Raw genomic sequence first — 282,199 nt, 5'->3', positions numbered from 1 at the left:
ACTGTAATTCAAGTAAAAATACCATACATCTCACCATAGAAGGGAAGACTGTGGCCGGGTGACCTGGATGTTGTCTGCTGCTCAGTCTGCCACGGGGGAGCTATCTGTGGATGAACAACTTCTAGGCCCTGTTCTCCCTATGGGTCGTTTCTCTAAAGTGAACTTGGGCAGCCCTTTCAACAGAGGATGGCCTGGACCCCTTAACATAGGAGCCCTGTCCTCTGTACAGCAGGGTACCACAGAAAGTCTAGCACAGTGCTTGTTAACCTTCTTAGGCTCATGGGCACATACAGTATGAGGGGTTTTCTTTCTTCCTTCCCCCCCCCTTCAATTTTATTCTTTCATATACTATGCAAATACAGAATATATAATGTTTAATATTAAAGAGAAAAGAAAAACTGAAAGAAAAAACAATAATAAAAGCACATATATAATTACGACACGTATTTTCCATTCTCATTTTATACTAAATCTCTATGTAATTTGTTCAGAGATTATAAATAGACTATAGCACACCTAATTAATGGATTTACATTTTCCTACACTTTTGCTACACTGTTTTTTTTCTTTTTTCTTTTTGAGTGAGTGCTATGGGAATCATCCCCACTGGTCTCAACTGTCCCCTAATGTAGACAGACAAAAGCATATATACAAACACATTTTGCTTCTCCAAGGGACTTGGATTAAAGTCAGTTCCAGTAGAATTGATCTGAGTCTTGAAAAGCAAATAGAGCTGGTGAAAGAGGAAGTTGGATAGAGTGTCCCTTTTCAAACTTCCTGCTTCATCTCTGTCGACTTTTGAAAGGGCATAAAGGTAGCCACCTTCACCACCTACTGGCCAAGGGGGCAGTCTATGTGGGAGCTCAGAGGTTTCATGGATCATGAGAGGAAAACCTAAAGGTGACCCTAAACTCACAGGTGCTGCACTATGACCCCTGCTCTTGTGTGTGTGTGTGTGTGCGCACACACGCACACACACTTGAAAGTATGTTCGGCAAAATGCACCCTCTGCTGCATGTTGAAATCTCCACTAGATTTCACAGGCCCTGCATAGCTCTACAAGAGATACTCCACACTTGATGATAACCAGAACAGAATGCCTATGAAATTGCGCTTATGACTACAGAGAGATGTATGATAAGATACTCCAGTATGGACAGTCATTAACAGCAGGGCTGGAACCTTTGATGCAGTCTTCTCCAACCCGATGCCCTCCAGATGTTTTGGATTACAACTCCCAACATCTGGAGGGCATCAGGTGGTGGGTGCTTTTAATGTGTTAATTTGTTGGGTTGATCAATTAAAAACCTGTTCTAATTGGCTAAAGAGGCGTCCCAGATTAATCAGGCAAACTTCTTCTTTTTTTAAGGGTCCATTAGTTTGGAGCAAGTAAGCTGAACATAGGTCCCCTTGAAATCAATGGAATAAGTTAGTCATGACTTAAATTAACACCCCTTGATTTCAACTAACATAAGTCTGGATCTAACACAACATTTTTTTATCTGCATTTCATATATTTAAAGCACTCTTGTGCCACTTTGGCTGTCATGGCTTCCTCCAAAGAATCCTTTTGTTTGTTAAGTTTGTTAAGGGTGCTGGGAACTGTAGCAATGTAGGCGTCTGCTAACAGCTCTAAACAGCTAAAGAACAGCAGTTTGTCAGCAAAGCCTGGGTTGCTTCTGAAACTGCTCTTTGCACATGTACTCACTCTTCCCACGGGTGGATCAATCACCTGAAGCTGCCTTATACTGAGCCAGCCCCTGGTTCCACCTAGTTCTGCATTGTCTACAATAGGGGTGGAGAGGCTCAGACCTGGAGGGTCAACACAGTCCCCCAGGCCTCTCTATCTGATCTGTGGTGTTCTCCAGAGGCCATACCTCCTCCTCAGCCAGTCACATCCCCTTCTGACCCTGCTTCACATCCTCTTTGAGTGTTTTTGCCAGGCTGGACTGTGCCCTTGGCCAGACACTTCTCACTTGCCTAGATGGAAGATAGGGAGGCATGAGCTGTGAGTCATGGGGTGAGGAGAGGGAGAGAGAGAGAGGGTGAATTCAACAGCGCTGAGCTTGTTTTGGGTTGTTAATGTTGTTTAGTGCCGTAATGCTTTGCGAGTTTCATAATATGACTTTTCTTGTGGTTGTCTAGCCTATTTTTTTACAATTGTTTTGTAAATAGTGTTTTACAGGAGCTGATGATTTGCAATTGCTTTCCTGGTGATTTGTTAGTTACTTTATATGATTTATGTTGCGGTTGTGATGTCCTATTACATTGCTATTTGTTGTATGGATGCTGCTATGTGGTTCATGAGAGTGAAAAGCTGCACAGAAATATAATAAATGAAACGAATGAGGAATATGTGTGTACAGGAGAGAGAGAAAGAGTGTGTCTGTACCTGTCCAAAAAAAGGCTCCGTGCACCTGGTCAACACTGACTGGCAGTGGCTCTCTGGCATTTCAGAAAGGGGACATGCCCCACCCTACAGAGGCGCCAGCGACCGGCCACGGGGCTTTCTGCATGCAGAGCATCTGCTCTGCCACTGACTGGTGGCCCTTCCCTCGCACCGAGACCAAGTTCCCATTTCTGGAATGGCCTCCGATGGCTCTAGCTGCAGGCCGAGGCCTGGGTGGTGGAGGGCGAGGGGGCTGACCTTGCGGAGGTCATTGCTCTCTCTCTCTCTGCTATTCCCAACTCGCTCGGCCCCGGCAGCCTTGCGAGCGACCTCCCTTTCGACACACACAGACGGAGGCCTCCCACTTCTTCTGTGCAGCTATTCCCTAAAGACAGCTCCTGTCTTCCTGCGCCCACCCCCACCGCCCTCACAGGGCCGTTTTTAATGCTCGAAGGTACAGGATGTTCTGTTCTCTCTCTCTCTCTCTCTCGCTCTCTCTCCCGCAAGCACACACTCAGGCACACTCACTCTGCTCACCCCTCCCTCTTTCTGTTCCTCACTCTCAGGCCTGTGGCCTTCACCTTTTTAACCCCTCCCCTGCCACTTCGGCACAGCTCTGTGCGAAGACAATACCAGAGTGGCTGTTGCTGTTGCTCCACTTCTCCCTTTCCTCGCCACCCCCGCCCCCGCCCCTGCCCCACGACTCCCTCCCAGAGCCTCTGCATTGCTCATCCCAGAAGTGAAAGGCAAACTCCCCGGCCTCTCATCACCATAAACTAGCAGCTCTGCCTACTTTTTATGAGGGGGTTTCCTGAAGACCTGGCCGGCTTGCTGGTTTACTAGGTGGCTTAGAGAGAGACACAGTGTTGCTTTTCTTTTCTCTCTCTCTCTCTCTCTCTCTCCCCTTCCTCCTCCTCCTCCTCCTCCCTCTCCTTTCCTCCCCTGACATTCAGTGGAATGAGACAACCCCTCCCGTCGCCTGGCCCCTGCGGATCGTGTTGTCTCTTTTCCTCTGGCCCCTCCTCCTGACCCTGGTTTTTCTCCACAGGTTGGCTGTTCCTGGGTAACAAGGTTGGGAAGAGGATGACGTGGATTCACCGATAGCACACAGGGATAAGCGGAACCATCTGGCAAGAGCCAGCTTCGCTACAGGGGAAACACGCTGGCATTTTCAGTTACCTGAAAACAGGGATGGGTGAATCTGTGAATTTCATTTCCCCCTCACCTTCACATTTTCCCCAGTCTTAGGTTCAATTCTCCACATTTCCACATCAGTTTGAGCTTGCTGAGGTTTTTTTCTTTATTATTAATCCTTGTGAAAATTCATCAGCGAATCTCTCCTGCTCTACACATTTTTCCTGTGCAATTTTGCCTAATACGCACCGTCTTCCAAATCAATATCCCCTAGGATAAAGCATTTTTTTAAAAAAAAATTTTTTTTACAAGAGATGCATCTTTATGTGCACTTTAGGATATGTGTTTATTTGACTGGAGAATAGCACTGCAAAATTCAGAGAAGGCTGGATGTATTTTGGTTCATATATTGTTTCGGGAAATGTGAAATAGTTAGGTTCAGCCTTAAATGCCAACTGAATTGAATTTCCACCCCCATCCTTACTTGGGAATGGGTCTGTCTGAGCCTCTACCCAGTCATTGCCCCTCATTGCGTGATAGGCTTCAATAATTAAAGAAATTAGACCAGTTACAAAACAGGAGCACACCAAACTAGAAAACAAGGGGTGGGAAAATGTTTGGAAAGAGCATAAAGGGAACAATGTGCTTCTCCCATTCTTAATGCATTGTCTCTTAAGTAAGTCCTATTGATTTTTGATGAAGTTCACATTCAATTTTTACTTACTTACTTACTTACTTGCTTGCTTACTTATTTTTAAGCACATTTAGGCCACATCTCCAGACAAAGTCCTCTCAAGGCAATGTTCAACAATATGAATAACTATAAACAACAACATAAAGCACAAAATGGAAATACTATAACATTTCAAAAATTTGAGAATCCCAAGTCACTTGGAACAGAGAGGCATTTGAATTCTTTTTGAACACTAAGATTGAAATACCAAGACTGAAGAGGCCAACTGCACATCCCCTGATATGGACTTCATAGACAAGGGGTCACTACTGAGAAGGCCCTGTCCCTGGAGCCTTCCTATCTAACTGATCATAAAGGCATGCCAGTGAGCATCGCCTCCAGTGCCAATCTCCAGGCACTGGCAGGCACATCCTCAAACTGTTTAGGCGGCAGCAGACGGTGTGGTAGTTCTGTACCTGACCTCCATCTGGCTGAATCCATATAGCATATTAGGACAGAGAAAGGAGGCACACAACAGCAGCAAAATCAGAACCCTGTTGGGTCGAGCCAAAGGCCCATCTATTATTATTATTATTATTATTATTATTATTATTATTATTATTATTATTATTTGTATACTGCTCTATACTTTGAGGTCTCGGGATGGTTCACATAAAAATATCACAGTATATAAAATAAAAATAAAGGCAATAACCCAATAATACCCCCCCCAAAAAAGAGCCACATTTTATAAGGGTATGTGATGTTGATCAGGTCAACCAAAGGCCTGGTTTAAAAGGAACATTTTTGCCTGGTGCCTAAAGGTGTATAATGCAGGTGCCAGGCGAACTTCCCTAGCATCTAGTCTAGCATCCTGTTCTCACAGTGGCCAACCAGATGCCCATGGGAAGCCCTCAAGTTGAACCTGAGCAGCACAACAATACCTTCCCCCACCTGTGATTTCCAACCACTGGGAGTCTGAGGCATAGGGAGAAATTCAATGTAGCTACCATGGCAATTGTTCTGTCAAAGCAAACGTTTCAGCTCCTCCCCTTGTGCACTGTTCTGGTGATTCTCTCATGCCAACTTGCAGTGGGGAAGTAAGGGAGAGCAAAACCCATTGCACTAGTAGGAGCCCGTGCTCTGGCTTCTGCAAGCAGGACTTGCTAGCTGAATCCCACCCATACTCCCTCCAACAATGTTTATGCTCAGAGTGTGGAAGGGGTCAGCATGGATACTAAGCACCATCTCTTTACAGGGCACCGTTGTTTCCAAAATCCATTCCTTCAAGTAAGGGTAATATAAATAAATAGTGGCATTCAATGTTGCAGTTGTTGTTGTTGTTCAGTCGTTCAGTCGTGTCCGACTCTTCGTGACCCCATGGACCAGAGCACGCCAGGCACGCCTATCTTTCACTGCCTCCCACAGTTTGGCCAACTGTTTATAAATATCCTGGATTGGGAAAGAGCCTAGGCCAAGTAGGCCTGAGGTTTGGTGGACCATTTCATCAGTGGAAATGCTTTGGAAGAAGGCAAGTGGTGCTCAGGCTATTGGTATAGCACCAGCTGCAGAGAGAGGAAGACATGGGAGAGCACTCGTTTATACCTGCTGCATACATTTCTCAACCTTCGCAGCTGCCTAGAAGCTAGCCGTTAGTAGAGCCAATTAGGAATAATTGGAGGGTGTGTAGAACAAGAGGTTAAAGTGACCTAGAATAAGCCAGAAACAAACAAAGGCCAAGCAAGGCATTCCTTGCAGAAGCCTGGTCCTCCTTGACAAAGTAAGTGAGAACTTTGCCATTGACAAAGATAGAAACAAACTTTCTATTCCTCCCAAAGAATGCCATTCCCGATTTGTGCAAGGATCACGGGTCTTGTGTGCCACAGCCTTGGGAAGGGCTGCCAAGCCTGAGCTGCTTATAGGCAACTATTTCCCCCCACCTTGAATTTTTTTACTGAAATGATGAGGCTGCCAGCCATTCCCACAGCTCTGCAGGGGAGGATCATTCCCCATCCCTGGCACATTCCTGTGGACAGAGAGTGCTAGCCGGGGCCATGGGAGAGAACATGAAGCACCACAGCTAGCCTTGGCGGGGAGGAAAGAAAGCATGTCGGGTATGTGTGTGGAATGAATTACCCTGTAAAGTGGGGTCGAGCGGCCTTCAGATGAATCAGCTTTTGCAGAAATCTTTGGTGAGTGTTCCCAGCTCCACACTGCATGAAAGTGAAGCCACATGCCCAATATCCAAACCAGTTAGACTTGTTTTCATGCTTTGGGGGGGGGAGAGATTGTGGTCCTGTGGTGGACATTGTTGTCTAGCAGTGACATGGTGTAATCTGCCTAGTTTCAGCATTTCGGGGGCACTGCGGCTCTGTGGCAGACATGGTCTAGTGATGCCATGGTGCAGACGTTGATTATGCCAGACTCTGGCTGGTTAGAAAGGTAGGACTGCCTTGGCTCCTTTTCTGAGGGTGACTTGTATAAGCCCTCCCCCAATACCACTTCCCTAGCTGTACAATGGGTTTAATTACAGTGCCTTCTCAGCAAAGCACTTTGCTATTTATGGATAACAGGAAAAAGGTATTGCCAGTAGCATTGTTTTTGAGCAAGAAGCAAGAGACGGGGAGCAATCAGTCCAGGACATTCAGCTCCTTGTTCTTCCCCAGACCTCTTGAATGACTCATACTAAGAAAAATAATGGCATGTGGGTATAAGTCTTATAAAGACATCCTCTTGCAGTGCCTACTACTTATCACAAAGACAGTATGTCTGCAGACTGCATGCAACAGTGTGTGTGCTTGTACAGAATCACGATCGTCTATGCAGGGCGCCTCCCGATGACCTGTTTATTGAGCATTCATCCAGATTTACTTGCACAAAGCTTACGGTTAGTCAATTCCAGGTCTTTATTATTCTGATTCATTTGCAGGGAGGTTAGATGACAATCAGCATTCATCCTGATTTCATAGTGATTTACTTGCACAGTGGTTACACAGCTTCCTGTTAATCACTTATTAATCCCACACTTCTTAGAACATTTCCTTGCCACTTTTCTAACTGCAAGAAGTCTTTAAAAAGAAAAGTGGGTTAGCTGGACCAGAGTGCTTTAATCCACTTTTTAAAAAAAATAAAATAAAACTAACAGCTCCTGCAGACTGCCTATTATTGCAACATTCATCCTGATTTGTTGTTACATTCTATCTGGTTTTTATCAAGCATTCTTAATGATTTCCTTATGGGATGTTTATACATCTTTCCAGAAGTGTGCATGCACACGAAAGCTCATACCAAGAACAAACTTAGTTGGTCTCTAAGGTGCTACTGGAAGGATTTTTTTTTTATCTTTCCATTAGTCATTCATGCACCCTATACTTTTCAATGCACGAAAGTCTGATTCTTTAAGTGGATTTGCTACACTAGGGCAACAGAGCTTTATTTGTGCAAACTTAACTTTCCAGTATGTGCTTGAATCCTTCCCACGAAATACCCTCCATATAGTAGGGCCTCTAAATTTCCAATATGCAGCTGAACCCCCCCTCAAAATACTGGCACTCTGGAGGTGACCATAAACTCCTCTGTTGTATTTTCTCTATGTGGTCCAAGATCACTGACATTTTGGGGCCACCATGACCCCACCCCACCCTTAGTAGCAGAATTATTGTCACCACATGACAGGCAAAAATCTAGCTGGCAAAGCATATCTCACCAGTGCATCTCAGTACCAGGAAAAGCTGTGTCCATGTGGCTGCCTCTTGCTTACCTAGATGGAGGATGGAGAGGTGTGGCGTGTGTTTAAAATCCTTTGACTTTTGTGGGGCAGGAATGCAGCCTATAGTATAAAGGCAAAAGCCACATCCATGACTCCACCCACGTCTACCCCTGTCCCCCACCTACCACTGGCAGGTGACCTCTTGAAGGTTACCCCTGAGGGGGGACGGCCCTCAGGCTAAAAAGTATTCCCCACCCCTGATCTGGCCTAATCTTATCTCTTCCCATTTTGCAACGATCATTCCTCTTCCCTCCCTTCCCTCCAAGTCTTTGTAGTTTCTTTATTTAAGCTTGCCTGCTGAGCTGCCTGCCTCTTTCAGAGACCTCTCATCCTCCTGCAACACCTTCCCCTTTGCTGCTTCCCTTTGTGCCTTCAGTTTACCCTTCATCCTCTCCCCTTCTTCCAAACATGTGGTTTGCACTTTCACATGGGGTGTGTGTGTGTGTGTTTGGAACTCCTAACTGGATTACACACTAAACTGCACCAATAAACCTCTCGCCTCTTTCCAGAAGACAGACCAAGCAAGCTGCACATTACGTTATCTATGTGCTATGTACTGTGAACTTATGTGCAAGGTTGCATTTGTTGTTACACAAATCAACAGTCTTGTAGGGAAGTGAAAGACCTGATCCAGATTGGGACCCCAGCATAAGGAGTAACAATATTTTTATTTTATTGTTGTAAACCTCTTTGATATATTTTTATGATACAGCAGTGAGTATATGTTTTTCAAAAAAATAGAAAATAGAAAAACTGCCGTGGTTCTGATCCTTATTGGAAGCCACATCCCTGCAATTTCCACTGGGTGTGAAACTTTGAATTGGACCCAGTAGCTCAATGGCACCCAGTGCAGCACTTTCAGGACCAGCGATGCATGATCTGCCCCATTCACCAACCTAGCAACCACATTCTGCACTAGCTGAAGTTCCTGGGCTGTCTTCAAGGGCAGCCCCACATAGAGTGTATGCAGTAGTCCCAGTGGGAGATCACTGGACTAAACCAGTCCTGGAATGGCCATAGCTGGTGAACCAGCCTAAGCTAGGCAAAAGCACTTCTAGTCACAGAAGCTACTTGGGACTGCAGTGACAGAATGAAATCAAGGAGTACTCTCAGATTACAGATCCATGACCTTTAGGCATGGATTAGGAGGGGGTCCAGATTGGCATCAGAATGGTTATTATAAGAGTTTTCTGTTTGTTTGTTTTGCAGTGGGCATACATTGCATTTGCGTAACTGTTTGTGGGTGAAATTCATGCTATATGTTCCTTAAGAGGCCAACACTTAAGAGTTGCTAATGGATAAAGTTATGCACCAAAGAGAAACCAAGGGCTTTTGTAATAATGTGAACACTTCTGGTAAATGGTTTGATATCATATGGCACGCGTTAAGGGGTTTCTAACCACAAACCAAAGTGAACTTCTTTACAGCACTGTCTCAAAAATGCAGCCTTTCTGCAGGGTTCTGTGTGCTCTGGTGTGTGTGCGCAACCTGTGTTTGTGTGGCGTGCACATGCATATGCCTTTGGTGGGCATTGCCATGCAGACCTTTTGGGCACACCTACTGTTGGCATGCCATTCCTGAAAGGCTGAGATTGAGGCCCTCAGGCTTAAAAGGGTTAACCCCACCCCTGCTGCAAAAGACAGATGATTAAAGGGATAGAGGAGGAAGTCAGAAACAAAAATTGGCCTTTTTTGTGCCAAGCTGTTCTAACTGAATGAAAAGGCACCTTGGCCCCAGATCTGCTCTGTTCTGTTCAACATTTTCACCTTTTCCATTATGTTGCGAAATGGGGATTTCTACGTCACTGAGATTTGGTTGTTTTTTTCCAGCACTCCAAACCTGTAAGACTTCCTCACTACCACCACGACACTCCAATTTTCAATCTAATCTAGCAGCAGGCATGGAAGGATGCCCACTAGGGTGCTGAAGGAAATCCAGAGCACTGTTTGTCAGCATTTCTCACATACAAATTGCCCTTGCATTTGTTTCCATAGTCTGTGAGATGCTGAAGATCCCAGGCTGTGCTGCCCATTTCAGTGCTGTTGTTCCCATGTGCTTAGTTTGTCTTCCAGGAGGTATGCCAAGGACACTGATAAGCTTTGCATGCTGAAGAGCGTCTCCTCCAAGGGCCCTGAAATCCTTAACGTGAGAGAGAGAGAAATGGCTGGGGTTGCTGTGTAGGGCTGGCTGTGTGGGCCACAAATAGTCATGAAGGTGTGCAGGAAAGATTCAGGTGATCGAGCCTCACCAGGACCACAGCTGTGTCATACCCTCCAAGTGTCCCTATTTTCCAGGGGAAGTCCCAGAATTACTAAAGCCACCCCGGCTTCTGATTTGATCCCAGAATGGCCCTATTTTCCCCACCAGTGCTGCCATTGGGAGGAAGATCAGCTGGCGCGTGTCCTTGTGAGAAATGTTTTCATCTGAGGAATGTTGCGAGGCATGCAGTGTGCAGCAGGTGATATTTACCAAGTATATGAACAAGCACCGAAACCCCAGGACTCACCTGACGAGCTGTAATGTAGCAGCCAAGTTGTTTTCCAAGTTGAAAGTAAGCTGTGATGGGTTGAGGGTGGCCAACGCCTTGTTCCAAGGGCTTCAACTAGACTGAAATGTGAGTTCCTTAATAATATGGTCAGATTATTGAAGAAGCTCACAAGGCCTTGTGGCCTGGGGCCTATGATTTTCATAATATGATGCTGTCTACTAACTTATCCTTGAAAAAATACAGCTAAAGGGCCTCTTTTCAGACGCCTGGCCTGGGGCCCATGGTTTTCATAATACAGCAAGGACATGGTGATGATGCCCACAGTGAAAGGGAGGTGGGAAGTGCTCTGATTTGCAGAACAGAATATATTGAATGGCTTCCTAACACACCCATACCCAGAAACGTTAGAGTGGGCCAGTGTGTGTGTGTGTGTGTGTGTGTGTGTGTAACCACTGCCCTAGGGCAACACCACCTTTTAATGTTCTCTGTGTTTATGCCTTGCCAGGCCTTTGCATGTTCTAGAATGCCAAAAGATGTGCTAGACAAGGGAAGAATTTGATCTCAAAAGCCGGGTTAGGAAAGCAAAATTGCCTTCAGGGGTATAGATTGTGAGAATTCAGCCCATCCCTAACTGTAACAGTGAATGATTACTCATCACTACACATCATGAATAGTGAACTTTAATGAACTGTTCTCTGTAATTGCTTGAATGCCCAAGAAGTGGAAACGGGGACATTTGATACTTCTGCTGAGTATTCAGTGTGTAACCTTTGCACCATTCATGATTTTAAATCAACCTTGCCTAAGCAGCCAGTGCTTTTGAACAGGTATGATCCCCATTTTAGAGATGGGTAAACTGAGGAGCTTTGAACCCTCTGTGGTCTCTAGGCGGAAACCAGAGCTGAAGGAATATATAAGGTACAGAACTGCTAGCAGTATGGATGTGTTCTCTTAGGGCTAGACAGCAAAGACGGACAGACAGCTGGACTCATGAATGTCTCTCTTTATGCCTTGCCGTCTCAGAAGCCTGGTGCTGTGTGTCAGGAGGACTGATGCTGCTGACCACAAGCCCGCAGGAGTGGTTTATCTAGCGCGACACAGCACACCCACTTCCCCGGCTGCTGAGTCAGGCTGTTCCCTTTGCTGCCTCGCGCTCTGTACATTGTGTTCCAGCTCTGCCTCGCTGGCACGTAGCCCAGCTCACATCAGCTTCTCACTCTTGTTTGTGTTCTCAGCTTGCACTGAGGGCTGGTTTGCAGCTCGGCAATCCTCCCCTCCCCACCCCCTTCCTCAGCTTTACAGAGAAAGGAGGGACCGTTTGGGGCTTTTATGCCAGAAGGAAGCCCTCACATATGGATGGGGGGGTGGGTAACGGCAGGGATGGCTGAGGGGAACAAACCACCACTTTTGCAAGAGATTAACTCAGGTCATCTCCATGTCTCTATGTTATTTCTGAATGTAAATCATCGCCCTGTGGCTCAAAGGAGGCAAACAAGTTGAACGACATAAGACCCTGCAGCATAGCTGAGATGCATGGCCACAGAATGGTCTCTTGGGACACACTTATGGGGCTACTTGGTACTCTTTGAAGAGCCCTGATTAAAGTTATTTCTCCCTACCATCCCATCTGTCCATCCTAGGCTTGAGCTCTCTCTCTCTCTCTTGCTCTCTCTCTCTCTCTCTCTCTCACACACCTATGTTCCCAGCAAAAAAGCAACCTCGCCCTCTTATACCTTCCATCTCTGACTATTTGCCACATTGTTGCTTCACCACATAGTCTTAAACATGTGAAACTATACCAAAGAAAAGTCTTAGATGCCCTTTGAGCCATAGCTGGTGCGATGAACCAATGCAGACAATATAGGAGGTACATCCACCAAGCACATCGTATGCACAAATGTTTCAGCCCAACAACCTTGTAGAGATTTCCTCAAAAGAAATCTGAGCAGGGTATTCTGAACAGGGTATGTAATGCTTACGAGATACCCTTTGTCTTTTAGAGAGTTCATGTGGACTCAGTGGGGATCAGAAACGCCCAAATCATTTCTGACCAAGCTTCACTTGAGAGTTTCAGGCCTTTTAAAGGACACATATCCCTCACTTTTGTTGGCAACCGAGACCCACCAATGTTTCTTGAAGTGCACTCTGTCAACACAGAGACTCTGTTTTCACCAACTGTCCGTTTCACTCTCAGGGCGGTTTGCGGTTCTACGAGGAGACCAGGAAGTTGCTATGACCTCCAACCTTTCCCAGTCTCCCATGTGCCCACACAAGATCAAACAGTGCACTTTGGGAAATGATTGTTTAAAATGGTGGTCAAAGCACTCATTTAGCCAATGACAGAAATATGTAATCCAAGCACATTTGTATCATTATACAGTGGTACCTCTGTTCTTAACCTGAAACTGTTCTTAACCTGAAGCTAATGGGGCCTCCCGCTGCCACTGCGCCGCCAGAGCACAATTTCTGTTCTTATCCTGAAGCAAAGTTCTTAACCTGAAGTGTTATTTCTGGGTTAGCGGAGTATGTAACCTGAAGCGTATGTAACCCGAGGTACCACTGTACTGATATTCTAACATATAAGCTATTCTGGGAGCCTGATCATACAGTCCTTGAAATGAAAAGCACTTGCATTGCCTGGCCCTATTGGATCACTGTCTGCAGCGAACATTACAGACATATTTAGGTGCTCTTTGGATGTTCTGCCAGCCACATAGGAAACCCCCTATTCATGAATAGCTCCCACATGGCTGCAAGAATGGCAAAATAACTCAACCACATGTGCAGGGGGCAATCATACAGGTATTTCCCACATGTGTTTGTGTCTGACACTTCCATGGAAACCCACTTGTGCAATTGGGTCCTTCACATGGCTGAGTCACTTAAATGTTTTCCTATTTGCGTAGGAGGAATTCATGGATAAGTGAGAGCCTCATGAGCCTCGGAGAATATCTTAAATATGAGTTCTATTGAATTCCTCATATTCATAGGAAGAGAGGCTAACCACAAATCCTGTTGCTGGTGGAAGTAATGGAGGAGTCAACTCTTGTGTTTGTGTGTCCTGTCCCAAGAAAACTGCAGAAGGGTGCATCATGTTACACCAACATGTATGCAAGCAATGGACATTGACACAAGAGGATATATCACAAAGGCAAATCATACGAGGAGCATCTTGCTACTAAAAGCCTCAGGCACATCCAAGTCAAACAGTCCAAATTATACATTTCCAAATTGTGTTTTGGTGTCCCATCATTGAATCTACAACACATATAGGTAGGCTATGCCCACTGGACTATTGGGAGTGTGAGAGTGAGGTTCATAGCAGCAAAATAAGCTAAGGAAGGGAGTAGTTCACTGGGATGCTAAGCATAGGAGTTGTGTGGAGGAAGGGTGCACTTTACTACAGTCTGGAGATCAAGGAGGGCCAGCCCAGGATGCAACCACATTACAATGAAGGAACTGCAGATCATGTTTGAGGGGGATATTGATGGAAATTTATTTCCTTATTTATTTCCCGATTTTTTTGGATTTTTTGGAGCCAATCAGAAGCACACCAAAATAAACAATACTTTGAAGAGTGAAGTGCTGGCTCAGGACCTTCATTAGAACAGAGAGAGTGAGCTTGCAGTTTAACTAGGATTTGGATCTTGAAAGACAGCTGTGTGGTTCTCTACATAATGTGGAGTGCTTTCTCAAGAACTACTTGTCCCAGAATTCCTTGTGCATAGGTAGGAGGGAGAGACAGGTGGTGGGAGGAAGCAAGCATAATAATAATCAGGCACATGGATCCCAGGGACAGCAGGAGCTGGTGCTGTTGTAAGGCTCTACGTGCTCAATATATGTGTGAGTAAATGTCTAGTGCACTCACATGCAGGAGCACACTATCTGCTGCTGCCATGTCTGGCTATGAATACAAATCAGTCAACCAGAAACATAAGGAGGTTAAACAAAGGGAAATGAAAGAAGCAAAAGGACACCATTCAGTCTCACAGACAGGACTTTCCATAGTCCGACAGCAATATAGTAACTAGGACCAACCAAAAGTTACAAAATAGTAAGCTATTACAGTATCTTGGTGGGACTCTCCTTCAGGCTCAATGTAAATAAACAAAAATAGTAAAGCAGAAGAAGGAGAGAGCCTGGACTGGGGCATGGGATAAATGCTCCAGTGTGGGCCATGTTGTAATTCCAGAAATGTACAAAATGTAATTTCAGAATTAAAGCAGAAAGTTTATTCCCTGAGTCATGAGACTGTATGTAGGGGATAGGATTGTGGTATGTCTGTGGGAGGGGACCTATGTTATAAGTTTTTACTGAGCAGGAAAAAAATAAGAAGACTTGGGCCTCGAAGTCAAGAGAAGGAACTCCTAGAGAGGGGGGCAAAGGAAGACAAAGATATTTTTCAAACATTTAGGATTCATTTAAGAAGGCACCTTAAGAAAAAGGATATCACCTGGAGAAAAGGAACCCAGAATTTCCTGTGGGCTTTCAGCAGTAAACCAGATTGCTGTGTTTCATTGCTCCCATTACCACCCTGTACAGTGCCAGGCACTGTCTCCCTCTGCATGCTGTAACCTCATCAGCAGGAAGCCTTTTCCCCCAGATCCCCACTCACAATCCCCAAGTCACAGCCTGGGAGGAGATTGGTACGGTTTGTTACACTCGGGCGGAATGTACTTTGTGTTACATGTGGCTTTGATCCAGGACTCAGAAGCTGGACTTTATTTATACTTCCCTGCTCCAGGCTCAGTTACATCCTGCTGTCAGTTATGTCTGTCTGTCTCCCTGCTTCTATCTCCAAGAGGGATGAAGCTGGTCTTAAAAATCCATTCGGAACATTTAAGGAGCAGAAACCAATTTGTACCTTGCCTGCCTGCGTTTCTCGCCACTGTACAAACCCTCAATTGATTTAGATTCAGTGAGGAGCTATATAACCCAGGAACATTTCCCTTCCATTTGGTGCGAGTGCCTGGGCTGGGGACAGAACTCGTACTGGCTAGAGGGCAGTCCGCATGGGGAAGAGTGGGCCCCAGGCTGTTGCTGGCTCAAAGTGACCTTAGCAAAGCAGAAAGGCTTTGTGCTTCATTTCCTCATTAAGTGCAGCGATACTTACCTCTAACCTCGCAAGCCTTGACAACACCTGGAACTTCTTTGACGGCACTAGAAATGGCAATTTACCTTACAGGATCAACTTCAAGTGGATTTTTATAGGATGACCCTCTTAGACCCTGTTAGATGTAGAGTTCATCCATACATTTAATGTGAATAGTAAGCTTCCTGTACCTCCATTAATTCTCTGTTGTCCATGTGATGTTATCTTCCAAATCGCTGCCTTCCCACACTTTCCCCTCCCTCAGTTTGGATATTCTTATACCCTCACCTTTTCAGAATATCTATGGTATGAGCAGTTTCTGTGACATGCCTCCCCCACCCCAATTAAACCCCATCTCAGCCACGTTTAATTGAGAGGAGTTTGGCAAACTGCTTTGTGAAGTTGCTCTGTGAAGTGCCTCTCCCACCTCCATTAAACAGCTCCCCTGTCCCACCTGCCACTCATGTCACTTGCTTGGTCACCTGCCTGTTTACCATTCAATACACTGGAGTTGACAGCCTATTGGCAGCCAGGTGAACTGCAGAATGATGACTGTCTTACATTGTTATATAAGTAGGAAGATATATATATACTCTCAAGTCAGTGCTTAAGTGTTGGAGCAGGTAAACACATAGCCTCTTGAGAAAAACCAAACTGAAAGTCTCTTGAAACTAACAGAGGATTCAAAATGCCACAGTCAAGCAAACAGTTGTCTTATGGGATGAGTGGCAGTGATGATGAGCTCCATTCAAAGGGGCCTCACTATTGCAAGGACAATATCCAGAGAAAAACACCCACAACAATTACACTTGCTGGAGCGAACATCCTAGTTTACTAGTAACTTGGACAGTGGTTCATGTTCTGGTAAATAGTTATTTGCCCACAAGAAAAGCATAATTAGGGTGATGTTATTTGTTTGAATCACAATGTGTGATGGTTTCACAGTGATGGCTAGATAAAACAAAGAGCCTGGATGAGGTGAAAACCCAAAAGATGTCAGTGTCACTGGTGTATATAATTAATTCTGAATGCAAAATCTGGATTTCCTTTGTTTTTGTGTGCGTGCGTGAATGTGTGTGGGAGGAGTGGCTGGGAATTGGAACACAGCATGTACAGTTCTGAACAAAGGCTGCGGAATTTATCGGGAGACATTCAAGGCTGTGATAAGGAGTCCCTGCAACATTTGGATAACAGAGTTTAATTGCATTTTTCCAACGTATGTCCTTTATTTGTTATCCTTTTAATATCTTGAATGTTACCATTTAGGAATAAGCAGATCAGCCATACAAAAACAAGGACACGTTATCAACTGTGGTTTTGTAACAACTGCTGCTTCTCTTTCAATCCAAGTGATGCTGAGAGCTAAGTCAATTTACAGGAGCACAAGATGAGAATTGTTCATAGGAAGCACCGGGCCTACGATGACACAGATTACCCATACTGATTCACTTCAGGCAACGGCACATAAAGTACTCTTTACATTGTCACCAGTAAATATTTGGGATGGGGAAGCAGGAACAAACTCGTCACTCAAGTTTCTTCCTGAGAGCTTATGCCACACAGCTAAAAACATCTCTCACTATAAATGCATCCCACTCATCTGAGAAATGCAATACCGCGAGCCTTCCTTGCTTCTCCAAAACAGTCTTAATGGGAGAAAGAATGCAAGCTTAGGCGGCTGCAAGTCATTTTAGCCCATTCCGTTAATCCCCCTCTGCATTAGTACATCCTGTCCCTGTTTTACTGACAATGGTGTAAATAAGGGTTAGAGAGAGATGGGGCTCCTGCACCGTTATTAAGGCTGCGAAGATCCTGCAAGAATGGTAATTGGAAATTGTTTAGACCTATCTATTGTAGCACTTAAATTGTCATCTGGAGCAGCTGCACCCAACGCTTTCAACAACTGGTACAGAATGTGCTAAGAGTAGGCAGGCTATTGTGTAATTCGGAGGCCCCAGCTAGCTGTAAACACTGCCTATACCCACTGACGTGTTTAGGCCTAGGTTCCATTTAGCAGTGGAGGGCAGTACTGTTGCACAGTTCAGAGTACGTAGCCACTCCCCATTGTAAACTTCCAAAACATAAAGGATTTCTTGCGCAAACAAGAACATACTTTCCCTCCCCCTCCCCCCATTTTGGGTTAAAACTTGGCACACTCAGATACCAGCCTCAGAACAAATATTTTTAGAAAAATGTACAAGGAGAGAAAAAAACAACATTGGTGTGCCTGAATGAGGCAATAGTTTATCCAGACTATGCAAGAGACATCTACACTGCCTGTTGTAAAGCAGAACCTTTTTTATCATTTGAAGTTCGGGGGGGGGGGGAGATAAACATTCCCTAGACATTCTTCTGTGGGAGAAACATATGCCACCCCATCTGCAATGCAGTCCCTCAGATATATAGATCCATTTGTGACATGCAATGTTTTAAATGTCAATGCGCAGATAGATAGAGATGAACTACTTGCCAATTCCCCAGTCGTTGAAACAGTTGATGTTTCGGTTGAGAATTTAATAGGTTCCCTTTCGTTCTGTCTTTCTGCTGTTGGCAGCACAGGTATGTGCCAACAAAATGGACCGGCTACTGAAGGGTAAAACAGTGCTCTGCTTCTAAGATGCAAAGGACCAAGGCTTATGCGCAGTGGTGTCACCAGGGAAGGGCTTTGAGGCAGGTGTCCATGGCTCCCTTTCAGCAGTGTGAGCAGGAAGGCACCCCAAACAAAGCATGGATGGCTTACCATATTTTGAATAAGTGAAGTAATACACATTACCATCTAAAAAGGGGGTCCTCTGCAGCACCATGGAAGTCTGGAATCAAAAAATTACATAACTGCACTACTATACATGCCTATGTGAAAGCCAAGCCATTTGTCCTAGTGGCTCTTAGGGCTTATCCACACTTAAATTTTGCCCCACACTTTCCAGGCACAGGTTCATGTTTTAAAGCTCCGTGTCCATCACTCTTCCCACCCCCCTTGGAACTTTTCCTGCAAAAATCTGTTCTTGAAAGCTGAAGCACAACAAACAGCAATTTGGATTTTCCATGGGATTGGGACAACAAAATTAGTCAGGATAAAAAGCTGGTGGATTAGAGTTTATGTAGCTCAACAAAAGACATGCAATGTGAGGACAATGTAAAAAAAAAAGAGCACATATCATGCAAAAAAGGACAAAAGAATGCAACTATTTGCATAAAATTTGACTATGCTAACACACACACACATGAAAGAGGAGAGTGCAAAATATGGTCTGAAGCTCAACATCAAAAAAACTAAGATCATGGCCACTGGTCCCATCACCTCCTGGCAAAAAGAAGGGGAAGAAATGGAGGCAGTGAGAGATTTTACTTTCTTGGGCTCCATGATCACTGCAGATGGTGACAGCAGTCACGAAATTAAAAGACGCCTGCTTCTTGGGAGGAAAGCAATGACAAACCTAGACAGCATCTTAAAAAGCAGAGACATCACCTTGCCGACAAAGGTCCGTATAGTTAAAGCTATGGTTTTCCCAGTAGTAATGTATGGAAGTGAGAGCTGGACCATAAAGAAGACTGATTGCCGAAGAATTGATGCTTTTGAATTATGGAGCTGGAGGAGACTCTTGAGAGTCCCATAGACTGCAAAAAGATCAAACTTATCAGTCCTTAAAGAAATCAGCCCTGAGTGCTCACTGGAAGGGCAGATCCTGAAGTTGAGGCTCCAGTACTTTGGCCACCTCATGAGAAGAGAAGACTCCCTGGAAAAGACCCTGATGTTGGGAAAGATGGAGGGCACAAGGAGAAGGGGACGACAGAGGATGAGATGGTTGGACAGTGTTCTCGAAGTGACTAGCATGAGTTTGGCCAAACTGCGGGAGGCAGTGGAGGATAGGGGTGCCTGGCGTGCTCTGGTCCATGGGGTCACGAAGAGTCAAACATGACTGAACGACTGAACAACAACAACAACAACACATACAAATGCAGAAATAATTGCTGTCATTTAAATAAAGACACACGCAGGGGCGTAGCAAGGTAAATTGGTACCCAGGGGCAAAAAAATTTTTTGTCACCCCCCCCCCCACAGAGGTGTAGGAAAGTCAGGTGGTACCCTGTGCAGAAAATTTCTTGTCACTCCCCCATTGATCCCCCCCTGCAAAAATGGTTTTACGTTATTTCATATTTTCTTACAAAGGAATAATAACAAATAATAATAATAAAACTTTTATTTATATCCTGCCCTCCCCGGCCGAAGTCGGGCTCAGGGTGGCTAACATCAGATACATAACATTGGTATAAAATCAAACAATACTTAAATTACCTCCTAAAAACATCTGAAATCAAATTAAAGTCTAATTAGATGGCTTTCCACAGGGTTAGCATTGGGAACAGTAAGTGCTCCACTGAACTGAAATTTCAGCCTTCACAACATAGGAAAACAGCCAAGTAAACAGCTATTTTGTTGGAGGAGGGTCAAGATATTAACCGATATGCATGAAATTTCATATATAGCAATATAAACCCTAGTATAGTAAGATATGACCTTTGGAGCAGGCATTTTTTTTTAAAAAAGGGTATGTATGAATGCACATCCAGTTTACAATTGGATGCCTGATCCAGCAAATGATACATGCTCAGAAGCCTGTTCACATATACAGTGGTACCTCGGGTTAAGAACTTAATTCATTCCGGAGGTCCGTTCTTAACCTGAAACGGTTCTTAACCTGAGGTACCACTTTAGCTAATGGGGCCTCCCACTGCTGCCATGCCGCCACCGCACAATTTCTGTTCTCATCCTGAAGCAAAGTTCTTAACCTGAGGTACTATTTCTGGTTTAGCGGAGTCTGTAACCTGAAGCATCTGTAACCTGAAGCATTTATAACCCGAGGTACCACTGTACTGGTATCTACAATTGGATTGCAGTATCAATGGGTGGGCACTTGTTCAATAGCATGTTCTTCTTTAATGTTACAGTGGTACCTCCGGTTACGAACTTAATTTGTTTCGGAGGTCTGTTCTTAAGCAGAAACCATTCTTAAAATGAGGTGCGCTTTCGCTAATGGGGCCTCCCACTGCTGCCACAACACTGGCGTGCAACTTCTGTTCGTATCCCCGGGCAAAGTTTGCAACTAGGGGCATCTACTTCTGGGTTAGCAGAGCTCGTTACCCAAAGCATTCGTTAGGAGGACGGTACGTAACCTGAGGTTCCACTGTACTGAGGATATCCATGGGATGAGTCATTATATTGGAAACAGGTCCTGAGGCTAAGTTAAACTATTTGATAGGTACCAACCCAGCTTGTGGGAAATCAGGTTTCTGGCTTTGTAATAAGATCTAATAGCTTTCTTTATATAGAGAGCTTTGAAATTTGTCATGCAAGTGTACATTTCTGGTGGTAAAGGTAGACATCAATGGACCATTAGGGTGAATGGGGCAGTGCCCCCCTCAACTTCAGTCTGGTCCCCAGCCAGTCCGTACCCGCCTGCTTTCTAACTTACAACCAGTCCAGGGGGCGGCACTGACTGGCAGCTCCCCCCCCCTTCCTCCTCCTCCTTAGTCTCCATGTTGTCCTTGCGGAACTCAGAAAGCACAAGGATGGAAGCCCAAGCAGGGTTGGCTCTGCCTGTCATTGAGTCTGACTCCACGTCCTGTTGGTCTGCTTGCCTTCCGCCCTGCCAGTCCCAATGGCCACCAGCCTCCACTGGCAGACACAATATAAAAATAGAACTCACATCCTGCCCCATCACATCCAGTAATGGGGTGAGCCCAGCTTCCTCCTGCCTTCACAACTTGAATGGACAGAATACCAGACAATCAGCTGCTGATTCATCTGTGAGTCTTGCTGAACTGCTGTCTTAAGGGCAAAACAAAAATAATGAAAACAGTAAAATAAAATAATTAAATCTTTAAAAATAGTGAAAATAATAATGAATAAAATGGTGCCAGTATCAGTCATGGTGAACCCTCAGGGACCCCAGCACTTGGCCGGTCATTCTGGGTGCTGATGTTCTTTGTCTCTATCATCTTCTATATAGTCTCTTGGGTATGGAGCATCTGCTTAGTGATTACAGGTAAGAGCTGTTGATAGACCTACTCTCCATGAATGTGCTAATCCGAGAGAGAGAGAGAGAGAGAGAGAGAGAGAGAGCATCTAAGCAGAGAAAGCCATCACCTCACCTTCTGGCAGTGATTCCGTAAGTTAATTATTGCATTGTGTGAAGAAGTCATGTGAGCAACATTCTTTCATGAGGCACCTTGAATTTGTTTCCCCCTGTCTTTGCAAACAAGGCTAGGTGTGGAGAGGGTAGGGAGAGAAGCAATTCAGAGCATGGCATACCATGGCATTGCTGCAAATGTGGTTGGTTTTGGATAGGAAAAGAACTGCGGGGAGGAGGGAGTTAATGTTTGGGGTCTCTGGCCCCAGCTTCAATTTGGAGTCCATTTCTGGTCTTGGGAGGGTCCCTCTAGCACTAAGTTCCAACAGTGGTCAGGGAAAGTCCTCTCTGAGAAGCTTATCTGCAGGGCATGAAGTAGGGTGGTTAGGTGTCCTGCTTTACAGACTGAAGTCTTCTAGTTGAAGGGCTGCCCTGGCCTGGTCTAATGTAAGATAAAGGAGAGAAAGAGTGGAGGCTTTGAAGTTGCTCTTCAGCAGGTAGCACACAGGTTCATATGTGGTCACAATCTCTGTTCCCCACTACAGTGAGATGGATTCCATTTCTATTAAAATGATATAAACTTCGAAAGAACTGCTATCTATATATTAGCATATGCAAATTTAATGCAGATCCATGTCCTGTTATGTTTGCTGGTGCATTAATGGCTATGCTAGCATGGCAGGCAACAGGGTTGGCCTGCAACAATTTGTTGAGAAATGTCTCCAAACATAGACATTTCATTTAGCTATCCCACCTGACATGAGGATCCTTTGTGGGCAAAGCTGGAGTGAAACAGTTTGGGTTGAGTGGAGGCAAGGTGGATGGGACTTGAAGTCCCCCCACCTTTTTATATATGATGAAAATGATGTACAGATGGTATTTAACCCCAGTTAAACTTACTAAAATGTATCATACATCAGATAATAAGTGTTGGAGATGTAAAGAGAATGAAGGAACCTTTTTCCATATGTGGTGGAAATGCCCCAAAATAAAGGACTTCTGGGAAAGGATTTATAATGAAATGAAAAAGGTGTTAAAAGGCACCTTCTTAAAGAAACCAGAAGCCTTCCTTTTGGGAATTATAGGGGATGAAATCCCCCAAAAGGACAGTATTTTCTTTTTGTATGCCACGATAGCAGCTAGACTACTAATCACAAAGAACTGGAAGCACCAGGAAGTACCAACGGTGGAAGACTGGCAATTGAAAATGATAGACTTTATGGAACTTGCTGAGATGACAGCAAGACTGCGTGATCAGAGGGAGGAAACGGTGCAGGAAGATTGGAACAAATCTAAAGTTTATCTGAAGTAATATTGTAATATTTGATTTTGCTGAAATTCTAGAGAAGTATTTAGAGGTTCCTAGCAGAATATAGAGCAAAAATGATATTAATTAGTATATAAAGGAAAATATGTGATAAATTAATGGATGTGGAAACTGCTTAAGGAGGATTGACAATGAAAACCAGAAAGGGGAGATTGGGGGAAGCCCACCCAATGATGTTTACAGAAAAAGTGAAAGTGAAGTAAGAATCGTGTGTATTTTGTTTGTCTTTTTTGTTTGTGTTTTATGTGTATATTTGGAAAAACGAATAAAAACATTTATTTAAAAAAATGAAGTGTCCCCACCTTTTCGAAGGGCCAGATGCATGCTGCCAACTGTGCAAGTCAAACTTAATTTTGGGATACGTGGAATCGCTACTGTGAAAGAAACATTTCTTTTACCACTACTGCATCCAGCGCCGCATTTACTGGTAGGTTTGATGAGGCCCTAAGCTACTGAAGGTAATGGGGCCCTTTATATGTCCAGCTGTCCTTTGTCAACAACAAATTGTCGCTGTTTTTGTGTTGAATATATGCTATATGGTAATTTATGGACCTAATAGGTATCTAAAGCCATTTGCACATAACAAAATATGTATTTTATCAAAGTAATTCTTGAACTGAAATACAATTAAGAAAAAGTATATTAACAGTGAAATACAATTAAAAAATGAGCAAACCAGTGATATTTTAGGGAGCAGGCGGCGGCCATTACTTACATCACTGTTGCTGTATGTAGGTCTTGAAAGACCTACATTGGCTCCCAGTACATTTCCGAGCACAATTCAAAGTGTTGGTGTTGACCTTTAAATCCCTAAACAGCCTCGGTCCAGTATACCTGAAGGAGCGTCTCCACCCCCATCATTCTCCCATCAGATGTCAAAGAGAAAAACAACTACCAGACTTTTAGAAGGTATCTGAAGGCAGCCCTGTTTAGGGAAGCTTTTAATGTTTGACAGACTACTGTATTTAATATTTTGTTGGAAGCCGACCATAGTGGCTGGGGAAACCCAGTCAGATGGGCAGGGTATAAATTTGTTGTTGTTGTTGTTGTTGTTGTTGTTGTTGTTGTTGTTTGTTTTTTATCTTATATTTTGGAAATGTACATCCAGGGTTTTTTTTCTTTAATTTTTTTGGGGGGCCCCAAGAGAGTGGGGCCCTAAGCTATAGTTTGTTTAGCTTATACGTAAATCCGGCACTGACTGCGTCAACAAGCATGGGGGAGGCTGCGACAGCCACATTAAAAGGTACACAGGTGTGTTGCAACAACTGCAGTCATATTGCTGGAAGCTACTTTTTGTTCTTCCTGGGTAACGTTTGAAGTGCAGGTCTGAAGAAACCTGCAAAACCAGCTTGTTGAGAGACCACTGCAGGACAGGACAGGGGGTGGCAGTGGTGGAAAATAGAATGTGCATCTCTGGCTACAACCATTCTTCAATGCCCTCTCAAACTCTCAATCTATACTCTCTGGAAAGGCTTACACAATTTAAACCAGTTTGAAATTGACTTAACTGTCAGGACTTTCCCAAAGAGAACCATGGGAACTGTAGGTTTTCGTTTTTGGACGGATTAAGTTCCTAGTAAGGATCATCAGTAATGAAACAGGTTTCCTGTTATTCATTTTTTAAATGGAGAAATAATAATAATAATAATATTTATACCCCGCCCATCTTGCTGGGTTTCCCCAGCCGCTCTGGGCAGCTTCCAACCGAATATTAAAAACAATACAGCATCAAACATTAAAATCTTCCCTAAACAGGGCCACCTTCAGTTGTCTTTTAAAAGTAAAATAGTTGCTTATTGCCTTGACATCTGCTGGGAGGGCGTTCCACAGGGCAGGTGCCACTACTGAGAAGGGCTTCTGCCTGGTTCCCTGTAACCTCACTTCTCGCAGCAAGGGAACTGGCAGAAGGCCTTCAGCGCTGGACCTCAGTGTCCAGGCTGAACGATGGGGGTGGAAACACTCCTTCAGGTATACAGGACCAAGGCCGTTTAGGGCTTTAAAGGTCAGCACCAACACTTTGAATTGTGCTCAGAAACGTATTGGGAGCCAATGAAGATCTTTCAGGACTGGTGTTATATGGTCCCGGCGACCACTCCCAATCACCAGTCTAGCTGCTGCATTCTGGATTAATAGCAGTTTCCAAGTCACCTTCAAAGGTAGCCCCACGTAGAGCACATTGCAGTAGTCCAAGCAGGAGATAACTAGAGCATGCACCACTCTGGCAAGACAGTCTGCGGGCAGGTAGGGTCTCAGCCTGCGTACCAGATGAATCTGGTAGACAGCTGCCCTGGACATAGAATTAACCTGCGCCTCCATGGACAGCTGTGAGTAAAAAATGACTCCTAGGCTGCACACCTGGTCCTTCAGGGACACATTCAGGACCAGGGAGTCCTCCACACCCGCCTGCCCCTTATCCCCCAAGAAGAGTACTTCTGTCTTGTCAGGATTCAGCCTCAATCCGTTAGCCGCCATCCATCCTCCAACCGCCTCCAGACACTCACACAGGACCTTCACTGCCTTAACTGGTTCTGATTTAAACGAGAGGTAGAGCTGGGTATCATCCGCATATTGATGAACACCCAACCCAAACTGCCAGGTGATCTCTCCCAGCGGCTTCATGTAGATGTTAAAAAACATGGGGGAGAGGACAGAACCCTGAGGCACCCCACAAGTCAGAGCCCAGGGGTCTGAACACTCACCCCCCACAACCCACAACCACTTTCTGGACACGGCCCAGGAGAAAGGAGCGGAACCACTGTATAACAGTGGCCCCAGCTCCCAGCCCCTCTAGACAGTCCAGAAGGATGTTATGGTCAATGGTATCAAAAGCCACTGAGAGATTCAGCAGAACTAGGAGACAGCTCTCACCTTTGTCCCTAGCCCGCCAGAGGTCATCGAGCAGCTTGGCCAAGGAAGTTTCAGTCCCGTGGTGAGGCCTGAATCCCGATTGGAAGGGATGCAAATGGACCGCATCCTCCAGGCATGCTTGGAGTTGTTCAGCAGCCACCCGCTCAATCACCTTGGCCAAGAATGGAAGATTTGAGACCAGACGATAGTTGGCAATATTGGCCGGGTCTTAAGATGTTTTTTTAAGAAGCAGTTTAATGACCGCCTCTTTCAGTGGGCCTGGGAAGGCTCTCTCACAGAGGGAAGCATTCACCACCCCACAGAGCCCATCGCCTGGCCCTTCCCGGCTTGCTTTTATCAGCCAGGATGGACAACGATCAAGAAGACAGGTGGTTGGTTTCACTCGTCCAAGCAGCCTGTCCACATCCTCAGAGGAAACAGATTGAAATTGATCCCATATAACATGACTAGACAGGACTCCAACACTCTCCCGCCCCAGCCCTGCTCCCACAGTGGAGTCTACCTCCTTCCGAATCTGAGCGACTTTATCTGCAAAAAAAACTTTGCAAAAGCATTGCAGGAGCATTGTTATGTGGATGGAGGGAGGAATGCATTTGACTAGGGGTTGGCAACCTAAGGCCCATGGGGGTCGTTTAACTGGCCTTGGACCCCCACCGCCCACTCAGTCAGCTCCCATGAGCCATGCTAAACCGGCGCGGAGCAAAGTGGGGACCGCCTTCTGTGACACTGGCCAGCTGGCTTCCCATTGGCTGCAGGAAGCTCCTGTAGCCAATGGGAAGCTGTGTACACCTCCTCCGTGCCGGAAGGAGCACCAGAAATTGTGTCTGCACGTGCGTGCGGGCGTGCGTGCGTGCATGCGTGCACACAAACACACACTCCGGCCCACTGTGGCATCTGTGGGACCGTGAACTGACCCAAGCCACAAAAACTTTGTCAACCCCCACATTTGACTTTGGCTTCTTGACCCTCTTTCTTCAGAGCTGTGTGCAAGCGATAGGCCTCATTCAATCCCATTCCTCCTCCTGGGTTTTCCTATACTGGGCAGAGGTCTCAAGCCTGAGAATGAGCCCTAAGCACACAACATCCAGTGGTCTTCCCAGCTACAGCTGATAAGAGGAAAACAATATAACTTTTTGTCGTCGTCCCCTGGAAATGCACATCCAAACCCAGAGTTCTAGAAACAGGAGAAGAAGCACTCCATCCACTCTAATTCTTCCCCAACTATTATGCCTCCTATCATGCTTTTGGCAAGAGTTCAAGTGGAAAGGAGGAGGAACTGACTAATGCTAATCTTCTGCATCAGCGGCTTGTACCACAGAAAACCTGGTGTGTGTCCCCCACCCCCCACCCTCTTGTGGGAATTTGCATTTGTATGCATAATTTCCACAGGAGGGGGAAATAGAATGTTTGTACATATAAAGAGCTTCCATTCTATGCCCCCAAGGCAATAAAGCATTATGAACTTCAGCTAACCTGGAGAACGTCTAAGGAAGCTCATTGGCTCTTTTCCTTTTAAATACCCAAGACAGGGATTCATTATGTGGTTTTTAGAATTTGTGTAAAATATCTGCAAGCAGCCATGCCAGAAGAAGGACTGCATTGGGTTGAAGTCACATGGTGACCCACTGACTACCAACAGAGATTAGGAGCCATTAGGCCTCTGTATATTGTTGGACTCCAACTCACATCTACCCCAGCCAGCATGACCAATTGTTGGGGATTGTGGGAGTGGTAGTCCAGCATCACCTAAAGGGTCCAAGGATCCCCACCCCTGCATTGCAAGAATACTATGCACAATTGGGCTGTGAACACATTAGTAACTTAAAATGCAACAAGGTCGGTTTCCCCTGCTTCATTTCAAGTCACATTTGTACATTGCTGTACACACCAGAGAGTGAACAGGGTGGTGCGTATTGCCAGTTTGGTTTCCCCACAACTGCAGCCCCCGCCCCCCAGCTCCTGTTCATGAAGTTCTCATCTGCACATGTGCAAAGTCTATATCAAAGTTAAACACCTCATCTTAACTGGAAAGCGAACATGGCTTATGTTTTCAAATTGGATGGAAGCTGGTTTGAGGGGAAGCATATCAAAAAGCAGTATTTCTGAAGAAACTACAGGATAGATATGGATTGTGGCTAATGTCATGCACACATGGCTTCAACACACCACCAGTGGGAGTGCAGTGGAGCCATAGTAAACAGCAATGTGTCGATGGCCTGAAAGCTCATCTGACCCCTTTCAAAACTGCAATGCATATGTGCTCTAAGACTGAATTCAAGCATCTTAACACAGCCCTGATGCCAAGTCTCTTTGTTTACAGACAAAACTGGTACAATTGCTTTACATTTGTAGGGAGATTGTTAATGTGAGGGCACGTTGATTGCAAACATGTGGTCTCCATGTGCATTCCGAGATGGTACTGTCCCATGAGAACAGCATTACGTGCCTTTCCTCAGCATTTGAATCAGCTCTAAGTGTTCTGGAGCAACACAGTCATGAAATAACCATGGTAACACAACCGCTCAATTCAGCCTTGGTACCTGACTACTGAAAGGTAGATAATATAACACCAGCTTTTAACAAAGATCTTCACTGGCAATTCTGAAAAAGCTTCAGTGACTAAAATAGCCTGATGCCTATGTGCTTATCAATATGCATTGGTCTCAAAGAAATGTATAGCTATTTAAACATTTAATATCTGACTTAGGATAAAATTGCTGGCCAAGGGCAAATTGATGACCCCAATTACTTTGCTCCTTATTGTGCCTAACTCTGTTGCGCTTCCTTCCTGAGTCAGGATTACCCAGTGACTGTTAAGCACCACCCACTCATTTGCTGACCTCTGGCAGACAAAACCTCTGGCTCTTTTGATCTACAGATGCCCCCATATCTTTTCCTGATGCAGCCAATGTTTGCCTTGTACTTGTGAGTCAACCATGGGATGCCACAGTTGGCTTCCTAGGTTTAGAACCTGTCTGGCTATGTGCCATGCTACGTTCTGGCCTCTTGGAGAAAAGGACACAATCTTTTCCTATCGTTTTCACAGGTTCCACCAATAAAATAGGCTCTGCAGATGGATGTCAATTCAGATAGAAGGGTCAAATGGCTTCATAATGCCCTGTGGAGATAGTCTCTTGCAACGGTGTGGGTGGGGATGGCTCACTCCCTCAGACTAGAGATGCAGAGAGCGAAACTGGAATATGGAAAGTGACCATTTCCCCTAAAGCAATGCACCACAATTTTGCTAACTCAAAATGTAGTGGCTTATTGTATTTAGCTGCCTGAAAGTTGCATTCAGGAGTACAATTCTGCTTCTGGTTGCCGCCTCCTCTTTTATTTTATTTTATTTTATTTTATTTGGACAAATGACTCCTCCTCCTTCTCTAGGCTAATCTACCCCCCCCCCCCAGCCAATTTATTCTTCTTCCCTCATGTTGAGTGGGATTTCATACTGCTAGCATCAGCTTAGCAGTGGGGTGATGATGTCAGCACTGGTAGCTTCAATATCTGTAAGGGTTCTAAGATGCACTGAGTGGGATCGTGACTCATAGAAGATACAACTGCTCTGCTTGGAATACACGAGGGTTGCTGTTGGTGGCTGCCCAGAGTGCCAAGTGCTGAAAGATAGTGCCCTGTGGGCTGAAGCACACCTAAAAACCATAACTAGGAGGATGGAGGAGGAACTATAGGTGGTGGATCGACTGTGCTGGCACCTAGTTAGAGTCTGAGCAGTGGGTTGCTCTGCTTTTGCACCTGCTCCCTGCTCAGCTGGAGGTGGGGGAAGAAAACAATTCCGAGGCATGGGTTATATCCAGCACTCAACTGCTTTAGCATAAGTATTGCCCAGATCTCGGAATGGTGCAACCTTACATAACATACGGGCTGCTGCAATACACAGGCACAATAGGGTGAGTCGAGGACAGAGTGGCTGCCTTAACAGAGAATTTCCTGGCTTTTGTCCGTTTACGTCAATCTCACTGTTATTTTAATGTGGGTTTTGCCATTTTTACAGTATTTCCCTTTAAATCGGCACCATTAAGTAGGGGCTTGGAACTAGGTAAGAATGAAATGTGTGTCCAGTTGTCTTTCAGATAGTTAGGCTGAGCTGTCTGAATTGCAAAGGCCAGCTCAAGACAAAATTCCATGACACATGGAGAACTTTTAAAGAGCAAACCAATCATCATTTTTGTGGGCTCCTTTCATACTAGTGTGGGAGCTCCGCCTGCTGACTCTTTGCCTGGATAATGAAAGTGCCCGGCATTAAACACACACACACAAACATAAACAGGTTAAATGAATACCAAAGCCCCATTTCCACCCCCTGCCTCAAATCATTTTTTAATAATAAATACTTAGACACCTGCATTTGTCCCAATGCAGTCCTTAACATTTTGTTTCTCGGTGCAGTGTTCTTTCTTGTTTCTTTGTGAGCTCTGCACACTGTATCCTGTTTACAGTACATCCTCCTTCTAAGAAACATTTATTTAGTGCCAATGGTTGGTTAGGCACTGTACAGCAAAGAGAAATAAAACGATTCCTGCCCAGATAATGTATAATCTGCACTAGATATGACTGGCATGGAAGGAGGAAGATTGCCACTGGCAATGGGGGGGGGGGGTTAGAAAAGGTCTTTGTGGTGATACTAGCACAGCCAGTATTAGATTGCAGAACCACAGAATTGCATAGTTGGAAGGGACCCTGAGGGTACTCTAATCCAACCCCCTGCAATGCAGGAATCTCAACTAAAGCATCCATGACAGATAGCCATCCAACCGCTGCTTAAAAACCGCCAATGAAGGAGAGTCCACAACCTCCTTGAACAGCTCTTACTGTCAGAAAGTTCTTCCTGATGTTTAGTTGTAATCTCCTTTCTTGTAACTTGAATCCACTGGTTTGGGTTCCACCCCCCCCCCCCCGAGCAGCAGAAAACAGCCTTGCTTCATCTTCCATGTGACAGCGCTTGAGATATTTGAAGATAGCTATCATATCTCATCTCAGCCTCCTCTTTTCAAGGCTAAACATACCCAGCTCCCTCAACCGTTCCTGTTGTGCACTTCTTATTCATATGGGGTTGTATCCAAAGTAGAGCTGAGCAGGGTGTCTCATGTGTGCAAGGACTTCTTCCTGTAAAATAATAGGACTCTCCCCCCCCTTACCTCCCCAAATCTGTTCTGGGCAGGTGGGGAAGAGGAGGAAGAGTCCTGTTGCATAAGCAGAAAAGTTTGCACTGAAAGGAGGCACATTAGCTGAATATTGTCCATGCTTATGTTATAATTTAGTTATATACCACTTTTTGGTCCAAAGGACCCAAAAGCAGCCAGCAGTCTGTTAAGGGGGGGGGACCACACCAAACCACAGAGCAGGCTGCAATAAATGCAGTGAGCCTGCAATTCAACCCTGCTTGGTAGGCTAGGCAGAGGCAGGGGGAAGTTTTGGGCTGGGCAGAGGTGTCACTTTTGCCCAGCTCTAATGTCCTCTGCTAGCATGGAGCTCCCCATTCTGCACGCCAAATGGGCAAAAGCTCTGTGGGTGGAATCCCCACCAGTGGCACTCCATGGATGTACATTTCAGGGGGGAAGTCTACATTAAAAAAAAATTGCCAAAGGAATAAAGGTAAAGGGACCCCTGACCATTAGGTCCAGTCGTGTCCGACTCTGGTGTTGCAGCGCTCATCTTGCTTTATTGGCCGAGGAAGCGTACAGCTTCCGGGTCATGTGGCCAGCATGACAAAGCCGCTTCTGGCAAACCAGAGTAACGCACGGAAACGCTATTTACCTTCCCGCCGGAGCAGTACCTATTTATCTACTTGCAATTTGACGTGCTTTCGAACTGCTAGGTGGGCAGGAGCTGGGACCGAGCAACGGGAGCTCACCGGAAATACACCCATCTTGGATATTACTACCAAAAGTTTTGGTAGCGTTGATGGAAACATACTGTATATGAGGACGGCAATTTTGCAAACTATATATGGGATGTGCCAAGTTAAAAATAAAAACTATTGTTATGAACATTGGTGAATAAGTGGAAGTACATGGGAAACATTTCATTTTATTTTTTAAGCTGTAATCTTAAACCATGGGGGTAAATCCCATTGCATGCATTTCCAAGTTAAACAGGCATAGGACTTGCACTGTCCAAGATCAAAGTAGAGCTGCTCCAATGGCCAAGATGAAACGCTTTGGGAAATGTTTGTCCTAAAACCTTTTATTAGCATTAAGACACACCATGGGAAGATTAGTGTCTTTGTGAGGTACTAATTTTGCAATGCAAATTGATACAGGGTGTGGTATTGTGTGGGATGGCATGAGCTACTAGTACAGTTTCTATCAGGGCAAATCATGAGAAAAATCGGAGACTGGCAAATACTTTACACAGACTACAAATCACGAGATACTTGGGATGAAATGTTTCAAATCACTATGAATCTCCCTACAAAGTCTCCAGTCCCCACACAAATAATGAGCTTTAAAATTACAGAGTCTCACTCTCTCAATGTTGTTGTACACCACCCTGGTGTATAAATGTTTTTATAAATAAGCAAAGGGTTGTGTTTGGTTTTTTTTTTTTTTTTTTTAAAAGACATTTTGCATTTACATTGTGGAAGCTGAGGGAAAGGTAGAAGTAGAGCAGAGAGCTTAAAATGTATGTAGCTGCAATGAACTCAAATGGCACAACCTGCACTTACTCATCATTTCAATACTGTTAAATGAAACATATTAAAAGACATACTAATTTCAAATAACAGTGGAAGTTCAAAGAAAGCATAGATATAATTATGGGAATATCTACTACATGACGGGTGCCATGAAACTGCTGGCATGCTATAAACCAAAAGCTGCATCCCTGCAATGATTACTCACTAGGGAAGAGAGTTAGAAAGTTCTGTACATTTACATTTGAAAGAAGACAGGGAAAGGAGGCCCGAGCCAGGGGCATTCTTGCTGTACCGGATGCACGACCTATGGTCTCCCTACACTAACTGGCTGGTCCTTTCTATGTTTCCTGTAACTGTTTCCTGTTTCTATAGATTGCCATAGGAACTGGGATGCTCCTCTTGAATATATGTATGGACAAATAGAGAGCAAGAGAGAGCACACTCTAGGTTGGGCGGAGGGTAGGATATTTCTGTAGTTACAGGAAATGCCTTATTCATCTCTTTTAAAAGCTGATGTTCCTTTGGAAGGAGGCAAAATTCCTCATTGCCACCTACTAAAACATCCACAGTGGTACGCTGCCTCAGGAGAGGGGTTGGACCAGCTAAATTATACTTAACCTTTCTGTTTCTGCAGTCCAAAGCATTGTTCTAGTTTGCTTGTTCTTTGTGGACCACCGCATTTTCTTACGCTGTGGTTGCTTCCTTGAAAACCTGAATGAAATTCAATTCCTCCTTCTATATCCCTGTTCACTGGTGATTTGTTTATTTGTACAAAGCCAAAGCATCTATCTGTACATGCAGAGATCCCTTCCTATGTCTTATTGCCAAAACTGGGGGCAAGGGCCGCAATCTCCTTCCTCCTTCCACTTGATCAGTGAAGATGAGATTGGGGCTTACATCTAATTTTGGTTTAGAGGATGGGCTATCTGGGGAGGGTGGGTACTTTTTGTTCTATATGAATAAATGAACAGCAATATTAGAAATATGAACCTGCCTTGGGACTGCATAGTGAATGGCAGAAAATGAATTGAAATTCTTAACAGTAATATCTCAAACTTTCAATAATTAAAAAAATACTATCCCTCAAGGTTGTTGTGAGAATAAAATGGTGTAGGGTAGAACTATGTATATGTATACCATCACAATATGCTTGAAGGATGGAAAATATAAAAATGCCATATTATACATCACTGAATTTTATTGAAGTTGTTATTTTATTAACTATTATTATTATTATGAATGATGATGTGTCACCTAAAGGTGGGTGTGGCAGTGGGGACACATGTTGTGCTGAGCTTCCCTGCAGGCACTTACATTTGTTACAGCTGACAATGCGACTGGTTGCTTATAAGAAGAGTAAGTCTTTCCCCCCCACAAAAACGCAATGCATTTCTTTCTTCCTCTTTTCCAAATCATTCGCTCCCCATTCCATCAGTCTAAATGCACTCACTGTAACAATGTGCTGCTTGGCTAGCAAACCAAATTTTAACCATCAAACAAACATTTAAAAAACAAAATAAACAAAAAAACAACCCAGTAGGAATATATATATAAACAGGTTAAGGGCTGGGGAGGGGAAAGCAAAAGGAACAAAATGAGCTGCTTGTTTCCTCAAAACTAACTTTCCTAATCAACGGTTCCCAGGACAGCTCCCCAGACTCAAAAATCCAAAAGCACAAAGCTTGGATGTAAGTTGTTGTCAACATATTGCCATCTTAGAACACAATGAAAGCTTTTCCCCACCCCCACTGGCTGTTCACCTTGGCATGGCTTTGTTAGTGTCAGAATTGTTTCTATTTTTGCACACACCAGGTAGCGTTGACAGGGCAAGGATGCCTTTGCCCTCTGCAAAGGTGTTCACACCTTGGCTGGAGATGAAGTAAGGATGGTTTAAGGGTTCCAACCAGTGTGAAGCTGGTTTGAGAAACAATACATCAAACAGTAGTACTTCATAAGAAACTGCATTTTGAGCAACGTTGTGTGTGCATGGATTAAAAACCCAGCACTGGAAATGCAGCGGGTGCACAGCCAACAGGAGTGTGAACAAAGCCTTATGCCAACAAAGTAGTTATCCAATTTGTCAGAGCTCCCAGCCAACTTCATTAGTGCAAACTAATCAGGGCTTTCTTCCCTGCCCCTCCTGAGCTCCTTACTCAGCACCATGCACCATGCACACGAAGACCAGCAAGTTTCCTGAGATGAGATGGATTCACAATCAAATATACATCTGAGAGCCACAGGGTTCCTGGAATAGGGACAGTGTAAGCCAAGACTGGCTCTACAAACAGAATGAGATGACTGCTTCAGGCAGAGGATGCTGGGGGTGGGCCAGTGATGGAAGAACCTCATGCCCCATAGCTGTTCCTCCCTGTTGGTGGATACATAGAAAGCTGCTCACACTGACTGGCAGAAGCTCTCCAGGGTTTTAGGCAGGGGTGTCTCCTGTCTGGAGAAAATGGGGATTGAAACTTGGACTTTCTGCATGCAAGGTAGATGTTCTGCCACTGCAGTATGGCACTTCCTCATAGGCAAGATAGAGATACATGGGTCATGTGGCCTGGCCTGTGTGATAAAGGTAAGCTTCAAGTGCCAGTTCAAGAGGAAGAACCATGAAAGAGAATCTGGGGCTTTGGGGAGGGGAAGAGGAAGAGGAAGAGGAAGAGGAAGAGGAAGAGGGGGGTTGGATGTGTCAGTGGGCAGAAGCAGAGATAGAGAGCTGCTGCGCAGAGATAAAGATGGTAGGGTGTTTTTACGGAAGGGGGTAGGAGAGTTGGAGCAGAAGACAGGGATGGTGGGGTTTTCATTCTCCGGTCCAATAAATGCCATGTCCCTTTCACTGCTGCATCTGAAACTGAAATGGATGTAGTTCTCTTCAGGAGGCCATTCAACACTCTACCCCAGGCATGTCCAAAGTCCGGCCTGGGGGCCACTTGCAGCCCCCAGGCTGGTTTCAAATGGCCCCCAGGCAATTTTGAAACAGCAATCTTTTGCGTCCCCCAAGCACCTGCCCACCAAAGCCATTTTTTATTTGCTGGCTCGTCACGAGCTCTCCCCTCTGCGTTAGGTGTGTGGCTAGCTCCCCGCACCATTAGGGAGTCCCCGGCTGCGTCACTCCTTAGGTCGACCAATCTGGTCAGCTGGGGGGGGGCTGGCTAAATAAATAAATAACTACAGTACACGTCCAGGGCATTGATGCTGCAACGATGGTGGTGGCAGAGGGGTGGCCGCCCCCTTCGGATATGTAGCAATGGTGATTTATTTTACTGCTTTATGAATGAACACTGTGTTTTATGAATGGACTCTGTATTTTGTGAATTGCCTAAGAGCTATCAATAGGGAGCTCTAGAATCTGACAGCTAACCAATTGGGTACTACCAAACAGCAACCCCTATTGCTGAAAGCAGGTAACCAGCAGGGAATGCTTCAGCTCAGCCTTTGCACTGTTGACTGAACACCCCCTGCTGTGCAGATAATGGATAAAACTCGTAAATTGTATCCCTTCTGGCATCCTGGCCAACTCTATTACGCTGGTGTAAACCCTGGTGCACCAGCAGCCCATAATGGCAGCAAATAAAATCTGTTCATACGTCAGCAACTGATAAGACTTGTCAACCAGTTCTTCCAAAGTCTTCCTAAATTATAAAGCTCCAAAATACAGGGTAAAGAGAGAGCAGGTCTGGAAGAGTGAGGCATACAATGGGCACCACCAGTGAAAAGGCCCTGCTCCGTGTAGCTCCTACCCTGTCATTTGATAGGGTGCCACCTGCCCTCCTTCTTGACATGGAATGCTCTCTATTGGAGGGCCGAGAGTGGTGGCGGTGGCGAGGCTCGGGCAGCACAGTGCCTCCCTTCCCATCGGAGCAGCCCTAACCCCATTCCTACTTGCGTGCAAGCAGGAGGGGGCGGGGATCCCTCAGCTGGGAAGGGAGGCTTCTAAGAATGTCAGGCAAAATGGTCAGGCCTCGCGCATGTTCACTTCATCAAATCATGCCTCAGCTCTCATGCTATCTGCTGCTGCTGCTGCATGTTATAGTCTCCATCATCTGGGGCAACAGGTTAACAAAATGTGCTGTAGAGTCTCAGGAGTTGAAGCAGCCCAGGAAAGGAGATGCCAATAATAATGGAGAGCTTGTTTCTTTGAAGTTTGACCACAGTCACTGTTCTCCTCTATCTCTTCAATACCTAAGTGTAAATGTAAGTTAAACCCAACAATTTCTGTGGGGCAAAATCCTAAAAAAAAAAAAAAGTTCAACAACTTTGACCGGCCCTCACGCATGTTCACTTCATCAAATCTGGCCCTGTTTGAAAAAAGCTTGGACACCACTGCTCTACCACAATTTCCCCATCTTAGGGCCATGACAGCTTCTCCTGTTCTTATCAGAATTCACAGCTATTGCTTCAAAGTGAGAAAATTGCTTTTTGAAAGCTGAGATTCTTGGCATGCTAGGTGATGTGTCTTGTACCAGATTCTGAATTTGTGTGCTGCAATCACGGACTCACATAGCATATACATACACAGTCCTGGGCATAGTTTGATTATTTCCCCCCTTGGTAGGGAGAGACAACTTTTTGCATGAATCCAGTGATACTGAAGAACAGTGAGAGGCACACCATGGGCATAGCCAGGATTTTTGTTAAGGGGGGGCAGAACCAGTGTGATTGGTCAGTTAAGTATTTTTCTATTGCTTTACCCTGGGTGGGGCAGTTGCCCCTCCCTGCCCCCCCTTTGCTAGGCCCACGGCACACACACATCCAGACTGGTGTGCCAGGAATGTGGTTTGAGCAGATCCATGCGGAGTTCAGCATGTATACCTAATGTGCAAGTTGATTTTCAGCTGTGTTGTAATGATGCAAACATGTGGATTAAGTTGGAAGTTGGGTGACAGCAAAGCAATCTCACAACCATTCCACCACATCCCATACTCAGGCTTTGCACACTCATGCCTTATGAACATTTCTTGTACTGCTGCTGCACATGTCTAAATGTTTACCTGGTACCGAATACAGCTATTTTTAAATGAAATTGATCTAGGTTTTACATCTATATTATAGATGCAGGAATAACCAGTTTAAGCCTCCACACACGTTTTGAACTCTAATTGGTTATGTAAATTAGAAAGACTAGTTTCATTGTCCGTGCTGGCAATTTTGTTTGAGAAGTTAAAATTTAACAGTCAATAGAGCGTGCAAGTGGATCCTGCAACAAAATGTTGCAGTGTGGAGTAGTGCTGTTTAGGATTCCAGGCATTTCATGCCATTCCCCTTCCTGTCTAGCTTTTCTGCTCCCCTCATGGGTCTGGGAGTACATAGAGAATACTCAGTCCTCACTGGTCTGTTGTGATTGTTGTACTTCCCCCAAGCCTGCTGATACATTCCTCCTTTATGGGAATGGTACTGTTTGGCTGCATAAGGACACTCAAAGCAGTTTAAAGTGTTCCTGCATAGGATGCCAGGCCACACCATTCAATTCTCCATCCCATACCATCCCTTACTCACAGTTTTTCTCTTCACCCAAAAAAGTCGGTCAGCATTCTACAGTCAACAGAGCATTGCTCACTGCTCAGTCATCATTAGGCTGTTGGAGAGAGCATTTCTGATCATTTGTACTTCTCAAATCTTGAGATTCCCCCACATCTGCTGATACCTCTCAGGTGCATGTTGGTGGTGCCATTTTGGCTACACAAACAGCAGCACTTTCACCTTGAAGATTAAAATGATCATATCAGGGGAATGATTACTGGAAAGAAGACTGCAATGTTTAGCTGCCTAAGCAGTTAGATTCATCAACTGCTTTTGATCAATAAAAAAGGTAATTCGGTACAGTGTGTGTGTGTGTGTGTGTGTGTTCATTATTGGGAATGCCACCTGCTTTTTTACAAGTCCTATTTTAAAAATCTTACAAAACTGCAGGTGGCAGGTGCCATCTTCTCTTTTGAAGCTACTCCTTCCCACTTTTTCCTCGTCAACTTAGAAGAGGTATCCCAATATGGTGCCTGTTGCAACCTAGGCATACACCACTGGGAAGTTTTCCTTTGGAAGGATTCCTTTATTCTTAAGAAAATGAATGCAGATTTAATCAGTTAACTGTCCCAAACTCAAAGAATTAATCCTGCAAGATTATTTAATTGAGCCTTCAGAGAAAAATATATAGGGATCACTATCACCACAAGAATACAGCAATTGCATTTCTGCTTTATCCACCATCTGACTTCTGAGAGGTTATTTTTCTAGTCGTATTATGTATCATCTGAACACATAATTCTTTCCTAGCATGTTTCCTTAGGGCCCATATTTATATATTACATACACATACACATACACAAAAGGAGGCAAACTAGGAAAGAATTATGCGTTGGAATAATGCTGCCAGTCTAATATTAAGCCCACATAACCAAGGAAATGCAGCCTTCAGTGAGCATTTAACTCCATACTCGCTCCTTGTTGTTTTCTGCTAAGTGACACAGCAGATGTGCAAACGCAATTAACCACACTCGCATCTACACGGGTGAGCTAAGGACAGCAGTTCGTGTTTTTGCTGGTTTTGGGTGACAACGGGAACCCACAGACTTACCACCTTCCTTGGGGAGGTGGGGCGAGTTTTCATCTGAACCCCCCCCAAATGTAGATGCACATGTGGGGGGGGGGGTGCGAGGAGAGAGAGAGAGAGGCGAGGTCGTTACGTCAACAGCCAGCTTTCCCTTGATGGCCCTCAGGATCCCGCGATAGTCCTCCTCAGGATCGATCTTACGCTAATCCAGTCCACGGCCGGCTTGCTCGCGATCTCCCAACCCCGTTTTCAGGAGAAACAAGCCGCTAGGTGACCTCTCGTGTTGGAGAAGCTGGTCGTAAACATTCATAGAAAAGGCGGTGTGTGTGTGTGTTTAGGCTGAGCGATAGAAGTGGTCTCCACGCTAAAGAATTTGGCCAGGAGAGACGGATCGAGGTTTCGTAACATTGTGGAAGTTCCCGGAAAAACAAAAAAAAGTGCACATGCTCCGCGATCCGCTGCCCTCCTCTCTCTCCCTTCAGAAGAGCGCGCATCTTGGCGAGAGTGGTCCGGCGACGCAACTACCTGAGCCGGAGGGAGAAGGAAAGTTGCCGGTGGCTCATGGCTGGCACCTGGGCAGGAGAATCGAAGAGATGCAATCCTGCCCGCCTGCGTTAATTAGATAGTCAAATTAGCCGGATCGAGCCCGGGTGCCATTTATTCGTGGCTGAAGTTGGGCACGTGCTGCGTTTGCCCTGCATGGGTTCCTTTCAAAAGCAACAGAAACGATCTTCCGGCAAGGAGACTCTTTCAATGTTAGGTAAGGGGGGCAGCTTATAAAACTGGAACGCGTCCAGTGCCGGATTTACGTATAATCTAAACAAACTATAGCTTTGGGCCCCACCAAAAAATATTAAAGGGGGGAAAAACTGGGTGTACATTTCCAAAATATAAGATAAAAAATAAAATAAAACTTACATATTTTGTTATGTGCAAATGGCTTTAGATACCTATTAGGTCCATAAATTACCATATAGCATATATTCAACACAAAAAACAGCGACAATTTGTTGTTGACAAAGGACAGCTGGACATATAAAGGGCCAGTAGCTTAGGACCTCATCAAACCTAAATCCGGCCCTGAACGCATCGTATCAATACAGTCAGTCTCTCGAGATGATATGTGAAACGCCGCACCGCTCAGGTCCGCCCTCCCCCCTTTTTTGCGGCATAATTTTGTCCGCTTCTCTCCAGCTCCCTACGGGAAAAGCCGAAAGCGAGATCTCTCCTCTTCTTATTTTGGAAGGCGTTGGCAAAAAGTTGTGTTCGAGCCGTTCCGTCGGAAGGGTTCTCTCTCTCTACTCAGATCAAATTACACAGTTCAAAGCAGTCAGCAATGATCTTCGCGAGAGTTACCGAAGTCTGCTGTGTTTCCTGCCCTCCACCTGCCTCCTCAAGTGCCTCAAAAGTTTGCTTCGGTGGGGTTGATTGAGGTTAAGTTGCTCAATCAGCCTACATTTTTTTTATCCCTTGTTAAGCTTTCAGAGAGGAGCGGGAAAAGTACACAGGGGGTTGTGTGTGTGTGAGAGAGTGAAATGCGGTAGTAGTTGCTCTACATAGGGAGAACCGGGTTGCCTGAGGCAAGAGAGCGCCTTCTGCGATATATGGGATTTCGCAGAACTGCTTGCCCGGGACATCCTTGGGACTTGCTGTGAGTTTCGGGGGCGAGGCGGCTTCGGCGGCCCGCTGCCTGAGAAGACCCGGGGATGTAGCGCCGGGCGGGAAGTGGGTGCGTGGTGGGACTATGGCTTCCCCTCCCTCGATCTATCGGCCTCTTCTTTATTTTCCCGGAGGGAGGACGGGAACTCGAGACTTCGGACTCCCCTCAGGCAGTTTGATTGTGGATGAGCGGGAGGCGCTATTTACATACGCGCGGGGAGAAGCGGCCCAATGAGAAAGCGCCATGGGGACCGCTCTCCCAGACGGGCAAGCGCCAGGGCCAGTAGGCAGCAGGAGGAGGGGCTTCGCGGAGGGGACTCGCGGCCAACGCCGGTAGCTCATGTCATTCCTGGTCGGATAACGCGGCGGCAGCGGTAGAAGCAGCGGCAGAAGCTGGCGGCAGCGGCGGCGGCGGTGGCGAGGGCAGGTACCCGGCGTTGGCTCGCGGGCCCGGCGGCTTCGCGGCAGGAAAGAGGCGCGCTTTCCTCGCTACCTCGGAGGGAAGGAAGGGGCGCTGCTCTTGGGTTGGCGGGACCTCCAGCCCGGTCTCCCTCCGCTCAAGGGGGCGCCTCAACCTCTCTCCCGACCCCCGGTCCCTTCGGAGGGGCCCCTTTCGCCCTCCTTCCTGAGGGGAAATCTTCTGGGCAGCCCAAGCGCTGGTTGCCACCATGGCGCGCCTCGCACACCCTCCCCCCCCCCAACCCCATAACAACAGGCGCCGGCCGCTCACTTCCCCGTAGGATCCAAGCCCTGTTTATTCTTCTCCCCGCCACGACTTCCCGAGCCAGGCGTTGCCTTGAGAGACTTGGAAATCGAATTTCTCTCACTTGCCGTCGTTCTATCTGACTTATTCTTCGGAAGAACCCCCCCCCCCCAAACAGCCCCATTATTAAAAGGGGGGAAAGGAGGGGAGGAACAATGGCAGATGCTTTGTGTGTATAAAATATTGGGGTCGGGGGGTGGAGGGGGCGATGAAAATAATGAAAGAACTGGGAGCAGGGCGAGGGTGAAGACGCTTCTCGCCACCACCACCGAGCAATCACTTTTTTGGATGCTGATGACAAGACACCTGGCATTTCCAACCTGGGTTTAGAGGGTGTTTATATACACAAACGCTGCTGCCTCAGTCATTGCAGTGGAGCAGAACTGCGGAGAGAAAGTAGTGATGTTGTTATTAGCTCCCCCCCCCATTAGTGTCTCCTCTTCATTATGTAAGGAGGAGGTGGAGATGGAGTTGGGGGGAAGGAATTTAAGCTCTCATGTTACTTCCCTTTTTTCATACTATCTGAGACTTGGGTGATGGCTGATTTGGAGCTAGGCAATTGGACCTACTTAAATAAAGATTTGAGAAAAGACCTTTGGGGGGGGAAAGCACCCTTTTGCTAAAGTGGTATGTTAGAAGTTTTGAGACAGAACTGATGTCTCGGTGTATTTTGTTGTTTCATGGGCTCCTGACTTCTTTGTTTTGAAGCTATAAGTGTAACTCAGAATAAATGAGCAGGGTTCTGTCTTTGTTTGGGAAATCGAGAATGAAAAGTTGACAAAGTTTATTTATTCCAAACAGCAGTATCTGTCCAAAGCTGTAATATATCATTTATAAGAGGGGCATTTCCCACTTGTATTTACAAATGTTTATTTTAAAAACTTTTTGTCTAATCTTGCCTTTCGAAGCTTCATGTAGATTCATCTCCAAAATGGTACAAAAGCCCCTTGTATTGTGGAGGTAGAAACACCATCATATTCCCAACATTATATACTTTACCAAAATAGTATTTGGAGTCTCCATAGAAATTCCCTAATGCATAAAAAGAGGAAACTGGAAAGTTTTAATGTGAAAATCCCATTGAAATTTCTAGCAAGAGGAAAACATTGTAGTATATGAGAGAGAGTACATTAGTCCTATTAAGGAGTGCAAGAGAACCACCCCAAAAATTGTTTCTGAAAAGGAAGAACAAATCTGTGGATTATTATTATTACAGTCAATATGTGTGTGTTGTGTGTGTGTGTGTGTGTGTGTGTGTGTATGTATGTGTATATGTATAATTTACTTTTCTGCCCCAAAGCCCTCAAAGTGGTAAACAACATGTTAAAACAAAATGTTTAATAAAAGTACAATAAAATGAAATAATAAAGTCAACAAACAAAGCAATATACAAGTGCAAAATCTTGACATAGGAGGGCCAAAAAGCATTTGCAAGCCAGAGGATTAAAGGATGCTCTTTCCAAACCTATAACACACACTTAGAGGGATAAAAGCCTGTACAAATTATGAGAAATACTAAAATAAGTTTACCCCTACTAGAAGAAGGGTGCTCTCAACATGATTGTAATCCAAGCTGGATTACCGGTATATTGGTCACAAATGGCAAAATGCTAAAAGTAAACTTCAATAGCTAGTTTATTGCATTTATTTTTTATTTGATGTATGTACTACTAATAAATAGGCACATGTATTGATAACAAGGGATTGTAAAAACTATGAATCCTTAGAAACATGGGTTCATAGTGCCTTTCAAAGAGCAACATAAATTATTTTCAATAAAAACTATTCTAACGTAATGGATCCTTAGCATGCTAATTGATTGAGTTATTTTTGTATGACCCGTCATTTTACACTTTCACTGTATTCATACTCCTTTTAGGAAGATGGAATTTAATGTAAAGTTTAACAGACATTTTGAGTTTAAAAATTCATTATATAACCTCTTTTTGAGAAAAAGTAAAGGTTGCCATGAGCCATGTCTCATAGGAAAATTCCAAAATCTGTATTAGGGCAATGCCTTTTTTAGGCCAAGGAAATTTCACAAAATAATGTGCAAGGTTTTCATCAGACTAGATGGTAAACAAGGCAATCTGTTGGAGAAATCTGTTTTTGACTGATGGTACACCCCTGGAATCTGTATATGGTCATGGTGTTAAGATGAAATTGCAGAGGAGGTAGCAGACATTCAAATGAGAGTATTTAGGTGCTATGCTGGCATCAGGTTGTACCATGGCCTTCCAGGAACAAGAATAATAAAAATGGCTGATTCCCAACCTCTGAAAATAAAGAACTATTATTACCCAGGTCTCCCCATCCTTAGGTTAAACATATTGGTAGGTAGAAAACAACTACCTGTTGACAGTGGTCACATGTGTATCCTTCAGGAACCAATAACTAAGTGAAGGATAAAAGGATGCATTTCAGTGTTTAAATTACCAGGATTTTTTCTGTAGAATACAAAAGTATACTAGTTGCATTTTATGAAGAGTACTCGTTTCTATGCTAATTGTTGTCAGTAACCTCTAAGTCAAAATATACTTGTGTCTAGAACTGGGGGGATGGGGGTGGGGGAGGAGATAAAGGCAGATTGGTGGCCAGGAGTTGTGGATGAAAATCAATTCATCGTGGAATGATTAAGCACCTTTTCCCTTCACAGCTTCTGTGCTCTCAAGAGTGCCTTACGAAGTATAAGGGGACTTGAAAGAACTAAAGTTATTGTAAACTTGTTTTGTGGAAACTTCACTGGGTGCTTTTTCGTTCTAGCATAAGTGAGATGGAACAACTAATTCGTTCATCTGTTTTGTTTAGCAACCCAGTTGTGATTTTATTTGTTCCAGTCATATACCCTTTAATGGCTGAACTCTTTGAGTCACTATGGAGACAAAGTTTATAGGATTGATTATGATTAAGAAATATGTAAGATGTATACAAGGCTGCAACAACTGGTTTTATGTGAAGGCCTGGGATTTGCCTTACGAGTACATGTTCTTATGCATGGGGAGGCAAACTAAGGCCCGGGGGCCAGATCCGGCCCAATTGCCTTCTAAATCTGGCCCGTGGACGGTCTGGGAATCAGCGTGTTTTTACATGAGTAGAATGTGTGCTTTTATTTCAAATGTATCTCTGGGTTATTTGTGGGGCATAGGAATTTGTTCATTAAAAAAAAAATAGTCCGGCCCCCCACAAGATCTGAGGAACAGTGGACTGGCCCCCTGCTGAAAAGGTTTGCTGACCCCTGCTCTTATACTACCGTTGATGCATTGTGGTACTTCTAGGGAGAACCCCAGTAGGTCATCTTAGCTGGAATGAAAGAGAAACCAATGGAGCTGAGTGCTGCACTTTTGAAGTAGTGAAAACTCAGAGCTGTTTACCAGATTATTGTTTGTGGTGTAGATAAAGGAGGCCCATTGGGTTAGGCAGACTGACAGCAATCTTGTGCATTTAACTGAAATTGGGAATATTGCCTCACTCTTGGTCCCCTACACAACCATCTGATGCCTGTTTTTGATGGTGGGACTTAGCTCCCTGTTTGCCTAGGAGCAACTGCTACTACCTTGATAAGTGCTCCTGTGGCCATCCGGTTCAGCCTAGGATTATTCACAGCATTCCTCCGATATCAACCCTCTTTGCTTCTCTCCTACTCTTGTGCATTGAGTTTTCCTCTCCTCTGGGAAAGTTTTGACCCTTGCAATCCAGTTCTGCACAAATATATTTTAACTGAAATAATTTAGATTTATTTTCATATAAATCTGTTTAGAAACTAGGCATAAGTAATCAATATTTTAAGTGTTGGCCAAGGAACAATACATTAAAAAAATAGAGCATCCTGTGGCACTGGAAGGCTAACAATTATATTACGGTATAAGGTTTTGTGCAGCTGAACAACTTCATCAAACGCATGAAGTATAATCCTTCCTTGTTTGTCTGGCCCATAAAAGCTTATACCATCCATACTACATTTGTTAGTGGTCAGGGTGCCATAAGACTCGGTGTCTTGCAGTAAAAACAGACATGGCCATTAGGTAATTATATCTTTAACAAAAAAAAAGAGCTGTATTTGAAACATGACTTTCCTCTGGCCTTTTTGCTTTGAATGTATTCTGAGGGCAACTCTGAAAATTTCTATTCACCCCCATTCCTAAATATTTTGTGCTGGTGGCTTAGAATTAAAGTATTTCATATTGGTACAGAGCTGGTGCTTTAAAATGTTATTCTGTTTCCTTAAACGTTATGAATGCATCCAATAATTTTGCAGAGCAATCCTATACAGTACTCATTGTATGTTAGAAGTGGAGATACACCACTGCTATGCTAGCAGAATAGCCACCATATGCAAGGTACGCTTAGCTGAGGAGGGGAAAACACACAAGGATGCCATTAAAATGTTGGACATGCCAGTAGTGTGGCCTTTATGTTCTTTGCAATCAGCATTTTGAAACACAGCACCAAAGGGGAGGAAGGAGAGCCCACACAACACAGTACCCACATAGCTTTGGCAGGGGACCTGCAGAGAGCACACATAGCTCTTGCTCAAGATCCACCCAGGGAGGGAAATATATTTTTTACAAACAGCCAAAGGGAGGAGTTGATGTAAAGTTGCATTGTTGAAGGGGCTATAGTTTTGGAGTGAATGGTTGCATCCATACCATACATTTAAGGCACATGCTCCCCCCCAAAAAAAAAATTCCTGGGAACTGTAGTTTAACTCTCACAGAGCTACAGTTCCCAGCATCCTTAACAAACTACTGTTCCAAGGATACTTTGGGGGAAAGCCTTGTGCTATAAATGTATGGTGTGGACATGACCAAGGAATATAGGGTACAGCATAATTGTGCTTCTTCCCTGTGCCGTTCCTTGCCCCACCCATAAGTCCATCCTATTCACATGTTCTGTCATCATATCTGTCGTGGATGCTATAGTTGACACCAGTCCTGTAGATATAACTGGCCCCTGCTTGTCCTGTGTTAAAGAATACCTTGCAATTTGTGCAGCCTGAGGATACAGACAGGCTCCTTGGAGAGGTGAGAGCCACTACTTGTGTACGGAATCCTTGCCCTCCATTCCACCTAAATCTTAGGAACACTGTGTCTGGTGTTAGTGATGGACTGGATGAGGGTGAACAAATTGAAATTTAATCTAGACAAGACAGAACTTGTTCCTGGTTAGTTAAAAGGCTGGATAGGGTTTCATCCCTCCTGCCCCCCACCTGAAAACTTAGATTTGCAGTTTGAGTATACTGCTGGATTCATCCCCGAACCTGGAACACCCAGGTTTGGGCAGTAGCCAGAAGTGCACAGTTAAATTATTATTTTTATCTGTCATTGTGGAAACATATATAGTGTTCGGCAAACATAGTGGGGATGCTGCCAGATTCTTTTGCACCTCAGCTGGTAAATCTTGAGCATGACTATGTCCTGAAATGTTTTTCCAGACCCAACTGAAAGGATGTTTATATTGAATCAGAATTGAAACACTGTAATACAATTAGAATGCATGAGAATTACTCTATTGAGATTGGGAATGGTGAAATTGCAAGGATTCTACCATTTCTTATTTTCAGAAGGAAGTTTCATTTTGCTCTATTGAAAACTAATAAAATATTTTTTTGGGGGAAGTAAGTTTCTACCTCATTACAGTTGAGAAAGTAATGGAAACATGGGTGAGCATATACTTCAGTAGAAACCTGACATGATTAAATAGATTTTTAAAAAACCTTTTAAAAGCCAATAATACTGTAGCTTTAGGTGCTTTAGATGCTTAACTAATGGCAGCATCCAAGTTCCGGTTTTCTGTTCACTCCATCTGGTTAGAGTGGAACAGCTGGGGTCCACTGTTTTTGGCAGCAGGTCTGCTCTTTTTGATCATGTCTTCCTGTCTCACACTGTTGGGTGTGAATGGTTAGTTTTCACTGCAAAAATTACATCTTAAAAAACCCACAGTATACACTCACACCTTTATGGGTGTATGTGCACATAAGTTGCAAAGGGGCCTGATGGGAAAGATTTGAAAGCTGTATATAATCAAAATGAGAGGGGAAAGTCTTAAAGGAGAAGGCAGTCTAATGTTGTTAAGCTTCACACATATATAGTTAAAAGGTACCAAAATAAGATTTAAAATGGCTAGATAAAGAGACAAAGGACTGGCCTCAGTCTCAAAAAATTTAGTGTAATTCCATGAGTTGTGGGAACTTCCTTGTTTTGTGGATAAATTAGTGAGAACAACAAATTTGTAAAAGGAAGATACAGATTATAACCATAGCGTTCAGGCAGGCATTTACTGTGATGTTAAAGGGCTTACTATTTTTTTTTCCAACCAGTCAATATGTAATAAATTTATCTTATTTCAAGGTGGCATATTTTCAAATCTTGAAAGCACAGTATCTTGTATAGTGGAGAATATGGTACTGTTGTTTTTCTATCCAACGCAGCTATTGCAGTGAATCATAGTATCATACAATTGTAGAGTTGAAATGGACCCTGGGGGGTCATCTAGTCCAACCCTCTGCTATGCAAGTATTGCAGCTAGATCGTGTGGCCACTTGGATATCATGGACATCTATTGGATATGCTCTCCCATCAGATGTCAAGGAAATAAACAACTACCTGACAGGCAGCCCTGTTTAGGGAAGTTTTTAATGTTTGATGTATTTATCATGATTTTAATATTCTATTGGGAGCTGCCCAGAGTAGCTGGGGAAACCCAGCCATATGGGCGGGGTATTATTATTATTATTTACTGGTACATGGAAACAGATTCTGTTATCAGATTCCAGAGCAGAATTCTACATGGAATAGAATTCAGTTGCAACTTCAGATGCTTCCTGTGACATGAATGCTGCTGAAAAGTAGTCTATTCAAGCTTCCTAAAATGTAATAATGGATTTGCTTGTGGTGTTATAGAATTAAAAGTAAAAAGGTAAAGGTACCCCTGACCATTAGGTCCAGTCGCGGACGACTCTGGGGTTGCGGGGCGCATCTCGCTCTATAGGCCAAGGTAGCCAGCGTTTGTCTGCAGACAGCTTCCGGGTCATGTGGCCAGCATGACTAAGCCGCTTCTGGCGAACCAGAGCAGTGCACGGAAATGCCGTTTACCTTCCTGCCAGAGCAGTACCTATTTATCTACTTGCACTTTGACGTGCTTTTGAACTGCTAGGTTGGCAGGAGCTGGGACTGAACAACGGGAGCTCACCCCGTTGCGGGGATTCGAACCCCCGACCTTCTATAAAATGCCTATGTGCCAATTGTGCATTGTGATAATATGTATTTTTTAAAAAGATATGCCAGCATACCTAGGGGCTCCTTCAGACTAGTGGTCTTCTGTAGGTGTATTCTGCAACATGCCAGTGATGCAATAATAATGCATTAGTGTTGGGTTGTTGTTTTTTACTAGACCTTCCACATCCTGGTCCTAAGATCCATATGGTACTGTGTTGTTACCACCTGGAGGGGCACTATTGTGCTATAGTGCAATCAAAACAGGACCCAAAAAAACGCCCACACAGGATATTTGTGGTATAAAAAGTTACGGAAATTCATCAGAAAGCTACAGGACATGCACTGACTGGAAGCAAAGTGGTATGTCCACCCAAAAACTTCTGTAGGCATAAATGGTATTAAAAATGAGATAATTGCCTTGATATGAACACAAATCATCATGGATGCAGAATAAAATGATTTGAAAATGAAAATGAAAGGCTACATAGAGGGCCCACAGGCTACAAATGTAAGGTCTAAGTCTAAGACCTACAGTACTGAACACAGAAAGCCTTACTGTGAACTCTCTTCTCTTAGCACCCTCAGAGACTGACTAGGACTGCATTTTAATGGTACTGTTTGTGTGCTGTGCAGCTGTGTTGAAAGATATTCCAGAAAGCAATACTGTACTAGTCGCTGCTTCATACTTCTGCAGTTATTTTCTTCAGAAGTTCCTTGTTTGGTGTAGTATCATCTTTTTGTTCTAACTAACTTTTCTTGGTATGGGTTAAATTGGTAGATGGCTTGAGGTGTAGTACTATTTTAATGGGATGTCTATGTTTGTGTTTAATATACTATTATGTGTCTTAAGCTTTTAGGATACAACAACATATACATTTGAATCAATAAAAATATAAAGCACAACTGGGAGAAATAATATTGGTGAAAGTCCAATGTATACTAGCCCTTTGCCGTTGATGCACAGGAGAACTTTGGAAGTGACTAGTTGTCTTAGATTTCCCCCCAGAAAAATAAAGAAAATCTGGTTTCTAGCTATCATTTGGATTTCATCAACAGTAGGCAAACTGTTTTTATAAATGGCATAAAAAACCCATATGGTTGAGTTTCTAAGCAACAGTTCTTCAAGGCTTCAACTCTGACAGTTGTTATAAATCCCTGAAGACATGGTTAACAGAACAGCCAGAAATCAAATGGTATTGCTGATGATAAAAATGATATGTAAAAAAAAGTGACATTTAATGACCGTCTTAGGTGAGCTATTAAGGGGAAGGGTGAGACTGTTGCATTTACAGTTAGTATTGATATAGGTCCTACTGGTCTACTTTGTTCCTTTGATTAGAAGTGATTGGTTATTCGTAATATCACACAGCTCAGTATGCATTTAGAGCTGGATCAATATCTTTCAATAGACTATTGTTTAATCTATGCTTTAGTTTTCTAAGAGAGTTTATTTGAATCCATTAGCAGATCATGGAATGCTTGTGAGTGGGTTACTAGGTTGCCAGTGTTGGGAACAATGCAGTATAGAAGGAATCAGATGAGTTTCTTATTGGGAATTGTTTTAAATACTAGAGGCCTGTAGCACAAGATTTGTCTAAGAAGTTACAGCCAACACGTGTAATCTGCAATTTTTTGTTGTCCCCCAGCTCATAGTCCCCCACGTTCTACCATTTCATATGCATATTGAAGCCTCCACTGCTAAACTAAAAGAACTCCTTTTCAGTGAGAGATTTGTGAGTAGACAAAGAATGCTCTGAGCAACAAGGGTCGGAATTGTGATTTCCTTTTCCACAGCAACTAAGCCTATACATATATTTACTTAAAAGTAGGTATCATTGACTTAAATGAGATTTAGTAAGACTAGGCTTCTTTGAAATCAGTGATAATTGTTTCCTAGTAAAAATGTAGACCATCAAGAAGGCTGATCGCCGAAGAATTGATGCTTTTGAATTATGGTGCTGGAGGAGACTCTTGAGAGTCCCATGGACTGCAAGAAGATCAAACCTATCCATTCTCAAAGAAATCAGCCCTGAGTGCTCACTAGAAGGACAGATCCTGAAGTTGAGGCTCCAGTACTTTGGCCACCTCATGAGAAGAGAAGAATCCCTAGAAAAGACCCTGATGCTGGGAAAGATGGAGGGCACAAGGAGAAGGGGACGACAGAGGATGAGATGGTTGGACAGTGTTCTCGAAGCGACTGGCATGAGTTTGGCCAAACTGCGGGAGGCAGTGGAGGATAGGCGTGCCTGGCGTGCTCTGGTCCATGGGGTCACGAAGAGTCGGACACGACTGAACGACTGAACAACAACAAAAATGTATAAACCTGAGCTATAAGTAGGTAGGGTGTGTGTGTGTGACATCTGGTGGCTACCCTAGGTACAAGGAAAAGCAGTGGTTCCTTTGCTCTGGAGAGGGGGAGTTAGGATACCTCCCTAAATAAATAACACTTTACTCATAATTTATGCATCTGCATTAGAATGGTAGCTATACTCACACCATATAGGCAGGGGTTCAGAGACCTTTGAATACCTACACAGTGCTTTTGCATATGTGACACTTTTGTGCATTTGTTTAGGGTGGTTCTCCTATTGTGCTGCTCTGAAGGATCTCACAGTATTTCAGGGTAGCATCTTTAGAGAAATGTGGAAAAGTCCCTCTGTGTGTACTGCATAGTGTATGTGGCATTTTGTATTTTTATTTGCATTGTTCTCGGTGAGACTTGCTTCTGCATAAACAAACACACACTGTTGGCCCTCCTGGGTGAACTAGTGTTCCTATTTCACGCCCTCAATCTAAACTCGGCTCTGCAATTTGTTTAGTTATCAAATTGTGAATATTTACAACTTTGCATGTTAACCAATTAGAATCATTTGTTTGCCATCTTATGAGAATACAGTGCTGAATCACAACTAGTTTCGGAGATTCATTCAACAAATAAATGATTTTACCTGGTACCCTTGCAAGCACGCATACAAACAAATCCATGTTTTTCTCCAATCCTTTGATACATTGTTGGTCCTAGGAATGAGAGGAACAGTTCAGCAGTACACTGTACTGTAATTATATTAATTGGCCCAGTCAATAAATGAATATATTCAACTGTTTCAGTTTCCCAAGACTGAATGAAAAACAGAAATACTGGATTTTGAGAAGTTGTTTCTTGATTCCACCCATTCTCTTTTGTTTGGCAACATGGAGCTTGTGGTTGCAATCCTGTGTATATTTATCTCAAACTAAGCACCACTGAACACAGCAGAACTTGCTGCAGAGCATAGGATTCTGCTGTAATGAATGCAATTACAATAGAAGATAATAATGCTAATGACTGTGGAGATGAGAGGGAAGATAATGATCTGGTTTCAACTTGAATGAGATCAATCTGATGTTGGTTTAAAAGTGGGGTTTCAGTACAAACTGGAGAGGAAATATTATTATATGGCTTGATTCTATGAGTATTTTCTTGGAGGTAATTATTACAGAACAAAAGCTGACTCGCTTCCACAAAAATATACATAAGATTGTAGGCATAGAATCCTAATTAATGCAGAAACTTATACTTCTAGATAATAATAATAATTATAATAATAATTTATTATTTGTACCCCGCCCATCTGGCTGGGTCTCCCCAGCCACTCTGGGCAGCTTCCAACAAATATTAAAATACATTAAAATATCACAGATGAAAAACTTCCCTAAACAGGGCTGCCTTCAGGTATTTTCTAAATGTCAGGTAGTTGTTTATTTCTTTGACCTCTGATGGGAGGGCGTTCCACAGGGCAGGCACCACTACCAAGAAGGCCCTCTGCCTGGTTCCCTGTAGCTTTACTTCTCGCAGTGAGGGATCCGCCAGAAGGCCCTTGGCGCTGGATCTCAGTGTCCAGGCTGAACGATGGGGGTGGAGATGCTCCTTCAGGTATACAGGACCGAAGCCGTTTAGGGCTTTAAAGGTCAGCACCAACACTTTGAATTGTGCTCGGAAACGTACTGGGAGCCAATGCAGATCTCTCAGGACCAATGTTTTGTGGTCTCGGCGGCCACTCCCAGTCACCAGTCTAGCTGCCACATTCTGGATTAATTGCAGTTTCTGGGTCACCTTCAAAGGTAGCCCCACATAGAGCGCATTGCAGTAGTCCAAGCGGGAGATAACCAAAGCATGCACCACTCTGACAAGACAGTCTGCGGGCAGGTAGGGTTTCAGCCTGCATACCAGATGGAGCTTATAGACAGCTGCCCTGGACATAGAATTAACCTGCGCCTCCATGGACAGCTGTGAGTCCAAAATGACTCCCAGGCTGTGCACCTGGTCTTTCAGGGGCACAGTTACCCCATTCAGGACCAGGGAGTCCCCCACACCTGCCCGGCCCCTTTCCCCCCAAAACAATACTTCTGTCTTGTCAGGATTCAACCTCAATCTGTTAGCCGCCATCCATCCTCCAACCACCTCCAGGCACTCACACAGGACCTTCACCGCCTTCACTGATTCTGATTTGAAAGAGAGCTAGAGCTGGTTATCATCCGCATACTGATTAACACCCTGCCCAAACCCCCTGATGATCTCTCCCAGCGGCTTCATATAGACATTAAAAAGCATGGGGGAGAGGACGGAACCCTGAGGCACCCCACAAGTGAGAGCCCAGGGGTCTGAACACTCATCCCCCCCCACCACTTTCTGAACATGGCCCATGAGGAAGGAGCGGAACCACTGTATAACAGTGCCCCCAGCTCCCAACCCCTCTAGACAGTCCAGAAGGATGTTATGGTCAATGGTGTCAAAGGCCGCTGAGAGATCCAGCAGAACTAGGAAACAGCTCTCACCTTTGTTCCTAGCCTGCCGGAGATCATCGGCCACCCTGACCAAGGCAGTTTCAGTCCCATGATGAGGCCTGAATCCCGATTGGAACGGATCCAAATGGTCCGCATCCTCCAGGCATGCTTGGAGTTGTTCAGCAACCACCCGCTTAATCACCTTGCCCAAGAATGGTAGATTTGAGACTGGGCGATAGTTGGCCATATTGGCTGGGTCTAAAGATTTTTTTTTAAGAAGCGGTTTAATGACCGCCTCTTTCAGTGGATATGGGAAGACTCCCTCGCAGAGGGAAGCATTCACCACCCCGGAAATCCCATCACCCAGCCCTTCCCGGCTCGTTTTTATTAGCCAGGATGGGCAAGGATCAAGGAGATAGGTGGTCGGTTTCACTCGTCCAAGCAGCCTGTCCACATCCTCAGAGGTAACAGATTGGAATTGATCCCATGAAACATGACTAGACAGAGCTCTAGCACTCTCCCGCCCCGGCCCTGCTCCCACGGTCGATCAAATCAGTCTTTTGGTGTGTAATAAAGAATGCTATCAGTATGATTAATTGTTTTCATATGAAACAATCTCCCTCCTTGCCTGCCACATTACATAAATGAATAATTGATACACAATCTCATTGTTGCATTCATGTTGAGAAATGTTGATTAAAACATAACTGGATTGGTCCATGCAAGCAATCTGATAGTGTTTTTTTGTATTCCAGAGGTTTTTGAACAATTGATACTGCCACTTGGGGGAGCTAGGACAGTTTAAGTTCCAAATTGTTTCTGAATCCCATTAAGCTTGATGAGAAAACAAGGGAAACTTAGAAAAAAGCCAGGTATTACTAATCCTTTGTAGCAGTTTACAGTACCAAATATAATGTTCAAATCTGTAAAAATCTGGAAGTACAGATTGCTGTTGGCTAATTTTATTTTATAAAGGGGAAGCCCAGTTTCTGAAAAAATCTTGTTCAGAGAAGAGAGCAAGCAGCAAAAAGATAAACTCAGCAATATTATTACAAGAAAAGTGTAGACCATTGTTAGGTAATGTTCCAAGAATAGGGCGGGTAAAGCCTTTCTTCTCCACCTAAATTTCCATATCATAAATTAAAGTGTTTGCAATATACAGTGGAACCTTGGTTTTCGAACATAATCTATTCCGGAAGTCCGTTTGACTTCTGAAACATTAGAAAACCAAAAATCAAAGGGTATTCACTTCTGTGTTTTTGGCATTCGGCTTACAAAACATTTGGTAGCTGAGACATTCAAAAACCAAGGTTGCACTGTAGTTAATATTATTTAATATACACAAAAGAATTGACCAGAAAGATCTGAAAACAAGGAGGCTACTGGGCAGGAAAGAGAAGGGAGAGGGAGAAAGCAAGGGAGTTCTTATTGTTATTTTACCTTTTGCACTCATAAGCATGAAATGCACATCCTAACCTGCAGTTGTTGGAGTGGATATGGAATTATGGAAAACTCAGATTGCTAAAGTGCAAATAAAATGGCATCATCTAATAGGGTATCCTTAGGTGTTCATTCATATATCACATTTCTATGAATTAATCCAGATGCTGGGCCACATCCCCAAATCCTCCATTCTTTGCAGGTCAACTTTGATAGGCCATAATGACATCAGGTGATTGAATTTTTACAGATGGCAAAGGGGATTGCTGTAACTGCCCATCAACTGATGGGCTGCTATAATAACCACCTCTGAAGGGACGTTCCCATCCCCAGGACTGGTTTGGGGAGTTCATCTTCAAAGGGGCTTGTACATTAGCACAAAACAGTTTGCATTAAAACTGCTTGCTAAAATGGGGAGGGGAGCTTCATATTAGCAAGCATTTTGTGTGTGGCCATCAAGCAGTTGGTTTTCTCTGCTGCAGCTGCACCATCCAAGTCAACAGAGTGATTGACTAGGCTAGGCCATATTACAAGCAACTTCAAGAGAACTGAAACAAGACCCTTCCTCTTCAAAGGTTCTGAACCCAGCACTCTGATACCATAGCATCTTTAGACCCAATCCTCTGGATGCCCCTGTCATTCATTAAAAGAATCACAATATTTCCGTTTCCACCCTCTTTTAACTTTCCCTACTTTGCTATAATGCTAAAGGGCTCATGTTTAGGGCTGACTGCCAAAGCACTTTTTTGCCATATAGTATAGCAAAGGAAGGAGTATTTTGTAGAGTGGAAAAAGTAATAACATTTTCTTTCCTCTCTCCTGCAGCCTCTTCACAGAGTGCAGGGAGATGAATTTTTAGCCTCATAAAGCCCCTAATCCTAATCTCTCAACATTCCGTAGGCTCTGGAAACCACTGAAAATAGGTCCACTTCTAGGGGTTTTGAATTTTCTTTTAGTTTACTCATTTATATTCCCCCTCCCCACATTTCTGAGTGGTCCTATTTCACTGGCAAACTGATAGGCTCTGGACTACACAAGTACAGTAACTGGTCAAATAATAATTCACATCTACCAAAATATTTTGATCACAAAATTGTAAATCAGCCCACTGTATTCTTTATACACACTTAGTCATGCCTTCAGAATTGTGTAAGCCAGTCATCAAAGTCATGTCTTGGTTCACCATCTGGTTTCAAAATGGCACCCGATACCCAATGGTCAATGAAGAACCCAACCTCATGAACCCTTCTGAGTTCGGCAATATTTGCCAAAAAATAGGTGAATTCAGAGGCGTAGGAAGGTCAGGTGGTACCCGGTGTGGAAAATTTCTTGTCACCCCCCCCCCCCATTGATTCACCCCCTCCCCCCCGCAAAAATGGTTTTACGTTATTTCATATTTTCTTACAAAGGAATTAATAATAATAATAATAATAATAATAATAATAATAATAATAACAACAACAACAAGTAATAATAATAATAAACTTTTATTTATATCCAGCCCTCCCCGGCCGAAGTCGGGCTCAGGGTGGCTAACATCAGATACATAACATTGGTATAAAACCAAACAATAGTTAAATTACCTTCTACAAAGATCTCAAAATCAAATTAAAGTCTAATTAGATTGCTTTTCACAGGGTTAGGGTTGGGAACAGTAAGTGCTCCACTGAACTGAAATTTCAGCCTTCACAACAGGAAAACAGCCAAGTAAACAGCTATTTTGTTGGAGGAGGGTCAAGATATTAACCAATAGGCATGAAATTTCATATATAGCTATATAATCCCTAGTATAGTAAGATAAGACCTTTGGAGCAGGCGGTTTTTGTTTTTTTAAAAAAGTTTTTATGAACCACCCTAGTAGGGCAGCAATTTTTCCTTGATAATTTGTCACCCCCTCCATTATGGAACATGGGGCGGACCGCCCCCTACGCCCCCCCTTGCTACGCCCCTGGTTGAAGTCACACCAAAATGATGTCTTAGTCCACCATCTTGATTCAAAGGGGCACCCAGTATCCCAATAGTGCCAAAGTGTGCTGCCCCCACCTCTGGGATCCTTGTACCAAGTTTGGCAATAAAGTCTCAAGGTACGGCTGATCTGAAGCAAAAAAAAAAGGACAAAGTCATACCAGTGTCATATTTTGGTCGTCTATCTTGATTCAAAATGGTGGCCAGTGTCCCAACATCAATGAAAACTGCCACCCCACCTTGAGAATTCTCATGCCAAATTTGGAGACATTATCTTGAGAGCTGACAATCCATAGACAGACAGACAGACAGACAATCCATTTTCCAAAATATATAATAGATCATATATTGAGAGTGGAGGTTCCCACTGAAACTGTGCCCCACCAGCTGTTTTTCTCATGAGCAAATGGTAATTGGACTAAGAAAGCAGCTAGGGCAGAGGTTGCTGAACCACAGCCCTCAAAAAGCTGTTGAGTGCCAACTTCTGTGAGCCCAGCCAGCATGTGGATGATGATAGCTATAGTGCAACAACATATTGAGGTCCATGGTTTAGCCATCACTATCTAGATAGGCGTGCCTGGCGTGCTCTGGTCCATGGGGTCATGAAGAGTCAGAGGCGACTGAACAACAACAATCTAGAGTTTATGCAGAAAGCAGGAGGCTAATGTTATAGTGGTCTGGTTGTTCATGTAGTACCTGCTAATTGTGGTGTTTGTGGATTCTGGTTGTGTGATAGTTGCAGAGAAGGGGGAGAAAATATTGTGGCATCCTCATTACAGCAGAAACTGTCCCACTTGTAAGAGTTTGTATACAAAAAGGGAGGATTTGTACTCCTGAAGCCATCCAACCAATGACCTGAATTCAAGCATGAGCAGGAAGCAGTGGTGATGGTCAGAAAGATGTGCAATATTCCACCTACATGCCCACCCTTAAAATGCTTGCTTTGAGCAGACACTTCTGTGCAACTGCAGTCACCCCCAACTCTAAGATGGAGAGAAATGGGGTGGCTGTGCCAACATTTAGATCTGCATCTCCCCACCAGCAGGAGCAACCTCCAATTTACTTTTCCAGTGGGTGAACGGTCCTTTATAGAAGCATATGAAAACCTCTAATAATGAAAATAATTGATTGGCAAGACCCAAGTTTTATTTCAAGACAATCTGTCATATCCCTAACATCCAGCTTCTGCTAATGGGCTTTGGCCTCTTGTTCTCCCTACCTAATCAATTTGTTGAGAAAATTGTTTCCTGTTGGTTATAAGCTGTAAAAATTAGCTTCATGCAGCTACATAACTAATTTATAGAACTATAGAAGGGGGCTGATTGCCCGTTTGTTTTGTTCTCCCACATTGTTACAGATGATCCCTAAACTTAATATGCCTGTATAAATCAATTTTGAAAACCTCTATAAAGTCTGTGACCCAACATCTGGAGGCTAGTCCACATTTAAAGTGTAGTTATAGACAACCAGCATTAACTGAAAATGAAATAAGATACTGGGTACTTGCTTAACTGAGCTGCATTAAGGAACTTTGGAAAAATCAAAAGCTGCCCTACTTGAGAAGGTAATATTTGAGAGTGTGTGAACAAATACTGTACCATGTCTGATTATTAACCAGGACACACAAATGCCAAAGCATCATAAGTTATTCACCCAGAAAGAATTCTGTATCATTTAGAGTTCTCATTTTTTTAACCCAACTAAAGAAAAATGCATTTAGAAAGTGCTAAAGATAATTCTGTCATTTTTCTTCTTGCATGTCTGTTGTTTCACAAATACAGCCAGCACATTAGCACAAGTAACTGAAAATATTGGCTCTCATTTAACAGTTTCCTCTCTCCAGATTGAGATGGCTGGTAATCAGTATGCTGTAGCAAAACAAAGCACCCGTCTGTGCTAATGTTCTTACAATTCAGAAAATATGTATTCATGACTAAACAGATTTTTGCAAGCCATTCATACAAATTACTGAGCCTTTTCTATTTCTAGAAAAAGAAATTCACCTAAGAATGTTATACTGTATATGCAACAGACTTAGAATATTTTCTACACTATTCTAGAATTTACTTTGATATTCAGCACCAATAATCCAAACATGCTTAGGACCTAATATCAAACAGGTGACGAGGAAGAGAAAAAATAGGAGAAAAGTGGTGGCAGAAAAAGAGAGAAGAATGGCATTAAGAAAGAGAAAAGAGGTCGGCTCACCCAACCTTCGTTCTGGCTCCAAAACCCTCACCAGAAAATAGTTTGTTGTAAACCTTACCAAATAATATATTGTATAGGATACTATCAAAATACACCTACCACCCTGCCCCTGGCATCTAAGAACAATGGTGGGTAGCCATGAGATGCAGAGTATTCTTGGTGGTTATAGTCTGATTACAGAACGTTCTCCCCAACTGAGAGCTTAGCTGAGTATAGTGATAATATTGGGACATGCAAGTTTTTTTTTATTTTCATACTGCACCATCTGCTAACCTGCTGAACCCTTTCTACCATTTGCAATGAAGAATTAATCTGACTCCTTTCACTAAGACAACCTGGGCATACCTAACTTCCTGATGTATGAATTTGTAGCAAATAAACCCATGCATTAACTTTAACACTTGGCACTGTGTACACATTTTGACATGCATAAAAATTATATCTGTGCAAGAAAATCTCATATATGAGGCTGTCATCATAACTACTATTGCTCAGTTATGCTCGTTTCCATAAAACCATATTTTATTTTTGTATTTGATGTATATAAGGCACTCTGAATTCATTCTGCCTCTGGATTTATACTGCAGGGGAACCAAATGGGGTTTAATCTATTGACATCCTGAGATTTAGCTATTTGGAGAGCATAATCCTGGCTCTAACAAAGATGCTTGCTATTACAAAATACACACCTTAAGCTTATCTCGCTGGAACAAGAATAACATTAAGTATGGTAATATTGTGCTCTTCATGGCTGCCATTAATTTTTCTTGCAAGCTTAGTTGTGGTGTTCTGAAAAGAAAAATCTTCATTACTCTATTACCACATTAGTCAGTTATTTTGATACCTTACTCACTACCAAAGAAGGCACATTGTGTTCTTCCTGGAACCACTTCAAAATTAGAAACACACTAAAACAGCTCCAAACATCAGCACAAGGCATTCAAAGCTCCTAATATTGAGTTTCTGGCATTAAATTTTTAACATTTTAAATTGTGAAATCAGTTTAAAACATTTGTGGCTGCAGTTCCCAAATATATGTGTGTGTGCGCGCACGCGCGCACGCACGTGCACACACTTAAGTTTATTTAAGTACGTTATAGCATTGTACTTTTTACATTTTGAGGTAGCTTATGATCAGCATTAAAAAAAATAACTAGCTTCTTCTAAAAACTATCTTATAGTTCAGGTGTTATTCAGAATGTCAGGAAATATCCTGAAAAGTGTCACAATTAAATAAAGCTTTAACACATCACCTTGCTGTCAAATATTCACTGGTAAAGTACAGTGGATTGTAATGAGCCTCAGTCTAGATAGAGGGAGTATAGATTTTAAAAAGAGAAAAAAAATCTGTACTCTTTAAACTTGTGTTAAGTGTTGCTCAGAAACAAATATGACAGAGCTAAAGGACAGTTTATAATAAATATAGTTCTATGTGCTGTCCATTCTTTCAGAATGCCTTTTCTTTCAGGTTGTTTGTAATGTCTTTTGAACTGATGAATTTTCCTTCTGGCTATATTTTCAAAGGAAAGTTTCACAATCATAATTACTTGAATGTCTGCCCTGTGTAAAATGCTGCTTCCTAATTCTGTGTCATGCATTTCCTGATTACTTTGCTAGGAAACAGCTTTTTAAAACTTAAGGTTGTGTCCTACAATCTTTATAAAGTTGTGTCCCTAAGCTTACTAAATCTTCTGTTATATCTAATGAGGTATCTAGCTTAGTTTGCTATATCTACTCAGCTCCTAAACCTGCTTCATCACCTTCCCACTAGCTTAGTTTATAGATGTACAAATCTATGTCTGGATTGGCTATAGATTAGGGATTCTAACAGCACTCCAAAATTAGGCAGCAGGGCTGCAGAAAACCTGATCAAAGCCAACCAATTTACACTCCTGTTCCACAGATGAGGAACATGGAGGCTGAGAGAGAAGCCATTGATTTTAGGCTATGGCAGACTAGGTGGGTTTTTTAACTTACTATTCTTATACTTGGAGTCAAGAACTGTTCTGATCTACCACAGATCATCCATACATCTACCAGTAGATCCTGATCTACCTTCTGCCTGTCTTCCTTGTAGGAGCTGTGTCCAGTTGAGAGTGTCCAGAGACATATGCACTCTTAACAACACATGTCTGTTGAAGAAGGCAAATACTATATTTTAAGTTTGCATACTAAGGTTTGGTGGTGATAGGGTGGAGAAGAATGGAAACAGTCTGGTTTGGTGTAATTCCAGTTGGTTGGCAATTTTGGTACAAACTATGCTGTTACCATTAAACAGTGAGTACATGTAGTTCAGAGCATAAGGTTTAGTTTTCCTATTGAGAAGAGCTAGTCTTGAGGCATAATACTAACCCTCTGATGTTGATGGCTGAAGGGGTTAATGTGTGTAGTAGGCCTGAGACTGGTAGAGAAAATCGCTGCTGGGGATGCTCTGCCACAGCAGATACGAAGGTATTGTCCATGGTGGTAGCTAACAGCCTCAAAATGGGGCATGTTACGGCAGGCATGGAGTGCTGGAGGCTTTCAATCCATGGGCTTCCCCAAGGGACCCAATCTTTTGGCTACTCAGCTGTACCAGTCAGGTGAAAACCCACTATCACCTTCTGTGCTGTCAAGTGTGTGTAGTATTGGGGTAGTGCTACCATCTTGTTGTTCCTGGTCAGGAATTTGTATTGCTCTGCCTCTCTTAAGAAATGTTAAGTGGTATTTGACAATACATTGAAAAGTCATTTTGTATAGTGACAGAGTAGGTGGTTAACTAATAAGAAGACTAGGCCTACTTATTGTGTTTATTACATTTTATATCCTGCCTTTCCTTCAAGAAGCTCAAGGTAGCATACATGGTTCACTCCCATTTTGTCACCACAGCAACCCTGTGAGGTAGGTTAGGCTGAGAGAGCATAACTGGGACAAGGTCACCCATTGAACTTAATGTGAGTGAGACACTAACTCCTACACTACACTGGCTCTGGATTTGTTGTTTGTTGCTCTTTAACTTCTCGCATATTCCATGTACAATGGAGAATATCTAAAACACAGATTAATTAATTTGATTGATTCACGTGTGTTATAATCTCCTACTTTGTGAGTATTTGCCTCTGAATTATTCTGTTAGAATGTCCAGGGATTCAAATAAGGAGTTAAGTTTTATTACTCTATTCTTACTGGCTCAGCTTTTATTATTTACAATGCTGACATAATAAATAAGTCTTTGAACCCAGGTAGGACAGGTTATCATTCTTCGTTCATTGTTTGTGTCTGTGTGTGTTTATAAAGGTTGTGTCTGTGAAATGAGACCATGACAACTGATGAGGCTACAAAGAAGGAAGGAGATGTCCAGAGAGCAACTCTTGTTGAACAAGGCGAGGATATCACACCAAACAAAGACAAAGGAGTTCTGAAGGTGAGGCTTTGAAGTAGCTAATTAAATGTTCCTTTCTAGCTCCTGGACAAGCACCAGTATCTTACTGTTCCCATTACAGCAAGGCAGAGATTCTTATTCTGCTGTGAAAACATCTGCTTAACATAATATAGCAAAACAAAAATTCTCAGTGTGTGAAAGATCCATTGAATGGTGTAATTGGAGCAAATATATAAGTGCTCTACATTGATTTTGCAATTACCTTACCTAATTTCATTTCATTTCATTTTATTCATAACCATTCCAAAGGCTTGTGAATAGAGGGGGAAAGAAAATCACAAGATGTTAAAAATGTTTTTGAAAACTTTATGTAAGGAACAGTAGATTTGAAAGACCAGATCATAAAGGACTTCCAAAGCTTACCTCAAAGTCAAAAGAAACCTAGAGTCAAGGAGAAGGAATACAGATGAGGACCAACACCCATCCCTCTTGGGCAATTAGGAAATAGTCTTATGAAGTGCCACTGATGTATCCCTTCCCACCACTGTAACAATTAGCTAATAATATTTGTCAGGTTCTGCCAGTTTTAAAACTCCATCTCTATTTTACCTTATTCTTGGCTATCAAAAACCAGTTGAAAGTCTTAAGATACTCAGACTGGGTTTCCCGGAAAATTAAGTTTGGGAGCAGTCCTTGGAGGTCTAGATTGGCACCTGAGTGGTAAATGTAAAAGGATGGCTTTAGGCAGTCTTAAAGATTGCAATGGTGCAGATGACTCTTTATATTGAACCAAACCTATTTTGGGCTTTTTAGATCATTAGCAATATGCTGAATACAGCCCATAAATTAAAATTCCATCATACCAGTTTCCGGTTTTAGTTTTACTAGAATATAATAAATGGAGGAGTTAGATGAATGGACATATTAAATGTTACAACTAAAAGGTTTGTCCTTAAGGAATCACAACCTACCTTACCTAGCCTGGAGTGGGTAAAGCTCTTTACCTCATTCTGCTATATGTGGTAGACCAGGCATCATCATATGATGAACAGAGATTTGGGCCTATAATGAAACTCTTCTAGATCTGCTTTGTATGGCCTGTAATGTGTGCCACTGTCCACTGCAATTTTGTTTATCTTTATTGGCCCTCATATGGCTGGCTGACCAAACATAAAAGATCAGCTTTTGGTTGTATGAATCAGCCCTGTATTTCTGGGTTAGAAAACAATGAAAACTAATAGATTGAGGTTCATCAAACATAACTGTGAATGTATTGAAAGTAGTATAATTTCTAGGAAGTGATCCACATGCAATTCCTCATTTTCAGTCTAGTGAGAGATTTTCAGATAACCCTCATTCCCCGTATATGGATGTAGAGTGCGAATTTACAAATCAGTGAACTGAACTAACATGAAAGACCCTCTGGAATAGGTTAGCCGATGCACATGAGCTCTTATTTCTGATATCAATTTCTTTTTTCATATCTTCATTCTAGATTGTGAAGAGGCCAGGGAATAATGATGAATCTCCTATGATTGGAGATAAGGTTTATGTCCACTACAAAGGAAAGCTGGCCAATGGGAAAAAGTTTGATTCCAGCCGTGACAGGAATGAGCCATTTATCTTCAGCCTGGGCAAAGGTAAAGAATGGAAAAGGTGGAGAAAGGTAAAGAGAGCCTTAGGGATATAAAATGGGTTCTTGCCAATTAAATTACAGTTTGTTTATAATCCTGTTTTCAGAAAGACTGTGTGACTGAGAGCAAGCAGGGAAAGAGCTGAGTATTGGAAGATGTCTTGTTTTGCTATTACTTTTAAAACCTAATCGCAGAGCAACAAAGGAAAAGAATCTCATTGTTCAACCTGCCATCTCAATGGCAGAAACCTATGTGATCATATGAAGCGACCTTCTCCTGAAAGAGGCAATTGGCAGCATCTCTCCTAAGTCTCAAGCAACAGTCTTCTTTGGCACCTGCTACCAGAAAGGGCACCTCTAAATGTACTCATCAGTCCTACTATAGTTAATCCAAATAACTAGGAATCTGTTTAGTGGCAGAAAGAAAATAATAGATTAAAAAAGTGTGGTTACTACTCATTAAATTATAAATCTAGGGCTCTAGAGCAGTGGTTCCCAATTAGCTAAGTGGGCCCCTGTTTTTCAAAAGCCAAACTATGGACCCCCTTACTTCTGAAAAAATTGATACGTATCTCTGTGGTAGTTTTTGTTATGTGAATGGTGCCATGGACCTTCTGGGTGGGTTACATGGACCCCCTAGGGTCCACAGACCACTGCTCTAGGACAATCCTTTTTGATCATTAACAAAATGTTCACTTTTGGTTTCCCTTTACTGTTCTCTGGACACAGTTGCATTGAGAGTGTTGACATCTTTCTATTTCCTTTGATTTGTCAGAATGTAGTAAAACAAAGTATGTGTTAATCAGCACACAATAGTTGTTAGTCTGTAGCATCAACAGCTTGTTAAGGATTGTGGTATCTTAAAAACTAACATAGAATCACAGAATTGTAGAGTTGGATGGTACCCCAAGGGTCATCTAGTCCAACTCCCTGCAGTGCAGGGAACAGGTTTATTAGGGCAAATGTTTTCACGAACTATCACTAATAATTCACAAACCCTTTAGAGTCTTATGATTTTTATTTAGAGGTTTTAAACTCCCAAGTTTGTCTTCTATACCTGAATTCAAACAAGAATGAGCATATTAATTGGCAGTTACTGTAAACTGGAATAAATGCCAAAAAAAATATTACGGATGGAGTTGCCCCCTGAGAGTGTGCTCTGCTCCTCAGCTGCAGTGTATTGCACTGAAAGACATTTTCTGTAACTATGCCCAGCTTTGTAGAATCCTTGCTCAACTGGTATATGAAATACTGAAGCTGAGAATCTTTCAGCAGAAATGAGATCATTGCTTTCTGGCAAGCATTTAATGGTTTCAAAAAAGTATTGGTTTGCTTTACTTGTCCCTTTGCTTTTGTTTTTATAAGTTTTGTTATGCTTTGGGAGTTCTTTGGAATAAATGGATTACCAAAAATTAATAGCTACAGCTCCATAGACCCAGCAAGCTGTTCTTATGATATGGCCATGTTTGGAATTAACATGTGCTCCATCTTCTTTGCTTTCCACTGGGATACGTTGATTTTTCATCTGACCCCAGCCTTGCTCTAGTTCTTAAATGATAGGTGCCTTGGCCAAAGATGGGAAACATTGAGGCCTGGGACCCATATATAGCCCTCCAGCCCTCTGTGGAATCCCCCCAGGTCACACCCCACCCCAGACCCTGCTTTATACTCTCCTTGAAAGTGTCCTTGAAATCTGATCATGCTTCTTGCTTGCCTGAATGGAAGGTAGAGAGGGGTGTGTAAGTGTGTGTAGAAACTAGCTTACCTTGCAAAGGTAAAATTCTCATTTGTTTTGGTCTTGCCCACTTTTGCCTCTGGCCCCACTTACCACTGCCATGTGCACCTTGGAAAGTTGCCTAGATGGCACCACATCCCATGAGCTTAAAAATCTTCTCCACCCATGCTTTCAACCATAAACTTTAAATGTGGTTTAAAAGTGAGCATGCAGCCTGCTACTGCACAGCGTGAAAATCACAGCTATTTTGCTCCTTCACCAGTCCTGCTGTAATGCCAGGGGCTAAACTGAACCCAAGCTTGATAATCTCTCTCTCTCTCTCTCTGAACAAACCTTGAACCTGGGTTCAAACATAATGCCAAGCACTCAGCAGCATGGCAGGAGCAGAGAGGTACAAAACAGTTGGTTTTTGCACTGGGAATCAGCATGATTTAAATCTTAACCAGGTTTAAAAGTGACAAGTGAAGGCTGCTAGTGCTAAATGATGGTTTAGCATTCCTTGTGTGAGTCTAGTTTGATATTCTGGTTTGTTACCTAACCATTGCTTTATGTAAACAACTGTTTCCTATATTCAAATAAACAGGGAAACTGCAGTTTGTTCTAAACAATGATCAAAAGATCATGCACATAGACCAAGGCTTGCTGTTGCTTATGCACCTAATGCTAAAACATAGTTTAGTATTGTATTTGAATCAGACCAAGACCACCCTTGCTTAAACAAATGCTGTTTTCAGATAGCAGTGTACGTAAACAAAAATAACCTGCAACTTACTCGAGCAACTATCTGATGCAGAAGCAATAGAGACACACAGTTTAGTATCATGGATTTTGCATAACAGTTCGGTTATTTGACCACTACACTATACATGTCTAAATGATCACAAATTGTAAACATTTTTTTAAAAATGTGTCTCTGTCTTGCTTACTAACTGAAACTTTTTAATTGAAATTTCTTGTTATTAGGCCAGGTCATTAAGGCATGGGATATTGGGGTTGCCACCATGAAAAGGGGGGAGATCTGCCACTTGTTGTGTAAACCAGAATATGCATATGGTTCTGCTGGCAGTGTCCCAAAGATCCCCTCAAATGCAACACTCTTCTTTGAGGTAAGTGTATCTTTATTTGCTTATTTTATTTTGACTAAGTACATTGTTACCTAGTGAGTGTAATTTGCCAGTAATAGCAGATGTGCAGCACAATGTTTTATGGGCAGAAGTGAAGCAAACTAGCAATGATGATCATGAATCCATCCACTAAACTCCACAGTGTTGGGAGAGGCCCTGAGTTAACTAGATAGGTTATTGTCATGGGAATCTTCCTGTAAAGGCTAAAATGCAGTTGGGGACCACTTTGATTGATAGTCCAGGGAAAATACTTATACTGTTTTTTGATCTAAATAAAGTGGGGTGCCACTGTTAATTCTGATAACACTAATCATTAATCCATTGAAGGTGAAACTAAATTCAGGCAACTCTTCACCTCTTTCCCAGTAATCTCTCTGCCTCCCTATTCCTGCCCACCAGAATTGGAAGAGTTGGCAAGGATGCAGATAGAGGGGCTATGGCACACATTATGTGGAAACATGTTGAACCCCAGTATCAGCCAACCTACCTATATTTGTTTTTTCCAAAGAAAAACAGCTTCCAAGGGACACCGTTGATTGGTAAAACAAAAGGGAAGGGTGCTTAATTATTTTGGTGCTTGCTGTTTCTCTACTTGAGCCCAAACATTTTGGACTCCATGGGGAGAAAAGCTGTTTAGGAGAGAATTTTAAGCTATGATTTGAGGGACAAGAATTGTGTCCTCTTTTTGCCTACTCAGAATCATCCCCTCCTGTCCCAAAATGGTGTGTGTGTATTTTTGAAGTTAATATTGTGGCCCTGTTAGCTTTTTTGTGTAATATATAGCTAGCCCCAAAGCCTAGGACATTTTAAGGCACAATGCAAGCATTTCCACTCTTCTACCCTCTAACTACCCTACTCTTACTGCAGTAATGCTTGCTGTTCAAATGTAACAGAGAGAAGAACCTTGATGACTGGGGAAAATCCTATACTGTCACTCTTTTATAATGGGATATGCAGTTTGGAGAGTGAGTAGGCATAGGCTTCAAATGTTAGAAAATCAGCTTGGGGTAGAAAATGCAGATTTGGGCAAGAGTATTTGTTATCAAATTTTGTAACTCTTCAAAATTTTGTGGACATCATGCTGGAATGGGAGGGGTTGTGATTCATGAATAAATTCATTAGCATTGTGCAGCAGGGGCACATTAAGGTTCTGAAGGCTGTGCCAGAAGGTGAACAGAAGTGGACATTCTGAGTCAGCCTGACTCTCTGTCCTTAACATATGCAAGTAATGACAGAGACTGGGTAAGCACTGAGTACTTTTTACTTTTTAGCCAGTGCTGGCTTGCCACTGTTCTCCACCTCATAGGAACTTAGTTTCCAAGAAGGAACCATCCTTCACTGCTTTTCCCAGCTCCTCCTTTCTTTCCAGAATGCTAATACTAAGAATTACTTTTCAAATACATATGGTAAAGATTCCTGAAAAAAGTGAACCCCACACAACTGTTTCCAAAAGCCCTTTCCATTTCTCTATATTTTGAAGCCAGAAAGTTGCAAAAGACAGAAAGCAGACATATGGGGTTTCAGCTTGCCCACAGCAGGAGGAGTCCTTGCCCCCACTCCTCCACAGCATTTGCCTTCCAATAATTATTTCCAAATTAACATATGTGTTGTTGTTGTTCAGTTGTTCAGTCGTGTCCGACTCTTCGTGACCCCATGGACCAGAGCACGCCAGGCACCCCTATCCTCCACTGCCTCCCGGAGTTTGGCCAAACTCATGCCAGTCGCTTTGAGAACACTGTCCAACCATCTCATCCTCTGTCGTCCCCTTCTCCTTGTGCCCTCCATCTTTCCCAACATCAGGGTCTTTTCCAGGGAGTCTTCTCTTCTCATGAGGTGGCCAAAGTATTGGAGCCTCAACTTCAGGATCTGCCCTTCCAGTGAGCACTCAGGGCTGATTTCCTTCAGAATGGATAGCTTTGATCTTTTTGCAGTCCATGGGACTCTCAAGAGTCTCCTCCAGCACCATAATTCAAAAGCATCAATTCTTTGGCGATCAGCCTTCTTTATGGTCCAGCTCTCACTTCCATACATTACTACTGGGAAAACCATAGCTTTAACTATACGGACCTTTGTTGGCAAGGTGATGTCTCTGTTTTTTTAAGATGCTGTCTAGGTTTGTCATTGCTTTTCTCCCAAGAAGCAGGCGTCTTTTAATTTCGTGACTGCTGTCACCATCTGCAGTGATCATGGAGCCCAAGAAAGTAAAATCTCTCACTGCCTCCATTTCTTCCCCTTCTATTTGCCAGGAGGTGATGGGACCAGTGGCCATGATCTTAGTTTTTTTATGTTGAGCCTCAGACCATATTTTGCGCTCTCCTCTTTCACTCTCATTAAAAGGTTCTTTAATTCCTCCTCACTTTCTGCCATCAAGTTGTGTCATCAGCATATCTGAGGTTGTTGATATTTCTTCCGGCAATCTTAATTCCGGCTTGGGATTCATCCAGTCCAGCCTTTCGCATGATGAATTCTGCATATAAGTTAAATAAGTAGGGAGACAATATACAGCCTTGTCGTACTCCTTTCCCAATTTTGAACCAATCAGTTGTTCCATATCCAGTTCTAACTGTAGCTTCTTGTCCCACATAAAGTTTTCTCAGGAGACAAATGAGGTGATCCGGCACTCCCATTTCTTTAAGAAATTAACATATATTTCCATATAAATGAACATATGCAACATTTATGCCAATTGGTACCCTCTTGGTCTGCACCCTGGATATTTGAGCACTTAGCAACCCTCCAGGTGGAGCGGCACAGTGATTTTGCTGTGCCTGCAAGCTTTTAGTCACCACAGAGTCATTGGAATATATGCAAACAAAACATCAAAACTGTGTCTTAGAAATCTTTATAGAATGCAGTGTAGTAGACAAATTGCACCCTAAATCTGGGGAAAAGTTTCCAGATTTCTGCAATTTATGACTTTTTCTTGTGAGGCCTTATGCAGATAAGGTAGCATTTGCTATATTTGTGGGACTTCACTAGCTTGCTTCTCTTTCTCATTGTTTTGTCAAACTCTTCATAGACTGGGCATATTTTGATCCCCACTCATTGGTTCTAAGAGCTGTAGTGCAGAGCTGGACTCACATAAGAACTCTTCTTGCAGTTGATGCTTTTTCGTTGCTTATGGTAAATCTGTGTGATAAGGAGATGGCTATCCATGAGAAATATGGAAGCAGATGCTACAAATGGAGTGAATAATTCATATAACCCTTTTGTCATGAGTGGGATGGTAGTGGAAGCAGCTGACTAGAAGGGTGGCCATGTGAGTTAGCCCATAGATCCAGTGTTTGTGTGTGTTCCAACCCTTGTGGATTATCACACTTTTGAAGTTTGGTCTTATTGTTGTTACATTTATTTTCAGATTGAGCTGCTAGATTTCAAGGGAGAGGATTTATTTGAGAATGGAGCCATCATCCGCAGAATCAAACAGAAAGGTGAAGGATACTCCAACCCCAACGAAGGAGCTGCTGTACAAAGTGAGTGTTGGTTTGCATGCAGGACTGCAAGGATGTTCATGTCAGTTGTTTGGAGCATTCAAATTCTAGGGATACTTTGCTATCTCTATTCATTACCAGCTCTTATTCATAGAGACAGAAATATGTGAACCAACTGCCCTGGCAAACATCAGCTCCAAAACCTGTCCTTCCATCATCATCATCATCATCATCATCATCATCATAAATTCTTAGCTTTGTTTAGAGGATTCAAGTATAATGTTTACAACAACCCTGTAAGGAAAATCAGTATTATTATTCCACTATACTGCAGATGAGCTGAAGCTGAGAGAGAGTAGCTTGTCAAAGGAGGCCTAATGAATCAAACCAGAGATTTTCTGATTTCACTGCTCAGTTGCCTAGCCACTGTTCTGAACCACCTTTCAGCCATCAGTTTTTACTCCTGATCTCATGTGCCCAGATTCATACAGCTACATTTCCCCATGTCACCCTATTTTCTAATCTCTTCTTCTCAATTCTGCCTATTCCTTTTTTACCCTCCATCAGGTACATTCTTGAAACCTGACCCTTTTCATCTTTCTCTGCTTTGTCATGAGCTTGAAGTAGCCACTTACTTCATGGGGTTCATCCCCTGATTCTCCAGAATTCCATGTTTCTTCTGTTCTTGTCACAGCTGAAATTCAGTACAGAAGATGCATGATCAGAATGTGCACCTGCTTGCTGATGACCACGTAATGTTTCTTTGAAGGCTTTGACGTCTTTAACAAAGACCCATCTAGCATTTTAAGCACTTTCAGTTACTTTCATCTGCTAGGGAACTGGCAGCTTCAGACAATTTGATTAACTCCATAGTTTTGCACACCCCGTATTCTTACAGGATTTGATGAACATATAATCTATCAAATATATTTTCCACATGAAGCTTCATTTTCTCTCAGTTTACAAAAGCAACGGGGGTGGTATTGTTTGAGAACTGTTCTTGTTTGAAAAGCTGAGTATTAACACTCAATAGGCTTTGAAAAACAGTTTTGTTTTTGTTTTAGAATCTGTAACAAAGACCTTTCCTCTTCTGTTATCCAGTTCCTGCTTTCAGTTTAGAACACACTGATTCTTTTTTCTTGGTAAATCCAACTGAATAAGCACCAGGACTACTGGGTTCTGAGGGTGTAGCTCAGGGGTAGGGAATCTGTGGCCCATCAGATGTCGCCGAACTACGGATCTTGGCATCCCTAATGACTGGCCATGCTAGCTGGGAGTAATGGAGTCCAACAACTTCCTCATCCATGGCTTAATGGAAAATATTATAAAGTGAGAGCAGTTAGCTGCTGAGGGAAGTGTTTGCTGGTAGGTACCTGAGTTCTGAGTCATAGTAATCCTTTTTCTGTCATAAGGACCCCTGTGGTATTGGCTGCAAACCATCCTTAAATTCTACAGCTGTAAAGTTTTGGCTGCAGGATTTCTAACTGATAAATAGAAGAAAGCTGGAAGGTGTAAAAATGGATTATCCAGGCTTTACAGTGTTCAGATCTTGAAGTTCAGTAGTAGAACACATGCTGGGCAAGCAGAAGGTCTCAGGTTCAATCCCTGGTATCCGCAGGTAGGGCTAGGAAAGGTCCTTCCTGAAACCTTGGAGAGCGGCTGTCAATCATTGCCAGCAGCACAGAACTATATAAACCAGTGATCTTACCTGGAATAAGACAGCTTGCTATTCTCAATGCATAATTGTAATGATAGTGCTTTGGGACACACCATACAGCATCCTTTATCAATCTCAGCACCATGCTTTGTATATGATTATGATTGCAATCTCACATAGGTTTTTCTTCTGAACTCATTATGTAAGGCATGTAGTGGCAAGCACATTTGTGATAAGTGTCTAAAACCAGGTGGCATATTGTCAGTTTTATGTTGCCTCTGAATCTTTTCTATCCTTTGGGAATAAGGCTACCTATTCTTCCTCCCTCCCCACTTGGCTAAATCCCAGATGATTGAGGTTTACAGGAAATAGCTGTTGAAGTCTGTGGTTTATTTCAAGTTTAAAAACATGTCCAAAAGGGTTGTTGCAAGAACAGTAGGGTAGTTTACTGGAGTCTTCCAAGAAGCTTCTTTCTAGCAAGCTGGAAGTTCCCAAGGGCTCTCCCTCCCTCCCTCTTGGTTGGAACATTCGTGCCAGACCACAACTCCCACAAGAGAAAAACAAACCAACAAAACTTCATTGGTAAGCTGCAGACACCTTTTTTAAGGTTGCTATTTGTATACTAATGAAGTACGTTTTACAGTTTATTATGCAACAAGTAATTCATCTGCCTAAGTAATACTTGCTTGTTGACATGGAATAAAATAAAGTTTTTGTAGTATGATCCGATGTGTGTGTGTACTCAAGTCCCACTGAGTTAGATTCGACTTCCTTGCAATAAAGTATGCCTACAGCAAAAAGCTTTTCAATTAGGATTTCAACTCCCAATGAGAATTCTGAGTAGTCATGTTCAGAACTGAATTGTAAATTTACTAGCAATTTGTTCTTTTCCTGATACTGAAGTACCGGTAGTTCATTAATTCAGAGATGTTTTCAGTATGTTATAGATTTAGTTGTGTGGTTCACAAAAATAACATGACTCTTAAACTAAAGCAGAGATGTTAATTTTTAATGATTAAGTTTATTCCCATTGAACAGCTGCTTTGTGAGAATCATGGAAATAAAGCCATCTGCAGCAGTCTTCAGAATACATGAAGTGTAATCCAGGGGAAATTGGGCACATTAAGAGACAGTGATACCAAGTCCCCACCTTCCTGCCCCCAGTTGGTCCCCATATTGTCAGTAAAGCAGAAGTAGAGATGGGATGTTTTGAAGAAACTAAATTTATGTTTGCTACCTCTATTTCTTGTTCCAGTAGATAAATGCCTCTGGATTGAGAGCTGCATTTCAGACTCATCGTCAGCTACTATGAAGTGGAAATGTGCTGATAATTTGACTTGAATAGAGCAGGTTGGCAGAAAACCAGAAGAGTAGTTATGATTGCATTTAGAAGCCAGGCAGGTGGTAAAACCTCGGCAACTGTGCTTTAACTGATAGTGTTTCTGCTCAGTTTTAGTAAAACCCAATATTAACTTGGGAGCTGATACAAAGATTCCTGGCAATTATATTACTGCTATAATTAGAATGGGAGGAAATATGCATGTAGCAGAACTGAAGTCTCTGAGCTGGATTTTTGTAGACAGTGTTATTAGCTTGACTGATGGGGCATAATTCACATCTCTGCTTCCTAAAACACAGGCTGCAGTTGAATATTTGCATTCCAAGTTGTGTTACAGCCCCTCTGCTGTTTTAATCAGAGTACAAATTGCTGTCAGTGCACAGAGTTCATGTGCCAGCCACATTCAGAACACAGTGTTCTGTGCTCTTCAAAACAAAATTGCTCTAGGCACTGAGAGAACAATAAGTTAGCTCAGCAGCTGAAGTGATGTTCCCTAGTCTGGCTAGAGTTTCTGTGTGATCCAAGTGTAATTCTATCCAAATGATCTGCTTTAGGCAGCACTTAAGTAACTTTGATAATCAAGTTGTGGAGTTTTTCTGATATCATATTTATACAATTCATATGAAATCACTTCCTCTAATAGTGAATGGGGGTTGTCCAAAGTGCCTATCAACTTGGAAGCAAAAGAAAAGCACCCCAAAATAAGGGACATGTTTCTGCGCAGTTAGGGGGTTTCCTGGGTATGCAGAAGTATAAAAGTTTGCAAATCTGAACCCTCCAAAAATGGCTTAGTGAGGACTTTCAAGGACTGAGGGCATAGAGATAACAAAGTTCACACTGAATGAATCCCAGATGCAGGAACTCAGGTTTTTTGCTGCTACTTTTTGCGCAGTGTATGATTGAGAGCAACTGAGAGATAGAATATTAGTACAGTGTGTCAATTGGGGATAATGGGGGTGGGAGGAATTGAGGACAGGTTGAGAGCCGTTGAGACATAGACCACGATCAGGCACATTGATCTCAGTGCAATAAATCGTGATTTATTTGGGCAAAAATGAGCTGTGTGCCATGTGTTCCCTCCTTACTCTTTCCCTTGTGTGCCCAGCTTTCACAAAGATTTCTTCCATTTCTTAAACTGAAATGATTTCCTGTGTCGCCATCTGGGTAATGGTAGTTTAACAAACTCTGGAAGGAGCTTATTTGGCTGAAGACTGTTACTTCTGAATCCAGCCACAGATTTTACAATGTTGGTTGAAAAACAAAGGAAAACCTAGGAGAAGTTGATTGCATGGGTCTTTTCCACCCAGTCACATCAGCTATCTAAACTGAGCATCAGTTTGAGGAGGCCAAAGACTCCCATGTTGCTGGTGTAATTGGGAATCCTTCCAAACACTCCCCAGCGACTTACCATAGGGAGCATACTTACACACTGCTGGGCAATATACTATATGTGAAAGAATCATAAAAGAAGTCCTTAATCTCATGAAATGCTCTTTTATAATGTTTTAGTATTTATAAATCAGTTTTGCATTTTATAATTATATAATATTGTATATCAGTTATATATTATATTATATTATATTAATGTATCATGCTTATTATATTATTTTGGCTCAGTGACAGGACACATGTTTTACATGTGAAAGGTTCAGTGTTGGCATCCCCAGGATAGGGACAGGTGCATGCAGAGTTTGTTTAGGGCAGCTTAGCCTTCTGAAGTCTTGGGCAAGTGTACCTAGCTGCCCCCTACCCTCTGCATGTGCCTGAGTAGGGCTGCATTGAATTGCAGGGGGTTGGATTAGATCCCTTCCAACTCCACAAATCTATTATTCTATGGCTGGGAAAGACTCCTATCTGAAACCCCAGAGAGCTATTGCCAGTCACCGTAGGTAATTGCTTCAAGAGCTAGGTATCTTCAGTAGAAAGCAGGACTGAACTGAAGAGATTGCCACATAGGGAGAAAGTGAGGGATATACTTCTGTGCATGTCACTAGGACTGAAGTGAGGTTCACCCTTCAGAAATACCTAATATGATTTGTCTTTGTTCATGTTAATGAAGCTTATGATGGATGGTTGCAATACTGTTGCATTATGCCCTGGTGAGTTCTGGCATCTAGTTATGTTTTTGTTTCTGCATGGTATTCATGCTTGATGATCAGCAGACACCTAGAAATCTTGATGTTTGCTTTCTATGCAAATGGTGGTCAAGGGAGAGGGTTGTTCTGGTTTCTTTATTATTATTTACATGAGAAACTTTTGTTGTTGTTGTTGTTGAACATACAGTCCTGGCTTAGGGGTGAGAAGACCATAGGTTTAGAAGCATTAGGCAAAGAGGTGGAAGTGTGCCAGGATTGAAATTGTTTCTTCACAGCCTGTGTTATTTGATTTGCTGCTCTCCAGTAGAAACCTGAGTAGAAAGTACAGTTCCTGTAGTCCTGTGTGTGATGAATGACTAACCATCTACAACTTAATGAAGTATTACTCTAAATTCAGAGACTGGCCTGCTGTTCACAGGGCTCGTTTTCCAGTTATTATGAATGTTCTGGAAAGAGGCATTAAGAGTGCTGATCTCTCAGCTGTCTGCCCTCCACCTTATTCAGTGCACCAAGTACAATGTGAGCATTCCATTCCAAGTATAGTTTAAAGGATGAACATTATTGTTCCTTGCTTTTTGGAGACATTTCAGAGATCTCTAGCTATCAAAAACACATAGCTATGTGAACCCTGACAATCAGCTGATTCACAGGGCTTGCAGAGCTCCATGCATGGGACTTTGCAGATGCTACTAATAAGCTCTTGGTGGTGCCTGCAAACCTTCTTTAACTCAGCTATGTCTTTACTTGTCATCTTATAGGGCATCTAGGGATAGGTTATCTCTGTTTATCATTTTTCTAATCTTACATTCAGTTCTCCAGGTTTCTGTAATTATATTTTGAGATCAGCAGTTTCCTCTTTTAGGAAGAATAAAAGTTGGTATCTAGTGCAGCTTAGATAATGATGTGAGTCTTCCATTCAAACTTTACCTATGTCACAAACTAACTAAATGGCTTTAGGAAACCTGCTGTCTCTATAACTGCTATTATGAAAACTGACCTGAGCTTCTGAAGCACTAACATATTTATGTGTAAGCATAGGAGATCATATCCATATGTAGGTAACATACCAATAACTACTGGACAAAAATTATGGGGGGAAGTGTTGTTTTGCAGCCCATATACAGGCAAAAGTGTCATTGACTTTTTAGAGAACTTTGACTTCAGTATGATTTTGTAAATGACTTATGTGGAACGAATTCCAGTGAAACAGCCCTGTGAGAAAAGGGAAACATGTTCAGGAAAATTCAATTTCACTGATGTTCTCATTTTCTTTTTTGGTGGAGTTGCAGGAGGGGGAGGGAGAAGCAGGATGATGGTGAATCAATCATTCACCTCAAGAAATCAGGGTGCAAGGCCAGCAGTAACAGTAGAATAGCATTCCAGTGAGATCTCCCTCTGTTTCTGATTATATATTTTTAGAACCTGAAGAGGGATATGTGTGTTCATTTGCTGCAACAGACTGAGTCTTGTGGCATAAACTTTCAATATACACATTGTGGTTTGCTTTTTCCCATTTCATTTCCATCTGCTGGTTTAGGAGAACACTTCATGCACCTGATGAAGTGGGCTCTGGGCCACAAACACCTATGCTGCAATAAAGTTGTTCATCTTTAAGATGTGCCACAGAACTGTTCATTGCATATCTTTCAAGTCAGTTTTTTAAATATCTGAGAGTGTGTGATTTTACCTTGTTGTGTTCTAGCACTAAGTATCATGTAGTTTTCCTTTAAAGAAAACTTTGTAGCTCTTATTGGATGTGGCTAGCAGATACAGCTATAACAATATTTGCACACTTTGCAATAATCAATCTTAGATTTACAAGTCAGCATGTCAAAACTCAATATCTGGATCCCGTAGAGCTGCTTAGAAACCAGGAAGCAGACTGACCATTATGTGTTACCTTGTCCTTGTTCCAGAAAGGCACAGTTAGTCCTTATGGGAACATAGTGTTTTATACAGCACTTGTTCTTGCATTTCTTTCTTTCTTTCTTTCTTTCTTTCTTTCTTTCTGGCACTTATATATGCAAACGGATGTTCAGTCAGAATGTCCACATAGCTTTGTTAATCCAGGTAATATTTCTATTGTGCGAGTGTATTACTGTAATTTTACTATTTGACTTCGCACCACAATCTGGCCAAGTCACAAACAGGAAGCATAAAGATTTACAAATGGATAGTAGTACATAGTTCTAATAGTGCAGCAACCTGTGGCCTGTTCTACAGCAGTTATTGTTGCATGCTCTGCTTAGTAAGGGAAGGGAAGACAAGGCAAGACTGTCTAGTAGCCATTCCTGGCTAAACAAGTCCTTGCTCTAAACTGAGCCCTTCATGACTCCAGTAAACACAGAGGATTTCTAGATTGCTGCACCGGGTCACAGAGGAAACTTCCCCTGCCAGTGCCATGCAGGTGCCCTTGTATACTGTAGTATTTTTATGCTGGGGCAGAGTGCCAGTAGCTTTTGCAACACTGTGTCCCAGTTTTAAGTACAAAAACACCAGTTGCAAGCTCACTTCTACATCAGGAGCCTACTGCCCAGTGCTAGGAGCTGTGATGTCTGTGCAATGGCTCTGAAAATTGGGCCAAAACGTGACTAAACTAATTTATTTGTAGAGAAACTTTTACTAGACTCTGAAAACTTCAAAGACTGTAGAAATCATCTGAAGTACTCAACTCTGTTGGCTAGAGGTCTCCTTTTAGAAATGTATTTTTATATTGATGTTTAATACACCACAGCAGTTTACAACAATATAAAGACATAAAACCAAACAATAAAATCAATGGAATAGAATAGAAAAAAATTCAGCAGGCATTTAAAAGATGACACAGAAGTCTCCTGGTGAATTTCTATTGCAGAGAGTCATGGGCAATGTGGCTTTGGGGTTTATTTTGGGGCTCGAATGCTGACAAAAATGTGTTTTAGCCATGAAGCGCTTTAATGCCTGTCAAAATATTTGCAGTCAAACAGTGCTTTACAGTGCATTGTTGTTTTCTTTCTCATACAGTCCATCTGAAAGGATTCTGTGATGGCAGAATGTTTGATTGCAGAGATGTAGCATTCACTGTTGGAGAAGGAGAAGACCATGACATTCCCATTGGAATTGACAAAGCTCTGGAGAAGATGCAAAGGGGAGAAAATTGTATCCTACATATTGGAGCACAGTAAGAAACTTGAGATTTCTCCCGTCTCTCTCAATATTTTCAGTAGTTGGTGTGATAAAGCAGAGATGTGGAGCCACCCTCCGAACACAGGTGTTGCTGCAGCTTATCGAGCTGGTGCTTGAGCAGGGCAGCTGTGAGGTTGATGCTGTGTGGATGTACTGACAGAACCAATATTGTGCTCCTATCAATGTTTTTGCACAACCACAACATCACCACCACACAGCTCTGTCCTGGTCCCATTCAGGTAAGCTGTAGCAATGCTGGTTTTGGGAGGGCATCTCCGCAGCTCTGCCTCACCATACTGGCCACTACTGTCTGTCTCTTACACATGCACACACTACATAGCATTTAACTCTAATGTAAGCAAAGATGCATTTAGTCATTATTTTGCCACAGGTTCTGTGGCTGTGGCTCCAGTGTGCTGGAGTGTTTTGATTGCTGGATTTTGAACACACACAGTTACCCACAATGCAGAGCAGTCCTGTAGTTTTTTTAAAAAAATAAAATAAAATACTGCTGTTTGATCCCTCAAAGCAGCTTCAATCTGAAAGGAAAACTTTACAGTTAAGCTCTGGTGTGTACATTTGAGTCAGCTATTGCACATGTGCAGACAATAGCCTCGTGAATAGGAGTTGCGGGATATAGGCAAGGAACCAAACAGGTGAAGCGCAATGGGTGGCGACATCACTGTCCCCTCTCAGGTATATACAGCAACATACAAATGCAAATTGAAATGCAAGGGAGGAAATTACCTTGCTGTGCTTTAAGCTACTAACACATGCATATTCTGTGTTAACCTTTGTCGCAAATGAGGCGATTAAAGTATGTTAAAGCAAACCAAACGTGCATGTAAAGTGTTTTCGTTAAATGATTTTCTATCGTAATACAGCTCTTGCAATTAATAGTGCCAGAACTACATTCTATTGCTAGCTAAGAGTGGGGATCTTACATATGTCCTCTGATGTATTTTCTCTCTTAAAAAATAAGAGTAACATAATTCACATCTGGCAGATTTTAAGGGTTGAAGTAGAAAGAATTTAGGCAATAATTCCAAATATTATTATCTATTTACCCTTCTAAAGTTTAGTGTGATTATTAAAGATCCTAAGACATTTGTGAAAAATCTCATTACTGAAAAATAAATGCATGTTCCATTGAAGAGGGTATTAAAATTGAGTAGGATGCAAGGTGTATAATAGTATCTAATCTGAATACAAAGGAAGTAATGATAAGCCTAGTATAGTGTGTACAATCTGTGTGTGTTGCCACAGATGAGTTACTTGGCCGCTGGTTTCCTAGGCAACATCTGTTTTGTCTCCAGGGGCCGATGTGTAGCTACCCACAGTTATCTCCACATGAGCGCAAATATTCAGAATGCTGAATTAAGTGCCTCATCCTATGCTGTTTTTGTTTAGTATTTTGTTTCCATGCTTTGTTTTAGATATGGATTTGGTGAAGCAGGGAAGCTTAAATTTGGCATAGGGCCAAATGCTGAACTTGTGTATGAAGTTACACTGAAAAGCTTTGAAAAGGTGAGAATGGGATTCCCAATTGTAAACAGCTATACACGCCTGACATTTACCTACAAGATCTCTTCTGCAGTGAAAACATTTAGGATGTCCTGTTCTCTCTCCCCCTCCCTGCCCTTGCATGTTTGTGACAAAGCTTGGTAAGGCAGATACGTCAACTAAGGTCACAGTGTTCTTGTGTGTGTGTTTGTTTTATTGTTTTGGGTGGGGTCCAAGACTTGTTCTGGGCTTGTTCCTTTTGTACTTCTTTTTTTCCCCCTGGGCTGCAGACAAAAAAAATCATGTCCTGCCAAACAGCACTAAATGGAGGGCAGGGCAGAATTGCCAAACAGGCTGTGCCCTCTTTGGGGTGCTGGAGAATGTACCCATCTCTGTACAGTATAGTAAAGGAACAAGATGTACATAAGGTGGAGCTGTGCTTTTATACTCTATACTGGGGAATGTTTGCAGGAGGAAGGCGTTGGCTTCTTCTCCACACTTTCTACTCTTGAAAGATTTGTAGAGGTTTCTCACACTTTCACGACTTTTTCATCCTGTCACACTTCCCAAGACAGTGTTTCCAAAGAGATTTTTAGCAGAGCTATAATCATTTGTGAAGTGGGTCCCCAAGTTTAGGGCAGCATCCGCAGAATGCTATCTTGATTAAATTGTCAGCCAGTACCTTTAATCTGGATTTCTCCTTACTGGGGAAAATCTGATAACTATATTATTATGCATCTGCAGTCATTGCTGGTGTGGAACCTGTTTAGTGCTTTTTGGGTGGGGGAATAATTTGGCATATGTTTGGCGATGTTTCAGTGGGTAGCTTCCATTGCCACACTTCTGCTACTAATTGCTCCCCACATGGAGCAGGTTTGCACAAGCCTTGTAATAATCAAAACAAATGTGTAGTGCTGCTTAATGCCCTGAATGGAGGTGGGGAAATTTGTGTGCCAATCTTTCTGTGAATTAAGACGATGCCTCTCTCTTTGCCTTCTTCAACTAAGATTCAATTTAAATGTAAAGGACCTGAGGATCTGTTCGTGTTGCTGAGATGGAGAGGGGAATCAAGTCAGTCCTGAGTGTCATCTCATTATTTTTCCAATCCCATCCAAGAGTCTCTTAAAGCTGTAGGAAGCCCTGCTGCACAGAGCTATTGAAGATGAGGGGAGGAGAGGAGAGGGGAGAAACAGCAGGAAGAGGCAAGCAGGAAGCCCCCCTCGCCACCCCTTACTTCCCACACCATCATGCTCTGATCCTGCACAAGACACTCTTCAATGAACACTCATCCTGGTTTGTAGGGAGGTTAGATGACGTCGACTATTTATTGAGCATTCATTCTAATTTGTTTGTGAGGATAGATGACATCACATCAAACAAGAGTAATCACACACTTTCCAGTGCATGTTCCTGTCGCTTTTGGAGGGTTTGTTCTACAAGAGCTCCAAAACAAACTTATTTTTCTGGAATGTGATTGAATCCCACCTGAAAATAACAAGTCTGGAAGCATCATTACAGAGGTTTGGGGAAATGGCAAGAAGAGGTTCAGGAGACTCGTCTTTGAGGTGAAGTTGCTCATTAGTTGGAGAAGAGTGGGAAAGAGGAATTACCTTAATTTATAGAAAACTTGGCACATGCCCCCCACACATTCAGAGCACTAAACATGCCTGGTTTGTTTCTATTATTACAGAGCAATTCTGCTAAATCAGAATTGTGCAAAACTAAAACTTTTTTTTAAAGACTAAAACAATTGCTGTATAATCCTGTAAGCTTGCTGGGGAAAAGAAAGAGATTGAGAGGAGGGACAAAAAAAACTCACCCAGGATATTTTCTACTGATCTCTGCCCAGTGGTCTGCATGACAAGCAGCAAAATAGCAATGAATATAGTGAGTGAAGCCCTCACATGCCAAACGTGTGTGAAGAATAAATGGATTGGAACAACCCGTTTGCAAGACATGGCCTTAATTTCAGTGCCGTAAATATTTAATTACTCTGAAACTTCCTCTTAATTTCTAAATCCAGATATAGCTTACCTAGTACCATCTATAGCTTGATGGTAGAGCATATGCCTTCTGTGCAGAAGAACCCAGATTCAATCCCCAACTGGGAGAGACTCCTGTTGGAATCCCTGGAGAGCCACTGCCTGTCAGTGTTGGCAATACTGAGTTAAATGGACACAGTGACCTGACCCAGCATAAGGCAGCTTCCTGGGTTACCCTTTGTGTATAATAATATACTCTATTACTTCCTACCCACTCATCCCATTGCTGACGCTACTGCATTACTTGAAAGAATATGTTCAAGTAATGTCAAAGTTGGAAATAGTGAGATTCTGTGAAGTTCATCGTGTCTTGGGGTCTGAAGACAATTTCTAAGAAAGAAGCAGGGTTTGGTGTCCCTATAATTACCTAATTATTGCTATACATGTTTGCTTGCAGGCCAAAGAATCCTGGGAGATGGACACCAAAGAGAAATTAGAGCAGGCTGGCATCGTCAAAGAGAAAGGGACTGTGTACTTCAAGGTCTGTGTCAACATGTCTAGAAATAGTAGCATCAATAATTGGAATTTCTTCTGATAATGTCATCACTGGCAATTAAACCACAGGGCATTTTTCAGAGGCACTGTGGTTCTCAAGCAACCCTAATGATGCCTCTTTTCCACCTCAGCTTCTCATTCCAAAGGTGGAGTTGCCTGTAAGCTGAACTGACGGTAGGAGTGGAGATGGCATGAGATATATTGGCAGTGGTTTGGAGGGTTTCTGAAATATTATTTCTAGGCACATGGTAGTCTTGGCAGAATGTGACAGCACCAAGACTATATGACACTACTGCTTGTTAATACTCTCCTGACTTCCACGCTTGCAGTTTCCATTGATGTTGCACCTAGCCCTTCTGAATTACTTCCCTCTTCTCATTCTGTTGCTGTTCAAATTATAACAAATTTCAGAGTCAAGTATATTCCACACTGCAAAATGCCATTCATAATCTGATCTTCTTTACCCCATGCTAGGAAGGCAAGTACCTACAGGCAATGATTCAATATGGGAAGATTGTATCCTGGTTAGAAATGGAATATGGCTTATCAGAAAGGGAATCTAAAGCTTCAGAATCGTTGTTGTTGGCAGCCTTTCTCAACCTCGCCATGTGCAATTTGAAGTTGCGGGAGTATACGAAAGCTATTGAGTATTGCAATAAGGTAAAGAGACATTTGGCCGTGTGGGGTTTGGGAGGCCATTGGTGGTGGGTGGTGGTCATATCCTGCCCTATATCTCTTTCAGACAACCTTTGACCCTGATTCTTTTAACATATTTGAGACAGATGCCAAAAAACTTTTTAAAAACTTGAAAAGGCAACAAACTACTATCTGATAGATTTAGAAAAAGACCTTACTTTATAAATGCTCCTGTGCTGATGGATGGTTGTGGCCATTGCCTGCAGAATACAACAGTTCTTGGCATCATGGAAGCTAAGTGCAAATATATGCAAAGAGTTAAGTTTAACAAATTCATTAGGTGTTTAGTCCCTGTACTGTACCGTTTATACTGAGAGGAATGATTCCTCATTATGGCTGTCATCCTATACCCACTTACCTGAGAGCAAGCCACATTGAACTCGGTGGCATTTATTTGTTTGTTTATTGACCTTTGTAAAAAAAAATGAGTGAAAGAAAGCACAAAGCAAAGGCAAATAAAAACGTAAAAAAAAAGACAGAACATGTATAGGATTTCACTGTGAATATTCAGACTGCTCTACAATTTGTTCATCACCATTGGTTAAGAGTGGTAGACTCGTAATCTGGGGAACCGGGTTCGCGTCTCCACTCCCCCACATCCAGCTGCTGGGTGACCTTGGGCTAGTCACACTTCTCTGAAGTCTCTCAGCCCCACTCACCTCACAGAGTGTTTGTTGTGGGGGAGGAAGGGAAAGGAGAATGTTAGCCGCTTTGAGACTCCTTCGGGTAGTGAAAAGCGGGATATCAAATCCAAACTCTTCTTCTTCTTCTTCTTCTTCTTCTTCTTCGTTACAGGAGTAGGGCTGTCCTTTCTAGAATGTCCCTTTTGACAACAGAGAACATGAGTAGTAAACTGAGTTGGGAAGAACTGCATATGATCCTTAATGTAGATGATTCTTTAACTGAACACAATACAGGCAACAACCATTTTGCGCATGTTCAAGGCATGCACAATCGTGCACATGTGCATCTCTGCAAACATGGAAATGGCAGGGAAAGTGGGCGGGGTGGGCTTATATGCACCCCGATATAGCACGCAATGACCCAGAGCATAACCCCTGCACAAATTGGGGGTTGTTGTTGCAAGAACTTTCTTAGGCAACACCTACAGGTGTACATGGAATACATGAACAATACTGCATCTCAAGGCAAATTTTTAGGGGTGCCATGAAATAGGGGCCTTTTCAGTTTTAATGTCAGTCACATAATAGCTACAACTTCCATAAGTTTATTCTTTAATACTGTTGTGTTGCTACAGCAGGGTTTATCTGCATTGCATACTGTTTTCCATCAGTTAAGCATGCATAGGTATTATTTTAGAACGGACCACATTCTGGGTTTGGCTAGAAGTCTGCAGAATGGAGCTGCTATTATGTGCTTTAGGTCTCTGAATGCAGCACACAGCTAGAATGAAGTGTTAAAAAATGAGACAGAACATTTAAATTAGTAAGATAATTATGCAAACGTAAGGCATGTGCTTACGGGTACAACTATAAATATCTGGGGTTTGTGAGTCATCATCTAAACATTGCCTGTAAGCTCTCTTTTGGGCCTCTGTTTGGAAGCTTTAAGCATAATATCCGTTTGCATTTAGTCACTGTATCATATTACTCTTTTTTGAATGTTCTATTTGTAGTTGAAGATGACTTGTCATCTACAACATACACATTTCCAACTAGTTTTGGAGACAAATCCATTTTGTAGATCAGTGGAGAGATTTCCACCATTTTAGTGCCAGGATGTTTGAGAAAATTACGTTGTTGGGTTTAAAATTCTATGCTTGATTCAATAATATTGAAGCTCTTATTTTTACATCTATAACTGAGGCACCATAGAAACATCTGATAAAAACATAAGCCATCCGGATTTGGATTTTTGATTAAGAAGTTCAAATGCCAAAATTTCAGGGTATGCAGCAGATATATAGTATGTGAGCTTTAATTGTTACTTCACTATTTTTATTTTTTTTAAATTAAAAAATAGCTTTTGTTACTAAGGTCAATAAATAAGCTGTATGTCTAGAAACTCATCTTTGTCATTTTGATATGTCTAGTGTGGCTCCCCAGATTATTATGTACAAGCACTTCAGCATGCGTTGGACCATTTCCCCTGCCCCTTCTGCCGCTCCACCCCCCCCCCCCCACATGGTATGCCATTTTACTGCAGGTTTTTTTAGGGATAAAGTGCTGTATGTGGTGGAGGAGTAATTCTCTCTTCCCCCGCACTCACATGTGTGCATAGAAATGCATTCCGTGCATGCGCAGTAATCTTTGTATGACACCAGTTGGTCATATAAGAGACATTAAAATAAAAGAATATGCCATGTACTGCTTGCATTTTAATGGAGGGGTTGAAGTGGTCATTTTTCTAGAATATTACCTATTCCTGTGTCAGTGACTCATGTCCTTGCTCTTGAGCACTTAAAATCCCTCTTTTTCATTGGACTTGGCAGAATCAGGCTTTTCTAGAAAACCATGTGACTGGAAAAAAATGTTCCTCTTTTATTTTCCATAAATGGAAGTTGAGGATCTAGGTTATCCTGCCTCTATAAGGCAGTCCTGGTCACAGCTATATGATTCTATATGGGGTTGGTTTTTTTTTTCTATTGTTGTCAACCTTAATTAAAACAAAAGCTGTAATAACACCTCAGCACAGGATTTTCTGACCAGCATACATACTCAGTTTAAAAATAAATAAATTATTAAAGATTTCTTAGTTTACAAAAATAAGTGCATTGTCTTTTTTTTTTCAAGTTGTGTTTTTCTACAGATCAGTTTCATTTGTTCTAAGACATTGGTGTTGCGTGCACTGTTGGGTTGGAAAGAAAAGAGGGGGAGGGTGCATGGGGTGGGCAATGCTTCTGTTCTTCTACTTAGCATAGCTGTCAACTTTTCCCTTTTTAAAAGGGAAATTCCCTTATTCCGAATAGGATTCCTCTCAAGAAAAGGGAAAAGTTGACAGCTATGCTACTTAGTGTATGTGTGGGATTTTTTTGTCAGCGTCACTTGTGTGGGTTCTCTTTCTATTCACTTGTTATATTTCCTTGGTGGTGAGAGAGGTTAGGGTGGCCTAGAGTGTGTGGTTGGTTGTCTTGGGTTGGCTGTAGTGAGATTTGTTTATGTGTGTGAGGGGGTGGGGTTTGGGGGTCAAGTTAGCCATATTGAGCAGACATACTCAGTTGACACATGTTCTTTCTGTCCCACATCCTCTTCTTGAGTCCCGTTTTCCTCATTCTTGTTGTCTCTATCTTTGGAATCATTTTAGCTATGTTAAATGTGCGGGTGTATGTTTGCAGGCATTAGCACTGGACCAGCTCAACGAAAAGGGCTTTTACAGAAGAGGAGAAGCACGATTACTCATGAATGAATTTGAATTGGCAAAGTGTGACTTTGAGAGAGTGCTGGAAGTGAATCCACAAAACAAGGCAGCCAGGTCACAAATCACTGTGTGTCAGAAGAAGACAAAGGAGCACAATGAGCGTGACCGAAAAATATATGCCAACATGTTCAAGAAATTCGCAGAGAGAGATGCAAAGGTTTGCACCATGCCAATATGGCCTCCTTCCAACCCCTGTCCAACTTTAACTGTGCCAAAATACTGAGGGGGTGTGGTATATAATTATACAGAAATATTAACAATGCATTGGGTGGCATTCCACGAAGCTTTACTTGGTGTAGACCCAGTGAAATTAATGGACCTGATTTAGTCATGTTCATTAATTTCAGTGTGCCTACTCTGAATAAAACTTAGTGGAATACCACACGGTATAGTTTCCACAGGTGGTGGTAGTGGATTCTTAGAATTCTCTTCTTGGGGGAAAATTACAGTGGTTTGGCAGCACATGGAGGAGGTGGCTCAGAGTCTCAGGGGCACAGTTTCCAGCATCCCACCACAGAGGGGTTCCCCCCTTTGTTTACGGAGGGGTATTCAGTCTATGATGAACGCTCATTTGGGGCACAAAAAAATGGCACAATTGAGGAGATGCTTAAGTCAGATTGTAAACACGGAGCCTTGAGCACATAGTTGAATAGTTTTCAGATTACCGATTTAGGTAGGTTGCCATGTTGGTCTGACGCAGTCGAAATAAGTAAGAGAATTAAAAAATTGTCCAGTAGCACCTTAGAGACCAACTAAGCTTGTCTCTAAGGTGCTACTGGACAATTTTTTTATTTATTTCAGATTACCATTCAGTGGCACCTTAACTATATAGCTCGTCCAGGCTATATAGGCTTTGAAATTCTCTATTTCCTTATAGAGGTCCATGTGTGAAGCTTCTGGATCACAACCAACATCTATATGCATACAATATTATAAGCTCCAGATGCAGTTTCATTTTGTGACAAACGATTTTTATAATCTGAAAGTTTTCCAGAAACCCTTACAACTGCTAGCAAAGACTAATAATGAAATGAATGCATTCATCGTATTCCTTTTCTTATCTCTAGCAGTAGAGGTAGTTCTTTCTCTTCTGTTCACCTCTGTGTATCAGAGATTGCTTCAGATAAAATCTAGAATGTTTTGTAAGCATTGAGGATTCACCTTCTACCATTTCACAGTTCCTCATACACTCAGAGTGGGGTTTAGGTAACAGGCAATTTACTGAGGCATATCATCCAGTCCCTTTCTACATTCACGTTGCAACTTCAGAGGTTATTAGAGTTGTAGGTACCTGAAACATTCATTTCCCATGTTGAGTTTCATGTGCCCAACTTCATTTCCGGCAATTATGGGATGGTATTTCTAAAATACTGCTAGGAAGCAATTCCCTTTGCATTATTATTATTATTATTATTATTATTATTATTATTATTATTATTATTAGCTTAAAAGTTCTCTAGCAGTAGAGGTAGTTCTTTCTCTTCTGTTCACCTCTGTGTATCAGAGATTGCTTCAGATAAAATCTAGAATGTTTTGTAAGCATTGAGGATTCACCTTCTACCATTTCACAGTTCCTCATACACTCAGAGTGGGGTTTAGGTAACAGGCAATTTACTGAGGCATATCATCCAGTCCCTTTCTACATTCACGTTGCAACTTCAGAGGTTATTAGAGTTGTAGGTACCTGAAACATTCATTTCCCATGTTGAGTTTCATGTGCCCAACTTCATTTCCGGCAATTATGGGATGGTATTTCTAAAATACTGCTAGGAAGCAATTCCCTTTGCATTATTATTATTATTATTATTATTATTATTATTATTATTATTAGCTTAAAAGTTCTGAGAATCTTTGAATTTATGCTTTAAGAACTTCTGCTTTTACCTCTTCACTAATCTCCACATTGTGTGTTTGCTGTTGGTTACAGGAGGAGGCCAGTAAACCCCCAGGAGAGGGAGAAGAAAAGTCTTGCTCTGAAATTGGGCTTAAGGAGACAGTGACGGAAGGTGAAGAAGCAGAGGGCCACGTATGATTGTGCAGCAGAAAGACAATCCTTCTGAATTCTGCCTGCATTCAAACAGGTTTCTGAAGAACTCAGAATTCAACAGTGTTTATTGTAAAGGTTGTTACAGTAGGCGTTATTGTGGAAGCAAAAAGCCTATTCAGCAGCTTCACAAGAAACTATAAAATCACAGCCACTGCTGTGAGCATTCTCAGCAGTGGAACATGAGCAGAGCGACAGTATGGGACCACTCCAAGTGGAACAAATGGTTTTAAAACACACACACACATACATACATACATACATACATACATACATACACAAAATGAGTCTTGGTTATAGAAGATTTTTACTGAGGTGGCTCAAAGAGAACTCAATCAGTTTGCATCAGTTCTAAAGGCAGTGACCAGGGTTCTATAAAATGAGGTAGCATTTAGGAGCTGTCAGCTGTATAATTTTGGCATTGCATTTGGTGTACTGTAGTAGCACCACATGGGTGTATGTTGTCTGTCTTAAACAAAAACAAAACAAAAGCTGCAATTGCTACCAACGCAAGGCATCCCTCTGGCCCTACCAGAACCATGTGGAAAGCAGTTTTATGGCTTTGAAAGCCAGACTCCTGGGATCTTTTTCAGTCTGTCTTATATTTCCAATGGGTTTCTGTAGCACAAACTGGTTTCTCAGGGAGCTGAGCAGTCCAAATCACACTATTATTTTTAAATGATTGTTTGCTGGAAAGGTCCCTGACCCATGGATGACTGAGCGTGCCAACTTCAAGGCAAGAGTATCTTTTCTATTCCCACCCAATAAGCTGCTGCAGGTAGAATGAAAGGTGCACCTGGACTGAGTCAGGAATCCCCTTCTCCCCACAACACCAGATGGGTGAGGGCACATCTGTACTCAAGTACAGTAGCCTGATTCCTTTTATGGATTTGTCTTGCAGATTTGCAGGAAAGGTATGCAGTGATAGACTTGGATTATGTGTCCAGTCCTTTTTTAGGGGCTTTCCGGATGCCTTTCCTGAGATTATAATACAGCAAGTAACCAAGATATTAAGAAAATTACATTTCCCTTCAGGAAATTATTGCCATTAGTCCTATTAGCAATCAAGTTTTGTTTTCCCATCACATTATAAGCATCTTAAGAAACAAAAATAATATTTTGGTTTTAAAATTCCTTGCTCGTTCTTAGGAGTCCTATCTCAAATTCTTACTTGGATTTCTCCCCAGAAGCTGTGTCACTGTCTTGTTTTTGTTTGCTTTATAAAGTGAAGAGGGTCCATTCTGCATCCAACCAATGGTTTTTTCGAAATGATTTTAGCTTAAAGCAGCAAACGTTCACTGCAGATGAAGTATCAGAGTCATATCAATCTCCATTGTTTCATAAAATGCATAACAGCACTGAAATGCAACTCCTAGAGAAAGATAATTGTACTCAAGTCCCACTGAAATTATGATTTTAAGTGTAAAAAAAGTATCTGCGTTTGAGTCTGCAAGTTTACTGATCTGTAATGGATTGCAAACAAATCCACAGCATATACTGCTTTAGCACCATTACAGACTAGGGCATTTTGCTTTCCTATATACCAGAAAGACAACACTGCTATGTTTTTAAACAAACCTTTTTTTAAAAAAAAATTGCTCTAATTTTAAAAAAGGGAATTAACAAATGTTTAACATCTTTTCCTGTTAGTATCTGTTTTAAAAATGTGTTTTCTTTTTTCCTATCTCTTACTGGTCCTGCTGGAAGCATAGTTTTCTCCATCTCTCCTTTCTACTTCACTGTTTGGTTGTTTAAACCAACTAAAACCTTATTGGTAACTCTAATAAAACCGGCTACGGTATGGTGCCATTTCTCCTGGTGACATGAGGATGTCCCTAAACAGTCATTGAATAGGAAAAAAGGCAGGTGTTCTGTTCTGGTGGAGTTCAGCACTTGAAATTTGCGTGGTAGTTTCCTGCTGGTTATTCTGTCAACTTTAAAGGAAACTAAAACTCAGTCAACACAACCAATCCTTACCTGTAAATTGTTGTACATCTGTCTACAGAGTGAAAGTGGCTGAGCACTTTTCCATACCCAGATTTTGTTAGTTTAGGATGGTGTGAGATGAAGGGATAAAATCATACTAAACATGCACAGAATAGCAATTTGGCTGCATGACATAATGCTTATACAACAGTTTGCTGTATACCAAGTGTTTTGCATTTCTATACCAAATCTTAGGCTTAAACTCTGCTTACATGAATCAAATTGGCATAACAGGGAGCGAGTTCTTCAAGACTGCACGTCATCATTCTCATTTAGTCTTAAACTCATCCATAAAAAACTAGAAAGAAAGTCTGCCCTGGGGGTGGGCTCTCAGTATGGGGTTCCCCCCCCAGATGATGATGGTGATTTGCAGTGCTAGGAAGAGAGACCAAATTGGTAGCCTTGACCTTTTGCTCCTGAGAAAATTTATCTGCCTCCACTGATAAAACTGACCCAGTCCTTCATACATTCTTGCTACAAATGCAAGAAAGGGCAAACTACTCAGCATAGGTTTTTGTTTGGTTTTTTTAATTGTGAAATGGTACCAGGCACACATTTTATGTAGTTATCATTTCAGTTTTGCTATGACCATACAGGAAAGACTTTTCATCTAAAAGAGACATGGCTTTGGTCCATAAAGGCCCCTCCTTAGTAGGCAGCAGCAGTAGAAGCCACTATGTTAGGTCCTCCAAAGATAGAATTTCAGAATAAGGAGAATGATGGCCATGTAGTATTCAAAATATGTTCCAAGTTTTGTAGAGTTCCATACTGTATTTTAAGTTCACTTTTGCGTTCTCCTAAAACCTATGTCAGGGACAAGGTAGTCACCAACCACAATCCTAACCATATCTACTCAGATGTTAGTCCTGTTAGATTCAGTGGGACTTATTCCCAGATAAATGATGTTAGGATTACGGCCTTAGTTTATCTCTGCCAGAATTCATTGTAACCTTTCCCCCATTTTCTCTTGTGGCTGTGTCATGTGGTGAGCATTCCATAATTTCCTCAAGCAACCCTTTTATTGGCTTAACTAATTCTTCCTCTTCTCACTACATCTTTGCTCAGTTACTCTTGTTTATCATCAAATTGCCCACTAATCATAGAACTTTGCTGAAGATGCCTGACAATGTTGTGTCATGTGTCTGCTGTGGTTTGGAAACTTGAACTTCTACAGGTGGATGTTCAAGCAATTTCCTGTTTTGCAATCCTGTAGATCTGTAGACTATTTTTAGTTTTATATCTGTTGGAACATCAAGATAACTGCATCTACCTCAGTATTAAGTGGCTATCATTTTGTTTTTGAACATAGCCATTTGATGTTCATTTCCATGCTCTAAACTAAATTGGCTCTTTTCTAAAGTTCTATTCCATGCTGAACTAAAACCTCTGTTGTATTGTTCCAAGCTGTTTGCACTAGCCCAAACTCTGTAGTACCTAGATTAGGTTATGCTAAGGATACTCTTATAAAAGAAAAAGAAGTGACTTCTAAGTCCTCTTTGGTATTTGACACTGAAGTGGTAATTTTTTTGCTTCATCAGAAAGAAAGGATCACACCCTAATATTAACAGCTGAATGCTTGTTGCTGGGTGAGTCTAATTATCCTGTGCTATCAGAGGGTGGTGGCTCTCCTTGGCAGTAGGTTACTCCAAAAACCACCTTTTGCCTGTTAGAATCACCTGCTGAGAAGAAAAAAAGCAGAATCAGTAGCACACCACTTGCTAAAATGACTTCTTAATGTGCCAAAACATTGCTGACCATGCACTGCCTTTTCTATTTTCTATGCTCCCTCCCTAGTTCTTGTGCCTGTAAGGGGTGACTAACCAACTCAGGTGGCCTTTTTACTCTGCTAAGTCATAATTATGTATTCATTGTATCTGTGTTGTAACAGTGGACTAAAAATCCAGTCACAGTTTGTATTAAGCCAGCTTCAAAATTTCACACCCACCATTCACAATATATTATTCTACTCAATGTCCACTTCAGATCCATCTGAAGTGCAGGCAATGCCAAATACTCAGATTCTTAATACTTTCTTATTGAGGCACTTCTCCCCCCCCCCTCTTTCTCTCTTGATCAAGAGTCATTTGTCCTGGCACCATGAAAACCTAGACATTTTGTAAATTTCACCGGTTTCCTCAAAGTCTTAATTCAACAGCCAGAATTAGTAACAATTTTAGAGCTTGACTCACTACCCCCTCTTGCTATTTTGTTTCGCTGCCATGATGCTCACACCCAGGGATACATAAATTTTGGTACCTGACCAAAATGTGTGGTTACAACGGAGCCTGCCTGTTGCCCACTTGTGAGAAGGGGACAGGCTTGTGCCTGCAATAATGATGGACTTGTTTTTCTGAGGCACTCAGAAGGAGTAAAAACTGTTTCTGAGCACCTCTGAACTCTAGTGTGACTTCAGAGATAAACACCTAGCACTCTGTCCCTTGGTGTCTGCAACTGCTAATGTTAAAAGTTATGGGTAGGATTCAACCAATGAGATCTGCCAGCAGAAGCCCATCTTTGTGTAGCAGGCCTTTCCCACTCTCCTCCCCTGTGCCTCCCCAAATTGGCTTTAGTGGCAGGTCAGGAGAACCCTCAGAACAGTGTATGGAGAGAAGGGGGCAAATTGTTCATGCTTGGAATGATCTGCTTAGCATTGCATTTAATTCCTCCCTTTGCCGCAGGCAAGTGCATTTGTGGACCCATAACTGTGTTGCTATTTGTTTTCTGGTGGTGTAAAATTTTGGATGCAACACAATTCCTCCAAGTCAGCAAAGTTTCTGCATTCTGCGTGGAATTTCTTTTCTGGCTAGAATGACTTTGCAGTGCCTAGTTAAGAAATCAGAACCTGAAAGAACAAGTAGGTTGCCAATCATCCCAGTGGGTTAAATGTGTCTTGCACCTTAACAGTTTGAAAACTTTTCTTCAAATAAAACAAAAAGAAGAAGATGACAAGGCACAGCTGTATTAATGTATTATTGGTAGCTGGAAAAATGAAGCGATGTAGCCAACTATTTTACCAGAGGTCTCATGTTACAAGGATAGTATGCAAGGGATTTCTGACCCCCTCTTAACTTTCTGGACCACTACATATCATGAAAACTTTGGAATAGGGAGAGCCAAGTTACGTAGAAGGTTTAAAAGGGTGGGTTAGATGGATGCACAGATGGTGTGAATGGCTATTAGCTAGAATAAAAAGGTAAAGGGACCCCTAACCATTAGGTCCAGTCGTGTCTGACTCTGGGGTTGTGGCACTCATTTCGCGTTACTGGCCGAGGGAGCCGGCGTACAGCTTCCGCGTCATGTGGCCAGCATGACAAGCCGCTTCTGGCGAACCAGAGCAGCGCACGGAAACGCTGGATAACTAGCTGGAAATTTCCATGGTCATAGATAAGGTGCCTCTAAATTAACAGACGTTGGAGAAAAACAACAGAGTCATCGGGGTGATGCCGTGCCTGTGACCCTTCCAGCAGTATCTCCTGGTCACTATGGGGAATAGAAATAAATGAACTTTTATTTAATCCTTTAAGGCAATTTTCATGTCCTTGTGAATTGAGGTCTCTACTAAGCTTTGCTTTGCATATATAAAAATGTGCTTCCTGCCCAGGATTCTATGTGTTGTGTTGTACAGATAGAGCTTCTCTTTTTCACTCTGTTGAGGAGAATCAGAAAGCCCACTCCAAGCATGTGTGCAGCAAAGAATTGTGCTCAGAGAGGAGCAACACTCAGAGAAACGATGTTGTATACTCTGAAAATTATTTAAGGATTCAGAACCCATACTTGTGAGCAGGGCTGGCCCACCTTTTTGCCTGAGTTGGAACATCAAGTACCCACACCACCAAAAAGTCGAGGTGCAGGCAAGTTATTTTGGCATTTGAGGCAGAAAATCCCACAAATGTTTATCTGCTGGAATAAAATGGCAACTTTTGCAACACCCAGAAACTTCTGCCTGAGGCAGCCACTGCACTTTGCTTAATGGTAGGTGGCATGTTAGACCACTTCATTCATTCATTCATTCATTCATTCATTCATATATATAATACAAGGTTAATGCAAGTGTTGGGGAAACTGTATAAAGCAGCCATCTAAATTACTAAGGGGGAAGGTGTCCATCCCCTCCCAGCTCACATGCAACTGGTGTTTTAGTAACATAATGCACAGAACAAACTATAGGAAATGAAGGGTTTTTTTGGGGGGGGGGAGATACAGTTTAATAGAGAGTTGAAAGTACTCCCATACAACCCTTACAGCTTGGGTCTCTGGTATGCAAAGAGCTGTGATACATAGCCTACAGGCCTTGTGTGCTGTTTCTCCCTAATGTACTATGAACTTTAATACCAGGAAATAAAGCTGTATGCTTGGTGCCCAAAGGGACAGCACAGAACTATGGAAGCTATTGGCAGGAGCAGCTAGCTGCCATAGTACTTGCCCAGGGGAAATGGTTAGTTGCCCCTTGTGAACAGGTAAATATCAAACTACAGGACAGGTGTAAAAAATACACAGGTGGTTGCATGAGTGCAGTGGGCATATGTGTTGGGAAGCCAGGTTGTCTGCGCATGCGATAGTGTTCTGATGTGTTGTATTTGTACTACTAATAATTTGCCGCACTTTAAATTTGGGCATGTCTCACAACCCTAGTCCATCCTCTCTTTACTAGGCCACATTGGTTTTCACCCCCCACAGTGAAATAGCACATGCTACTTTTTAATGCAGCTTTTCTAACCTGAATGCTTATGTCCCCATCAAGGGGGAAAATAACATGAAGTGGCCTTGAAAGACAGAGGCGACTGAGAATTTCAATTACCATTTACAGAAAAAAATGCAGAGCAAGCCACCTACCTCTCCAGGCCAGAGACTCTGTACCTCCCTTCTTCAGGAGAATAAATGCATTGCTCTTTTGATACAAGGGCAGGTCTACTAAATAGCATTTTACAAGTTGCTTTCAGACCAGCTTCAGCACTTTAGAGGAACAGAGGAAAGGAATGATACCTTATTCTGAAGTGTCCTCAAAGCCTGTTGCAAATGCAACAGAAGCCCAGACACCATGGCCTTAAGGTGAATTTCATTCACTGTCTTTTCTCTCTTCATTCAGACCTTTCCTGAAGCTACAGGTTTTTCAGAGTCCATTTATTTCTCACCAATTGGATTTGAGGTATTGCTACTCAGGCAGACATCTGAATCCTCTCTCTTCCATGCTGCTGGAGGCAAAATAAGTCTATAGCCACAAGTGATATCTATTTCCTCTTTTTCAGTAACTGGAACAAAGGAGCACAGCTGCAGCGTTAAATCTGTGGAAGGGTTCAGTTTTCATGCATTTTGAGGGTGAAGGCATATAACATTTTTAGAGTGGAGAGGGCATATTCAATTTAAAGATCTATTTTCCTCTTTTGGGAAAATGTTTAAAAACCAGTTCCATAAAACTGCAGTGTTAGTTTTGAAGCAAAGAAAAGCCAGCTGCGTTGTGCCAGATTGGCAAGTGCCGGTGGCCTGATCATTGCACATATGTGCACATCAATCCTCACAGCAGTTTTGCATCTTTCTTGCATGTTTACATTTTTAATAAGTTGAGGAAGAATGACTAAAGGCATATGTGCCACTCTAAAAACAAAAAGTGCATAGTGCACCTGAAGAAGAATGAGAGGGTCAAAACTGATGATCAAGACTTCACCCTCTTATTTCTTATATATACTTGGAGTCCAGTAATATTGCATATCCCTCTGTAATGCGCACATAATAGCTAGAAACTAGAAGTCATTCAGTAAAAAAAGAAAAAACCACCTGTTTCCGGCTTTCACCCACCTTTCTTTTCTGCAAAGTAAAAAAAAAAAAAAAATGTCATAAACAAGCTTTCTCCGCCAATTGGGCACCACGCAAAATAATTGTGTTCCGATGTACACGTACAGCAGAAGCTGTTCCGAATCTCACTGTTGGCATTGCCTGTTTTGTTTTCTTTCCAGTACCAGGGTCTAGTTATTAGAAGAAAATGCCTCCAGTGCAATTTTAAGTGGCAAAGGGTGGTGTGGCAGAACTACCGTATGTCTCTCACTAAAACATAGCACAGCAATGTAATACAGTTTCTAATGTGGCACGACTCTGCTGAGTGGAAGGTAATGAATGAGAACAATTTTTATTAAATAGAGTAGAGAGGCAATTACATACTGCTTAAGATAGCACACTGATGGGTGGGGCACAGGTGGTTTGTCCCAAGGGTGTCCTAATGGTCTTTATATCCTTGGAGAGTGGGACCTTCTCAGAACACCTCTTACAGAAACTTAAAGCACTTATCAGTGTTGGGGAAACTGTTTTACCCCTACTTGTGTCAAAAACATGAAATAAAAATAAAATCTGACCTTTTTCCACCATATTGTGGTTTGCTGTTTTCCATATTTCTTTTCTACACTTATAACAAGAAGCTACTGACTTGAAGTAACTTCATTCTGCATACACATGAGTGTCTGGAGGCGGTTGGAGGATGGATGGTGGCTAACAGATTTAGGTTGAATCCTGACAAGACAGATGGCGGGCGGGTATGGGGGACTTCCTGGTCCTGAATGGGGCAACTGTGCCCCTGAAGACCAGGTGCACAGCCTGGGAGTCATTTTGGACTCACAGCTGTCCATGGAGGCGCAGGGCAATTCTGTGTCCAGGTCAATTCTGTGTCTACCAGCTCCACCTGGTACACAGGCTGAGACCCTACCTGCCTGCAGACTGTCTTGCCAGAGTGGTGCATGCTCTGGTTATCTCCCACTTGGACTACTGCAATGGGCTCTACGTGGGGCCACCTTTGAAGGTGACCCGGAAACTACAACTAATCCAGAATGTGGCAGCTAGACTGGTGACTGGGAGTGGCTGCCAAGACCACATAACACCGGTCCTGATAGACCTACATTAGCCCCCAGTAAGTTTCTGGGCACAATCCAAAGTTTTGGTGCTGACCTTTAAAGCCCTAAACGGCCTCAGCCCAGTATACCTGAAGGAGCGTCTCCACCCCCATTCTTCTGCCCAGACACTGAGGTCCAGCACCGAGGGCCTTCTGGCGGTTCCCTCACTGTGAGAAGCGAAGTTACAGGGAACCAGGCAGAGGGCCTTCTCAGTAGTGGCGCCCGTCCTGTGGAATGCCCTCCCACCAGATGTCAAAGAAATAAACAACTATCCGACTTTTAGAAGACATCTGAAGGCAGCCCTGTTTAGGAAGCTTTTAATACTGGATAAATCATTGTATTTTAATATTCTGCTGGAAGCTGCCCAGAATGGCTGGGGAAACCGAGCCAGATGGGCGGGGTATAAATAATATAGTATTACTACTACTACATTCTGTGCCGTAGAGTGGAGAGTACTGCATGACCAATGTACAGCAGGATCCTATGAATGTTTGGAAGTCCCACTGTGATAAATTATTATTTACAACAGCCGATGTAACAAAAAAAGTGTGGGGGGAGAAGTGGATGGAATAAATTGCTACGACACACAGGAATAAGAATGTGAGGACTCACTGGACACAGGTAATAATATCATTATCAGTGTAAATGTCACTGTAGAGATGATTATTTCAAGAAGAATGGAGATTCTGGCTGCAGAGTTGGGGTTATAGTAAGAGTCTGGAGCCCATCAAGTTGCCAAACTCTGTCCATTGTGTAAATAGGCAATCACAGATCATATGCCACAGGCAGAAGTTTTATATAGTGATGCTTTTCAATTATGTCCGTTGTCAAGTGCACAGTGATCAAATATGATCCAGCCTATTGGCCACCCAATTCCCTTTGGGTTGTACTCTCATGCCCAAGGTGATGGAAGAGCAGCACTGGCCCATAGAATCATCTTGCACTTGAAGTGGGTTTCCATGGCATTACATTGAGATTTATTGTAAAACCAACATTGCCTGCAGTATTTAGAAATGGATCTGGTTTCAGTCCTGCATTACAATACAAATGAGAGGTAGATGTTTGTGTATGAGAGACAGACTGACAGAGAATACATCATTAAGACATTCACAGCCCATTAGCTAGATAGAGAAAAACTGTTGCTGTGCCAGTCAAGACAGATCTTTTATTACCGGTAGATTCCCTTAAAAAAAAAAAAAAAGCAACTGCCATTCAAATGTGCTCAGAACTGAAAACAAAGTACAGTAAATGGATACTGCAAATTCATGATGTGGTTCCTGTTGCCTTGGAAAGCACAACCCCAATGTCACCTTCTACCTTTGCACAATCCTGTTAGACATCTTCCCCTGCATTATATCCAGCCCCCATAAAACAGGATTTGGGGGATATTTTCTCAACATCAAAAGCAGGAATCTGATATGCAAGAGTCTGTACACTGCAGTGCAAAGAGTGGTCCCTTGCTTAAATGGTCCACCAAACCAAGGACTCAGCCTCTAAAGATTAAGGGGGTGGGGTGTATATGGAATAGTCAAGTCATGGTGTGGCAGGAGAGGAATTGTTTTGCTAATCTATGCAGCTATAGTTACTCAACAGTGTGGGAATGAATCACATTCTCTAGCTGCATGCCTAAGGCATTGCTTCTGCTAATAGACACATTGGTCTGATGTAGGTATGCGGAACCTTTGACCCTTCGGGGTGTTGCTGAGCTACAATTTCCATCCCTGGCCATTGACCATGCCTGCTGGGACTGGTGGAAGTTGTGGTTCAACAACATCTGGAAAGTCAGAATTTCCGTATACCTAGTCTAAGGTCCCATGGTGTGGTCTGAAGATAGTTAAATTTCTATACCAGCCTTCATCCAAAGACCACAGAGTGGTTTGCAATATAAAAACACAAAAATATATAGCGTGATAACAAAGAAAAATCGTAAACATCCCCCCCCCCCAGTTTTAAAGGCCATAGATTATTTAAGTAGCCAAAGGCCTGGGAGAAGGGTGCCTGACACCTGAAGATAGGTAACAAAGGTGTCATGTGAGCCTACCTTGGGAGATTATTCCACAAGCAGGGAGCCAATGCAAAAAAGGCTTGTTCTTGTGCTGCCGCCCTCCAGACGTCTCATGGAGGAGGTACACAAAGAAGGGTCTCACATGATGATCACAGGCCCCAGGTTGGTTCATGTGGGGAGAGGCAGTCCTTGAGGTCCTTGTGATCTGGAGTCACTAAAGATACATGCGGAAACCAAAGGGAACCAGACCTGGCTGTATTGCCAGTGGAGCTTCCCAGTGCTCAAGTAGGTGTTGTGTGAAGGAAGTGTCCACCCAAAACATTAAGGCAGCACATGGGCACAGTTCAGAATGAAATTGTAAGTATAACAATGTTCTAAGCTGGAAGGACAGAGAACGACTGCTCTGCCATTATACAGAAGGGACTTTGGTTCTTCAGCTTTCCCCCCTCACCTCTGCCCACACACCACCAAATTCCTTGTAGGCAGCTGAAGTTCATGGTAGAAAACTGCCACCTAGTGGGGTAAAGATGCAACTATTTGTGAAAAGAAATCTCTATGTAGGACAAGAAGCTACAGTTAGAACTGGATATGGAATAACTGATTGGTTCAAAATTGGGAAAGGAGTACGACAAGGCTGTGTATTGTCTCCTTGCTTATTTAACTTATATGCAGGATTCAAATATGCGAAAGGTTGGACTGGATGAATCCCAAGACGGAATTAAGATTGCCGTAAGAAATATCAACAACCTCAGATATGCTGATGACACAACCTTGATGGCAGAAAGTGAGGAGGAATTAAAGAATTCCTTTTAATGAGGGTGAAAGAGGAGAGCGCAAAATAGGGTATGAAGCCAAAAAACTAAGATTATGGCCACTGGTCCCATCACCTCCTGGCAAATAGAAGGGGAAGAAATGGAGGCAGTGAGAGATTTTGCTTTCTTGGGTTCCATGATCACTGCAGATGGTGACAGCAGTCACGGAATTAGAAGACACCTGCTTCTTGGGAGAAAAGCAATTACAAAACTAGACAGCATCTTAAAAAGCAGAGAGACCACCTTGCCGACAAAGGTCCGTATAGTTAAAGCTATGGTTTTCCCAATAGTGATGTATGGAAGTGAGAGCTGGACCATAAAGAAGGCTGATTGCCAAAGAATTGATGCTTTTGAATTATGGTGCTGGAGGAGACTCTTGAAAGTCCCATGGACTGCAAGAAGATCAAACCTATCCATTCTGAAGAAAATCAGCACTGAGTGCTCACTGGAAGGACAGATCCTGAAGCTGAGGCCCGGGGCGGAGGGGGTGGGGGCGGAGGGGGGGGCTGGGCAGCACTCCTGCTGGGGGTGACACACCAGGGGGTGGTCCTGCCCACTGGGCTTTTAAAAAACTTTTTAAACTTTTTTTAAAATTCTTTTTAGGCTATTTTCAGCACTGCCGTGGTGGAGCCGCAGGGCCGGCCAGCGAGGAAGGGTGTCACCCCCCCCCCTTGCTGGCCACCCCTGCGGCTCCGCCCCAGCAGCGCCGAAAATATCCCGCCCTTCCAGCGGCGCAGCTTGGCATGGAGGCAAGGGGCGGGCCAGCGAGGTGGGGTGCCACCCCCTCCTCGCTGGCCCGCTCCTTGCCTCTTTGCCGAGCTCCGCTGCTGGCTGGCTTGCGGAGCCGGGGCATGGAGAGGGGTGGGCCAGCGAGGAGGGACATCCCTCCTCGCTGGCCCGTCCCTCTCCCTGCCCCGACTTGCGCTCCGCCAAGGGAGTCCGGGCGGCGGATTTGGAAGTCTTTGCAGCCCGCAAAGACTCCCGAATCTGCCGCCCAGCACCCCTTCATGCAGCGGCTGCTCACGCAGGCACGAGCAGCCGCAGCACGAAGGGGTGCCGCCGCCCGGCACCCCCGGGGGCAGGGCGTCGCATGCGTCATGACATCATGACGCATGCACCGCGATGCCCCGCCCCCAGGGGTGCCTCTTGGCTTCTCCGACCCGGCAGCCAAGGGGCTAAGAACGCCCCTGGCTGAGGCTCCAATACTTTGGCCACCTCATGAGAAGAGAAGACTCCCTGGAAAAGACCTCATGAGAAGAGAAGACTCCCTGGTGTTGGGAAAGATTGAGGGCACAAGGAGAAGGGGACGACAGAGGACGAGATGGTTGGACAGTGTTCTCAAAACGACTGGCATGAGTCTGACCAAACTGCAAGAGGCAGTGGAAGACAGGAGTGCCTGGCGTGCTCTGGTCCATGGGGTCATGAAGAGTCGGACACAACTAAACAACATTTGTGAAAAAAAGACCAAAAGCTGGCTGCTGTAAATTAATTCCATGGAAGGAGAGAAGTTGGAAGATGCACGTAACTATATCTCAGCATCTTCACCAAGATCCAGAGGGAGGTGGTGAGAACAAGGCTGTGAATCACAGTTGTGATAAATGGTTAGTGCAAATGGGGCACTGCTGCACCAATCTCCGCCTGCCAGTTCTGTGCCCAGATTTCTTCTAAATCTAAAGCTTGGGAGTGGAGTAGCACTCTGCATATGACTAGACACCAACTCCCAACAGCCCCAGCCATCATGGCCCAAGTCGAGGATTATGAGAGCTGCAGTTCCGCAACATCTGGAAGGCCACAAGTTCCACATCCCTGCCCCAAAGAATCCTGGGAATTGTAGTTTGGGGGTACGGCTGGGAGGGAAGGCTATCACACACACACACACACCACATTCCCTCACAGAGCTCCATCATGGACTTGCCTTGGGAGAAGAAGTGACTCTGAAACTAGTTTAACTCTCTGGTATGTATCTATCCTAGAATGATAGAGTTTGAAACCGTTTGTTTTCAGTAACAAGCACTGTGATTTCTATCCCACTGATAGGAAATACAAATACATTTTTTTCATAAACTTTCTCACCTTAAAATGTTGGTGAACTACGGGGTTTTCCATTGCTCTGATTCATTTCAATATGTGTTCATGCCAGGGGGCTTTTACAGGGCGGTGCTCTTCTTAGCCCATTTGTAGTTCTCCAATTCCAACAAAAGACTTCTTTCTTTGAAACAGTTTCATGCTTCTTACACACACACCCCTTTTGGGAGACTCGGTGGGTGGGGTTTTACCAAAGCTCTTCGTCCATCTGCAGTCAAATTATCCAATGATGCAGGAGGTTGAGGGAATTCCACTGTAAGGAGCAACTTTCTCTTGTCTGGTTGAGTCATCTGGCTTTATGATGCACTGACTCCGTGCCTGACATGCTGTCATCTGGATTGTGTGAGAGCTGATGTGTGGAAGACCTGGCCTTCATAGCACAGAGTTAGGCAATGTTTTCCAAATCCTGTGAACTGGAATGGAAAATACCCTGGTGGCATTTGATAAATAGCACACAGCAGTATTTAGCATTTGACAGCTGAGTTTTTTGAGATTTCATAAGTGAACCTTATGAAAATAAGATGTCAAGTCCAATGCATTTGAACTATAAGGTACAAATTCCATTTGCAAAATATGAAATTGGTATTCTGTGTTTCTCATTTATAATTTGAGAGAAAATGGCAATTTTGGGGAGTATTAATACTTGTGAATGTTTGTTTTGGCTCTATCCATCATCTTCAAAACTGGGGTGAGCTTGTTGAGTGGAGAGTCTGTTTAATACCTAGCTATTCTAGAGCCTCCTGAAGTTGAGGCTCCAGTACTTTGGCCACCTCATGAGAAGAGAAGAATCCCTAGAAAAGACCCTGATGTTGGGAAAGATGGAGGGCACAAGGAGAAGGGGACGACAGAGGATGAGATGGTTGGACAGTGTTCTCGAAGCTACTAACATGAGTTTGGCCAAACTGCGAGAGGCAGTGAAGGATAGGCGTGCCTGGTGTGCTCTGGTCCATGGGGTCACGAAGAGTCGGACACGACTGAACGACTGAACAACAACAATTCTAGAACAGCAGGTCAGGATGGAGTTAATGTGTCAGGAAGTTGCAGCACACTGTACAATGGTACTTCAGGTTACAGATGCTTCAGGTTACAGACGCTTCAGGTTACAGACTCTGCTAACCTAGAAATAGTACCTCAGGTTAAGAACTTTGCTTCAGGATGAGAACAGAAATCGTGCGGTGGTGGCATGGCAGCAGTGGGAGGCCCCATTAGCTAAAGTGGCACCTCAGGTTAAGAACAGACCTCTGGAATGAATTAAGTACGTAACCAGAGGTACCACTGTATAGTCCTTGTTGGTCAGACTGCATCTCTCATAAGGCGATCAGGGCTGAAATCTTGTACTGGAGAGGCTGAGCGCAGCTCTGCTGAAGGTCTCAGAATAGCTCCCCTAATCTCCAGATGGAGCCACTTCAGCAGAAATGCTTGATCAAATAAATTACACTCTCACCATCACTGAAGAGTCTAAAACAGAGAGATTTGAAAAGAATGGAGGAAAAGGTTCTAGTCTTCCTTGGGAAGAGAGCCTGGCAAGCAGATTTCCTTTTCAGTTGGGACACATTGCTAATAAGTCTGTTTTCTGCTAGGCAAATATAAACAGAGGCTGCTTCCGCATGAGGATCTTCAGTGCTGCTGAGGAACAGCATTTCCACAACTGGCTGTACATGCCATTAGAATGCAATGTGTTGTGTTGTGTTGTGTTGTGTTGTATTTATTGCATTTATACCCCACCTTTTTCTCCAAGGAGATCAGGGTGGTGTGCATGGTCCTCCCCCTCCTCATTAAATTCCCACAACAACCCTGTGAGGTGGGTTAGACTGAGAGGCAGTGACAGGCCCAAGCTTCATGTCCAACTGGGGATTTGAACCCTGGTCTCCCAGCCCCTAGTCCAACGCTCTAACCTGGTAAATGGTGGAGACAGGAAGAAAGGTTTGGTTTCAAGACTTATTCAATCTTAAATAAATAGATAAGAGGCTCTGTAGATGATTTATGAAAAGCATGGGAAACAGACTAAACCATGCCAACTGAAGAATAGTTCTAGGCAGGTATGGGGAAGCTTGCCTGGCATCTTTGCTACATATCTTGAGGTGCCAGGCAAAAACATTCCTCTTCTCCCAGGCCTTTGGCTAATAAAGCAATCTATGGCATTTTAAATTCTCATTTACATCTGTTTTGGCCAGTAATAGAGAATCTTAATCACTGTCCTATGTACTGAATTACCTGACATTTCATATGCTTTCATTTGGACATTTCCCCCATTAGTTTTATTTTCATGACTTCAGATATTGTGGCTCTAACTACAGTGTCAAACCCCACCCCACCCCGAGACTCTTCCTCCATTTGCATCCTGGGCTATGTATGCACTATACATTTAAAGCACATGACCCCCCCCCAAGAATCCTGGGAACTGTAGTTTACCCCCTCACAGAGCTACAATTCCCAGCACCCTTAACTATAGCTCCCAGGATTATTTGGGTTTTAAATGTATGGTGTTTATACAGTTTTGCAATGGAGAGATGCAACTGAAAAGCTGTCCTTGGCTGTGAACAGAGGGGTGGCGGTTTCGGGGGGAGACTCTGGCACACAGGCATGCAAAGTTCCATCCTGGATCTATGGTTTCACACATTTTGCACCAGTCCTTGGCAAGGCAGACACAGTGTTGCATAGTTACAATAATCTTCCCATGGCCCTGTTTAAATGAATTACAGTGACAGATGTTCCATTCTACAGATCTCCCAGGAGGCCTGGCTGGCAGTCCGTCAGCCCCTGAAATCCTATTACCTAGTTTGAAGAAATAAAAAAGTTAATCATCTCCTCTTGCTTCCCAACTCCCTCTCATCACCTGCTTCACGGAGGCATCGCTAACTTCTCTCTCGGTTGCCAAAGAAGCCCATGCTGAAGTTATATGCCGCTGCACAGTGTATATAAATCAAAGATTTAATTTCAAACTGTGGGGGAGATACAGTACTCAGAACGAAGTGCTAGAGCTGCCTTGCAAGGACAGGGCGATGGAAAAGGCAAAGGAGAGCACCCACAGGCCGGCTTCATTGAAGTCTTCCATTTGATTTTCACAGCAAGCAGCTTCTTGTACAGATTTCTTTGATCAAGGCAGCACTGGGGAAGGAAAGAGGAAGGAGCAGTCTTTCCACAGGTCTGCAAGAGAAGCGGCTTTGAATCCCAGGTCTGCATTCCTGCTCTCTCCTGGACCAAGGACCTCTGAAATAAATTAGAGAGGCTGGCTGCTAGCAATGCCCCTCCAGTCAGACATCCTCCGTGAGGTGTGGACATCAGATGGGTAAGTACAAGGACCCTCCATCCTTAGGCATGGGTAGATAGTCACTAGGGGCAACCTGAGCAGGAAGTGAGAAGGGGCCCTATTTTATCAGGTCCTTCAGTGCAGGCTCCAGGGTCTTGTTTTTGTTGGGGGGGGGAGAGGCTTAAGTAAGATGCTCCCACTCATCCCTGCTCTCAAGTGGGCTCACCACCACCTCCTCTTCCTCTTCAGCACCGTCACTGCCATGCATTTGTTTGGCCTCTTCCATTGGGCTCCATCCACACAATTCCCCAGAGGGCAAGGGCAAGGCCAGTGGAGGATATTGCTCAGTCACTGCTTGCATGCTCAGAGGTCGTGGGAGAACAGGCAAGGGCAGCAAGAAGGAGAAGGAAGAGCAGGGTTGGGAGGTTTCAGGGATCAGCCGTGAGTCCCTTTCAGGGCCATGAACCTCAGCAGGCGCCCTGTGAATGTCCTAAGCTCCTTCTGACCTCACCATGGTAGGCGTGGTGGGGAAGCTCTTAGTGAGGGGTGATATATTCTGTTCTAGAGCAGACAAAGAAGATCATTTTTATAAAATAAAATAAAAAAGGATGAATCTGCTGGAGGGGAGGAAGAACACATATATTTTCTGTATGCTGGACACCTTCACTGGGAACACAATCAGCTTTCTGGCACATTGGGACCAAGTGGGTTAGATGTCCTATGGTAGTCACATGGAAGTGTACCATCAATCTCTGGCCTGAATATAAATCTAATGAACAAAAACCGCTTTGAGCCTCTGTGTTTGAAAACATTCTTAGCTCTTAGGCTTGAATTGTAATGAGATTTAAGAAATGCGATATTATTATCCATGCAGAAGAAGAGTTAGGCAAATTAAGAAAAATGAAATGTGGATCTAAGTAATTTAGTCATTTGTTTTGATCTTAGGTTATACAAAGCAATGATCGCTGTAAAGGAAAATTTAGCATTGTACATTATATTTGATTGAATTTTACGTTAAATTGTGTTGTGGAATATGTTGTACTTTAAAGAGGCATAATCTGAATCCTAGAATACTGTTCATTGGGGGAGGGGGTTGATTTGTACTTTAATCAGTATTTCTTCCATCATACAGTTTGGTATGAAATATATATGCATCACCAAGAGTTCCCCTCCTGCAGCTTAAATTCCATTTAATTTATAGGTACTAAGGGAATATAGCAGAACTAAAACAAAAATGAAAGTTCATCCCAGTGTTCTGTTCTTTTAATTGCAAGGCCCTGCCCCTTTGGCTCTCATTGGATCCAGTTAATGTTATTATTTGAGAGCCAGTATGGTGTAGTGGTTAAGAGCGGTAGACTCGTTATCTGGGGAACCGGGTTCGTGTCTCCGCTCCCCCACATGCAGCTGCTGGGTGACCTTGGGCTAGTCACACTTCTCTGAAGTCTCTCAGCCGCACTCACCTCACAGAGTGTTTGTTGTGGGGGAGGAAGGGAAAGGAGAATGTTAGCCACTTTGAGACTCCTTCGGGTAGTGATAAAGCGGGATATCAAATCCAAACTCTTCTTCTAATTTACTTTCATGTGAGTCTCATGAGAATTTACAAATGCCCCATAAAAACAATTAAAAGTACTGTTCAAAACAGTACAGAAATATAGCTAAAGATAGGCTCCCACAACCAAAGTCCAACTAAAAGATAGGCTACTGCCTATAAGTTGTTTGGGACAGTTGGAGATTTGTCTCTAATTTTTAGGAATTACATGCATCTATCAAATATCAAATAACTCAAAGAGCCATTCAGAACGATATTACATTCATTGGTACTTCCCAGCTGTCTTTGTTACGTGTCCATTAAATACCAAGGCTACTGCTTGGAGAAATATCTAACCTACCTTTAGGCCGTATCAATACTCTGAGAACATTTACTAAGCTGAGCCATGAAACAATGTAATGTATGATTTTGGATGGGTTTTACACAAAAACTTCCTCTGCCCCTGCACCAGAAAGTGTCTGAATTTGTGGTGTGCAATATAATGAAAATTAACCACATTCTATGCTGTCCTGACATCTTCACAAAGCTCTAAGAAATTGTCTTGAGATTATTCTATATTAAATTTAATGTTGGGGTAAATGACAAAATATTACTTTTTTATTTAATAGTGCAGGTATGTAAATAGCTAAAAAGGTGACTAGTCATCTCTCATCTCAACCATGAACCCATCTGGTCACTCAGGCAAAGCACAAGTTTTCAGCCTGAGCCTCCCCCTGCCACCATCTTATCTGCTAATCAACCTAGAGCAAACATGGGGAACCTGTGACCCTCCAGAGGTTTACCAGTCCACTACCAGTAAATCCCACTACAACTCCCATCATCCACATGCTTGCTGGTGCAGATGGATGTTCACCAACATCCAGAGTGCCACAGGTTCCCCATCCCAGACCTACAGCACTGATGTAAGGATTTGGACAAGTCAATGGATGTGAAGCTCTTTAGAGCATGATATAAATGCTAAGTATTATTAGTGTGATGGGTTTCGACCCCATTCTAGAAATCTCTATTGTTACTGGCATTTGTTGTGATTCACAGAGATGCCCGCCACCAAGAAGGTGTGGTGGCTCAAGCAAGGGGAGGTCAGAAGATTATGGTTTCAAAGGCACCAGCACCTTGGAGGGAGTCCAAGGTGTGGGTTCAGGACCATGGAGAGTGCTCATGCAGCTGAAGCCAAAGATCCAAGTTGCCTTACCAAATCTTGGTTTTATAATGAGGCTAGGTCATCACTAACAGGAGGCCCCATCCACTGAGGGCTGCCTTCTGGCTAGTTATAGGGCCACTGCCTTCTGCTCCAGCTATTGACTTGTTTGGGTTAATGAGGTTTCTCTGGTGGTCTTCAGGGCTCTCTTGACATCCCAAGGAGTCAGACCACTAGCCATCATAGTCCAGTGACAGAGATGGCTCCTCCGGGAAGCTCTGGTGTCTACAAGCCCACATGGGACAGTCTAGGAACTAGAACTATCTCCTTTTCAGATCTGCAAAATGTCTTTGAGGAGCTGTGTTGGAGAGCCATCACATCAGTCATGTGGAAAATACAAAAAACTTGTGGGCATGAGCAGCACTGATTCCACAACAAAATCCCTTCTGGAAGCACCTGTGAATTTCTGGAAGCACCCTAGATATGCTATAATGCCACCTGCTGACATGAGAAAGGATTGCACATAGTTTCTGGGCACCATGGCTGTGCTCAGACTCATTTAATTATTGGATGGTATCATGACATGGAATGGGACGTGGGTGGCGCTGTGGTCTAAACCACTGAGCCTAGGGCTTGCCGATCAGAAGGTCAGCAGTTTGAATCCCTGCAATGGGGTGAGCTCCCATTGCTCGGCCCCTGCTCCTGCCAACCTAGCACATCAAAGTTCAAGTAGATAAATAGGTACCGCTCCGGCGGGAAGGTAAACGGCATTTTGCCAGAAGCAGCTTAGTCATGTTGGCCACATGACCTGGAAAAACTGTCTGCAGACAAATGTCGGCTCCCTCGGCCAGTAAAGCAAGATGAGCATCGCAACCACAGAGTTGTCCATGACTGGACTTAACTTTCAGGGCTCTTTTATCATGACATGGCTAGGAATTCCTCCATAAATATGTTCAGGTAGTAACCTAAAGTAAGTCTGTCTAATACATCATATTTGCTTCCCCTGTCTTCCTCTCCATCTTCCCTCAGTGCAAGTGAGGAACCTGGGAGCCCTCAGCAGCAGAAACTTAATAAGCAGGTAGGAAAATCTGTCCCACCCACCCTTATTGCCTGGTTTCTTTTCTAGGCTGCAATGTATCTGTCTAAGCTTTGGTGCTCCTATTACAGCAGTGGCTAATGTTAGTTGTTTGAGCAGGTGTGCGAGATCATGTCCATGTCTAGCAATGAACTGGAGTGATGCTACATTTCTTCTGAGCAACTGATGATTTTGCAAAAAAAATAAAAAAATTGAGAAAGGCAATTGCTACATAATACACCCTTGTGCTAATTAATTGAAACAATGAATTTAGTAGTTTATTGTACAAAACTCACATGTACAAAACTCACATTACATTAGTAACAGATATGACCTCTACTATTTTTAAGCAGCATTTGAACACGGTTTGGCATGGAGTCTACTAGTTTCAAGCAGTCACTGTTGATTTTTGGATCCCTGTGCCACACTTGAATCAGTGCCTGAATGAGCCTCTGCATAGTCGTACAGTCTACAGCACAGAGGCAACATTTGCATATAGCCCACAAATTCTCCATGGGATTTACATCCAGGGAATTCCCTGGCCCATCAAGTACCTGTATTTGCTGCTCTATCATGAATTTCTTCACCACTTTCAGTGTGTGACAGGGGGCTAGGACCTGCTGCAATATCCCAGTACCATCAGGGATATCTTTTCCAGCTCTGGAATAACTCTCTTTCATAGAACCTCAGTATATTGTGGCGAGTGCATCATTCCTTCTATTGGCTGCAGGCTTCCGACACCATGATGATCAACTGACTTTTTGTGTTTGTTTTGAGTACAGGATTATGAGTAAGATAGAAAACATGCTTTGTTTCAATTAATTTGCACAAGGGTGTAGCAAAGGTGAGTTCCCTGGACCTAATTATTACCATGAAGCTGGACAAAGGTGCAGGAAATTTCTGCAGCTCATGCTTCAAGAAGGTATATAGTGCAAGAAATTCCTCAAAGTATATCTCAGTGAAGACTGGTTTATCTCAAAAACATCATTTTGAATGTGCTTGAAGATTGTGGGCCCAGTGGGGTCACAGTAACCAAGCCCAAACCTTTCTTATATTTGTACTGCACATTTTCTCCAAAAGAGCTCGGGGCAACAGATATGCAGGAGGTTGTCCCTTATGCTGAGGGACGGTAACTAAGTCAAGGACACTCGGTGATCTTCATGGTTAAAGTGGACATTTGAACCCACATCTCTCCAGTACAGATCTCTATCCATTACCCCACAGTGACTCCACTGTAGAAACATCTAGTCCAGGTCAGATCTTGGACCAGGTCAGATCTTGGACTTCCTTAGGCATAGGGTTGGATGAGCCAGTCTGAGCCAATGAAATAATTTGTTTACCTATAGTGCGGCACAAGAAGACCATAGGTGTCCCCAGGAGCTAGGTTGCAGCTTTGCATCACCACCTATTTCCCAATGTTTCCTGCGCAAGACATCTGACTTCCAGTTTGATTAATCATATATATATAGCCCTTGATAAATGGGATTAGATGCAGGGCACCTAATCTGATCCATCTGCTTCTTCCTCTGCACCGTAGCTCTGAGTGACCTCAATCTCAGAAGAACAGAGTTGTTGTTACAGGCTATTTATGAGCACCTTTTGGCTCGCAATACTCGTTCTATACTGCCAGTGTTTCATAGGTAAACACAGCCATATTTGTCATGGTCTTCTTACTCTGTGTGTGAGACGGTATACTGGTGAGCTGTCCACTGGTCCCTCAAATGCAATATATTGTTCAGGACACCCACATTTAGGCACATGTATGTATATGCATCTGACTGTGCAGATGAGTTGAGGTCTAGTGTCATTTTAATCCTTCCCTCTAATTCTGGTGTTCGGGCAGTGAGTGCCATTGTTTATGTAGCTAGAATGCGACCACTGATACTAAAAAAGGAAGGTATCAACAGGCTTGGGAGTGGGGGAATCAAAGTTTGCAGAAGTACCAAAAACTGTTGTTGTTTTTAAAAAAAATATCAAATGGGGGGGGGGTATGCGAAACAGCCCAATGAGGAATGAGCATGCTCAGTGTCCATGGAATGCTGACTGATTCCTGGACTGGGAAGCAGAATACTGAGTGGGAAAGGAACATTCTCAAAAAGAGCACTCCACATATTGTGTGTCTGCAGCTTATGCCCTTTCCGGAAGCCAATATGAAAGTTTAAAGCTGCTGAGGCTCTAAGATGATTCTTTTTAAATAAGAGGCGGCTGAAACTATTGAGACACACAAGCCTTTAGATGACATAAAGAAAGAAGGTGGGACATATCACTCTCCACTAGCATCCAACTTGTGCCTTCCTTTTATTACACAACAAGTGGGAGGTGCAACAAAATGTTGCAACATGGAGTGTTCCTGTCAAGGACATCTCTCTCTCTCTCTCTCTCTCTCTCTCTCTCTCTCTCTCTCTCTCTCACACACACACACACACACACACACACACACACACGTGCTCATTCCTTACCTTACAAAAGGTCTTCTAGTAACACTAATGGTCATAGTGTTTCTGTACAATGCAAATCCCTACAGGGCTTCAGTTACCTAAGCACTTCCATAAACAGATGAGGTGGCCAGTTCAGGCAGAGTTAAACATCTTCCAATATTTAAAGGAAATGTGAAAATGCTCCCAAGGTAGACTGAAGGAATCGATCGCTATACACAAGCTCTCATTGAACCCTTTAGAAAGAAAATAATGCACAATACAATCCCTCCCTCATGGGTTTAAAACATTTATTTTCTTTGAACTTACGTATACTAGCTATTTCCAGCTACAGTGTAATTTTAAAAAGTAAATGAATATAAGAAAAATGAATATATATGCTTCCCCTCAGGCTAAAATATTGTATTTGGAAGGAAGTCAATCTCCCCGTTACATGCAACAGAGAGAGGGAAATTACGACCCTTCAGTTGTTGAGTAAGAAGCTCATATTGTAACAATGCTGAGATAAATTATACCTGCATATGCCAAGAGTTCTCCATATTGGAGTGCAATATTTTCTACATAGCGGTGTTCCTTTTTTAACCTGACCAAGTTAATAAACATCTTCTTGTTTCCCTGTTTGCCATCAATTGGGGACCTGGTTGGTAAGTTGTGTTATTCTTGCTGTTGTTATTTTTATTAGGGTGCTTTGAATATAACATTCTATAGTCTGTCAGTCTTCTGCTATATATTTTGTTTGCTCTGCATTTGGGCACCTCAACAAAAATTTTATAATGAGATTAGCGTGGTATGAACTCTGCTTGTCAAGTTTAAGAAGGCATATTTTATTGCAATTTATGCTTTTCTCTGCACTGGAAGAAGGTCAAGGTTTTATCCACCACCACTGCAAAATATAAGTCTTCAGTAGATTATTTTTGTGTAGGTGTGGAGACACTACAGATGTTACCTCTGTGAGGAACATTCCGGCACAGCTTCTGGCTTAAATTAGTAATATGGTTCTGCTCATGCTATGTTGTTTATATGTGAGAAGCTGAGGTAAATGTCCTCATGTTTTCTCACTCCCTTCAACTTCACATCCTGTCATCTGGAAGTACTGTTACCAAAAACTGGATGTCAAATGTTAACCATGAATCTTGGCTATTGAATATTCAGTGGATATTTAACTTCAGAAGTCACAGTAGAGTGTTTACGCGGCAATGCTATGCTCACTTCCTTTGGGAGCAAGCCCTGTTGGATTCAGTAACTTCTAAGTAAACAAGTATAGTAATGTGATGTTAGCAAAGTAACTTCTCTCAAAACTCTAATAACCTTTACCTCAGAGAGGTGACATGTTGGTTTATTATTGTTTCTGAAGTAGTGAGGTCCATGTAAAAACGCTTGACACAGATGTCTAAGAATGCAGCCACACCAGTTGCTAATGGTGGTATTTTTTAAAAAAATCCTTCGTGAAGATTAGCCATCTTATCTTTTTGAGTCAAGTTGTTCTTCAGCATTTCCACAGTGAGCCATTCCTACTTTTCTTAGAAATCAGTACCTTACCTTACTCCCTTCTACAAAAACATTGTTGTGGTGCTGCCATTTCAGTATTTCAGGAAACTAGTAGCTGGTTCATATGGTTCTTTGAGCCTCTTCAACTGACAATAACATGTCATGGGGTGACCTAGGTTCAGAGGTCTCCTCATACTGCATTCAGACACACTGGCACAACAACTGCACTCCTCCCAGCTGCCTGGATATCATGACTTAAATACACACCAGTGGGTTGCTGTTTTTAGTTGCAATTTTGTTAAAACTCCCAATAACCATTACCTCAGAGATGTGTTGTATGTACTGGCAGCTGGATAGAGGACACCGCACCAACAACTGGAGCATATGGCAATATTGACTTTAATCTTGCAGCTTTCTGGGAAACCCCCACACACTATTTCAGCATACACATTTGCATTTTCTGCAACATATTTAGAGAGCAATACACATTCATCACCCTATGGCAAAAATTCCAGCTGAGTCAATAGAGCTGAGTAGCACCCTTCCTTATTCGCTTTTTTACCACTACAGTACATAAACCAGACTGTTTAGTTTCTCCATAGGTATCAGTGAGCCACCTAGTGGTGCTAATTGTGATGCAGCCTAAAATAATTTAGATGGGTGTATTTGGCTCTGCCCTATTCATCATTGTTCAGTAGCTGTGTGGTTTCGTCACATTTTCGTTGGTTGCTTGGCTGTGAATTAAAACATGCTCAATAGTATTGGGGTGACAGGAGCAAATTTGTTAACTACAATTATTTTTTTAAAAAAAACATTGACTTGAGATAAATGCAAAACAAAGTATTGTTTTCTTTTTTAAAGTCTCTTCCCTTTTCTCTTCAGCTTAAATTATTATTATTATTATTATTATTATTATTATTATTATTATTATTATTATTTGAATTTATATACTGCCCTATACCCGGGGGTCTAAGGGCAGTTCACAGAATAAAATCAAGATATAAAACCACAAAATACCTAATAAAAATAAAAACAGCAACCCAATATTCCCCCAAAACATTTTAAGAGGGCATAGGATGTAAATCGGATCAACCAAAGGCCTGGTTAAAAAGGAACGTTTCTGCCTGGAGCCTAGAGGTGTATAATGAAGGCACCAGGCGAACTTCCCTGGGGAGAGCATTCCACAGACGGAGAGCCACTTCTAGCCTTGATGATTATAAGACACCTCACCATGATAATGTGCTTATGGTTTATTCCCTATTTAAAAACAAAAACAAAAAACCCAGAAGCCACATAAAAAAGACCCTAAATCTCTTTTCGTTTGTACTAACCTTATCATTCTAAAGGCATGATTCATGAGTTTTAAGCATGTGGGATTGGCAGGAGTGGACTGGTTTTGCATATTGTCTGCATGGGGCTTGTCTGTTTATTCTGACACACACCCAGTTACTATCCTGGTGCCTACAAGGCCCTCCTCAACTAAGGGCTGTGTGTGTCATCTACTCCTCCCTGCATGGTTCAGTTGTGAGTGGGCCTGAGTTACTACATCTTTTTGCGCATTGCAAATATGAGAGTACTTTGTTTACTTCACGGTTTTGATTCAGGGCCAACTCAACTCGCTTGCTTTTGTAAGCATCCAAAGCATGTTGCATATGCACACATATTGTGTGGCTGGTTCATGTTCTCACCAGCAGATGCCAAGATGGAGAAGGGAGGGGGGGTGGAAATCTGCACCCATTATAAATGAACCAGTTTAGCAATTTTTCTTATTTTCCCTTTCCATTTTCACCTTGGGATTATTTTAATAGCAAAGAATCAAAATGTAAACTGAGTGGCAAGAAAGACATTAAGGTCAGGAATATGTTAAAGTAGTCATTTATTGCTGAACGGAGGAAAAAGAGGAACAAGATTTGCATTAAAACTGCACGTGCTGATTTGTATTTACAGATTCAATTTTAGAAATAATTACTGTAATTTAACTAGAAAAGCAGTACATCTCACTACAGACCTGGTGATCTGTGCCCTTTGTTGGCCTGCTCTATTGATGGGCAACTTCAAAGCCCCTGCTTATTGTGGGCCTTTTCTTTTTTTAAAAAATGTTGGATTTGGCCCAGATAGCTTGTCAAATGAAAAAGGTGGACAGTCTCTTAGGAAGGATACTTACTTAGGAAGGTGAAGGAATAATAGTCCTGGAGATGAGCATGACCACGGGGAGTCATGCCCAGCCTTCTTTTGGCTTATAAATCAGTGCTGCTCATTTGAGTCACCTGAATGTGAGAGTGTTTCCAACAGTGCCCCATCCCCACACTTTGTCATCAGTTTACTTTGCTGCACAATTTTCTTTCCGTTGTTGCCTAATATCAGGGCAGAGAAGAGCAGTGGGAATAGTAATGCTCTCGCTCCCTCTCCGCTCCCAACGCACACAGCCCTCATCCTTTTTATTGGACCGTGGTGGTCGGTGCCCATTGGTAGTGGTGGAGCAGAAGGCAGAGAGGTGGAGCCAGAGTCCATGACAGGCAGCCCTGCCCCCTGATTGGTTGTATAATAAGGAAGCAGGCTGAGGTTGGTGGGACAGGGACCCATTCACCCCTACAGACCAGGCTCCACTGCTACTAGATTTTATTAGAAAGTTCATGTGTTATCCACAATTTTCATAAGAAATGTGCCTTATACCAGGTCAGACTATTTGTCTATCCTAATGCAGTACTGGCTCTCTGGGGTCCCCAGCAGAAACCTTTCCCTCACCTGGTACCTTTTAACTATAAGATGCCAGGATTGAACCTTCCACATTCAATGCCTCTGCTCTGCTCTGCTACAGAGGTCTCTCCACATTCTGGTTACATAGGAGAAGTCCAGCATGTCTGAGCATGTTTTGGATCAGTGGTTCAATCAGGGCAGGACTTTGAGGCTGATGTCCAGGGTCCCCAAATGCAGCAGGGCTAGCTTACCACATTTAGAAGGAAGGGTACGCTACTGTCATCTAAAGATGGAGCCTCCACATAAGTCTAAAATTACTGTACTATGCCACTCTCTCCTGAGTTTACAGGACCTTCTCTGTTGCAAAGCTTAGGGCAACAAGATGGTAAAGATTTCAACACACCAGTCAGGTGAACATAAGAACATGAGCAGAGCCAATTGGATGAGGCCAATGGCCCATCTAGTCCAACACCTTATTCTCATGGTAACCATCAGGGCTTGCTTCCTTCTCTCAAAACTGGGGCCCCTTTCTAACAAGAATGGGGCACAAGTTTATCAAAATAAGATACACTGTTTATGGGCTATGCTTGCTGTGTAGGCTTTGGACTAACTTTTCCCCAAAGCCAATTCCCCAAAGCCTCCCAACCTACTATCAGAGAACAAGCCAGCACATCACCAGACTACTCTCAGCAGTTGTGTGGAAGAAGGTCATTTGGGGGGCCATTTCAGGAGAGATATGTTCCATTGGTTTTCACAACCCATGTTCCTTCATGCAGCCTCACCTGCTGGAGCAGAAGCCAAAGAAGAAACGGCAGGAGGCTACTTCACTGGAGGCCAAGCCAAAAAAGACCAGAGTGAAAAAGCAGGAGGAATCAAGCCCTGCGGAAGAGCCAAGTGCCCCCCGACCAGGTAAGGGACACAACCAATGTTCCAGGAATTGTGGTGTGTTAGCACAGGAAGCTGCCATATGGTGATCCAGACCACTTGTCCCCATATCTGGCAGTGGCTCTCCAAAACCTCCCCCAAGAGTCTTTCCCAACCATGCTACCAGTTATGAAACCCTATGATTGCAAAGCCTGTGATCTAATACTGAGCAATGGGCTCTCCCCTTTTCAGGTACCTGCTCACAGAATAATACCCTACACCCCACAGCCAAACCAGAAGTATGGCAGTGTCATCTCAAGCACTGGTCCACAAACAAGTTTCATTCCGGCCCTACTGCTGTCTCCATCAGCCAGCAGGCACACAGGGGCTGGCTCAGGTGGCAGCACTTTGCATGGCTGGGTTGCGAAAGGTGATTTAGGCTGCAACCCTAATGCTAGCTACTGCCCAGAGGGGTTTATGATGGTGCCACATCTACAACCCTGCCATGCATAGTGGCTAGGGCAGAAGCTAATGCTTTTTCCTCCATGTGTTTGCTTTTTCACTATTTGCTGCTGGTGAGATGCTGAGGAGGCCAGAAGTAAACTCACTGAGAAACAAAGGAGCTGGGGAGAAGTGCTTTTCAGGAAGGAAAGACTGGATTGGGATCAGCTCAGTTTCCTCCTCCCACTCGCTCCTACAAGTACTTTAAATACCCATTTTGTAGGAATTTGGCATGAGCCCACTTATGCCATGCTCTTGGAGCACCTTTCCTCCTTGCTTTCTAGGCATGGTCCACATTTTAAAACTCCATGTACAAACACCCCGAATAGCCGTTTGCTCTGGTTCAGCCAGTTTTTGCAGAGAAAGCTCCAGAGGAAAAGAAAGGGTGCTCGGACACAGAGCTTTAAAGTGCAAACCTGTGCTTGGAAAGAGCAGGGATAAGCCCTCAGTTTGGCCCTTACCCTGATGTTGCAGCCATAGTGCAGTCGCAGTGTCCTAATCTGCTTCATCCAGGAGAGGGCAGAAACACAACAGGCAGGCAGCTCAGCCAGAAGGACATTGCACACAGCCCCTCACACCACTGGCTCCTGTGAAATCATCATTTTACCACAAAGCTTCCTGGCATTCCTTCTCCTCAAATGAGAGCACAGGGCAAACTCTTTCTGTTCTCACACAGGTAAGGTGTTTGCCACTCTCCCAATGGCCCAGCTGTGAGAGTGCTTGTTCCCAAAACACCCATTCTGTGAGTTACTTGCCGCTCCTCCAGATGACCTGTTTATCGCATCAATCATTCTGATTTGCTTGCACAAAGCTTACATGGAGGTTCGATTACAACTGCTCTTTATTGAACGTTGATCGGCATTCATCCTGATTTTCTTGCAGGAAGTTTGTGTGTCTTCTTTGATAGTTGTTCATTCATTCTGTCACTTTCCAAACTACAACAGGTCTGATGCTGTTTAAAAATAGATTTCTCATGCTAGGGAGACAGGGCGCTTTAAATCCAGTTCCCCAGTATGTATGTAAATCCCTCCTGCAGAATACTGACAGTCTTGGAGGCACCCTTGCACTTTATAAAATATGCAGCCTCACGAATCCTAAGACTGGCTCTCAAACAGGTCATTTTCACATCACATCACTGCACCACCACCACCCCATAGAAACACAGGAAACTACCTTGTACCGAACCAGACACTTGGTCCATACAGCTCAATATAGTCTACATGGATAGGCAGAGGTTCTCTGGGATTTCAGTCAGGGAATCTTTCCTGCAGATGCTGGAAATGAAATCTAGATCCTTCTGCATGTAAAACTGATGCTCTACCACTGAGCTACAGCCCTCCTCCCTCCTGTTATCTGCTACTGTATGTGCACCCCTAGTGCTCTTTTCTCATCCATCCTGACTCCGGTGCCTTTTGTCAGAAGACATCTGACTCTGGTGTCTTCTGTCATAAGCTGCTGTCAAAAAAGCGAGAAAGAAAAAGGAAGAGAAGCCAGAAGAAGAAGGTGAGAAGGACCCACCTGCCAAATGCACCAAAGAGCCCAGGAAGAAGAAGGAAGCTGCCTCTTCTCATCTCATTGTGACCAAGGCATCAAAAAAGAAACAAGGTAAGGTGCTCCCCATTCTATGCTCCAGCCAGTGTTTTGAGCAGCAGCAGAGGATGCTCCATTTCCCTGCCTCTAATTTGCCGCTCTTGAATGTTTTTCTTTAAGAGATTTGAGGGGTGAGTGTGCGGAGGGCAGAGGCTGTTATGCTAAAAGTCTCCCAGAGCAGAAATGCACGTCAAAGTTTCAGTTTTTCAATGTGGCTGCACATTTGTCATTAAAAGTGTGCACTCCATTTGTTCATCCATTGTTATGGTAAAAAAGAATGAATGGTAATTTGTGTGAATGGAAATGAAATGAGCATTCATTCGTTTGTTTGTTCATGGGAGCCCTTTTTCTTAAATTGTTCTGCATCAAAGAAATAATCTAGGACACTATGTACAGTTCACAGAAAGGTCACAGAGACATCTGTTCTGAAGCAGAAGAGGCAGAGGTGCAATTATTGATAAAATGAATAGTTAATGAAACATAATTAGTATTAATCCATTAATTAGTATTAATCCATAAGCAACTTGCCAGTCCTCTTTCCACCACCTCCACCACCTTGCTCTGTCCTGTCTCCTCTTCTTCCTCCTTGAAACCTCTTGGAATCTCCACCCCCTCCTTTGGGTTACCATCACAGGGAGGTAGGTTATAACAGCAATGGTTGTTTATGCAGTGTTGAAGTCCTGAGCTCCAAAACTAAAGGAATACATCAAGGTGCAATGCCTCTGGGTTCTGTTCATAATAACATTTGCTGTATCAATTGATGTGGTTGATTCCTCTCATTTCCCTTCCTTAACTGCTGTTTGTCCAAATTTCAAACTTCTAGAGGACTCTGATGAAGAAGAAGAAGATGATGATGATGAAGAGGCGGAAGATGATGTAGAAAGCGAAGATCCTCCAAAGAAACCCAAAAGGAAGATCCACAAAGATGCTCCATCTGCTGGCATTAAGGAAAGGAAGCCCAAAAGTAAAGGTCAGTGGCTTTCAGTAGCCATCTTTAAGCCATAGATACTGGTTGAAGAGTCACTTCCTATTCCTTAGGAGCCCCTGGGAACTGTAATTCTGTGAGGAAGAACAGGAATCAGTCTCACAGTAGACATCCAGATGCCTGTGGGAAACCCACAAGCAGGATTCGAACACAGGTGCGCTCTCTCCTCCTGTGGTTTCTAGCAACAGGTATTCAGAAGCACCGCTGCCTTCAACTGTGCAGGCGGAGCATAGCCATCATGGCTAGTAGCCATCAATAGCCCTCTCCTCCATGAATGTGTCTACTTCTCTTTTAAAGCCATCAAGGTTGGTGGCCATCATTGCCTCCCGTGGCAGAGAGTTACACACACACACACAGAGGCACACATGACTTTTATGTCCTGCAGGAAATATGGTTAAGGAAGGACATTTGAGGGTGAGCTACAATGGAGACTCATATGTTTTGCAATCACCTCCCCTTTCTCATCCTATAGTCATCCTTTTTCTCCTTCCCCTGCTTTCTGCTCATCACCCATATGTTTAGATTGAAGCCAGGCTCCATCAACCACCTACTAATGCCCCTGAACTATTTCCATTCCAGCTGGTCATTGCAAGAAATACTATTTATCTTAAAATAATTTGTGCCCAAGTTTGCTTTTTTTCTTCTTCCCTCCTTGTGCCTTTCTCCTTTTGTCTCATGACTTTTAGATTATAACCCTGCAGGCAAGGAGTGTCTTGTCTTAATTGATTGCTTCAGCCTTTTTGGCTGAAGAGTGGGCACAAGAGCATTAAATGAATAAAAACTGTTACCTTTCTTCAGCAATGTTTCTCCATTTTTATTGTTTCTTTGAGTCTCATCAACTTCTGTTGCACTGCATTTTCCAGGCATAGGCCATGCAGTTTAAAGCTTTGCGTTCAAGAGGAGCTGTTGTTATTGTAGTCCCAGCGCTTTCTCCAGGGGAAACCTGCATTTCACCACTGAATCAGAGCAAGTGTCCATCCACAGAAAACCCAATTGTCATTTGCCCCGATTCAGCGGTAAAACGTGGGTCTTCCTGGGGAAAGCACCAAGACAAAAAACAAACAAACAACACTGCTCAGACATGCAGCTCTAAAGCTCAAACCTTTGCCTAGAAAGCTGGCAGAAAATGAAGTCTGGATGAGCCCCTGCTGTATCCTCCTCCGCCCCATCTGCCCCAGTCCATCTCCCTTGACTGCTCTCTCTTCAGCCACTTTCTTCTCCAACATCTTGGTGAAACCCTTTATTAATCATTTCCCCCTTGGACAGGAGACAAAGCTGAAGCTGATATCAAGACAAGAACTGTCAAGACGCTGAAGAAGGAACCAGTGTCTGTGTTCCAAGTCAATGGGGACAAGAAGGAGAAAAAAGTTAAAAAGAAAGGTGAAACCTGCCCCCCACCCTGCACTGAGATCAGCTTTGTGGTTCCCCCAGCTCCATCTTCTGCAGGATTCCCTAGTTTAGCTGTTGGTGACCATACATTTAAAGCAGGATTATACCACTTTAGCCAATCATGGGTTCCCCCCAGGAATTTTAGGAGCTGTAGTTTGTTAAGGGTGAGAGTTGTTATTCCTCTCAAATAATTTGGGTCTCCCAGGGCAAAACTGCACAGTGGTTTTGGGGCAGTGGGGGAGGAGGGAAAGCTACTGGAGAGGACCTTCCCCTAGCACAGGCATGTCCAACAGGTAGATCGTGACCTACTGGTAGATGTTTGTCCCCTCAGCGATCTTCCCTCCCTCCCCAAAAAAGGGGGGAAACAACTTTGGGTTCCTAAAAAAAAGCTCAACAACTTTGATCCATCCAACGACAACGGGTAGATCACTGCCAGTTTTTTTTTATACTGTGAGTAGATCGCAGTCTATTGTGAGTTCAACGTCCCTGCCCTAGCACTTCTCTGCTCTAGAGGGTACCCTACTGAGGTGGTTTTTCCAGGCTCACCACCACCACCAAAGGTTACAGGGCTCTTGTTGTAAGGTGTTTGCGTAACATCAAATTTGAACTTTCAAGGTTCCAGAGGAAGGATGATAAAAGTCCCACGCACCCCACCTTCCTGAGGACTACATAACACTTGCATGCCCTGAGGGGGTGGCGGAAGATCCAAAAGACCAGATCAAAGAGCTTGTATCCGTCAGAGAGAACTCTCTGTTCTGTATTTTGTAGCATTTGCATTTTAAATTGTAAACTACTTTACGGTGCTGGGGGGGGGGACGTTTATAAATGGGTCAAGCAATCTCTTATTTTTTCTAAAAGTTAAGTTTACATGGATGCCATGGTACCATGCAAAGATAAATGAACTAGGGGAGGAACCAAAATGTTAATTTAGAGCTGTGTAGTGAAAACCAAAACAATTCTGGTAGCCTCTTAAAGAAGGCTTAAAGAAGCTTATGCCAACCTGGTGCCCTCCAGATTCTCTGGACTACAAGTCCCAGGAGCTCCAGCCAGCATGGACATGGTATCTGGGGTGGATGGGGGAGACTCTTACACACACACACCCCATGCAAGTCTAAGTATGTATTTTTGTTCCTAGTTTTGGGCATGAGAAGTCTCCAAAACTTAGAGTGAGGAAGCAACCAAGCTCCATTATGTAGAATGAAGGCACATAGAGTTATTCTATTGCCAATGCTTATATTTTGCAAATAAGCAACACTTTCCTGCTAATCAGCACTTCCTGAGGGTTTTGGGGGAGACCCAGTGATATCCATTAGGGCAGGGGTCAGCAAACTTTTTTTGGAGGGAGCTGGTCCCCTTGGTCCCCCAGACCTTGTGGCAGGCAGGACTGCACATGTGCGCAGTGGAGGGGGCTTCTCTCTCCTCCTCCTCTCTCCCCCAGCCCCTCCCCTCGCCCTGCCTACCTATGGTGCTGCCAGCACAAGTGTGGGCTGGCTCCGGAGAGGTGCTGCGCTGCACTCTGCCAACCACAGCTCCCGTGATTGCCGTTGCTCTCGGACCACTTGCCCCTCCACCACCACCAGCCTCTGCTGTTTGCAAGGGCAGTGCACCGCCTCTCTGGAGCCAGCCAGCCCTTTTGGAGAGGCGCTGTGCTGTGCTCTGCCAACTGTGGCACCTGTGCCTGCCCTTGTGAGTGGCAGAGGCTGGTGGTGGCGGCAGCGGAGGGATGAGCAGCCTGAAAGGGCTGGCTGGCTCCGGTGAGGCGCTGCCCAAAATGGCACTCAGCCAGCTCAGCCCAGCCCCCAGAAGGGTGAGGAGAAGCCAGAAGGAGGGAGGGAGGAGGTGCCGCAGTGTGTGAGAGGGAGAGGGGGAAGTGGCGCCCCCAAAAATGGTGGCGCAGGAAAAAAATTAACGAGAAAATTTTTATGATAAAAGTTTAACGAACAGAATCCACACAATCCACGGACCATCCATAGGCCGGATCCTGAGGGCAATTGGGCCAGATGCAGCCCACGGACCATGGTTTGCTGACCCCTGCATTAGGACATAGCAAGATATCATTACCAAAAATAAAATACAGCCTGATTCCTTTCTACAATTTTAAAACCTTGCTCTCCACAACACTAGATCTGAAAGATAGTGAGACAGAAGGTGATTCTGATTCTAGCACCAAGCCAACAAAAACTGAAAAAAAGAAGAGCACAGCTTCCATGTTTCAGGCTGGAGCAGAAGGCTCCAAGGAGAAGAAAACTAAAAAGAAAGGTAGGTGCAGCATCAGCCCCTTGCAAACAGTGAACAGGGTAAGGAGATGGAGCAAGAAGGTGCATTCGGTTAGGACCGAAACACAGTCATTGCAGCTGGTCCAGCAAATTTAGCTAGTGCAGAATGCTGCTGCCCCAAGGTTGACATGCTCAGCTAACAACAACAACAACTGTTACTGTAGCCTGACCTTGGTTGATGCAATTGTGTTCATTAATTTGTTACACTCCCAGAAATAAGCAGAGTTGTCTTACAGTTATCCTGTATCCATTACTGGTTCCTGTTATAAAATTTTATAATCGCTTAGGGGACTTCATAAAATGTATGGACACCCCCACCCCCATTTCACAGATTGAATACAGAAAAGTCCAATTCATCAGGATGCTAGACTAGAGAACAGGATGCTGGACTACATGGGTCTCCAACCTGCTCCATCAGGACTCTGACAAAGGCCAGTCTGGATGCTGCATTCAAGGATATACTCACTGGGTGGCCACTAAGCACAGTGTTCTTTTTTTTCTGCAGCTCCTCTCAAAGCCACTGAAAATGAAAGTGAGGATGAGCCCACAGAAGCAGCAGCTCAAAAGAACACCAACAAGAAAGGAAAAACAAAGAAATCCAAGAAGGTAGATAGCTAGCTGGGAATGCTCCTAGGGGGCATGTGAGGGATTCAAAATCCCCTTTGAAAGAAGGTGCTTTGTGAAAGTCAGAGCAGTTTCTTCAGCGAAGTCATTTCTTGGGGGGGGGGGGGAGACTACAAATCTTTACCAAAAGCGGGAATGAAGCTATGGTGTATTAACAGCGCTAGCCACCTCTGTGCATTGAAACAAATATACAGTATACAGGCGCACTGTCTACTTCCCTAGCTTGTCTTCCTCAGTTTTCTTTATACAGGACCAGCTTCCAGAGTAGACAATTAAATTACAGCTGGGGAAGCTAATTTCCAGCCCAGGTTGCAACCCTGTTCACCTTTGCTGCCATCTGGCTTTTCTCTACGACATTCCTGATCTGAGAAGCCAACCATGGATTCCCTGATGGGGAGGGCATGTGATTTCAGAGAGTGCGCCAGTCTCAGTTCACACAGAGACCAGCCACTGTTGCCCCTGACACCTCCTTCCCAGTGCAACCTGGCCCTTTGTCCCAGGATGCTCTGCTCAGAGAATCCAGGGGTCACACTTGAGTTTTTTAAGCAAGTGGAATTTAGCTAGCAGAAGATCTATTGCAACAGACAGCGGGGCAGGGGAACTAACCAACCAAGCAACCAGGATAGATGTGGTTGGGGATGAGGCCATATATGTGAAGAAGAAGAAACACAAACACAGCAGGTGACTAGTGGAGGTCATGCTGGAAAGCCTGGGGCAGAACAATGTCCTTGAAACAAACCTCTCTTCCCTTTCTTGGTGCTGGACAATAGAAGGATGAGAGACCGCCTTCCCCAGTCATTGAAGTGGACAATCTGGAGGAATTTGTGCTACAGCCAGCTCCGCAAGGAGTGACCATTAAGTGTCGGGTCACTCGAGACAAGAAGGGGATGGACCGGGGCCTCTATCCTACATACTACCTTCATTTGGATAATGACAAAAAGGTGAGTTGCTCAGTGGGAGTGTTGCCTTTTGTGAGGAAACAGAGATGACCTGGCAGCAAAGCCACTTATAAGGATGGGTAAAAAGTGCTGATAAATATATTCCTCTTGATAGAGATCATATGTCAACTTCTTTTCCAAGAGCCAAACGGGTTGCATGCATTAATCGCAAAACATGCACTCTCTCTCTCCTTTGTTATGTATGTAGAAGCTGCAGGGGAAGCCTGAGCGGCCTCAGAGCCATAGGGAAAGGAGAAAGGAAATTCAACACACACTCTCCCAGTGCAGTCTCAAGACTGCTCAAGTTTTCCCTTGCTTGGAGAGGCACACACAGCGATCTCTTCTCACAAGTGCAGCTGTACATAGGGGAGGAAATGGATCAAACCACTCTTGTGATAAAAAGTTTTAAGCTGATTTCCATTCCTATCTACAGAATGCACACAACTCTGGAAACAGGAGCCTCTGCCCAATTGTCTCTGGCAAACCAATATGCGCTCACTGCTACTGTGGCTCTTTGGCTTCTCTCCTTTCTCTAATTGTGAAATGGAGGTATTTCACAATTTAAAAGACTCTTAACAAGAGGAAACCAGTAATTAAACCCCCACCCCACCCTTTGTGCACGGAACAGAAACTGCCTAATGAAGGGGGTAATTTATCACTAATGCTGAAGCAACTAGAGATGGAAGCGGCAAGAAGGATGCTTCTAACTAAAGTCTCGGGAGATGTTTGCCAAATGGGACTTACTTTTAAGAAAACGTCATAGGAGGGTCATGGGGATGGGCGTTGTACTAACTACCCTGTGGCACAACCACCTTAATTCATTTCCCATCTGTGGAAAAGTAATGCCTCAGCAGCCCTAAAGGCATGTAGCGTGGAAGCCACTTGAGGACTTAAAGTAGTAATAACAACAACAACAACAATAACAACAACAACAATAATTGTGGAGCTTGGGGTTTCTGTATGCATTACAATAACTGCAGCTGCCGTTACTTCCACCTGTCTCTTGCAGGTCTTCCTACTAGCCGGTCGCAAGCGCAAAAAGAGCAAGACCTCTAACTACCTGATTTCCATTGATCCCACTGACTTGTCTCGGGGTGGAGAGAACTTCATTGGAAAGCTGAGGTTAGGCTTGACATCAGGAAATGGTTCAGACATAACAGTACACTCTGCAGGGAGCAATGCAATCACACAACATAGGCTTCCCTTTAAATACAGGGAGGCTGATTAAAAAACAAGCTAGCTTTTGTGTCTGGGAAAGATTCATTTCTGATTGGTTTCTAATTTCTGCCTAGTTGGGGCACATTTACACAGAAGGAAGCCAATGAGATAGCCTTTTATTTATGGCCCTCCAGATGTTTCCAGACTACAACTCCCATCATCCCTGAGCATTGGCCATGCTAGATGGGGCTGATGGGAGTTGGAGTCCAGCAACTTTAAAAAGGGTCTCAAATACCCCATCTCTGCGATAGGTGGCTTGCTTTATGCATTCCGTTGCTGCAAGGTGCCATGAACTAGGATTTCCTTGCTTGGAATTACTCCAAAAGCAACTCTTATTATTAAGGAGGGAACTCTCCACACTACATTTTTTTTTTTGCAAGTCCCCCTGGTTATTACAATATTTTGTTGCAGGTCCCACTGGTTATTATACAGCACCATAAATGTGCATGGCAGTTTACAGTGTTTCATGGCTAAAGTCCCACATTTTCAGTGCCGCTTTAGCTTATTTGGGCAGCCCATACTGACCTCCCAAGTAGCAGGACTCTGACTGCAAACAAGTTTACATGTGAGGGGAGGGGGAGCGTAGTCTTTGCATATTTACATTGCAGATGGTGCTCACAGGTAAATAAAAAATGTCCAGAACACAGGAAGCTGCTTTATGCAGAGTCAGACCATTGGTCCATCTAGATTAAGTGATCAAGCAGTCTTTGCCAGCCCTGCTTGGAGATGCTGGGGATTGAACCTGGGATCTTTGGCATGCAAAACCTGAGCTTGCCACCAAGTTACAGCCTCTCCCTTAACGTGTGGCCTCTCTTTCCCCTGGTGTGGAGATTTGTCAATAATTACACCCCTAGCCCAGCAAGCCAGACGCACCCTGTTATCAGATCTGCTATCAAGATTGTCCCTCGGGGCAGGGCAGAAGTGGTTTAGCCGGTTCTATCCAGAGGAGAGGCATGTCACATTGGCAATTTAATTGGCCTGGGCATTTGGAAATACTGAAGATGCCCTGATTGAGTGACCTTTCCATTCCCTCCTTATCCCATCCCACTCCCATATTCCCTCCCTCTCTTACATACACACATATAGACTATACCCACATTGATGCAAAGTATACTTAGTTAAATCAATGTTACAGTGTTTATTTTAACAGAAAAGGGGTAATTGTGCAAAGGGAGTCCTTGGCTCTAAAACCCTCATCTGCTTTGCCTGATTGCTGTTGTGGTTTTTTCTTTTGCTTTTAGATCCAATTTGATGGGTACTCGGTTTTCGGTGTTTGATAATGGCGTGAATCCTGACAGAGCAAATTCGGATTGGTCAAATGTGCGCCAGGAGCTTGCAGCTGTTGTTTATGTAAGGAACCGCATTGTGCCACTCCATCTTTTCTAGCCATAATCTCCTGGGCAGCTGCTTTCAGTGGCTAGAATATGCTAGAATATGCTTGTGGGTACCTTTCCCAAGGGAGGCTTGAGAACTCTTTGTCTGCTGTAAAAACTGTTCCTGAGTGGAACAGAGTCTTAATGCTGACCAGTTAGTGTCACCCAATGCAGGTAAAATCTGCAGGGTCTACATTGCATGGAGTGGCTGGGGATAATTCAAGGCTGGGGGTGGAGTTATGCTTGTCATAACTTGATGCCTTTTCAAAGCTAACCTAGATGTTTCCAAGGCATGTGTTACATTAGCCAAGCCCCTGTCCAATCCGCTTACTTTTTAAACCACCCCGCCATATTTCAGTCCAGCCAAGGGTGGTCCCTTATTCTCTGGGAACCAAAAAGGTATCTACATCCACAGACAGGTAAAATAAATGCTGCAGCTGGCACAGGCTTCACCCGACTCCATTTTTGTGGACATGGGTGCTCTCCATGTCCAAGGGCTTCTCTCAAGGCACACGCCCTTATAAGAATGTGTATGCAGCACTATACCTTCAAAGCGCATTCCCTCAAAGAATTCTTGACACCGTAGTTGGTTAGAAGTTGCTTGGAATTATAACTCTGATAGGGTTAAACTGCACTGCCCAGAATTCTTAGAGGGGAAATAGTAAGCAATGGAGTGTACCTAATATGGGCGCGGGTGGCCCCACAGAGCCTAGGGCTTGCTGATCCCCTTCACGGGGTGAGCTCCCATTGTTCGGTCCCTGCTCCTGACAACCTAGCAGTTCGAAAACACATCAAAGTGCAAGTAGATAAATAAGTACCTCTCCGGCGGGAAGGTAAACGGCGTTTCCGTGCGCTGCTCTGGTTTGCCAGTAGCGGCTTAGTCATGCTGGCCACATGACCTGGAAGCTGTACACCGGCTCCCTCGGCCAATAAAGCGAGATGAGCGCCGCAACCCCAGAGTCGTCCTAACAGTCAGGGGTCCCTTTACCTTTAACAGAACAATCACGCTTGCCATCTCCAGATGCAATCATCAATATCTCCTCCATTCTCTAAGCTAGGGGCAGGCATAGATAGATCCTGGCCCTGAAAACAAATTCTTGAGCTGGGCAGCATGTGCTCAGAGGCACCCTGTTCTTTAATTCTAGACGTATTTCTTCTCTCCTGAGTCACTGTTTTGCATTTGACTCTGCTTGGTGGACCTTGGGGCTTTATTATTATTTAAGTACTTTTTATTAGTTCCCCCCCCCCAGATATACAAATAGTTCTCAGTTAGAGTGCATTGCCAAAGAGCCATTCTTTCCCATACACAAAATAAACTGTAAAGCATATAATAAAAACATCATTTAAACAAACAACACAAAACCTTGGGGGTTTTATTTGAGAGAGAAAAAGGTAGATCCCACATGCTGACATTTGATCATCACCAGCAAATACTCTTGCCAGGCTAAGAAAGTAGAGAAAGGAAGGTTTAAAAAAAAAAAATCTAACCCCTTTTCATGTTATAGCAATGTTGTTTTTGTTTTATATGTTGGGAGGACGCAACACTACCATGGCAAAGCTGTAGCACAAGCTTGAGACTGACAGGATAGCTGCTTTAAGCTGTTACGAATCAGATAGTTTGGGGCGGGGATATAAACAAATTAATCATGTTTTGAGGATATATGACTGTGATTGAGTTATAAGCATTCTGGGGTTTCTGTTTCAGGAGACAAATGTATTAGGATTCAAGGGGCCTCGAAAAATGACAGTGATTATCCCTGGAATGAATTCAGACAATGAGAGGGTGCCAATCCGACCCCGAAATGTAAGTTACCAACATGATAAGCATCTACGACACAATCCTAGAGGCAATCTGGGGAAAGGGAGATTTTGATGCCTGGATGCCAGCATTGAGGTCTCCAGCCAGCCTGGCACCACCAATGGAACAATAGAAGGGCCCTCGGAGCCAGAGGGGGCAGGGACCTCCATTTAAAAAATACGAGCGACTAAAATAAGGAGGGGCAGAAGACCTTAGAAGAATTGGCAGGTGTCTCTCGGTGCTGTGTACACATTTGGGGTGGAATACACCTAACAAGTCCCCTCAGTGCAAACCATGTAAGGTCTTCCACTGTCACAAAGGGGGCTTTCCCCCTCTGTCCTCTCCTTGCAGCAGCCCCCCCCCCACAATTGGCTTGGAGGGGTCAGAAGAACCCCCAGAACAGGGGGAGGAGAAGGGGTCATTCCACCTAGCAAGTTGATATCCTTGCACTGATGGCATGTTCACCATAGCATGACACCCTTAATATACTGGAATCTTAGTATCCTATCATGACAGGATGTTCCTAGTGCTACCCAATCACTGTTTTGCTATTTAAGTTACAAGTGGAATTGCAAATGATTTTCCACGTTCAGAGTCCTGAACCTTTCTTTTGGCCACACTGGTGGCCTTGAGGAACCTGCGATAGGTGGGTCCATTTGCAACTCATCCCACATTCAGTATAAATGTTGCAGTGGGTGCCATTTATGACCATGATTTTATTTTATTTTATTTCTTAATCAGTCCTCTCATTCCCACACACACACAAAAATGAAAGTGAGGTATAGCACTATAATACTGTACTGGTAGCATGGTCCCTTATCTCTGGGAACCGGAAAGGTATATCCACAGACAGATAAACCAAATGCTGCAGCTGGCACTGAAGCGTGTTTGGAAATCATTTAATTTTGTGCTTTTCTCACACTTCTTGCCAGGATAATGATGGGCTGCTCATCAGATGGCAAAACAGGATAATGGACAACTTAATCGAACTGCATAACAAAGCCCCAGTGTGGAATGACGAGACCCAGTCTTATGTGCTCAACTTCCATGGCAGAGTTACTCATGCCTCTGTCAAGAACTTCCAAATTGTCCACAGCAATGACGGTAAGTTCTATGGAATTCTCTTGGCCCATAAGAGTGAAGGCAGACCTCAAAGAATCATAGAATTGTAGAGTTGGAGGAATCTTTTACCCAACGTGGGGCTTGAACCCACCACCTTGAGATTCTCATGCTCTACTGACTGAGCAATCCTACATTGTGCTAACTTAGGAGGTCAACCAGGATTGGCTCTGGAATTATTGCTACTCTAGGCAATAAAGTGGGTGGAGCAAGGTCGTCCTTGTATTATAATCTCCATTTCAACAGACAACTTATAATCTGAAGAGAGATGGGGCAGAAAGGTATAAATAAGGAAAGGTATAATGACAGCGTCATTATATTATCTGTGTTGGGGTTTGCTTTTCTCTCACATTTATGCTTTGCTAATAAATTGCTTGGGATGCTGGTTCATTGATAACAATAATTATAGAACCAATCAGATTTGGAGACAAGGCATGCAGAAAGCTGGATAAGCAGATGCTTTTGACTCAGATGCTAGTTGAGTGCCAAAGTAGACTTGAAATTGGGTCTGCAATATGAGGGCTGTGTGGTCACACAATGGCTTCAAAAGGACTGTTTGCCATGCATAACAGCATGCTCAGGTGACCACTTCATGCCTGAACCACACATCTATATGTGGCATAGTAGCCACTTGAAACTGTAACTGTGTGAAACCAACACTCAGGAGGAGGTTCAGATGAGAGAGAGTTTTATGGTGGCATGGTGACAATCTCTGTGATTGCATGGGAAGCTCTTTCCCATGAATGACTTGCCACATGGAGTTGCCTCTGGGCAATTGGTTGTGTTTTTTTTCCAAATGCCAACCACATCACAGAGTACATGTGTGGACCAGGACTGACCTAAAAAGAAAAGGCAGCAGAGTTTGGAAATAAGTTGTCGGAGTTGTTGTGTAATTTAGGCCAGAGGAAACCAGAATGTCCACTTTCCAGACACAAGGATACCTGACCTATCTGCTGTGAGAAGAACCTTCCTGAAGTCTGCACTCTGTAATCACAATTTGGGAATGTGTTGAGTTTTACAACCAGACCTGAACGAGCCACCAAACTCTCTAAGGAGTTTGCCTAAATGTAGACAGGAAGGGAGGCATGCAAAAATCATCCACGAGAGGGAGCATGACAGTTGGAAGACAGGAATAATAAGGGTTTGGGTTCCTTGCTAAGCCCCTTGGATCTGCTGAATGACTTGGAGCCAAGCTTTTGTCTGGTTTTGTCTCTGTTGTTTGAGGTTGGAATTATTCCTGGGTATGCTTCAAAGTTTTGAGTGTTAATTTATGAGACACTCGTAAACTCTGACGTATACACAAGGTGTTCCTGATTACTCAAGACAGTCATCCAGTTTCTGATGAGGCTAATCCAAAATGGCCAATAACGGGTACCACTTGGGCACTAATTGTCCAATTGATATGTAGCCTCCAACTCAAAAGAACTGTTCTGGCATTTCCCATTAGTCATGAAATACCTTGGGGTACAAGATGCCAAGGACTGCATTGATTTCACTCAAGAGGCATGTGCAAATAGTGTTAGACTTCTTTATGTAATAAAGATCTAAAGGGTGTTTTTCTAATCACAGTGTTGATATTTTGAGTTAGCGTATTCTATAGGCAGAACAAGGGATTCCAGGATCCCTTATGCCTTTGATGATTGATTTGGGTCACTCACACAGCTCGTAATATAAGTTTTCCTATGCCTCTATGAACACCCTCTAAGGATAACAGCAAATACACAATCATTGATCCAAGGCTGCCAAATAGTTTTCAAGCTCTGATTCATCCTTGAATGTACTAATCAGAAGTGCATTTCATTTAGGGGTTGCTAAATGAGATAATACGGGGTGCATTTACTAAATAAGAACAAAATTAAGACTGGGGTGGACTTTGATAATCTCTGGTAATATGGTGCCTTGAGCAAGGCCAAAATTTGGTGCCCACAAACGGATCTTAATAATTTTATTATTTGTACTCTGCCCACCTGACTGGGTTGCCCAAGCCACTCTGGGAGGCTTCTCAATTTTGTGCCCACTCGGCTGAGTGCCCTGTGTGGGGGAACACAAGGTCAAATTGGAAGAAATGTTATTCATGAAATGAGCAGTTGTGTGAATGGCTTTTAAAAAGTAAGTAGCAGGACTGAGGTATCTAATTCTGATCAGGACCCTGGCAGGGGGTGGTAGGCACTGGGGCTTAGCCTTAATTGGGACCACACTAGGCTAAAGCCTCCCTACCACCAGGGTCAACATCTAGACCCCACCCTCCTAGCGTTGCTATTCCATTCTTAAAAACTACTCCCAAAACTGCTACTTGTGTCTCACTTAATTCGGCCCACATTACATCCTCCTAGAGAGAGCATACAGGTGGACCACGTTGGAAAACATGGCCCAAGCTTTGTGAACAACGAGCTCAAAAGTCTCTCCAGTATCCATCCAACATGCTGAAATCAGCTGCAAACTTGGGGTGTGCACATTGCTGTGTGACTATAAGAATATGGGCCTAAGCTTTTTGTGGTGTGTGCGTGCATGCGTGTGCTTTGATCTTGTGCTGGTTGATGCTCAAAGAAGCAACTCTTGATACAAAAAGAGGACAAAACGTTGACACTCCCATCCCCCTTGTGAGTGCTGGGGCTGTGAGCACCCTGCAGAATTCACATGAGAGCAACAAACATAGGCAGCCAAGCAATTTCGCCGAGTGTGTGACTTGTCTGCTTGTCACCTGTCCAGCCCAATCAGGGGATGTTACTGTCTCGGGTGTAGGATTACAGGACAGAAAGAACCTGCTCAGGGCCCCAGTTATTTTTACAGATTTCTTGTTGCTCTCACTGGTAACAAAGGGAGTCATGACCGAAGCAGTGAGTCAGAGAGACCTCTAGAATGCCACAAATGTTTTGGTTAGGAATTCTGGTGAGGGGGTAGGTCTCGGGGGGGGGGGGGGAGGCAGCACATATTGGGTCTTGTGCTCTGTCCACCCAGCTGGAAAAAAGAAGTGTACTTACTTGGTAGCTCTGTTGAAGAAGAAGCAGGCATTCATTGCCCAGCAGGTGGCCAGTCAACTCCTGAACTCTGCTGTTCTCTTCCCTGTCCCATCCTGCTGTCTTCTCCTTAGCATTTGAATAGGAGGGTCCGGAATAAAAAGGTTTTGTTCAGCTCCATGTGAGCCACACTCCCTTAGCACTGGAAAGAGAGATATAAGCCATATGGTAGCAAACCTGTTCTCTTCAGGCATTCACTGCGAAGTCACCTCTCGTGACGACATCTTAGGAACATCCAACTTCCTTTCAAATGTCTGGAGGCAGCTATGCCAAGATAATAACATCAAAAGGTTCTGGTCAAGATAGAAATGCAACAAGGTGGGTTTTGGGGGGGAGCATTAAAGTTTGGCAACTCTAGAAATGTGAACCCCATTCTTCTCATGACAGTGGGCCAGTGGTGAAGAGTCATTTCAACTGGAAGGCACAGAGGACCAGAAGTTGTCATTACTCATTTTGGGGTGGGGGCTGTGGCATTGTAGCAGAGCCTATTTTTGGTCCATCTGCTGAAATGATGGTGTGTTCAACTCTTTTCCTACAGTGGACTACATCGTCTTGCAGTTTGGCCGTGTAGCTGATGATACTTTCACCCTGGATTACAACTACCCACTGTGTGCTGTGCAAGCTTTTGCCATCGCCCTATCCAGCTTCGATGGGAAGCTGGCTTGCGAGTAGCATGTCATGCCTAGGTTGTCCTGAGTCTGGGCCAGAGAGGCGGAATCAAAACAAAGCCCCTTCTATCTGGACTGTCTGCTGCAGACAAGAATTTGTCTGATGATATAAAGCAAATGAGATAGTGTGAACAGGAAGAACAGCTTAACTGGTATTGCTAAATGTTTCCAACATGCAACTGGGAGGAGGAGAAGAAGAAGAAGAAGAAGAAGAAGAAGAAGAAGAAGAAGAAGAAGAAGAAGAAGAAGAAGAACTTGCAGAATCAATAAGCACGAACACATAGTCAGAGAGTAGGTTTAGTTGGCAACACCATATGCACACACATGTCCTTGGCATTTGCCTTGTAAAAGAAACAGTGCTAAAGCCCCAGCAAAACAGCTGCTTTACGCTGCAGTATTCTGGAAGGTCCATAACTCTAGGACGCTAAAAAACAAAACAGAGAAAAAATAATCTCTGTTAAGTTACTTACTGCCAAGGGATTTGGAACCAGCTAATGGTCTCAGGCTATCAAACAGTCACTTCCTGCATATATATACTTAACAGTTAAGACTAGCCATTGTTTGGTTCTTTGAATCCCAGAAGAATTTGACTTCTTTAGATTATTGGTGGGGTGGGTGGTTCTCTTTGATAATTTATAATTTACATGTGGAATTTTTACATGGATGCTGGGGTTTCTTTTCTCTCTACTGATAACTATCAATAAAACAGTAAGTGGTGGGACAAGCTCCAATTTCTTGACATTTTAAAAATCATGGTCTGCCTAGCTACTAATCTAAACAAGTTAGATGTAAATGTATAAGTTGCTTTTGAAGTATTTTTTCGATTTGTATTTATCCGATTTGTAACTCTGGCATCTAACAGCTTACTTTGTTGGGTGAGCTGGGCGGCCTCTCAAAACCAGTGGCAACCAGCGCCCATTGAGACTAGCGAGATGGAATGCAGGTAGCCAAAACAGTAGGTAGAGCCTGAGCCAATGACAGGCATAACCAGCTAAATCTAGTATAGCCCGCATCCTCCTTCCTGCTAAGCATGGGTGCCATCTATGTGGAGCCATGGGAGCTGAGCCCCTCTCTCCCAATTTTTGGTGAAGGGGCTGGGCCCACCAAAGTTCTGTGCAGAAGACAGAATCAGGATTCAAGGTGACCTTGGTGAACTGGGCCCAAACAAACGAAATGAATTTCAATAGGGACAAATGTAAGATTCTTTATTTGTCAGCTGCACAAATATAAGATGAGGGACACCTGGCTTGCCAGTAGTACATGTGAAAAGGATCTAGCTTAACATGCTTAACATGAGTCAATAGTGTGATGCAGCAACAGCAGCCAAAAAAAAAAAAAAAAAGTGCTAAAGCTATTCTAGGTGCATCAACAGAAGTCTAGTGTACTGCTCAAGAGAAATAATTGTCCTGCTCTATTCTGCCTTGGTCAGACCATAACTAGAGTACTGTGTCCAGTTCTGGGCACCACAATTTAAGAAGGATATTGACAAGCTGGAACATGTGCAGAGGAGGGCAACCAAGATGATGTGTGAAAACCAAGCCTTATGAAGAACAGTTGAGGGATTTCAGTATGCTTAGCCTGGAAAAGAAGAGACTAAGAGGAGATACAATAGCAATCTTCAAATATCTAAATGGCTGTCACATAAAAGACAGAGCAAGCTTGTTTTATCCTGCTCTGGAGGATGGGACCCAAACCAATGGATTCAAGTTACAAGAAAGGAGATTCCAACTAAACATCAGGAAGCACTTTCTGGCGGTAAGAGCTGTTTGGCAGTGGAACGGACCCCCTCAGAAGGTGGGGGACTTTCCTTCATTGGAGGAATTAAAGCAGAGGTTCGATGGTCATCTGTCATGAATACTTTAGTTGAGTTCCCTGCCCTGTAGGGGGTTGGACTAGATGAACCTTGGGGTCCCCTCCAACACTACAATTCTGTTATTGATTTCACCAGAGGACAAAACCACACTCCTTGTTTCCTAAAGATAATTCTGCTGGTAATTTTTTTTTTTTTTTAAAGGCATTTACTGCATTTTACAGTGCACCAAAAACAAAGCACAGATCCGTCCTCCAAAAGCTTACAGTCCAACTTACGATGGGAAGCCAAGAGTAACAAGGGAATAATGCTAATAAATGCTGTTAAACATACTTAGGCTTCTTTTTAGTTAAGACAAAAGTCGATTCCAGGAGACCATTTTAAAAACCATTTCCCCTGATTTGTTTGCAGAGAGATTAGGCTGTGTTGACCATTTAATTAGCATTTATTCTCATTTGTGTCTGGGAAAGTTAGATGACACTGCATCAAAACAAGTGTTATCTATACTCCCCAATGCCTTTCCCCATCACTTTCTTTAGAGAAAAATGTCTGATCTTTTGAGGAAATGGGTTTATTGCACAAGGCCTCCCAATCAACTATAATTGTGCAGCTTGAATTTGCCTGAATCCCATCTGAAAACAGTGATAGTTTGAAAACTTTACTGGTGCACAAACTGGTGTGTAGAGTAGAAGCTGGGGTGTGGAAGTGGGAAACCATCCCCAAATACCTTTCTAGACCTTGCAAAATACTGGTAATTTCTCCATCCTCATCACTCAGGAGTAATGTGCACAAAGGAATTTTTACTAGGGAGGAGAGCACTAACTTCCCAATGTTGTCCCCATATAAATGTTATAAATAAATCGAAAGATTAGGAGAGGGATTTTTAAAAAGTGTAAGTGTTGTCTATGATAAAGCAGGTAACCCTAATTTCCCAACAGGTAACCCAAATTAGCCTTATTGTATCTAGAGGCCCCCTCTGTTGGCTATGTATAAGCAGTTTCCTTTTGTCTTACTCTTGAATCAGAACTTCTCAAGTTCAGCTTATTCTGTACAGCCTGGTTACTTTTTCTTTAGGTTTACATCATCTTACCTGCTTTACACTCTTAGGTTATGTCAGACTAGACGTATTATAGAAAGATTAAGAGTCAAGTGGAGGAAAACAACATACACATAGCTGTGCTGTAGGGGCAGCGGGGTCCCTCCCCCTTCACTATCTGTCTTCCTATTTTCCAGCATGGTTGGGAAAGTGCTAATCCTGGAGTTGCTTAGCTATTGTAAATTATCACAACACTGGATCCATTTTAAAGATGGATGAGGAGGGGAAAAGATGCCAGAAACCTTCAAGGCTCTGCCTGCTAGGTGTCTTCCTTTTGGCAATTAATAAGACTAACAATAACAATTAATTACAGCTCACATGTACAAAACATCTTTCAAGCTTCCTTCCACACCTACTTGGATGATTCATCATGGCTTAGAAGACATCTGCCATCCCACAATTAACACCACACAAAGGCATAAGGACAGGAAGTAAAGGCTCTCACTCTGTCCAACTGAAACCCAGAAAAAAATAAGGCTTGAAGTTACTTAAACCACTCCAGCATCCTAACCAAATTGAAGCACACCCATTCATCACAGGAACCCCCATGAGGACATGTATCCACCCAGCAACTTCTGAAAAAAAATCATCATAGCCCTCATCGATACTCTTGCAAAGTGTTACAAAGTGACTCACAAAGAAGAGCACCACACCTTCTGAGTCACTGCCACCAAGCACTTCCTGCAACAGTTTGTCCTTCCCATTGATGCTTTCGTCCCTTGATGGCTGCCTCCTCCAAGAAACACATCTACCTAATCCTGCTTATCTTCTCTCAAAATGTAGCCTCAACTGGCACACTCTCATTTCTGAATGCCTCCACAAACAACAGGATGGATTAGAAGAAATTATTCTAGCAACCCACTCCACCATGCACCTGATCTCAGAACCACCATCCCTGGCTACCCCCTGCTTCTCATTTGCAATATAGATGGTAATTTCTCAACTCACAGCAGCCTAAGGCCACTGTTGCAGGAAGCCAGAGGATAAATCTGCATGACAAAACAGGCAAGAAGGGCAAGGAGACCCTTATCCTTGGATGACATGAACTGACCCTGAGAGATGTACACACAGATTTTTCTTCTTCTGTAGTGTCTACTACCCCTGAATTTATAAGCAGCCATCAAAGGATAGGCTTTGTTTATGAAAAGAGGAACCGAAGTGGGAGGTGAGGGTATGTAAGAAAGGAGGTAGCAGTCTCCTACTTTTGCCAAGGAAAAGTGACAGGAACTCAAAGCCAACCTTTCACTGTCATTCGGTGTTCATAGCTTCTGGTTGTACGGCAGAGCTATATTGGTCTGTCCAAGAGTCTGTGCCAGTGCCCTTCCTCTTCTCAGTATCTGACTCTTGCAACTTCCTGCTATTCTCCTGCTGCTTCCTACATGGCAGGAATTAAGGCGAAATGAAACACAGAGTACCTCATGAGTTAGCCAGGAATATATCAAGCAAGAGGAGTTGGGCAGGGACATCAACAAGAAGGACAATCATTGTCAAGCACCATGCTCACTGTTAGGTCTGATCAGTGCATTTAATAGTCATCGTAGTAGCAGTAGCAGTAATAGCAGAAGCAGCAGTGGTAGTAGTGCTCACTGTTACACCTGACAAGTGCATTTAGCAGCAGCAGCAGCAACAGCAGCAGCAGCAGTATTTGTGGTGGTAGTGCTAGTATTTATAACCCACTCTTCATTGAATATTTCAATTCCACAGCAGGGAACAATGAAATTACACACACACACACACCAGAATCCATAAAAACAGGTCCAATAAATATCATAAACAGATTAGTGACTCTATCATAAAACAAACAAAAGTGAACAGCAGTAAGGATGATTAGAATGTTCAATTCAACCAAATACCTCTGTAAAGAAAACAGGACATTCGACTGATTAAAACAATGAAATGGTTTTTGCATGAGTTCCTACCCATCTCTCACTGGGGCAGCATTTAGACTGGGAAATAAACCCAAGATATTTGCACCCCTGGGTAATTCTTCAAGAAGGGAAACAGTAAGATGTATGCACTGTATTACTCAGTGAAATTACTGTCTTAAAGAGGAAAGCTTAGAAAACGAAAATGAAATCTGGTTCCTCTGGTTTCTACTATAGTTAGCACCACTTCATTCTCTGCAATGACTGGAAATCTGGCATAGACATTTCTGTGTGTTCTTATTAAAATGAATATGTATAATATGAAAGAAGTGATTATCAACAACTGGGTCCAGAATATTCTATTCTATTCTGTTCTGTTCTATCATCTAAAGCATGAACAAGGAATCTATAACCCTCCAGATCTGGTTGGAATCCAGCTTCCATTATCTCTGACCATTGGTCATGCTGGCTGGGGCCGATGGGAGTAGGGTTTCAACAACACTGGAGGGCCACAGGTTCCCCACCTAAAGCACTGTTTCCCAATTCTCTGTTATATAATAAAACATGTATCATGTCAGCTTCACAAGTGCTTTGAGGTTGTTTCCATGCAGCATCATTATCTTAAATTTGAAAGGATGGTGACTGGGCACTGACTAACTGATGTGATTAATGTTTTTATCTCAATCAAAGCCAACTCAAGTCTTGCATTTTTTTATCACCTCCAGAGGTTGCACACATTTACATTTGTATTTATCAAGCTGGAGAACAAACAACCGATCTTGCATGCAATTTCAACTTTGGGTTGCTTTACACAACATAAATTCCATATATGTACAACATATGTATTTGCATAGTTGACAGTTATACTGTACAGTGGTACCTCGGGTTAACTACTTAATTTATTCCGGAGGTCCGTTCTTAACCTGAAACTGTTCTTAACCTGAAGCACCACTTTAGCTAATGGGACCTCCCGCTGCTGCTGTGCCGCCAGAGCACGATTTCTGTTCTTATCCTGAAGCAAAGTTCTTAACCTGAAGCATTATTACTGGGTTAGCGGAGTCTGTAACCTGAAGCGTCTGTAACCCGAAGTACCACTGTATCTGCAAGTGGCACAAAGTCCCAACTGGTGACACATTCAAGTGACATGTACACATGGTATAACAGCACATCCCCAACATGCCACACATTTGATAGATGGAATTGATATATGTGTAGGAAATTAAATAAGACTCAAAATAACTTGAAGAAAGTGCAATGACAAACTTTAATTCCACTTTTTGTCATTGAAAATAATCATTATTATTTAAATTCACACCTGACTTTATTTGGGACGCAGGTGGCACTGTGGGTTAAACCACAGAGCCTAGGGCTTGCCGATCAGAAGGTTGGCGGTTCGAATCCCTGCAACGGGGTGAGCTCCCATGGCTCAGTCCCAGCTCCTGCCCACCTAGCAGTTCGAAAGCACATCAAAGTGCAAGTAAATAAATAGGTACTGCTCTGGCGGGAAGGTAAACAGCATTTCTGTGCACTGCTCTGGTTCGCCAGAAGTGGCTTAGTCATGCTGGCCACATGACCTGGAAGCTGTATGCCGGCTCCCTCGGCCAATAAAGCAAGATGAGTGCCACAACCCCAGAGTTGTCCACGACTAGACCTAATGGTCAGGGGTCCCTTTACCTTTACCTGACTTTATTTATGAATGTATTTTAAAACACTTCAAATCTGCTTAATATTTTAAAATCTTGAAGTGATATACACAACTAGAACATTAAAAAATAAAAAGCTGTTATGAAAACAAAGATTAGGAAGTTGTTGCAGTATCCCACTCCTAGAACCTGTCTCTGTGGATGTGAAATGGAGAGGAATAGGATGCCTGGGTGGTGTTTCTGGATCAGTGAGAAACAGAAGGCCTGTTATTACAACACTTTCAGCCCACTCTTTCTGCATAAGGTTGAGCTAATGGCAGGCTAATGGCTTTTGGGTTCAACCCAACTAACTAAGACTTGTTCATTGCTGTTGTTGCTAACAGCCTAATCCATTTCATTCACACACAAACGTTTTCACATGTGCAGCTTCAACCAATGTTTGTTTGTTTTTCAAGGAAATCAGCCTAGCGGGTTTTAGATGAATCCCCTCATATGTGACAGAGCTACAGAGCCCCCTAGGCTAGCTCTGACCATCCCTACTGACCCCACTGGCTATGCTTCCTGCTAACTGCACCATTCAGCAAGTGTGGGAAGGAGTCCTATGTCATACCCTCCAACATCCAGGTGATTCAAATTGGGACACTCATTTTTTCTTTTTTTCTTTTGTCATGAAATGGAGGCATCTTGGCAGGACTGGTCTGAAACAGATGAGGAAAATGAGGAAGTGCCAGGACTGGGCTCTGAGAAGGGGCTCAGTGGGCTGGGGGACAATTGACTCAGATCCCAGGGAGGGGCTGAGCAGACTGTCAGGGGAGAAGCCCACTTTGGTGCCATTGGATATCCCATGTGCTGCATCACAGAAAACTGACATGACTCCTGAGAGGTAGAGGGAGGAAAGGGAATGAAGGACAGCAAAGAGAACAAATTGCAGAAGGAATTTTTTTGGGGGGTGCAGCAAAACCAGAAAGCAATGAGAAGGGTGTGCAGGCACACATTGGAGGAGGAGGAGGAAGTGGCCAACAAGCGCAGGAGTTTGGTGTGCCACTGCCTCACCTTGCCTCATGGGCCCTATGCCCTGGGACCTTTTGATGAAGGGTGAACTTATAAATGTTATCAATCAACCAAGACTGAAAAATGAGAAAACCCAAATGTTGTTTTAAAATGATCTTATGTTGATATTGCTACCTAGGGTTCCGGTCCACTGATGTGAAACTCATGGCCTTCCATATGCTGCTGAATGATAGTTTCCATCAAGCCCAGCCAGCTTGGCCCAAGGGTCAAGGATGATGGGAGTTGTAGTCCAACCCATGCCCAAAGGGCCATAGTTCCCCTTCTCTGTTACAGTCCATTCTGTTCATGCCTCTTCTTTATTTCAGCCATTCATATACCACTTAATTACAATGGTTTGTAAGTGGCGGACAAGAAGTTCTGTACAATAACCCTTCACACTGACAACAGCTCTGACCTAATTTCTTTTTTTGACCTTGTTGTGTCTACATCTCACACCTTACCACTCCCTCTCCTTCGCCCACTCATTGCTGCCTTGTCACCCTATTTTTGCAAGGGCCTCAAAGGCACTGGCTTCCAAGTTCTCTTTCCTTTCCCTATTTCCCATGCGGAATAAGACAGGGATGGAGAACCTGTCCCCCCCCCCAGCTGTTGATAGACTTCAGCTCCCATCACACCCAGCCAGCATGGCCAATGGTCAGAGATGCTGAGAGATGAAGACTGACGGCACCTGGAGGGCCCCTGGTTCCTCATCCCTTGACGAAAGGCTTCAACATAAATACCATGTTAGACATGTGGAAACACCATGTTTCCACATACTAAGGTACACTGAAGGGAGCTCAGTACACTGAAGGGAGCTCAGGTGGCATGATTTCCTTTGCATACTGGTGTAATAACAAAAGCAGTGTCATCAGGGCAGGTCTTTGGGGTAGACATCAGCAAAAAGAGGGGCCGGAGGGCTTCTATACACAGTTGGGCTGGCTTACCCAGCTGAAGTAAGGGAAGTAATACACATCAACTTCTAACGCAGGGGACCTCCATTTGACCATGGGAATCCAAAATAATAATAAAAAACACCTAAATGGCTGTTACTCATTTGTTGCATGTGATTTTGAGGTCTTCCCCCAAGCTAGCACTTCTCTTTCTGGGCGATCTGCATTTTCTAGGCATTCAAAGCACACTAATTTGCACTTGGGAAAATAGGCGATCCTTTCCCAAATAGTGCAGCAGTTGTGTGCGATTGTGACTGCCCTTTAGAATGTAATCCCCAATTTCAAAGGAGCACCTAATGGATCCTGCCTGTTAAATGATGGGTGTCGGTGAGTGACACAACTCCCCCACCCTGGCCTGTGTCATTTGGGGTCATTTTATTTATTGCTTTAGAGGCCGAGAGCTCCCCTGATGTACCGTTCCAGGAACATAAATCTAACCGTAAAAACAACAACTGGTGTATGCAACACACTTCTCCCCCCACACACCAGCAGTGCTCTGCTGTTGCATGAACTTCTTCACATTTAATGTCCTTAAGGCTGTAATACTTCTGCCTCTTCTGAGCCAGAGCACACATTTGCCCTATTAAAATAAAAAAAGAGGAGGAATTCGCAATTGTCTTTGAAAATGGACTTAAACTGCACAGGGATAGCATATACTGACTGATCAACTTGATGAGTCCTCAGTCCCTAATTTTTATCCTGAATCACATAACGATAATAACAAACTAGAGGGGAAAGAAGAGCAGAGAAATAATTATTGCTGCCTCCTCCCAGCGTCATCCGACTCTTTCTTTCTTTTTCTTCCCCCTAACCTCTCTGGTTTTCCCTGCCTGCCAGCACCTGGCCTTGCTGTTTCTTCCCCCTCAACTTCTGTATTCCTGATCACATGGACCTTTGCAGCTTTTAGCTTTGCTCATTCCAGTCCTGAAGGACTCAGTCCCCAAATACATGAAAGACCACCTCTTTCCCTACAGCCCATCTCATCTGCTAACAACAACCAACAACCCTCTTGGTGCTTCCACTGCCCTCAGGGGTGTGTGTGTGTGTGTGTGTGTGTGTGTGTGTGTGGCCTTGGAGACAGCCTTCCCTGCGGCAGCCCCTAACAACTCCCTTCCAACAGAGGTGCATCTGGCACCTTCACTATAGAGCTTTTGCCGAATACTGAAGATGCACCTCTTTACCATGGCTTTTGGCATTAATTGGTTAGAAAGGTGATTAGGGCATTTTGAACTGACTGCATCATTTATAACAGATCACAGTAAAATGATATAGTTGGAAACAGCTGCAGACAGACTTAGAAATAACTAATCTCAACCTTTTTAAAAAATAATCCTTTACTGCAGGGGTAGGCAACCTAAGGCCCGTGGGCCGGATGTGGCCCAATCACCTTCTCAAACCAGCCCACAGACGGTCTGGGAATCAGCATGTTTTTACATGAGTAGAACATGTCCTTTTATTTAAAAGGCATCTCTGGGTTATTTGTGGGGCATAGGAATTCGTTCTCCCCGCCCCCCTTCAAAATATAGTCTGGCCCACCACATGGTCTGAGGGACGGTGGACCAGCCCACGGCTGAAAAAGGTTGCTGACCCCTGCTTTACTGGCATTACATCATGAATTTTGTTTCTGTGAATTTAAGGGTGTTTTACATACAGTAAACAGTTTTTAAAAGAAATTATTTTGAACTATTCAGGGGAAAGTACTATGCCTATGATATAACAGCTATATGGAAATATTATTATAGCATTATTAAATACAGCTGTTTTATTTTATAATTTGGAAATGGAAACAGCTGATCCTGAAAATGCAAGGGGGGGAAGAGAAGTGTAGCTGTACCTTTAATTATCTATGATGATTGATTTTATACACCTGTGATGTTGGTGTGGTTTAGTCAAATGTGATGATTGATTTCAATTATTTGTAATGTATTTAGAATGCTTTGCCTCATTTGGTGCATACTTGCTGTGCCTGTGATGATCTTATATCCTTGGCGTATCGTGTTTAGTGTATAGGTAAGATATAATATGAGATGGTTTATGCACATAGATTATTTATCTCTTCGTTTATTGTGACTGGAATGTTGCTTTGTGTTATTCAGTATTATGGACTGATAAAACTGTTGTGAAACCTGCTTAACATCTTCTGATGTTAACAGGTCTTCTGATCAATTATAGTATGGGGTTGCGGGGCTCATCTTGCTTTGAGGCCGATGGAGACAGCGTTCGTTCACAGACAGCTTTCTGGGTCATGTGGCCAGCATTACCAAACCACTTCTGGTGCAACAGAACACTGTAACAGAAACCAGAGCCCAAGGAAACACCATTTACCTTCCCGCCTCAGTATCTACTTGCATTGGCATGCTTTCAAACTGCTGGGTTGGCAGGAACTGGGACAGAGCAACAGGGAGCTCTCACCCTGTTGTGGGGATTCGAACTGCCTACCTTCCGATCGGCAAGCCCAAGAGGCTCAGTGGTTTAGACCACAGCGCCACCCGCGTCCGTAGTGGGTAATGGGTTGAAGTCTAAAAGGAGATGATCCATGAGGCACAGGGGCCTGGAGCAGACAACTTTTAAAGCCTCTATCTAACCAGTGACTGTTACTAATGGGGCATTCACACGCAACACCCTCCCATGCAATCATCACATGCATGAAGGGCAGAGGAATGTATATGCTGGCCATGCCCCCTCCCAAAAAGATCCCATTGTAATCAGTGGCTTCACATTTGGTATTAGTGTGAAGGTGCAAACAGAACTACCTGCATGAAGAAGCCTTACATATGCATGCATAAGGCCTCTGCTCACTAGAGCTGGATGTGCAGCTGCCATGGGTCTGGACCAGTTAGTATGTCAGTGTGGGTGTGATCCTGCTGCCCCTCATGTGGGGTGCTAAGTGAGCACACCTTAGATCATTGTACAAGTTCCACATGTTGATTGTGCATCCTTTATCCTTAATCTATTACCCATCAATGTCATTGAGGTGGCTCTTAACAGGGGGAAGGCCTCCGAGGCGGTAGGAGATGGTGAAGATGTCCTATATAAATCTCCACTTGTGATCTCTGCCCCTGAAGATGTCTGAAAAGCATTGCAAGGAAGGATCCTGTTCCAAGAGCTAGAAACAAAAGCACTACTTTTACAGTGTGTGGAAACACTGCAACATTTAGTTGCAGGTCCCATGTGCTTATTTATATAATGCCATCTGCTTACAAGGTGCTTTACAAAATAACATAAGCAAGAGAGACGCCTCTCCAAGCAAACTGAATTTCAAAAGTGGAGGATAAGCAGAGATGTTTTATTACGTTTTTATATATGTCAGAAGCCGGCCAAAGTGGTTGGGGCCACCCAGTTAGATGGGGGGGGATATAAATAGTAAAATTATTATTATTGACTAAAACACCCATATTTTCATTGGAGAAATGTTGGAGGGTATGTGTGTGATCTACTTCTTATGGAGCAGGTGGGAAGAATACTAGTATTAGTTGCTTGCCTTTCCTTCTGCCTCCACAAATAAAAGGACTTGTGGGGAAAAGACAATTATTTTTGTTTATAAAAGCTGGTCGTTCAGGGGAAGCGGTCTGCAATATTTCTGAGGGAGGTATTCAGGCTCCAGTCAGCTATGGCCTCCCATAGAACTCATCGATGGTTTTTATGAAGCGATGTGTCAAGAAAGTGGGGGGGATGCATTGACTAGATGTATTTCGGGCTGAGGGTCTGGAAATGAGAACGGGCAGAGGTGTGCAAGGAGAGCGCAGGAGACTCTTGGGACACTTGAGGGTGGAAAGAGGGACGATCACGGGCTGGGACGTAATGAGAAACACGGACAAAAAAGCAAGGTGGCGACACCTCTTTTTCGTGCTCAAATGTTGTTAAGTATACATAACAAATGTAGTACTTCAAAAGCGACTCTTCCAAGCGCTACTGTTCTCCAGAATCCGATTGCATTTGCACGTGTGCAGCAAATTCCGGATCGCTTCCTAAGCATCTGCGTTTTATAACCCGCGTTTTTTCGCTCGTTTGAAAAAAAGGCCGGGCGGTCGCTGAAGCAGGAGAGTGCGCGCGCGCGAGAGAGAGAGGATATTTTGTTTCCCCGCTCCACCCCACCCCATATCGGATCCGTTTCCTGCAGCCCGCCCCTGGGCGAAGGGAGGAAGAAAATAAGATTTGAAAAGTCTGACCGACTTCCTCTATTGCCGACTGCGGCTTGGTCGGTTTGCAATCGAGCGGTTCCGAGAGAGCGGCGCCCTTTGCGCCCCGTGACCCCTAGGAGTCGCTGCAGCGGGAGGCTGGGCAGACGAGCCGCGATGGCTGGCTGGGGAAGCGAGAAGGCCGCTCCTCCGCCCGTGACGTCAGCAGCCGAGAGCTGAGGCTGAGATTTCAGGGCAGGAGGGGCTGCTGGTCGGAGATCCGGCAACACGCCTCCTCCAGCGGGGGGGGGGGCAACTCCCAATGCAGCCTGGCCTCCGCCTCCGCCCGCCCCCGAAGCAGGCGGGCGGGTCGCTTAGCCCCCTTGCGCTCTCCCTGCCACTCCTTGCCCGGGGCTGAAGTAGAGACGAGGCGGTCGCCACCCGTCCAACCTGTTCGCAGACAGGTTCTGCCTGCCCAGGACGACCTCCGCGCTCAGGCGTTCCTCTGGGCTGCGCCTCGGAGAGGGGGCAGGCAGGCGCCCCCACAACTTCAGCTCATCCCTTCTGGAAAAGTTGCTGTTAGTTACCCCAAAGAGACCATTCATCCCACGGCTTCCTCTCACGCAAGAGCAAAAAACAACAAAACAAAACAAAAACCAAGTTCTCCAAACCTGTAGCCTCCAAATCCCATGCATGTTAACAAGGAAAGCAAACTCGGCTGCGCAAATGCGCCTGTTGCTACATTCAAAAGTAGGCCTGGAGATCTCTCCCGTTTTTTTAAAAGTACATTTTAGAGTCGAGCCTCCCTCCAAGGAACTCGGTCCTGAGTGTGTATACTGTACCTCGCCTCTCCCCACTTCCCACCCCGCCGTCCCGCATCCCAACAGCTCACTAAGGCTGTTTAAGTGTCAGCCCGAACGGTCACACGCTGAACTTCCTAGTGGAGGCGGGATTTGAACCTGGAACTTCGCGGCTGAAGTCAAACGCTCTGTCTCAAGTCATGCATTACTCCCTCAGGAAAGAAAGATAACTCTTTGGGCCCCCATTCAACATTTGACAACAAAGTCCACTCCAATCATGTACCCACCGGACATGATTCCCCATTGCAAACAGATTCCCGCCCCCCTCCATTCTTTATTAGAAGAAGGTGGTTGGCCCTAATGATCCAGCCTTTTCCAGTAAACGCATCCAGTTTCCTCCCAGCCTCCCTCCCCTCCTGCCTCCGGCAGAAAAACTCCCCCCCACACACACACACCCGAGAAAGAGAAGGCGCGGGGTGGGGGGACGACCCTCTTCCTCAGGTCTCCTCCCCCAGAGATGGTCGCGGGAGGAGGAGGCTGTCCATCGGCGAGAAGGGCGGGGGCTGGCGGCTCCTGCTCTCCTTCCTTCCCTCCCTCCTTCTTTCTCTCCCTTTCCAAGTTTCTGCTCCTCCCTCCTTCGCACAAACTTTCCCGTCGCTCTTGCTCGGCGCCCGGCTAGAGCTCCTTTCGGTGCGCGGCGGATTCCTCAGCCAGCCAGCCAGCCGCGCCTCCCCCCTCTTCCTGCTGCCCTGTCACCTTCTCCCCCCCCCCTTCACGCAACCGATCCAGAGGCTCAAGCGGCTGCACCGCCGGGACCACCACCCACCCTTCCCCGGACGGAGCACGGAGTAAGTAAGCAAGCAAGCGGGCGGGCGAGCGCTCCCATCCCGGCCTTGGAAACTCTCCGGGAGAGGAAGGAGAGGATTCATCTCTATTGCGACTCCCCCCCCCCCCTTCCACACAGATGTCCCGGACTGGGGGGGGGGAGACACCGTACGGCGGAGTTTCCCCGCCCCCTGCCCCTTCCCATATTTATCCACCCCCAGACCCAAACCGCGACCCCCCCTCTCTCTCCCGCCCATGGAATTGGTCACGCTAGGAAGAGAAAAGTTGAAAAGGGGGGGGGGACCCATTCTCTTTTTACCCCTCCCGCACACCCGGGTTTCAGCTTTGCCTTGTTGCGGTTTTCCTCTGATAAAGAACATTGTATCCACCAGTTTATGTCTATGGAGCTTGTCTTGGGCAGCTACTCTTTCCTTGTTGGGGGTAAGTTTCCCTCCTCTCAGCGAGCTTTGCTGGGAGCTCCAAACCCTTAAAAGAAAAATACCAAATCCTACACTGTCCTTTTGGGGGTACACTCAGAGATGCCTGACGTCGAGTCATGGTTCCTGCTCCGTTTCAAGTTTTGAAGTCCGTGGCCTGTAACAGAGCTGGATTAATTTCCTCCTCATATATAGTTATGCTTTGTCCGTCCCAGTTGGTTGTAATCAGAGCCTGTCCGTCTGCCAAAAGGGCTTTCGTGTGTGTGATCCAGACTGTATATTGATAACTAGAATGGAGCATATATCTCTGTATAAAAATAGGTTATATAATCTTTATGGTCTCTCGGGCATCACAGTGTTGCTCTTACGGACGTTGTGAGTTTTTAATTTTTTTAAAATAATATTCATATTATTTATTAACATCCAAGAAGTCTTTTAAAGCAGGATTTGTTCTCCAGTGTGCCAGTATCTATCGTCAGCTTGAACCTAGGCCATAGGGCCACAGTGTTGACAACTCATGGATTGCACAAACACATTTCCTCAATTAATTACCTTTGTGTGTGTTATGTGCGTAATGCTCTGTTTCTCACTCGTCACGTGCGTAAAAACAAATGCTTTGGTAGATTCGTTGTATATGTAGATTTATGTTGTATTGCGGAAAGTTACATTTGGAAGTTTATAGTACTGATGTGTGTGTGAGAGAGAAGGGGAGGGTGGGGAGAAGGACGAGCAATTTAACTGGGGAGCGGGGAAGGGAGAGAATATGACAACTGTGTCAATACTGAAAACCCAAGATGGGATGGGATTGACCAGTGTGTTAAATATCCACCCTATATCAGTCATAACAAGGGATCCAGTTCTGACTGATTAGTTCTGGGCAGCTGACCTACAGTGTTAATGGTTTAACAAAGAAATAGGGAAGCTGTGAGATCAGAGGGCAAAGAACTAAAAAGAGAGGTCTCTTGAGGGTTTCCTATTGTCTGTCATAATCCATGGTATTTTGGTTGTTGCACCAGGGCAGGCGGACTGTATCAGGCCCTTTCTCCCTTCCATTTAATAGTTTTCTCAATGGCTGCAATGTTTTGGAGGCTGCCGCTTGCCTGCTCTTTGTAGAGTTATTATGGATGTACAGGGGAACATTAATGAGGGAAACTGGAGAGCTTCTTCCAGGTCATATGCGTAGCCTCTTGCGAATAAGGCAAAGCATTACTGTATTGAGGAGCTCTTGTGTATGGGACTCCTAAGAGGGAGGCACTCTGTACTCCAGGCCACTTTCTGATGGTGAGGCCTTGCAGGCAGGTTGCTGTTTGGTCATGGCTCTGCAGGGCTGGATGTATGGTTGATCCTGCAGGCCTAGACATGCAAGAGCTTACACCGTTCAAGGGAATAGCTATCTCGAAAACAGCACCTGGGTTGCACTGTATGCTACTGCATGAAATATAACCTCCCAAATAAAGACATGCTGCTTTGGGGAGATTGTTCCACCATTGTCTTTTAAGCTGTGAAGTTTGTGCCATGATGAAACAAGGCTTTTACTTGCTTTTAGGCACTTACCTGTCCTGGGAAACTGAGGCAAAGGGTTGTGGGCAAGGTTTCAACTTTCCCATGGTGATTGTGAGCAAGACACACAGCCAAGTATAATTGCATGTACCCCAATTTCCCCATAAATCAGTGCAAATTTCCTATGGGTGTACTCAAACAGTATACACACTTATCAGGGAGTAAGCCCCACTGAAAACAACAGGAATTTCTTCTGAATAAACGTATTTAGGATTATGCTGTAATATATTGATTTGAGTGAGTGCTTAATAATTGCAATCACAGTTCTAGCGGATATCCTCCAAATGTTTACTAGTAAACTCAGAGTGATATATTTCATTTTCAGAAAGCCATTACGCTGGTGTGTTGTTCTAGAAATATTATGGTTTATTACTATGTATTTGTATTATAGAAGCAGAAAAGAGCTATTCTGAGTTTTTAGCAGATATCACCCACCCCAAACCTCTTAAGAACAAGTTTGAAGTTCCCTCCCTTTTGTTTCAAAGTAATTACATTTAGCACCAACAACTCATGTGTGCTGCCTTTCCTTTGTAGCCCTGCTCTTCAACCTTAGAAGTGTATGTATATTAATATCTAAGGCAAGATGGTGACTATTGGGTCATTTATAGCTTCTCCATACTTTCTTATTATATAAGGCTGAAGTTCTAGTCATAAAAGGTCAGTTGGAGGCTTCATAATGATATGCATGCCTGTGGGTCTGTGTCTCCAGAAATGCTCTCTTTATGGACGGTTAACACTGGTGTTGAAACTATGTTTCGTGGGGATCTAAAATCTACTGACTTCCCCCATTAGCAAGCTTCAAATCCAGTTTTGAACCTGAAGAAGTGTCTGTAAATCTTACTAAACTTAAGCACAAACTTCCTACCTTTTGGTAAGAAAACAAACTTTTCAAGCTGTGAAATTCTTGGATGTGAAACCATAATTTCACTACACCATTTTAATTTTGCAGGCATATTGGCTTTCATATTATAAGATTTATAGCTTCGGTTAGAATGTTTTTACATTACTTAACACATGATTAAAAGTTTTGCTTAAACTTGAAAGTTAAAAGACATCAAAATGCTACTGTAGACAAGTTGCTGTATATTTTGATAGGCGATAGTTGGTACTTGGTAGTTTACATGCCCACTACACCATTTAAAACTTATTTCCACTTTATTAATATTCCGGTTACAGAAAGGGAGCCAAATAGCTGCTAGCTTTAATATTTTCAAAGGTAGAATACTTATTGTCTCTCTCCTGCAGAAGAGCAACAAGCTGTAAACCAAAGTACAAATCTTAGTTACAGCTTGTGGTTTGTCTACAGTGAAACAAGCCATGAGTCCCCGCTCAGACAATGTGCTAAGCCAAAGCATGACACAATTTACACAGTGCAGCAGCATCAGTGGAGGAGCAAAGCAACTGGTTTCTCTGGCAGCCTACATGCTCATGCTAAACCTAGTTTCAGGCAGATTTAGGGTTTTGGTCTTAAGCATCTCCAATTGTAAACACATAATAGTCTATGTACAACCATTTTGAACTGCCAAGGAACACATGATTTTTGCCTAGCAGTCTGACTTCAAACTGAGCTAGAAGTAATGACAATTGCCACAATCTGATCCATTTTGTGAAACAAGTTTGACAGCTCTTGGTCCAGTTTCCTTGTGGGACCTGTGCTTGTCTTATAGAAACCACCAGTCCTATTGACAGTAACCGACCATCTCTAATTGCACTTTCAGTAGAGAGCAGAGACTGGATGTGCCAAGGATCTGGAGTCTTCTCCCCTACTTTTGCTGTGTTTGGGAATATTGACATGTCAGATGAGAGCTTTCCCCTCTTGCTGTTACCTGGTTTGCTTCATGAGCAAACTCTTGAGTGGGATGCATAATGCATTGATCCTACTTGGATGTGCTGGTTACTAGGTCCTTTCACAGTCTCATTGTAATAACACAGGTCAGAAAAGGCCATGTGCAGATTTGTCCTTCAATGTCTATAATGTGAAATACTTGGTGTTCCTTTATGGCAGGGGTTTGCGGACCTGTGACCCTGCAGATGGTTGTTCGTTTGTTTATAAAAAAATATTTATAGACCACTATTTCATTAAAAAAAATCAATGTGGTTTACAATAAAAAATATGTAAGACCAGAAAGTATTCTTTAATCATACTACTAGCCTGAGATTTGGGGCCATTATGGCTCCCCCTGCTCCCAGCATAGACTTACCAAATGTATATTCCATATTTTAGGTGCATCCTTCATATAATCTAATTCCATGTGTATCTGTGTTACCTTGGACCAGAAGAAATGCTGAGTTCACTGAACCTTAATCAGGGCTGCTGAACAGTGATAGGCCTAGATATCGGAGGCAGCTGTAGGGCTACCAATGGACTAGAAAAAAACTAGTATTTATCTGCTATATAGGCAAAGTGTAAGGGTAGGCTTCAATCAAAATTAAACAAGAAACTGCCCTCATATTTTGCTTGCAGACTTCCCACAGACATCTGATTGACCACTGTGAAACCAGGATGCTAGTCTAGATTGGCCTTTGGTCTGATCCAACAGAGTTCTTCTTATGTCAGAGATTGATTTGCAGACACTAACAGGCGACACTTTTCATAGCATGGAGATAAACACAGTGCTTGCTCATGTCTACAAGCCATATTACGCAGGAGCCAGGGCCAGTGAAAAGGTGTGCAACCTTTTCCTGTATTTGAGTGGCATGTATGATGTATATTATGCAAAAATAAAATAAAATTGTAATACATGTTTAATTGAATAATTCCAATAAAATAATGTGTTTTGAAAAGTGGCTAACCTTAGGCAAGTAAGGCCATTTAATCTACAGTCTGAATAGTTAACTTTTCTCTAGAAACACCATCATTGGACGCAGGTGAGTACATTTGGAAGAATTCAGTTTATGCTTGAGAATGCACCAAGGATTGGGAACTTTCTTGAGCCAGCTTTGACTAGTGAGTGGGAAAGGTCATCTATCAACCTCTTGATTGGCCTGTAGACTGGACATACTTCATGCCTGGTCTACATTGACTGGTAGCAGCTCTCCAGGATTTCAAACCGGGGGGTGGGGGCGGTCTGCCAGTCTTACCTGGAGATGTCAGGGATTGAACTTGGGACCCCCTACATACAACACAGATACTCTGTCACTGAGCTGTGGCATGTGGTGCTGGGAGCACTCTAGTTTTCTAACTCTGTTGAGTGGGGGACAAAGACATTTGACTCTTTCCCCCTGTCAAATGCACTCAAAATGATTGAAAGCGCTCACACATGTCCTCTACCTTCTGCAATAATGGACCATGGTGGAACTGTTAGGATTTTGGAGGGGTGTTAGAAGAGCCCTTCTGCATCGGCCCAAAGGCCTTTATAGTCCAGCATTTTGTTCCCACTGTGGCCAACCAGATGCCTATGGGAAACCCACAAGCAGTTCCTGCATGCACTCAAGATGGCCAGCCTTATAATTTAACACTCACCTTGTTACCCATGGCAAGTCATTGTTGCCCTTACGTTTTAAAAAGAAATTGCTCCCAAGGCAGCTGAGAACCACAACAATAAACAATATTAAGAGCAAAACAACAAAATAACCCCTGCCAGGCTTAATTTGGCATGTGCACCAGAGGTTCCATATGTCTGCAGTATGATGCACAATCTTATACAGCCTTGTGGTATCAAATGAGGGACGCTGTAGGATGAGAGAGATTAGATATACATGGTGAAATATCTAGCAGTTTGAGCTTTGCGCATTTACTCAGAAGTAAGTCCTGTGAAATGCGATGGGTAAGTCTGATGATATTTCCTCCTAATGGTGTAACACTGGGCAACAGAATAAATGTTATGAATAAATGTTGAGCAGTTCTGTGGCAGACAGAAATCAGACGAGAGCTTAACCATTATTCCAGGGTATTTTGTGCAGGGTGAAGTATGAAGGAAAATAAATTACTGTTGTTGCTATCTGGAGATCCCAGCCTCATCAACCAAAATTTATAGGTTTATTTGTTTGTTTGTTTGTTTGTTTGCTGCTGCTGCTGCTGCTACTACTACTACTACTACTACTACTACTACTACTACTAATTTATTATTTATGCCCAGCCCATTTGGCTGGGTTTCCCCAGCCACTCTGGGCAGTTTACAGCATATATAAAAACATAATAAAACATCAAATGTTAAAAACTTCCCAATACAGAGCTGCCTTCAGATGTCTTCTAAAAGTTGTGTAGTTCTTTATCTCCTTGACATCTGAAAGGAGGGTGTTCCACAGGGAGGGCGCTACTGCTGAGAAGGCCCTCTCTGCCTTATGACATTTGTATGCTATCCAGTAAGACAAAGTCCTACACAACATCAAGTAAAAAACCACTTTAATACAAAGGAAAACACGAAACCATTAAAGGGCAGAAACTACATAAATACAACAGAACAAAACTCATCACCCCAATCCTCCACTTAGAAATGGGTTACAAAATTAGATCCAGATTACCAAAGTTACTTAAAAGGTCCGGGTGAACATAAAGGCCTACAACTGGTGGTGAAAAGACCACAAATATGGTGCTAAAAAGCTTCCCTGGGAAGATTCTGTAATTAGAGATGGATAAAACTATTATTTATACCTCACCCATCTGGCTGGGTTGCCTCAGCCACTCTGGGCTGGAAAAAGGCCCTCTCTCTGGTGATTGCAGGTCTCACTTCATTTGCCATTGGCACCTGGAGTAGAGCTTTCGAAGTTTTGGTGGATGCATATGGGAGGTGATGGTCTTACAGTTAGCCTGGTCCCAAGGAGTCGGGGGCTTTGAAGGTAAAAGCCAGTACTTTAAATTGGACTCAGAAGCTGAAAGGGGCCAGTTTAGCTGACAAGGCACAGGTGTAATACAGTCAAGGCAGTCCAGTCCCTGTTAATGATCTCGTGGCCATGTTCTGGACGAACTGCATTTTTAAAGACAGCACTGTGTTGCAATAACTTGTGAACGGGGTTACAAGAGTATGGGTAATTTTGGCCAAGTGATCTCCCTCCAGGTATGGTCACAGTTGGATACAAACTGAAACTGCCGAGATCACTGGAGCCTCTAATGGCAATGGCAATGTTGGATTAATAAGTACCTACAGACTGTGAGCCTGATCCTTTAGGGAGAGTGCAACTCCATCTAGAGCAAGCTGAACACCATTCATCTGGGTGGATGAACTACCAGCCAACAATACCTCCATCTTGTCTGGATTGAGTTGACCTTCATTCAGTCCATTACCATGCTTAAAGACTAGTTCTGGACAACCACAGCCCCACCTGTCTGATGAGAAATAGAGATAAAGCTGGGTATCAGCAGTGTACGGGTGATGCTTCAGGCAAGATCTCCTGATGGCCACTCCTAGTAGTTTTGCGTAGATGTTAAGCATTTTGGGAGGACAAGTTGAACTCTGTGGAACCCCAGCACTCTCCAGTGAAAATAATTAAGGCAAAATATTTGAATTGAATTTTTGACTTCTCTCTCTTTTTTAAAAAGCACTTGAATTAAGACTAGGATTTTCATTAACACCTGGCAGTAATCTAAATCCACCCCCATACAAGTCATTGGTGAAGTTCAGCTAGGTGATGTCAGTGCTAAGTTATTTAGATTTTCTTCCTTTGGGTGACATGAACAGGATGCTCTACAAGGCTCCTGTTTTTAATCCAGATCTCCAGAATACATATCTTCTTACTGCCACATTGGGCCACAAACACTGCTTGTATGTGACACAGGTCATTATAACTTTAGGTCTCTGCCGAAATATGCTAGCACATGATTAAAACACTTACAAATGTTTAATAATAATAATAATAATAGAAAAACTCCAATAACAACAAAGGCTGAAACACTTAGTTGATTTATGGGTTAATTAGTTAAAATAATTTAATTGATTCAGAAGGTGTCTTAAATTACTTGGGCAGCAGCTTTAGATATAGATATAGCAAATGTTTTCAGGAGGTATGCCCCATATGACACATGTCGCAACATGTGTACGTAATCTAAAAACAGGGCTATTGTGTTCTTATGCAGAGTTAAGCAGGTTAAGTCTGTTGATAAAGATTTCTCTAGTGGTGTGATATTGCTTGTAAGATATTAATGGCAGACGGGAACATACTAGGCAGTGTTTATGTTTGCCTGTGCATAGATCAGCCTTCCCCATCCTGGTATCTTCCAGATGTTTTGGCATACAGCTCCCATCAACCCTTACCATTAACCTTGGTAAGGGACGTTGCAGCCCAAAACAACCAAGGGGGTTTGGAGGGCACCAAGTTGGGCAAAGTCGGTCCTAGACAATGGACTGGTTTGGATATAACACAAACCATAATTTAGTGTTGTGAGAACGAGCCTTCCCCAGGGCTCATGCACCTCCCTCCAGTGTGGCCCCAAAGAAGAGTTTGGAAGCTTCCATTTCTGTTTTAGATTAACTGCAGCTTCCTGCGTTGTCTAAACCTGCAAAAACGCTGGTTATCTTAACTATGGTGAGTTGAAACAAGCCCACTTCAAACCATAACTTATATAGCTGGCTTCTTTTTACTACTCATAGGAACCCTCACAGCAGTGTAGGGTTGAGAGAAGACATTAAACTGCTATTAATGTGAAACAGAAAAGAAGAGGGAGTGTGGGAACTTGAGGCAAAGCTTCTTTTTGTGTCTGAATGCAACCATTGATGTTAACCATTTTGCCACCCGTGGTAGAGCGGTGGAAGGAATATTTTGTTTTAAGCATGCTTATATAGATTTTACCATATGGTGTTATGCATTTTTTAAATTGTAAATCACTTTGATATTAATGCTTTAAATGAGGCGAATGTCATGTAGCACAACTATCATGTCTGTCTGTATCATCCAACGCTAAGAGACTAGCCATGTAATTTTAAAAAATGATGATATTGCAATACGTTCCTTGTTGTCAATCTCTGGTTAAACTTTCTGAGGTTGAAAATGTTTCCCCAAACTCAAGGGACCCAGTTGCTATTTCCATAAATTTACCCCCTCCAAGGAAAAACAAGTTTTGATACCAACCCTCACATGTTTCCAGTGGTGTATTTAAACATCCACCTGGTAGCCATAGGTGACAAAGAGCTGCATACATGCACGTGAGCATGTATGGATGGAGCACTTTATCCCTCTGTGACCAGCACAGAAACTAAAGAGGAGTACTCATGGAGCACCCACATAGAAGTGGGCTCCTGTTGCAGGAGGGACAGAGCCCTTAATGGCTTAATCTCTCCTCGGCAAGCCTCCAGCCTCGTATTTAATTTGGAGAAAGGCTCCATAGCTCAAGTCTGAGGTTCATTCTCCGGCATCTTCAGGAATGTCTGGGGAAGACCTCTGCACGAAACCCTGATGATCTGCTGCCTGTCACTATGCACAACACTGAGCTAGATGTATCAGTGGGTCTGATTTGGGGTAAGGCAGCTTCCTGGGTTGCTTCCTAATTCTGACCGCTAGTGTTGAGAGGTCTTTCAATAAAGCTATAAGGCAGCTGCAAAGTATTAATGTTTTTTAAAAAAATGGGTATTGTCAGCATGTGTCATCACTTCATTTTTCAGCCTCCTTCCCCCAAATCTTTTATTGAATAGAGGGAATATAGGGGAAATAGGATACCGGTATAAGGGAAATATTAATGCCTACCTTTTCCATGCGGTGAACTCTGTACTTGCATTCCACCTTCAAGCTCATGGAAACTTTTGCTACTCCCAGGATTACTTTTCTTCAAAGCTTATAATAAGTTTTATTCACATTCTTACAACTATTGGGTGAGGCATGATGTCGCGGTGTAACTGCTCTTTGCATTAATATGTTTTATTAACCGTAGAATAGTAAATTCATAATTTCTATCAATTTGATAGATTATACAAAAGCCTTACAGTTGTGGCGCATGTGTTTGGGTGGGGAGGAGGGGCGAGGCATCTCAAGCTTGTGCCCATCAGCTTGGATGAACTGATCCTCATATGAAATAAGGATATAATATAAATGGTGTGTGTGTTTCTGCTTGATGCAGAGCAACTGGGCTGCATACAGGTATGCTTTGGTAATACACTTTCTGGTTGTTTGTTTTTTTTATCCTCAGCACTTGACACATTACCTTCTAAAGGAGTTACTTGCTCTTTTGTTTCTGGCATAGGACTTGTGGATGTCAGCTGCAGTGACATCCCCGAGGACTTCTGTGTTAAAACAGACTTGGTTCTCTTTAGAATTCTGATATTTAGGACTGGACAATCTGCAGTGGAAATAGAGGAGGAGCCCATCCTAGTTTAGCCTCTTCCATCCCATCGCTAAACAAACTCAAAAACAGTCTCCTTCCACCCAGCCCAAAACAGCTCCACTGGCCTTTGCCTGAGGAGCGAGGTGCCTACAAGCAGCTTCCCATTCCACCTCTGAGCTCCCCATTGGCAGTAGCCCACAGAAAATCCTAAATTGGGGCATTCTAGGGGTAGGGAGGGGCTGACTCGACCCAGGATCCTCAGGCCCAGGATCCACTGCTGTCACTTGACAGTATTGGGATTTACCTGGGTGTGATTGCTACATGGTCTATAAAGCAGGCCTTACCTTCCCCCTCCTCACCTTCTGCCGCAGCTGCCATGAGCACTGGGGTCATGGATTTGGCAGTGGTGACGTTGTTCTGCCCTGCCCTGCTGCTGTCTGGCTCAGTTTGGATTGCTCTGCCATGTAGCATCTCTTAATATCTTTAAAGATTTCCAGTCACCCATCAATTAACAGTGCTCTTTATGCATGTTATAACAGAAGCATAGGAAATATGCTTCTGATATAACACGACAGGAAATGGTCAGCCCCTAAAATTTGTGTGTGAGAGTGAATGTGTGTGTGTGGAGTATATTCGTGTGTGCATATGAGCATATAGTGGTACCTTGGTTCTTGAACATAATCTGTTCTGGGAGTCCGTTTGACTCCTGGAACCGTTCAGAAACCAAGGCGCAGCTTCCGATTGGCTGCAGGAGCTTCCTGCACTCAATTGGAAGTTGCGTTGGAAGTTCAGCTTCCGAAAAATGTTAGCAAACCAGAACACCTACTTCCGGGTTTGCAGTGTTCAGGATCTGATTTGTTTGGCTACTAAGCCATTTGAGATCCAAGGTATGACTGTAAATGGTGGGTGCTGGGTATGTGAAGTGGTGAGTGGGGTGTGTGTGACCCTGCCCATTACCATCTCTGATCCTGTCCACATTTCCTATAACCACTTTTATTTTGGACCCGTCCACCTTTGGCACGCAGCTCTTGGAAGGCTGGCCACGAGGGAACGTGACTCTTTGTTTGACATCGGTTCCACACTCCTGCCATAAGCTATAGAAAGTGACACTAGAGTAAAGTATCTCCTCTGGCATCCAGATTTGATTTGGAATATCTCCATCTTACACTGCAAGAGTGGAAAAGCACAATGTGTCTGCATGCAAGTGAATGAAGCACAGTGTGTGCATTCAGCTGAGTGCTGACTTTAGTTTGGGAGAAGGCTGAGGAGGTGGTAGAGGTGGCAATGCAATTAAATTTACTGTTACTGCCCCCGAGGTATATTTTGTACAGGACAGTGTCTGCTGTGCTGTTTGAACATGAATGTGTGCCGATTTAGACACATTTAGATATCAAGTGAAGTTTATTGTGTATCTTATGCAGGTGTTCTGCTCTTTGTATGTATGCATCATGGTACCGTGCAATCATTACAGTGGAAATCTGGATGATCGCCATCCATTTGATCTTTCTTTGTGAAATTAGCAGCTATCAATCCCATCCCTTATCTAAAATCATAGTGCAGGATAGTTGTAAGTCTCCCAGCAGTCTCCAGCTTGGGGATATTACCAGTGGTCTACATTGCATAAGCCACTATGTTTGCATAAGCCACTATGTTTGTCATAAGCCGCTATGTTTGTTCTCTCCTCCAACCAGTCCACAGTATTGATACTTGGAACTACCGGTACATCATGGAAGTGCCATTCATCAGTTGGCCTCAATCTCTACCACCACCAACAAATACATGGGGGAAGAGGCTGCAAGGTTGCTGTAAGCCACCTCTCACAGTCTTGGACAAACCCACCCCTCCCATGACTCAGGCCTCATCCTCTACAATACAGGGATATCGACGCTGGATAGTTTCTGTATTCCTTCTTGATGCAGGGCACATAGTTAAGGTCTTCAACAAAAAATTGAATTTGAATTTGAAGATCTGAGTTTGAAAGAAGCTTTAGATTCTGGTTTTTGGAGGTGGTGTGAGTGCAGTGCAGCCAAAATGCTGCAAAAATGCAATTCTGAATTTCACTGTTGCCTCAAGTGAACAGCTACAGTGGTGCCCCGCTAGACGAAAAGAATTCGTTCTACAAATTTTTTCGTCTAGCGGTTTTTTCGTCTAGCGAAGCGGCAATGTAAACCGCTAGACGAAAAAAAAAGACGAAAAATTTTCGTCTTGCGAGGCAGCCCTATAGACTTTTTCGTCTTGCGGGGCAGCCTCCCGCTAGACAAATGCCTTCGTCTAGTGAGTTTTTCGTCTAGCGAGGCATTCGTCTAGCGGGGCACCACTGTATTGGTTTTACTACTCTAGTGAGAAGTAGCCATGGTGTCAAAAGTAAGCAGGGAAAGCTGGCTTTCTGACCACACCTCTTAGTGGAGAACTTGTGCCCTTTTACATATTGTTGGACTCCCAACTCCCAGCATGGAAAATGGGGGGAGTTGTAGTCTTAATAACACCTGGGCACCCTTCCCCCAATAGTTGTGGTATTGTTTAATCGATTCTCCATCAATATATGCTCATGGGTTAGCGTTTGCCTACTTATTTAATTTTTCAGTCTTCCAATCACCCAGTGCAGCGACTAATGGTTCGTAACATCAGTTCAGTACATAAGCAGGTTTGACAATCTGCTGCATCTTTTGATCTATTGGCTTCAGCTCGTTCCCGTGTCTGTCTATGTAGTTTGCAGCTGAGTGGAAGAGGCCAAGCTAAGAATTCGTCTCTGTGCTGTAAATGTGCTTATGTGCCTAATATAAGGTGCCTACTGTAACACGAACAATTTTAAGTTTTTAGTAAGGAGTCCTGGTTTGATTACTGTGCATACATTCTAGAATTACCCCTGAAGTTTCAGAGCATCTTTTACCTATCATGCTTTTTAACACCATGATGATATTATTCTGGGATTTTATTTTAATGGCATGCGTCTATTTTTGTGTCACGGTTCACATGCCATGATAAACTCTGGTTGCCCTACACAGTTACATTTGTAGGAATATTGCGATATACGAAGGAGTCCTCATTTAACAGATGGAAATTATTTCTGGCTAACATCCAGGTCTGTCTTTGGTAGCAAGTCCAAGTGTTGTGGTAGTGGCTTAATGAAAAGTCACAATTCAGTTTTATATATTCCATGTTCTGAGTTCTACTGAACCCTTGGGCAATTTATTTGTAATTTTGCCATTCCCCACCCCCACCCCCGGTCACTTAGCTCTAATAAGCTGCTTTTTCAAAAACTGTTTGTTCTTCAGATACATTCCCTAAACTGTTTTAGTGCAGCTGCTTCTCAATAGCTTGGCACAGGGTTAACATTTATATTGATCACATTGTAGATATTGAAGATCTCTGTCCAACCTAGAGTTTTCAGTCTGGGGTATGTGTGTATGAGCTTGTTTTCAGGAGTCAAACACATATACCATACTTTTCTCAGTTACAAAACATAAAAATGTCCTCTAAGTAGTGAATTACCGGCAGTAAATAACTTTTGTTGCCTTACAGTAGTTATTTGATAAGTATACCATTGGCTGTATGGATGTAGAATAACACATATGCATGGCCAACTGGCTTCAGTGATATTTGATAGTGTGTTTTAGGTTTCTGATGGTCTGACCCACTCTTCACCTGAGTCTTTCTGTGCTTAAAACCAGGGATTTTTTCAGCAGGAACTCACCGGAACTCAGTTCCAGCACCTTGCAGGTAGGGTGCCATTGCCATTATAAGAGAACAAGGGAAGCGTTCATTGTGAGTTCCGGCACCTCTTTTTCTAGAAAAACAGTACTGCTTAAAACCATTCTTTGTTTAATGTCTATATTTTGTTGCATCTCATATTTCTTTATTTGGCTACAAAGTAGTTTTGAAATGTAAGCAGTGGGTGGATTTTGTTTTTGTTCTGGTATAGAAAAGTTTTGCATATAATCAGTTTATTTTGCTGAATTTGGGCACTTGTCAGTAAAAAACTCTGAATACATACAGTTTCAGGACCAAAATAGTTCAGTCTTGGTGTGGAGCTGCTCATGGGCATAGCCAGGATTTAGTTGTGGGGGCAGGCTTTGGGGGGGGGCAGAACCAAGTTATGTCCTACGAAATTGGTCAGTTAGTTGTACAGTCAAACCTCGGATCCCAAACATCTCCATTTTGGAACGTTTTGGCTCCTGAACGGCGAAAACCTGGAAGTAAATTCTCCGGTTTTCGAACATTTTTTGGAAGCCAGACGTCTGACGTGGCTTCTGCTTCAGTGTAGGAAGCTCCTGCAACCAATCGGAAGCCACGCCTCGGTTGTCGAATGTTTCGGAAGCCAAATGGGCTTCCGGAATGGATTACATTCGGCAACCGAGGTTTCACTGTATTTTTATTTATTTACTTGATTCTGGGGGGGGGGGTAGCTGCCCCCGCTGGCTACACCCATGGAGCAGCTTCTGTTACGTGAGTGTCATGAATTGTTTGAACATTTTAAAGAGCAAGCACAAATACAGAAACCTAGTCAATCAACTCTTAACTCTTAAGGGGAAAGTGCACCTATTTCTCTTCCTCTTCTTTCCCCCTTAGTGGAGAGTTAATGTTGCTATTCTTTGGTAGTTCTTGGAGATGAGATCACATATAATTGTAGAGTGGGAAGGGACCTTAAGAGTCATCTAGTGAATGGGTAGGCAAACTAAGGCCCAGGGGCCGGATCCAGCACAATCACCTTCTAAATCCAGCCCACGGATGGTCCGGGAATCAGCGTGGTTTTACATGAGTAGAATGTGTCCTTTTATTTAAAATGCATCTCTGGGTTATTTGTGGGGCGTAGGAATTCGTTCACTCCCCTCCATATAGTCCGGCCCCCCACAAGGTCTGAGGGACAGTGGACTGGAAAAGTTTGTTGACCCCAGATCTAGTCCAACCCCCTCCAATGCAGTAACATGCAGGTGGTTCATATGGAGATCAAATCTTGGCATTATCAGCGCCATGCTATCATAGGCATTAAGGCAAGGGGCAGGGGCCTGTGAGGTATTCTAGGGGTAGGAAATCTCCATATGTCAGACTCTCAGCTCTAGCCAGATTGGCCAGTGGTCAGGGATGATGGAAGTTGTAGTCCAGCTACATCAGGAAGCCACTGGTTCCCTACTCCTGCTCTGTTATACTTTGTTTTGTTACACAGAAGCACTAATGGATCTGAAAACAGTTTTGTGCAGTTGAAAATGCTGGCAAACAGCATAATATATATTGAAGTGACATAAGATAGGAAAATAGAATTAGATGGATATATCAAAGTATTCAGGAATGGTTGTTTTTGTTCAGTCGTTCAGTCGTGTCCAACTCTTCGTGACCCCATGGACCAGAGCAAGCCAGGCACCCCTATCCTCCACTGCCTCCCGCAGTTTGGCCAAACTCATGCTAGTCACTTCAAGAATACTGTCCAACCATCTCATCCTCTGTCTTCCCCTTCTCCTTGTGCCCTCCATTTTCCTCAACATCAGGGTCTTTTCCAGGGAGTCTTATCTTCTCATGAGGTGGCCAAAGTACTGGAGCCTCAACTTCAGGATCTGTCCTTCTAGTGAGCACTCAGCGTTGATTTCTTTAAGGATCGATAAGTTTGATCTTTTTGCAGCCCATGGGACTCTCAAGAATCTCAAATGAGCACTGGAAGGGGCGGAAGGGAAGTGAATGAATGTATGGTATCATAGAAGATGCTCAGTTTGAAATGTAAAATGTGAAAAGTTAATCAAAATTTAAAACTGCAAAAAGAAAAGTTACAACATTGTGATATTTGGGTATTCAGAAAAAGGAGAGTAAGAGGGGGTGGGGCATGAGAGGGGTGTACATGATTGTGCATGGATAAAGCGCATAGGGAGAAGTTCTCCCTCTCACATAATCCTTGAACCCAGGGGCCAGACAATAAAACTGAATGTTGGAAGATTCAGGACAGATACATGGAGGTACCACAAAGTAGTTATAGTTAAAGCCTGGAATTCTTTCCCCAAAGATATAGTGGTGGCACTAGAGTTCTGTTTTGTGTTTTTTGGGTCAAAGTTGTTGAGCTTTTTGGCAGGCTTTTTTTTTTTTTAAAGAGAGCCCTACTTGCCATACATATGGGTTTTCATGGACATTTTGCTGATTCAGCGAAAATCCGTCTGGACACCTTTTTTGGCCCGAATCCTAGGCTTATTTTTTGAAAACCCTGATTTATGGCAGCTCTAGATGGCACAAACTTGGGTGGCTTTAAAAGAAGATTAGACAAATACATGGAGAATAAGGCTATACAAAATTGTGGCTTCTAGCCATGATGGCTGTGTTCTGCCTCCACTGGAAATCACAAGTGGGGCATGTGCTATAGCATTCGGGTCCTTCTTGTGGGCTCTGGTTGACCATTGTGAGAAAAGGATGCCTTTGGTCTGACCTGGCAGAACTGCTCTTACACTAACATGACACAATTAGCATGAATAGATCCTCTGAATGTTGACTAGCACATTTTTATCTTGTGTGGGCATCCTGTTTTGAACTGGGTGTTTTGTTCTAGTTGATCTTACTTGGAAGTAGGAGGGGAGTGAAGAGAAGCTGAAATAAACCAATTTTATTTTTCAAGGCCATTTCTTACCTTGTATTTCTCTGCTTCATTACTAATGCACACTGAGTCCAGTGAGGCTTTCTCACATACATGGAAATGGGATTCCAGCCTTAATCTGTATGATATAATCCAGATACTGTTTGTTAGTTCTCTGTACTTCAGTTTGTTTCATAAATCCCCAGCAGCACTCTTATTTGGGAAGTACTGTGGATTCTATAAGTTTGTGAAGAGCTTTGAGATATGTTATTGTTGCTTGATGACTGTCTCCTCCCATCTCCTCCTAAATTAGATCCAGCTGTTCATAATAGTCACTAACTTCCAGAGAAGATGCTCAGAGTTCACAGGCAGAGAATGACTTCCAGTTAGTGGAGGATGGGCGGTATTTTGCGTGCCAGCTCATCTAACCACTTCTCCCCACCTCCCAGAAGCAGGAAAGGCATAAGAGTCAAATAAACTAGAAATCTCAAAAAGGGCAAACTCCTTCACAGAATCACTGTGGGTGGCAGAATGAGACCCAAAAGTAATTTAGTGTTGTGTTATCACACACGCAAAGACCAAAAGGCTTGGGGTGATCTCAAATCAGGGAAGCATCCAAAGGGGAAAGTGTTGTCATCATGGGTGACTTTATTTACGCTCCTGTAGAATGAGAAAATGGGTGTTCAAGTCACAACAAAAAAGTAAAATTACCCTAATTGATTGTACTGTACTCTAGAATTGCTGATAAAGGAACCAATCAGAGGAGAGACAACCTTGGTCTTAATTCGTAAGTGGTGCTCAGAGTAAATGTTGCTGTCATGGGATAAGAGACCAGGTCCTCTGGATCAGTTGCAGATTAAAGAACAAGAAAAAAAGTAGGAATAAATGGACACTTTTTACCACGAAAGGTTATAAGTTCCCCAAGGAACTTTTTTAGGACTGATGCTTGTTAACTTGTTCATAAACTACCTAAAGTTAGGGGTGAGTGAAGTTGAGGCTCCAATACTTTGGCCACCTCATGAGAAGAGAAGACTCCCTGGAAAAGACCCTGATGTTGGGAAAGATGGAGGGCACAAGGAGAAGGGGACGACAGAGGATGAGATGGTTGGACAGTGTTCTCGAAGCGACTGGCATGAGTTTGGCCAAACTGCGAGAGGCAGTGGAGGATAGGGGTGCCTGGCGTGCTCTGGTCCATGGGGTCATGAAGATTCGGACACGACTGAACGACTGAACAACAAAAAGAGAGTCTGCACCCATCAATGAAGTCCATTCCAATCTCCATAGGCCATTAGAGTTCTCAGTTATTCAGCCTCAGTTACTGACCCCCCCCCCACTATTGCCAGATTCTAGGTATCACTGGAGAGATTGGGGGAACTGACACCCAATTGATGGCATCTAACTCCATGTTTCCTCACAGCCTCACCCAGTGGCTTCTTATAGATTTTGGACAGGCTATAGTATTGGTAATCTCAGGACCATCTGAAAAGGATATGCTATGAAAGTCTAAAGAATGTTCCAATTGCTGCCCCCTTTTAGAAGCATAAACTTAACATTGCAGAAATACACAGATAGCTATTTAAGTCAGTCTGTTTAGTGTCTGAACTGAGTTTGCATTGCGAAAGAGTATGTGACCTTTTTATGAATTTCCTTCCCGTTTCCAGGAGACACATCAAGCTTCATGTGCTTGATGTGCATGTACTATTTAGTTGCAGTGAAGTGTTTGATATGAAAGGTGCTGGATAGAACTTACACATTTGCCCAGGACACACAAGGATGATTTCTTGCATATGAAATATGCATTACATGATATACACCTGCATATCTGGATTAATTATGACATAGCTGAGGTTCTGTGAAAGCGTTAGCAGAATGTGTGACATGGGAAATTTCGGGCAATCTGCATAGATAAACAACCTCATTTTGAAACAAAATAGAAAATTCTTTCCAGTAGCACCTTAGAGACCAACTGAGTTTGTTCTTGGTATGAGCTTTCGTGTGCATGCACACTTCTTCAGGTATCTGAAGAAGTGTGCATGCACACGAAAGCTCATACCAAGAACAAACTCAGTTGGTCTCTAAGGTGCTACTGGAAAGAATTTTCTATTTTGTTTCGACTATGGCAGACCAGCACGGCTACCCACCTGTAACTGGAACCTCATTTTGCTGAGACTGTGTGGTTGGAGAAAGGTGTCTTTTCAAGTGGGGCTTGCCATTAGCTTTCCTTTTCTATAGGAATTTGCTAGTTTGTGCCCAGTTTCTTTATACTTCATCCAGAATGGGCTTCTGAAGATCCATTGGCTCAGTGTTCAGCCTGATTTTGGTACCCTCAGGCCTGGTCATGAAGCTTGGATTGGAGCCTGCAAACCTGCCTCAAAAGTGTTGCTGTATACTAAGGGGAAATTAGCTTAATTAAGGCTGCAGTCTTAACTCCACTTACCTGGATGCATGCCCCCACTGAATTCAGCAGGGCTTGCCTCTAAGTTAGGGTTGCACTTCAGTTGATCTCCTTGAACCTGAGCCCTAAACTGATTTAAGGGTCTTCATAGGCTCTACTCTGAGTTTGTTGACTGCTGTGAGGGTGCCGATGTAGTGCATTATGGAACAAGAGTCTAAGGTTAGCTTTAAGACTTTAACATGTTGTAAACACCCTTTCATTTAGATGAGGGTAGTTAATAAATGGTTAAAAGCTGAACTTTCTCCCTCTTCCAAAGGATTGTGGTGAACTCTCATTTAGATTGGTGCTGGAGAGGACAGTTTAGGTGAAATTATTCAGTGTTAACAATGATATGGGGCAGTTTTGAGCATCTTCCTGTAACAAAATAATGGAATGAAGTGTGAAAGGCAAACTTTAGAAAGCTGGAGTAGCAGTTTTAATCCATGGGTGTGATTGCTGTGCCAGAAACAGAGAGCTGGTATTCATTCTGAATTAATTTCGTGATTAATTCCCACCCACCTCCAGCGTAACTTTGGCAGTATGCACCAGCTGTCCACAGAGGATTTTCAGTTAAGGATCATCACTCTTAGGAGAAGCGTTGCCACCTCTTTTTAAAAGGGGGAGCTTGGCTCCCTGGCAGGCATTACAGCTTCTTTTAAATGTACTGAAGTTTATTTTTTAAATTATTTTTTTTAATGGATGGGTGTAGAAAAACGAATGGGTGGGTATATTGCGATGTTGGCCCCATATAATTGGAATTTACTCCAAAAGGAGGTATGTATATAATCCCACACTTTGGTGGCTTTTAAACATTGTTTCATGCTTTTAGTTATTGTGTTTTTCATTAAATTGCTGGTTTTGTTACAACTTTTTTTTGTTTGATATCTAATATTTATTAATTTCTTTAAGCCTCTCTGTGAGGAATTCACCCTAAAAGGCCAGATATTAATACAGGCAACCTTCGATTTGCATGGGGGTTGCTTTCACGCCACGCCCCCCATGTCAACGGAGCATGCATAAGCCCACTCCCACCTCATTATGTCCCTGTTCTGCCCTCTTCCGTGTCCAAAATGACCCGCACATCGGCGGTCACATGTCAGTTGGTCCCCACCTGTACATAAACAATAACATCAACATGAGTCAACAGTGTGATGCAGCAGCTAAAAAAGCCAATGCAATTCTGGGCTGCATCAATAGGAGTATAGCGTCTAGATCAAGGGAAGTAATAGTACCACTATATTCTGCTCTGGTCAGACCTCACCTGCAATACTGTGTCCAGTTCTGGGCACCACAGTTCAAGAAGGATACTGACAAGCTGGAACGTGTCCAGAAGAGGGCAACCAAAATGGTCAAAGGCCTGGAAACGATGCCTTATGAGGAACGGCTTAGGGAGCTGGGTATGTTTAGCCTGGAGAAGAGAAGGTTAAGGGGCGATATGATAGCCATGTTAAAATATATAAAAGGATGTCATATAGTGAAAGGTGAAAGGTGAAAGGTTGTTTTCTGCTGCTCCAGAGAAGCGGACACGGAGCAATGGATTCAAACTACAAGAAAGAAGATTCCACCTAAACATTAGGAAGAACATCCTGACAGTGAGAGCTGTTCGGCAGTGAAATTTGCTACCAAGGAGTGTGGTGGAGTCTCCTTCTTTGGAGGTCTTTAAGCGGAGGCTTGACAGCCATCTGTCAGAAATGCTTTGATGGTGTTTCCTGCTTGGCAGGGGGTTGGACTGGATGGCCCTTGTGGTCTCTTCCAACTCTATGATTCTAGGATTCTATGAACTATGTAGCAAACCCTGCTTAGAAACCGGAACATCCATGGATCTGCCCATGCTCCCTGCAAGAATAGTCTGGGCCATGGAACGTCTATAGCTTTGCATTGCATATACATGCAGAACAAACTTGACTTACATCCTGATCCTCTTGCGTGTTTACTCATAACTAAAATCACACTTGGCTGAATGGGGCTTAAGTTAACCACAGCGCTTGTCATCGGTAGCCCTGGTGACTTCTAAAATGGATTACCACAGTGCACTACATGCGGGGCTTCACTTGTGCTGGATTTGGAAGCCGCAGCTAGGGCAGGATGCTGCAGCACTGCTACTGAAAGGAGTGAGACCCTGCCAACATATTACACCTCTGCTCAGAGATCTGTACCAGATGCCAATTTGCTGCTAGGCCAAATTGTTACTAGTATATAAAGCCCTTAACGGCTTGAGACCAGTTTACCTGCAGGATCACTTTACCCCATATGGGCGCACTCCATTGCTTCAATCTGCAGAACTGGCTTGTTACAGCCACCACATAATACTTGTTCCTCAGTTGTAGGAAATCTGTCTTCCAGTGTGGCGGCATCTGCACTTTGGAACCCTCTGTCTATTAACAGCAGGCAGGAGCCTTTGCTGTATTCTTTCCAGCACAGCAGCTGCTTAAAACATTTTGGTTTAGGAAAGCTTATTCTAGAAGAGTTACTAATTTGCTGCTCTGTTTGTTTGTTTGTTTTAATTAGCTGTTGAAGGTTTTTAAATACCTGTTTTTATCTATCTTTTATTGGTAATGTTGCTGTTTTGTTTTTGTAAACTCCTTTGAGGTTTTATTAAAATTAAGCGGTATATACATTTTGTTTCATAAATAAATGGATGTCTCATTGCTATCGATTGGACAGACTTCCAAATAACTATGTATAGGCTGCAGCTGCCAGTTTAGGGTTTTTAAGTGTGTGTTTGGTGAGGGTGAATGGTTTGTAATAGCAACAGCAGCAACAAAAGGCTGGGAAGGATTGTGGTTTTGTGCCACTTTTGGATTACATAAAATGGTGAGTGTCAAGGAGAGACTAGGTTTACCACTTCAAGCTACCGGTAAATAGTTTGTGTTGTTTGTAAATGGTGGTTGCCCTGCCTGACAAAATCCACTGAAGTTTACCAATTGACTATAAGGAGATTAAAACTTGTGTAATACCCAAGAGGCCATATTAAATGTTAGACAGAGTTCTGTGGAACTATAAACCAAACATTGTCTCCATAAGCTGCTTTTCTGCACATAGGAAAAGATACGGGGGAACCTCGATGGTGCAAATTTGAGAGGTAAAGTGGCCAGCAGGGAAAGAGTTAAATACCCCCTTGCCCCACCTGTCCTCCTCCTGATTGCAACTTCTAAATATTGCTTTTGCTGCTTGAACAGAAAAAGCAAGTGAAAAATTATGTGAAGCTCAATGTGGCTGCATCCTAACAAGGATATCTATATCTGCTGTCTGAATGGGGAAAACTCTAGCAATATTATTAAGAGTATGATCCCTCTTGTTTCTGTCTTACTCCTGTTAGTTTGTTGTTGTGAATATTACCTATACGGAGGCCCAGTCTGGACCAGATTATATGGTTCTGTATGAAGGGACCCAATGCATGCCTCTCATCACAATAGCCTGCGTCTGTAGAATAGGCTCGTAATTAAATTGAAGAGTGATATTAGGAAACCTGCATCCTTGGAGGAAGATGCTAGATCTCTAAAGGTAGGTGTGTGTGTGTGTGTGTGTGTGTGCGTGCGTGTGCGTGTGTGTGTGCACGCGCTTTGGAATACTTTCAAATGTCTGAGACATCTAGGATGCAGAATCCTGCGTGGAGTTATGCATTCTGAGTTCCTTTAAAGTCAGTGGGCTTAAGCACATTTTACAGGGTGCAGGATTTCAATGGCCTGAAATGTCACCAACTTTCAATAGGTATATGATGGCATCCTGTCATTGGAACCTCTTGCAGACAGATGCCAATGCTAGAAATAGCTGATACAGGCCAACTTTTTAAAGTTGAACGCTAAATAGGATGCCTTAGTGCCTGTGTGATTCTCCCATGTTCGGTTTTCCAGTAACTAGTAGGGTTTGTAGAAATAACTAAATCAGTTTACTTTCCTAGCTCATATAAGAATGAGCTAGGAAAGTTTACTTTCCTAGCTCATTCTTCATATAAGCATTCCTGCCTTCAATAAGAATTAACGTAGTTGTAGTGGTTATGAGTGTGGACTGGGAAGTCCCATGTCTGAGTTGCACTTGCTAGGTAGCCTTTGGTGAGATGCATTTTCCATCTGAGGATTCCCTCCCCAACCTCTACAGTATGGGGATAATACTGTTGGCCTACCTTACAGGATTAGTTTAAGCATAACAGCTAATTTATGTGAAACACTCTGAACAGTCAAAACACACTTTACAGATACAGTATGTATAATATTTGTTGTCTGTTCTTTATTCGTAAGTGCCATAAAACAACAGCAGCACATCAATAATAGATAAATACTGCCACAAAATTAGGCAGATTGGGCAACCACCTAACAAAAGGAAAAAGAAAACCATGGAGGGTTAAACCAGTCTCCTGGGGCAGGGAGTTCCAAGGCTGTACCTGCCAGCTGTGCCTTGGATAGGGATGTCAAACACAAGAGACTTTCCCCCCAGATGTCCTCAGTGAGTGGGAAGGATTGTGCAGGAGAAGACAGTCTTTACCTGCATCCTGCTCTCAAAGCGTTTGGCCACTTTCAAGGCAGAAACCAGCACTTTGAATTGGACCCAGAAATAAACCAGCAACCAGCGCACATAATGTAAAAAAGAGGTGCTACATTTAAACTTATATTTACGTTGGCCTTACAGCTTCACATGTTGCTCAGTTTACTGAGATGAGATTACAGAAATCCAAAGCTGTGTAATAGGATTGGTCTCCTCCATTCAGTTTTAGATATTATAATTTGTATATCCCTGATGGTTCCTTGGTGAGAGTTGCCACCCAACTTGAACTGGATGTAGTGTTCTCGAGAAAAGTGTATGGTGCACATAAAGATCCTAAAATACTGTCTCGCCCGTTATATAAGCACATCACCGAGTGTCCGCAGAAGAGGGTCTCCTGCAGATACAATATTATCACAACGTCCATTCTGTACAGGGCCTTTAGAGTGGTGGCACCTCACCTTTGGAACTCCCTCCCAATTGGAACAGGCATAGTATCTATTGTCTTCTTAGCACCTATTGAAGACCTTTCTTTTTCAAGAAACCTTTTAAGGGGAGATTTTTATCCCAGTGCTGGAAATGTTATTATGTGTGTTATTTACTGCTGGTGGTTTTTATTATTAATCGCCCTGGAATGTTTCATGGGAAGTGACTAATAAATGAAAATAAATAAATCCACATTCTTCTCCAGGAAACAGAGAATTATGTGCTGGTTTATATATATTTATGCAAATCATTTAGATTAGCATAGCTTATTTTGTGTAATTAGCCTCTGCTAATAATGGGGAAGGTTAGGGAGCTGGGCTGGGCACCCAAACACTGCCTCTTCCCCATTGGAAACTAATGCATGCTCTTCAGTTTTCAGTCTAACACTGAATACTCAGAATTAGAGTGCACCTAGCTTGCAGCTCTACTTCTAAAGTACCGGTACCTAAGTATACCCCTTTGCCAGTTGGAATACAGTTGACAAAAAAAAGAAGTTGACACTGTGGTAACCCACAAGAAAGATTACAAAAATTAAGTTAAGCCTGCTGAATCAGGCCAATGGCCTACCTATTTCAGCATCTTGATCTCAACCAAGTGCCCATGAGGAAAGCCTGCAAAACAGGACATGGCATTCTGCATCTGACGGTGAAGGTAGAACACAGTTGTAGTGGCTTTTATTATTTGGGTGTTAGCAACACACCATAGATTTGAATATTTTCATGCAGAAATGGGGGAAATCACAATTGTCCTAAACTTTTTTCCCCCCATTCCTGCCCCCTGCAAACCTTTAGAACTCTAGAATTCTATGGCTTCCATGTGCTTCTTGAATACATCCAAACCCTCCCTCCATTAAGCATTTAGACATGCCCCATGTCTCACAGGGAGAGAGGCAGGAGGAAGTTGCTGCGGATCCTTTAACTGACCCACTTCAGAAGCAGAAATGTGCCCTTCCCCACTCCCACCTGCTCCTGGATGGCTACAGGAGAAAGACATGTGTTTTAAGAGGTTGGGCAACATATTTGGCTGGGTGCCAAACATTTGAGCGTTCTCATGTTTCCACCTCCCACGGGCTATTACCTGGTCAGCTGCTCTGGGCAAGAGTAAACTTAAAAGATGCTAAAGGAAGTGCTGTGTTGGCTACTATAATCCCTCATTCCATGTAGTGGAAAAGGAAGTGGCCACGATACTTGACAGGGGAAGGGGCGGCACCCTTTTTGCTTTTGCCTTGTTCCATCTTGGAGCAAAGTGCCTTGTTCTTCCCTTATCTCAAACCAGTTGCAGGTAGTCACCCCCAGATGATCCATTTCATCCTGGTCTGTAGCCAACAGGTGGAAATAATTCAGCTTATTTGTTGTCAAAGCAGAATGTGGTGGGATTGAAGGTCTTTTTTCATACTGTACTAGGTCTCTCTCTCTAGCCTGATGCAACTTCGCAGTCCTTCTAAGGCTGCCAACTGATGCCGTGGTGTCCCTTGTGGCTTCCCAGCCACGTGGCCTCTTGCGGTTTCTTATTTGGATTGCTTCCTGAGCTTTGTGCCAGGCCGGAAAGAACAGGAAGTGATAGAGGAAAGAGAAATTAATCAGGGCTTCTCACAGGGGAGCAAGGGGCTGGGCAAACTGAAGGATGCTGCAGGCTTCACCTTTCCTCCTCAATAGGCTTGTTCCATCCAAGATCTGTATACGGTGGTGGAAGACAAAAACTCTTGATGGATTCAGTGAGTTGTAAATAACGCTTGATGAATGACCTATGAACAACTTTCACTTCCTCTTATAACATTGCTTTTACTTCTATAGTCAACAAGGGTGTCTTGCCTGCTCAGTGGTACTGGTACTGTTTCCATATTCTGCAGGGATCTAAGGACTGTAAAGCTCTGAATTCCTTGTTGTGCCCAGTTTAGATCTGATATCTATCTGGTGCACAGCACAGATTCATATGGTTGAAATGCTAGGAGAGAAATCCCCCATAGTTGTCTCTGCTGCTTTTAATTTTTTTATTTATTTTAAGTGCAGCTATCCCCATTCCCTATAAACACCAGGCCAGACTTTGGTTAACATCCTCCTAAAAGTATGAACTTCAGATGGGTCTCTTTCCATGGGGCAAAGAGAAGTTGGCAGTAGTTCCTTCACTAGAATTTACAAGAAGATGCAATGGGGGGGGGGACTGCTTGTGGATCATCACTGCTTGTTCCCAATTGCTTCCCAACAAGTTGTTAAACTTGGGAGCTAACTCACGGGTAGGAAGCTCTGGCTCCTCCATCAGCAAACAGACCACCACTCTAAGTAAAATGTATTTATTATTCACAGGGCAAGCCCCAATGTACAAGCAGCCCAGAGGGTCACCTGAAGTAACAATATGTTTCAGGGTATAAATAAAAGTATGTGGAGAGAGAGAAAGAGAAACTTCAGAATTCCTGGGAAGGAAGGTTTGTATAACTGAACAGCAGACTGAACAGCTCTTTTCTTTGGCTTTTATTTTGGAACACCAGTGTCAACTTAGAGTTACAACATGATTAAAGAGAGAAAATAAAACTGAAGTAAATTTAATTAACAACAACTGTTAAAAGAACTTGTTAGTTTTTAAAGGCAGCTGTGCTAAATAGGCAGCAGGCTTCATGGAGCATTTGACTGTGGCCACATAATGCATGGTCAATTGACAGTATATGACCAGTCTGTTCACTGGCATGCCAATCCCACAGTTAGAAAGGGAGGAAGTTGTAGCCCCTTGTAGCATTCCATTAACTGGGTCTCCTCTTTTTCCATACTCTGAATCTATGGCATGTGGACAACATATGGCTATATAATATATATAATGGCTATATACGTAGGACTGTGGCATAAAAAGAAACATGGGTTGGTGCATGTTTTGGACAATGGTGTAGAACAGGGGTTGGCAACCTAAGGCCCATGGGTCACAAGCGGCCCACGGGGGTCATTTTACCACCCCACGAGCCGCCCCTGAAACGAGCTACCCGTTCGGCGAGTCCCCATGCACTTCGCTAAAGTGGCGCAGCACGGCAAGGGGACTCACTTTTGCAGCTCCGGAAATTGTGTCTGCGCAGACACCGACGCCGGAAATCGCATTGATGCAGATACCAGAAATCAATCATGCCCACGGAGGGGAATCCATGGCAGTGAACTGGCCCAGGCAAGGTAAGCCTTGCCGATCCCTGGTGTAGAAACAGTCCTTAGTGAGTACAAGAGAAAAGATTATAAGAAGCAAAGTATGGGCTACACAAGGTCCTGTCCTGTGCAGTTGGATGAGCAGCACTGATAATCATTATTTCTAACAGATGGGACAGGAGTGCTAAACCCATAACTGGACTGACTTACCTGAACTGGGTGAAAGGCCTTGCTGCTCAGTCATGTTTCAGGCTTGGAGGGCAGCAGAGTGCAAGACTTAAAAAGTTGTGGTTTTATATATTTCCAGTTTCTTTTGGGGACAGGTGGCATTTGCACTTTTCAAGCAACTATTATTCTGCAATTCTTAAAGGAATCAATGAATGATGCTTAATTCTTTTGAGTTGTGTGTTGGTCAGGGGTGATACGCAATCCCAGTGGATAACTCTTAATTCAGTGTCCTTACATCTTTGAGAGGAGGTATGCATTAGAACTCTGTGTCTGCCATGTGTCTGGTGCTCTTCACTTATTTGATTTTAATTAATAGCGTATGAGTGTTCTTATACCGTTTGGCATGTGGGAGGGGTCAACATTTGAAGTGATCTCGATATGCTGAGGAAATGACATGTGAACAAAATATACAAGTAATGAAGGCAGAGGTTAGTGGGTGTTTGTAGCTTTTTTGGAGTAAATTTTGCCTTTTGATTTGGTGACAAGGCTAGAGTTTATAAATATGGAATATATATGTAGAGACAGAGAAAAAGAAACTCCCTTAGATTCAAAGAATTAAAAGCTACCTTGTGCTAAGACGGCAATCTTCTTTATCGTGTGGCATCATTTGGACTATGCAGATTTGGAGAGCCACTAGTTATTGTTTGCTTTTGTTTATCATGAAATTTATTCTGCTACCCAGGCAGCCCTTAAGGCGACTAACATTAGTGCTTTTCTCAAAATATTTTGAGGTAGAAGATGACATGTAAATTAGTGACATTGGGTAGACTACTACAAAAATTATTCTGTGGTATGACGTTTTAAGGAAAGCTGCAGACAGATTGGAGAAGATTCAGAGCATGTAAAGAAAGGCTGAGAGAACAGATGTTCTCATTTTGAAGAAGTGGCAAGTAGAAAATAAATAATGTTTGTAGCCTATATGGATTTCAAATATTTCCATAAGCAGATGAAGTAGAGTTGTTATCCTTTCCAGGTTTTGTTTTTGTTTTTGTTGTTGGTTGGCAGGTTGGGCAAAAAGTAGTTAATGATAAGAACAGAGCAGGTTGCCTAAGGAAGCCAAGGGAGGAGATTTTTCAGACTAGCCCTGGTACATCTTAGATCTAGTGAGTCCTGTATCCATGCAATTTGTGTATGGATCTCTGAAGCACATTCCAGCACCAACCACCTGACTCTTGTAGAATGTGCTGGGGTTGCATATGTCAATTGAAGCACTGGGGAAGTCATGAAAGCTTGTACAATTTTTGGTTGTTCTTCAGTTCTGTACAGAGGTCAGGTAACGGCTTAATGTCACAAGCAGCTTGTAGATGATCTGGCCTGTGCTTGAGAGTGAGTCATTGCAAAATAAGGCAGATAGGAATACTCTGTGGAGACAGTTTTATGGTCTGAGGGTTGATTCTGGAAAGTGAATCTGAAAAAGTCTTGATCAGTGATATAAGGGTACTCAGAGTTTCTACATTAAATATCACAAGCATTCATCAATATGTGGTTAGTGTTGTCCAGTCATTATATACCCAATCACTGCTTGAGGCAGGGCTCAAAACTGATAATGAGTAGACCTTCGTTGAGATCAAAATCTACTGTCTAAAACAATTTCTAGATTGTGTATGTCTTGTTTTCAGTTCACCTCCTTGAATGGCGAAATTTGTACTTTTTAGAGTCTGTCAAAGCTATCGTAGCTTCATCATTTGGACACCGGGATGGGTGAAGCTACAATAGCTGAGCAATTGGAAATCCAGTTGGATGTTGCAAATGCAGCCATATGCAGGGATCTAAACTCCGTTGGAAGAGACCACTTCCCAGTGTTGCTTTCGAGCAACATTTTCCACCAGTGCTTGAAGCACTACTGGTGAAACGGGATCTGCAGTGAATATTTGCGTGGCCCAAGGCCACTGTGTTATGGGCCCTTCCTCAACTGTATCCTGCCATCAAAGGATCAGCTGACTTCCTACAGGGCAGCTGTTCCGACTCCAAGCTCATGCTGCTGACAGCTTCTTGAGCGGCTGTGTGCTTAATATCTACTATGTTGGCTACGTGGAACTTCAGGCACAGTTAAGCTACCAGAACTCGCTCGCTCACAGTTTTCAGAGTAAAAATAAAGGGAAATAATGGGCTTACTGCTTCTTTTGCCCTTGTTTCCGGAGAGTGTCTCTAGCCAGTGCCTGTAATGTCTGTAATGATGTTTGCCTACTGGGCAGGCTGTTCTTGTTCTTTGCAACCCCTGGAGAAATGAATGCTCATAGGCCAAAGGGCCAATCTGAGCTGTGCAACCTTTTGCAGGTGTTTCTATAACCAAAGCATTCCCTTTCCACTTTCATTGTGTCCGCCCCCCCTCCACATTTCCTCTATGTATGTGGATGGATAAAAACGCATTAGCGCACAGACAAAACAAGCATGCAGGAGCTGGGAGCAAGGGCGGGTGAGCATCGAGGAGTCATGCTTTGTCGGATGTAGCATCATGGAGAATGCCCCTGGCAAACACTCTCCTTCCCAAAATTAGAAGCACATTCGCAAAGGCCTCTGCGTGCCTGCAAATTGTTTCCTCCTGTCAGAGTCCGCAACCTGCATTTGAGACTGTACTTTTTCTTGCCTAACTGAAATGCTTGGTATGGAAGGGAGCTGATTTCTGAAAACCCTTAGCACTGTTAGGCCAGGGATTCTCTTGGAGGGGGGGAGATGCAGAATGGGTTTTCTCACACCCCATGCCATGAAATCCTTGTGATTCACCACTATGAGCTCTCTGTCAGAACCAGCAGAACCCCCAGGACTCTAGTTGCCGAGAAGCAGCTTTTCTGGATGTGAAATGTGGCTGTTGTATGGCAAAGCAGAGAGTGTATTGATGTTGTGACCAGCATGGTGGGTGACTAGCCAGTGCAGTTCAGTGGAAAGGGCACTGGACTGAGAGCTGAACTTTAAGGGCCTATTTTCAAGTTCTGCTTCAGGAATGGGCCCCAGGCCAAATTTGCTTTTCCTAAACCCACCGTATGTAAATTGGGATAGCAGTGGCATGCATCACAGGTTTGTTGTGAGGCTAGAAACATATAATAATCCAGAAAAGAATATATTTTGACGTGTGTGTGTTTTTTTGTCTTAAATGCTTGTAATGAGCTGCAGACTCAGGTAGTACAAAAGTTTGGATTAAATTATGACGTATGTTTATAATATAAAATTCTGAGTTAATGAAGACCCTATGTTATGAAAGGTTTCTCTTATGGGAGTGGTAGGTCAACTCTTGATTCTTGTTCCTTAAGAATTAGAAGTGACTTCAAAGGTTTCCATGTTTCCTGCTTTATTTAGACTCATTTGGCTGTTGCCATTCAATAGTTCCTGCAGAAGAGTGTGCTTTATTCCAATACAGAGTTGATAGATGGTCAGGCTGGCTTAGTCGCTCAGCTCATTTTCCCTTGTGCTATTTTTGAACCTCTGCCATTGGTGGCCTTCACATGCACGGCAGCACTGGTGCCCAGCAGTTCTGTTCAAGTACTGTGCAAATAGGATTGCTAATACAGTACTGTGAAATTCAAATGTTTGTAGCTGGTTTTTGTAGCTGGTTTTAAGAACATTCAAACTACTCAGTCGGATCAAGGCAAAGGCCCATCTAGTCCAGCATTCTGTTCTTACCATGGCTGACTAGATGCCTGTGGGAAGACCATAAACTGAACATGAACACAGCCCTCTCTAGTTTCTGGGCTTGATGGATAGCAAGGTGCAGAAACATTCTCTTTGAGTTCTTATGCACAATGGGGTTTGTGAAACCATTGTCTTCGAAAATTAGTAAAGTTTATAAACCTGCACTTGTACCTTTTTGGCTGTGAACAACTCATTCTTAATCCCAGTTGTTGTAACTGTGGCCTACTTGTTAATATCTCTTTGGGGCTAAGGCTGTGTCCTGTGCTCTTTCATCTAGGACGGACCACCTCCTGCCTGTAGACATTATCTCCTCTGGGGTGAGTGTGAGAAGCTCACAGGCTACTGCAGTTGCAATGGTGAGCTGAATTTGGCAGCAGAGTGGTCCTCTTGAACTGTAAATACATTCAATAAAGGCTCCCTGAGAATGGCAGAGCCGGAGGCATTCCTAGGGTCTCTTTGCTTCCCCTAAAATAGATGCTCTGGACTCTTCCTTCCTTCCTTCCTTCCTTCCTTCCTTCCTTCCTTCCTTCCTTCCTTCCTTCCTTCATCAAACTGGAAAGGAGTATCTACCAGTCAGCAGTCACAGAGCCTCTTGAATCAACTGAATAGCTTTCATCATGTAGTGTTATCAGTTTAATTATTCCACTTGGCACTGTGTGTGTTTAATTTCAAACTTCGTTTAGAGAAGAATGCTCAATGTTCCCCCACAAAGGACAGTTTGGCAGTTAAGCTTCAAAATCTATTGCTTTTTATTTTATTTTAAGGCATTCTGATCCTGCCCTTTTGCTACCATAGAGCCCAAGTCTTAGAAAATGAAAATGAAACAACATTAATGACATTAACAAGAAACTAACAAATATTTGAATTGCATGTTTGTAGGGGGCAGTTACATATTTGTGCCTTGCCAATTACAGGTACTCAATTTAGTCTGATGCTTGATTTAGTTTTTTCCCCATTTAAGAAATATAGGGGGGGCAATTTATAAACTAAACACTACATGGGTGTGAGCATCAATGAAGCTTCTCCGCTCATTCACAAATACAGTGGTACCTCAGTTTTCATGCATCTTGGAAAGTGAACATTTCAGTTTTCGAATGCCAAAAACCCAGAAGTAAATGCTTCCATTTTCAAACATGCCTTGGAAGTTGAACAGCTTCCACTGTGTGTTTTTCCATTTTCTCAATTGAACTTGCAGCCAGCCCTTTGTGCCTCAGTTTTTGAATGTTTTGGAAGTCAAACGGTCTTCTGGAATGGATTACGTTCCAGAACCAAGGTACCACTGTATAAGCTTTGTATGCTAGTCCTCCTGTAAATCCTGAGACAATAACTGCAGGAATGACTATTAAAAATGAGAAAATTGGAGCAGATTCAAACCTTTGGTACTAAGGAGATAAGGAGAAGGAATTTACCAGTACAGTCGTTATCTTGGTTGTCAAACAGAATTCTGGAAGTCCGTTTGACTTCCAAAATGTTCGCAAACCAAGGTGCGGCTTCTGATTGGCTGATCGGCCCCAGAAACAATGCCGACAGCCGAAACGGATGTTCAGCTTCCAAAAAACGTTTGCAGACCGGAACACTTACTTGCGGGTTTGTGGCGTTCGGGAGCCAAAACGCCCGAGTACCAAGGCGTTTGACAACCAAGGTACGACTGTACTCATCACATTTACTCCCAAGTCTGAGCTAATGTCTCAAAGGTTTACGGGTATGTAGAATATACAGTGGTGCCCCGCTAGACGAATGCCTCGGTAGACGAAAAACTCGCTAGACGAACGGCATTCACTAGCGGAAGGCTGCCCCGCAAGACGAAAATGTCAATGGGGCTGCCTCGCAAGGCGAATTTTTTTTTTGTCGCGAAAACCTCTGCTCTGCATTGGCGCTTTGCTAGACGAAAAATTCACTCTACGAAGTGAGTCTAGCGGGGCACCACTGTACAGTGAAAACAAGCCTGCTTATTTCTGTCAGCTCCAGGTTGCTCTTCTGAATAGTTTTGTCCTATGACCAGGCCTAGAATTCTCCCTCACTGATCGGAAGGTGAATAGATTGGGTATGTGTCTTAGGAATGCTCAGGAAAAGTCAAGTTCCATTGTCTTCAGACTCTTCCGCAAACAAGGATTGGCAGTTTGGTTTCTCTTCCCTCCCCCGTGTGTTTCAGTGTTGTTGTGTGTGTGGTGTCTAGAGGAGGAAACTTTATGCTGGGGGAGATCACACCCAACCTGTAAGCTGAAACATTTTGGCTCTGCAAGTGAGAGAGGTGCAGCTTGCTTCTGTAGCTCTAAGACAGCAGCTTCCTGTTGAGGCATGTTGGTGAACTTTTATCCTTCTTCAAATGCAGACCTAAGGAATGGGGGAGGGAGGGAAAAGGCCAGTTCCTATATATGGGGACCATAAGAATTGACCTGGTTCCAGCTGGTCTCATGGTCTTGCTGCTGAGAAACTAAAGAATAAAATGGACACTGGTTGGCTATGGTTCTCATGGACCCCTCTGCCCTGAGCCAATTTGGCAGGGAGGAGATGGAGGGGAGGCCCCATTGTGCAAATGGAAGTCCTTGTTCAGGGTGTTTGCTGATGGAGCCAATTAGATGACTGTCTCCCTTAGTATCTGATATATGTACCAGATCTTAAGTCAAGTTGTCGCTGATGAGAAGAAGGAGTTAAATGGGCAGTTTGGTTCAGCTGTGTGTATGAGAGGCCTTTTGCTCTAGCTAAACCTCAGGTGTTAAGTGACATTATTTTAAAAATTGGTTTCTTAAATTGAAGACTAGAAAAGAGGACTTTGTGATTGTAAAGGAGTAAGCCCCACCAGTGGTTACATCCCAATATGTAGATAGATGATTAAATCATTTTATTGATCTGTCCATTGATCTGCGGCAGAGGTAAAAGTGAGGATTTTGAATGGATTCCTTTATAACTATATATATTCTTCTGCAACTTTGGATGACAGGAGGCCTTCCACCACAAGGAGTGTTTGCCCTCTCTGCTTATACCCAGACAAGAAAGTATTGCATGGCCAGGCTCACACAATGTGCTACTTTCTCTGGATAGCTCAGTTGGTTGGAGCATGGTGCTGACCAACGCCAAGGTTGCAGGTTCGATCCCCGTAAGGGACAGCTGCATTTTCCTGCATTGCAGAGGGTTGGACTAGATGATCCTCAGGGGTCCCTTCCAACTCTGATTCTATAAGAATGGCTCCAGAGGGCTGATGTGGACTGAGATAGGCCAGAAAGAGTTCCTACATGGTCTTTGTCTTTCTGGACTTCCAAGGTGGCTGGAACAGCCACCACAACATTGAGTGCCACTACCATCATGTAAGTTTTGCAGAACTGTTATATGCAAAGTGATTTATGTCCTGCACCTTCAAATATAAATAATATCCCCATGCTGGCTTACAGATCAGTCACATCCAAAGTGCTGCTGCTGCTGCTGCTGCTGCTACTACTACTACTACTATTAGTAGTAGTATTCATACAAACTGATTCAGCAAATTATAACACCTGAAGCAGTGGCAACCCATTCAGAAGACAGTAAAATCAAACTGCGCTAAGAAATGCTTACATCAGCAGTTCTTTAAATAGCATTGCCATGCATGCTTTAATGCAGACGTTGCTCTTCTGTGCCGCTCTAGGAAAGCATGTGCCTAGTTGTGCACTTGGGACCATAACAAATAAGAGTAAACTGTGGCAAGGAATGGAAAAATGTCAAGAGCTCCAGCCTGGCTGTGATAAATACCTACTGCAGACTCAAGTTGCCAGGATAAGTTTGCTTTGGCAAAACTGTGTAAAATAGGAATTACCCCTAGCGGGCAAGCAGAAGGAGGAGTTGATTGGAAGTCTTACCTGCTCACATTTCAGAAGAAGTAGCTCCTCCTGGTTTTCTCTGAGATAATTGAACTTTCTACATCCCATGGAAAAAGAACAGTGTTAAAAAGATAAAGAAAGCACTATCAGCATTTTAATCAGAAATTTTAACCTAGGATGGAATGTATTCAGGTCTGCATAAGAGGGGATCTACTGGTGCAACAGGAATTCAATTTCCTCTTCTCCTCCAAACTTCCCCAAGATTTGGTCCAACCCTGCAGAGCTGGTTTTGAGAGCGCATGGGCCGGGCGGGGGGGGGGGGGCTTGAGGGGACAGGAGTGGAAGAGAGAGTTCCATTGCGTGCACAGAAGTCTGTTGTGTCAGTGGAGTTGCAGTGTTGGATATGCCCCCGGGTATTTTCAAATACATAAAGCTCTCTTAACAGTATTAGTCTTCCACCCATTTTCATCCCTCCCCAACCCTAAACCAGATTTATCAGTCAGCACACAAACACATGATGGGGAGGGTGAGGTGAGTGGGAAACACCAATGCAGATGTTCAAGTTTCAAAGGTACCCCAAGAGCTCTGATCAAATAAGAATGGGGCATTTTCACAAAATCAAGTGCATGTGTTAATGTTCCACTTCCATTTTTAAATCATTTAGCCATCACTTAAGCAAATTGCATAAATTGGGCTAATTCAGCATGGGCATACAGTGGTACCTTGGGTTACAAACACCTCGGGTTACAGACTCTGCTAACCCGGAAGTAGTACCTTGGGTTAAGAACTTTGCCCCAGGATGAGAACAGAAATCGCGAACTGGTTTCGTGGTGGCAGTGGGAGGCCCCATTAGCTAAAGTGGTATCTCAGGTCATGTTAAGAATGGACCTCCGGAACGAATTAAGTTGTAACCAAAGGTACCACTGTATATACTTGGGCAGACTTGGGGAATGCTTCATCTCTCCTCCTCCCTAATGAATAATTGGGGACAGCCTAGATGCAGCAAGATGGCTCTAATGATTTGTGTGTGTGTGTGTGTGTGTGCGCGCGCGCTTTTTCAGGTTTATATATTTCACTACTTTTACAATCCTTTTAACATTTGAAAACTTGACTTCCTTCCCCCTCTTTCTGCCATTCCTTATTTTTAATATCTTCCGCATATCCAAATAAACTTAATTTGCTCACTTATCCTCTTATAAATATATATATATACTTATAAATATATATATACTCTTATAAAACTGCAGGTTATTATAATAATCCTGCCAATGTTCTTATCTGTTTACAATTTATCTGTAAATATTCAATAAACCACCTCCATTGTTTTATAAAAAGTTTATTATCTTGATTTCTTATTCTTCCAGTTAGTTTCGCCATTTCTGCATATTTCACAAGTGTTTGTATCCATTATTCCTTTGCTAGGACTTCTGCTTCTTTCCATTTTTGGCGAGTAACATTCTCGCCGCTGTAGTAGCATACAGGAATAATTTAGGTAGTTCTGTCCTTATAATTCCCAAAAGAAAAGCTTCTGATTTTTTAAAAAACAAATGTTATTTTAAATATCCTTTTCAATTCATTATATATCATTTCCCAGTAAGCTTACTACAAGACCACCACATATGATAAAAAGAATTTTCTTTCTCTTTACATTTCCAACACTTAGCGGTACTTGATTTAGATTTATACATTTTTGCCAATTTACTCGGTGTTAGATACCATCGATAGATCTTTTTCATATAATTTTATCTTAGACCATAACATGCTGTAAATTTTATATCCATATTCCACAATTGTCCCCATGCTTCCATATCTATATTATGACCAATATAACATTGAGGATTTTACTTGCTCATCCTTTTACATTTTAGATAGCACTTTTACATTACAGTCCAACAGATCTCTCTCCAATTGTGATATTTGTTACCCAAATGATGATATTGTATCCGTGTTGTTAATTTCCCTGATAATTCCTTAAATTCTTTTAATTTATACTCTCCTCCCTCTTGTTTTAATAAATTTCTATAAGTTGTCCACCCTTCTATCATATTCTTTTTCTTTACCGCTATAGCTTCCAACGGTGAGAGCCAAAGTGTTTTTACCTCTAATAAATATACATTTTTTCCTAATTATATGATTTGTAAATCCTTTATGAACTTTCACCTTTTCATACCATAAATAAGCATGCCAACCAAAAATATTGTCATGGCCTTCTAAGTCAAGAATATGTGAATTCTCTAATGTCTTCCATTCCTTCAACCAACAAAGACAGGATGCCTCATAATATCGTCTCATATCCGGCTCTAATGTTCACTTTCCCGTGAAACACATTTTCTCCTCCTTCTCTGCCCCCTGAATTATATTTTCTGATGACAAGCTGTCTCTTCTGTACTGCTGATAGAAACAAGAGTGTGATGGTTGGGATTTCAGCTCTGCAGCATGCTCACTAATCTGTTATTGGATGGCACCTCCTTTGAGTCTTATCAAGGCTGATCTCCAGAACTTCTTCCTGTGTAGGTTCTGGCCTATGTCTCCAGCACAACAAATGAAATTAACTCACCTGGAAAGATGCAATTCCTTTGATATACCTTTATCATTTTATGCTCCTGAATTGTATATTAATCTTCTATCTCTGTCTCTTGTGGCTTTCCTTTAATCTTATTTTAAATGTCTACTCTCTGTTGTGTTGTTGAATCATTAGTGGAAAAACTTTAGCTCCCACATTCTTGGGGACCCTTCCTTCAGCCTGCTGTTTGTTTTTTGGGTGCTCCTTTATCTATGCAGAAGATCTAGAGAAGGAATCCTCTATTAGTGACCTTGTCCTCCTCCAGTGTCTTTGCAAAAGTTACCCATGCTCACTGGAACTCATGACAGCTACATTACACCTGGTTATTGTTAGCTGCTGCAAATACAAGATTTTGTAAGCATGAGATGAGTAAAATCACAAGAATGTGTCTCTAGAGGGTTTGTTTTGGAGTGGAGAGGGGGTTGTGTGTGAGTAGGATGATCAAGAATTTCCGAGCCGTGTGGGTAAATCTTTTTCTTTTCTTTCTAAGTTATAGACAAGGGTCTATAGTGCATTTACCACTGGCAAGCCCTGCCCTACTCTAGGGCCTGAGAAAGGGTGACTTTGCACTGAACCTAGAGAGGACTCAAAAGCAGCAAGGCATCTTGTCACTTGCAGAATCAGCTGCCCTCAATCTTGGGCTCTCCAAATGTTTGCTTTGGAGTACAATTTCCACCATCAGCATGGCCAGTGATCATGGATCATGGAAGTTGAGTCTAAAACATTTGAAATACACCAAGTTGAGGGAAAGCTTTTGTAGAATATCTCTGAAGCTAGATTGTCAGGTATGACCTCCCTTCTTCCCTCTTTAGAGTTGGGGAGGACAGCAAGGGTTTCACCAGGACCAGTTTTTGTATCCAAGAAGGTAGGATTAGCCCACACTTGATTAACCAGCCACTGGAGAGAACTGGTGGAGTAACTGTTTCATCCCCCCAGTTTTGGACAAGGATGTATGCTGCTCCTTGTAGCAGAAAAAATATTATATCCTCTTAGATGTCCTCGTGCTGTGTTGTATGTTTATGAAGTGCTTTGAGTAACTCAAATGCAAATATTGGTGTGTTGTTTATATGCAAGCTTTAATAACTGACATAAAGTTTCTGAGCACACATTGCTCCTCATTCTTTTGCCATTGAACTATCGCTGTCCTTTCTTGTGGAATATGAAATCGAAGGATAGTTCTTCCAGGTTAGGTAATTAACCCCATAATCAGTCATTCATGTGATGGGCCAAGAAAAGGAGATGAAACTTTGAAATGGGATAAGTGGATATTGGGTTGTATAAGATCAGAAACTGTCCCCACCCTTTCGAAGAAAGATCAGAAATTCAGCAGAACTAATTAATGAGGTGTTTGGTGAATTATGTCTGTGCACACAAGCCGCTTATGTATGTGTGTCTATACACACAAATGCACACATATGAGAAAGACGTTCAAGTAATGGAGGAAAGTTGGTCAGGAAGATGAACATTGGAAGATTCCTTTGCAAATCATTCTCAATAAATTTTGTATCTTTCTTTAAAAAAATAATAAACCACAAAATAGAATGTATCCAGTGACATTACACTGCAGATTTCATGAAAATGCACTGTGCTGCACACACCTTGAACAATGCAGCAATATTTCTTTAAGACTTCCCCTCCTTCCAAAAATGTTGATTAGTCAAGTGGAATCCAAAGAAAATGGATTTAGAGACATTAAATGTTCCCCAGAACATGAAATCTGGAGAGCTTTCCTTGAGGCTATATGAATGCCTTGCCCAGAGCTCTTCAAAGTGTGTCTTTCTTTCATTTTGCCATTTATGGTGCCATCACAAGAATCTCAGAAAGATCCGGTATAAAAGCTTGAAGGTTTGGGAAATTCCCTTGTTAGAATATATGTTTTAGAAGGTGTATTATGTAGGCCAGGAATTGCCAACCTGGTGCCTTCCAGATGTTGGACTCAAGTCTCCATCACAACCAGTGAGGCTGGTTGTATAAACTGTTATGGAAGTTTGCACAAGGAAGAGGGCACAGTCAATGCCTCAAGCGGTGCCTGTCTCCGTTTCTATATAACTGCACTCATCAAAGAAGTACCAGCTTTTTGTGTGATTTGGCCTGGACAGAGATATTGCAGTCTCCAAGGTCCTGGCTATTGTCATACCTTTCTGCCTTATCGTAAATGTGTGTGCAACTGTACACTTCCTTCTCTTTGCCTAGGTACTTTTTGTTAATTTTTATCTACTAATATTGTTTAGCATAAACTATACTTAACTCCTTCACACAGTTCCATCTCGGGGTCCCTTCTCTTTTGTCCAGCAGTCACCCGCCATTTGCAAATGGGAGAAACTGCCATAGACACTGCATGCATCAAGGCCTTTTCTATTGGCTACAAAAGAATCCTGCTTGCATGCCTGATTTCGGATAGTGGGAGTGACCCTCTGGGCACCAGAGGCGGCCTCTGCAGCCATCTGTGTATGTATGTGCTGATGACCTCTGCCTTAGGCAAGCTGCACCATGTATGTCAGGCAATGGGACATGGGTGTAACTGAATAATTAGGTGTTATTAAAGGGAAAGCCCCATAAGCCTGATGAAGGAAGTGCAAAATAATTATTAAGAGAGTGAGGCATAATAGTGAAGCAACGTAAAGTGTTGCGAGGGTGTTGGTCTTCATCATGGACTTAGCCAGGATTTTTGTTGTGGGGGGCATACCTTTTGTTAGGGGGGGAGATTCTCAGTTTGCTATGTGTTTTCATGTATTTTTATTGTTTGAGGGGGGCAGCTACCACCACCACCACCCCCGGCTACACCCATGAACTTCAGAGAAGACTGTGAGGCTGTGAATGCCTATTCAGGCATTCTTCTCAGGCAAGGAGGAGGAGAGCAAGGATGTTCTGGCCAGCTCCACCCTCTCCATTTAATTCCCGTTGCCTGCTTCAGTTCTCCCCATACACCTGGAGGTCAAACATTTATATCAGAGAGCCCACTATACTCTCTCTGTGAGAGATACAGAACACCACACTATCACAAAGACAGCAGGCTCTCCGCTCCAGTTTGTGGAGTGCAGTGGCTCTTGCAGTGGGGACATGATGGAGAGGGTGGAGGCAGCATGTCCCTCCCCCCCCCACTCTATTCCAGGCATGGCCAAACTTGGCCCTCCAGATGTTTTGGGACTACAACTCCCACCATCCCTAGCTAACAGGACCAGTGGTCAGGTATGATGGGAATTGTAGTTCAAAAACATCTGGAGGGCCAAGTTTGGCCATGCCTGCTCTATTCTAATCATTTGGGGGTTCTTTCTGCTCTCCATTTATTTCAAAATGGGCAGCACAAAACACTTGTGGGGAAAACATAACCAGCACTGTCAGTTTCCATATTGGTTTTTGTTGCTGTTTTCTAAGGTTTGGTTGGAGCTTTGGATTAATTCTTGACTTGCTTGCTTGCTAGCACCCACCCTCCAGGAAATAGAAAGTTTGGACTAGCAGGCTTTACATGATCTGGAGCTTACTTTTTTGCTATCTGCTGCTGTTGTAAAAGCTGTGCATAGATTTCAGAAGGCTTCACATAACCCGCTTGGTCCCAAATCGTGTTGCTGCTATTCTTTTTCAGCCCCTTAATTGTGAAAGAGCAAGAAACAAAGCTGAGTGGTTGCGCTACATGCTCTGTCTAAGGACAGAAGTCTGCTGGATTAGGCCAGTCCAGCATCTTGACCTCATAGTGGCCACCCAGACGCCCATGAGAAATCCTCAAGCAGGACCCAAACACAAGAGCACTCTCCCCTCCTGGCAACTGGTATTCAGAAGCATCACTGCCTGTGGAGGCAGAGCATAGTTTTCATGGGTAGTAGCCATTGAGAGCCTTCTCCTCCATGAATTTGTCTTATCCTCTTTTAAAGCTACCTAAGTTGATGGCCACCGATGCCTTCTGTGAGAGCGAGTCCCATAGTTTAACTATGCACTGCATTAAGAAGTTCCAGGTTCATCCCCAAGCATTTCCTGTTAAAAGGATCTCTTGTTGCAAGCCTAAGAGACATTCCTTCTGCTTGGGGCCTTGGAGAACAGCTGCCGGTTCAAATAGACAGTAGACTGAACAAGGTAGATTCATATATAATGTCCTCTGATACTTGAATCACCCTTGTTGTTTCCTGTTCCTTCTTCTAAACACGGGAGAGTTATTTCCTCTACATCTGATGGGGAGGTAGTTCATGTAGTGGCACATAATTGTGGCATAATGATGATTTGATGCTGATTAACCTGTGTTCTTTCGAGCTTAGACTTCAAAGCTGTTGTAAAAAGTCCTAATTGGAATCTCTATGAAAGTGGGTTAACCAGGCCCCAAGTCTATGTCTCTGCAATTGGTATCGTAAAGTCTTTTTCCTCATAGACAGTCCTGTGGCAGCTGCTGTTGCAGTTAGTGTTGTATTCAAGTGCTCAAGGAACTTGAAAACAAAGGTTTTGCTTTACATTAATGAAAATTATTTGGAAGACATTCCACGGGGCTGTTGCTGCTGCTGCAACTCCTCTCAGTCAATCTTGCCAAACTACCCACAGGCCTTGCTTGTTTGTGTAGTTTCAATGTTCAGATTCCATCAATTAATCAAAGTTTCTGGAAAAGCCCTTCCCATACCCGTAGCAATCCTAAATTTCCTTTTCAGTATTCTGGTGCTGTTAAGGCTTTGTGTACGGTTTTCACGCCCTGTTATGAAAAAGAATTTAAGAGTAAGATTTTCCAGATGAACTGTATTGTCTTTGTGTTTCTGTGTTTTTCACTTGAGTAATGGTAGAAATACATAGAATATACACACATAGAGACTTGCAATGAGAGTAGGACTATGCAGATGAAATTGCACTTGGTTTTATTGTATCTTGCTACAACTAACTGGTTGCAATCGCAATGTTTTTGAGCGGGGCAATGCCACCCCCCAAATCCAGGAATTTCCAGGGGCAGGAGGGAAGTTCAGTGTCCTTCCCTCAACCAAGTTCCTGAGTGCAACCCCCGCGACGGGGTGAGCTCCCGTTGCTCGGTCCCAGCTCCTGCCAACCTAGCAGTTCGAAAGCACGTCAAAAGTGCAAGTAGATCAACAGGTACTGCTCCGGCAGGAAGGTAAACAGCGTTTCTGTGCGCTGCTCTGGTTCGACAGAAGTGGCTTAGTCATGCTGGCCACGTGACCCGGAAGCTGTACGCCGGCTCCCTCGGCCAGTAAAGCGAGATGAGTGCTGCAACCCCAGAGTCGTCTGCGACTGGACCTAATGGTCACGGTTCCCTTTACCTTTACAACCATTTAGCTTCTCTCATGTAAGAGAGTGGGTCTGGTGTTTCCAAAAGCAGCATTTACCTCCTTTCAGCATTCAAGATTTCCGAACTTAAGCTAGGGGAGTGGCTTGTTGGAAGCAAATATCTGCATATACAAGGTAGAGTAGGGCACGCATACACACACCCCTTTTCTTGAAATAGTATGAAAAATACTCTGAAATGGCACATGGCTCAGATCAGCATGTCCTGCCTCACCCAGCTGCTGCTGCAGCGTCTCATGAATGAATGCAGGTCACTGGTTAATACAGAACACTTTGCAACACATACACAAGCCATCAGCCAATTGTCCCCCCAATTCCACTGTTCACAAAAATAAATGCAAAACAATTTAAGTAAAAAATAGACAAATATTTATTACAAAAAGAGACCAATGCTGTGTCTACTCTTGCGTTCTCTCTGTCTCTGTCACAAAACAAATACTGAGCAAACAAAAACACTTCACAATGTAAGAAATGCACCCTGCTGTTTCTCTGATTACCAGAACATGCCAAGAACGATGTGGAGGGGTGGACTCCAAGGAAACAACTCTGAGCATGCTCAGAACACACACCTATGATTTGGATAGGTCTACCCGGAGGGACACGGGTGGCGCTGTGGGTTAAACCACAGAGCCTAAGGCTTGCTGATCAGAAGGCCTGTGGTTCAAATCCCTGCAACGGGGTGAGTTCCCCTTGCTCGGTCCCAGCTCCTGCCCACCTAGCAGTTTGAAAGCACATCAAAGTGAAATTAGATAAATAGGTACCACTCTGGCGGGAAGGCAAACGGTGTTTCTGTGCGCTGCTCTGGTTCGACAAAAGCGGCTTTGTCATGCTGGCCACATGACCTGGAAGCTGTACGCCAGCTCCCTCGGCCAGTAACACGAGATGAGCGCCGCAACCCCAGAGTCGGACACGACTGGACCTAATGGTCAGGGGTCCCTTTACCTTTACCTGGAGGCAGACCTATGAATATTGCACCAGGACTGTTTGTGTATGCTATAGATGTATGCTAATTCCTATGTCCTGGTTGGCTGGATTGCCCTCCTAACAACAGGAGGGAGTGATGAAACTGCTAGGACTAACACTAGTAAACTGCTAATTTTTCCTATGGTTATTCTGCCTGGACATAGCAGTAGCAGTGTAGTTTTATATTGAAAGTCTCCTGTCAGCTCTCTGCATTGCCCAGAATATGCGAGAAATGTGTGTCTAAATTCAAATGGAAGGATAATGAGTGTATGGGAGCCAGGAAAGGTAGTGGCTTTGAGATTTTGTGAATTTGGTGACGGCTTTGCATGAAATGGCACTTGATAGGGCAGTACCCCAGAGCACTCCCCACTGCTTTCTCTACTCTGCCTCACCCCCAAAGTCCTTTAATACTGAGGGGGCAATCCTTAGCGTATCTGTTGAGGGGGGAATAGGGATCTTACTATTTTTAATCCCCACCCCCAGGCTAGGATTCTTTGCCTTCAGAACAGACCCTCTCCTACCCTCTCCCTGGCTTCAAGTACACCTACAAGCACAAAACACATTTTACTATTCTGATTAGGGCCCAGACCAAGTTGGTGTGGTTGTTGGAGAGGTTGTTTGTGTAAAAAGTGGTCCCATTTTCTTTGTAGGATTCCTTCAGAGTTCCTTGCGCAAATCATAACGAATCGTTGTAAAACTGACCTCCAAGATGCCTGTTGACTTTTTGAGTCGGTGTTTGAGTGTTTTTGAGTGTTGATGTGCACATTTGGCCTATATTTTAGAATGGTGACACAGCTGTTCATTTTGGGGCAGGTTACTTGGATCGAGAAGCCATCCAAACAATGCTAGGTATACACTTTTCTCCTGAGAGGGAGCTTCATCTCGGATGTCAACGAATGTTTTGAAAGCGTCCCTTTCTAGATTCGATTGCCTGAGGATTTCTTTCTTCCCAGAAGTTCCTGTTTTACACACTTTAGAGAAAACTTGCGGGGCAGGGGGTTTGTTAGCAGAGCTGGTCATATTGGTTGGCACTGCTGGGGCAGCTAAGGCCCACCTCCCAGCAAAGGGCCCAACACAGGAGCAATACAGTGGAGCAGCTGTTACCACCATTGTCCGTTTGCTCCATCACACTATACCACCACTCCCGTGCTGCCGCCACCAAAGCAATGGCGGTGATTTTTTTCAAAGAGAGAGTGAGAGCAATTCAAGGAGTTGTAGGCATGCAGAGGATCTCTTGGAGAGGACTCAAAATCTGGACCCTGTGCTACTCATCTTATGAGTAGCAATAGGACCGTTGAGACTTGGCTGCACTTGTGTCTGGGACTTGTGTAGGGAGGCCCGTGTGTGTGTGTGTGTGTGTGTGTGTGTGTGTGTGGTTTTGAGATGGAACAAACTGTCTGGTTTTCAGCAAAACCAACTTGGCGACCAAAGCTTGTGTCCCAGATTGCTTGAGAGCTACCTTCCTTTAATGTGCCCGCAGCGTCTTCTGCAGTTATTTTGCGAACACATGTTTTGCCTACTCTTGAACTTTTCTGGCATATCCTGTGCCCTCCTGAATGTTCCCTGGCAGCCTGATCCCTGGGCACCCCTCGCAGTTCTGTGTATGTATGAGAGGGAGCAAGAGAGAGATGGACTGACTATGAATAAGAGTGTGTTGGGAGCCGTGTGCGGACAGCAAGCCTCCCCTCCATCCCTCCCCCTTTTCCCCTTGGCTGGCTGCTCCAGTTCTGATCTCCTTATTTGGCTACACTGTTCCCAAAGAAGGGGTGGGGTGGGGTGGGCTGGAAGGGGAGGGGAGGGGGAGCAAGGGAGAGACTGGGTGACATCACAGAGCTCGGAGCCGCAGGAAAGAAGTTGCTTGGGGAGTGTGTGTGTGTGTGTGCGCGCGTGGAGGGGCGGAATCACCATGAAACACTTAAGCCAAGCTCGTTGTTGGCAGTTTCTTAAAAAGGAGATGTCTGTACTGGAGACCTTTGTTGTGCTCTGTCCAGGAAGCTCTCTAGCCAAAGGAGACACCTCTCTGTTCTCAGCTCCCTTAGGAGCAGCTGGTGCTGCTGCCGCAGAGCATGTTGTTGCGAAACACTTAGCTGCTCTGGGAGAGCAAAGGGGAGTGGAAGTGGCAGGCACTGTTTCAAGGCCCACTGACACAGCCTGGCTGGGGATTGGAGTCTGCACCCAGCACACATCTCCGAGAGATGTTTCTGAAAGGTATAGGGAAGACTTGGGCCATTGAGATACCTCTTGAGTAATGAGTCCCAAAGGAAGAGGGGTGTGTGTGTGTGTGTGTGTGTATCTGTGTTTTCTCCTCTTTCCCTGAGATGTCAAATCATTGTATCCTAGAAAATAAGGGGAGGAAAAGCCAAGGAAAGTGCCAGCTTTAAGCCATTAAGTCTACAACCCTGTCCGCACTTAGCTGGAAGTAAGCCGCATGGAATTCGGCAGGACTTACTTCTAAGTAGACTTGGTGAGGATTGTGCTGTAAGTCAAGTTTCAGTTTTGAATTCAGGGGTTCCTGCCAGTGTTCAAAACTCCCATTGTTCTAGGTGCATTTTGCAACAGGGAATTTCATTAGTGCAATCAGTTTCTGAGCTCTGGGCGCAGTACCGTGCCTAAGATTTCAGATTAAAACTGCAGAGTGGAAGGAAAGGGGGACCTTTTCTGCCTCCCCACTTCCAGCTAGTCTCTGAAGACTGGAGAAGAGACCGTCTTAAGAATATTAGGGGGTGGGTAGAGGAAGGACCAGAGTATGTGAAAAATGAGCATAATATTTTAGCTGCAGTTCATTCATTTTCAGCTTTGTATTCTCGTTATAAAAAAACGTGCCTAGACATTCCGTTGTTGAGCCCATAACCTAGGTTTAAGGTGCCATTTAGCTCCTAGCTTTCATGTCTCTGTTTCTAACACTGGTTCCTGCACACTAAGTGCTAGAATGATTAAAACATGTTGGTTTGCAATTAAAACGAATCTTCATACAACTTAGGAACATAAGAAATTTGCAGTCATGCGGCCTACATGCACTGTGGAATTATATCTGCTTAGAAGGAAGAGACTGGTTTCTGTTTATTTCTCTCTGATACTGAGTGAGATCGCGTACTCTGATACTCAAGCAAGATTAAGACTGCAACCCTGTGAACATCTGCTTGGAAGTAAGTTCCCACTGGAAGTGGAATTTACTTTTAAAGTCAACTTGCATAGCATCAGGCCATAAGTGTTTAGAACTTACCAAAAGTAAGGGCTAGTAATTGCACACATTAATGTCTCTCCATGAAATGAAAAGTAAATTGCTATGTCTGGTAGGTAGAGTCATCAATATTCATTAGAGAATTAGAGATCTTCTACATAAAGCAGAAGTACAAGATCATGATGCAGGATAGCAGATCCTGGTTCCTGGTCCCTGTGATTATTTTTTAGTCCCGGGTCCAGTAGGAAGCTGGCAATAATAAATACAATATGTGACAATGTGTCTTTTTTATAATGCTTAACCCAGTGGTGGAGCTTCATGCTCCAGCACCGGGGGTGGGGAACAGGCGGGGCGGGGCTGGCATGCATCCTGGGACGGGGGCGTGCTGCCCAAAGGGGGAGCTGTGATGGAACCCCACAGGGATCGTGCTGCCCAGGACGGTACGCGCCCATCGCCCCCCCTTCCTCCACCCCTGGCTTAACCTCAGAAATGAGATCTTTTTTTTCTTCATGGTTTTTTGCATGACAAAGTTGCTTTTACCAAAATGGCCTGGTTCCTCAGAAGTAGTAATAGATGGAGGTGTTCCTGATTACCCCCACCTTTCCTGATTGGGAAAGACACTGGTATGAGGTGAAAATCACCTCAAATTGAGTGCAGACACTTTCTGTCTACAGAGCTCTGAAACTGGAGCGATTACTCCTTCCTGCTGATCCCACCCCATTCTGGAGGGTCCTCTGACTCTCAGGAGATGTTTTTCAGGAAACTCAGGGACTGCAGGGTGAGGGGAGGAAAATCCCTTCCCACCAGCCTCATTCTTAAAGCATTTCTTATTATACAAGCCACTGTGTTTGATAGATGCTTATGATTCAGCATTCAAATCAGTATTTAATCCACTATTTAATATCTATGACCCAGTATTATATTCAGTTACTTTTTTAAAAGACACTTGTGGAAAAACCTGATTAAAATCGAGGAAAAGCACGTGTTTTAGTGTGGCTGCATTTGAATATTGATTATTATTACTATTTGCTTCTAAAGTTTTCTGTCGTGTTGTTTTGTAGGTTATTGTAATGGTTTTTATTGTAATGCATTGTTTTCTGATTTTTGTTATGCTTTTGGCTCTTAATCTTTTGGTCAGTCGCTCAGAAGACTATCTTGTAGTGAGAGACTAATAAGTCAAATAAATAATAAGAAAAGGGTTTTGTGCTGTGTGCGATGGGGTTCAAAGAAATAATCATTTCAAAAATGTTGTGTTGTGTGCCATGGGGGTTATCTGACTCTCCCTTATACTAAGTGAGGCTGTTTAATTAATCCCTGCTTCAGCTCAAATAACTTGTTAGGGATTTTGTGTGTGTGTGTGTGTGTGTGTGAGAGAGAGAGAGAGAGAGAGAGAGAGAGAGAGAAGATGGGTGACTTCTAATATAGCATGAGACACTGTCCTCTCATGCAATGGCTTCTCTTTCTTTTTCTCCCATCTCTCTCCCCCCCAAATCTGCTTCAGAAGGTCAGGGGACCCCCCGAAACAGATTTTGGGGGCTGGGGAAGTGAGAAAAGAAACCAGGAGTCCCACTGTATAAATGGATACACATCACTGAATGTCACCCAGTGTCTTTTCGTTTCCTTAGTCAACTGTTCAGATTATTGTAAGAATACCACAGTGTGGCCGCAATAATAGTAGCCTTGAATGAACCAATGGGTTTTAGATTGTATGTTCTGTGGCTTGGTCCGCTTGGAGAACATCAACACAGAGAGATGTGAAACGTAGAAAACCTGTTGTATGTCAAACACTAAAAAAAATCCCACACTTGGCCATATTGATTTCCATACATTAATGCCACGCTCTCTCTCTCTCTCTCTGTCTCTCTCTCTCTCTCTCTCTGTGTGTGTGTGTGTGTGTGTGTGTGTTCAAAATATGCATGTTTATAATGCTTTGGAAGGATGATCAATCCCCCAACAAAGGAGAGAGAGAAAAGACTGACCCTTCTCAATTCTCCATTTACTTTTGATTTAAAGTGTACAGTTGTATAGTCTAGAATTATAAAGGAGAACTAGGAGTCAGCAGGCGTGGTTGATTAATCAGTAAACTTTTCTTGCCCTTAGGTTGCTGAGTTGCCGTTTGGGGCTCAGGGTCAGAGCCCAGAGCAGCCATCACAATAGCGTCCAACAGCTGGAACGCCAGCGGCAGCCCCGGGGAGGGGCGAGAAGATGGACAGGAGGGGATGGACAAGAGCCTGGACAATGATGCCGAAGGAGTGTGGAGTCCAGACATTGAACAGAGCTTCCAGGAGGCGCTGGCAATATACCCGCCGTGTGGCCGGCGGAAGATTATTCTCTCGGACGAGGGCAAAATGTATGGTGAGTGAGACTGTGTCATGCTTCTATGTTCATGTGGCTTAAACCAGATTCCATGCAAGATACCCATTGATTGCACATTGTCCATTCAGATGGCCACAGCTTTGGATATTTATTTATTCACACTTATTCCAGCTTTCCTTGCAGTCATTCAGTGTGATTTTCATCTTTTCCCTCCCCCTTTTCCCTTACAAATATCTCGAGAGGTAGGTTAGGGTTGAGAGAGAGTGACTATGACTGAGTGGGGATTTGCATCTGGGTCTCACAAGTCCTAGTCCAACACTAAAACTGCTATACCACATTGCCTTCTGTATCTGAGGATTTGATCGAGGATGTCTTTCGTTATTTATTTATCATCTGTTTACAGCCTAAAATATTATGGTGTAATAGCCACCCTATTACCATGTTTTGTTTTGCAGGCACATACCAAATCCCTTCAGCTGCTGGCTGGGGAGATCCAGGTGGGGGAGTAGGAATTTGCTTCTTATAAACATTCTTAAGTTTAAAATATGTACCTCTGACACACAGGCCTTAGATGCTAAAAGTGTTTTGCTTCTGGCACCTCAGGATGTTGCTTTGCAGTCTGTGTGCCTGACTTGGTCCCTGCTGTGTTTTATCTCCCTGATCATTTTGGCTGGTAATAAAGGAGATGGACTACCCAAAGACCATCCTGAGAGAGCGGAGATGAAGTGTTTGTGGAGGTGGCTGTCTTGGAGTGGCTGAAGAACTCCAGGGTAGCACTGAACTCTTCTTCCCTAGATTGTTGACTCACATCTCCTTTGTACTTCCCTAGGTCTATATATCCCTCCCACTCCCTTATGCCTCATCTCTCCTCTCCCTCCCACTCTTTTCTCTGCCTGGCTTGACTGACTGGTTTGGTAAGCTCATTTCTGTCAAAGGAGAGATTGATTTTCGTCTGCTTGAGGATCCCACATGCCTGCCGTTGGGTGTGAAAGGTGGTGTATCTTCTCGCAAGCAAAACACTCTATTCTCTTTTTTTAGTTTTATCGCCTTCCTTGTATTGGGGTTTTATTAAATGCCACAACAGGGTCTGCACCTGTGATTTTCTTGCTTCTCATTATGATACTATGGCCCGAGATAGGCTAGGGCTGCAATCCTATACGCTCTGACTCCTGAGTAGGCATTTATAGAAACACGCTGGAATTCCAGGGAAACAAACTCTCCCATCTTTCATTTGACTTCTTTGTGCATTTAATGTGCCCTCATTAAGTTGGTGACATTACAAATTCATACCCTTAGCTTACCCCCTGGGGTATGCTTACTTCTTATTTTATTTGTTTATTTATTTGTGAAATATTTCTAGACTGATTTCCTGGGCCATCCCCATCCAAAATGACTTACAACAATAAACTACCATAAACAATCAGAAACACTTAGAGATATTTTACTGTAGTGCATTGGTGGGGAACCTGTGGCTCCCCAGATGTTGTTGGACTACACATCCCATCATCACTGACCATCGGCTTTGCTTGCTAGGGTTGATGGGCATTGGAGTCTAGCAACATCCGGAGGGCCACAGGTTCCCAGTGCCTGTGTAGCGTGAGAGCTCGGTTAACTGAAGAAGGCTCAGTTGTCAGGTATTAATTCGCTGAAATTCCTTTTCTGTTTTTGAGTTTGTATACCCATTCTGTTGCAGATTTTAATTGTCATGGTTTTATGCCAAGCTTTGATATAACCAGCCTGCATCCAGTAAAAACCCAATAGCCACCTTCAGCCCCCGCCTCCAAAACAGAAGTGCTCTACTTGTGTAAGGAGCCACAGACTCACACAAGATCACAGCTCCAATGTTAGGTTGTTCAGATGAGTAGGACATTCATATGGATAGGAGTTTTTCTCAGGCTGGCCCCTGGCATATTGTTGGAACCAGCACTCTGTGTGAAATGGTTCATCTGGAATGGGAGGGAGGGAGGAAAGGAGATTATGCCTTATCAGTTGCTGTTGTGAAATAGGCGGTAATGAAGACAAAAAGGCCCATACACTACACAACATAAGCTCTCTCACTCATGAAAGGAATGGGTTGTAGATCCTGAATTGCTCTAGATACTTTTATGCAATGTGAGGAGGTGAAGAAGAAAGGGCAGCTTTGGTCCTTTTGTCATTGAGATGATACATTTCTGAACTGTCTGCCCACTATACCTAAGAAAGCAGTTAAAAAGTAAAGGAGGGAGGGTGAGAATGAAGGTCCCTGACTCCTGATTGGTTTGAAAGTGATAAATCCATGTTGCCACCATAATTATCTTAGTTAAGTAATTCTGTCAGTCTCCTCACATTTAAGCAAACACAGGAGGAGAGATAGGGGTGGACTGCCAAGCTCTGCCCCTTCCACTCTGTTAACTTGTCCCAGTTCAGAGCCCTCCACACGTTTGGGGGTGAGGATCTGAAGTGGGATGTTCTCTCTGGGTGATTGTGCTGGGTGCTTCCATGAAGGGAAGAGGCTCTTTGTTTCAGGCAGTTGCCCTCAAACTTGTGGAAGGTTCTGAACCGTCTAGGGCTGTCATGTTGCAGGAGTGAAGCTTGGCAGTGTGCCCCTTGTGTCTTGCTTAAATGTGAGGAGATTCAATAGCCAGATAGGGCTTGGTTATCTTCCCTTATGCCAGTGCCTCAGGTTGTGGTGGCAGCGGCGATTGTAGGGTTCAGGCACAGTTTCACCCAAACTGTTTCATGTTGCTGCAGAGTGAAATGTTGTAAACAGACACGTATTGCTGCTTCCTACTCATCAGCTCCTGCTGTGATGTCATAATTCTATGTTTGTGACCTCAAAGCACTATCTCCATAGGAATGGATCATCCTGTTGACAAACACTGGATTAATGACCATGCTGAATGAGTCAGGGATCAGAAGAGAACATTGCCTGTTGTATTAAGTGCATAATTGTTTGTCCTTGGGGGGGGGGTTAATGTTGTTTGAGCCTCCCCAAGTGTAAATGCTGTTCTCCTCCTCCAGGGACAATAGCCTCCCAACTGTGCGGTAGCTGCTTTATCTGTGTGCAGCTCCTGTGATAACCCTAGAGGATAGCTCAATTGGTAATGCACGAGACTCTTATTCTCAGGATCATGGGTTTGAGCCCCACGTTGAGCAAAAGATTCTTGCACTGCAGGAGGATGGGCTCATGGTCCCTTCCAACTCTATGATTCTGACATTGACATGATTGCAGCCATGACTCCTTCCCACAGAATTTGCACCATGGAAGGAGAGAGGCTTCCCAATTCCATGCACAAAAGTGCAGATGGACAGAGTCGTGCAGTTTATATTGTCCAAAATGCTCATGGACAAGCAGTTCCCATATAGCTGGGAGAATAGATATATACATATTCAGCATTGTGCATGGATGCTGAAAATGATTGGCTAGAATTGGTAAGGGATGCCTTCCTCAAGTTACATTGTAGGCTTTAGTAGTCGTAGTGGTTCACTGTTAAAAATGGGAGTGCTGCAGGTATCCATATCCTGGAAAGCCTGCTCCAGTCCTAAACATAGGTGAATGGGTTGTGGTTACCCATTTTGAGAGAACTTTTTGTGTTCAGTGGCGTGTTTTGTTATTCTTCACATGTTCTAGTGCTCAGTCCTGGCACTAAATGCATACGCCTGATATTGAAATCTGGCCTGAGTAGTTATTTTAGCCCTGGGGTTGCTAACATTTTTGTGCTTGTAGACCCTTTTGCAAACCAGAGAAACTGTTGAAGACACAACCAAGCACATTCCACAACCTAATATATTGGCTACAACAGAATGCTGCTTTCAAGCCTGGTTCCAGCTGGGAGAGGAGACCCTGGTGGTACATGTGTGCCTGCAGGTGACAAATTGATGACCCCTGTTTTATCCACTTTACTTATATTTTTAATGGAGCTGAGTACTTGTGCTCCTGCCATAACTGTTTGCCATGCCTTCTTACCGTGAGCCTGCCTAAAGGGGAGATGGCACATTGCACCTCCCCTCCCCTTTTGTGCCCCCAACATGGCCCAGGGTCTCTCTGACAGGCAGGGGTGGAAGGTTTCTGAAGAGGCACATTTTTTAGATTTCTCCAGGAATAGCTGGAGTGCCGCTGGGGATCTTGGCCTTTGTTCATCAAGCCCAAGTGTACAAACTGGTTTTTCCAGCCACTTGGAGACATCTGGCAATTGCTTAAAGAAACAGCAGCCCTGTTCTGCCTTTTTAAAATTCAGCTGCTCTCTCCCCCTGTGTTTTTTTTTAACCCTGTTTTACACTTTACCCCACCTCTGCTTTTCTTCACTCTCTAGAAATCTCTTCTTGACTGCATGTGCAATAAGAGTAGAGCAGCATAGAGGTTGTTGGTTTTTTTAGTTGGCCTCTCTCCCAGAGTATGACTGGAAGGAAAGGGGACACGCCATCTGCACTTACCTTTTCAAGTGAGTGAGGAGAGGGAAGTCTCTATTTTAATTGGCTGCAATACCAATAGCCTGTTTGCTCTAAGACATGTCTTGGTGGGAGAAGCTGGTTTGGAAAAGGACCACTGGATCTCTGATCCCCACTTGTCCCCATCCTTAACCTTACTTGGTTAGAAGAAAGCTTGAATCACTCAAGTGCTCTGCCACAGATCTGTTATGGGCTGGAATGTTGCAGCTTTCCTCTTTTGCCTGGTAGACTTTGCAACAAACTCATGTGGACTTTAAAGTAGGTAAAAATAAAAAAAGTAAAGTAGCAACACTGATAGCACCATATGATCAAGGCACACAGGCTGGAGAGGTTCTTGTGAGTTCCATCTTCACAGGACTTTGTTCTGAACTTCATTTTATGTATGTGACACTTGCTGTCCATAATGAATGAGTCGGAGCTGGCCTTGTGGTATTTAGAAGGACAGTCCCTATCAGGAACAAAGACAGCTTACCATTGCAAGCAGTCGTGGGCAACGAAGTAAAAATAGAGTTGCATGTCTACTGCTTGTTGCCTTTGTCTCCTTATTTATATTGAATAATTGAATTAAAAGTTAATCTGGATTGTTAAAATTGTTTGCCTTATTGTAAAGTCTTAGTCCTGATTTTTATAGTGTTGGGGCCAATGGCTGCTTTATATGTTAGTTTTTTGGTGCTTGCATTTTAAGGAACAATTGTAAAATGGCTGAAGATGGGCAGCTTTATGACCTGGAAATATAGGCATTCAGCTCTGGCAGTTTGCCAGGTGCATGTCGTTCACCTATATCTACTGCGCCACATGCTATAAAGATGCACATTCTTGACTATCTTTCACCTGATGCTTTTGCGTGCTTATAAATATGGAAGTAAGGTTAAAGAACGTAGAAAGCAGCAGACAGTACTCAGTTTTTCTGCTGTGAAGTTACAAGTTTCTGCTCTTGCATGTACTGTAGCAACTTCCAGTTTTATGAATCCTTGTTGCACTTTAGTTCCTGTTCACACATGAGGGCTTATTCACACAAAATATCACCACCACCACCCCTGCTCCCTGGTCTCAAAACTTCCTTGGGCATACAGTTATGTGGATAAATGTAGTTCATGTACTAGTGATAACGGACATGGGGAAAGTGCCACCTCAAATCTTGGGAATTGCTGCTGGCCGTCTCAGAGAACACCCAGTTCATGGGTTAATACTTCCCTATGTGAACGCAAACCCAAGGAATTTTATTGGCCAGAACTGGAAGACGCAAGAGATACCAACAATAGATGATTTGTATTTCCTAAAAATCTCGTATGTCATTGATAAGATGTTTTGTTAAACTTTCTATTTTTTCCATCTTTTCTCCTCTCTCCTACTTTTTCTTGTTTTTCTATTTTCTTTTTGTGTAATTTTTTCCCTTTCATAACAGAACAATGTATCTGATTATGCGTAATTTTTAATGTGTAAATAAAGATTATATATAAAAAGTAGAGTTTGCGTCTGGGATAGCCTTCTGCAATGCCGCTTAGCAAATTCCTTTCTGTGAGGAATGGGTGTTGTTGATATACAAGGAGTGTACAATCCATACAGAAGTAGGGTAGCCATCCAGGGTGTTCTGTGAATGCAGCCTGGTCTTGCCAAGTGTTTTGGCTGACGGTTCTTAGAAATTATTTCTGCCAAAGGCCCCAACTGCTTGTTAAGAATATGCCATGCTTCGTACCAAAAAGCCTAGCAGCAAGCAGGCTGCTAAAACATCATTGCTTGTGGTGCTCTTAGACTAACAGAATGGTGCTCTTCAGCTGTGGGTATTTTTTTGGGGGGGGGGAATGGGACTAGATTGAACTTGGTGGCGAGACATTCCATCCCTAGCTTTCCAGCCTTGGGTAGGTGGGTGGATGAGATGGGGAGGGGGGCAGAGGCGCAAGGGCTTCTGGAAGGTCAAAGAGAGCTTCATTTCAGAGCAGGTGCTAGAAGCAGGATGCCTCAGGAATCCCAGAACACTGACGAGGCGAGCCGAACGCCTACGATAAATGGGTCGTGCTTGGCTTGAGAGCGAGCCGGTTACTGACACAGGGGCTGATCTCCCAGCTGCTGTGGAGAGCGGCTGAAGGGAAGGAGGGAGAGCTGTGACCTGTGGTAACCTATAGCACTTGAACGGTGGCCAGTGTGCAAGAGCCAGAGAGGGAGAGAGAGAGCAGAAGGGTCTGGTCCGTGTATGGCAAGGGGCATTTCTTTCTCCTCCGGTGGGTTAGGAAGGGAGCTCAGCCAGGCACAGGGGAGGCTGCGCACTTGCCCCAGACAGCAGGTGTAACTTGAGTTGCGCTCCGCCTGGGCTGGTATGCTGCCTGCTGCTGATTGGCTGGAAGGTTGCCCCACTAGGTTATTTTTAACAGAGCTGTCCAACTGGTTCACGTGGTGGTGTCAGGGAAGAGGAATTTGGAGAATGTAGTAATTTGGAGGAGGACGTGCCCTCGGAGGGAATGGCACAGCCTCTGGTGAATCACGGGACCGGGACAGCTGAGCAGGGGCAGGTCTGCAGTGCCTGCCGGTACCAGAGGGAGACAATTAGCCATGGCAGGTGCCCTGGAGTGGGGAGAACGCACACACACACACAGAGCTTCTCCGTTGACTCTTTATCTTCACGGCACAGATAGTAACACAAAATGACACTGGGAGGGAAGAGTTGCAAAAGGGGTTTCTTTGCATATGCACGCTACTGCCACTGCTTTCTTCTTTTAATCCGGCTTATGTACAGCTTCTAATTTAAAGATGGTTTTACAGTCTTCTGGTGTGCTCACTTTGCAACAACTCTGTGAGGTGGGTTCCTCTTGTGTTTTAGGGCCAAACTATATGGTACGCAGGAGACACACCGAGGGCAGCCGCTGCTCTCGTGAACAGCAAGCAGCCATCAGGAGATGACAGTTCAGTAGAAAGAGGGGTGGAGGGGAACTTTGTGTAACCCTTTATTCTCCATTCATTTCCCCCACTTCTGCTCATGGAGAAAAATAGCACAGGTACCTGGACCGTAAAGTCCACGTCCCGTCCCCCCCGTTCTACTGTTGCTAATTGCAGGTTTTTAAGGCTTCTGTTCATTGTTAAAGAAGTCAGACGGCTGAACACATCTCTCATGTAACATCTAGTTTGCTTCTTAACACGTGGAGGGATTGTGGCCTGACTTCTCCAGGTATATACAATTAATATTTTGCGTAAGCAGGACTTTCCCATATTTAAATTCTGCTGCCTCTCTACTTGGCCGCAGTGATTTACAACAGTGAAGAATGTGTTATGTGGAAGTAGGTGTGTAATTGTTTGTGCCTCATTTCAGTGAGAAAAGCTGCTTGTGTATGCACGGCTCTGATCTGCTTGCAAGAGAATGAGAAAATTGCACAGTGGTTGCAGGCTGGCACCCTAGACATAGGTTCATTATTTGGGTAGGTTATGCCTTATCTTGACAGTTACCAAAGGCGTCTTCATTGTGTTTAGATTTAGATCACAGTCAGTTACTTGTCTTGTCATTAAAAGACTGTTTTGAGTGTAATATCAACAGGTGTGCTCTAGAGACAGGCATGCTTTGGTAGTTCTACTTATCCGCCCATCTGTGTTGACATGGACTAGAAATATTTAGCTTTAGACTGAAAGGCACAAAACCATCAGGCTGGTTCAGAAGAACAATCTCTCTAAGCCTTATGAAGTTTGTTTCAGTTCCCATATTCAGCAACATGGAAGCAAGGAATAGGGGGCCATGCTGAGTAGCCCATGCCCTGGTCTCAGGGGCTTCTCTCCACACCACCACCCATGCCCGTGTGTGCAGCACAGCACAAACATCCACAGGGAGGGATCCTTCACAGGTATAATTAATATGTGCAAAGTCCTGTGGGATCTGGAGCACTGAACAATACGGTAATAAGATGAGCTGAAAATTATTTCAACAAGTTAAAGTAAAGAACACTGCTGGACAGAAGGGGCATTGTGAACAGGAGGAAGACTGCTAATGCCTGTTCTGTTGGCTTTATCTTCCATCAGTTAATCTACATACTAAAATGACAAGCACTCCAGCAAATCATCAGTTGGTTGCAGTGAAGGTGCTGGGTGAATTTAGAAGTTCCTTCTGTTGCCTTTCCTTCCTATCCAAACACCTTATTTCCAGTTTTCTTTAAACACCACTTGCAATTCTGTTCTACATCCAGGATCTTAAAGGTTCCTGTCTGCTGTTGGCATTCCTTTGTTAAGGGACTCATCCAGAGTCAGTAGTTTCCTTGGAGACATGTCCCTATCCTGGTGCCCTTGCTATTCCCAGTGGGGCCCAGACCTAAAAAGCAGCAAACACCGGCACTGATTTGTGTTCTTGACATCAATTGTGAAAATAGTTTTGTACCAATTACCTGGCTGTTTGCTTTGCTTTTCAGGATCCCAGTTTAAGGATTTCCTTATGCTCATCAAAGCACACACACATCTGTCCTGCCTGCTTTGTAAAAACCGAAGCTGTTTGTTTCCATCCCATCATCGTACCTCCCTAGTACCCACTCCCTGCTGCATAGCAGAACTAGAGTCTTAACACCCATTGTTTACTCCTAAACTGTTCTTGTCCAGACTAAATAACTTTCAGGTGTATTTACCTACAGCTCTGTCTCTGTACTGAGTGTGTGATGAAGTGTTACTAGTAGTAACTGATCTTGCAATTCCTGTAAGTTACCCTGTTTACCTCTGTATGATTTGAGCAAGTACCTGAGTGAATTCAACATTTTGGTTTCTTTTATTGACCTTTTGCTCTACTGTGCTTCAATATCTTAAAACTTCATTTATGGTTTAGAAGTTCGGGAATAGGTTGATGTGTTTTTCCAGTAGCTTGACTGTGTCATGCCCAGTGTTTGAAATTAACCAGGCGCCAGGCTCATTTTGCATCTGCCTTTTGGCCACTTGCGACCAAGTGAAGATGCCAGAATGGTGCCTGACATCTCCACTATCTGGAGGTGCATGCCTCCTTGGATCTTAACTGTTTTCACACACTCACACCCCATCCTGTAGAATTCTACCCATTATATTTTATCTGCACAATCAGAACGAATTTCAGAAACCAAAGTGCTTTTTCTGTGCAGCCTGAGCAGGGGCAGTGAACATTATAGCTAACTGTTGTAGCTTGTTTTCATTTACCCCACTTCATAGCTGTGGAGAATATTCTTACGTTATGAATGATCCGTGTCACAGATAAGAAAAAGAGGTCGGAATATGCAAATATATATGGGATCGTCCCTGGATCAGGTGACTTTTCTTCTTTTAAGTTCTCAAAGTGCTTAACCTAGCTCAAGGCTGTCCTCTGAACTGGTCAGATGTTTGACTGAGAATCAATCACAATCAGTCCATCATTTGAAAAACAAGACTTTAGAATCATCTGGCCCCCAAATGGCAACAAGACATTTCCGTTTTGGTGACTGTAACTTTGGTTTAAGGAACCATTTGGCACCTAGCTTATATATCTGAGTTTCTAACACTGGTTGTGCCTGCCCGGCCGATGCCTAGTCAGGAAGAGCATCAAAGGTATTTTTGTTTCTTGAGTAGGAGAGGCCTGTGCTGCCTCTGTTCAGGGCACATGCCGAAAGATAAAAAGACGGCTGAAATCTCTAGCTCTGACCACTGTTGTAAATCTCAATTTAGCTGCTGCTGCTTTGATGGGAAAGATAATGGTGGGAGTTTGGAGCCTTGTTATTTATCAAAGTGGCAAACATAGCATGGTTGTGGCTAGGGAACTCTCCCACGTTCCTTGTCATGGCATTGCTCCCTTTCCCCCACACTAAGCCAAAGTTGGGGAAAGAATTAGTGGCCTCAGCAGCATGAATAGAGTGAAGCGAGTTGATATTTCATTCATAGTAAAGTTGGTGTCTCTTCTGTCCGTTTTATCTTCCAGCAGTGTAGTAACCAATCAGATGTCACAACTATGAAGGTGCAATAAACAATTAACCCAGTCAATATTATAATCCGTCCAGCCAGTGAAATGATCAATTAATGTACTATGGTTATGATCCTGTACTTGCTTACCTGGAAGCAAGCTCCTTTGGATGTGTGAAACTTAATTCCAAGTAGACATCCCTAGGGTTGCACTATTAAAAGAGGAGAATTTAAATGCTGAGCGACGTTAAGTCAAGACAAGATATCCAACTAATGCTGTGAAACCATGAGTCAGTCCATTAATTCATTTCCCAACCAGTAGAGCAATCAGTTAGTTGAAAAGTCAGTTGTTGTTCATAAAATAAACATCAGAAAGTTGTCAGTGCAGGGTTAAGTGCTTCTAAAACCATTAAAACGCTGATCTAGAAAGACTTCAGTTTACACACCTGCCTAGTTCCCCATCTCAGAGTCATGTGTTGGCCTGGCCTCCTTCCTTATGGTCATCTGTTTTTGAATGGCTCAGATCCCATGTGTGTTTATTAACACACATGAGTATGCATGTGGATGCATGCAGTGGCACTGCTGCTACAAGCAGTTTCAAGTATTAAATAATCTAGAGTAAGTTGACAACAGACCTGGATGAGTTTTGCAGACAGGAAACCTGCCTCCTCCTTACCACTCTCAAAGAGGAAAGGGGAATGAGATGCAGCAAATAACAAGCAATTCATCTAAGCTGTTGAAGAATCACAGCAAGCCCAGATTCTGTATACCTGCACACAGTTCTTGAACTGTCGCTTTCTGGCCATGATACTTTGCTTTTCTCAGTATCACATCAAAAATAAGATTTATTTGGGCATGTCAGAGAGACTATCTGGTAACACTATAAAGGTAGCTTCTTTTTTTAAAAAAAAAGAAAAGAAAAGAAAAGAAAAGTGGATCTTTTGGTAGTACTCTGAATTGACTTTTAAGATGTTGAATTCTAAAAGCAAGGGAGCAAAATGTCCACAGGGAAAATAGCGAATTGCAAAAGTTTGTAGAGCATTTAACGGGCAAAATTATTTTCTCCCAAGCGGTGGGCATGCAAGTTGCATCCATGGAAACAATGATTACCGTAAGTCAGCACAGGACCTGGACATCCTGAGTCAATTAAAACACTTCCCCTCTGAAAAGAAGCGTTCCTTTGATCCATTGTGATGTCAGATCCCACGTGGGGGAGAGCCAGTCAAAAACAATGAAGTTTTCTAGTTAAGGATCAGTTAATGAATTATGCATACAAAATATAGGGAGGCAAGTAGGAGGAAAAAGAGATTTGTTGAACTCTGCTTAGCCAAAATTGCCTGCACCTCCCAGTTTATTTGTATAGCTCTTTCTCAGAATGGCCTGTCGGTCATGGGTGGCCAACCTCTCGCAAGCATCAAGGCATCTGAAGCACACCTGGACCAAGGGCAGGCATGGCTATGACATGGAGTCAGCCCCTTAGCTTGCCTGCCGCTCCTATGCTGTGCTGCTGCCTGCAATAGCCCAGACTGGAGGCAAAACTTCATTGTGGGTTTAAGAACTAGTTAGCTATGGCAGCCCACAATCTATTGCTCTGGAATTGACTTTGGTCACCTTTGGGTGCAGTTATTTCAATGTTTAATGGGCAGTCTAATCTGGAAACCCATCACCTTTTTTGAATCAATAAATAGTTGACAGACAATGTTGAATAATACTTTTGCTAGTCTAAAAGGCTGTAGAATTGCCGAGTTGCACAGCAACATTTATATCTTCATCACACCAGAAACACCACTTTCTATGTCTATAAAACTGGGCCCTCTAGCGCCCCCGCCCCCATGACTCTGTCTTATTCTAGCATGCACAGGTGAGTGGAGAATGAGACTTATCTATCAATGCCATGAGTGGTACGCTCACCTTTCATGGGGATTGTTTTAGTTTTGTGCCTCATTTTCCGCAACTGTGAATTAGGTGTGCATGTGCGCACGTGCACAAGTGAGAGACAGTGCTGGAATTCAAATAAAATATTTGTGAATTGCTTATAATGCCACATTAGTGTAGGGCCGAGGGGAAGGGTCCCCACAAATACAGCTGTTTGCCCTTCTGGAGTAGGAGGCCTTACTGACAGGGCACCCACAGCCTTGTCTTAATTTCGTGTAAGTGGGATGGAGTGAAAGCCAAAATGGAGATGGACGGATGAGAGGAGAAAGCCTCTTGCAATCTGTCCCTTTCCCAACAGCAGTGAGCGCAGGTGTGACCACACCCACTTTTGTCTTCAGTCTCCCACCTCTGAAGGAATGCAGCCCTCAACAGGGCTAGGTGAAGGTTCCCGATTCCTGGTCTGTCTATTCCTTTTTAAAAATATACCCAGCTTTTGACTGCACCTGGATCTCCAAGTGGCTTACAAAATTCGAAACATACCACGTGGAAGGCTTAAACATACGGTAAATGAAACACTGCGGAACATCAGTGCTATTGCTCTAGAAAAGAGGTGCCGGAACTGACCTTCTCTTAGAATGGCAATGGCTCCCACCTGAGAGGTGCAAAAACTGAGTGAGATCCGGCTTGGGGGGGGGGGGGAGAAGCCCCGCAGAACAAAATTCATGATGCAAAGGCCTCCTGGAATAAAACCATTTTAACCTGAAATTTGTCAGGGACGATGCCTGCCTGATTTCTAGTGGGAGGGAGTTCCATAGAATTGGACCCACTACACCGAAGGCATGACTCCCCAGCTAAGTCGAGCAGCACCATGCTGATTTGGTTGTAAAGAGTACGCCGGCACTTGAGTGGTTTGTGGAGCTATTTGGGTCCCCCAATAAGAGAGACCAAGGCCTCTGGGGCCTGCTTTTTCGTTTGTTTGTTTTAAAGGCATGCCAGGAACTACAGATATCAAGAGATGTGCATTGAGCCAGCTGGCTTTTTATAAGGGCATTGTTACTCCGGTATAGGGTATCATCCTCCTCTGTCCCTCTCACGTGGTGCTGCTTGACCCTGTAGAGCACCTGGCCTTGTCTGTCCAAGACTTGGGATTGTGTGTTGGGGTGGGGAGGGAAAGGAGTGGGTGAGGGGCTGTGATGCGTCTTTATTTCAAAGAGTGAAGCCTGTTCTCAGAGCGGACACCCAGTGGCTGTCATGAAAGGAATACAGGGCATTGGCATCGCCAGGGCAGCCACAGTTGCTCCAGCTTTCTTTTTCTTAAAGAAAAAATAAATATATTATTATTTAGAGATCTTCTAAGTTAGCTGCAAGGGCATTTCAGGAAGCCTCAGCCACCACCATCTGGTCCTTTAAAATAAATCTGGCGTGCTTTTCCGCCCCATTCCCCCCCCTCAACCCCACCATGCTCAGAGGGGAGGGGATGAGGGAAAAAGAGAGCTCCCAGCTGCTCTGACGTTTGAATTTAGATTGGCCACAGCTGGCCTGTAAAATGTGGAGCAAAAGCTCTTCTGCTTCAAATTAGGAGGAGGAGGAGGAGGAGGTGGCGGTTGGGAAGTTCTCTTTTAAAAGGCCAGCACCACTTAAAATATCCCATGGGTTTGCGTGTCCTGTGCAGTGTCGCAAAATGAAACCCAAAACTCTGGGAGGGGTATGTGTGCATGTGCGCTCTCTCTCCATATTTTAGTCTTTTGTAGACGATTCCTTGATAGGTCACAATATATTGATTTATTTTCCATTGGCCAGAGGACCCTTGTAAGGTTCTGGAGTGAAGCACACGTGTGAGAACTTGGGATTGGGAAAGAAGTGTGCCCGGTTCCCAGCACAGCACTCAGCAGTGGCCTCTTGGGCCTCTCCCAGCATAGTGGGAGGAAATTCTATACCTGACACAATGGGAGCGGTGCCTTCCCTGCTAGGTTTCTGGGTGTCCTGTGTCTGTGGCCTGCTTTCTGTGCTCACGCCATTAAATTTCGTGTTCCTTTGCCATCCACGTGGTGTGCTGTTGTAGGTGCCTTGTTCAGTGTATAAACAGCCAGGGCTGCGGGCGCAGCCTTTCTGGCTAACCTCCTTCATTCGGACGACTGTTGTGTTAGTGCCACCTTCTGGTAAAATGTAATTGAGCTAGGCCTCGTGCTCCAGTTATTTTGTGGTTCTCGGTTTCTCAGAGTTAAGAGTTCCAGAAGGTGGTTCTGACAGGGGACAGCCTTTATTCAGCAGATAGTCTGAGAATGAAGGCAAAGCTCCAGCTCTCTCGTCATGTCATTTATATATTCATTTATCCCTCTAGGTCGCAATGAATTGATAGCAAGGTACATCAAGTTACGGACGGGGAAAACAAGGACAAGGAAACAGGTAAAAATGTACCTAGCTCTTGCCCCTTCCTTAAAAAAAACCCACAACCTTGCAATAGGATGACTGAAGGAGGAAGTGGTCGTGTGAAATCACCCACTTGTGTGTGTGCGTGTGCACGTGTGTGTATGCGTGCGCGTGCGCCTGCTCCATTGCCATAATTCAGTGTACCACTCAGAAGTGTGATGAGGCATCAGAGCTAGCAGTAAATATGTTGGAGAGGTCTAGGACATCAAAGTTCTTTTTCTGGCTCCAGTCTGTTGGGTACTGTTGAGATCCCTGCTTTACTTTCCTTTTTTCCCCTAACATAGGTGATAGTTGCCTTAAAAGTTGGAGAATCGACCTTGGCTTCAATATTTTGGGATCTTTGGTAGGAAGTTACTGAATAAAGCCAAGGGGTGTGTAATGGCAACTGTAACTCGCAGGTGCCTTGATGCATCGCAAGCTCTCTCTTTATATATTGCAAGCACTCATGTATGTATGTATATTGCAAGCACTCATAATTGGTGAAGGCTTTAAAAAAAACGCTCCTTCCAGAATTAGGTGGAGTTATATGAGCTCTGTAACTTCATATTCTCCCACCACAGCAAACTTACTGGCCCTTTTATTGCCCTTCCAAATTCCCTTAGAGGAGTAAATAATCATTTTGTCTCCACCGCTAGACTGGGAAGAATCCTGAAGCAGGACCATAGGTAAGAGCTTGATAGGAGATCCTGCACAGCATTAGGAGTGGTGAAGGGGGAATTTTTTTCTTTCAAAATAGAAGTTGGCCCCTAGCAATAATTATGCACCCATAATTGTAGCTTTGTATCTTTCCAGTTGGCTGTGGGTGCTTTTTGAATCTTCAGGGCAGAAGTGAAAACCACTCGACCTAAGGGCAGTCAGCAATTTGGTGGCAGATCTATTTACTTAATTCTTCTTATCATGCTGTGCTCATGTTCGGGTTGTCCTCCATCAAGTTAACTCCACAACCACCATTACTGGTCTTGATGCTGTGTTAGGGGTGGGGCAGAGAGAGTAGGAGAGGGAGAGAGAAGGAATGAGGTGGCAGCAACAACCTTTGTCACAGCCACTGCTGGCATACAGTTATTGAAAGGCTGGCCAAGAGCAAATACAGCCCTTGGGCTGAAACACCCTGTATGCCCTGTCCTCCATTCGTGCATGATCGCTAGAATGGAAGAGTTTTCGGTGTGAAGCCGTTTGTTTCCTGAACAATCTACTGGTGAGCGACTTTCCCCTTCCCTAAACATTTTTGACGTGTCCCTCTAAAAAAAGGTTAACAACTTTGTCTTTCCTCCTTAAAAAAAGCTCAGCAATTTCGACCTGAAACCCCCCCCCCCAAAAAAAAACAGCTTTGAGCTTCCTCCCTAGAATAGCTTAACAACTTTGATCTGAACCCACCCCAAAAGGGGTAAATCACTTTATTCTGTGAGTAGATCACAGTCTCTTGGGAGTTGGACGTCCCTGGTCTAAAGTATTTCTTCTTTAACCACAGCTTGTAACCACAGGACAAACCTTGGCTACAGAATGTGGTTAAGAATGGTAGACCTTAACCATGACCCCAGGTTTGGACAATACTTTTAAGACCTAAAAAGCCTGGTGAGGAGCAAAGTGAATGTGATCCGCTTGCCAGGAGCCAGCATGTTTGCACATTCGCACTAAGCCGTAGTTTGGCTTAGCGTGATGTGCAAACACAGCCAAAGACTTTGCCTGGAACCTGACAGAATCCTCATGAAGGCACTCCTTTTTTGTAGCAATGGCAGGTGTCCCTCTTTTTTGTAATTCCTGCTCTGCAATCCATTAAATGGTTGCAGAATTTGTAATCTCAGAATTCAGGGAGCAGTTGAGAGTGTGTCAGACCAAAGGCTTATCCGTAACATCTTTCCAAAAGGCGTGGGAAACACACTCTCATGTAACTCTAGGACTGCCTCCTGGTGGGATGTACCCGGTATGCTGGCTTGTTCTTAAATACTCAGATGAACAATTGGCACAGCAACCAAAGGCATGGCCAAAGAGTTGTTCCTTGTATCTTGGCCTCCCCACAAACATGTAAGAGAAGCTCAGGGTGCTTAGACATCAGTGTGGGCAAGCGTAGAATTCCTTCTGGAACTCCTAGTTCTCATTAGCTACTTGTAATGTATTTATGTTATCAAATAAAACTTGGAAAGGACCCCAAGAGTCATCTAGTCCAACCCCCTGCAATGCAGGAATCTCAACACGCAGTCCCCCATCCAGTTTGATACCATACCAGATCTTGCTTAGCTTAGCAAATGTGCTAGCAGTTTGATTGCTGCACCACTTTCTTTGGTATGTTAATGAAAGTCATTGTTGGGAGGGATGAAACCTTCTAAAATCCATCAGCTCCCCTTTCTTTGTTTCCTTCATTAGGGCAAAGTTGGAAATATCAGGTCCATGTCTGCACTGATTTTACCAGGCAGTAGTCTTATGGAATTAAACTTAGAGGAGCTATGCATAAATACAGTCATTCTTGCCTCTGCTTCAAGGTTTGCAGTCCTAACACTTTATGGTGAATCTAGGGAAGCCTTTGCCAACTCAGTGCTCTCCAGATGTTTTGGACTAGCCAGTAGCCCAAAATATCTGGATGACACAAGGTTTGTGAAGGCTGCCCCTAGCTCAGACTTGCTGGTAGCACACTCTAAGAAATGTTTTTGCAAATGAGAGTTGTCCTTTTCAATGGCAAAGCATGCATAGCTTCCATTGTGAAAGAAAGTAGACTTAACTTGTCTTTATTCTATTGTTTGACTCACTGCATGTGACTAGTAATGCTAAATCATTGGAACAGTGCTCTGATATAAAACTAAATCCACCCAAAGGCAATTAAAGTAGACAACAGGCCTGCACAGCAAGGAAACACCAATGTTTGTCTCTAACATAGACAAATAGTTGGTGTAGTCTTGGGTCTTCTCATATAGTCCTCAGATTTGTCAAATCTCCTTTCTGTGGAGCATATGCAAGATTCTGATTTATATTTTGGTAACAAAGAGCTTTGTCTTGTGATACCTTTGAATATTATTTCTGGAGTCAGGTTTAAACCCCAAAGAAAGTGGGTTTCTACCCAAAATGTTCATACAGCTCTCAGAGCCATGGTCACATGTCCAATAGACAATTTCTGCTCTCAAAGCCTTGGATGCATAAAAACACTGCCATATATTATTGCTTAGTGGTCAGTGGTAAAAAGTGTCTGTGTAAGGCGGTGGCATGTTGTTCTAGAGGGATCACAATAGGTAGACTTGTGGTTCTGTTTGCTTAATTTAGTGGCAATACTGAGGTTCATTTCATGCTTGTTTGAGTCCCTTGATGTTTAACATCTTCTAAGGCAGGAGAAGATATGATTAATCTTCTGTGAAAAGCTGGTGGTGCTTATAATTCCACTCTAACACTTACTTACCTCTGTCTTGCTCTCTGAATGAAGAGCTGAAAAATATTTAAGAACCAGGAGACTGTGCACTTAGGTTTTTGAGACCTTGGGTGGAAACTGTTTTCTATGCTTGATATCCTGGGTTGTGTATCAATTCAGTTAGGAGAACTGAAGAAGTGCATCTGTATTTACATGGCTATGGAGAGGAGTCATGTGGGTACAGATCTGGATCAGCAAAACATGTTGGGAATGGCTCATAGACTGAAGCATGAATGGTTCCTAAAGACACGATGATCAGTAGTGCATAGAATTCTCATGAGAGTAAGCTACGCTATTAAATGCTATTTGCAAAGGATAAAATCCCCAAATATAGCACACTATGCACAGGTCCATAGCATTCAGTGGGTCTGTAGCAATTTCCTCCAGTTGAGAGGTTAACCATATCATTCTAGTCTGTATTAACTGTCATTCATCCTGAGTACAGATTCTTCTCCTCTGGAACCTCACATGGCTTAGGAGGCCTGTTTGACTGTGTGTGTGTGTGTGTGTGTGTGTGTCCGTGTCCCCAACTAGGTGCTTGAAGCACTCTTGTCACGCAAAACAATTTGGGATCATGTCTTCATTCTGTTTGTGTTTTCCTTTTTGAATGACTTGGCGGGGCGTAGGTGTCCAGCCACATACAGGTTCTAGCTCGGAAGAAGGTGCGAGAGTACCAGGTTGGCATTAAGGTACGTTGGAGACCCTGCCCATGCATCCGTGGTGTGTGAGCATGGGCAGCCCCCTCTCCTTCCTCTCCTTTCCTCTGGTTGACGGCTCTGCTGTTTTTCCCCCCTCTCCTTCTGCTTTTCTCTCTGCAGGTCTCTAGCCACTTGCAGGTTCTAGCCAGACGGAAATCTCGTGAGATTCAGTCGAAGCTGAAGGTACGCGCTTCCCCGGCTTTCCCACCTTTTGAGCCATGGCCATGCTGGCAACTAACATGCTGCGCTCTGTGGTTGCCACTCTTTTTTCCCCCCTTGTTGTGTCTTTGCTCCCCTCCCTTTGTTCCTGGGACCTGATAATTTTCAGAATGCCGCTGAGGTGAGAGAGAGAATCAGAAGGAAAAAGCGATAGAGCACTTCTGCATGACAGGATCTGGCAAGGACAAGCCACCTCTAAACAGCCCAGTGCTTTCCCTGGTTAGCTTGGAGAGTGCATTTCCAGTCACAATTGGAGCCTTCAGGTGGTGACATAGCAAGGAAAACTTCTAGAGTTCTCCACAGTCCACCTGCCATCTTGGTATATCCATGTAAGTGCTCCATTGTTGTTATAGGAACTGGAACCTTGCCTAAATCAGAGAAGCCGGGTAGGATCCATGGTGGCTCATGAAATGTGCAGTCGTGGTATTAAGCAGCCACTTCTGCTGAGCAACAACTGAGTGGAAGGGTACCTCCCAGTAGAGGCATAGGACGGAACACCCTTCTCCTTCTGTTTCCATTCAACAGAAGAAGCCATTTCCTTCTGCTGTGCTACTTCACTGTCTACCACTTTGTAGCATTAAGATTTTCTAGGTAGCGTTGGAGCTCTAGAGCAGGTTTTTAAAAATTGTTTTTCAAACAATTTGTATGTACAAATTCTGATGGCTTTATGCAGTTGAGGCTCATATAGCAGGCATACGAAATTGTGCAATCAGTGTCTCTGTCATACTTCCAGTCTATATGGCCAACAATCTTCATTACCTGGGAAGGATATTTGGCTAAGTTGGCCAGTGCAATGGTACAAGGCAATTAGGATGGAGATGCACAGAACCAGAGATGAGTGTCTTCCTTCATAGGCCTGCTCTTGCTGATTCAGGATACTTGGAGCAAGAACATGGGACCAGGAGCCAAGGAAGTTGAGCAGGGATAAAACTGGAGAGCTTTTATCCTGTGATTGCCTTTCTTTCTGTGGTTGGCTTTTCTTTCCTTCTTTCTTCTGTAACTGGAGATTGGCTAACCTTTCCTATTACCCTTTCCTCTGTGTGTTCCGTGTATTGTGATTTGGGTTTTTGAGGGGGGAGGGGGTCTTAATGAAGGGTTAGTGGTTGAAGGGTATTTTGAACTGATTCTGGTTCTCTTGTCTATTCTTGTGGTTTGGCCTATGCATCGGAAAGTACCTAGAAATTCCAGTCTTTTCAGCTGTTCAAATTTATTTAGTCCAAAATACTCTCCCTTCCTTTTCTAGAGTCCACAAAGCAGGAGCTGCCATTATCAGGTTGGGAAAACTCATAAATAGTGTGTCGTCCCTCCCACCGCGCCCTCAGTCCTCTACCCCAAACTAAGAAAATAATTGGCTGGTTTATAAGAAGATTAAATTGTGTGCACATAGTGGCCCACACCCAAAATTCAGTTCAGCTTAATAAAAAACTCTCACAGTTGAAGAACAGCATGGAATGGAGGAAAATATCCTTTTATAAGGATCTGTCCTTGTAGTCAGTAGCACACATTATATGATGACCAGATGTAACTAGAACACTTTTACATATATCTTAATTCTAGTCAATAGCATGTCTTCCACAAAAGACAGACAATACATTGCCTGAGAGTTAGGGCTGGCATGCTAGTCAACTGATGCTTGTTAGATTATGGCAAGATTTTGTCAAATATTCAAAGAATGCCCATGGCAGTGTTGTTGAGTTTTTAAAAATGATTATATTGTTATGGTCTCATTTGTTAAGAAGGGGAGGAGCGAATGTATCTTGCCCCCTAAGCCTACAGCTGACAGGCACAAACCTAGAAGCACATAAAACCTTTTAATTTAAGGCATATCTGAACAGAAATGCAAGCAGTCATCAGTGGTATTGCCACTAGTATCTGACTAGGGCAAGGGAGTGCTCAGAAAATAGGTTTCCCAACTTTGTCCTTGCAGTACTGTTGTTGCAGATCTATTTGAGAGGACCTTTTAAGCCCATAAGTTTTGTCCTGTATCGCTGAACCACTCTGCCTCCGACCTTCTGCAATGCCAGAAGACTGGGCAAATGGGTAGTATGCAGGTCCAGTTTAGCACCTTGAGTCTTTAACGGGAGAGCCAAAGGTAAACTGAGAAAACTGGAAAAGATCTGTTGGTCCATTTATCTACATCCAGGCTTAGGACTGTGCAAATTAGCCCCTCACATATACTGAAGAATCATTTAACCACCTAGGTACTTTTTACTCCTCTTGCACTACTCTGAGAGTTATGTGCATGCAACTAAAGAAGCCTAAGCTTGTCCATATACAGCAACACACTGTTTATTTTGTATAGGTCTGCAGGCAGGAGAGTGCAGTGACCAGATCTAGTGCATTGTTTGCACTAGTAACTCTGCAATCTATAAAAGAATGTTGCCGTCAGTGCCCAGACCTGCATCAGATTTGGAGAACCACAGAACAGGGCGGTCTGTTCTCACTTCCTGCACATCTTCCTTGATTTGTAAAGTTGAAGAAGTTACCTATTGAGATAAGCCTCATACCATCCATTCCTTTCTTCCTCATTCCCATTGTGCCACGTGCCCCAGATCATCATGTGGATTCAGTAAAACAGGCTGCATTAGAAAGCAGCCTGGGACAGATGTACCAGTAGTTTGTTTACAAAATGAAGTCTGACATCCTATTTTGCTTTGAAGTCCCATTATTGATACCTGTTATGGATTATGCAAACTCCCCCCCCCCCCCCCGCAATGCCCATTATGACAGCAGAGGCACTAACCATATTTCTTTTCTTTCCTCCCTCCTCTTCACACAGGCTATGAACTTGGTAAGTGCACTTCAGTCTTGTTTCTGCCCCATTAAGTGTTCTCTACTTGGTGATTGTCTTTATCCTTATGCTGAGTGTTTAATTTTGTTGTATGCTGTGTGCTGCCTTGGTATCTATACTGGTGAAGGAGGGGCCATACAGCTTTTAAATTAATAAATCCCCATGGATAGGGTATCGCCCAGGAAAAGTATTGGAGAGTGCAGATGAGGTGCAGGGGTGCTGGAAGTGCAAAATTAATAGCTGAGATGAGCATCTTTTGGAGACTTTGGACACAAAACTGGTTAAACATCAGCACCTTAAATGTGTGCTTGTGTTCTCCTCCTTTGATCTACAGACTTGTTGCACTGCTCTAAAGGATTTTTTAAATCTATGACTAGTAAGATCCCTGGAAAAATGAGCTGGGGGGGGAGGGGAAGGGGCATAAAACAGCTTGCTTGAATGGTTCACCGCTAGTATGTTTTGATAAGTCTGAATGCAGCTAACACATGTGTAAAGTGGCTCACTGTCCCTCATTAACTTGTCTTTAGTGGGCCATCAAGGCCAGTGTTAGTAACTCTCCCTTCTGCTTCTCCTCTTCTGTCCTGTTTTCAAGGATCAGGTCTCAAAGGACAAGGCTCTGCAGAGTATGGCTTCCATGTCGTCAGCACAGATCGTATCTGCCAGTGTCCTGCAGAACAAGCTCAGCCCCCCTCCTCCACTCCCTCAGGCTGTCTTCTCCGCTGCTCCCAGGGTAAGGGATGTTCCAACACTTTTCCTGCCTGGTTAGCAAGGTCAGGCCCAGAAGGACGGCATGGAGTCGATGCTTCTGCAAGACAGCAGCTTCTCTTATAGGGCTGGGTGACTAACGCAGAGATGGTTCCAGAGAGTATATTTATTTATTTACTTATCTGTTGTTGTGTTCCTGACCCAATAGGCTTAGTTTGGATCAAACATTGTAAGCGTAATTTACGTATTCCACACCCTGTCTCCATTTTTGCCCAGTTTACTTAAAAAGAGAAAGAAAGAAAACCTAACTCATGCTCTTCCTCCAACACCTGCTCCTTTCACTGTCACTTATGGGAGTGGTTCTCCGGTTGTTGTTAAACTCCTTTGAGACTCGGCTAGCATGGCCAATGGTCAAAGAAGATGGGAGTTGTAATCCAACAACATCTGGAAAAACCATAGGTTCTGCATTCCTGCCCTAATTCTTCCTATCTCCACATGCCATCAGCACCACCACCAAATATTAGCAAATATTAGCAAATAAAGGATGACCCATCCTTTCCCCTTAGTGGCTCACAGGAGAATGGAGGACATGTACTGACTTGGTGTGAAACTCCCAGCTGTGTCGTGGTATTTCCACCCTATTCTAAAAAAACTGACTCGCCGTTGCCATTCTGTAACAATAAAACCCCTTAAACAACTTTGATGAGCCTGAACAACAGTAGCTGTGAAGTCAGATGGTAGGAATATGCATAACAATGTTTTCTGTGTTCCTTTTTTTATTTCCTCAGTTTTGGAGTGGGCCTATCCCAGGACAGTCTGGACCTTCTCAGGAGTAAGTGAAAAGCAATTGTTAGTTTGGTGGAGAATTACAAGGCTTAGCAGTTAGGGGAGGGTACTTGCATAGCATTTCTGAATTGTTCCACAGAAATCGATGCCACATTGTGGAAAATCTCTCCTTCTCTCTCTCTCTCAAACAACTTGATCACTTATGCCTCCATTTCTAAACTGCTATGTTCATATTCTTCCATAGGGTCGAATCAGGTATGCATAATTGCATGTGGGGATTGCTCCAATTCAAGTCTCATGTAGGGAAATCATTTATTTGAAAGCTCCTCCATATAGGGCCACACTGGGGGGGAAATCGGAGAGTTCAGATCAAGATTTATTTATCTGGACTTCCGGTGAAGCAATATGGCGACCGCCACAGTGCCACAGAGCTCCTGAAGGCAGCCAGCATTAACTGCGCTGCCTGGCAGGCTCCCGGACCACCAGGATCGCCGCCGCTAACGCCACTACGAGTGCTGAACTGTGGGCACCCAGTGAATCAATTGGGGGAACCGTGAAACGCTCCCCCAGTGATCCGCAATAAGCCAGGGCTGAAAGCGCCTGCCCACGCATCAACAATGCCCACTTACACCACAAAGAACTTATAACCCATCTACTCTCAGCAGCTAGAAACATCATAACCAGACACTGAAGAGACTTGTCAGGAGTAAGCATGGACCAATGGTACCAAGTAGTATGGGAAACAGCCCTACTAGAAAAACTAACCAATAAGCTGAAACTGACACAGGGACAAATAGAAGAAAACGCCTTCACCCTGGTATGGCTCCCCTTCATCACACACACAGCCCAACAAGACAATGACAAACATCTACTGACAACATAGAAATCAATATGGCTAACCTGATCAAAAACACTCATCCACCCCACTCACACAGGAAACCAAAGACCACCACAGCCAACCACAAATGTACAATCACCTTACACCAACACTAACCTCTCTTACCACCAAAGGAGCACAAGCAAACAACAAAGAACCTGCACAAACAACGCTGACACCAAACCCTACATGTACCCTACAAATAGAATCATCGTCACCCCACCCCACCCATTCCCTCATCCCACCCACCTCTTTCCCCCTTTTCTTCCTAATGTCTCAACAAATGAAATTGATTTGTAAAAATGTTACATGGGAAAAATAAGAGAGAGACATTACACATACCTTTGTAAATCAAGAAAATCTTTAATAATTTTTATTTTTTTTAAAAAATACTTATTTATCTGATGTGGTAGATTTTTGACATTACACGCAATATTCATCATGGGGGTGGTGGCATGTTGGTGTTTCAAATAAACATTTACTCAACTGTATATTGTCAGGGTTTGAAGGATTCTCCCAGCTGGTATCTTGAGATTTGAGGGATTGAACCTGGTACCTTCTGCATGCGAAACATGTACACAAATTGCCCTTCCTTTATTTTGCTAAGTCAGCATCTCCGGTGGGGATGCTTCACTGCTCACGTAGCCATAATAAAATGCACTAGAAACTGCAGTCCCATAAACCCTCTTAAAGTAATTATTTACTTTGGGTATCCAGAAACTCCTAAATATATTTGTTATTCTTCATAGGAAACCTCAAAGCAGCTTACAAAATCTAGTTGTGTATAAATTTTATGAAATAATTATAAATAAAATATTTTTATTTTAAAATAAAAATAAATAATATAGTGGAATGTTTGTTGGTCAGGTTCCTAAGGGTTGGTTACATTAGGCCTGCAGATAGACTGCTCTTTTTCTGAAATATTGGGGAAGGCAAATGAGGGGGAGCCCTGTCATGGCTGATGGCTGTATATATATATATGAGAGGCCACCATAGTTACCTTGATGATTTCTGCAAGACATCTGCCCTTGGAGTAACTTAGGGTGTACGCAGATAACAGGAACATTAACAATTTGACATTCTGACTAACATACTTAACACTATTTTGTTTTTCAGCATTAAACCTTTTGCACAACCAGCCTACCCCATCCAGCCACCCATGCCTCCATCACTAGCCAGTAAGTGATTTTGTTTCTCCAACTAACTGATGCTCTGCCTCACAACATTTTCTTGGCTCCCCTGTCACTACCAGCAGCCAATCCTGTTTATTCATACACACAGTTCTAGCTGTTTCCTCAGGACCTCACTGAGAGCTTGAACTTTTTTCTTGGCTCAGCCATGATGGTGGATCTCTTTGATTTCATTCATAGAAACTGAATGCCTTATTGTCTGTTCCAAAGGGTTGATTCTTACCATCCTGCCATTAGCGGTGATGGTACCTGTATGTTCTCCCCACCCACGTAGAGCTTTCGGGGTGCAATTTAGATTGTGGGGAAACAGTGCAGTGAAGAGGCCTTACTGTTGCTGGCCTAATTCAGCCCCCTTCTGTGGCACTTGCTAAGCTTTTCAAAAAGAAAAGACGAGGATCTGCTCATGGGTTTTCCATCATCTCGCCTGCTTTGAGTGAGAGGGATTCTACCTTCATGTTTGCCTAGGATGTTTCTGTATGATGGAGATGAAAGCAGAGTTATCATGGACCGCCTTGTCTTCCCAACCATGGTCACATTTTGCTTGCAAGAAAATATGACAAAAGCACTGCAATAAAATATAAATAAATGCCCCTTTTTACACCTTAGCTGCTTCCAGGTTTTTTTAAAAAATTGACTCAATAAATGATATTTTTCATTTAATTATTTGAGCAAAGCCTTTTATATTTTAACTAGTCTCTATGCTGCCCTTTGATCCCTTCATATTACCCACAGAATGTCATCTGTGAGATGGATTGTGTAGATGGAAGACAATTTTTGTAGCAGGAAATGATGCAGTGAATCAGGAAGCCCATCTGTCCTGTCCAGTGATCTTCTTGATGCTCTAAAGCAGAGCTTTCTAAACTCTGTGTCACGACACGTTACTGTGTCCACTGCAGTGTGTGGGTGTGTTGCGCGAATGGTCCCCGCGCTCCTCCTAGGGCTGGAAAGGGGTTGGTATAACTTCCGGTTTGTTAGTAAAACCAAATCACTGTTTCGTGAAATGATGCATGTCTAAAAACTGTGTCACCAACATGAAAAGTTTGGAAAGCTCTGCTCTAAAGACACCTCCATGGTAGTAGAAGGGTAGCTTCCTGGATTGCTGTAGTACTTGGAAGTTTTAAATTGTATCTTATCTAGGGAGTACAGTCTGCTTCATTCCTCTTTGCTTCATCTGGAATTTTACCTTTTTTGTTTACAAACAGTCTTGCTTAACGTTCAGGGAAAAATTAATCCATTTCAGTTCTTCCATCTTCTAAATGCATGGGCATCCCAGAGCTATTACAAATATGAAATGCTTAAAAATGAAATTTGAATCATTACAATTTCAGAGACTCTTGTTGCATTGTAACTGCCGTCTGGGCAATAAGGAAGGAAATAGTCCTTTGCTTCTTGGAAGGATGGGCAACTAGGCTAGATGGGGGAGCATTAAAAGGTTGTCCTCTGCAGCTGAAACCTCCCCCTACAGTGCTCAAAAATGTGGCAACACTTTCTTTTTCCCCAGGCTACGAGCCCCTGGCTCCTCTCCCACCTGCTGCCTCGGCTGTGCCAGTCTGGCAGGACCGCACCATCGCCTCCACCAAACTGCGGCTCCTTGAGTATTCAGCGTTTATGGAAGTGCAGCGTGACCCTGAAACGGTAACTCTTAGGGGGGAAATGTTTGGCGCTGCAGGAGCTGGTGGCAACAGTGTTTTTCAGCTCTTACAGTGCATTGGGTCTCTGCAGAAAACTGCCCTCTTTTCTGACCTGCATAAAGCCTGGCATTCACTTACCAGCCCCATGTAATAAATGGTGCCAGAGACTCAAGCTCTGGTCTCCCTGTGCTGTTTTGTGTAATGTAGACACACATCACGTTGGCTGTATTTTTACAGCCCTTTTGTCTAGGCTGGAGTCGCCAATGCCATGCAACTTCCATCAACTCTGGTTATTACCCATGCTGGCCTGAGCTGTTGGAAGTTGGAGCTCAACAACATCTGGAGAGCATCACGTTGGCTGCTCCTGGTCTGGATGGTGGTAGCTGGCAATAAGGCAGCTGAGTTTTGAATTTTGCAGTGCAGTGTCAGCAGGAGTATCTAATTCCCTTTGTCATGGCTGAATTTTTGTAGTGGAGAATGCTACCTTCCGCTTCCACATTTTTTGCATCTTGTGTTCCCCACCCTACAGTATAGCAAGCACCTCTTTGTGCACATTGGACAGACGAACCCCTCGTACAGTGACCCGCTGCTGGAGGCAGTGGACATCCGCCAGATCTACGACAAGTTCCCTGAGAAGAAAGGTGGCCTGAAGGAGCTCTATGAGAGGGGGCCCCAGAACTCCTTTTTCCTGGTCAAGTTCTGGGTAAGAATCATGCAGCCTGACGCCAAACAATACCTCTGAAAAAGCCAATATTGGGCACTTCTTCATCGGACAAGGCGGCTAAGGAAATTAGACCAGAGGATCATGGTCACGTTATTCTCCTATCTGAATGTGGATGGGAGGGGGAATGCTTTCTGGCCTCAGACTCTCCACACAGCATTGGACAGTCACATGTTTGATGTGGTTTTGCCTGGTTTTATATGCTAATCAGGCTTGACCCAGGCATGTTGGTGGAAGAGCCCAAGGAATATTAAAAATGAAATGAAATGAAATTGTGAAGGGGTCTGGGGGGGAAAGTGTTCTTCCCTTAGAAAAAGAGCTACATTCAATAGCCTGTTTTAATGTCTAAGCAATGCCATGGTATTTTTCTCTCACAAATGTTCATAAAATCATAGACTCTTAGAGTTGGAAGGAACCCCCAAGGGTCATCTAGTTCAACCAACTGCAATGCAGGAATCTCAGCAAAAGAAAGACAGATGGCCACCCAACCTCTACTTAAAAACATCCAAGGAAGGAGAGTCCACCACCTCTTGTGGGAGTCTGTTCCACTGCCAAACAGCTCTTACTGGTTTGAGTTCTACCCACCAGAGCAAGAGAAAACAAGCATGTTTTCTCTTCCATTTGACAGCCCTTAAGATATTTGAAGATGGCTATCATATCTCCTCCCAGTCTCCTCTTTTCCAGGCTAAACATACCCAGCTTCTTCAAGCGCTCCTCATAAGGCTTAGTTTCCAGATCCTTTATCATCTTGGTTGCCCTCCTCTGAACACATTCAGGTTCCCATAGCACATACTGCAAGACCAGCTGGTGTTTTACATTGGCTTTGCTCTACCATCTGAATTTTTTTATGCCACTCTGTGGCATTCAGCCTGGTTTGAGCCTCCTTTGGAACTGTGACTTAATATTGCCTAAAAGCTGTCACTCTCCCCTGCTGCCAAATCTTAAAAGCTGTTGTAGTCCCACACTAAGCACTTTCAGTTCGTCTTCTCAGCCCTTAGCTAAAAATATGTGAGCAAATGTGGTCCAGCGTGGAATGCTTGTGAGACTTCATTTCAAATTCCAGCTCAGCTGTGGACTTTGGGCGAGTCACCATGAACCTCCATTCTCGCATCTACAAAATGGGCATAACAGCAAAGAGTGGCAGTGTGGATGAATGAGATAAGGGTTAGAAAGCAGCTTGCTATTTGTAAATACTTATGTCAATAATTAGCAATATCACCATGAATACACTTCTCTGTTGGCATCTTCGCTCCCCTCAGTGAATGCATCCCGGAACTCTTGGGTCAGAGACCTCCACACCCCAAGCAGAAAACCACAATCCGTATTTGATTTATAACACCTCCTTCCTGCCCTTGCTCTAGGCGGATCTGAACAGCACCATTCAGGATGGTCCTGGTGCTTTTTACGGCGTAAGCAGTCAGTATAGCAGTGCAGAAAACATGACCATCACAGTCTCCACTAAAGTGTGCTCCTTCGGAAAGCAAGTAGTCGAGAAGGTGGAGGTGAGTCCTGCGCTTCCTTTGGGTGTGGTACCAGCAGGAAGGGAATGTTGCAGAGTGGGTGAAGAGCATAGCAGTTAACGTGGGACTGGAAGTTAAGTTATTGGGAAGAATGTACAGCCCAAGGGGAAAGTGCTTTGAGACTCTTTTAAGTGCTAAAAGTAAATGTGTAATAAGTAGCAATGTATTCGTTATCACAATGCCAGTATAGTCCTCTCTTCCTTTCCCCCTGCTGCTTAATTAAGGATAATTAGGGTGTGCCATCTCCCAGCTTGAATGCCATTCTATACACAATAATTATTGCACCTTCAGTAGCTTCTTTGTTAGGGTCTATACCTTATTGATGCTTTTTCTGCAGACGGAATTTGCCCGGATGGAGAATGGACGGTGTGTGTACCGAATCCATCGGTCCCCCATGTGCGAGTATATGATCAACTTTATCCATAAACTGAAACACCTCCCAGAAAAATACATGATGAACAGCGTCCTGGAGAATTTCACCATCCTGCAGGTAAATAACATTTTCCTTCTATTCTGAATCCTTTCCAGTTGGTGCAAGGAGTAATTTCTGTCTAGATCATAGACCCTTTTCTTGCGAGGAATCCTATTCGGAAAAGTTGACAGCTATGGTCTAGATGTTCATAGTAGGCTTTTCATGGCTGAAGAAACCAACTGGATAGTTTCAGATTTGGTCATACTTGGAGTAAAAACCCATTGAAATAAATTGTACAAGTTAGGTCATTGGTTTCAATGAGTTTACCCCTAAGTATGACTAAATCTGGGCCTGTAGCAGCAAAAGCATACACCTTCATCTGCCCCACTTGTAATAAAACCTCTCTCTCCCCTACAGCTACAAGCAGGTGCTGTATCTCTCCAATGGTTTGACTTTAGGCACACTCTTCCATTGTCCCCCAAGACAGATGGATGCCAGTAACAAGGATCCAACCAGAATAACAATTGCATTCCTTTCCTCCTGTTGTTTTTTGTTCTACCTTTCAATGTCATGCTCATCATCTGCTTCTTTCAAGAAGGCAATGGCTTGTCATGAAGACATTTCTTATGAGGAAAATATTTTGTTCAGCACATATGAGATTCTTTGGCAAGGGCAAGCTCATGTAGTCTGTTCCTCATTTAAAGTGCTGTCCTGCCATCCATTATATGTGTTGGCTCAGTTGAGTAACTTGCTGCAGTCCTTAATTCCCCCCCCCCCTTCAGAATATTTTTATTTGATCAATGGGCATCTGTCTCATCCTTGCAAGTAGAGAGGAGGTTAATTTTACCCGTGTCTTAGGTTCATTCTCAGGTACAGAAGAGTGGTAACGTTATCTTCACCACTTGGCAGGTTATAGGCAATCCGTTAAAAGTTACTGCTTAAATCTTAAACCACCCCTATCTTTAGAATTGTGGCTTTGATTTTTGAGATTTTGTATTTCAGCAAGTAAGTCCTACTGAAATCAAGTGGATAGATGGTGAAAGTAAAGGTCAAAATAATAAACACACATGTTGAAAGGGGGAGCAATTTCTCATACTTTATTTTGTACTTGGGTGCAGATAACTGCATCTGTATTGTGCTTGTTGATTGTGATGTGTGTATTTAAATTGCAACAGGGAAAGGATTAATCTTCTGCTTCCATGTTTTAAGAGACGGTGGCTATGGACACAAGCTCTTTGCTGCTGTTGTAATTTCCACCTCCCTCTCAAATCTCATTTTCATTTTGTGTCAATGATGTGATGTGCAAGCCACTCTGGGACTCCTTTTTCCACTGAATAGTGGGATGCAGTAATTTTCGAAAGAAATAAAGTACTCAGCTTCTGTACCTGAGTACAAAATACAGTATGAGAGCTCATACTATAGGAACCCAGCTTAAAAAAACTATGCAGTTTCTCTGGTCTCAGTGTCTGACTTTCCCAGTCCATCTTCCCATATCTCACAGTATGTGTTTGTTCTTCTTCCCTCAGGTTGTTACCAACAGAGATACCCAGGAAACCTTGCTCTGCATAGCCTTTGTTTTTGAGGTATCCACCAGCGAGCACGGAGCCCAGCATCATGTGTACAAGTTGGTCAAAGACTAGAGGCCCCTTTGGGGTGACCGGGCAATTTGAGGAAGAAGAGAAGAAGTCCTGTCAGAGAAGCCACCCGAATAGGATGCCTTGACGCAAGTCTTTTGAAAAAATGAACACACAACACACACACACAAAAAGCAATGCCAAAAAGACTGTATCACAATCACAGATGTTTTCTACTTAGGAACAATTTTTTTAAAAAGAAAAAAAACAAGCAGAAAAGAAAAGCATGACAGGAAAGCATATAGCGGAAGGAGAGCTGTATCTGGAGGCAGCAAGGAGGACTGTTCCTGGGGGCTCGGTCATCAGTATTTCAGGAGACATTGGCGCCAAGGCCTGGTACCTCTGGATATCTCTCCCGTCACACAACACTAGAACAGCATCTACTTCCTAATACCTGGATGTGCCTATATATCCCATGCCAATTTGTCCTCGAAACCTGGGTGGTTTCATTTAGAGAAAAGTGTCCTGTGAGGGCTGCTAAGGATGTCTGTTCTGGGAAGGGATGGGGGAATCAGATGCTGCCTTGTTTATGTGACCGATCCCACTCTGTTTGAGACACCGACAAAGAAGATGAAGAGTTTTCTTCCATCTCTTGATGCAGGCTGCGTGCAGAGCCAGCACAGGGAATTGGCGGCTTGCGTCATGTGGCACCCATGCCACCCATGGGTTAATTGCAAGAAAACGATTTTGTTCCAACGTTTTCCTGGGCATTTTCTATTGCAAGATACGGTGGTGGTGGGAGGGCGCCAGGAGTTGATTATGGCATGAATGTGGCGATTTTACACCCATGTCCCAGATGTTTGGATAATAGACAGGAGCAGGGTTGCAGGATCGTGTGTGTGCGTGCGCCAACAAGGAATGGAGAGCCTTAAAGATACCTGTCTGTGGGATGTTAAAAGGTTAGAGTATGTATTAAAAGGAAGGAGGGGTGCTCAGCTGGAGGAGAGCAATTCAGGAAATCATAGATGAGGCGGGTTGCAAATAAGCAGGCTGACTCTAGGTGAGCAATGAGATGACTGGAAAAATATTAGGGCTCGCCAAGGTTGAGTAACTTGGGGGGGGGAAATCTGAATTTGTATGGGATTTTTAACCAGCTCTCAATGGAGCATTATTATTATTATTATTACATCTGCCATGTCAAAAACAGCATGGGATAAGCTTAGACCAAAGTTCTTGCTGCCTGGGCATTGTTCTGGTAAGGTATTAATTTCCCTTCTGCTTCTCTGTTCATCTGTGGTAGTCATCCAGGAAAGGGCATGGTCTAAATATCACAATGCAAATCTTTCCTCTGGATTATGTACTTCCCACCTAGGACATCTTTGTGGAGGCTGCTATTTTTTAAAAAAACCAAAGCGAAAATTGCGTATTCTGGCAGCCTAAACCCAAGGAGGTGCTGAAAGATGAAACAAAGTACAATATGTCATACAGAATCCCTCTTCATTTGAAAGCTGTACTGTTTGCTGTTGGAAATGCTGAAGAAAGTTTCTGTGTAGGGTTTAAGTATAAACATGAGCCCCTATACCTTAAGCTTGGAGACTCAGACAGTGGGCTTGTGATTTAAATTGGTGCTTATAGGAATCCTGTTACATGAACAGTGCCAAGATATCAGTAACCTCACTGTACATGGCACCTCCAGGGCTCAGGCCCATAGGTTTCAGCTATACTTTGTCTAAATGCTAGTTTGTAGTTTTAAATAATAGAGGAACTAACAGAATGTAATGTTTGTGCCTTCCTTCCTTTCTTTTTTACCATTGAACTTTTTCTGTTTTGTCCTTCAGCTTTTCCCTGGCCACATGGTGATTTGTTTGCTTTTAAGTTGGTTGATTTTCATTTTTTTTTTAAAAAAAAATTCTCCTTGCTTCTCCATCCTTTCTTTGGTATACTCTTACTCAACCCACTCAGACTAATCTGCACCCTATGCTGCCATGGGCCTGGTGAGATTCCTATGGAGAAGCCTCAAAACATTGGAAAAAGGTGCAGTACAATGCAAAAGAAAAAGAAAAGCCATTTGCAAGCAAGGAGAGAATTTGAGGTTTCCACTTCTACGAGGAAATTGGAATGCACAGACTTGAGTTTGCAATTACATTTTTTTATGCTTGGGGTATTTGACTATAGCTTTAAATGGAGGTTGGCTCAATACATTTTGCTCTCCGAGGCTGATCAGCAAATGCTCCCCACCCCCCAGTGCATAGTTCTCAAGGCTGGTTGAGTTATTTTGGTACCTGAGGCACAAAATCCCACAGGTGCATCGTCCCACCCCTGGTAATAAATACTATAGTAACTTCACATGTTTCTGCCATTTTCATGACACCTCAGCACAGCTGCCTTAGGAGACCATTTTACTCTACCTAATGGTAGGACCGGACCCAATTTGTAAGAAGAGATTTCACCACCAGCATCATTTTCATAGTGGTATCAAGATTTGTGCAATGAGATTCCCAAAGAGACAGTGGAAGGGAGCTAGGAATTCAGGGTATGTTGGCTGTAGGCAAAAAAAGTCTGTTAAAAACAGATTGTGGTGATGCTGAAGTGCTGGGTGCCTTTCATTGGAACATAAGGGTCAGGTTAAAATTTAGAGCTCCCTTCTCCATTGTCTGTCTTAGAAGGTAGGAGATAATGTAATGGAGATGCCTCGTAAAGTCTTGATGTCTGGCTTTTCATAACTGACTTGGGCCTCTCCTTCAGGCCTGGCCTGTATCACCTCTGCATTGTTGATTTAGCACCCATGTTTCGATTGGAGGAAGGATTAGGTACAAAGGCTTTGGCTAACTCAAACTTAAGTCTGGCTAACGCAGACTAAGAATGTTCCCAGGAGCCTTCGGATTGCCGTTTGAGTACAACAACACGCAGCTGAGAGGTGACACCATGAGAAGAACTGACAGAATTGTTTCCCAACTTTTTGAAGGACGTTTTTAATTAATGTAATAATTTTTTTCCTGTGAAGTGTTTTTAATTGATGCCACCCAAGAACTTCTGGAAAACTCCACTACAATGTTGAAATGAATACTCCTCTGTGTGTTATGTGGGACCCCTGAGGTGGTAACGCTAATGGGAATGGTACGTGGGGACTGGTTTGGTAGAGCAGCAAGTCACAAATTGCTCAGGAACAGTGCCTTATTTTGCAACACATGTTGCACTCTTGGGGGATGAGCAACAGGTGCAGAAAGTTCTAAAAATCAGTTGTAATCTAAATTCAGGTGAGCACTTCCTCTACGCCCTGCCTCCAATGTGATAATCCTACTTCATCGCCCTTGGCAAAGCTGATGGTCCCATGCATCTCTGTATGTGATGTCTTGGGCAAACTGGTCTCTCTAGTGCCACAACTCTTTCTCTCTTAGGAAGAACTGGCTACTTTGTAAAAGCCAGCTTGAAGTTCAGGTACGTTTCTGAGACCCCTGTGCATTGGGCGGGGGGAGAGGTACAGCATCCTTGGAACTGAATAACAGTTATTGCTATTACAGTGGGAGGAGGTAGAGTTAAAAGAGGCAGGATGTTGAATTGCTTATGATTACAGCCAGAGCCTCTGCATCTGTAAGGAGAGGAGAGCTGGCTAGTTTATATGTAGCATGTTTATTTTCATTCCTAGATCAAAAACTCTGGGAATTAAGGTTAAAACTTTCCCTGTTCTCCTTAACCTATGTACAATAGAATTCCCTTTTCTGCTAAACATACTTTTTAAAGAGAGGGCATATATAAACCCCTGGGGCAGAGACTTCAGTGTGCAACATGGGGAAAGTGGAGCAGAGCCTTAGTCTTGCCTATACCCCAACTTTCTTATATAAAAACTGTTCCTTGTATTTTATCCACAATCGTCAACCCAGCTGGAGCCTTTGGAATAAACCTCCTCCAAAACTGGACTATGTTACATTTCTCATCTTTCCCCTTTTCAGTCCTTCCATGCCATACCATTCTTGCTTTCAGTGCAACATGTAGTTAGATCTATTCCCCAGCTTTCCTGCTTGTAGAATCCCCCGCACACTGGCCACAAGTCTGGGAGCGCAAATAGACCTACAAACCACTGCCCACCTGGGTGTCCCTCAGAGAATGGCAGCAAGGCTAAAGAAATGCCAGCTTCACAAATCTCTCTTAGTTGGATATAATACTGGTACCCCAAAATTCAAGTCACCAAGTCTCATGTCACCCCACATCCCATGTATTTATGAATTTCACATGAAGTACTGTTTTATTTTTTTAAAGACTTTGTAAAGCTTACCAGGGTTATGGTCACCTTTTTTAGAGCTCTGTCAGTCCACATTGTAAAACCATTTTTATGTATTATATTTTGTGTATTTTTTTAATCCAGCTGTGATGGGTTGTATCATATATTGTTGTGTTTACTGTATGTCCATCTTCAAGTAGATGAGACAGTGGAGCTTCTAGAAAGCTATGGTCTGCTGAAAACTATTAAACTTATTTGTTCATGGGTTGGCTCAAACACCTGTTCGCATTCTTCCCTTTATTTTCTCTTGTATGTTCATGAGCATTGCACCAGCAATAAGAAGCTGCAATTGGATCCACCTCATCAGCCCCTATCAGCAGAAGTCCTCCACAGGGACTTGTGCAACTGGGCACTCTCCTCCCCATGTGCTCCTCCCATGTCCTCTAAAATTGGGGGAGGAGTGTCAGGAAAAGTTCCACACATGGAGACTGTGTATCATTCCACCTAGCAAGCTGAATGCTTGCACATATTGAACGATGAGAAGAGTGCAGTTTTTAATTCCATCACTTGTCCATAATGTCTTACCATGCCATAATCTACATTGGTCTGTGTATTTATATATGTCTACAATCTCATTGGGCAAGTGGGGGATTTTGTATTGCATTCAGCCTTCATTTGTGTAAATAGCTGCTGTTTTTTTTAAAAAAAAATCGTGTTTAACGTCTGCTTTATGACTGTGAAGCTATGACTGGTAGGATTTCAGGTCTGGCTTTCATACTTGGGAGTTAATTTGCTGAACCCAGTTTGGAAGCAATACTACTGTATTCAGTCCAAACGTACTTTTCTTTTCCGAAGCTTACAGAACTGGCACTCCATGAAGTCATCAAGAAGTTTTCCCAATCCCCAAAGCAATTTGCACTGTTTTGTGAATGTGTTCTGTTTTAAACATTTAAAAACTGCCAGCTGCCCAAAGGGAAATCGCAATGCTCACAGCTGAGCTGGAGTTTTGACACACAAATAAGCCATTGAATCTGGCAGATTGCATAGGTGTGAGGGGATAGGCTCACAGCTGTTCTTCATATGTTCTTCGTTTACCCCTTCTCAAAATGGAAGCCATGTATACTTTGCAAAACATGTTTGTGTGGGTGTGTGAAATAAATAGAAATGTGTTTGGATAATAATACATATTAGCTTCAAAGTATGCAGTTACAAGTGTAACTGGTTGCATTGGGATGGTCCTCTGTAGCCTTGACTACTTTCCTCCCCTCAGATGTACAAGCCATATTTTGCCACTTATGTGCAACTATAGAGTTTGAGTGAGCCATCCAAAATAGATTTGTTAACTAGTTTGATCCTGGTTTATTCAGGCTTGCTGAAACCATAGATTTTAGGCTGATGTAATAGCAATCCATAGTTTGATTAGAACAGGGAGTAATGCAGAAGCTGTTCTCAAAAGGTGGAAAAGAAAGTGGGGAAGAAGAGAGCACTCAGGCATATGGTTTGCTCCTAATCCTCCAAACCATGGTTTGAATGCAGACAGTGTCATGGAATTTTACTGTTTGCTCCCTTTGACCAAAGTGGTGGTATGAGAGTTTATTCAAATGTTTATCTTCACCTTGAACAATAAAACAGCCACTCTGACTAGCTAAAGTATGAACTCTGCTGCTTTGAATCAACTCTCAGTCAACAGGTCAAACAGTACTTATGGTCTTGGTATGGAGGAGTGACAAAGAGGTGCCAGCAGAGAGAGAGATTAAGAATATGGATTCTTAGGTTTCAAGCAACCCAACTATGTCTTTTTTTCTACTGTTACGTACTACACTCAGAAAATCACATATGCAAAAATGGTGCCTTAAATGCAAATCCACATGATTTTGCTCTGTTATAGAGGAGAAACAGTGGAAATAGAACCATCTGAAGGGTTATTATGCACATTTTTTTGTAAAAAATAATAATGACATCTAAGAATGCACAGTGGAAGCTAATAACTGTCTCATGAAGTGTATACTGTATTCCCGGAAAGAAAACTCAGAGTGGCCACAAATGACGTTGAAGTAGTCATGTGTTGGTGCGAGTGTGTGGTCATTTGCTTGCAGTGACACATCACTCACTGTCTTATGATAGGCTCACGAGCTTTTCACAAATTTTGTGCTTTCTCACATAAACTCATCACATATCAGTGACAAGTCAGAACCTAGGCTGTTAATTGATTTCAAGTAATCTTACCCATCTGCATTTTGGTTTTGCATAAATGGGCACGGGAATAAAGAAATAGTTTGTGTCGAAAGCAGCATCCTTTTTCAGTAGACATTATCTTGAAAGGGCCTTCTCTCTTGTGAGAGCAAGAAGAGAAATACCTCTTTGAGGAGGGTTCCTGCCAACCGTATATTTTGTGAGTACTTCCAGTGGTGCCATTAGGGCTGGGTTTGAGGGTCCAAGTCGGGGCCAGAAAAGATAAGAGAGGCGGATGATGGGAGGTAGGCATACCTGGAGCTCAACAGCAGGCACTTCCCTGGGCAGGTTCATATGTGGAAAGATGGTGCTCTAGATAGTGTTTCTGAGCCATGTAAAGCTTTGAAGGTCCCAACCAGCACTTTGAATTGCAGCTAGACATTACAGGTGCTTCTTTTACTATTTTTACTTCAAGTATATACAGTGGTGTGGGACGCAGGTGGTGCTGTGGTTGAAACCACAGAGCCTAGGGCTTGCCGATCAGAAGGTCAGCGGTTCGAATCCCCGTGACGGGGTGAGCTCCTGTTGTTCGGTCCCAGCTTCTGCCCACCTAGCAGTTCAAAAGCATGTCAAAGTGCAAGTAGATAAATAGGTATCGCTGTGGCAGGAAGGTAAACGTCGTTTCCATGCGCTGCTCTGGTTCACCAGAAGCGGCTTAGTCATGCTGGCCACATGACTTGGAAGCTGTCTGCGGACAAATGCCAGCTCCCTCGGCCTTTAGAGCAAGATGAGCGTTGCAACCCCAGAGTCATTCGCAACTGGACCTTACAGTCACGAGTACCTTTACCTTTACCTATATACAGTGGTACCTTGGGTTAACAACTTAATTCATGCCAGAGGTCCGTTCTTAACCTGAAACTGTTCTTAACCTGAGGTATCACTTTAGCTAATGGGGCCTCCTGCTGCCACCGTGCCGCCACTGTGCGATTTCTGTTCTCATCCTGAAGCAAAGTTCTTAACCCGAGGCAGCACTGTATGGGTTAGCGGAGTCTGTAACCTGAAGTGTCTGTAACTCAAGGTACCACTGTACTCCGATGTTTCTACAACAAAATGGTGCTTGTTCCCATGTAAATGCATTTAACTTCAAGGCATCAGAAGCAAACTCTATTTACTCCTTCACTATGGCACTATGATTTAAGTACCGGTAAGTTTCAAATGTGAAACTGACCATGCTCAGAATTTCTCTCTTTCTTCTACTCAGGGTAATAAACTCTGTTGTTACAGGTAGGTAGCCGTGTTGGTCTGCCATAGTCAAAATAAAATAAAAAAATTCCTTCCAGTAGCACTGTGCATGCACATGAAAGCTCATACCAAGAACAAACTTAGTTGGTCTCTTAAGGTGCTACAGGAAGGATTTTTTATTTTATTAAAAAAAATTAAACTGTTGTTATGCTCTTGCACAGGGGCTCTTCCTACCTTCAAGGCCCGCCTGATTTTCAACCCTCTCGAGTCACAAAATTATGTAAACTTCTATTGAAGCATGGTTTGGGGTACTTAACAATAAATGCCTGAAAAGATAATGGGGCTTTAAAAACAACAACAACCCACCAACTAAGGAATGCTGTGTTATTTTTTGGGCGTAATTTCAAAAAACGGGCTTCTAGTGATTGACAAGAGAAGTGAAGATGCGCCCTCGCTCACTCTCTCTTACAAGCACAGCCATTTTCTGCCGTACTTTCTCATATCTCATTCTACTACAACCGCTCTTCGCGGAGGCAGCGCAGTTTTTAATACTTTTCTGCAAGTTCTTCAAAAGCACAACAGCTGCCGACAGCAGAGAGCTTGCGGGCACCGGCCGCCCCAAAGCATTTCGGTACTTGCAGTCCCCCCCTTTTTTTTTTAAAGCCCCCTCTTAGCGAGCGAGCAAGTGCTTCTCCTTTCCGAGCCGACAGCGCCACCTCCTGGAACTTGTAGTTCCTCAGGGCAGGATGCGCGCCTTGAAGCTGCGGCTGCTGCGGGGAAGGAGGCCTACAAACCCCGGGATGCACTGCGCGCCTTACAGCTTGAGGCGAGGCTGGCCCTCTTCAACCGAGGGAATCCGGCTCCTGCTGCTGCCGGCTAGGCAAGGTCTCCGCGCAAAGAATGAAGTGAAGGGAAGCGAGAAGTGGGAAGTGGGGCTCGGCTGGCCGGCCTAGACAGCGTCTCCCGCCAGGTGCGTAGTGGCTCTCGAAGACTCCCCCAAACCCCCCCCCACCCACCCACCCCCGGTGCGCGCCCCTTTTTCTTTCCGGCCGCGCCTTGTCTTGCTCTGCCATAACCGAAACTGTGCCTGAGCCGGCAAGTCTAGCCTCGGAGCGATCAATGATTTAACATAGTGGATCGATAAAGTGCGCTGCTGGAAGACTCCCGCGAGCGCCAAGCACTGCGCTCGGAGATCGACTTGGGATCGAAGCCCGGAAGACACGCTTAATTATGGCCCCTTCCCGTGGGACGTTTAAGGTTATATGGGGCTTAAGGGAAAAGATCCTAAAGCGCAAAGTCGCCTTCCCTTTGGTGAAATCCGGCCAAGAGAAGGGAGCGCAATCCGGGGAATTGATCTCAAGCTGCCACATTGCATTAGTGTGATTTAGGGATTTGTTTTGCTTGGCTTGTTCTTTCCCCCCACTTTTAATCTCTTACTATTTTGCAGCCGCCTTGGGTTCTTCCTTCCTCCGCCCCACCCCCCAAAAGAAACGGGGGATGTACGCATACTAGTAAATATATATATGATTTTAAGGCAATCTTCTCTTGGCTTGGGATGCTTTCACAGCTAATGCGACTTTATTCATTTGCATTAGCCGCAATCGGAACAGAGGTTGGGGACCTGTGGCCTTCCCGGTGCCATTGCACGACAGCTCCCATAATCTCTGATTATGCTGTATCCAGCATCACGCATTGAGCACCCCTGGATTTTGCCTGTCTTCACAGATATGTGCATACACTCTAGTCTCTCATATTGTCTCCAGTTCTTCTAAAGTTAGTCATAACTACACCTTGTTAGTACAGGGCCATCATGCCTAGTAGTCGTCAGTGGCCTTATGGTTCATTTTACTAGGCTCTTTTTGGAAGCCATTCAAGTTAGTGGCTGATACTGCATTCTATAGTTTAACTATGGACTGTGTGTAGTTCATTTTGTTTCACTATTCAGCCCCATTGGATGTGCCTGGGTTATACTATTAATAAAAGAGGAATACAATATTATTTCTCCAGACTCATGAGTAATGTTATAATTTTGCTGTGTCCCTCCCCTTCTACTCAAAAGCTCCAAATGTTATAACCTTCGTTCATATGGAAGTTGCTCCACCCCCTTGTCATTTTGATTGCCCTTTTCTGAACCCTTTCCAGCTCTGCAGTATTTTTAAGATGCAGCAACCACAACTTGAATGTATAGGCTAAGATAAATTAAAACTCTGCTCCCTAAATTCCAGGAATGTAAAAGCTGCTGAATGGATGCCAGATCGTTTATTATTTTGAATCAGAAAAAGCTTATTAGCAATTAATTTATGGGCCTGTAGATATTGATACTAGTCTGTGCTAGTGTGGACATTTCAGTGTTCCTTCATTCCCCTTTTGTTTGTTCCATTTTGTTGTTGTTGTTTGAATTGGTGTTACTTCCCTTGTTGCCAGCTTCTTATAAGGAAGCTGTGTAGGGGATTACATGAATACCCCTGGGAGGTAGGCACATGACAGTCTTACTTGTGTGTAAGTCATTGCTTGCATGAAGAAGCTGTGGTCTATTGTAGTTCCACAGCACAGCTAGCAAATACTAGTTGTAGGGGAGTTACATGCTTCAGACTGAGTGGTAGCTGAACATTTGCAATGATATGCAGTGGTAATCCTGACACCTGCATTATGCAGTTTGCCATTGCTGTGTATTAAAGCATCCTTGCTATAGACTGAAGAAATAAAGGCAGTAAATTTTCACCGAGAAGCACAAGGGAAGTGCTATACTCCCAAAACTCTTGGGGATAAGGCAGGCTCAGTATGAACAAAATGAATATATTTTCTGGGAGCTGGGTGCTTACACATAAATTGAACTATAGATTGACATATGTATTTTAAAATCTGCTCAATCCTTACTTAGAGGAAATTCTCAAATTATGGAATTTTAATGTAAGAGTATTTAGCCTTAAAGGTATACATGAGTGAACCTTTTAATCAAATTACATGTTTCTTTCCAAGGGAGTACTGAGACATATAGATGGTCCATCTTAGGATAGGACTGTTTACTAGTCCATAAACCCCTAATCTGAAACACTTGTCAAGCAAACTGGTTTGTGCTCATACAGTGGTACCTTGGGTTAAGTACTTAATTTGTTCCGGAGGTCCGTTCTTAACCTGAAGCGTACTTAACCTGAAGCACCACTTTAGCTAATGGGACCTCCTGCTGCTGCTGTGCCGCCAGAGCATGATTTCTGTTCTTAAGCGGAGTTCTTAACCTGAAGCGTACTTAACCCGAGGTACCACTGTATTTAGAATATACATGTACTTTATGAGAAAATTGGGTTAGGCTGCCTGACTCACTATTGAGTATTGAGAGGCAATGAAACACCTTTATCCAAATGCTGGGAAATAGACACAGTAAGAAGCATCCTAAAATGAAGTACAGTGGTGCCTTGGTTTACGAACTTAATCTGTTCCGGAAGTCCGTTCTTAAACCAAAACCGTTCTTAAACTGAGGTGTGCTTTCCCTAATGAGGCCTTCCGCCGCTGGTGCCCTTCCACCGTTCAGATTCCATTCTTAGACCGAGGTAAAGTTCTCAAACCAAGACACTTTATTTCCGGTTTTGCAGAGTTTGTAAACCAAATCGTTCTTAAACCGGACTATTCTTAAACAGAGTGTACTGTTTTTCCCCTTGAAGAAACCAGGAAACACAGTGCAGATCAAAGCTACTGGCCAGAAGCAAGGGCCAGTCTGCGTCACTAACTCGCCACCAATTTTGTGGCAAAACCATGCAAAAATGAGGGTGTGCATGTCTTCAACATGTGGTTGTCATTTCTTGCTGTCTGTGTATTGTTGAAAACTCAAAATATTTACCACAGCCATTTTATTTCATCTTGGCAGTGAACACAAGGGAAGCTACTTTCCCTTTCTTGCTAATTCTACCTGATGAACAAGTGTAAGAAAATGCATTCAAAGAAGATGGGAGGGAATGGTTTGAGGGCAGGGTGGAAGCAGTAGTTTGAAGAGCAGACCCCCCCCCCCCCCCCGCTTCTTTGCCATGCACTCCCTCCTGGGTTCTTGGGCAAGCTATACTGAGAGTCTGATTCAGTCCAATAAGAGACAAATCCCTAGCCTCAAGGGCAGTAAAAACCAGTGCTTATTTTCAGGGGGTACTCCAGGGTACACAATACCAGCACCTCTCTCTCTCTGTGTGTGTGTTAAGAAGTGTGGCACTTACTGTAAGAACTTCACGGTGAGTACTGGCAACTATTTTTCTAGGGGAAAAAGCACTGGTAAAAACCATAAATGATTGTGAGGAACTGATATTGAGGAACATAAGTAAATACTATAGGTTTTGTCATGGGTGTCCCAACACTCCAGCATGGTTGAAAACAGATCCTTGAAGGAAATTCAAGAACTGAGACTTGGATTGGGTGTCATTGACCTGTGAGCACACGGCTTCTTGTCCTTGGAACTTTGCACGGAGGGATTGCCAGTAGGAAAGAGCTTCAGAATCTACCAAGTAACACATGGTATTTTTTTAAAACTGGGTAGGCCTGTGGAATCACTCATAATGCTTTTTTTATTTTTTTAAGGACTAGCCCTGTGATGTGTTGGTCATCAGTGTGGCATGCAGTGGTACCTGCATAGCTTCTGAAGTCACACACACACACACCTCCCTTGGTGAGGGTGGTTACCTTTTTCTCCCTCGAAAAGTACACAGAGCTAAAGGAGGAAGTTGGAAGAATGGCACTCTTTCCCCACTTCTTTCAGTTCTATGTGCTTTTCAAGATTCTGATTAATTCTGCCGGTTCCAACTTTCACCCAGATTCCTCGGAAAAGCTAAGTTTGTATGTGTGTGCTTTCTCTCTGTGTGTCGAGGTTGGGATGAGAGAGAAATGCCCAGAGAGGGAATAATGGGGCGCCAGCACCCTCAAAGATCTATTGTCTTTACCACGAGGGTTTATTGCCTGGAAAGGTGTGCATTTGTTTATGCTTATCACTCACTGACAAGGGACTGCGGCATTTTGGTGGCAGTGACAGCACTGAAGCAAAAGACTCCAGCTATCTGGATTGAAAAATGCAAAAGATGGGCCTTGCTTGACCTGAGAGTGTCCCTTTAATGCTTTATAACTCTGCTAATCTTTTGGTCTTATCTTATCTTTGCACCTCTCCCTCCTATCAAGGACTTTCAGATGCTGTTGCCCAGAGGGCTTTAGCAGAGAGAGGCATTATAGGCCTTGTCCACAAAAGCATGTGCTGCTTGTTGAATCAGTGCCACCAAGGCTTCATCCTTCCTTGTTTTCCAGCTGCCAGCATATAAGTCTTAGTTGCAATATTACAGTCACACTTCCTGTTCTTCTGGCAGAGGAGCAAAGCCAAAGTCTGACACCTTGCTTGCTGGAGAGCTGGAGGCAGAACCTGTCAGCATTGTGAGAGCAGCGGAGCCCCATTTGAACCCACCTCTGCATTGTCTTGTCCCAACTGTGATGGATAAGGGCCCTCAGTTGCAGCTGCGTGTCTTTGACCTCAATTGCTGGTGAGTTTTTCCATTGCTTTATTTTTTGTGTTTGTTTAAGGCAGGTGAGGGTTGGCTCTGATCTGCATGACTACTGGCGAAGGTTCAGTCATGTTTTCTGATCAAGAAGTTGCTGAGTCTTCTGGGTTACGATCCTCAGAAAACATAGGCAAACACATTCTTCACCTTCCAGTAGCACCTTAAAAGGTAAAGGGACCCCTGACCATCAGGTCCAGTCGTGTCCGACTCTGGGGTTGCGGCGCTCATCTCGCTCTATAGGCCGAGGGAGCCGGCGTTTGTCCGCAGACAGCTTCCGGGTCATGTGGCCAGCATGACAAAGCCGCTTCTGGCAAACCAGAGCAGCGCACGGAAACACCGTTTACCTTCCCGCCGGAGCGGTCCCTATTTATCTACTTGCACTTTGATGTGCTTTCGAACTGCTAGGTGGGCAGGAGCTGGGACCGAGCAACGGGAGCTCACCCCATGGCAGGGATTCGAACCGCCGACCTTCTGATCAGCAAGCCCTAGACTCTGTGGTTTAACCTACAGCGCCACCTGGGTCCTTAGCACCTGGGTCCTTAGCACCTTAGAGACCAACTAAGTTTTTATTGGTATGAGCTTTTGTGTGCATGCCTACTTCTTCAGATACATTCTTCAGATGCACACGAAAGCTCATACCAAGAACAAACTTAGTTGGTCTCTAAGGTGCTAATGGAAGGAATTTTTTTATTTTTTATTTTGTTTTGACTATGGCAGACTAACACAGCCTACTTACCTGTAACATTCTTCACCTGTTTGTTTCCCTGTTTGCAGAGAGGAAATGATGAAGCTCTCGTGTCTTGGCCTGTTTTTTATGTAAATAAAACAGGGTATTATAAATCTCTCTGTGTGTTCCTGCCCTTTTCCAAGGCAATGATTAAGTTATTTGGCTGAATATGTATCTATGCTTAAATGGAGAGAGGGGGAATCTTTTTCATGCTGAGGGTCACATTCCCCTGAGGACAAATTTTGGGGGTGGGGCAGAGACTCAAGTGGGCAGGCCAGAGAAAAAACAGATGGAACAATGCATGTGACCTTTAATTTTGTACAGTGTCCTACATTCTAGCCACACAAAAAGTCAGAGGTTTTACACCAGCATGATGCACGTGCTCGTTCGCTCTCTCTCTCTCTCTTTTCTCCATTCAGGTAAAAATGAGACATTATCACTGTTCAGTGACACATTTCAGCCAGGCAAAAACAGGCATATGTCCTTCCAATTCCAGCACAGCTCATGTATACAATATAGTTAGATGGTAGAATTATCAGGTGATGGAGTCTATCATGCCATGTTTCAGGGTGGGGGAGGGAAGCCATCTGTTTTATTTCTCTCCCATGTAAACCAAGTAAAACAAACAAAGCAGCTGCTAGCAAGTCATGGAGAAAAACTCCTTTCATCTAATTCCTTTTTGCACTGGCGAATGTATAGTCCCTTGTATTACCCCAGGAATCTTCCACCCCATTATGACCTCATTTGGGGACATGCAACAGCTAGGCCTGACCAGTTTTTCTTATAGTGCTGCTTGTACATAAATGCATTCAATGTTTCTTTGCATTTAATGTGCATATCTTTTCCTTAATGTGCAACAACAGCTGCTGTGGGAGGGCTGCTTGCCTCAGATTTAACCGTTTCCTTCCCTACTGTAGTCCTGATTAAAATTGCTCCTTCAGATGTGCTTTTTGCATTGGGAGGAGTGATTCCTTTGGTTCTCAGTATGATACTGCCTTCTTTACCAGGTGTAAGTAATGAAAGGCTAAGATTGAATTGAGCAGTGAGCCTAGTTGGAACCTGATGTTTCACTCAGTTCCCTTCCCTTTCTATCCCTTCCAGGGCCATTCGCTACCTGAGCAAAGTACGGCAGCAGCGCATTGAATTGATTGGCAATGTCCTCAACCAGGAGGGATATGACTTGGCGCTCTTGCAGGAGGTGAGTACTTAAATCTGTTATAGTGCATCTAGTGTTGGCAGAGCATGGCAAGATCTTGAAGCACTATACATTGTTGCAGTGTTATATAAACATGATTAATCGGGGAGGAGGGATACTATGGGAGGGGGAGGGGTTAGCCCCCCCCCCCCACGCCTAGCTTCAACTTAGCCCACTGATTCAATTCCCACATCTGTTCTTTGGTTTGCAGTCACTGTGACTACAAGTTCCTCTCTGCTTTTCCAGGTGTGGAGCGAGAGAGATTATTGGGAGCTGAAAAAGAAGCTGTGTGACCGGTACCCTTCTTCCCACTATTTTAAAAGGTAAAAAGGAGCTTGAATAGTCCCTGCCAATGGCTCAGCTCATTTATTATAAGCTTGACTTCATAGATGTGCAATTTATATGATTTTAGAGAGGACCCTCTCAGACACTGGTAGGAAATCATTTCCACTCTTTAGTTTCTTGAGAGCATAAAAGGCCTTGGAATAAGTTGGGTCTTTTGCCGATCAGAATAATATTTTCTTGGAAACAGGTGCCTTGTTGTTTGTGCAGAAGCCTCACCCATTGTGACAGATAATTGTTCTTTAATTGCCCTTGTTCCCTTAGCAATCCTTGACTTCCAGATGTGACATGTTGACTGAATAGCCCACAGGTCTATTTTTAAGGCTGTGTCCTTTCTACGCACTTTCACCGGGACCCTTTACGCTCCTTTGTTCTGAGAGTGAGGCCAATGAGCTTTGAGGTAGAACTGCTTACTGAAGGTATGGGTAGATCAGGCATCCCCAAACTCTGCTCTCCAGATGTTTTGGGACTACAACTCCCATCATCCCTAGCTAACAGGACCAGTGGTCAGGGATGATGGGAATTGTAGTCCCAAAATGTCTGGAGGGCCGAGTTTGGGGATGCCTGGGGTAGATGCAGCAGAGTGCTGAGACTTGCTTGTGTCAGATGGAGAGAAGACAGCTGAGTTTCTGCTCCCCGTCCTCAGCTAACTAGATTACCAGCTCTATTGCATTAGATGAGAGGAGGAATGGTCAAGATATAGCTGGAATCCCTTAGTTCTTGATGCAGTACACATTCTTGCATGTGAATTACATAAGAGATCCTGCTGGTTTGTGAAACGGAGCCATGGTTGCACACTGGATCACTACATGGGCAGCATGGTGCATGGGTTGGATGCATGTTGGCATATACCCGGTGTGAAACCAACCTGCAGACCAACCTGTGAAACCAACCTTCATCTGTAGGGGACAGAACTTGGAACACAGGGAATCTCAATTAAAATTTTGTGACATTAGTTAATCTGAGTTTTGAAGACTCACCTTGTACAGGCCACTTGATTATAGATGGTTACCAAACCTTATGGTTCACTTCTTTGGCAGACACGGCATTAAACTCTTCTTAAATGTACATTTTGGTGGGCACCTGTGGCTTGACCTTGCGTGCTGCTACAGAAGCTAATTATGGTGAAGCAGCATCCCTTTTCAGTCTTGACTCTGTCACAGTGTCAGAAGACTTCACTTCGTCCCTAGAACCAGGAATAATTCCGAGGGGCCCTGAATGCCAGCCCTTTTTCTGTAAAGTCTCGCCCACATGAAACTCCAAATATTGGTTTCAAGTGGAGGATGGGAGCAGCGAGGATTGGCGATGTCCCCTCTCCCTGCCTCTAGCTGACACCTGTGGTGCCTGTGTCTTTCACAGTGGAGTGATTGGCAGTGGGCTCTGCATCTTCTCCAGATACCAAATCCTGGACACCTTCCTGTACCAATACTCTGTGAATGGCTACCCCTACATGGTGAGTGGGCAATGCCTTGCTTGGGGGTGGGGAACGTGCCAAAGAGCACCTTTCTTCTTTCACTGTGACCAGCGTTGCCTGCCTTTCTTCTACTGTCTTCCACTTTCTTCTCTGTACAGTTCCAACATGGAGACTGGTTTGGTGGCAAATCGGTGGGGCTTGTGGTCCTGAAGATACAGGAGATTGTTTTCAACATCTATGTGACTCATGTGAGCAGTTTTATTTATTTTGGTGTATTTTTTTATTTGTTTGTTACAAATTTATTCAGCTCCTGGAGCAAGATTACAGAGATAATGTGTGTGTGTGTGTAGATGCAAGTAGGATATACATGAGGAACACAGGATAGCACTTAGGATTTGCTTAGATTGCTAAATGAATCCTGTGATTACAGCTGTACCTTGGTTTTCAAACAGCTTAGTTCTCGAAGGTTTTGGCTCCCAAACACCGCAAAACCGGAAGTGACTGTTCCGGTTTGCGAACTATTTTTGGAAGCCGAACATCTGATGTGGCTTCTGATTGGCTGCAGGAGCTTCCTGCAGCCAATCAGAAGCTGCACTTTGGTTGTCAAATGTTTTGGAAGTCAAATGGACTTCCAGAATGGATTCCATTTGACTTCCAAGGTGTGACTGTACTGGCTTGGACTTCACAAGTGATACTGGTTGGTTGTTTTTACAGCCTATTTGCCAGCAGGGGGTGTTCATGAACAGCCAAGGCTTTTTATTTTCTTGGGTGGCACCTTCTTAACAAACAACATCACACACAACCTTTTTTTTGTGTTCTCTCAAATGTATGCATCATTAGAAAGCTGCTGTTCATTCTTATCCCAAGGTACAATAAATGCAGGCCACATTGCATAGATGAATACAAGCTGCCTGTTAAAGGATTAAGTGGTTAAAGGATTATGTATCAATTCTGTCATTTGTATTGATGTAAACCTCTAGAAAGTGGGTTGTTGTTTTTTTGCTAAGCATTTACAGTATATTCTGGCGTATAAGACTACTTTTTAATCCAGGAAAATCGTCTCAAAAGTCGGGGGTCGTCTTATACGCCGGGTGGAAAATCTGTGGTTGAGTATATCTCAAACTCTGTATTTTAACTGGAAAAGTTGGGGGTCGTCTTATACGCCCAGTCATCTTATACGCCGCAATATACGGTAGCTTTATCCTCAGCATATTGTATTTTATTTTATTGCTATGACTAGTAAGGTTAAAAGGTAAAGGGACCCTTGACCATTAGGTCCAGTCGTGTCCGACACTGGGGTTGTGGTGCTCATCTTGCATTACTGGCCGAGGGAGCCGGCGTACATTTTCCGGGTCATGTGGCCAGCATGACAAAGCTGCTTCTGGCGAACCAGAGCAGCGCACGGAAACGCCGTTTACCTTCCCGCTGGAGTGGTACCTATTTATCTACTTGCACTTCGTCGTGCTTTCGAACTGCTAGGTGGACAGGAGCTGGGACCGAGCAACGGGAGCTCACCCCATCACGGGGATTCGAACTGCCGACCTTCTGATCAGCAAGCCCTAGGCTCTGTGGTTTAACCCACAGCGCCACCTGTGTCCCTCTTATGGCTAGTAGGTAATGCAAATAAAATTTCTATGCAATGCCAGGCAAGCAGTAAGTGCAGTCCCAAAGATCAATAAACTAACTTCTGTTTGTGGGACTATCTCTAAATTATCTTAGCATTGAGGAGGAATAGAAAGCCGCCACAATGAAGTGGGTGAGAGAAACTCCCACAGGAGGCAGCCTTAATGAGCAGTATGATTTCACAACACTAACACAGGAACATCAGTGTTGCCTAATTCGCTGAAGCCCAAAAGCTACATGTGGAAATATTTTTGAGGTCTACTTACACTTGGCCATGCTGGGAGTTGTAGTGTAACGACATCTCAAGATCGTTTCTTTGGTGAAGCCTGGGTTACACGATTGGAGGATATTATTCTGGGGCACCTTTTGGGAGATAACAAACCCTGCCTACAGAAACAAGGGACTTCAGGGTAGTTCATCCATTCACACAACCAGCATTTCGGACACAACTGTGGTTGGCATTAATGCGAATAAGCTTTGGAATCGTGAGCTCCTGTCTTCTTCTGTGGCGTAGTCACAAAGAGGAGATAGAAGCTTCATTTCTATTTTCAGCTAATTGTGTCTCCCTGTTATTCAGTTACTTGGGCAAACACTAGTAAGTCTGAAATGCAGCAGGGATGGAAAACCTGCAGCCCTCCCGATGCTGGTGAACTCCACCAGCCCTAGCCAGAATAGACGATAGTCAGGGGTGGTGACATTTGGTGGGGGTCACAGGTTCCCCATCCCTGGTCCAAGGACTCAAGTGAACTTCAATCTGTAGTCTAGTTTCTCTAAATCATTGTGAAGATTAACCACAGTTCCAACATTTGGGCTTAACAATAATGCATGGTTAACTGAAAGTGGAAGCAAGATCTTGTGATCTTGCTGGAGCAGAAGAGGGGTGCGCACACAAGCCCAAGATTTATACCAGTAATGTGAAACAGTAGTTTAGTGCTATATGTGTACCAGATGGTACTCTTTGCTGACAGTCTTGGATCATCCGTAGGTCCTTGTGTGTCTCTGAAACTGTGAAATCCCACTGTCTGTTATAGAATTCTTCTCTTGTTGCTTTTGATCTCTGCCACAGGCTCCCCGATCAGTTTAAAGTGGGGCAGCAAGGCGAGTGCATAGGCTGTTGCTTTGCGATTTCACGTATATTACTATACAAGTGTGAATTTCATGTGTGTCTTGTTTTTTTTTCCTCCCAAGCTCCATGCAGAGTACTGTCGGGAGAAGGATGCTTACCTGCCCCATCGAGTAGTTCAGGCCTGGGAACTTGCCCAGTTTATACAGTAAGTCATGGGGAGACTCCAAAAATCTTTATCTTGAGGTTTGTGTGTGCACGCTTTGTCCCTCTCTCTGTTAGCTGGTTTCCCTCCTTGGCAGTATTCAGTGCTCTGGCTTAGAACATACTCAGTCCATCTAATACTAACTCTCCAGCAGCAGAATGAATGGGTGGATAGAGGGAGAGGATGCAGCCATGGTTTTGAGTTTGTGGTAGAATTCATGTCTAACACGGCTTATATCTCTCATGACAAAAAACATCCTAGTTTCATTGAGGGCTGCTTGCTTCCTCTCAGTCTGTGGCATCTTCTGATCTTCCCAGACATACTTCAAAAGGAGCCGATGTGGTGCTGCTTGGTGGGGATCTGAACATGCATCCAGAAGACGTGGGCATCAGGCTGTTGCGAGGTTGGGCAGGGCTTCGGGACTCCTTCATTGCAGCAGAGAAGGTTGAGGTGAGACTCTGGGTTCCACCCTATGAAATGGTCCAGAAAGGAGAGGTGTTTCTCCCTCCTTTGGTCACTCAGTAAAAGGAAAAGAAAGTTGCCATTGGCGCCTGGAAACTATAACCTTACCTTTATTTGGGTAAGAATGTCAAGAGATAGGTTACACCAACCAGATTAAAGGTGCCTCTTCCATCCACATGGCTCTCTCTCTCTCTCTCTCTCGCCTTCCTGAAAGCTCTGAGCTCTGCAGGCTGCACTGTCAGGCAGACTCAGTTGGCAGCTTCTTCCACAACACAGCTTGCTGCAGATGCTCATTACAGGGGTGCCCAAACTTCTTTCAAAGCGGGCCAGATTTGATGAAGTGAACATGTTGTTGAGCTTTTTTTACGATTGAAGTTGTTGAGCTTTTTTTTTTACAATTTCACCCCATAGTTGCTGAGCTTTCTTTAGGATTTTACCCCAGGACATATGCTGCCACAGGGGACTGATTAAATTGACAGGTGGGCCAGATTAGGCCCCCGAAATGGACTTTGGACATGCCTGCGTAGTATCTTTTATTAGAAGGGTGGGGAAGCTTCAGGCCCAGTGATCAAAAGTGACCCTCCAGGCTTCCCTATCTGGCTCCAGGCAACACCCCTCACTGCCTGTGCTGCCATACTTAACAGTGTGGCTGGAATGTGTCCTTCAACTCTGATAATGCACATTGCTTGTTGGAATAGAGATGATGTGAGAGAGTGTGTAGAAATAAGCCTACAGTATGCAAATGTGCATTAGGTATTCCATCTACTTTTGTCCCTGGCCCCGCCCACTACTGGCATATGGCCCTTGAAGCGTTGCCCAGGAGGGATTGCAGCCCTCAGGCTGAAAAGTTCCCCCACCTCTGGTTTTTTTAGAACTGAGAATTCAGACTCTGGTCTTGCTCCTAGGGTGGTGAGGATGGCTCTACACTCTTGCCCACCAACTGCTTCACAAGCAAGAAAGAACTGCGGTGCTATCCCCAGGGGATTCGCATTGACTACATCTTGTATAAGGTATGTATAAGTTCAAGGCATAGAAAGCAGACTGTGACAGTACAGAGTTCAGAAAGCAGTTAAGCAATAAAGGCTGTCAGATAATGGTTTGGCACTAGCCCCTCGACAGGTCTGTCTCCTTTTAGTATCCTCAGTCTGGAATGGGGAAGTGCACTGGTTTTCTGTTGCTGTTGGAGACTTCTTTGTCCAATAGTCTCCAAAACTATGTGCTCACAGATTGGTATGGCCTCAGGCAACCTCTTGGCACCGGGTTGAACTCCCTTGCTTGATTTCCTGCTGTTGTTGTCTTTGGGCATGTTCTCTGTAACAGCTGGGCCTGGCTTTTCAAGATATGAGGATAACACTTAAAGCTTTAGAGCCAAAATGAGCAAAGCACTAAGCACACTTCTGTAGGAACTTGCTGCATTTGGGGAGTTAGATTAGCTTGCACTGCTTGATCACTTCCTGAACTCTGTAAACATGTGGGCACTACTTGGACCACAGCTGTTGCTCCTTCCCACTCTAACACAGGGGTGTGGAAAGTTGCCCGAGATATCCAGCCTTTCCTGTAAGAGGGGAACTACAGTTGTAACTAATTCCTCGGTTTGAGGTGGACGTTTGTGAGAACCGTGGCCCTATGTTGATTTTGAGGAGAATTCAGAAGAGGGTAGCAAAGATGGTTAAAGGTCACATCATTGAGAAAAGGTGAAAAGAACTGAGCACATCTATTACCCATGAGAAAATCAGATTTGACGTTGAGACTGAAAATAATCTTCAGTCTGTATCAAAATCTTACCCCAAAGCTGAAGGCAAGAATGTGCCTGTTGCTCAACACTGTAGATATAGGGCAATGGATTTTAAATGGCAAAAGTTTAGATCAGGCATAGGCAAACTCGGCCCTCCAGATGTTTTGGGACTACAACTCCCATCATCCCTAGGTAACAGGACCAGTGGTCAGGGATGATGGTAATTGTAGTCCCAAAACATCTGGAGGGCCCAGTTTGCCTATGCCTGGTTTAGATTTAAGAAGAATTTGCCGAAAGAACAAGCCATGGGAGCAAGTTGCCTGAAGACATTGCTGAATAGCTTTCCTTGGAGTTACATGGTCAAATAAGCACATGATAGAACAGACATAGGAATTCTTTAGGTGATCCTTCAGGACTCTTCCAAATTACTTCCATCATTCAAAGAGGACTCTAATAAGAAGATAGTTTCCCACCCTCTTCACCTGTAGTCCACAGCCTAGAATTTCTGGGAGCCTTACTTATTTAAAACACGTGTATAATAAGCACCTTGTTCTCCTGCTTAACTTCCCTTCTTGTAGACTTTGTCTCACTATGAAGTAAAATGCAACCGCCATGAGACAACCACCGGAACAGCTCCCAACAAGGACATTCCTTATTCCGACCATGAAGCTGTCATAGCCACATTATCTGTGAGCAAGAGAGGGTTAGGCAAAGGACTAAACCATCCTAGTGTTGGTGAGTACCCCAGTTTCATTGCTTTGGCACAGGAGGGAGCAAGCACGCATGCCTTTGGGAAGTGGGGAGGGAAGGCAAAGCCTGCCTGCTCCATCCCCAGTGGTGCTTCTTCAAGGCCTATTCCCGCCTATTAACCTCCCTGGAGAGAAGAGTGTGGCTGTTGTGCTAGGGCCCTGGCTTCTCTGCAGGCATGCACTACCAGAGTCAAGAAGCCAGTATCTCTGCATAAAGTAGCAGTCTTGGCCTGCCTCTCCAGAGCACCCAGTGGGCTTGGACACAAACGTGTTAGGACTTTTATTGCCTCAACGTGCATTGTGGTTGAGTCCTGCTGCCGTCTTGTCTTCCTAGAACCGGTGCTGGTGGACGTCTTGAACGAAGCCCGTATGGAGGTGCGGGTAGGGCTGCACGCGGCCGAGCGGCAGCAGTACTCCTGCGGCCGCATGGCCGTCCTGGCCATGCTGCTGCTGGTGATGCAGGCGACCATGGGCCTGAGCTCCATGTTTGGCGATGCCCTCCTGCAGCCCTTCCCCAAGTTCTCCTTCTCGCTGCTCAGCCTGCTGGGGCTGTTGGTGTTGCTCATCTCGGCTGTGCTCTACCTCTTCCACACCATCGAGGTGAAGGTGCTGCAGGGGACAGAGGAGCAGATGCGGGTGGGGCTGCAGACACTCCAGGACAAGCTGAGCTCTGGGTGAGGCCTGTCGCTTGCCGGAACTCCAACAGGGACCAAGAGACTGTGCTGAAAGCTTTTCCGGGAGCCGTAAGTTCCTCTGTGCCGCCAGGTTCTGAGGGTTAGCCGTTTTTTAAGCACGTGGAAGCAATTGCCGTAGAAGTTTTTGGTTTGTTTTTAGCTTAATTCTAGGGCGATAAAACTTTCTACGAATAGTTCTGACCGTCTGCTGAAGGGATTCTAGCACAAGTACGATTTGTGCCGAAGGGAATTTTGAAACGAAAGCAGTTCAAGTGCATGTGGTTCAGCTGTGGCTGTTTAGAAACCAGCATTTATCAAACCAAACCACGCTGTTCCAACCGAGTCGGGTGGCTAAATTAGTACTGTAAAAGCCTGGTGTAAAGCAGATGAGTTAAAATGTGTATAGCTTTTCTAGTTTATACAAAGTTCCTTTTTGAATTGAAAACAGAATAAATCAGTCTTCAAATACAACAGAGCAGAAAGTAGCATTTACTGGTGAAATTATTTTTTCTTGAAACCCTTTTTATTAATTGCTTGCTTAGCACTTGAATGTACCAAAATCCTTTCACTGACATCATACTTCCTGCAGCTCTTGTGAAGTAGATCACTGTTGTTTGCATTTATTTGGAGGTGGGGAGTGATGCTAAAGGGCTTGCCACAGTCCAGCCAGCAAGCTTAAGGCTGGTGTGTCTTCTGAATAAGCAAATGAAGCTGCTTCCTAACAAGTCAAACCATTGAACCATGCAGGCCTCCAGGGTCTCAGGCAGGAGGCCTTTTCCCAGCTGTCTTGCCTAAGATCCTGGGAATCTGCAGATGCCAGTGTCTCAGCCTGCGACCTGCATACAAAAGACATGTTACACCACTGAGCATTTTTGGCTCTCAGCTAAGGAGCTAGCCTCCTATGTAATTGTGAGTCTTTTTATTTAGTCTCTTAAATACTCTTCTTCTGTTGGAAAAGCCCTCCTTTGACACCAGCGGCAACCTGTAGGGCTGGGATTAGCAGTCTTCAAGCCGAATTACACCCTTTTAGCAGCTTAAAACATCTTGGGAGAGATGGAGACCTATATGCAAATGAGACCAGGAATCCTACCTTTGGTATGTAGATATATTTTTTCTTACCATGGATGACCCCCCCCCCCATCCTACCACCCCATGCCCCTCTTCATTGTGCCAAGCTGGCTAAAAGTACTTCTCATCTAGCAGGCAGAAATGTGTTACTGAAGACATAGTTGTCAACCACGGTTACATTGAGAACATTGTGAGAGGCAGCATGCAAATAGCCCAGATAGCAGACAGGTCTGTGAAAGCATGTAGGTAATCATGTACAGCCTAGGACAGCATCTTTTTGATGCATGTGAGTGTATGTGTATAAGCTTAACCGGTAGCCTACTCTTCCTGAAAGGGGCTCAGAGCAGCTTTCATCCAGGTGTCTCCCAACTGGGCACATTCCCTGTGTATCATGTACCCTTCCATGCCATTCTCATTTAGTGAGAGAAAGGCAGGCATCACAGTTGTCTTCTCAAAAGTTTAGTGGAGCCCAAGAAAACTTCAGAAGATACCTGTGGGATTTTTCTTCTTCTTCTTGCGTTAAATTAGCTTGGATGAGAAAAGGCAGGATAACACTTCCAGCTCACTCCATGCATCTTTATTGAAAGAGGAGCACACAGCCTGTAAAAAGAACTGTGGCTTAACAGCAGTTCAGGCATGGCAACTTTCTGATTCTAACAGGAAGCCATCTCCTCAGCCGCAGAGCTCTGACCCTTGTTTCTGTAAAGGGGCTTGCTGCAGGAGCAGTTTATGGTGATGATAGCGCCCATAATTCTTCTCTTGTGGCTGTGCTTTTATTGCTTTATATTACTATATTGAATATAGTAATTCAGACCACACCTGTGTGGTTTTATAGCTGGCAATCCATTACACATGTAAGTACAGTGTGAGTGGCAAAGATACCTAGCCAGATCACACTTCTCCAGTGGCTGTGCTGTTTTTTTATTATAATTCCTGGCAGGCTGCATGCAGCCTCGCTCATTCAACTGACAGGTCTGTGCCCCCCTCCCTAGTAATACCCTGTAAACTGTTTATTACAGTTTATATTAGAAAGGCCTTGCTGATGTTGTTGGACTCTCAACTCCCATCAGATCCAGCCAATGATCAGGGATTATAGGAGTTGTAGTCCCAACAACACTGGGGGGGGGCACAGGTTCCCTACACCTGGTTTATATATTAAACTATTTAGCACTTATGCCCCTCCAAATATCTCAAGCTAGTTTGGGGGTGGGAGGTGCAAGTAATATTGCCCTGCCCGAGCTTGGGCAGAAATGCCTACTTGCACACCAACCGCCCCCTACTACAGTGTAAAGAAGAATTTGGAGGACAATCCTAAGACACACTATAATGAAATCACTTATTGGCAAAAAGAATAAAATAAAAAACGGCTGCATTTACAGTCTTACTACTTAAAAATACGCATAGCTGCAGCAGCATCAAGGTCAGGCTTGTGCTCCTTACACCTAATAGCAGCTACCAAACACTAATCTGCAGGGCGGTGTGGGGGGGGCAAGGGACTCAATCCCAGGCAGCTGGCCTTCATTATTGCTGGGATGCCTCGGGCAGATCTTTGTTGAAGATTACAGTCCTCTGCAGATATGTGTTAAAACGGAACTTGTGTTAAAATGTAGCTTCTGCACAAAGACAAAAGCTTCAATATAGCCAACTCTCAAATCTTCCCAAGGTCCCCAAAGGCTGGTGCATGCTCGTAAAGCTCGCTGAGACGCTTGTTCTCCTGCATCTCAATTAGAGCACTGCGCTGGTTCACAACCTCCAGCAGCTGGGACAGGATCTCCTTCTCTTTCAGCTGGTCTTCTAGGGTTTTTGAAGTCTCTTTAAAAAAACACACACACACAAAAATGCGGCTCCAAGTCAGTCACTATTATGGCATAGAAAACAGGGAGCCTGCGGGTCATCCAGATATTACATGACTGCATCTCAAATTATCCCTGCCCATTGGCCAGGAATTGTAGTCCCAACAATCTGGAGAGTCACAGGCTCCCCACCCCTGCTGTGAATGAAATCTCTGTTTAGCATCTGTATATTTAAGTCTTCTCAGCAGTTAAGTGAAATCAGGCAGACAGCTTGTCTCCATTATTACATTCCCAGAATTGCATTCTGTTTAGGACAAATTAATCCACATACCCCATCTTCTCCATCACCAGTGTGTATTTAGAAACATTCTATACACACAATGAAAATATCTAACCCTAACAACAGATCATGAGAACAAAGGAGCCGGTTCACAGTTTGAATAATTAATCCATGCTAAATTAGCAGGGGGTGGGCAGGAATCGCATGCACTGCTTTCTGCAATGGTACGCAGGTTTTCCATTAGAAGCAGGTACATAGAAAATGCCAGAGTTCATTTACTTGGATAACTGACTAACAGGCTCTAACTAGAATACAGCAGGCATAACTGAGTGCTTAAAACAATTCTGCTTGATGCAAGAGACTTGGGTTCCTTTGCCAACTAGCTTAAAGCCCAAGAGAATCAAATATAGTAAATAGCAGGGTAGCAAGCTTCTGCTTCATTTATCCATCCTAAATGACCTTCAATTCTGTGAATGAATAAAATTATGCTCCCACTTAACTGGGCAGCAGTTACAAAAAAAATAGCTTGGCAAGCATTTCTTGGGTTTCTCTACATTTCCTAGTATAAACCTGGACCCCTTATACTCTCTCTTACCGTCCATATTATCGTATTGGCGCAGCTCATGATCCAGTTGGCACTGCTGTTCCTCTAGTTTCAGCTCTTGCACCCTATGGGGTAAAAAATAACAACTGAGAACGTTGGTCATCCATAATTGAGAAGCTCATGATAGTATACAAGATCCACTCTTGAGAAGTCTTCCAATTGATTCTGCCTTTGTTAGTAACAGTCCTCTGTATACTGTCAGCTCAAATATCCATATACTTTAAGCCTCATTAAGAACAGAGTTAAAAGTAGTAATGAATAAGGCATGTCTGCCTTGTCTAACTGGAGCTTTCCAGGGGAAGAGCCTGTTCTCCCTGAGATAGCCAATACTTCTGCAGTTTACAGAGGCCTTTCTATCTACAGAACATTACCAGGGGAGTAGTTCTTCTATATACACACGGCAGACTTTCAACATAAGGTCTGGTCCAGTGCCAACTATGCATCCACAGGCTGCCATGGGCTCATTCTCAGAATTCCCACTGCTGGTCTGCATCAGCCTCCCAGATGTTGCTGGACTCAAGCTCCCATCAGCCCCAGCTTGTGTGGCCAGTGGACAGGGATGATGGGAGCTGTAGTCCAATGAAAGGCTGGTGTATGTCACATTCTGCCAGCTGTATGTGTTAGCTTTAGAGGGTATGGTTTTTGTTTTGTTGCAAACAAGCTAGCTGTTTAAAACGAAGTAAGGAAAGGGGACAAAAACAACTTTTTGAAATGGCTTAGGGGACTAAGATCTGCTACTAAGTCCAAGAGCAACTCTAAGCCCCTTAACCTCCCTTCTCCATCCCTGACTGGCACAGTAGTTATATTCATGCTGTCTGTCTGACACGCCATCTTCCAGCACTCTGAACCTGGTTGGGTTGTTAATGGCATTCAAGGTAGTGCAGGAACCAGAAGAATGCCACTGGAGTAGCGTGAAAAACTGAGCACTACATGGGAGGAGGCGATCCCAATACTGCACACCTAAATTCAGTTACTCAAATGTTTCCTGCTGTTGTGAGGACCACATCCATCTCCTTCTCTGACAGCACAGGAAAGAGCAGCGTTGTGCCAACTCCCCTGTGATCAGAACTGACCTGAGTACCAGGTCTCAACAACTATGAGAGGCAGGGTCTCTTACGCAATCATGAGGTCAGACTCCTCGCACATCAGGCTGTTCTTCTTTTGGACCAGGGAAAGCAGCTGGTTCATCCATTGTTTTAGTTCAGCTTCTGTTCCTGGAGGATAAAGGAGGGAAGAAGTTATCCTGGGAGTACAGCTGCCATTAGAGCAGATTATCATTTTTGGGGGGCATGTATTATCTATAGGCTGCAGCCTCACCCCCATCTCTCTTGGTGGAAGCCCAGACTCTTACCTCCCTCTTCCCGCAGAGATCGCTCCAGCTCTATTCCCTGTTCTTCAAGCTCTCGGAAAGTCACCTCAATCTCTTCCAGCCGCCTCTGGATTGACTGTAATGCCCAAGCAATAAAGAGTTGGTCAAACGAAGAAAGCATTTCAAAGTGTAAGAAAGAGGAACCCTTATAGGGGAGTAGAACATTTTATTGGCAAAACCTGGCAGTGCTTATGATTGTCTGCGAAGCAAAAAATGTGTTACATCATTAAAAATCTAAGAGCATGATCCAATCCCTCCTGCACCTGAAACTGTGGATGTACAGGCTACTTAAGACTATAAATGTTATTTAGTCATGTTACAGTCTCTTGAATATTTCTGCCATTAACTTTATATGTGCGTACCATTTGTTCTCTCTATATTTGCAACAGTTTAGAACCTATCAACTGCTGTGAAATAACTCACAAAGGATTTATAACTATCATCAGCCCTCATCACGCTCATGCAGTTCTATAAATTAAATTTTGAAATACTTTACACCATTAGTTGAATGAGCAAATAGTCAACCTAGGGCTTCACAGAGAAGGTGTTTCGGCATAGGAAGCAGCGCAACATTTCCACGTAACCCAAACATCCTGCACCCGTGAGCTTCAACTGTATATATACTGTACACAGTAGTTATATACAGCCTTCCCCAAGCAGGTCTGCTTGAGATGTTTTATTATTTAAAAGCATTTCTAAACTGCGACCCAATTTTAACATCTCTAAGTGGTGTGAAAAAATACAACATAAGAACCAGTAAAACAGTATACAAATTAATTAAGCAAGAACCTGGTCCAATCTTCTGGGGCTGGGGCTCATGGGAGTTATCCTCCCAATGTTTTGAAGTGCATCACATTCCAGTTTCGGGAAGCCTAACCTACTTATATGGGGTGGGGCATTAACAGTGGGAGCAACAAGAGGAAAAGTGGAGGAAGCTAAGTGAGAGTTTACATCTAAATTAACAGGAAGAGGGCTCCAAAGTGGAGAAAATAGGTGGGGCATGGGTGATACTAAAGTCAGGAACTGGTACTATCAAGTCAGTGGAAATGGACTATTTCACATTAGAAGTGAAAACAGTTTTTTAGTCATTCGTTCATTTGTTACAATCCAGCTTGGAAGGGTATATATATATATATCCTAAAGGGCAGATCAGAAATCCATTAAATAATACTTTTTATACAGGTCAACAATGTCACACATCATTAGTCCTGGTGTAGGGCAGCTCCCCATTTTATGCAGCAACACCACAAGGGTGATTCCCCACCCCAAGTGAATCTTTAAGCATTCGTGTACTGGAAACCCTTCCTGGAACAGCTGGGTGACTACACAATGAATTCTCTCTGGGAAATGGTGGTATAGCTTGGATATATGCAATCAAACATTCACCACATAAAGTGTGCAGCTGTTTATAACAACGGAGAATCTCCGGAGACACCTAATGGCCTCGGGGCCTGAGATGTGAAATAGCAGACTGCAAGGTATCTTAAGCTTCCACCCTTAATTTCTGCAGCCCCGTTCCTCACTGGAACGATCCATGTAAAAGTATCAGTGCCCGTCCACCAGCGGAGCATGCAAGTATTACCTGCGCTTTGCAAAACCTTTTCATTTGCGCCTCTTTGGCTCGTCGCATCAGTGTCTTCTTCCACGTTGGATACTGAGGTTCTTCAGTTAAGCTCAGGAAATGCTGCAGCCACAACACACAAACAAGAATAAAATGAGATGTGTTTAAAAGCCGCTGTCCACCATCTAAACTGCAGCCACAGTTTGGGGCTAGACTACCGCATACTTTCCAGCTATAACCAACAGTGACCCAGCCCCTTAACAATGAGATACAAAAATAAATACATATGCCCAAGGTGCCTGGTATGACATCACTGGGGAAAAGACGAGTGAATTGTTATCGCAAAATCGAGAGCAACTTAATGCTCCGAGTCCAAGTCTGGGCTACCCTGCAGCTGCAAGAAGTCTTGACAGAGTGACTCACTCTCCAGTCAAAACTTGTTGTGTAGACAGGACCATGCCCAGAAAGCACAATGGAGAGGGTTGTCTCCAGGGCTTTGTGAGGTTCTTGTTAGTCATCCTTTCAATGATGTCTGCTGCTGTTCTTACAGACCTGCAAGACAATTGCAGTCCCCTGAGGGGGGGAATTCCAAATATTCATCTGTGGTCCTTTTCCAGGTGTGTGTCATAAATTTAGGGCCTAGCACCACCCATCCAAATTGGGGATAGGGAAGAGCTCCATGGATAACAAGGTGCCTAAAGGAGCTTTCAACCAGCCACACCACTTGGCCAACTACCTCTGAGACTCCCTTCATTGATGTGAAGTGCTGGGAGTGTGAAAGACTTGTGGCCTGTTGCCAGTGAGATGGAGGAGATGGGGCAATGGGAGGGGTTTGGGGAAGAAAAGGAGAACAAAGATGGGGGTGTACTGAGAAACCTGTAGGGTAAGGAAAGAGAAAGGGGGGTAACAGATGCAGAGAAACTTGTGACAGTATAGGGGGAGAAGAGTAAATGATGGGATGCAGATTTTTAAAATATATATATATAAACACAAAAAACAGTGGGCTAGAGAGAGAGAAAGAAGGGAGAAGGTGAGCCTGTTGAGTCAGAAAACAAGAAAAAGGTGAATTTTGGGGGGAGGAGAGAAAAAGAAGTAGAGTTAACAGAAGGTTTCTGAGAGATGTGGTAGTGAGAAGAATCCCATGATTTGCTGAAGAGATTATGTTAAAAACCGAAAGAAAATGCTCTCCTGCTGTTAAAAGCAGAGAATTGAATCGTTGGGAAGGACCACAAGGGTGATCTAGTCCAACCCCTTACAATGCAATAATCTTTTGCCCGACACAGGGCTTGAACCCATGACTCTGAGATTAAAAGTCTTATGCTCTACCAACTGAGCTATCCCAGTTTTGCTATGGTGGATGTCGTGATAACACAGCCCTCCTGGGTTACTGAAAATGAAAACGGTCCTGAAAGTGGTTTTGAGTTGTGCTTGTCTGCTGTGGTGGAATTGAAGTTTGGGCTTCTCCACTCACAATATATGCTGCAAAATCTTGGCTCGTTGTTTCTTCCTCCTCTTCTTCCTCTTCACTGTCACTGTCAATCTCCAGAGAATCTGTAAAAAAAAAAGGACAAGAGAAAACTATTTTAAGAGAAAAATATGTCATTCCAGTGACTTGTGGAATGACACCATACATTAAAGGGTGATTTGGGGGCTGGGGGTGGAGTGAATGTATCTTTTATAGCTAGAGATATCCAAGAGAAGAACTGGTTTTATATAATGAAGTGGGGAAGCAGGCACATTGATGCTATGTTCACTTCTTTTCTATGGGCGGTGAAGGTGGAATTACTTCTGCACCATTCAAAATCTGGGCCCAACGCTGCTAACAATGAAATTCCTCATCACCAGTTAGTACTGCAGTGGTCTGAGACCCAAAACAAAACTGCTCCATAGAGGCCAGTGGATGCTGGTACTATAGCCCTTAAACATTTATGAAGCATTAATTGAGCAGGGCATGTGCTTCCTGTTCAGAGGATTTATGGTCTCCAGGAAGAGGACAAAGGTTAAGAAAGATAACAGGAAAGCACAATATGGGAGGGTTAACTCATGTCGAAGAACAGAAACGGGTCTGGTAAGCTATGTGAGTTGGATTAAGCAGGCAATGTGGAGAATGCCACCACCTACTGTAATCTTAAAGGATGAGGGTTTATTAGAAGACACTACCATGGAAGTGGACCAGAGTAAACGGCTCTCTGGGCCACGATGGAGGCGACTCTGATCTGCTAAGAGGAGCTGAACATCCCAAATGCAACAAGCTAAATGTTCAACGTCACAAAGAATAATGTGTTTTAATCCCATGTGAGCAGGATAAACATCGCACAGCACACACAAATGGATATGCTACTCAGGAAGCTCTGAAGCCACATGCAGCTGTACAGGAAACAGCACATGGTGACAGCTGAGCATGGCCTTTGACGCTTAGGTTTAAAATCAAAGGGGGGGGGAGCCATTTCAATGGCTCTGATGTTGTTTAGTTTTGCTGAAGTTTCCTCCCATGTTTATGGTCTGCCCCAAACTTTTGGGATAAGGCCTATGACATATAAATAAAACAACCTTCTGAGATGGTGCTGAAGCTGGGTTCTTCTATTTTCATATCTGGAAAGTGAAATGAGGCTGATATTGGACTCAGTCTGGATAACTCAAGCTTTTCCAGGGCTGACAAGCAAATCTTTTTCTTTGGGATATTTTCACACTCCCTCTTTTCTAGTTCGGGGCTCTCAGCAGTTGGCACCTTTCCAGAAAGAAAAGGATCTCTATCAGTTCCTTGAATTCCTGTCACCAGGCTGTCACGTGTCTCTTCTTGGGACTGGCTGCCAGTCCAATTTTCTGGTTCAAGTCTCTTTTTGGGGGGACTGGCCTTGCTTCCATCTCTGCCTTCGTCTACAACCTCTGAAGCTAAACAGGCCTCAGAAACAGAGTCCCCCAACTTCTTGTCCTCCTCCACTAATGGTTGGCGATGTGGATGCCAGGATGAGTTCATAGTACGAGAGCCTCCATTTACTCTGGTTGGGAGTAAGCTGTGGCCTTCAGCAACTGATTTATGAAGTTCTGTAGGTTGACCAGTTGGCAGCTGATCTTTGAAAGACAACAGATTCTCATCCAGGCTTGGTTGATATGGACCTTTTTCCATCTTACTGTCCTCAGCAGCCAAGTCCAGAATGCCTTTGTCTGAAGGAATGAGGAGTTTGGAGGAATCCTAGGGAGACAAAAAAAAAACACAACCAGTTTACCAAGCAAGTTGCAAGGCTGTTGCCCATGAGCGTGACAGGAAGTAACATGGAATACGCTACTGGACAGAGTTACTAGGTTAATTATCATCTAGGGAGTGGTCTTGCTAGTCAGCACCAAATGCATCCAATTCTGAAAAGGCATCCATCCCACTCACCTTATGTGCTGCTCTGACAGAGGTTGTGCTGCTGGGTGTAGTCATGTCCTTGGAGGTAGGACAGTGCAGCATGCAATAGAAATTACCTAGGAGTAAAATCAAGATAGCCATAATCAGGTAGGGTATGTTGCTTGCATTCACCTGACTTGCCAATAAACATCACTGCCAGGGCAGATTCAGGTACCTCAAGGAGAATAAAAGCAAATGGCGCAAAGGAATCATGATATGCACTTGCAGGAAGCAGAGACACAATGCAAAGAAAGGCAGGCAGTTTGGATTTCTGAGAAATCAAACAATGTCCCTGTCTGCGCTGATGGCTGTGCCGTTCAGGCTAACCAACTGCGTATTCTCAACTCCACTCACCGTCGTCTTCATTGAAGGCGTAGTCCCCCAGGCGCAGTGTCGTCTTGCAGCGGTGACACTTGAAACAGCCGCGGTGGAAGAAGCATCCCTCTGCACTGACTCGCTCCAGGATGTATACACGATCTCCGCAGAAATAGCAGGCATCGCTGCTCCTCACAGAGGAGGTGACAAGGCTCTGCCAAAAGACCAGCACCCTTAGGACCACACGTTCCAAGTCATCTTGTGCTTTGGTCTCAAAATACATGGTTCAACCCAATGAGACACATTAACAAATATCCACAAGTTGCTGGACTACAACTCTCATGATTCCTGAGCTCCGGCTGGGATGATGGGAGTTGTAATCCAACAACATCTGGGAGAGCTACTGGTCCCCCACCCCTCGTAATGGTAACAGCACTCTGGCATCTCTGCCTCCGACATCTAGCGATGACCTCACTCCATCCCGAGTGAGATAAACATGTCAGGCAGCATTACAAGTTACAGTCATACCTTGTGTTACAGCTGCTGCGGGTTGCATTCGGCGCGGGTTACGAACACGCCAAACCCGGAAGTACCGGAACGGGTTACTTCCGGGTTCGGCGGTTCGTGCATGCGCGCAAAATGACATAATGCACAGAAGCACACATGCGCAGATGTGACGCCTCATGATGCGAACGGGGTTCCAGAATGGATCCCGTTCGCATCCAGAGGTACCACTGTACATTCCAATGTCTTCCTCCAAGAAAACAGCCTCAACAAGACAATGGCTGCAAGGTCCAGCAAGTCGTTCCTTTCCGTCAGATAAGAGGAAGGGCGGGTTTGAGCCTCAAGAGAAGAGAGCTGCCAGGCTCTCTGCCAGTATGTAACTGCAGCAAATGAATGCAATAAAAAAATCTTCGTTTGTTGCCCAGTGACATCTGGCTTCTTCCAGGCCTAACAGATGTTTCAGTTTGGCTTATGCATGAGAGCTAGCAGCCTGCATCCTGATATAAGGAGGAACATTTAGCTGCCACCCTGAGTGTGTGCAAGTCATCAGCCTTCATAGGCAGCATCCAACCTCATCGCAACTGTTATTTGCCTCCAGTGTATCCTACCAAAAAGAGTTGAGGAGAGGAAAATATGACAAATGTTGAATATGAAAATGAGGCAATGTATAATTGTATAAATGACTAAGTGATTAAGTACTGTTAAAGTGGGTCTCCTTTTCTTTTCTATCTATGTTAGTGTGTGTGTGTGTAATTGGCACCAACAGTTTTTCTTTGTTGCTGCTGTTACTGTTATTAATGAATTCTAAATAAAGTTCTTTTTAAATCTGGGAGGGGTGAAAAAAGGAACTGAGGCAGGGTGGGATTTCCCAAATGACATTTGAGTTCCAATTTTCGCAGGTGGAATTTGACCCTTGGGATCAGTCTTTGAACTGCAGTCTTATAGTTATATAATAATAATAATAATAATAATAATAATAATAATAATAATAATAATAATAATAATAATTTTATTTATACCCCGCCCTTCCCAGCCAGAGAACCGGGCTCAGGGCGGCTAACATCAATTAAAATCACAACAAAAAACATAAAAACGATCAATTTAAAATAACAGATTAAAATACAAATTATTGACTGGCAGTTGCAGTCAATAAACCATGCACTGGATTTCCCATCATGTGTTAAAAGGTCAGAAAATCTACAGAGTCAATAGCAATGACTCAAATAAGGAGGGTTATGGAGTTTCCTTAAACGAAACTCTCTGAAATACACACTGGATTAAAAAAATAGAATTTTTCAGAAGCAATGAATTTTAAGAAGCAATGAATATCCATTCCCATCACTACTCTAGACCCAGACATATCTAATGTTAACTTCACATATAACCAGATTCCTGCAATAAAGGCATTTCCATGTAGAAATTCACAGGAAACCCAAAATGTAACCATAAAGTATGAAGATGCTGCACTCAAGAGTCCCCCCCTCCCCTGCAGTGGGGAACTGCAGATGGCTACAGCTTCCCAGCAGACAGTGAAATACCACAGGAGTTTGGTATACAGTGGTACCTCTGGTTGCGAACGGGATCCGTTCCGGAGGCCCATTCGCAACCTGAAAGGTCTGCAACCTGAAGCGCCAAATCTGCACTGTGTGATTCAGTTTTCCTCCGCATGCGTGAAGCGCTGAACCCGGAATTAACCCATTCCAGTACTTCTGGGTTCGGCGCGTTCGTATCCCGTGACGAACGCAACCCGCAGCATTCGCAACATGAGGTATGACTGTACTATGATCCACATGCAGATTTCATGTTCATTTTTTCAAGCCAGTGCCTTCCATGTGGAATCGTCACATATGACATCCTCCAAAACTTGTCTAGCACACAGATGAACCCCTAAGTGCAATGACAACAGAACTAACCCCAGCCTCTTGCTTGGTCTTTTTGGTTTGGTCATCCACTGCAGAGCTCTCCTGCAATCAAAAATTATGACTTTAGAGCAGCAGAAAAGACAGAAGGCCAAACACACTTGGCTCCAGCAATAAACATAACCCCCACTGCCCCCCCGTCCTATGCTTCTTACTAGGGACATCTGAAAATGGGGAGGGCTAGAGTGATCTGGGAAGAGATCATACCAGCTGCCAAAGGGCTACTAGCCAGCACATAAGGCACAAACAAACACTGCTGGGAATGTGTGGTGTTGGGTTAGCAATGGCTGCGGAGAGAGACTCACCAGGGCACGTTTACGTGAGAGCGAGAGACTTTTCTGAAGCTTGCTGAGGAAGAGGATAGCTCCCTTGGTACCACGTGTCGACAGAAGCTTCGAACTTTCCTCTTCTGGTTCTGGAAGAGAGAATGCAGTGTTTAGGAACTTGGGAAGCTGCCAGATACTCGTCCATCTAGCTCAGTACTCTACTGTCTACAATGACTGTGGCAGCAGCTTCCCAGGGTTCCCCGAACTACCTGGAGTTGCTGCAGATTGAACCTTTCAATGGCCTGGGAAGAGTCCCCAAGGACCAGGCAGAGAGGCCTGGAAACAAGGTTCCCCACTCCCCTTGTGAGGCTCCCCTTGTAAGAGAATCCCCAGGACGGGGTTCCTTGGAACTCTCTACCTGGAGAGTTCTTGAAGGCGTCATAAAACTGGCTCAGGTAGGTGATCAAGCCAAGCCTCTGAGGTTCGGACATTGAAGCCATTTCAGTGCTGGAGAGGACTGGAGGGATCCCTAGCTCTTGCTCTGCCACGTCTAAGGCCAGCTGGTTGTTCCCAATGGGGTCGTTCTGGTTCAGTGCGTTGACGTCTCTAGAGAGGGAAGATACAAAGTCAAGATGACTGACAGGACTTAGCCCAGACTGAGAGAAACTTAAACCAGATACCTGAAGCAGAAGGTGAAGTGTGTGACAGTTTCTTTAAAAACGATAGCAGCACAACTCCCAGCTCGTGACAAGCTGCTTGTGTGAAGCGGCTGCCATGTGTGTTACTGGGTACCAGGAGGCAGTCACACAAATTATGTTTCACTTTCAACAAAACAAGAAAACCACACACAGCACTGCTTCCAGTAATGGGACGTCAGTCAGGAATCCTCCCACCCCTGTTTTAACAACCTTGCTCCCATCTCATTTCACTATGCAAGGACAGGAAGACCCCCTGCTTCTCTTGATCACCAAAAAACAGGCAAATGAAATGTCACTGCCATCCTATCAACATGTGGCAGGCAAGACTGTGAAGCAGCAGGCTCCCAGTTTGGGGAGTCTGTGGCTTTGTGGCCATTAACTCCTGAAACACCCTCTAGGAATTGAGAAACATGCAGAGACTGCTTTGTGGGTGGGGTGGGGCGGCGCACCTTTTTCAGACTGAATACCACACTCCCATGGCAGTGGCAGGCAGCAGCAAAAGTGGGTAGAGCAATTAGTGTAAATTCTATCTTTGTACAGTAGCTGGTTTCTTCACACCTGCACCTCCCTCTCTGTCCTCCAGGTAAGTGAGGCCTCATAGGATCTCAAGACACATCCCAGCCAGGCATAGGGACTCAAGGAGATGCAAAATAAAGGTGTGGGTGAAGAGGAGATGTCATGTGGGAGAAATCCCCATCCCTGCTCTGTGGCAACATAAACATGAGCAGAGGCATCTTTTAAAGTCACATCTGCCTTTATGGCCACCCTCTCTTTCTCCGTGACTGGTAAGAGGGAGGGAGAAAAGGATGGTTCCTGTGGGGAAGAGGCTTGAGAATTGGTACCTCTCTAGATCAGCAGGGCAAAAGCCACCTGCAGGCCACAAGGTCTTCCCATGCCTGGCCTAGCTTGACCCTGACATCTGAGGCTCAGTGGGCTCCCCTTGGTTCTGAACCTCCCAACACAAAAGAAGGCTAGGATGGGAGCGTTCAGCTCTGCTTTTCTGAAGTAGAACTGTATAGAGTAGGAGAGATCCACTTACAAAGGCAGCAGCACCATGTGGGGATTTCTAGAGGCGGGGTGGGGGTAGATGCTGAGCTTCCCAAAATGGGAGCAAATCACCAGGTCAGTAACGGAGATCTCTAGGCTGACTAGGTCTGTGGCTCTCTCACACAGCTTCTATTCCACCACAGATCAAACGTCTTGCAAATCTCTGCGCATCACTTTGTACATAATACATTGCAGTGCAGTCCGTTCACACTCTCAGCTGCTCAGCTTTGTTATAAAGAATTAAAAAGTAAAGTGATGTACAGGCATATATGGACTAGCCCTTAATTTAGGCCTTTGGGATACATACAGTTTGCTGTGTGTGTGTGTGTGTGTGTGTGTGTGTGTGTGTGTGTGTGTGTGTGTGTTAGAAAAAAAGCACTTAGCCACAGAATAAGTTGACCTGCACAACAAATTAAAAAAAAAAAATTATACAAATGAACAGTATAATCACTCTGAAGTATCGTTTCCTGAGCAGTACAGCAATGGCTAATCGTTATGCCTTTATAAATTTGCCTCTAATGTGCCCACAAGCATTCCCTCCATCCCGCAAGGCTCACTCACAGAAGATCTGGCCGGAAGTGATGTATGAGGGCACACAGGGCCAGACCACTTTTCCAGGAAGCTGTGAAGTCTTCTACCTTGATGCCACGATAATTTGCCGTATTAGTTTGACACCAGCTAAGCAGCTCCTCATAGGCTCTGTTGGAATCTGGAGAAGGGTGGATGAAGGATGGTGGAGAGGAGGGGAGAGAAAGAGCAAACCAAGCTAAGGGTACATGAAAGAGAGCCACTTGGTCCAACTCCCAAGATGTACCTAGTGACAAGCAGAGATTGGGAACCTTTTGGCCCAATCTTCAGGGGCCAACTCTAATCTTCTGATGTCATGATGGCATCAGATGACTTGATGGGTGGGCAGTCCAACCCATCTAGCCAAGCTGACCCACAGGAAAGGGGTTGGCAAAGCAGCACCCAGCAGGACTGAACCCTCCACTTACCAGCTGATGAGCAGCTCCACCAGCCCATTCCCTGCTTGGACTACACTTGTGAAGCAACACCCAGCTGGATTGAAAACCACCTCCTACCACTGACATCACCCAGTGACATCAGATGATAGACAAGTGGGCTTGGTTTCGGAGGGGAAATGGCCTCACGAGTCCAACTGGACCCCCTGGCAGACCAAGATTAGCCTGTGGACCAACAGTTCTTGACACCTGAATTATGGGATTTCTGTAATGCACAGTACCTAGTCTGGCAGAGCTCAGAAAAGGGGAAACCCCTGACTGTGTATGTGCTACTTTAGAATTAGGGAAGACTGCTGTACTCCAAGTCCAGCTAAATAGGGAGCTTCAGCCAGCTTTCATGCTGATGAAATGTGACTGCTTTGCCTAAACCACAGCTCTGTTGTGATAGGAAGAACCACCACCAAAGTATACCTTGTACTGCTTCCACCAAAAGCAGTACAGCACAGGGCTAGCCTGGCACCACTGACCCTACTCTGATGCCACACAGGAACCCACAACAATCACATTACCATCATCTGCACCGCTGATTTACACATCAGCATGCAATACACTTGCAACAACATCCTTAGCTTGGAATCCATCAACACACAGCCTAAAAGCTGAGTGGAAAGTGAATCAGAGAAGTCTTCCTAGTAGCTAGCATTCCATTTCTAACCAGGGTGACAGTGAACAGGCAAGTCACATTATCTCCCCACCTCCCAAAACACACAATTATTTGCTAACCATCACAAGGGCTATTCCATAAGCAGAGCAAGGCCAAGGGGAACAGACTGGGCCGTGGAAAACAATGACAGTGTGGGAGGAAATATGAGAAAACACAGAGAAGAAACAAGAGAGCTGTAATTTAAAGAGGGAAGGGAGAGCCAGAGGGACAGAGAAATGCACACACACGTAAGAGAAGGCAAAAACCGTTCAAGAAATGCAGAGTGATCCATGGCATTTTTAGTTTATTTAATAGAAAGCTGAAAAGGAAAATGCTACAAGTGGAGCAAAAGGTAATAGATAAAAACCCTCTCCGTTGTTTAAGAACTGGGAACCAGGGGATTTCTTCCCACAGAAGAGATAGTTTGGGAGTGAGATATTGTGACAAATGTGTGCTTTTCTCCTGGGAGATGAACAGATGGTGCCTATGCAGTAGGCAGAAATGTTTCTGCATTGTTAGTTTGTTGGGAGGCAGAAGCTTTTACGTCCAAGTTTATACCAGAATAAAAGGGAATTTCACTGTGGAAAGATTTGGACCGTCTTTCTCCAAGGGACCTTGGCCTGCCTGCAGTGCAGCAAAAATATGGCAAGGCCTCAGTTCCGGGCTTCTTGCCCACCAACAGGCAAACCAGCCCCAAGACAAGCCAGCCATGTTGCACAGAGCTAACCAAGTTACAGTCCAGAGTCAACTGGCTGGCTGACTACAATAGACCAAAGTTTCCTCAACCATATTAAGACAACTGGATTCTGCTACTCTATTACTAAGGTATATACTGTGCGCTTGTGGATCATGGGAATATTGCCCAAAATGCAGGTGTATTCTTGGGAATTTTTTCCCCCAAAGGAATATCCTGAACCAGATTTCTTCTGGGGTAACAAAATTGAAGCACTTCCAGAAGTGGAACTGTAGAGAATGGGTGGAGGGAGAAAAAGAAAAAGAAAAAGGACTGAGATCAGAGAACAAAAACCCAGGGGGGGGGAAGAGGTCTCATATATACTAGTAACAATCTGCTGACATTCACTTGTGGACTCTATGCACTATGCCAGAACACTTGAAAGTAGTCAGCCTTAACACTGATTCCTCTCTCCTAAGAAAACCTGCCTTCAGAGACTATTTTGCAAATTACAGACCATTGAGCAAAGCCAGACAAACATCTGTCTGGGATGCTGCAGGCAGTGGGTCTCCTGTTCCAGACTCAACCAAGTCTCTTCCAATTTTATGTTTAATCTATGTGCAGAGCGGTGTGGATTCTGCACATGCAGAACTGAGTTATCTCCAGAATCTCAAGCCTCATTATTTGAAAACAGGACATTTCTAGCCGTTATGGAGACAAAGGAAGGTTTGAAAATGTGTCAGCAATGTCTGGATGGTAAGAGCTGTTCAACAGTGGAACAGACTACCTTGGAAGGTGGTGGAGGTTTTAAAACAGAGGTTGGATGACCATCGGTCAGGGATTCCTGATGCAATGTGATTCCTACATTGCAGGGGTCTAGATTACTAGAACTGGACTTCAGGGGGGCAGGAGGTAGATTGGTGCCTTGCCCATAACTAGCAAAAGTGGAACTTGCAAAACAGCTAAATATATGCACATTTCTTCATTTTCTTAATGCGTAGAAGCCACCCTATTCAGCTTTCATTGTCACAGAATCTTGATTTGTTTTGTTTTTAGCAAAAGCAACATTGTCTTGTCTATGGAGAACCAGGAACAGTCTGTTAGAGTGAATGCTTGGGATCACTCTTCCGCATGCCAGTCTGAGAGACAGCAATATTGACCCAGACATATGCTGTTTGGGGGTAAAGCAGAGCCCTAGTGAAGGAACAGCAAGCAGAGAGGTCATATGGGTAGCAAAACAGAAGAGGACCTGCGCATTACTGCAGAGAAATCCAATTCATCTAAAGGGAGAGAACAGCAAGTATGAACAAGTGTGGAGGTGTCTGGTACTTGTGGATCCATGCAACCAGTAGCCAGGGGAGAACATAACCCACACTTGCCTTTGCTGACTATCTCAGGGCTGCCACGACTTCTTCCTTTCTTCATATCCATTTCAATTTCTCCTGTCACATACAGATTACGAACCTGGAAGCAGGCGCACCCAGTTATTTATTTCCTATCACTGACCACAGCTTGGATCCAGAACAGGGCCCAGCTAATTCACCAAAGTCTGCAGCTGCCCAAATAATTCCTGTGTGGCCCTTAGCATCCCAGCCTGGAAAACACACCACACCCCATTACACAGCCTTCAGTGCCAGAACAGCACAAAAGGATGTCTTGCAGGGCAGTCTCTTCTCCAAGCCCTATTGCAGCAAATGCCAGCGTTCTTACACATTTCTGTTACTTTCGGAAGAGTGGAAGAGTGCATGAGGCAAAGAGAGTAATCAGAAAACTGCCAAGGGAGAGGAGGAGATATTGTGCTCTCCACCACCCTATATGTATAGCGATACCTGAGAGGCCTTGATGGCTTGGAGGTTGATGTTTGGGTACCGCGTGGTAGGATCAATGCTGTACTGGCTGATGTTCTTGTTGGTGTTGTCAGGCGAGGTCTGCGACAGCTGCTGATATATGCTCTCCCTGTGTGGAGATTAAGCAGGAATGTCCCCCTCTTAGTCCCTCAGCACCAAGATACACTGTGTACATGGCACTCACAGCCTTCAGCATTAAGGAGCCTTCAGGCAAAAGAGGAAGATCGACATGCTCTCACCCTTCTCATCTTCACAGCAGTCCCTCCTCACCCCTTGCCTGGGTCTGTGGTGTGAGCAGCATCAACAAGTTCTCCTGCGCTCTCAGATTCCCACTACATCAGACAGTTACACCTGTCTCCCATTTCATGCTCCAGGTCTGTTACACATGGCCCTGTAAACTCCTAGATGATGCTGCGAACTCCCTGGGGCTGGGCAGCAGAACAGAAAGGGGCTCCACCAGCTCACTCACCTGCCTGTGTGCAGTTCCTGGTGTCTTATGGCTACCAGGCTAGTGCTTAGAAGACTTGACAAGAGAGCATGAAGCAGAAGACCCTTCCAAAAAGACTGTCTATGTATGGTTCAGTGGGAGAAAACTGCCCAAGACTCTGGAGCACCACTTCTAGACAAAATAGGCAGTCCTGGCTCACTGTATCAATATCTCTCCTCCCTACATTGAATGCATAACCTGGAACAGCTGTAGACCTCAAGATACCACCACCACCACCAGTCACCCCACCATCACTGTGGGCAGAGAATGCCCCTTCTCAGAGTGCTCACCTCTCAGCCAGCACATCCAAAGGGGGCATCCCCGAGGCCCATCTTTTCACCATCCAGGCAGCATCGAAAGCTGCCAGGAACCCTCTGCCCACACCAGTGCCCAAAGGCCAGAATGGCTGGGAAACAAAAAGAGAGAGAAAGAACAAAAAAGGATGCTTTGGGGGTCTCTTAGCAAAATGAGTCAATGAGATATAGCAGACATTGGCCAGCAGCTCAGCTGCATCAAAAACGCAGCAGGAAATTGGAATTCCAGGATGATTCTGGCAGTCATGGTTGTGCTGCATGTTGTTTTGGCAAATGCTTGCACTAAATGGGAGCCCACTCCCCACTCACACCAAGTGTCAGCTGGCTAGCTCTGTTTTGCCAGATAAAGGGCACTGCATAGTAAAGTGAATTAGTGCAAAGGATATAGTGCTAGATCAGAGACAGCAGGTTTCCCAGATGTTGGATGAACCCTCCAAACTAGACAAACAGAAGGGCAGGATTGTTTAAAAAACAAACAAACAAAAAACCCAATGCATATGGTCCCCAGCCAAAGGTTAACATCAGGCCTCACAAAATCCAGGAGCAGATTTGCCTTCAAGCCCAGATAGTCAAGTAACATGGCTCCCTGCTAAGTCCAGGTGAAAGACCGTCTGTCTGAGAAACATGCAGATTTAAAACAAGATAGCAGGTTGCTTAACTCCCATCCTTTAAAGAACATTTCAGCTTTCAACACATTTTCTGCAACAGTTCCCATCACAATGCATGAAAGAGGAAAGTGTTTTTTCTAATTGGTACAGCATTATTTACTGTAATGCAAGTTTATAAACACTCATAGAAATCAAGGGGAATGAAAGCTTAGCCAGTGTCAGAAAATCCCAAAGTAAAGCTCCCATGAAACACAGTAACAACAAACTTCACACAAATTGTTTAAACCTACATTTCCCAACTGACAGCAATTTTTTAAAATGAGGAAGCTTTTAACGAAACCCTCTCCAGTTTTGAACCAGTAAAAAAAAAAAAAACACAGGTGAAGGACCCCTGGACGGTTAAGTCCAGTCAAAGGCAACTATGAGGTTGCGGCGCTCATTTCGCTTTCGGGACAAGTGAGCCGGCATTTGTCCACAGACAGCTTTCCGACTCATGTGGCCGGCATGACTAAACTGATTCTGGCACAACAGAACACCATGACAGAAACCAGAGTGCACAGACACACCGTTTACCTTCCCACTGCAGTGGTACCTATTTATCTACTTGCACTGGTGTGCTTTTGAATTGCTAGGTTGGCAGGAGTTGGGACAGAGCAACAGGATCTCATCCCATTGCATGGATTCTGATCAGCAAGCTCAAGAGGCTCAGTGGTTTAGACCACAGCGCCACCCGCTCCCCACTGAACCAGTACAATCTCAAGGCAGTGTGTCATGTGATTTTTCTGAACAAGTAGGTCAGCTCATATGGAAAGATAAGTGAATGAGAACTGCAATCAAGGATGATTAAGATGCACCACCACTACACCCACACTCCCATTGTGAAAAGGACTCTGTCCATATGCTTGTTGTGGTCTCATTATGGGGACACTTACCTCCACCAGGCAGTCCCCCACCAATCCAATGAGCAGCTTGGTGCCATTGCAGTCACGCACCAGAGCTGCGTTGTCTGAGCGGCTCATGCAGGTGAAGTCAAACATGTCAACATCTGGGTGGCTGCGGTGGTTCAGTGCAAACTGCAAATCAGGCAGCTGGTAATTGGTGGAGAAGTTGGCAGCTTCCTTGGCATAAGCAAGAAGAGCTTCTTGGTTCACATTCTCTGGAGACAGCAGGCTCTCTATGTCTGACTTGTCCTAGAAATGAATGGGGACCAAGAAATCTTCTATAGCAATAGTAAACAAATCTTGTTGGAATGTTGCAGAGTTCAAGATTATGGGTGTGTCGATCAGCTCTCAGCTTGGCAGGATCTTTCACCTCCAAAGCATGTGAATTGAAAAGATGGTTTGGGGTTGCCATCCCCTCCCACATGGTACTTGCAGGAGCTTCTGTCTCTATACGTACATTTAAGATAACTCCTTTTTTCAGCAGGCTCTGCTTCTTGGCTGTCATGACGAAGTAGTGAGTGTCGTCTTTATAGTAGACAATGTTTTCCAAGTCAATGCCTAGAATTGTTCAAACACAAGCAGAAGGTTAAAGGCTGGGAGTTGTTTTCAGCCTAGCACTTCGCGGAGGTTCCATCAGTGCAAGAACTTCTGCTTGGGCAAAGGAATGTTCTTCTGCCCTCTCCTCCCCCGCACCCTTAAATATGTTCCAGGGGTTCCCCAACACTCTGGTGTAGATTTGGGGAAGACACAGGACACGCACAGCAGGGAGAAGAGGAGGGAATTTCCATTGCACAAGAGGAAAGCCGCCTGCTGATGTAACATGGTACTTTGTACTACATTGGATACACGTAAGATGGTTTACATGGCTTTAAATTCATGGAAGGCTATCAATAGCTACTAGTCATGATAGCTGCATGTTGCTTTCAAGACCAGAGGCAGCGTGTCTCTGAATACTAATTGCTGGGGAACCACGGTCAGGGAGGCCACCATTGCCCTCATGATCAGTTTGCAGGCTTCCCAAAGGCATCTGATTGGCCACTGTAAAAAAGCAGGATTTTTGAAAAAGCAGGTCTTTGGTTTGATCCAACAGAGCTCTTCCTTTGTGCTTACAGAGCTTTATATAGTTGGCACTTGAGGAAACAAATATCCTATCTGCCAAATATCCCATGCCAAGAAAGCCTGATTTGTTAAACTACCCAAACAAGCAGATTTACATAATTTATTCAGCTTCTATTGGAATGTATCCAAAATGGCAAGGATCCAGGACTGGTCAAAAAGGTATTTGAGACAGGTTGACCCTTTTCCATTTGCTGTGTGGGCTTCCCCATTTTCTCTCGCTGCAAACTACGGAATGACATAGATTTTATTGAAGGCACAAGGGGAAAGTGTCATTAACTGTAGGTAAGAAGCATCCGGCCCAGACCTGTTTTGTTGTAGAGGTTTTGGAAGAATTTCTGGTTGTAGATGCGAGCCACTCCGCTGATCTCGGCCACCTCCACCTCAGCCCTGCTGTGGTGATTAACGAAGTTGGTGGTGATGCCAATGGCCAATTTCCCACGGGTCTCCTTCCGCTTAAAGCCTGGAGATAAACACACAAAGAGCACAAGTCCTGAAGGAAAGGAAAGGGTTGGCAGTTCGTGAAAGAACTAGGGAAAGGATAGAAGAGCAAAACAAGGGGCCTGTTCCCTCTCATCTGAAATATGGTAACACCCCAAAAGTCTCCAGACTAGCCACTGTATTTTCAGTAGTGGAGTAGCCAATGCCAAGCCCCAACTCCATTGAATATCAAGATCTCTGAAGAGCTGCATGGTATTTACCAGCTCTCAAGGAGACATCATGAGGAATTCTGATTGAACGTTGCGAGAAAGCTCAGCACCATGGCAGGATGGCAACTGTACTCATTTATTACGATCTGAAATGCTGGCAGCATTTCACAAAAGCCGAATTGGGTCTCTCTGTTTGGGGAATTGTTGGCAGGGCTTGAAAAATACTGCAGCACTCCTATAAAGGTGTGGGAAATGAAAGGAGAGGGGCAGGGAAATGCTGGAGTGGAGTGGCAGGTCAGCTCTGAAAATGGTCTGGGCAAGTCCCAGTAAAAGATGCCAAAGCATCTACAAAGAATGTTCCCTCTCCCTTTGCTTTTCATCTCCTCTACTGCCCCAAGGCAAGATGCCTTTCAGATTTTTTTATGACCCAAGCTATTATCAATGGCTGGCGTTGTGGTAGGCTGGGCAGCTGCTCTTGCCGACACACCTAAAGCCCTGTTGAGGATCCCTTGATTTGGTATTGGGGGAGATCAGGAGAAGCAGAGCAGATGAAAGCAAAACCTTGTTTTTTTTAAAGAAAATGTCCAGTAGCACCTTAGAAACCAACTAAGTTTGAAGAAGAAGTGTATCTGAAGAAGGTATCTGAAGAAGTGTGCATGCACACAAAAGCTTATACCCAGAACAAACTTAGTTGGTCTCTAAGGTGCTACTGGACATTATTTATTTATTTATTTCAACTGTGTCAGACCAACATGGCTACCTACCTGAATCCAAAACCTTAAGTGTCGAACTCATGGTCTCTAGGCCAACTCCCCAGTGACAAAATGAAAAACAGTATATCCATTTAAACACACACACACAAAGAGGCAATTTCAGTTTACTCTACTTCACTCAGCTTGCAGATTCCAGGGCAAATATTAATACTGTACAAACATTTCCCCACCAACCAAAAATATAGGAAGCAGGGCTCCCCTGAATTCTGAGTGTCATAAAAGCTGAGGTTTGGGTAAGTGTCTACCACCCCCCAAAATCTGCAATAATGCTTTGGCCTTTCACTTGGCTAGGCACCATATCTACAAACTGGACTGTATCTGCATTGAGTTGCCCTGTTTGTTCCTAGAAAACTTGTAGCTTTGCCCTTTATTCTATCTGCTGGAGGTGCTCAGTACAGGGGAAGTGGGGAACCTGCTCAACACAAGGCCAGAGGCACAAGTTTCCTCCAGTGTTGAGGACAGATGCGATTAGAGGCCTAAGGAGCTGTTGATAAGACACCTGGTGCATCAAAAACACCAAAGTAAAATTCTCCCACAATCTTAACCAGAGGCCTTTGTGCTTACCTTCTGGCACAAACCTGCCACCGCCGGCAGAGATGAGGACATCAAATTCACACTGGTTCAGGGGAGACGAAGGAGGATGTAGGATGGCTCTCCAGCCACTGGCTGCAATAACAGAGGATGGAATAATCAGGATCCCTGCTGCAAAGTCTGCCAAATCCACCAGACCCTTCCCCAGACTTGCATGTTCATAAAGAAAGCAGGAGAAGCAACCCAATCCTGTCTTGGAATGTGTTAAGGGCGCCATAATGTCCTGGTCTGAAACTCAAGAACTGCATTTGTTCACATTTTGGAGATGGGATTGACTTTGTGGAGGGACCCGTAGCCGTTTATCAAAACAGGACACCCATGACCAAGACGTGCCTCAGAGCCATGCATTGTGAGTGATGTGAGAGACCATGAGCATTTTTTTGGCAGGGTGTGTCTGATGGCTTGGTTTCTTTCTGGTTTTGCTTCTATGGCAAAGTAAGGGGGAAATGAACATTTGAAAGTGGAGGCAGAACAGAAAATAAACTCATCCATGAAACAGTTTTTCACTGTGACGTCCTGAGCTACCTTCTCACCTGCAGAAACAAGTGGTGTGGAAGGGGTATGGATTGGTGCATTGCCCTTAAGGACTCCAAAGGCATGGGACTTTTGTCATTCTTACCTCTTCCATCTGAATTTGCTGCAGGTGGAATGAGCCCCTTAAACTGCACATTGATGTGAACCTGAACCCCCAAGAGTAAGGCAACTTTCAGCAGGATCAGCTGCAGCTGGCGGATGCCTGCAAGACAGAGAAGGAGAGGATTACCAGAGTTGGCCCAATTAAACAAACAAACAAGCCTATCTGTGCCCATTTCAAAGTTGCTCTCAGGCAAGCACTGCCTTAAACCCCAGCTCCACCTTCCAGCCACCTCTTCTTTCAATTTCAGAAAGAAGCCTGTTGCATGATTTCCCTGTCATGGGGTTGGAAAATCATGGCCTTCCCCAGCTTCAACAAGAGGGATACTAATTCCCAAAGAGCTATTGTATATGGCACCATGGAGCGTTCTCTAGAAGCAGGCTGGGAGGAGTGTGCAACAAGCTAAACTCCAATAAGCCAATAGTGCTAAAGTGAAAGCAAAGCCCAAAAGACAGGAATGATCGTTAAAGTCAGCTAATTCCTCTGCCACACTGGCAATTTGACCGATTCATTTACTTACACAATTTATTAATTTATTTGAAACATTGACCCAATGCTCTCCTTTCTGAATTGGTACCACCTTGATGTACAGTTACTTTCTTGATGTACAGTTTAATTTAGGTACCCATTGCAGTTCCCTCAGTGAAACACATCCCTCCTTATGAGACACACCTGTCAGGGTGCTGTTGGTGCTCCCCACGAGTAACGATTCTTGACTCAGTATCTGTATATTTACATTGCAGAGCTGAAGTTCTCATGACCATTTCAGTTACTTTCAGATTCCGGAAGTGGCGTTTTCCTAGAACGCCTCCAACATAATAATCTGGGAACCCCCAGTCTCCTCCTCTCTTCCTTCCGCTTGAGCCCCCTACATTGTGGGGGCGACGGAGCTGCCACCTCCCCTTCTGTCCCGGAGCTGCTCAGTTGGTATGTGGGCTCCTTAGAGTCTGACAGCCCCACCACCACCACAGAGGTCTGTTCCCGTCCGTCGCTGCCTTGCGACGTTTCCGGGCTCTCCTGGTGTTACTCAGGGGCCTCAGCATCTAAGAGCCCACTCCCCTCTCCATCAGGCTCACTGCTGCCTCCTGGTGGTGGTCCCCTGACAACACCATAGAATCATAGAGCTGGAAGGGACCATGAGGGTCAACTAATCCAAACCCCTGCAATGCAGGAATCTTTTTGCTCAATGTGGGGCTCGAACTCACAACCCTGAGATTAAAGCCTCATGTTCCATTGACTGAGCTATCTAGTAAGAACCAATTCCTGAGAACGCCCTTTCAAAAGCAGAAATGCTACATTTTGCAGTAAATGTTCAGTTTACATAGGGATGCTGGACCTTTCAATGCACTTTTAAATGACTTGTTCAGTAAACGCTTTCTAGACCAAGCCAGCCAGCCAGCCAGCCAGCCAGCCAGCCAGCCAGCCAGCCAGCCTTCCTTTATTTATTTATTTATTTATTTATTTATTAGTTATTATTATTCCATCCTACCCAGTCCCACCACTACTAGCTCCCTTTAGGTGGTAATGCTGGCTTCTTACCACTGTTCCATGGATGTTGCAGATACTTTCCCTGCCCTGGTCCATTCTGCATTACTTACTGATGTGATCCAAGGATCCTGTGCAGAAGTGGCCATAGAATTTCTTAGCTCCCAGAGCCCGCAGGTCTTGGATGCTGAAAGGCCAAAGGTGCAGCACATTGTTCCGGGAAAAGGAGTCTCTCTTCTCCACCACCGCCACGTGGGCACCAAGGAAGGCCAGTTCAATCGCCGAGCGGAGGCCACAAGGGCCTGCCCCGATAATCAGGCACTGGAAAAAGAATTATCACTGGCTGGTAAGTTTATAAAATGGTGCCATAAAGGAGACAGTGCTTACACTTAGAAGCTGCCGTGGCCACAAGCCTCTGGGGCGGGCAGGCAACATACAATCAATAAGAGTGTGAGCTTGGCATTATGTCAAAAGAGCAGATGGGCACAATGCTAATTTTCAGAAACAAAGCAAGACCCAGGACCCTCTCTGTGATTAACTGCTTTTTGCCATTGCCGTGGTCACTACTATAAACCCCCTCTTCAGGGATTTTTTTAAAAACCTGTTTTAGCATGGAACTTAAGTATGGAGAACCCACAAAGAGTGACTTGTCTCAGTCTCCTTCAGCAAAGCAGCCATTCAATCACATGAGTGGACAGTCAGAATTTGAATCATGCTTTGTTGCAACAGATCCAGCCATACAGGAAGTTCTTAAACCAAGATTTTTGCAACAGATGTTGACACTCCAAACCACCTAAGGCCCGATGCTGCCCATCTTGCCTGTACACCCCCGAACAAGTCACTGCAGATCCAAACATTATTTTTGCAGGGCATTCCGAGATCTACATCTCCTGCTACATACTTCTGAGCCCTGCTCTCAGAACATACGTTTAAGGCTTATCTTGGCAATCGCAAGTGTTTACATCTTTTGAAAGGTTTTCACGACACTGGTCTTTCTCAATTTTTCCTTTTAATTTTAATTTACGTTTTGTTGTTTTGAGGTTTTAAGAAGAGTCATCTCCGTTTGCTTATGCGCTGTGTGATGATCGGTTTGTTGGTGACGATGCATTTTAATGTCTAAAGTGAACTTTGGAAGGGTTCTCCAGGAGCACCATTGCCTACACGTTTGGAAATCAATGTAAACCCCACCATTATCAGTGCAAGTTATCTTTTAGGATAACAGGAATACAATAGACCATCTACTTCTGTAAAGGAAAAACTAGGAAGCAATGATAAAACACTGTAGCAATGCACGTAGGGGTAGGCAGAACTAACGTTTACATTACATATAGCAACAAATCAGGAATTGGAGGTAGAGGTACAGCAACTACAGAAAACAAAAAACATGTTTAGCACACATTGAAGAAACAGGCCTGCTTCAGCATCTGGAAAACATGGGAAGGTGGTCCTTGGTATTGGCCACCAGGGGAGAGGCCTTGAATGTTCAGCATCTCACGTGATGACCATCTAGTAGACAAGGGCTGCAGATCCTTCAGCCCATGGGCCAAACCTGGTCCGCCAGGTGTTCCTATTTGGCCCACATGGCCGTTTTTCTAAAAACCACTTGCACCTGCCCCACATCTGATGTCATTTGTGACATCAGGTGTGAGGCAGGTAGAGACACGGCTGCAAAAAGCAGGACTGAACTCCTGGCACATCAGCTGATGCATAGAGAGTTCAGTCCTCCTTTGTGTAGCTTCTCCCCCAGTGGGAAAACATTGGCTGGTGGACAGCACAAATGACCTGTCAAAAGTTGGCCGCTCAGGGTGGTGGAGATAAAGATGTGGCCCACCAGGCCGAAAAGGTTCCCCCAACCCTGAAGCAGGCTATTCTCTGCAGCATAGCAACCACAGTTCTGCCACCTTACCTTGGTGTTGGCGCATGCTGTCCCCTGATCATAGTCTTTGTGCCCGGCCTTCTTGTCTAGCTTGGTCCACAAAGCCTTGGCACTCCAGTAGTTGAGGCAAGACTTGAGTTTGTGATAGAACTGGAGCTGGCCAGTATGCTCCAGTCCCAGGTGTCTGCAAAGCGCCTCAAAACTTCCCAGCACCTCTTTGCACTGCTTGGCATGGAGAAACGTGTCAAAGAGCAAATGAGACAGATTGGACTGCTCCCCATTCTGCTGGCTCATCCTCCTGGGAGCTCAGAGGCAAAGAAGAAGCCTGGAAAAGAAAGAAAGCAACAGGTGAGCATCAACAGCTCCTGCTCCTTGGAGAGATCAGGAATTTGGCATTGCAAGGCAACAACCAACAGCAAGATATAACTCCTTGCTTCCAGCTGTTCCCCCTTGGGAGATGGAGGGGAATGCAACATACCTATCTGTTTACACCCATATGCAGCCTTATACATAGGCCCTGTTCAGGAGAAGCTTATGTCTGAACTCAAGACATACTCAAGCTTAGGCATGAGAGCAGATCTCAATACAGAAAGTCATCTTTCTTAGAGTTATGCATGCAGTATGAGAAAATACAGAAGTCTGAAGGCAATGTGTCTTGTATGAGCTATTCCAGAGGTGGGGGAACTCTTTGGCTTGGCAGGCCAGGTCTTTATCTTCCCGCACCCCATGGCCCAACTTAATCGATGCAAGAGAAATAGCAAGCACACCAGCTGATTGACAGGTGGCCGTGATTTGGGGGAAATGGCCCTATGGGGCCAAACTGGACCCCCTGCCTAGCCAAAATTGGCCCACGGCCTAGAAGTTCCCCACCCCTGTGTTATAACAACAACAACAACAACAACAACACTTCTAGTGTCTAGAGGTCAGGTGTTAACTGTGATAGGTACCGGTATATACAGACTATCAAATCCCAAAGAAACATATTTATGTATTTGAAAAGCCCTAAGTCATATTTAGCACAGAAAAGGGAAAGAGCATAAAAACATATGCTTATTCCCAGTTAGGGGGCACTTTTTGTCCTCAGCAGCATTAGGAAAAATCCAAGCTCTACCTCCAAGCAAAGGTCTGTTTCCTTTCACAGACAAGGCCAACAGTCAGTATGAAAATGTTGCACACCATAGTTGACTCATGCATGTCGGGCCCAGAGAAATAGCTGGGAAGTTATCTGAAGTGGAAAAAAACAACACTTCCTTTTCCCCTTAGTCCATTTGCATCCCACTCGCCAAGTCTGGACTACAGAGTATGCATGAAAAGTCTTAATTCAGGCTTGCTTTGTGCTAAACAGCAGATCTACAGAAGACTGGAGGTTACACAAGATTAGGCTGC

The 282,199-nt window shown here is 43.8% G+C and overlaps 5 protein-coding genes and 1 long non-coding RNA gene across 20 annotated transcripts; 5 read left to right on the top strand and 1 right to left on the bottom strand.

Annotated features, from left to right (window-relative positions):
* Nucleotides 1-41,087: 41,087 nt before the first annotated feature.
* Nucleotides 41,088-88,886, top strand: FKBP5 (FKBP prolyl isomerase 5). Of its 3 annotated transcripts, none has more exons than XM_033152535.1 (11): nt 41,088-41,159; nt 62,363-62,489; nt 63,943-64,087; nt 66,779-66,921; nt 70,298-70,412; nt 78,466-78,622; nt 80,064-80,154; nt 82,570-82,653; nt 83,142-83,327; nt 86,659-86,898; nt 88,669-88,886. In XM_033152535.1, the coding sequence occupies exons 2-11, from the start codon at nt 62,385-62,387 to the stop codon at nt 88,771-88,773; spliced, it is 1,371 nt and encodes a 456-aa protein (XP_033008426.1). In that variant the 5' UTR covers nt 41,088-41,159; nt 62,363-62,384; the 3' UTR covers nt 88,774-88,886. The 3 variants fall into 3 exon arrangements, with proteins under 3 accessions (XP_033008426.1, XP_033008428.1, XP_033008429.1); XM_033152537.1 differs by lacking the exon at nt 41,088-41,159 and adding an exon at nt 42,091-42,122; XM_033152538.1 differs by lacking the exons at nt 41,088-41,159; nt 62,363-62,489 and having other exon boundaries at nt 63,979-64,113.
* A 171-nt stretch (nt 88,887-89,057) lies between these two features.
* On the top strand, nt 89,058-92,317 carry LOC117048560. The gene is made up of 2 exons (XR_004426854.1): nt 89,058-89,563; nt 89,695-92,317. It is a non-coding gene; the product is annotated as an uncharacterized LOC117048560 (long non-coding RNA).
* Nucleotides 92,318-105,184: 12,867 nt separating this feature from the next.
* Nucleotides 105,185-135,312, top strand: TULP1 (TUB like protein 1). Its single transcript, XM_033152534.1, has 14 exons — nt 105,185-105,837; nt 109,515-109,563; nt 116,957-117,089; nt 118,998-119,150; nt 119,959-120,105; nt 121,387-121,500; nt 123,634-123,768; nt 124,291-124,391; nt 125,180-125,350; nt 126,357-126,469; nt 127,807-127,915; nt 129,644-129,742; nt 130,669-130,840; nt 134,411-135,312. The coding sequence occupies exons 1-14, from the start codon at nt 105,791-105,793 to the stop codon at nt 134,542-134,544; spliced, it is 1,677 nt and encodes a 558-aa protein (XP_033008425.1). The 5' UTR covers nt 105,185-105,790; the 3' UTR covers nt 134,545-135,312.
* A 9,575-nt stretch (nt 135,313-144,887) lies between these two features.
* Nucleotides 144,888-230,391, top strand: TEAD3 (TEA domain transcription factor 3). 12 transcript variants are annotated; one of them, XM_033152523.1, is made up of 15 exons: nt 144,888-144,964; nt 197,675-197,929; nt 212,394-212,458; nt 216,500-216,562; nt 216,692-216,754; nt 218,034-218,063; nt 219,570-219,581; nt 220,174-220,311; nt 221,075-221,118; nt 223,066-223,127; nt 224,641-224,774; nt 225,300-225,473; nt 226,853-226,993; nt 227,349-227,501; nt 228,950-230,391. In XM_033152523.1, the coding sequence occupies exons 2-15, from the start codon at nt 197,794-197,796 to the stop codon at nt 229,061-229,063; spliced, it is 1,329 nt and encodes a 442-aa protein (XP_033008414.1). In that variant the 5' UTR covers nt 144,888-144,964; nt 197,675-197,793; the 3' UTR covers nt 229,064-230,391. The 12 variants fall into 12 exon arrangements, with proteins under 12 accessions (XP_033008414.1, XP_033008416.1, XP_033008413.1 ...); XM_033152525.1 differs by lacking the exon at nt 144,888-144,964 and adding an exon at nt 148,380-148,720 and having other exon boundaries at nt 220,180-220,311; XM_033152522.1 differs by lacking the exon at nt 144,888-144,964 and adding an exon at nt 148,380-148,720.
* Nucleotides 230,392-237,498: 7,107 nt separating this feature from the next.
* SMPD2 (sphingomyelin phosphodiesterase 2) lies at nt 237,499-252,820 on the top strand. 2 transcript variants are annotated; one of them, XM_033152519.1, is made up of 11 exons: nt 237,500-237,600; nt 241,961-242,131; nt 243,978-244,074; nt 244,318-244,394; nt 245,773-245,866; nt 245,986-246,075; nt 248,639-248,721; nt 249,036-249,168; nt 250,086-250,190; nt 251,494-251,650; nt 251,999-252,820. In XM_033152519.1, exons 2-11 carry the CDS (start codon nt 242,082-242,084, stop codon nt 252,340-252,342), a joined length of 1,230 nt encoding a protein of 409 aa, XP_033008410.1. In that variant the 5' UTR covers nt 237,500-237,600; nt 241,961-242,081; the 3' UTR covers nt 252,343-252,820. The 2 variants fall into 2 exon arrangements, with proteins under 2 accessions (XP_033008411.1, XP_033008410.1); XM_033152520.1 differs by lacking the exon at nt 248,639-248,721 and having other exon boundaries at nt 237,499-237,600; nt 249,010-249,168.
* Nucleotides 252,821-254,671: 1,851 nt separating this feature from the next.
* MICAL1 (microtubule associated monooxygenase, calponin and LIM domain containing 1) lies at nt 254,672-281,159 on the bottom strand. Its single transcript, XM_033152518.1, has 23 exons — nt 280,844-281,159; nt 279,051-279,258; nt 277,438-277,554; nt 276,792-276,893; nt 275,112-275,267; nt 274,146-274,246; nt 273,680-273,937; nt 272,116-272,231; nt 271,321-271,447; nt 270,871-270,955; nt 267,715-267,862; nt 265,827-266,014; nt 265,448-265,557; nt 265,137-265,187; nt 262,759-262,933; nt 262,396-262,481; nt 261,564-262,206; nt 260,485-260,564; nt 259,035-259,136; nt 257,435-257,528; nt 257,201-257,297; nt 256,075-256,148; nt 254,672-255,218 (listed from the first exon to the last, which is right to left on the bottom strand). The coding sequence occupies exons 1-23, from the start codon at nt 281,105-281,107 to the stop codon at nt 255,055-255,057; spliced, it is 3,546 nt and encodes a 1,181-aa protein (XP_033008409.1). The 5' UTR covers nt 281,108-281,159; the 3' UTR covers nt 254,672-255,054.
* Between the last annotated feature and the right edge of the window lie 1,040 nt (nt 281,160-282,199).

The sequence above is a fragment of the Lacerta agilis genome, chromosome 6, assembly GCF_009819535.1.
Source record: "Lacerta agilis isolate rLacAgi1 chromosome 6, rLacAgi1.pri, whole genome shotgun sequence".
Classification (NCBI taxonomy): Eukaryota; Metazoa; Chordata; class Lepidosauria; order Squamata; family Lacertidae; genus Lacerta; species Lacerta agilis.
The sequence above is the reverse complement of the archived record's forward strand: the minus strand, read 5'-3'. Positions and strand labels throughout refer to the sequence as shown.

What these genes read in the sequence shown, in the direction of transcription:
- MICAL1 (XM_033152518.1), bottom strand. Translation starts at nt 281,107, where the DNA reads ATGAGCCAGCAGAATGGGGAGCAGTCCAATCTGTCTCATTTGCTCTTT. An exon ending in AGGATCCTTGGATCACATCA is followed by an intron (nt 277,555 to 279,050) that starts GTAAGTAATGCA and finishes TCTGTCTTGCAG; the next exon opens with GCATCCGCCAGCTGCAGCTG. An exon ending in AAGATTTTGCAGCATATATT is followed by an intron (nt 259,137 to 260,484) that starts GTGAGTGGAGAA and finishes TTGTGGCTGCAG; the next exon opens with CATTTCCTGAGCTTAACTGA.
- TULP1 (XM_033152534.1), top strand. Translation starts at nt 105,791, where the DNA reads ATGCCCCTCCAGTCAGACATCCTCCGTGAGGTGTGGACATCAGATGG. An exon ending in GCCAAGTGCCCCCCGACCAG is followed by an intron (nt 117,090 to 118,997) that starts GTAAGGGACACA and finishes TTCTGTCATAAG; the next exon opens with CTGCTGTCAAAAAAGCGAGA. An exon ending in TGCCAATCCGACCCCGAAAT is followed by an intron (nt 129,743 to 130,668) that starts GTAAGTTACCAA and finishes ACTTCTTGCCAG; the next exon opens with GATAATGATGGGCTGCTCAT.
- SMPD2 (XM_033152519.1), top strand. Translation starts at nt 242,082, where the DNA reads ATGGATAAGGGCCCTCAGTTGCAGCTGCGTGTCTTTGACCTCAATTGC. An exon ending in TCTTCCCACTATTTTAAAAG is followed by an intron (nt 244,395 to 245,772) that starts GTAAAAAGGAGC and finishes TGTCTTTCACAG; the next exon opens with TGGAGTGATTGGCAGTGGGC. An exon ending in TGAATGGCTACCCCTACATG is followed by an intron (nt 245,867 to 245,985) that starts GTGAGTGGGCAA and finishes TTCTCTGTACAG; the next exon opens with TTCCAACATGGAGACTGGTT.
- TEAD3 (XM_033152523.1), top strand. Translation starts at nt 197,794, where the DNA reads ATGGACAAGAGCCTGGACAATGATGCCGAAGGAGTGTGGAGTCCAGAC. An exon ending in TTTTCCTGGTCAAGTTCTGG is followed by an intron (nt 225,474 to 226,852) that starts GTAAGAATCATG and finishes CCCTTGCTCTAG; the next exon opens with GCGGATCTGAACAGCACCAT. An exon ending in AAGTAGTCGAGAAGGTGGAG is followed by an intron (nt 226,994 to 227,348) that starts GTGAGTCCTGCG and finishes CTTTTTCTGCAG; the next exon opens with ACGGAATTTGCCCGGATGGA.
- FKBP5 (XM_033152535.1), top strand. Translation starts at nt 62,385, where the DNA reads ATGACAACTGATGAGGCTACAAAGAAGGAAGGAGATGTCCAGAGAGCA. An exon ending in CACTGAAAAGCTTTGAAAAG is followed by an intron (nt 80,155 to 82,569) that starts GTGAGAATGGGA and finishes GTTTGCTTGCAG; the next exon opens with GCCAAAGAATCCTGGGAGAT. An exon ending in CTATTGAGTATTGCAATAAG is followed by an intron (nt 83,328 to 86,658) that starts GTAAAGAGACAT and finishes GTATGTTTGCAG; the next exon opens with GCATTAGCACTGGACCAGCT.